At 45.9% G+C, this 288,358-nt stretch overlaps 2 protein-coding genes across 3 annotated transcripts; one reads left to right on the top strand and one right to left on the bottom strand.

The window, feature by feature from the left end:
* The first annotated feature begins 47,363 nt into the window (after nucleotides 1-47,363).
* Nucleotides 47,364-64,587, top strand: RCN1 (reticulocalbin 1). The gene is made up of 6 exons (XM_075545943.1): nucleotides 47,364-47,700; nucleotides 55,634-55,827; nucleotides 57,157-57,335; nucleotides 59,136-59,196; nucleotides 62,301-62,500; nucleotides 63,534-64,587. The coding sequence occupies exons 1-6, from the start codon at nucleotides 47,447-47,449 to the stop codon at nucleotides 63,639-63,641; spliced, it is 996 nt and encodes a 331-aa protein (XP_075402058.1). The 5' UTR covers nucleotides 47,364-47,446; the 3' UTR covers nucleotides 63,642-64,587.
* Nucleotides 64,588-69,695: 5,108 nt separating this feature from the next.
* Nucleotides 69,696-269,089, bottom strand: LOC142444743 (uncharacterized). Of its 2 annotated transcripts, none has more exons than XM_075545941.1 (3): nucleotides 268,818-269,089; nucleotides 160,772-161,017; nucleotides 69,696-70,137 (listed from the first exon to the last, which is right to left on the bottom strand). In XM_075545941.1, the coding sequence occupies exons 2-3, from the start codon at nucleotides 160,987-160,989 to the stop codon at nucleotides 69,753-69,755; spliced, it is 603 nt and encodes a 200-aa protein (XP_075402056.1). In that variant the 5' UTR covers nucleotides 160,990-161,017; nucleotides 268,818-269,089; the 3' UTR covers nucleotides 69,696-69,752. The 2 variants fall into 2 exon arrangements, with proteins under 2 accessions (XP_075402056.1, XP_075402057.1); XM_075545942.1 differs by lacking the exon at nucleotides 268,818-269,089 and adding an exon at nucleotides 268,354-268,504.
* Between the last annotated feature and the right edge of the window lie 19,269 nt (nucleotides 269,090-288,358).

The raw sequence follows: 288,358 nt of genomic DNA, 5'->3' as shown, positions 1-288,358 counted from the left end.
TCCTCTACTCCCGTGTACTCTGATCAGACCTGTCCTCTCCTGAAGCTGCAGATTCAATGCCATCCTTTGAAATAAATTCTTCTGGGGGGAGGGGAAGGTGTCCATGTAGTAGTTGGGATTGGGGCCGGCCCCCCAGACCTCTCCACTGGTTCCCTACTCCATACTGGAATGTTGCATTCACATCTTGGAACACTGGGTTGAAGTCTGGTCTCTCCCTGTGGAGATATAAACAATACCCTCCCCTTGGGTTGGTTAGTGTCCTATGCCCCGGCCACCGTTTACTTTTTATTTTTATTTTTTTTACCTTTCGTCACCTCCTTTTTAGTTGTCTACCATGTGTGTCCCTGTATTTGGTCTGGACCTGATATATATTTACAGAGCTTTTCATCCAAATACCCAAAATAACTTCACATTCTTTTCAAGCCCACATGGTGCATATGTGAAGATAGGCTACATGCTGGGGCATAAGGCGAATCTACATAAATCTAAACACATTGATATCATACAGCCCTCTCTCTTTCTGACCACTGTGCCATAAGACTGGAAATCAACAAAAGGACGATTATGAAAATAAGAGCAAACAATTGGAGGATGAATAGAACTCTACTACAAAAGGAGTGCGTACTGGCACAGATTAAAGATAAAATTTTAAAATTTCTAGAAACTAAGGAGCATGAGCACATGGCATACCAAAACTTATAGGACACTGCAAAGGCAGTTATTAGAGGAAGTTTCATAGCCATACATGCACACCTGAGAAAGGAAGACTAATGACTTATATGCTGGCACAAAATTTACAACTGGAGCAAAGTTAAAAGGACAATCCTACTAATAGCAAAAGAAAAGAAATAATAAAAATCATGGCTGAGATTCAGGAGAGAGAAAATAAGAAAACTATGGGGAAAATTCTAAAAGTTGGTTCTTTGAAAGGGTAAACAGAATTGATAGACCACTGGCAAACCTAACCAAAGAAAGGAGGGAACAAATTTCAATAGAAAGAATTAGGGATGAAAGTGGGGACATTACCACATACCCTGATGAAATCAAAAGGATGATTACACAGTACTATGAATGGTTGTACTCCAATGAATTCAACAACTTGGAAGACATGGACAAATTCTTGGATAAACATTTCCTCCCTCAACTATCCTCGATGGATGTCAAGAATCTCAACAAACCCATAGCAATAGAAGAAATACACAAGGCTATCAAGGGATTGCCAACAAAAAAATCCCCTGGACCAGATGGCTTCACTGGAGAATTCTACCAAGTATTTAAGGAAGAACTAACACCAATCCTACACAAACTCTTCCAGAACATAGAAAAAGACAGCAAACTCCTGAACTCCTTCTATGAAGCTAGTATAACTCTGATACCAAAACCCAGCAAGGATCCCACAAGAATTGAGAACTACAGACCAATCTCCCTAATGAGCATTGACATAAAAATCCTTAATAAAGTACTAGTCAACAGAGTACAAAAGTATATAAAACAAATAATTCACCATGAGCAAGTGGGATTCATACAAGGAACACCGGAATGGTTCGACATATGAAAGACCATTAGTATTATTCGTCACATTAACATGAAAAATTGTAAGAACCACATGATAATATCAATAGATGCAGAAAAAGTATTCGACAACATCCAACACCAATTCCTGTTTAAAACACTTGAGAAGATAGGAATGGAAGGAAAATTCCTCAAGAAAATATGAGCTACATATGAAAAACCAACAGCCAACGTGGTAGTCAATGGAGAAAAGACTAACACAATCCAACTTGAAAAGGGGACCAGACAAGGATGCCCCTTGTCCCCACTCTTATTTAATATCATGCTGGATCTTTTAGCTAACAGCATAAGGCAAAGAAAAGGCATCAAAGGCATTTGTCTGGTGAAGGAAGATGTGAAATGATCATTATTTTCAGATGATATGATTTTATATATGGAAACTCCCAAAAGCTCCACAAGGGGAGTATTGGAAGCAATAGAGGAGTTTGGCAGAGTGGCAGGATACAAGATCAACAAACAGAAGTCCATCAGACTGTTATGCACATCGGATAAGACCTCAGAAGAGGAGATCAAAAAGGTTGTACCCTTCACAATAGCCAAACACAAATTGAAATATCTAGGGATATACCTGACTAAAAGACCTATAGGGGGAAAATTCAGAACACTAGTACAAGGAACCAAGAGCGACCTCAACAAATGGAAGAATATCACATGCTCGTGGATTAGAAGACTCAATATAGTCAAGATGTCAGTTCTGCCTAAGACACTATATACATTTAATGCAATCCTGATACAATTACCCTCATCTTTCTTCAAAGACATGGAAAAACTGATTACCAACATCACATGGAGAGGGAAGAAGCCCAGAATTAGCAGAGAACTCCACAAGAAGGGCACAGTGGGAGGGCTTGCTTTACCTGACTTTAGTACATACTATACAGCCACAGTTGTCAAAAGCACATGATATTGGTACGATAGCTACTGAGACCAATGGAAAAGAACTGAAAACCCAGAAATAAAAGCATCAGCATACAGACACCTGATCTTTGATAAGGGCCCAAAAAATATCCAGTGAGAAGCAGATGCCCTCTTTAACCAGTGGTGCTGGGGAAAAAATTGATATTTACCTGCAGAAAAATGAAGCAAGACCCTTATCTCACTCCATGCACAAGAATATACTCAAGGTGGATCACAGACCTTGAAGTTAAACCGCAAACTATTAGGGCCATCAATGAGGGAATTGGGACCAACTTGACAACTTTGGCACAGGAAATACATAGGCTATCAGAAATAGGGAAGGACACACACAGAGGAGGCACAAATTGACAAATGGGATATACTGAAGATAAAACACTTGTGTACATCGAAAGAATTCACCAAGAGAGTAATAAGAGAGTTCACAGATTGGGAAAACATCTTTAGTAATGACACATCAGACAAAGGCCTTATTACTAAAATCTACAATACTCTGCTATCTTCCAAAAAGGAAAAAAAAAACTAATTGCCCACTGAGGAGGTGGGCAAAGAACCTGAACAGATGTTTCACAGGGGCAGAAACCTGAATGGCCAACAACCATATGAGAAAATGTTCCCGATCTTTAGCCATAGAGAAATGCAAATTAAAACAACAATGAGGTATCACCTAACACCCTCAAAGGTAGCCCAATTAAAAAATCAGAAAGCAACAAGTGTTGGAGGGGCTGTGGGGAGACAGGAACTCTCATTCACTGCCGGTGGACTTGTAAGTATGTACAGCCACTATGGAAATCGATCTGGCGAGATCTAAAACAGATGGAAATTGAGCTACCATATGACCCAGCAATCCCCCTACTGGCCATATACCCAGAAGAGGCAAGAAATAAACCACGGCCAGACATCTGTGCTCCAATGTTCCTCACGGCACAGTTCACAATTGAAAGGAGTTGGAAACAACCCAAATTTCCATCAACTGACGAGGGGATTAAAAAGCTGTGGTATATACATACAATGGAGTACTACGCATTGCTAAAAAGCAGTGATGAACGTATGAAGCACATCACTGCATGGGAAGAACTGGAGGAAATCATGCTAAGTGAAGTAAGCCAAGCACAAAAGGACACATACAACATGAGTCCGCTGAGGTAAGCTTTAAAAAAAAAATGCAAAAGGGGCACAGGGAAAAAGCTACTGTGTACAAGCATTCCTGGGGTGAGGACCGGGTAGTATGACAGGGACCAGATCAAATACAGGGGTACATATGGTAGACAACTAAAAAGGAGGTGGGCAAAGGAAAAACATAATAATAATTAAAAAAAGAAATTGGCAGTGGGGGCACAGGGTACTAACCCACCCAAGGGGAGGGTATTGTTTACATCTCTACAGGGAAAGAGAGACCAGACTTCAACCCAGTGCTCCAAGATGTGAATGTAACATGCTGGTGTGTAGGGAACCAGTGGAGAGGTGTGGGGTCCAACTACTATGTGGACATCTGCCCCTCCCCCCAGAAGAATTTATTTCAAAGGACGGCATTGAATCTGCAGCTCCAGGAAAGGTACATATCTGATCAGGACACATGGGAGCAGATGAAGGGGGAGGAGGAGAGAGTGGAGCACATCCTGGCCCACAAGACCTTGAGGACGATGTTCCCAATTAGAGCAGCCAGTCCACAGAGAGGACCACATGGCCGACCCTACTATGAGACATGATGTCCCTCACTGACCCATAGCCCTACAGGGAACAACACGGGAGACACAGTGTGGGAATTGCGCCCGCTCTGATCCCACCACACTGAGGCAAAACGCTAAGGGGGTGCAACAGAACAGCAAGGGAACGGAACAGCGAAGTCCCAAGAGAATGCTGAAGGCGGACTTTGGGGCCAGGGTGTGGTGCCCCAACAGACTGGACTGGAAAATACTCCTGAAGGTCAACAAACAATCCTTGAACTAACTACAAGCTTTTCTTTCTTGTTGTGTTTTGTTTTTGTCATTGGCTTGTTATTGCTGTTTTCTTGTATATTGTTGCTTGGTTTTGCTCTGTCTTGTTTTTGTGCATGTTATTATCTCCGCAGGTCTGTCTAAATAAGATAGGATGGATGAACAATCCGGAGGAGAAAACAATGGGACCAACAGTTCCATGGGGACATGGGAGAGGGGGAGGTGGGGGGAAAGGTAGTGGTGTTAAAAAACCCAGGGACAAGGGAACAAGTGACCCAAATCGGTGGTGAGGAGGGTGTAGGCGGCCTGGTAGAACGTCATCAAGGGTATTGTAACCAAGAGGAATTACTGAAACCCAAACGAAAACTGAGCATGGTAGTGGGACAAGAGGAAAGTCAAAGGAAATAGAGGAGCTGATGCCAGGGGCTTAGGTGGAGAGCAAATGTTTTGAGAATGATGAGGGCAATGAATGTACAGATGTGCTTTACACAATTGATGTATGTATGGAGTCTGATAAGGGTTGTATAAGCCCCTAATAAAACGATTAAAAATAAGAAGAAGCAGCTACAAAGGCAGCTTGAGGATAGTGGATGTGGGGAGGGTGGTGGTGGACAGTGCTGAGGAGATGCTTGGGGAAGGGGGGGAGAAGGCTCAATTGTATCAGGAAGAGTGTCAGGCATTTGTGAGTGTGGGAGGATGTTCTTCTGCTCCCAGTACCAGTGCTGGGAGCGATAGCCCAGCTGTAGTGATGGAGGGAAGAAGAGGGAATCTTGGAGAAAGGTCCCTTTATTTGTCAGCACTCTCAGTTATGAGTTAGAGATATGCACCAGCCAATCAAAAGCCACGCTCACTGCCATTGGGTTCATTCTAACCCATATGCACGCATCACAGTTTTAACCATTAATGAACATCCCTTGGCTCAGGTCACTGACAAGTCCAGCCCTAGATTAGTTTCAGGCATAAGCTGGATGGATGCAGGGGGTCATTGAGATTTTGTTTCTCATGTCCTTGGCTCTCTTGTTCGCCTGGGTGTTTTGATGATCATCCCAATCCCTACCACGGTTCTGCCTTTTTCTCCACGTCCTTCAGAATTATCCATGGCAACAGTGACGGATCCCCAAAGAGGCAGGACAGCTCCTGGGGCAGAGCAGCTGGGGAAAATAATTAAGCCTGGCAATATTTCATAGTTTTAAACTTTACTCAACTCCTCCAGTTTAGGGAATTTGTCTAGAGTCATTTCTCTTTGGGCCTCATCTCTCAAGAATCTCCACTTCAGAGGTCTGGGTCACGACACACCTGAGCAAGTGAACTTGCTTTTCTAACACTTGGCACCTTCAACGGTCCAGTGGCTATGAGTCTGTCTTGCAAGGGTTTTGCGACCAATCGTGAAAAGTCCTTAGAATGGGGCCAGGCTGGGCCAGAGTAAGTCGTCAGTAATTGTTAACCTTTGCTTTTGACGACACCCTGGAGGAGGCACCAGACTGGGCTCCCATTTCTCTTGCCAATCTCATCCTGTCTTCCGAGGCAGAGACAGCAGAGCCCGCACCAGAGAGTGGCCCAGAGCTCACTGGAAAGTCTCTGGAGCAAGCACCTTGCATGAGCCAGCAAAGAGGTCCTCCTAATACAATACTGCTGCACACCTCTTCTATGAGAGAGAAATAAATTAATTAATTAGGAGGGAATGAGGAAAACCCATGATGAAGAAAGAAAGGCGGGAAGGAGGAGAAAGAGAAGAGGGAAGTGAGACTTGGTAAAATTTTAAAGTATAGAAAAATAATGTCATTAATAATGAAGGGGGAAAATCCCAGACCTGTGAGTTAGGAATTCTAAAAACTTCGAAGCAAAAATCATGTTCAGATGATCAATAATGCCATGTGAAGATGCTTAGGTGCCCCTGGATGGGGGTGGATGGCTCAGCACATAGTTGATATCTGAAATAAACGTTTGAGCACACCCAGAGGCCCCTCCGAAGAAAGGCCTGGTAATCCACTTCCCGAAAACCAGTCGCTGAGAACTCGATGAAGCACGGTTCTCACCGGCGGTTGGCATGAATCAGGTGACAACTGGTTGAATGGTTAATGATGGTTAAAATCCTATTGCTAATTTTAAAAAGCTGTCTATAAACTTGTATGTGTTGCCTAAGACTAATAGTATACGAATTTGCACATATCGGTTATCAAGTAGAAAAAAGTTCTGGCAGAAAAGCCAACAAAGATCAACAATCGTTCTACCTGGTTGACAGGAAAAATGGGTAATTTCTATGTTTTGCTTCACTTACACGGACTTTCTGAATGGTCTTCAATAAACCTGTGTAACGTGAGTAATAGGTCAAAATGAGGATTAAACTCATCATCCTAACTACCAGCTGTAGTTTCGGATTCTTTTTGCCCCCAGCAGGTGGCGCAATGGCAATGTCTGTCTTCGGCAACGTTTACTACACAGTGTTTACTACACAGTGTTTACCACACAGTGTTTACTACACAGGAGCATCTAGGGAGGCGCTGCTGTCCCGAGGTCCAGAGCTAGGTTCCTGCCATGACTGTCCCAGAGGACCAGTTTACTGCGGGGCGAGGCTTGGGGGAAAGCACAGGCTCAGGTGCTTCCTGCACCCATATTTTGGGCCGAGGGCTGAACCTTTCCCACACGAAGCCGAAGAAGCAACATCCTGAAATGCTAAAGCGCAGTGATGGTGGTCTCTCCTCCCCTCCTCACCCACCTGCTTCACAATTTGACCACCATTTGCATTAGTGTCTTTGGTGGCCATGTTTGGATGACATGGGGCTAAGTTGTGCAGGCCATCCAAACCTTAATAATAAGAGAGATTTTGAACTGAAAGGCAAAGAAAGAGTAGATAATTCTCTATCGGCAGTCTTTCTGATCAAGGAATTTGGAATGAAGAGAGAATCTTATGCATGAAAACCACTGTGGTTTTGTCTTATCAGCGTGGGAGGTGGCCAGTGAGCCTGGCCTCCTGACTAACCCTGGCCCACCAGGCAGTGAATGGGATAAAGCTTCTCTATGACTGGACACAACCCCCACCCCCACCGCCCCCAGGGGAACGAACTGGTCACAGCCTGGGCAGCAGCCTCATTTACATCTGGAAGGGGAGGTTCCTTTCAGGAATCAGCCGCATTTCATCTTGTCCACCTTTTATTTTAAATCTTAGTGGCCGCCCCCAAAGAAACCACCCCAAGGGAATTCAGAAAATCAGTATAATGCCATCGGAGTGCAACCACATGGCTTATATTGACCACCCTGACCCGCAAACATACACTCTGTCTGGAGATTTGGAATGTTCTGGACCTGGAGATCAGACTCCAATGTTTTTTGTGCTGACAAGGAGATACACGGGGGACAGGAGAGGGGTGGGGAGAGAAAGGGAGGAAGGGAAGAGGGGAAGGGGGAGGGAGAGAGGCGACCAGCGCAGTTCCGTTTGGCAGAGAGAAGTTAGCAACTCCCGCCTGCCTGGCCCCAACAGTTTCCACTCACCGAGTCTTATTCCTCCTCCTCCCTCAGCCCTCTGCGACCCACACGCCTGAACTGAGGACTGCTGGCCAGCATGCGGCCCTGCTCTGGACTCTTAGTAATACAGATCAAAGGCCTACCGTAGTTTCTAGTGTCGGTCAATCCAGACAATCAGAAGCAGAATGGCATGTGAGATGACAGGGGAACGGGGTCCAGGAAGTGGTTATCGGGGGAAGCTTCATAAAGTTCATAGAATGATAAGATAATGGAATTTCGCCGTGAACTTGTTGAAGACCCTTCTATGTTCTTCTCCCTTGCCTCTACAGATGCCTATTCCTCTCCCATTTCGCTCTCTCTCTCTCTCTCCCTCTCTTCACACACACACACACACACACACACACACACACACACACGGTCGTGAGAGCATTTCCAGGAGGCACGAGACCAGGGAGGATCACACAACAGCAAAAGGAGCAAAGGCAACAGCACAATAACTACCTATGAGATGAAGCGTGAGACTGTTTCACATAAAAGGTTGGAGCCATACAACCTGGCCTGGACTCCAGCTCTGCCACTTGCTAGTGCAATGTCTTGAACACGTGACCTCAGTCTGTGGATCTTAGTCTTCACATCTGGTACACCGTGATAACAGGGCCCACGAGCCACAGCGCTACTGAGAAGGGTGGAAGCGAGCCTGCGTGGAATCATGTAGCTCAGTGCCTGGCAGTGATCAGTACTCGCTCCATGGACAGTTTCTGAAAGCAGAGGATAAAGGGCCTGTTTGAGATTGGTGGGCTGGAATTTGTTGTTCATTGTGGGTTGAATGGCTTCTCACCCCCACTACCCACCTTCTATCCCACCCACCCCCACCCCCAAGTCTGCGTGGAAATTCGAATCCCCACGAGCCTGCATGGACTAGACCAGCATCCAGATTAGAACATCGTTTTCTTTGTGATGGTAACGGGGTCCTATCAGTGTAGAGTGTGCCTTAGACCTCATCATCTCCGAGTGACAAAAAGAACAGGTAAGGCCAAGACACGGGGGAGACATGAAAGCATAAGAACTCCAAAGCCTGCCAGCTACCAGACGCTGAAGCGGAGCCCTTGTTTGCACACATGGTCAAGGAGTTCAGCAGTGAACTGGAACATGAGAAGTTCAAATACCCCATGAGACACTAAAGAAAGTCCTGGTGCTCTGCAAGGCCAGTCATTGATCCACATGGACGGATGCACATGGGGTCACCCTGACCTGGTATTCGCTCCACCACCATGAGTTGGAAGCAACCGGTCTGGCCAGGTCAGAAGCTAAAGTAGACAAAGAAGGACCTTTCCCTGGAGCCAGACCGGGAATTCGAACGTCTGGCTTCCTGAGCTGTGAGGAAACACGCGTCTATTTGTGCAGTGAGCCACTTTGTGGTATTTTGGGTACAGCAGCATGTGAGTGAAGGGGCTTTTCACCGAGGGCAGTTATCGCCAATGACCAGTTGGGGGCACTGGAATCCCATTGAGAAGCCCTTCCGTGTGCGCCCCGGCTGACTGGGACACTGATCGTCAAGGCGTTTTGAAATAATGTCTGGGCTGTACTGCACATGTGAATCCAGAGGGAGGAGGGACTTGAACCTGACAGCCCCTAGGGCTCCAGGCAGCCCATCCGAAGGAGACCTGGGACGAGGGCTGGAGCAGGGGTCTGGAGAGTCCCGGGGTGCGGGGCTGTTTTGGGTGGATCATAGAGAAGAAGTCCAAGGATCCAGGGCCGGGTGACGCAATAGGGTTATGGAGGGGCATGTGGCAGGGGCTATTGACCAACTGCTCTCGAGCATTTCAGCATTTTAATAACTTACCGCTTAATAAGGAACCCTGGGAGGGGGGAGGGGGCAGGGGGGAGGGGGGCAAGGTTAGACACTTGACTGCTAATGGAAAGGCTGACATCCAAATTCTTCACGATCTGCTTCCTGAAAGATCCCAGCCACGACAACCCCGTGGGGCCGCTCTACTCTGTCCAGGGGGTCTCCATGAGCAGAAAATCGACTCTACAGCTCATGGACGAGCCGGGGTCCCCAAGTGGTAGAAACGGTTAGCACACCTGGCTGCTAATGAGAAGCTTGGATAGTCGAACCCCCACAGAGTTACCTCAGAAGAAAGGCCAAGGTTAACCTTCGGGAACTCAGCCACTGGAAACCCAATGGTGTCCAGTTCTCCTTTCCATGTGAGGTATCTGTGCGTTGGGATTGGTCCGAGTGACCGGTGATTTAAAATGAGTAATTTAAAAAGCTATCAAATTTTTAAATCTTCCCCCCAGAGAATATTATTCCCATATCAATTGAACACCACTGGTGGTTTCAAACTCCTGAGCTTGTAGTTAGCAGCCCAGCAAGAAACCACTGGGCCATCAGGGCTCCTTACAAATGGTAAAGCACTTAACTACTAACCAAAAGGCTGATGGTTCCAACTCACTCAAAGGTCTCTGGGCAGACAGACCCAGTCCTCTGCTTCTGAAAAGTCACAGCCCAGAAGACAGTGGAGCAATTCTGCTCTGCATACCTGGACTCACCGTAAATCAATTCCTCTCAAGGGCAACAATCAGGGTGAGACCAGGGTGAGCCTAGCCAGCCCTGAGGGCACCACGTTCACTCTCCCAATGAGGAGGGTCAGCCTGCGCACACCCTGCTGCCCCGCGGCCCTGCCGCCTTGCCTCCCGTGCTGGTACCCTTTGCTCGCCTCGCTCCTCCCAGCTGTAAATTGCCAAGCCTGTTACATTCCAGTGACTACGAATGACTTGGCCAGAGAAGTGCACTCTGCTCAGATTATGTGCAAGACACCTCTGACCCTGCGGGCCTGCTGGGCAAGGCTGGGGCTTCCCCAGGGGCAAGAACCTGACTGGGGAGCTGCCTAGAATCTCAACCAAGCCGGGGGCATGAAGGCGAGCGCTGCCACTCGATATGCTGGGCACCACAAACAAACAGCAGAAGAGATTCATGTGTTCAATGGAGCTGAAGGCTAATTGATACTTTCTCAAACAGTGGTTCAGAACCGACATCCCTCAGCCCCCAAAGATGATGAAGGGGGTGCGGTTTAACGCCACAATTAGCAGACAACCCCACAACAAACACCGTAAACATTAATCATATTAAATATCGGACGCCGACTTTGGTACGCTTGAAGAGCAATGGGTTCTTCAAATTTCTATTTTACAGAAGACAAAGCAGTGACTGCGGAGGAATTGTTCCAATGTCAGTGCGGCAGGGAAATAATGTAACATTCTGGAATTTATATAAAAATTACAGCTTTGTTGTGTTTCACACTATATATAGTAATTTAATCATTTGCAGCTGATTAATTTCAGTGAAGGAAAATGTAGCATTATGCATCCCTAATGGAGTACCAAGGTTTGAATTCTAATCGTGAGCTGGGCACAGTTTAAGTCTAAATTAGCAATTAGCTTGTGCAGGGGACATTTAGGTTGAAATGGAGTCATCTGTTGACACGCACTGAGTCAACAAGAGCACAGCAACGAAGATCATCCGAAAAAGCCTTGCCGCAGAGCACTCTGCTGGGCTGGTAATTAGAATCCCTTCCATTAGCAGAGTGCTTGCGCTGGAGAAACCATTTTCCTGTGAATTTATCTCATTCGCTGTCACCTTCACTTGAGTCTGGGAAGTGGGCACTTGTGTTCCATTTGCAGAGAGGAAAGTGAACCTGGGGCCCATCAAGGTCCGGGAGAGAAGAGCATGCTGTGGCAGGTGCCGATGCTCTGGAGTAGCAGTGTTCCTGCTACTTCAAACCATGTGCCCCAGCTCCAGAACAAAGTGCCAAGATAATAATGATATTAATAAAAGCAAGCCTCGATAAAGCTCCCTCTACATACCCGTCACCGTGCTCAACACTTTACAGGAACTAGCTCAGATAAACCTCAAACATACTGTGTTAGACCAGGTTGACCAGAGAAACAAATCCTGGGACACTCGTATATGTGTACAAGAGAGCTTTATATCAATAAAGAGTTATATTATCAGGAATGCATCCCAGCCCAGTCCAGATCAAGTCCATAGGTTCAATACAAGTCCATAAATCCCTCTTCAGACTCACGCAGCTGCATGCAATGATGCAGGAAGATCACAGGCCAGTGGGTGCACAGTGGATCCAATGGTGGTGGAAGCATCACAAGGCTCTGGCAGGTCTCAACCGCATAGTTCACCAGTAGTAAGGTGAATCAGAGAGATAAAGAGAAAGAGAGAGGAAGTTCCCAGGCTCCTCCTTGTGAGAAGGCCATGCTCCGGAGCCTTCTCTCCTGTGAGAAGGCTGGGACCTGGTTGGCAGGCTAAAATCCATCCCTTCGCATGGATATCTTCAAGTTGACAGGACATTATGTCACTACACACACCTATGAGGATTTTTTTTAATTGCCTGTAATAGATGGGCTCTCAGATGGGATGCTACTGCCCTGACAAGGGAATTGGGATGCAAAACTTCACTCTTTATTATAATATTTACCAGCTCTCAAAAGTGGTCCTTAATGCCCCACTAAGGCTGGTTGCTAGGAGCCCTGGTGGCATAGTGATTATGAGTTACGCTGCAACCCGAAAGGTCATCTGTTCAAAACCACCCATAGCTCATCCTTCCCTTGCTTGTTTAAATATATACAAATGATTTCGCACTGAGCTAGCATAAAACAAATATCAAAACACCTGTTTTCAATTCATCATTCTCCCTAACATTAAACCAAATACCTCATCTGGTGCTCCTACGTTTCCTGTGTTGAGGACAAGGGCCGTGCTGAACATGAGCTATGGCTCAGGATACACAAAGCCATCCTGAGGGTACTTGGAGTTCTCATTGCCTATAGATGGTGAGTAGAAGTGATATTTTGGTAACATCCATTCCAAAATGCCCTTTGAAACATGGAGGACCCAAGACACACTGGCCAGAGGCCAGCTGCAGATAACCCCACGTAGAGAGACCCCTTATCCACTAAGAGTAATGATTCTTACTCTCAAAGGTCATAGTTGAAAAGTCCTTAGAGCTAGCTACCTGTTAGCTACCGTGGTTGCTGGAGGACCCTGTAACCTCTTGGCACACTGGGTCTGGGGAAAATGCACACCTAAACTCCCAACCCCCCAATTTCTCATTGCTAACTCAATAAACACCTCTGATGCAGCCCAGTAGTCAACCACCTAGCGCAGTGCTCAGAACATAGTAGATGTTTAATAAACATTTGTTGAATGAATGAGCTTTGACTACAACAGAATCTGAAGGAATGGTTTTTAGGGGGAATCCTGGAGGCATAAAGCCTTTCTCTTTTTTCTATTTCTGCTCAGAGCTCAGCTCTGGAACCTTCAAGGGTGCCATCCAGGGATTGTGTAGACATCAGCATTCTCACCATGACTGGAGGCACAGCCATGGAGAATCCTGAAGGAACTTTATAGATCACTGACTTTGCAAGGAGGCAGAATAGGAGAAAAAGGCCAGGGCCTTGCAATGACAGACAAGTGCACGAGTCTGTGTGTGGTATGCTTGGGTCTCCTTGCCAAGAATGATTCCGAGTCTGTAGGGGGATGGGACTCTGAATCATCATCTGAGAGGCCATGAAAACAGGGTTATTACTGCTACAATTTTATGCTTTGACAGAATCTACTGAGAGTTAATTTGGTGCTAGATGCAGTGCTAAGTACTTTACGTTATTGTACTAATTCTCACAACAACCCTATCTGTGTTCTCATTCTCCAACTCAGGTGACTAAGGCTTGGAGCATTAACTTGCCTAAGATCACCCGATCCTCTGACAGATATTCCAAGTGGCCTGCCTCTTAACAATGCTGAAGCACCACCCAATTACATTTTCCACTCCTTCCCAGGGGCCACCTTCCACTGAAGAGATTTAAAATGCCTAACACCTACCCACCCCGGCCCCCCCGGCCCCACCCCATGATATCAGGGCACCGGCATGCAAACCAAACCTGGCTGCAGACCTAAAGGTAGTAGGTTGGGTTCACTGGGAAAGAGGTCCTTTCCTAAAATGGGGGTCTCACTGGAAGGACTGCCTCCCTCTCGACTCCTATGGCAGGTGGTGTCTGTGACATTGGAAACTACTACAGCAGCATCCGAGGCTGGAAGGGAGGCTTCCCCTTCGTGCTAGAGGAAGGCAGGGCAGAAAGACAGAAACCATCTGAACCCATGACAATATTGTAGAGCAGCTAAGCCCACCAGCCCTGAGATCATGCTGCCCCCAGACTTCTTCTCCTGTGGGATAATGGATATCCTTATTGTTTCACTCTCTCTTGTGTGTGGAAGTCTGTTTCTTGCAAAGTATCTTCATTTAACCAGCAGAGTTTAATTTTCACTCTAAGTTCACATCAAAGAGGACCACAGGGCCAGCCCCACTAGGAGACATGACATCCCTCACTGACCCAGAGCGCTACGGGGGACAACACTGGAGACCCAGTGCAGGAATTGTGGCCAACCTGACCCCACCACACCGAGGCGAAATACTAAGGGCGTATGTGTAATGTGTTAGTCTGGGGTAGACTAGAGAAACAAATCCATGGCCATACACATGGCAATGAAGCCAAATGCAGGATGATCACAGGCCAGTGGGTAGAAAGTCTTTGGGTCCAGTGACGTTGTATGCATCTCAGTGTTGACAGGGGTCTCTCTGTGGCTTCTCCAGCTTCCAAGGTTTGGTTGAATCCAGGTGGCTAGTCTTCTGCAATGTCTTCCAGGGAGTAACAGAGATAGAGATGTCTTCTGCCTTCAAGGAGAAAGTACCAGATTTCCCAGAATTCTCAGGAGAAGGCTATGCCCACACAGAAGTCCCATTGACCATCTCCAGATTGACAGCCTAGACTCCACCCCTACACTCTTAATCCTTAAATTGACACCAGATTAGGTGACTGCCACAGCGTGCAACAGAACAGCAACGGGAGCAGAGCAATGAAGTCCCTGGGGAATACTAAAAATAGACTTTGGGACCAAGCATGGCACCCTATCAGACTCATCAAGAAAACATTCCTAAAGGTCAACAAACAGACCTTGAACTATTGATAGGCTTTTTGGTTTTTGTCATTGGGTTTGTTGTTGTTTTGTTTTGCTCTGTCTTGTTATTGTGTATATTATTATAATTGCAGGTCTATCTAGATAAGATAGGAGGGATAAACAATATGGAGGAGAAAACAACAGGACTTACGGTTGGTGGGGCAGTAGAGAGGGGGAGATGGGGGGAAGGAAGTGGGTGTTAACAAACCCAGGGACAAGGGAACAACAAATGATCTAAAATTGACGGAGGCCTGGTAAGGATTGATCAAGGGCAATGTAACTAAGAGGAATTACTGAAACCCAAATGAAGGTTGAACATGATAGTGGGACAAGAGGAAAATAAAAGGAAATAGAGGAAAGAAGTAGGCAGCAAAGGACATTTATAGAGGTCTAAATACAGGCAAGTACATATGTAAATATATTTATATGTGATGATGGGGAAATAGATCTAAGTACATATATTTATAGGTTTATTATTTAGGCAGCAGATGGACATTGGGCCTCAATTGAACGAACACTTTGTTCTATTAACCTGGCATTCAATGATGCTTACCTTCCCAACATGATTGCTGAAGACAAAGTGAGTGCATAAGCAAATTGGCGAAGAAAGTTGATGGTGCCTGCCTATCAAAAGATATAGCATCTGCGGTTTTAAAGGGTGAAGATAAACAAGTGGCCATTTAGCTGAGAGGTAGCAAAGCCCACATGGAAGAAGCGCACCAGCCTGTGTGATCATGAGGTGGCGATAGGATCAGGTATCAGGCATCAAAGACCCAGAACAAAAAAATCATATCATTATGAATGAGGAAGCGTGTGGAGTAGAGACCCAAAGCCCATCCATAGGCAACTGGAACTTTCCTTACAGAATGGTGGTAGGGAGGAGATGAGTCAGTCAGGGTGCAGTATAGCGCCAATGAAACATAAAACTTTCCTCTAATTCTCTAATGCTTCCTTCCCCACCCCACCCCCACTGTCCTGACCCTATTCTACCTTACAAATCTGGCTAGACAAGAGCATATAGATGGGTACAGATAAGAGCTGGAAACACAAGGAATCCAGGACAGATAAGCCCCTCAGGACCAATATTGAGAGTAGCCATTCCAGGACAGGAAGGGGAAGGTGGGGGAGAGAGGGGGAATCAATCACAATGATCTACATATAACACCTCTCCCAGGGGGATGGACAACAGAAAGGTGGGTGAAGTGAGACATCAGACAGTGTAAGACATGAAAAAATAATAATAATTTATAAATTATCAAGGGTTCATGGGGAGAGGAGTGGGGGAAATAGGAATCTGATACCAAGGGCTCAAGTAGAATGGAAATGCTTTGAAACATTTGATGGCAACAAATGTGCAAATGTCCTTGATCCAATAGGTGGATGTATGGATTGTGATAAGAGTTGTACAAGCCCCCAATAAAATGATTTTTTTAAAGAGTTCACATCCATGATGGTCTATTTAATTAGTCCAAATAAACTTAAAGTCTCATCTAATACCCTCCTGAATTCTTTTCTACTGGTCTCATGAAATATACCAATACAATATATGTATATATATATATATATATATATATATATATATATACAAAACATACCTATATAGCCAGACCAAACTCACTGTCATCAAGTCCATGCCTATGCAGAGTGACCCTATAGGCCAGGGTGGAACTGCCACAGTGGGTTCTGAGACTGTAACTCTTAACTGGAGAAGAAAGCCTCATCTTTCTCTCAAGGAGCTGCTGGTGGTTTCAAACTGCTGACATTGTGGTTAGCAGTCCAATACAAGGCTTTTTCTTTAAGTTATTAGGGAAATTCCAATATCTTTGAATTCCATTTTCCCACAAACTTTTTGAAGCCCCCTTACATATGGATACATATAAAGGGGCATCCAAAAGCTAATGAAAAAAAAATAGATATACACTAACCTGTATACTCACCCATCCATATTTCTTTCTATTTATCTATCAGTCCATCCATCCATCCATCCATCTATCTATCTGGAGTTTTGCGGCTAAGAAAGTTTGAGCAATGATGAGTGTTGCATACTATACCCCCTAAGGGGGAATTACAATATATCCTCCAGAGTGGTAACGTGTTTGAGAAATAATGGGGGAAAGAAATTTAACTTGGCATGGCTCTGGTGTGTGTGTGTGTGTGTGTGTGTGTGTGTGAGAGAGAGAGAGAGAGAGAGAGAGAGAGAGAGAGAGAGAGAGAGAGAGAGAGAGAGAGAGAGAGAAGAGAGAGAGTTTGTGTGTGTGCGTGTGCGCGCATGTTTTAACCACAGAACCCTTCTTTGAGTACACAGATTAGCAGTCACCCAGCTTTGGAGACGCGTCCTTCTCTCCCTCCCCAGAACTCCCACGTGCACAGAAAGAGGGCGACTGTCCCACTGCAGGCAGTCCTTGTGATTCCAAGGCGCTGAAGCAAAGCCTCTGGCACGGAGGGACCCCTTGGAATTTGCTGAGCAGATGTTTACAGAGAGTTCAATGTTCATTTTGACACAAAAGATATTATATTCCTGACCTTGCCTTATTGTTTATGATTCACAACTACAGTGGAGGAACCTCAGGGCAGGCCCATCACTCTGCTGGATTTAACCAGATCTGACACAGGCAGCTTCTATTCCTGGTGACCTCCATCCCGTTGCTGTTTACTCCCACCGCAGCCCACGAAGCAATCGCCTGCTTGTGCTTTAACATAAACTTCAAATCACATGCAGATGAACACTACTTCACGACCACGAAATTACCACGTCTGGTTCATTGACATTTACTTCTGGGTACCATTTCCATCAGATGAGTCCATTTGTCTAAATAATCTCCCACTCACTTCACACCGTTAGAACTTACCAATACATTTTCTATTGGTGCTTCCAACCTTATTTATTTATTTATTTTAGATGGAGCTGCGAGACTAATTATTGCCTGGAGTTCCACAGGCTGGGTCCTGTCTGGGGCTGTTGAGTGAGTTCAGACTCATCGCCTCCTCCATATGCACCACAGAATGCAACACTGCCCAGACTCCTCATCCCAATGCTGCACTGTGATGCTCGGGCCCATTGCTGTGGCTATTGTCTCAATCCAGCTCCCTGAGGCTCTTCCTCTTCTTCCTCACCTTCCACTTTGCTGAGTGTGACAGCCTTTGCCGAGTGTGACAGCCTTTGCCGAGTGTGATAGCCTTTGCCTGGGACTGGCCCCTCCTGAGAACACATCCCGAGTCTGCGCCATGAAATCTCTGTCCTCACATCTGAGGAGCATCCTAACGGCACTTCTTTCAAGGCAGATTCGGTGGTTTGTTCTTCTGTTCAAGGGATTTCCAATATTCTTTGCCAATAGCATCTTTCCAAACTCACCCACTCTTGGGGCGTGAGGACCCTCCATTAAAACAACCTTTATCCCCATAGGGGTGTGAAAGGAGAAGAGAGGGGCAGATGGAGACACAACTGCAGATCTAAGACTGCTCATCTGTGGAACATCGGGCCTCGAGGGGTGCAGCTGCTCATCTGCTTCCATCAGGGGAGGTAGGTTACACTTCCCTAACAAACAGCTCAGGAATCGTACTCATTGGTAAGGCCAAGGGTTTATTTCTTGCTCCTAGTCCATGTGCACTGTGAGCTGACTAAGGGTCTGCTCCTTGCCATCTGCTCCCAGGGACCCAGCATTTGGATGAGTGCAAATTATCCCTGCAGAGGAACAAAGGAGTAGGGGGAGCCCCATGCTGGCTGTCAGAGTGGCCACACCCCTTCTGTTCATATTCATTGGCCCTGCGCAAGGGTCACTCCACAGAGGCCTCACCCTCAACCTCAGAACCAGACAAATGCACCCCCACGCCCCACCCCAAACCCCACAACAGGAGTCACTGAAAATATCCCAGAGTTTGTCCCATGGATGTATGGTCCTTTATCGAGTCTGTGATTAAAAAGCAAAACCTTGGTGAAATACTGAGTTCGAGTTAAGGAAGTTCAGTGTTCATAGGCATTCTGAGTCTCCAGTCGGCGCTCCGGAATGAGCATGGTTGCTCTGCAGACAGGCGAATCCACGGAAGACAGTGATGAAGCTGAGCTGCCCACCGTAAATCCTCTCCTAAGCTCTCAAGCAGAGGAGCAAGGAGAGCCACCTGGCGAAAGCAGCCAATCCACAAGAGGTTGGTGAAACCAGCTCTGTAGCTCAGCATTGTGTTCGTCTTCCTCTTTGGGGATAGAAATGTGTACTGTTACTAGCACATTGCAGATGCTCAGTCACACTAGTTGTGAATTCATTCTCCTGCTCTCGCTTCCTGTAAGAATCTCTCTGTCATTCAGACTCCACCCACCTGGCCTGTCTTTTCACTCGTCTGTGGTTTGCAACCCCACGGTCAAGGAAAGAGGGATGAAGGAGGTCGCTAGGCTGGCCACGTGGTGCTGACTTCTGCGGTCGGCAGCGCCGAGGTGGATGCTGTGGCTGTCAGTGGAACTGTGCTCCCCATGGTATTCCACCTGGATTCTCGTGGCCGGCCACTGGGCTTTCTCCCGAGGTGCCTCTGATCGTGTCCTCGGAGACCGCATCTCCACCGGGGTTACAGTCACAAGGGTTAGAAGTTCAACATGCCTTTTGGGGCAACAGAGTTCGATCCACAACACCATCATTTCAAGAAAGAAAGGACATTTCTCACCTTTGATCTGAAAGTAGACCAGAGAGGCCAACCTTTCAGTTAAAAGCCAAGCGCCTTAGCTGCTTACATAACTTGGGACTCCCTTACTGGACAATATAAACCTGTTGTCCTTGAGTTGATTCCGACTCAGGATCGCTCCAGGCATTACAAAAGCAAGCTGCTCTATGAGATTTTCTTGCTTCTTTCTGTCCTGAGCAAAGGCAGGTGCATGGGTTACAACCAGGACAGGTGTGTGTCAGGGTTGTATCCCCTCATCGTACTTGTTCACTCTGCATACTGAGCACATCATCAGAGAAGGTGGCCAATAGGAAGAAGAATGCTGCATAAAGATTGGAGGAAGGGTTATGGACAACCTGAGACACACAGATGACACACCTTGCCTCCTGAGAGTGAGGACTTGGAGCACTAGCTACCTGATAAAGATAAGGGGCTGCAGCCTTTGGTATGAATTATGAAGGAAACAAAAATCTTCGCATAGGTCACATCATGATAAATGGAGAAAAGACAGAAATTTCCAAGGATTTCATCTTGCATGGATCCACAATCAATGCCCATAAAAGCAGCCGTCAGGCGATCAAACAACGCATTGCCTTTGGTACATCTGCTGCATGAGGACCTCCTTTGAGTGTTGAAAAGCAAGGATTTTATTTTGAGCACTAAGGTGCTCAAATTAAGGTGCACCAAACTCAAGACATAGTTCCCTAGAGAAACAAAAGCAAAATGCTAATAATTTTACATATATATTATACAGATAGATATATAGCATAAGATATAAACAGTTAATTAAATTATAAAGCAGTACAAATGGCTCAGTGCAACTCACTCCTGTGAGACACTGGCAGTCTTGAGGGCCACCGGGTAGTCCTCTGTAGAGCAATTCAGGCTATCCGGGCACAGGCAGCAAACAGCAAGGCAGGTCACCAACAGTCAGCCAGATGATAGGGTCCGACAGTGCCCAGCTCAAGAGATGTCAATTCCAATGGTGTGGCGAAGCAGGTCTTGTAGGAACCTCAAATTACAGTGACACAGCCTAGAGGTTAGGTGTCCCACAGGTAGTGTTGCTTGAAAATTGAGGCACAGAATAAGCAAGACAGCCACAGACTGGTCCGACGATCAAAGAGCAAGAGACAAGAAGGGCGAGGCTAGCCAAGCCATTTATCTCTCGATCCTTCAATTTATCCCACATGTGTTTATCAGCCAAGTTGGCACAATAAACTAACTACCTACCTCACTCCAATACATATGAAAGTTGGGCACTGAAAAAGAAAGTCTGAAGAAGAATCAATGCATCTTGAATTACAGTGCTAGAGAAGAATATTGAAAGTATCATATTACCAAAAGAACAAACACATCTGTCTTGGAAGAAGTACAGCCAGATCGCTCCTTAGATACAAGGATGACAAAACGTCATCTCACTACTTTGGACACATTGTCAGGAAAGACCAGTCCCTGGAGAAGGACATCGTGCTGGGTAAAGTAGCTGGGCAGCGCAAAGGAGGAAGATCTTCGGCAAGATAGATTGACGCAGGGGCTGCATAGATGCATTCAAACATCCGAATAACTGGGATGATGGCACAGGGCCAGGCGGGATTTTGTTCTGCTGTGAGAATCTACTTGACAACTCGTAACAACAACAACACCTAGTTTTCTTGCCTGTAATCTTTATAGAAGCATTTCAGCAGGTCTTTCTTTCTAGAAACTGCTGATGGGTCAAATTGCCAACCTTAAAGTCAGCAGCCCCGCACAAACTAGTTCATCAAAGCAGGTTTCCTTAGGTTTCCCTCAAACCACAGAGAAGCAGGAGGGGAGGACCTCTGATCTTCTTCTCCATTCCCTTCCGTTGGGGTGCAACAAGGAAACTATAGGGAACACAGCTCTGGCGGCTGTGCTGCAAACTCCTGCCAGGCTCTCAGATGTCAGCCTGCAGCCCACGATGGCCCTCGGTGGAGCCATTCGACTGACATTCATCAAACATATGTTTACTGAGCACCTACTTGGTGCCAAGCCCTGGTCCAAGTACAACCTCCAGGGAATAATTCTAAACCAGAGAAATTATTGCAAGGCCATTTCCAACTCTAGAAGTCCTTTGTGCAGATTAGGAAAAGTTGCTCTTTCTGAGTGGGCCCACCCAAGGAGGGGACACAGCTTGACAAGCTATGTGCCCTTCATCCAGGTGCCCTGGCTGTGCTCAGCCATGCACCAACATGCATATTCCCAAGGTTGTACATTTTGCCCAAAGATGAAATGCACACTGGTCACTCTTTCTCTACTAGTCTCTAACTCTCTATTCCCTACTTACCGAACATACTTGAGTATAAGTCGACCCGAATATCAGCCAAGGCACCTAATTTTACCACAAAAGTTGCATTTTAAAAAAGTGCTGGAGAGGGTGGGGTGGAAAGGGGGAATCGATTACAGGGATCTACACATACCCTCCTCCCTGGTGGACGGACAACAAAGAAGTGTGTGAAGGGAGACATCGGACAGTGTAAGAGATGACAAAATGATAATTTATAAATTATCAAGGATCCATGAGGAACGGGGGAGTGGGGAGGGAGGGGGGAAAATGAGGAGCTGATGCCAGGGACTTAAGTGGAGAGCAAATGTTTTGAGAATGATGAGGGCAATGAATGTACAAAAGTGCTTTACACAATTGATGTATGGATTGTGATAAGTGTTGTATGAGCCCCCAGTAAAATGATTTTTTTTTTAGTGCTGGAAAAACTGGGCTTATACATGAGTATATATGGTAGCCTTTAAGTCTCTCTCTAGGGTAAGAAAAATGTCCTTTCTTTCCTGAAATGATGGTGTTATAGATTGAATTCCGTTCCACAAAGGCAAGCTGAACTTCTAACCGTTGTACCTGTGCATGTGACCTTGTTTGGAAATTCGGTCACTGAAGAAGACATCAGTTAGGATAACAGGGTCACACTGGAGTTAAGTGAGTCCTAATCCTGTATGGGGAGCTCTGTTGGTGTATGGTTACATGTTGGGTGAGATCTGAATGAATGGTCAGCAATTCTGAACCACCAGCTGCTCCTTGGGAGAAAGATTGGGCTTTCTACTCCTGTGGACAGTTACAGCCTCGGAAACCCACAGGGGGTCTTGATGAGTCAGAATGGACTTGATGATAGAGAATTTGGGTTAATTTTATGACTGATACCCTTATAAAAAATGGGGAAGATACCCAGGGACAAATAGACCAAAGAAGGACAGCTGCAACGAACACTATTTTCCATCTTGGCTGTACCATTTCCATTCCCATGAGTAACTGATGCCTGGGGTAAATGGCCATGGAGATGGACATATGTTATCTCCCTGTTGCCATAAGAGGAGACTCAGACATGCCCCCATACCCCATCCTCCATCCTCCTTTATTGATTCTGACATCCATCGCTCCCCCTACGACACTCTACGTCTATGCTGGGTTCTATAATTCATGTAATAGCTAAACAGAATTCACAGATAATACACACAATTCAGAGGGTTTGTTAAGGGAGGCAATAGGTTACCACAAGTCAGGATCAACAAACAGTAAGGATACAATCATTGGTCTCCTCAGCCAGCAGCCAAGTCCCTCTCCAGTTCTCAGCCTCTCAGTCACATAGTCCCTTGGCCTTTGCCTCCATGGGCAAGGAACACAGCCCACCTTTGATCTGTCCTCCAGCTCTGTCATCTCACACCAGAGGAGGAGAAGGAACTTGGTGCTGCTCCTGAGTCTCCGTACCCACGTCCCTGATGCATTTGATCCCATTGGCCTCTACCACTTCAGCATCTTTAGCATGTTCTTCCAAGGTCCTTGGGGTTCCACTCTCCTTCCCCCTCAAAGATAGCTCATCCTTATAGCCAGGGGAGTGGTTAAGAAAACTGACCAATCCCCTCTATTAGTGTTACACATGCCTTGTTTGCATAGTCCCACCCAATCATTTGGTGGGAGTTACGGAGACTTAGGCAGACGAGCCATATTCAGAAGTCGTTCCAGCACAACAGCTACTTAGCAACGGAGGCAAGTGGGGCTGTAATCCAAGTGGAGTCTGGAGCTACCGGGAGAGCTAGGAAAGAGACTGTGATTACTTCTCCCTCAGAGTCCTGGGAGGGAGTTACCATGGCTGGTGCCCTAATTTGGATGTCCAATCACCAGAACTGTAAGACAATACATTTCTGTTCTAATAAACCACTAGTTTTGTTGTTTTGTTTGTTTTAAATGACACCCCTAAGATGCTGATGGTGCCCCGCTTGAAGATAAACAAGCAGCCATCTAGCTTAGAAGCAACAAAGTCCACATGGAAGAAGCACACCAGTCTATGTGATCATGAGGTGTCCATGGAATCAGGTACCAGGTATCTAAGACCCAGAACAAAATCATACTCAAGTAGACCCAATGTCCATCTGTAGACAATTGGACATCCCCTCACAGAGGGGTCCCAGGGAAGAAATGAACCAGTCAGTGTGCAGTATAGCACTGATGAAACACACAACTTTCCTCTGGTTCTTTGGTGCTTCCTTCCCGCCACTATCATGACCTCAATTCTACCTTACAAATTGGATTAGACCAGAATATGCACACTGCTACAGACAAGAGCCCCCAACACAGGGAATCCAGGATAGATTAAACCCCCCAGGACCAACAATGAGTGTAGAGATATCAGGAGAGTTAGGGGAGGGTGGGGGGGAAAAGGGGGAATCAATCACAAAAATCAACCTATAACCCCCTCTTAGGGGGATGAACAATGGAAAAGTGGGTGAAGGGCAATGGAGGATGATGTAAGATATGAAAATAATAATCTATAACTTATCAAGAGTTTGTGAGGGACAGAGGGCAGGAGAGGCAGGGGGAAGAAATGGGGAGCTGATATCAGGGCCTCAAGTGGGAAGTGAATGCTTTGAAAATGATGATGGTGGCATATGTGCAAATGTGCTTGACACTGGATAAATGTATGGATTGTGATAAGAGATGTAAAAGCCTCCAACAAAAGTATTTATATATATTAAAAAGAACCCTTGTCTGTTGTATGCCCTGATGATTACATATGCCTCATCTGAAGTCCACACAGCTGAGGAGCTGGCAGGTCATGGCTCCATAGACAAATCTGGGCTCTTTCTGTAGTGCAGTGGGTTATGGATTGGGCTGCTAAACACAAGGTCAGCAGTTCAAAACCCCCAGCTTTCCATGGGAAAAAAGATGAGGCTTTCTACTTGTGTAGAGTTACAGCCTCATAAACCCCCGAGGCAGTTCTATGAGTCAGAATGGACTTGATGGCAGTGACCTTTAGAGACACAAAAAGCTGGTCTTGTTACAAATAAGAAGAATGTGCTGACTCATTTAACTGAGAAATGAGAGCTTTATTTTAGGTCCAATTTGATCCAGAGACCAATTGGCAGTGTCAAGATCTGTTTTTGCCCACCATGGGCTCTCCTTTCCTCTGGAAGGAAAGGGGGATCTCCCATAGTAAGGTCTCTGAGACTGGGAATCTGCCAAAATGCAATTTTCCATCCACCAGAAAATAGAAAGCCTGTTTTCCCCAACAGTGCAAACAAACGTCTGGGCTTCTGTCTCATTGGTCTGAGTTAGGTCACGTGCCCATCCCAGAACCAACCTCTGTGGTCCAGGGGGATTCAGAGCTCTGATCAGCCAGGGTTGAGTCACATCTTCAAACCTAGAGTTGGTGTGTGTGGGGGGGGTGGGTGGGGGGGAGTAAACACCACCCAGACAAGTCTGCCTGAGAGTGAGGGAGGGCTAATTGTCAAGAATAAAGTTAGGGTGAAGGTATAGTAACCCGGCTTAGCTTGAAGAACTCCATTTTGTAAAAAAATCGCCATCTTGCATGACCTCAACCTTGTTAACCCTAACCCAAAAGATAGCCTGCCAGACTCTGATTCATACACAAGTACTCTTGCCAGATAAGCCCTTCCTGACCTCTTGATAGATCTTGACCCACCCCGCCAATGTCCCCCTAACCCCTCCTGTCTGCCAGATAATCTTGACTGACCCTGATTCATCTGCAGTTGTCTCCTCCTGACCCCCTCCCAATGCCCTGCCTGCCAGATAAGCAAAGAATGTAACTGCCTGGAATGTTCCCTCCCAATCTAGCCCCCTGGTTTAATTATTGTATTAAAAAAAGCCTGCCTACTGGCCTTGGGGAAGGTTGAGTTTTTCCCCAGGTGCTAGCCTCCTCTCCTGGCCCAGCAAGCTATAAGAAAAGGCTTGTTCTTTCATTTTGACAAAGTGGTGTGGTTTGATCTCGCTCCAGTATGACAAAGGACTTGGCCAGCCAAGTTTACCTTTACTCTCAACAGCCTTGGGCTCTAAGAAACCAGTGCCTGGAGGGCAAGCTGCTGGTTCACCATTTACTTCCAGTCTGGTCCATTCTCCACCCTGCTCCACCTGCTCCATGATCTGAGACACTGGCTCCTAATGATTGCACCCTCAGGCTTCTGCCTGGCTTCTGATAGGGTCAGACAATTGGGAAGGCAGCAGTAGGGGCCCTGAAAGCCAGAGGAGAAGAGGCCCTGCCTCCCCATTGCTGCGACTCTTAAATACAGTTCCTTATGTGGTGGTGACCCCCCCAACCATAAAGTTATTTTCGTTGCTACTTCATCACTGTCATTTTGCTACTGTTGTGAATCTGGCGACCCCTGTGAAAGGGTTGTTCGACCCCCAAAGGGGTCATGACCCATAGGTTGAGAACCGCTGCTCTAGTATCTTTCCCAGATACTAGATTCCTCCTCCTCTCTGGGCTCCAGAAAGGCATGTCCGCCACTTTGTTCCTTTAGCTGTAATGGAGCCCTGACTTCCCGCTCCGGCCAGACCCAGGTACCTACCTCAAAGTAACCTGCTTTTCCCCTTGACCCTATCCTTATATAGGCAGTGTCCCTTTGTTAAAATCTTTTCTTTTACACTAAGGGGCAGTAAGGTTCCGTCCACAGGCCAAATTCACTCTCCAATCCCCAGTCTGTTATGTTTTCTACTTGTTTGTTTGGGGGGGGCATGTGGATTTTTAAAATAAATTTTGATGTGGTGAAACATGCATGTGACAAAAACCTTTTCCACTTCAGCTCTTTTTATGGGTTTACCCTCAAGCCATTAACTGTGTGTACCATGCTGTGCAGACACCAGGACTCTGTTTCCACGTATTGTCTTCACCTGTAACAGTAACTGTCCCACTGGTAAACCTTATTCTCTACACATTTCTTTATTCTGGGTGTTTCATATAAGTGGGATCATACCATATTGATCCTTTTGTGTTTGGCTTATTTCACTCAGAAAAATAGCATCCATGTCTTAGCATATAGCAGACTTCTTTTCTCTTCGTGCCTGAGTAAAGAGAAAAGACATATCCACAGACAACATGCTGCTCATCTGTTGCAGTATACTTAGGTTGTTCCCAACCTCGTCAGCTTTTGCAAATAACATGTGACTAGAATTCAGTCACATTCATCAACTGCAATATTGTCTGTGGCTGCTTTTACTTTGCCACAACATAAGTGAGTCATCGTAACCAAGACCTGCTGTAATGGGGTCTCCAAAGACAAAAGTATGTTCTATCTGGCTATGTCAGGCCACTCATGGGGACCCTACGGGACAGAGTAGAAATGCCCCTGTGGGTTTCCAAGGCTAGAATTCTTCTTTCGCTTGTGAGCCACTGGTGGTGCCATGAATCATTATGAGTTTGGTTTTGGGGTGTTAGGCTAGAAGCAAAGCCAGTAAGATGCTTATATACATATAAAGAGGGAATTTTATATCAAAAAATGGGCACATACAACTGCAGAGGTAGGTAAATCCAGTCAGAATTAAGTTTGTGGGTCAGATGTTAAGTTGGCAGTCTCTCCTGACATGTGTGGCTGTAGGGGCTGATGGCTTAGGATGCAGTGAGATGAAACAGGAAAACCACAGGATAATGGATTCAGAAGTGTATGAATACAGTTTTGGCAAGTCAGATGGCAGACTAACAACTGATGGCTCCCAGGGATGGCAGGCAACATAGCAGGCTGTTGGCTCAAGTCCCAAAACCAAAGGTTAATGAGCCAGATGCAGGATCCAGCCAGAAAGAAGCAAACAAACTCTTCACAGAATGTATTTAAATAGGAAAAAGGTCATAGCCCTGATGGAATATCATCAAGGCCGTGACCTAAGTTAAGGGGGGTTATGGTTAGGGATGATATCAACTAGACACTCCTGGGTAAGAGTAGTGGCAGAGCCTAACTTATCAATTGGGTTGAAGCCTGATGGCACCTCCTTGGGGTCATAAGCCTCTTTGGATAAGAGAGAGAAAGACCAAGCAGAACTGAACTCTCTGACCCTCCCCCTTCTGCTGGAACTGGATCTTGTGTCTGGTTCCTCAATCTCCTGTTGCATTGCCTACAGATCCCAGACAGTGTCAGTGGACTCCCAGGGTGGATTCATTCAGCTAATTTCAGACCTCTGCATCCACCAGTCTGTGCTACCTGCTCTCTGCATGGTCATCATTCACTTCCACAAGTCAAGAGAGCCTGACTTGAACTGGAGTGCATTTACTTATTTCTACAATTGTGTAAACCATTCCTTGATACCCATGTCCTTAAATATGCCAAACATATGAATGTCACTGATTTTACTTTTCCAGGGAACCCATTAACACACACTCAAACCCAATCCTCCCCCACTTGCTTGGCTGCTTACAGCAGATCTCATCATGGAGGCGATTATGCCATGTGAGGTCATACCACGAGATACCAAACCACTGGGGACTACTGGGCCAGCCAAGTTGACACAACGCCTATCACACTGGCCTTTCATGCTTAGTGACCTCTGGGTGGAATTTGCTCCCCGCTGGGGCCTCATCTCCTTGTGAAATTTAAGGCAGGAAAGCTGTTTTTTTCTGGTCATAATTGTATGTGCTCATCTCAGCTCTGTAGGCTCAAGAGAAAAGTCACACAAGGGAATCAAAGCGCGCCAATATTTCCAGCAGTGGGCCCTGATCTCTCCCACCCCTGAAACTGAGGGGCCTCAGGACAGATCCTTATTCTGCCCAGCCCCACATCTGAGAGCTCCGGCTTCATCCAGGCAGGCCGGCAGGAAAATCAATATGTAAAGAACCAAACCAAAATGCCAGAGAGAAAAGATGAGCCTTCCTAGGTTTGTGAAATAAAAAGGCTGTACACAGATAAACAGTAAGCAAAGCTCTTTGATTTGTACTGTTTTCCAGTCCATAAAACCCGAAGATCGGCCAACGTTTCATTAAGAGCTTCCGAGCAACTCGGCCTGCCTGCAGCAGCTTGGCCAGATTGCTGCAAGAGAATGTTCAGCGAGCTCCCGTCAGCCCAGGCTTCTGTGATGTTCGACCTGGGTACTAAATGGAGGAGAAGTCTGCTCACTCATGAACAGAGCACTCGTTTAGAGGAAAGTAAAGCTGGTGCTAAATGAACAAGATCTATCATTCTGCAATGCTGTTTTTCCAGTCCATCAGAAAGAGAAAAAAAAAAAGTCAAAGAACATTGACTGGAGTGAAAGAGAAAAGAAAAACAACCCAGCAACGAACACATGCAACCGGATCCTCTGGCTTTTCTGAGACAGAGAAGGTTTGTGCTTTGAATAATAACTTCAGTGAAATCAATGATCAGGTTATGTCAGAAAGTGGCTCATCTGGACCTCCAGGTCTTTGAAATCCTCAAATCAAACAATATTCTAGGTCACAGAATCCCTTCCTCATAGATCAAAGGCCCTCCTCTGCACTTGGCTTCATGGCCTTAGTGACCTCCTGAAAGCTGGAAAGACCAGCCAGAACGGAAGGCAATGTACAAACTCTTTTCTTCAACCTCCATTCTGGGGAATGCCAGGCAAAATCAAGAAAGAGACCCTACACAAGATATGAACAACCCTGGAGTGGATTCTGGGCTCTGAAGCTGAGAAATCTTGGACGAATTATTAAATCAATCTGAGCCTCAGTTCCCATACAGTGGGACTAACACCTTCTCTTGCATAAATTCTTGTAAAAGTTAAATTGACCTAATCAGTTTTGTTTTACCAAACTCACCGCCCTCGAGTAAATGCCCACTCATGGCAAACCAATAGGACAGAGCAGCCCAGTCCCCGTTGCGTTTCCGAGACTATAACTGGTTATGGGAGCAGGAAGGAGTGGCTTTCTCCCTTGCAGTGGCTGGTGTTGCCAAACTGCTGACTGTGCTGTTCACAGCCCAGCACATAACTGCTACACAACCACAACTCCTTGAAAGTGTTTTATCATGGCCTATACAGAGGCAACGCAACCTTGGCCATGTCTCCATGCTTCACTGTGTAATTCAGTGACATGGTGCTCCTCATGTTGTGCAGTGGTCCCCATCATTGACTTCCAAAGTTTCCCATCACCTGTCACAGAGGGTAAGTGTCCCCTAAGCAACATTCCCCTGCCCGTCCCCCTCTGTATTAGTCTGAGTACTTTAGAGAAACAAATCCACAGAAACTCATGTATAGGAGAGAGTTTTATATAAGGGTTAAGTGCACATCAAGAAAATATCCCAACGCAGTGCTACCCAAGCCCACGAGTCCAACATTAGCTCATATGTCCAACACCAATCCATAGTCCTCCTCCATCTCAGCAAACACACACAATGATGCTGACTGCAGGAGGAAATCCGAGTCAGTGACTGTGTAAGCATCTCAGCGCTAGCAGGGGTCTCCACATGGCTGCTCCAGCACCCAGGGCTGCATCGGGGTAGGTCCATGTGATTTCTCCTCGGGGATGTCTTGCAGGAAGTGTGCCTTGCCAGCTGAAGCAGGGAACTGGCTAAGGCAGCTGCACCCTAGTCCGACCATCACAAAGCAAGAGACCTGAGAACTAGAAAGGCGATGCTCACTGAGCCATATATCTCTCTGCCCTTCAATTAACCCCACATGTGTTTATTGGCCAGGTTGTCACAATAAACTACCTCACCCTCTAATCAACTTTAGCGTATATACACTCGCCTATTCTAGATAGTTCCCATAAGCCTGATCATACAATTTAATAAATATTTATTGAGCACTTTCATGTGTCAGGAAGGGTGTTGGGTGTTGCAGCTGTTACAGGGAAGAGGGAGGTAGGAACCCTGCCCTCTGCCAGCTCCTGGTTCAGAAGAGGGAATGGTTCGTGGCAATACAGGAAGGACGCGTGGGCCAGTCTACGGAAGGAAAGCAGCAACAAGGTTGCCGTCAGGCGGAACCAGCAGAGAGGGGACTGTTCCACAGGGTTTTAAGACTGTACATCTTTTTTTTTTCTTTCGTTGTTTTATTTTTTAATTCATTTTATTGTGGATTTTTACAGCTCTTATCACAATCTATCCATTGTGTGAAGCACATTTGTCCATGTGTTGTCATCATAATTTTCAAAACATTTTCTTTCTACTGGAGCCCTTCCTTTGTATCACCTCCTCTTTTCTTTTTCTTCCCTTCTCTACCCTCCCTCCCTCCCTCAGGAACTCTTGATAATTTATAAATTATTACTTTTTTCAGGGGAGTTACATGTCGATCATTGTGATTGGTACCCCCTTTCTACTTTCATTATTGATCCTGAGCTCAAAGGTGGGACTCTGCACAAAGCAGGGCATCCAGTAGGTGTTCAGCAAATGCTTGTTGACTCAGAGAATCAGCTTTTCTCTCTAACCTTCACTCTCCCCACCTCTCTCGCTCCCATCTGCCACCACCCACAACTGCATCCTGTACATCACTGCCTGGTAAATCTTAAAACACCAATTTGTCTGTCATATTTAAGTGGATCATTTAAATCATGCAGAATTCCCCCCAGACACCACTCAAGGCCCCTTGCTCAGCCTCCTACCCCAGCTCCTCATCCCAAGCAGCCCTGCTTCCCCTTCTTCTGTTCAGGCAGGTAGTCCAGACAGGAGTCACCTGACCTGCTCAGCTACAGTTTTTCCTCAAGGCTCCTGGGCCACCCACCTGGCTTCATTCTGCTCCTGCTGATTCAAGTCAGAGAGGTGCAGGGGAGCCTTGGAAAATGAGAGCAATTCTCTGTACACCTGTTGCTTCTGTGAATTCAGGGCAGGCTTAATTTTCTGACATCAGATATCTCACAGGGCCAGGTTAAAGGAAGTTTCACAACAGGAAAAGCAAGAGGTAACTCTATGTACCCTGGAGATAAATTCACTAATAAGATGTGTCTTCCTACATCCTTCCAGCACATCACAGATTTTCTGAGTCTTTTTGAGTTTGAAACATGTCTTTTAAGCAGGAGTGAATAATGATTGTCGGAAGGGGGGTGGAGGGTGGAATCTGTTTTCTTCGAGGCCTTAGGCTATAAAAATTGCTCTTTCTGTTTTCTCTGCAAATAAACCCACTTTAGCATGTCCCCGCTGGGGAATAAAGGCAATTGCTTCATGCCTGGAAATTACCAAAGGTTTACTTGAAAATGCTACCTCACACTCCATGGGAAATGAGCAGAAATGAACAGGAAAACAATGTGTGCCTAGGTGCTGGGGGCAATCACACACAAGTTCCTTTGAAGGCCACCCATCTGGGTGTTTGAGCTCCACCAGGACCTAGGAGCTCCCTGGATAGTTTGGGTGTTCAAATTGCAATCTTCAGGCTAAAATAAAGCACTATAGATTCATCTGAAGCAGCAAGGAGACCCACAACCTGCGGTTCATCTTCCACGCTCCCCCCCCCCTCCTGCACTGATTCGGCTTCTGCATCCACCCACTAGGGCCGCACTTCCCAAAGCATTCCAAGAACCACTTGTACCTGAATCAACCGGACTCTGCTGAACTACCTGCTGCTAGATGCTGTTGAATTGGTTCTGACTCCCATCAACCATGTCTATAAACTATTCCCTTAAGGAGATTCCTCTTTTTCTCTGACCCTTTACCACACATAATATCCTTCTCTGGGAAACGGTCCCTCTTGATGGCACGTCCAAAGTACCTGACACAAAGGCTTGCCATCTTGATTTCTAAGGAACATTCTGGCTGTACTCCTTCCAGCACAGATTTGTCTGTCCTTCTGGAAGTCCAGGGCATATTTAATAGTCTTCACTAATACCATGATTCAAAGGTGTTAATTATTTTTAGTCTTCCTTATTCAGAGCCCAGCATATGCGTATATACAAAGGGACTTTCAAACGTTTGGAGAAATTTTTATTTTCTTTTAATTCCATTTTCTCATGAACTTTTTGAAGCTTTTTCTTGACATACTTGAAAATACCATAACTGGGGTCAGTCGAGGCTCAGTCTTCACTTTACAGTGATGTCTTGCAGCAAGTTTGCCCAATGCAATATATGGTTGGATCTCTTGACTGCTGTTTTGTTGGGCACTGATTGTGGATCCAAGTAAATGGAAATCCTGGACAATTTGAATCCTTTTTTGTTTGTCATGATGCTGCTCCTTGGTCTAGTTGTACGCACCTGTGACTTTAAACATTGAGATGTAATTCATTTTGGAAACTGTAGTCTTTGGTCTTAATCACTACGTGCTTCAAGTTCTCTTTGCTTTCCACAAGTAAGGCTTGGTCATCAGGACATCACTGGTTATTAAAGAGTCTTCCGCCGATCCTGATAACCGCACTCTTCTTCATACAAACCAGGTCCTCGCGTATTTGTTAGCAGACAGAGGGAATTGGTGTAGTGAAAGGACGCAATGAGGCACACACCTTTTAAAACAGTCAACTACACAGTAGCCCTTTGTTCTGTTCAAACAACTGCCTCTTGGTCCATGGACAGGTTCCTCAGATGAATAACGAAGTGTTAGCCCGTTCTTGGCAATCTTATCCACAGTTTGTTATTGTCCACACAGCCAAATGCCTTTGGAGAGCCAGTAAAACATCTTTCCGGTATTCTTTCCTTTCAGTCAAGATCAATCTGATGGCAACTAAGATAACCCTCATTTCGCCTTCTATTCTGAATCCAGCTAGACTCTCTAGAACAGTGGTTCTCAAGCTGGGGGTCGCGACCCCTTTGGGGGCCAAACGACGCTTTCACAGGGGTCACCCGATTCATCACAGTAGCAAAATGACAGTTATGAAGTAGCAACGAAAATAATGTTATGGTTGGGGGGGGGGGTCACCACCACACAAGGAACTGAATGAAAGGGTGGCAGCATTAGGAAGTTGCGAACCACTGCTCTAGAAATTCTCTTTGTACTGCGGCAGCCATTTAAAAATTATCTTTGGCAAAATTTCACTTGTGTGTGACATTAATTATACTGTTTGGCAGTTTCTGCATTCTGTTAAGTCACATTTCTGTGGAATGGGCACAAATATGGATCTCTTCCTACCAGTTGATCAGGTAGTTGTTTTTCAAACTTCTTGCCATACACCAGTGAGTTCTTCCAACACTGCATCTGTTTGTTGAACTGTCTCAATTACTGGAGTCTTGATTTTTTTCAATGCCTTTATTGAAATTTGAGCTTATTATTTCAATGTAATAGGTTCTTGATCATATGCTCCTTTTGAAAAGTTAAATATCAAAAAAGAAAAGTTAAATATCAACTGATTCTTTGGGTACAGACCGAGTCTGCATTTCTGAGGGTAAGATCTTTCTTCAACATTGTCGGGATACCTTTCCTTCCTCCAGGGTCTTTTTTGGCATTTTCCTTTTAATGTTCTCTTGACAGCAGCCTAAGGCTCCTGGTCCATGTTTCTATAATACTCTTGCTAACACGCTAAAGATGAACAAGTCAGTCTCTGAAGGTGGAATGCCAGAAGTGTTTTTCAGAAGCAAAGATGATGAGATTTCGGCTAAAGTACTTTGGACACATCGTCAGCTAACACCGGTCGCTTCAAAGGGCATGCGTGGTACTCTGGAGACCTAATGAAAATAATGGAATTCTTTAATGAGATGGATTAAAACAATAGCCAAAATAATGAACTCAGATTTACCAAAGATTATGAAGATGGTAGAAGACTAAGTATAAGGTCACCGCGGGTTTGAGTTGGTTTGTGGCAACTAACAAGCCTTTATAGCAGCGGTTCTCCACCTTCCTCATGCCGCCACCCTGTCATACAGCTCCTCATCTGGTGGTGATAACCAACCATAACATCATTTTCGTGGCTACTTCAGAAATGTCGTTTTGCTACTGTTATGAATCGGGCGACCCCTGTGAAAAGGTCGTTCCACCCCTCACCCCACAGGTTGAGAATCGCTGCTCTATTGTAATGAGTTTCTCCACAAGTCAGTCTCTATCCACCTCTCTTGCAAATCTGTACCATTTTCTTCAGATTGCTATTTCCTCCTTCCCAATTCTCCAAACTCTCAGCACTTGGTCCAGCATCCTATGTCTCTGAGAAGTTAAAGACTGTCGAAGGAGAATCCCCTCTTCCTCCAGAAATCAACACAAGTTTCCTTCCTCTGGACTCAGGATCTCAGCCCGCCCTCTTCCTCAGCATCATAGGCTATTAATACACCTCCTCTGCCCTGCGGACAGCCACCTCTTCTCAACCGGACCACTGTAGCATGCCATCGCAAGTCATTAATGAAACAAAGAATATGTTTCAGGAAAGTTTGAAAAAAACCTTCTAATTATAGAAAATTTCAAATATACTGGAACATGGAGAAACCATTTGTATAATAAATCCATTTTACCCATAACCCAACAACAACAACAACAACCCAACATCATTATCTTAAAATAAAATTCCATATGTGATGAAATTATACTAAAAAATAACTGCTATGTCATTGTTACAGCTAAAATTTTCATTGCAATTACTTAGTATCATGTCTTAGTTCTGCTGACATAGTCCTACTATAAAAAACAAGTATTACTTAACTTGGTGCCCTGTGTCTAACCCACATTGCTTACTTAAGCAGGATTCGGTTACATAAGTTTTATAATATGTGTAAATGAACAGCCATATATTTTAGTCTAATAAGAGGGACAATGCATATGGGATATCCATATGAAATGTCCCTCTTCTCTCAATAGTACTTTAAATCCTATTCCAAAGGCCAGTTTAATGACACTGTTATTAGAATTACCAAAGGCCTCATGCAGGTTACTTATATTAACTCTCAAGAAGCTGATAATGCTGCCAATAAAGTAGAACAGGGATATATATATATATATATTAGATATATTAACAGATTTTGTGCTTGTACTTAACTGCAAGCAAGGGCTTACATGTAAGAGCAATCAGTTCTTATGATGTTGCTAGCCCTGATACTCACTTTCATGAAGGGATTACTGAAGATATGGGAGCTATAGCAAATTGCAGTGAATAAATAAGATGGTGCCTGCCTATCAGAAAGAATAATGTCTGGGGTCTTAAAAGCTTGCCTTAAAACAAACAGCCATCTAAGTGAGGTGTCAGCTAAGCCTACGTGGAAGAAACATATCACCCTGTGTGATCCAAGGATTATAAATAATTAAATCCAAGATCAGAAAAGGAAATTGTGTTAGAACTTATATTCTGAGTACCTGTTTGCAGAAGCCTATGGATGAAAGTGAAATCCCCAAATCTATCTGCAGGGATTAAGTCTCCAATGAATCCCTCAGACCTTTGACCAGGGAAGTGAATAGGCTTGCCCTGAGACAGAGTGAAATTGAATTAATGCATCAGAAAGTGACTTAATGCAGATATTGTGAGGTTCAAATTTAACATATTATCATTTGTTTTCTCTTTTGACCCATTTTTAATTTGTTCTCTTTCTTATTATTTTCTACTTTCTTTTGGATGGAGATTTTTCTGTGTCTTATTTTGTTATTGTTGCTGGGGATTGTATATTTTTCTTTATATGAAATCCAGGATAGGTAAATCAGACAGTAAGTAGATTTACAATATCTTAGGGATATAAAAAGGGAGGTGGGACGCGTGGTGGAGCGCAACCCCTTTATTCAGGTCACAGCCCTGGTACAACTGAAAGGACATTTCCTCAGAGGCATACTTTCCCTATATAACAGGAATATATATTTGCTGTGGGAAAGCTTGCTTGCTTTTGGCTGAGTCTGGATCCCACATCTGGCTTATCAACCTCTGAGAGTCTGCCGAATTGCTTGCTGAACCTCAGAGCCATATTGACCTGCTGACCTTGGTTTCATCCACTTCTGAAACTACCAGTCTGGTGTCTTCCTGCTGATCATGGGCTCATCAACCCCCAGAACTACTGGAGTTGGAAGTTCTCCAGCTTAACATTTGACCCACCGATTTCCATCCTGCTTGAACTCAGACTGGACTTGTCTACTTCTACAACTACGTGAGCCGTTTTCTTGATATAAATTTCGCTCTGTACATGCACCAATATGAGCATCAAGCTTTCAGTACAAACAAGGATACATGATCACCCTCTCTGTCCTTTGATATTGCCTCAGAATCTTTTCGATCCTCTTTAGGAGAGAATAGGGCATATATTTCCAAAGGTGCACATTGGGGTACTTCTCCTGGAACTTGTAAGATTATTTTATTTTTCCCGGTTTTTGCCTAAAAACTTTCTTTTTGGTTGTTGTTATTGTCTGAAATGAACTTGTTTGTCACAAGACTCTACATCCGTTTCGGTTTTACTTTTCCTCCTATTTTCTTTAAGCCGCTCAGACCACTGTGTAGTTTTGAGAGCTCAGGAATCTGAAGGGGCCTAAGAACTTCTGAGGCCTATCATGCAACATAAGGACAAACCCCTGAGGTCTCCTGAAGTCCCACAATACTTTTTCCTGTACATAGGGGGCATAGGAAATCCGCAATCCTGTTTACTGTTAATGGGAATACAAACTGGTGCATTTTTTTTTACATTTTATTAGGGGCTCATACAACTCTTATCACAATCCATACATATACATACATCAATTGTATAAAGCACATCCGTACATTCTTTGCCCTAATCATTTTCAAAACATTTGCTCTCCACTTAAGCCCTTTGCATCAGGTCCTCTTTTTTTCCCCCTACCTCCCTGCTCCCCCCTCCCTTATGAGTCCTTGATAATTTATAGATTGTTATTTTGTCATATCTTGCCCTATCCGGAGTCTCCTTTCCCCCCTTCTCTGCTGTCCATCTCCCAGGGAGGAGGTCACATGTGGATCCTTGTAATCAGTTCCCCCTTTCCAACCCACTCACCCTCCACTCTCCCAGCATCGCCCCTCACACCCCTGGTCCTGAAGGTATCGTCCACCCTGGATTCCCTGTGCCTCCAGCTCCCATATGCAGCAGTGTACAACCTCTGCCCTATCCAGTCCTGCAAGGTAGAATTCAGATCATGGTAGTTGGGGAGAGGAAGCATCCAGGGTCTGGGGGAAAGCTGTGTTCTTCATCGGTACTACATCACACCCTAATTAACCCATCTCCTCTCCTAAACCCCTCTATGAGGGGATCTCCAGTGGCCGACAAATGGGCCTTGGGTCTCCACTCTGCACTTCCCCCTTCATTCACTATTTTATATATATATATATATATATATATATATATATATACACACACACATACATACATATACATATATATACATACATACATATACACACACATATATATATATTTTTTTGCAGATGCCTTATACCTGGTCCCTTTGGCACCTTGTGATCACACTGGCTGGTGTGCTTCTTCCATGTGGGCTTTATTGCTTCTGAGCTAGATGGCCGCTTATTCACCTTCAAGCCTTTAAGACCCCAGGCACTATCTCTTTTGATAGCCGGGCACCATCAGCTTTCTTCACCACATTTACTTGTTCACCCACTGTGGCTTCAGCAGTTGTGTTGGGAGGGTGAGCATTGTAGAGTGCTAATTTAACAAAAGAAAGTATTCATGCATTGAGGGAGTGCTTGAGTAGAGGCCCAAGGTCCTTCTGCCACCTTAATACTAAACCTATAAGTGTAGATACATAGATCTAGTCCCCCATCCTCATATATATATTTGCATGTACATGGCTTTGTCTAGACCTCCATAAATACCCCTTGACTCCTAGCTCTTTCCTCCATCTCCCTTGACTTTCCTCCTGCCCCACTACCAAGCTCCATCCCCACCTAGGCTACAGCTATACCTCTTCTCTACGCAACCTTACCCTTGATCATTCCCTACCAGGCCTGCCACTCCCCTCTCACTATCATTTTGGGTCCCATGTTGTTCCCTTGTCCCTGTGTTTGTTAACACCACTTCCTTACCCCCCTACCTCCTCCTACCCCAAGTCCCCCTGGAACTGTCATTGTTTTTCCTCCAGATAGTTCATCCAGCCTGTCCTATTCAGACAGACCTGTGGAGACACTAACATGCACGAAAACTGGTGCATTTTTCTGGAGGGAAATTTGGTGCCTTAGCAGTTCTACTTCTTGAAATGAACTTGATGAACCATCATAAAACAGCCCAAAGGTATCTATACAGAGAGTTATTGCAAAAAATAAAGAAGTCCCTAATTCTTCATTCCTCCCTCTAGTCACACCATTGGTCCCAAAATTGTGTCGAGTCCTTTCACTGACTACACTCAGTGACACTACTTGTCTTGGCCAAGGGATGTGAGTCCCTATGACCCACGTGGAAGCTTGAGATAGTCCTCGCACATTTTTATTTAGCCCTTTGCTCTCAATGGCTATGAGAACATGCCGGGACAACCCCGCTGGAGGTTACCTCACAAGGAACAGGGCTGATGTGCACTCGTTGGCCCAGATCGGGATACCCAAAGGGAGCCAAGAGACAGTCACCTCCACACATCCTAGCAAGCCCAGGGGCACTTCCCAGTTAACCACCAGCTCACAGTAAATGCATGGGTGAACCCAATGAAGATCAGGCAGGCTGAACCCGGACCAGCTGACTTCCCCACCCCTTACCCTCAATACCTCCACCAAGCAATCCTGTAAAGAAATCCACTGTTTATTCTTGTAGACCACTAAGATTTTGTGGTTGTTTATTACATACTATTTTTGTTTTCTATCAATGGATATCTGGTACACGTGTAGTAGTAATGTCCAACAATGAAGAATTCCTTAAACAAAGTATATATGTAACTTATGCAATACCATGTAGATCTATATTGAGATGAAATGTCCTCATTACATTGATAAATTGTGGGTTGGGGAGAGGGAAGGAGGTTGTGAAACTATGTGTAATGTGACACCATTTACATGCAATACACATTTATGCATCTGTATATAAAATACCAAGTCTTTTGTAGAACAACAAAAAAATGTGGTTATTTCTGGGTGGTAGCTCTGGAGCGATTTCCATTTTTTGTTTATCTATGTTTGATAGTTATTCTATAAAACAGATGCCACTTATAAAAGCTCTTAAAAGGGAAGAAAAACTATTCCCCTTGGAGTACATCTTGTTTAATTCTGCTTTGATCTATCAGTGAAAATTCTGGGTGGTTTTTAAATACTTTTCTTGATGAGTACATCCATCGATTACTTATTCTTGCAGCATCTTGTTCAGAAGGCTTGGTCAGATCCCATCCAAGATTCTCTAAGGAGTCCAGGTAACAGAACACACTTGGGTAGCCCCACCTGCAAAGACAACAGAGTCTCTGAGAAATGACATTGTGGGTGGAGGGACTTCACACCAGTCCCAGGGTTGAGAAGAACCATGTCTTCTCAGCCCACTGTCAGAGCCAGGGAAGTCTCAGAGCAAAGTCCCAGGGAGACCAGTGCTCAGGGAACCTCAGGGCTGCCCACCCAGATGGGCGCATGGTAATACACTCCAGTAACTTCCTGTCTACTGGCCTTAGTCATAATCCTGGGGCAAATAAAGGAACCTTTTTTTTTCTAAAACCCTCCTAACAGGGTATCAAATGTCATACATGCAGAATAGAAATTCAATGCTACAGGGCCAGCCAAGAAGACCTAATACCCCAATCCTGCCAAAGGCTGACGGCCAGTCTCCCTTCCTTCCTTTTTAGCCCCTTTCTCCTTCCTCCCTCCTTTCCCCTCCCTCCCCCTCCCTCCCTTCTCTTTCTTATTCAATCTTTGTAATTAAGCCTTCCTTTAAAATAGATCAATCTCGCCCCCCCCCCCCTCCACCCGCCAAGGCAATCCTACAGCTGATCAGAGGGCCCTGGTGGGCCTTGGTAGAATTCTTGCAAGCCAGGGACGGAGCTCAGGAACCATTTCCAGTCGCGCCTCCTGAGCGGCCGCCACCCGTCTGTCAGTCCCTGGAGGCCGCCACCCGTCTGTCAGTCCCTGGAGGCCGCCACCCGTCTGTCAGTCCCTGGAGGCCGCCACCCGTCTGTCTGTCAGTCCCTGGAGGCGTGCAGTTCGCGATGATGATGAACAGGGGGTTTGTGGAGCTTCCAGACTAAAGCACACAGTGAGCTACTCGTGAAAATCAGCAGAGGAAAATCCGATAGCTCACAATGGTTCAATCCACAACTGACCACGTGGATGGCGGAGGACCAGGCAGCGGTCTATCCATTGATTGTGCATAGTGTAATCATGATGCAGGGGCCACGTAGATACCAGGTAATAACCCTTCTCATACCAAGCTATCTAAAACCTCATGCACTGCCATGGAGTCAGTGTTGATTAAAAAAATTAATATATCCTTTATATAAACTAAATAGAAGAGTATAAATATAAACTGAATAGACTATTCTCTCTCCATTATTGCACTGAATAACTGATATTAAATTTACATGAAAACTTCTGCTACTTTAATATATGCTAATGTAAAGATAAGGAAATATATACATATGTGTTTTTAATTTCCTTTAAGCTATTTTAAAAAATCATTTTATTGGGGGCTCATACAACTCTTATCACTATCCATATATACATCCATTGTGTCGAGCACATTTGTACATTTATTGCCCTCATCATTCTCGAAACATTTGTTTTCTACTTGAGCCCCTCCCTCCTCATCCTCTCTCCCTCATGAACCCTTGATAATTTATAAATTATTATTATTTTTTCTTGTCTTACACTGTCTGACATCTCCCTTCACCCACATTTCTGTTGCCCATCCCCTTGTAATCAGTTCCCCCTTTCTACCCCACCTTCCCTTCACCCTCCCGGTATCGCCACTCTTACCACCACTGGTCCTAAAGGGGTCATCTGTCCTGGATTCCCTGGGTTTCCAGTTCCTATCTGTACCAATGTATATCCTCTGGCCTGGCCGGATTTGTAAATTGGAATTGGGATCATGATAGTGGGAGGGGGCATTTAAGGACTAGAGGAAATTTGTATGTTTCATCGTTGCTACGCTGTACCCTGACTGGCTCATCTCCTCCCCGTGAACCTTCTGTAAGGGGATGTCCAGTTGCCTATAGATGGGCTTTGGGTCTGCACTCTGCACTCACTCTCATTTGCAATGATTATCTTTTTTGTTTTTGATCCCTGATACCTGATCCCTTTGACACCTCATGATCTCACAGGCTGGTGTGCTTCTTCCATGTGAGCTTTGTTGCTTCTGAGCTAGATGGCCGCTTGTTTACCTTCAAGCCTTTAAGACCCCGGGCACCATTAGCTTTCTTCACCACATTTGCTTATGTACCTGCTTTGTCATCAGTGATTGTGTCAGGAAGGTGAGTATCTCAGAGCGCCAGTTTTTTTTAATTAATTAATTAATTATTTAAAAAACATTTTTGGGACTCATACAACTCTTATCAAAGTCCATACATGCATCAATTGTGTAAAGCACATCTGTACATTATTTGCCCTCATCATGTTCAAAGCATTTGCTCTCCACAGAGTGCCAGTTTAATAGAACAAAGTGTTCTTGCATTGCGGGGGTATTTGGGTGGAGATGTTACATTTTCAACTCTTCTCCTGCCCCTACCGTAATCACCATCCACGGAAACATTCATTCACCATACATGAACTCCGCCACTCCCTGCGGCCCTGTGTGCTTTCTGCTAAGCCTACATCTTGCCTCCAAAGCTCCTGGTCCAAAATGAACTTATTTCCCATGGAACAGGGTGGAGGGGGGTAAGTAGGGTAAACAGTAGGGGGTTTAAGTAGAATGAAAGCTATATTCTTCCAAAACCGTTTTATTAGTAATAAGGTTAACCCCCCACCAGGAGGGTCGCTACTGATCCTTTGCTTGTGCTTGAGATTTGTTGAGGTTTTTGATCTACAGATTTCTGTTGCTGCTGCAGACTGTTAAGTTAGCACCAACTCATATCAACCCCATGTGTCCAACAGAATAAAAAGCACACCTTAGTCTTCAAAATGATGAAATTGCTCTTGAACACCTTAAAGAGGTCTTCAGCAGCAGATTTGTCTAAGTTTGTGATTTGATATCATGATTGTTGCTTCCAGGGGGTGTTGACTGGGGACCCAAGTAATGGACACTGAAAAGAATCCATCTTTTTTCCATCTATCATAGTGCTGTGTGCGGATTCCTTCCCAACCCCATCCCCCTTATTTGGGGCTGTAATCCATTCTGAAGGCTGTAGCCTTGGATCTGCATCACTAAATGCCTCAAGTTCTCTTGGATTTTAGCCAGCAAGCTTGGGTCACTTTGCTAAGTGTTCTATGGTTTTCTTTGGGAGTTCAGTCACTTGGAAATGGTCTGTTTCTTCAGGGCTTCCTTTTATGTTTTGCTAGGCGGTTCCGGAACATTGCTCAGTCTAGTGTTAATTATTCCCCACCTGACTGAGTTCTCTACTCAGTTCCCCATGAACTTTTACAGGTGTGGTTCCTGCCCCTCCATCCTTCCTTCCGATCCTTTCAGATAGTTCTCCGTCCGCCTCCCATGCTGAGATCTGTGGTCTGTTGAAGCCCCAAAGGCAGCGTTTCTCAACCTGTGGGTCTCGACCCCTCTGGGGATTGAAAACACTTATTTCTGATGGTCTTAGGAACTGAGACACCACTCCTCTATCCATCTCCAGGTGAGTCCACCCAATGGCAGATACACCCACATATGAATACCCAGTGTGAAGACTGTTGCCCATGCTTCATCATGCTTCAAGACAAAAAATCTCATTTATTTGTCACTAGAAATAAATATTTCACAATATTTAATGACATATTGTTTTTTATTAATCACTATACTTAAATGATGTTCAATTTGTAACAATGAAAATACATCCTACATATCAGATATCTATATTATGATTCATAACAGTAGCAAAATTACAGCTATGAAGTAGCAATGAAAGTCATTTTATGGTTGGGGGGGGGTCACCACCACATGAGCAACTGTATTACAGGATCTTGGCATGAGGAAGGTTGAGAACCACTGCTCAAAGGAGCCCATCTGCAGGTCCCTGGAGTCCTCGCCCTGTGTGGCTCTCTCTTTGCGGGCGCTCTGCTCCGGGCTCTCTGGTAGTCTTGAACTCTGGACACTCAACTGCATCTTCTCAATTCAAGCCAAACCCCATCTTAGCTTCTTCACTCCTTGAATCATTCTCTCAAGGAATGTAAAGTATCTCAAGGAAGTGAATTGGGGTAATTGTAGCCCTTCTCTTACTTATTTCCCATCTGTCAGGAATCACTTGACATAAAAAACTATTTCACATATTGTGCCTGTTTTTATTTTTCCCTCCTTTGTTTATTTTAAATGGGAGGGTAAATCTAATTTTTGCTACTTTGTTTTAACTGGAGGCAGAGGTTGGTAGCTATTTATCTTATTATTCATTCTTAAATGTTATTGGGCATATTCTCAGAACCAGGTGCTGGGCTAAGCAGCGAGCTGAACAAATAGGATCCTGATCACACAGCACGTATGTCTTATGGGAGTCGCTACTGTGTTCTCATTAGGTGCCAATAAATGAGTTCTAACCTGCAGAACACAACAACACGGTGTCTGATCCTATGCCATTCTCAGAATCATTTCTATGGTTGAGGCCGTTGTTGCAGCTAGTACTTCAATTCATTTTGTTGAAGGACTTGCTCTTTTTTGGCTGACCTACTTTACGAAGCATGCTGTCCCTCCTGGGACTAGTCCCTCCAACCTGTCCAAAGTGCATGAGACAAAGTCTCACCGTGCTCCCTTCTAAGGAGCATTCTGGATGTACTGCTTCCAACATAGACAACTCCTGAGTTTCAGCCATAAAGGTGCTATCCCCTGGATTTATGAACATGAATCAGATGTAATCCTTAAGGAATTCAGAATCAGGAAGAGACTAAGGCAAATGTGTTCATAGGAAACAGACCATGAACATATTTCATGTGAGATAACCAAAACCAAATCAAACTCACTGCTATTGAGGCAATGCTGACTTCTAACGACCACTGTGGGTTTCCAAGACGGTGATGGTTTACACACGTAGTAGAAAGCCTGGTCGTTCCCCCTCGGAACCGCTGGTAGTTTCCAACTGCAGACCATGCACTGCCTACCCCCCTCCCCCCAGGGCTCCATGTGTGAGATAGGAACAGTGTACTAAGGAAGAAGCAATCAATTCGATGGGAAGTAAGGGAAACCCCAGTGATCCCATTTCCATTGCCATTGCCCCTCACTGGATCCAACATAGATAAGTGACATCACTCTGGCCCATGAGATGTGAAGGGTAGTCTACTGGGAACGTTTTTCTGTCGGACAAGAGTGGAAACACGTTTTCTCTCTCTCTGCCTGAATGTGGAGGATGTCATAAAGCCACTGAAATAACCAATTATCTTTATTAACTATGGATCCAAATTAAGATTTCCTGACACAGGTAATAACATTTTCTTATTGCTTAAGAAGGAACATCTGTGTCACTTGCAGCTAGATGTTTCCTCGCTGATCGAAACACCTATTTGAAGCTTGCATTTCCTTTTCCTTGGTTCCATCCTCCGCTCAAATTTGTTCCTTTCAATTCTGTTGTCTGCCTGCTCGTGACTAAGGTTCACCTAAGAGTGGGCAGTGGAGTTAACCAGTCTTCCCACGAGCAAGCACGCAGGGAGAAATGAAAGAGAAGAACACGATTAGGCAGCACACACTTTAATTGCTTTACAGCATTAAAATGATACCAAAATGGTTAAGGGCTTCATAACTCTTAAAGGCTGGGAGTGGGGGTTAGGCAAGAGAGGCTGAAAATATCAGTGTGTGGGCAAGCCCAGAGGAAATGATGTAATCTCTTCCACATTCAGCCATGCTGGAATTCACAGTTAATTCCCACAGGAGCCAAAGCTACTTCTGGATAATCTCTCTGACGGGATATCAACCAGAATAGGGTCAGAGAGTGTGTTGTCCTCATTCCTAAGACTCTGGATCAGTCCCGGGGACCCAGTCTTGACCTCGTAAGCATTAGGAAAGATAAAGAAGTTAGGACAGATATTCTTCAGTCGCCACCCACTCCCACTTCCTCTCCCAAATCTGCTTTTTCAGATTCCTTTGCCTCTCACTCCCACTTTTTCCTCCACTATTCTTGTCCTACTTGTCTGATGAGCACATAAAATTCAAAGTCACCTACCTCCGGGCATTTGGATTTACTAGTGACCTCTCCTCGGCCAGCCACATGACTGATCACCACACAGATGTGCAATTCATTGATACTTAGTAAGTCAGCAGACCACACAGTCCTGATACTTAGTAAGTGCTTGGTTTATTGACTGATGAATGAATGAATGTATGGATAGATGGATGGATGGATGGATGAAGCTCTGGTCACATACAAACACATCACAGCTCTGCAGAGACCACCACTGTCTTATTTCCACTGAACTCTCAGCACCTGGTCCTGCTATTTGTTAATGAATTGAAAGATGGTTTCATAAGAAAGGTACTTGTACCAATGCTATTGCCCAGGGTCCTGCCATCCTAATCCAAGGGCAAGAATCAGAGCGTAGCCACCTTCCCTAGACCATCAGGGACAGGGAGCAGAACAAGACGGATGGAAAGGGTTGGGACTTTGGCTGCCTAGAGCTATGGAGTTGGGCTCCTCTTCCTGAGGATGGTTTTCTTTTTTGAGGGCTCCAGGCAGGGTTTCCGAAAAGCTATGGCTCCTCTGTTATTTGACTCGAGCATCAGGCCAGTAGGGAAAAGTGTGTGTTTTCTGGAGGAAGAAGGCCATGGCTCTCAAAAAGTCTCAGCTTGTGATCCCCTAGGACAGTGCAGATATAGATCATACTGACTCCCCAGTCAACAGAGGAACAAGATTTACTAGATCCATAGACGGCTTCTGTCAAATGAGCAGCCAAAATTTGAAAATGAAAACACACACACCTGGAATCTTAATTGCTTTTGGAGGATGGGACTGTCTGTCAGCTCTGGGCCTGAATTTCTCGTGGACATTCTTGTCTTGAGAGCCCAGGGACTCCTGGCTCCTCCTGTGTCCTCCTGGGTGGGTCGCTGTCTGTAAGTTCCCTATTGTCCTATTGTCTGGAGAAACTTTGGGTTTCTATTCCTGTTAAGAGTTACAGTCTCGGGCTCAGTCCTATCGGGCTGCTGAGTCAGAATTGACTCGATAGCAGTGAATTGGGGTTTGAATGAATTGTCACCTGGCATTGAAGATGCTCACATGGCTCGAGATTTAAGTTTGCGACCCCCCGTTTCTAGGGGACTTCCCGCCGTCGCCTTCTAGTGTTTGGAAACTAGGCTCAAATTTGGCTAAGTGGGTTGAATTCGGTTTCGAGCACATCTGGCCGCTGGGAGAGTGTGCGATTCCGGCCGTGCCTTAGAAGTTGAGGCGGGGTGACTCCGCCTTCCGGGCTCGGCACGGGAAGACCAGAGAGGGAATTTTATCCTGAACATCTGTTGCCTAACAACTTCTTCCCGGGCTTGGCTGGAGCCCTCCAGGCCAGCCCAGCTCCCTGGACCCGCCCCTCGGGGAGCGATCGCTGGGAGGAGCCCGAGTCGGAAACCCGAGCCCCGCGCCCACCGCCCGGCCAGGCGACGTGGCTCGGCCGCCCGGCCGCCCCCGGCAGCGGCGCAGGCCAATGGGCGCGTGAGCGGGGGCCGCGAAGCCTCCGGGCCGGGCGCGGGCGCGCCCCTCCGCGCGGGCCGGGGCGGGCCCAGGGCCGGACTGCCCCTTCCCCTGCTCGGGCCCCAGCCGCGCCGGCGCCGCCCCGCCGGAGCCCCCATTGCCGAGGCGCCGCCCTAGCCGCTCGCCCCGAGCTCCTGCGGGCCGCCCGCGGCCGGACGGACCATGGCTCGAGGCGGCCGCGCTCGCCGCCTGGGCTTCGCGCTGGGGCTGCTGCTGGCGCTGGCGCTGGCGCCCGGGCCACTGCGGGCCAAACCCACGGTGCGCAAGGAGCGCGTGGTGCGGCCCGACTCGGAGCTGGGCGAGCGGCCGCCCGAGGACAACCAGAGCTTCCAGTACGACCACGAGGCCTTCCTGGGCAAGGAGGACGCCAAGACCTTCGACCAGCTCACTCCGAACGAAAGCCAGGAGAGGCTGGGGTGAGTGCCGCCGCGGCCCGCTCCGCTCCGCTCCCCGGCGCGGCGCAGGTGCCCACGGGGCCCCCGGGCCGGAGCCACGCGGGGCGCGCGCGCAAAGCGAAATCGAAACCAGGCGCGCGGGGCCGAGGGCGAGGCCGGCCCGGCTGGCGGCGGGGCGAGGGCTGGGGCCCCGCGGGGGGATGGCCGGCCGGGGTGGCTTCCCCGCGGGGAGCCTAGAACGTGGCAGCGGGGGCCGGAGTGGCCAGGGCCCGCCCCCTCCCCTTGGTTGCATCAGGGAGGAGGGGATAGCGGATACACCCGCAGTTTGTCGCCAGGGTGGCCTTGCAGTGGCACACTTTTTTCCCTGCCCCCTGCCCTCGCCCTCTGCGGTGCGGGAGAAGTCCACTGAGACTGAGACAGCGCAGAGGATGAACATGCGTGTCAAGAAGACGCAGGCGCTGGCGGGGGAGGGGCTCCTGGGTTGGTCGGGCAGTACTTGCCTTCTGCTGAATTGTCTTGTATCTCTCTCTCTCTCTCTCTCTCTCTCTCTCTCTCTCTCTCTCTCTCTCTCTCTCTCTCTCTCTCTCTCTCTCTCTCTCTCTCTCTCTCTCTCTCTCACACACACACACACACACACACTCACACACTCACCAATCGATTCCATAGCGACCTTACAGGTCCTGGGGTTTTCTGCACCCTGTCATCCTTAACCCATAGAACTGCTAGTGGTTTCGAACTGCAGACCTTCAAGTTAGCAGCCCAACGCACAACACACTGTGTCACCAGGACTCCTAAAAGCCCGGTTTTATGAAGGGATACAGTTGAGTTGGGGGTGGGTGCTGTTGGGGGCCGGGTGGAAGCAGGGCTAGTTTCTGCCCCAGCAGAGGTCTACAGAGATTGCTGTGGGAGGGGAACTTGTGGGTTTCCGTCCTGAAGGCACTGAAGTCAACCGCGGAAACACACTGTTGGCGTTTCCAGGTCCCCTCTCACGGTCCTTTGGTGGGACATCCAGGGGTTCTGGAAACCGTTGCACAGAGCCATCAGTGGCCAGTCTGGCCGCAGTTGGAGGCCCAGCTTGGGAAGGCCTTCCATGACCACTGGGCTCCAGGCCTCTGGAAGCCTGCAGACACAGAGCTTCCTGCCCTCATCCACTGCCGGGAGCTCATTCCATTCATAGCGACCTTATGGTAGAAATGCCCTGTGGGGATCTGAGACAGTAACTCTTCACAGGACTAGAAAGCCTCAGCTTTCTCCCGAGAAGCAACTGGTGGTTTCAAACAGTTGACCTTGCCTAGCAGCCCATGACTACACACCAAGCCAAAGGAACACTGCCATCCCTGGACTATCGGGAGCCCATGGAGGTGGAGGAGTTTGGTCAGGATGTGAAATGAAATGAAACCTATTGTGTAGGTCCACTCTCTCCCTGCTCACAGATCAAAAGATCTTTGAACTTCAAAGTCACTTCCAAACAATAGCTTTCCATTTCACAGAGAAGTACTGTCTGTTCTTGGTTGGCACTTCACAGTGGAGGCCATGGAGGAATTCAGTCTGTTGGGAGGCTGATGTGTCCCAGGGCCCCCAAGTGGCAGCATTGCCACTGGAAAGAAGGAGGTTTGGGAACGTGGGAATGTAGATTGGGGGTGGGAGGTGGGTGGCGGGCATTCAGGGCAGCTGCATCCTGATGGGAAAGCCTAGTGGTGAGAGCAGGTGCTGATAGGATTTGCCTGAGTGTGGTGCCTGTGGGATCTCCCGGCTCGCCTTCCTGATCCAGGCAGCAAGCATTTGAATGGCCGCCGTGTGCCAGGCACCACCTTGGCAGGCTTCAGAATGTTTATAATGGAGCACAGGCTGATGGACAAGTGACAACACCTGATGGTGGCACGGAAAAGCACTGGCCGCTTATCTTGGAGAAGGAGCCCTAAGGCTTGAGGGTGAAAAGTGGGGTGGCAGGTGTTTGGTGAGGAAGGGATGCCTTAGAAGTTGCCAGACTGGACATCCCCTTACAGAAGGGTCTTGGGGAGGAGACAAGCCAGTCAGGGTGCAGCATAGCACCGATGAAACATAAAACTTTTCTCTAGTTCCTAAATGCTTTCTCCACCCCACCCCCACCCCTCACTATCATGATCCCAATTCTACCTTATAAATCCGGCTAGACCAGAGGATGTACACTGGTACAGATAAGAGCTGGAAACACAGGGAATCCAGGTTACAGGTAAACCCCTCAAGACCAATAATGAGAGTAGCCATACCAGGAGAAAAAGGGGAAAGGGGGGAGAAAGGGCGAACCAATCACTAGGATGTCCATATAGCCCCCTCCCTGTGGGACAGACAACAGAAAAGTGGGTGACAGGAGACATTGGACAGTGTAAGACATGAAAAAGTAATAATAATTTATAAATTATCAAGGCTGAGGGAGGAAGGGTGGAGGAGGGAGGGAGGGGAAACTGAGCTGATACAAGGGCTCAAGGAGAAAGAAAATGTTTTGAGAATGATGATGGCAACAAACATACAAATGTGCTTGACACAGTGGACGGATGGATGGATGGATGGATTGTGACAAGAGCTGTATGAGTCCCCGATCAAATTGATTTTTTTTTAAAAAAAGGAAGTAAAAGTTGCCAGGGGAACAAGCAGGTCAAGACAGTTCCAGAGGGACCAGCTCGGTTCTAAGAGGTTTGGAAACCAGTTCTGGGCTTGAGAGTTGTTGGGACACTGAAGGCGCAAGGAAGGAAACAGGAGAGGAGGCGTGTAGAGAGCGAACCAAGCCAGACGCTCAGGGAGGACTGTCCTTGAGAATGTTACACTCTCCTCAAACCTCCCTGGGAAAGTCACAGCCAGTGGGGCAGAGAACCTGCCTCAGGCAAGCTGGAAGCCCTGACAGGAGAGGGCTGAGGCTGGAGCCAGTTCAGAGGGGAAGAAGAACATGAGTTCAGAGATGGCTGCGAGGTGGAACTGATGCAGGATGCCCCCTTGACTCCTTGGGAGGAAGACAGGGAGAAGTCAAGGGTGAGGTCTGAGTCTCTGGTCTGAGCATGCCCATCTGTGAGATAGAGCTAGAACTCATGGGTAGGGATGCTGGGTCCAGTTTGGGATGTGGTGCAGTGTGAGACGCCAGCTCTCTAGCACCATATCTTATGGTCATGGCCCCCTGCAAGCCGATACGCGGGGAAAAGGAGCATGGCTGGATTGGACAACTTTGTCACCATAGATCCTGACAACACGGCAACTCTAAGAAGGGCGTTTGGTGCACCAGGCCAGAGGGTGGCCAAGGGAGGCACCCAGGCTGCGTAGGCCACAGATAAGCTACACAGAAGTCTAGAGAAGAACAGCCACGAACCTTTAAAATTGGGGGGTTTCATATCCAGACCCCAATATAGGGGTTCTCTTGAGAGGTATGGGCCAGGTTCCCAGGAGACAGTGATTATCTGGAGTGCGGCTGCCTTGCTGGACAGACAGCTCAGGAGAAATTCATCTCCCAGGGGCCATACGCGGTGTCTGGAGCCTTGTGCCTATTTCTGCTGCTTGCCTGGGTGTTTGTTGAGTTGTCCACCTACCTTAGATCAAGATCATTGTCCCTAGTGAAGAAGTGCACACGCACTCTCTCCTGTAGTGTTAGAAGACACAATTAATAGAGACCTGAACCGCAAAGAAGTCAAAGCCACTTGCCCTAGTTGTCGCTCATTGCCATCAATCTGATTGTGATGGACGCTGGCCCCATGTGTGAGGAGTAGAACTTCAAGATCCTCACCTTTTGAGAGCATATGGCCAGGTCTTTCTTCCAATGTGACTCTGGGTGGGTTTGAACCATCAGCCTGAAGCCCTTAACCACTGGTGCCACTGAGGTCACACCGATAATACGGTCCAGAGCCAGGAGTTCTGATTATTGTGCTGTGCATGTTGTGCTGGTTGGCTGTTGTAATGTTAGGGTTACAGTGTTGGGTTATTGTACATGCTGGATGCCGTTCCCGGGATCTCACTCCTGAAATTTTAAACAGAAACATTAAGGTCGTCATTCTCTGCCATTAGATATCTTAGCACTTTCTGGGTCAGGCTAAGCTGTTCTGGATGCTTGCTTGAAACGGAGATTAGATGCTGTGCTTTCTATAGATGGGGTTGTACAATCTGATGTGAAGTCTTGGCTAGACTGAGAATCCTTTCATCAGTTAACTTTAGATAACCATTGGGCATGTTCTCCACTGGGTCCTCGGATTGAAGCAGTGTTTGGCATGTGATGGAGGGAGGGAGACAGATAGATCCTTGCTGTCGTGTTAGCTTTTACAACAGCGGTTCTCAGCCTTCCTCAGGCCACAACCCTTTAATACAGTTCCTCGTGTTATGGTGACTCCCAACCGTAAAATTATTCTCGTTGCTATTTCATAACTAATTTTGCTACCGTTATGAATTGTAATATAATCTGATATGCAGGATGTATTTTCATTTTTACAAATTGAACATAAAGCATAGAGATGAATCACAAAAATGATATGTAAATATATATTGTGAAATATTTATTTCTGATTACAAATAAATGAAATTTTGTTTTGCAGCATGGTGTAGCATGGTCTTGCAGTCTTAATATAACAACAGTAAACTGCATTGCTATATTTTGTGACAGTATGCGTAAAAAGCCAACGTCAGTGTGAAGGTTGAGATAGCTTCTTTCTCACCAGGTCAGCATATGTGCATGTGGGCAGACCCCCCTGTTGACGGATAGAGGAGCAGTGTCTCAGTTTCTAAGACCATTGGAAATATGTGTTTTCTGATGGTCTTAGGCAACCCCTGTGAAAGAGTCATTTGACCCCCAAAGGGATCGCAACCCACAGGTTGAGAACTACTGATGTTGCCCATTCTTGCTTTATTTTCACCACCAATGTTGTCAATTTTGAATCCATGATTATAGCCACTGCACCAAGCCATCGCCCTATCGCTGGCTTTCTATTGCTCCGAACACAATGTCCGCTTCCTGCAATTGAGCCCTTCTGACCCTATGTCCCAAACAAGTAAGTTGACCAGTGCGGTGTTGTCATCCATAGGCTGACCTAAGTCCTGGATGTTGGAGCCACGCGGCTTGCACTGGCTAATATAATTGGATAGATTCCCATGCAGTTTGCCCTGTGTTCGTGCTGAGACTTGGCTGAAACATGCCCAGCCCCCTGTTGGTCTTTGAAATACCGGTGGCATAGCTTCCCTCGTCCCGGGTACACAGAGGTCACCACAGCACGACAAGCTGACAGGTTTACTGAGATCACTGCGAGGAAGGAAGTCTGTAGTGGCTGGGATTTCCTGAAAAGAAGCCTGGAGATGCCCACAGCTTAACCTTTCAGCCTTGAGGCCTGTTAGAAGGGCTTGGGAACAGGCCCCTTAACGTGGCTACAACATAGTCACCGTCTTGAGAAAAAGGGCTCCAGGCTTCCCCTGCCTCAGGTTTTATCATTGGGTTGGTAGAATCCCAACCCAAGGCAAAGAAGCATCACCACACAATTAGCCAGTATCGCTTCAATGTAGGCAAATGACTGCTTGGGTGAAACTTTCAGTTAAAAATGTTGGACCTAGCTTGTGATTGTCTTTGACGTTTTCCAGAGAGATGGGGAATGATCCATCCGTAGTGTGGGGGAAAAGACCAGCCCCCTACAACTGATCCTGGGTTCGATAGGTGCAATTGAATGGTTAATATATGTAAATATTATAATAAAGTCAACGAGAGCATGAAAGATAGAGGAGAGATTGAAATAATGGAGTCAGACACGTTTCATGGTAGCATGCTCACCTCAACCCCGCTTGGTGGTCCACATGGAGAGAGGGGGAGGGGAAGGAGGGCAAGGGGAAAGGGAACAGGGGGATGGATGAGAATGAGGAGAGGAAGGGGAAGCCAACCCGAGGCCAAAGGGGTATCTATTGCTAACCCAGGCTTATATATCTTTGGGGGGAGTGCAAGCCCCCTAATTACAGGTAAAGACATACGTCACAGGAAGGGGTTGCACTGTAGGTTGTACAATCTAGGGACATACACGCAGTCGGAAGGGAAGGGATTGGGGCACATGTGACAAGATGAGCAGATCCTAGATTCAGTATGGCAGCCTGACTTTGGATGTTACTGAGCAGGTTTGACCTGTTCTCTCTATCTCCATTATCAGTAGGGTGTAAACCCCACCCATAGGGACCCAACTAATGGTCACACGCCTTTAGGCACATTCTTCCCTCTGTTTTGGTCCTAAGTATTTTCCTAAGTGCTCAAGATGTGATTATTTTTACAGCAAACACTTAGGAAAAATGACCTTGCAGGGGTGGGCATGTCTGGCTAACAGGTCATTTGTGTGAAAATGTGAACACAGTAGGTTCTCTGGTGTCATTTCTTACCTTTTCTACTTTCTCCAATAAGATCTGTTCTTTGAGATTCCAGCCTCGACATCAGGGTGGTGGAATTTAAACCAAGCAAACAAGCAAAACCACAAAGAACTCACTTTTCTTTTGGTTTATATAATGACGAGTGTGTGTGTGTGTGTGTGTGTACACGCCAGAGGACTTGGGTTCTCTCTCACCTAGGTTGTATCAGACACCAGATGTGCTATCTTGGAAAAGCAACCTTAGAAAAGTGATTTCTTTGGGTCTCAGTTCCCATGGCACGGAAGTGAGACGACTTCATGGAAGACAAGTAGGTTTCACCAGGTGAAGCTAGGTTGGAGAAAAAAAAGCATCGCTATGAAATCATAGACACTTATTAAACAAAACAGGAAAATGTGAAGCTAGTGGTTCTTGATCTAATGGTTGCTTCCTCTAGGTCTCTGCACTTCAGAACGTGAGTTTTCCACCTAGGGACCCCCCCAGCCCCCACCCCCATCCCCACCCCGGCCCAGCAATCCCACATGCTTCTGTTGATACCAGGCCAAATGGCAGGCGGGGCATCCTCAAGGGACTCAAGTCATGATCCTTTAAAATGTTCTTTGAGTTTTGAGAACAAAAGCAAGTGTGAAGGAAGGAGCAAGCATAGAGCTGTGGGGAGGATAGGGTAAGTTTCCCAACAAGCTTCCGTGGGAAGGCCTTGCTGCCTTGAAGAAGGAGCAGGGGCATTGCTGTGATGCGGAAAAACAAAACTCTGGAGCAACTTTCCTGGCCTTTTTCGGTTTTCTCAGCACTTCATTATAAGCCCATGATCACACTGCGTCCTTCTAAAGTGTCTATCAAGATTACCCTATTGTAATCCACCCCAAACAGTCACCAGAACCTTCTGGGCTGACCTTTCTGCCTTGAATTTAAGTCATCCAGCAAGCCCCTTTGGAAGTCAACTGCTTTGATTGGACCTTTTATGGAGAGTACCCTGATGAAACTAAGACGTTACTGAGGGAACTTGTCTGCAGCCACCCACTGACAGCAGAGACATCTTCAAACCCATTTTGTTGGAATAAACCTAAGCGTGTTTGAACCAGCGGCAATACTGGTTGACTTACCCGCTTATATGTTCGACTCTAATCAGCTTTGTTCAATGGTAGTGACGAGCTACAGAGCACTGTGCTGCGGAGTCTGGGGCCCATCCAGGTTTGTCAGGACAGAGATCATAGAAGCCTTTATTAAACAAAGACCTCGAAATGTGAAGCTATTGTTTCTTGACATTGCCTCTCTCTAGGTCAATGCACTTCTGAGTATGGTGTTTCCATCTCTAACACTTCAGAAAGGTGCTCACTCGTGTTAGCAGATAATTGATTTCATCTAATTGCTTTGCCTTTAGATTCTGTAGGTGTTGGATCCAGTACTGGTTACATGTTAGGCTATCTGCATGGTTGGCAGTTCAAACCCACCAGCAGCTCTGAGGGAGAAAGACTGGGCTTTCTGTTCCCATAAACAGTTACAGTGTCAGAAACCCCCAGGGGCTGGCATTGAGTCAGCATTGACTCCATGGGAGTGAGTTTGAGTAAGGTCACACAACCTTGTAATCGCCTGTGTTTGTGTTTAACTACAGGAAGATTGTGGATCGGATAGACAGCGATGGGGATGGCTTTGTCACCACAGAGGAACTGAAGACCTGGATCAAACGAGTGCAGAAAAGATACATCTTCGACAATGTCGCCAAAGTCTGGAAGGACTACGATCGAGACAAAGATGATAACATTTCCTGGGAAGAATACAAACAGGCCACCTATGGTTACTACCTAGGTAGGAGATGCTGGAGAAGGGGTTACGCAGCTGGGCTGGGTGGCGAGCTTCTTCCAGTACATGCTCCATTTCTCCTCCCAGCCACTCCCTTAGGGGAAATGTCACAACCTCCTAAGTAGTATTTGCTTGTGTATGTCTCCCTCTGCTTACTGAGTGAAGTCCAGCGTGGTGGGTGGGAGTGCGGCCAGGGGACCCATAAAAGATGCCATAGACCTGATCACTGCGCTCCCTGAGCGGATGGTCTCAGAGAGAGGGTCACCCAGAGAACCAATCAGACAGGAAATATTTCTCTGTTTTAAAATGTTACAGAGTTTCAGAGTGGGTGGAGCAGTCAGGGAAGGCTTCCTGGTGGCGGGTGGTTTGGGACCTGGACCATGAATAGTGTATTTCTCTTTGGGGAGAAAAAGGCAAGTGGGGAAAGTCGGGGGGCAGAGGTATAGCAATGCAGTCAGTAATGGGCAGGGTTTGGATGATGGAAGGATGTGGGGTAGGAGGCACAGAATATAAACCTTCTAAGTCCATGGTAGAAACAGTGAGGAGACAGGCTAGAGAAGAAACACACATACACACACATGTGCGTATGCGCGCACGGCTGGGCTAAGGGAGATCCACAGCAAGGCAGAGGCACTGAGACCAGAAACAGTAGGTAGTAAGGAACCTCTGTTCCAGAGCAAGGAGGGACATGAAAGCAGGATTCTGGAAAGAAAAGCATGGCCGTGGCATTGTCACAAATGTTCTTGGCCTGTCATCTCTTAAAAAAAAAAATACTTAGCACTCACCAACCCCGCCCGGGAATGAAAACATTTGGATTGTCGCCTATAACCCAGGCTAAAGTGTGGGTATCTTCAAGGGAGCCCTAGTTGTGTAGTGGTTACGCATCGGGGTATGATCTGAAAGATCAGCAGTGGAAACCCACCAGCTGCTCCGAAGGAGAAAGACAAAGCTTTCTACTCCTGTAAGCAGTTGCAGTCTTGAGAACGCCCAGGGGCACTTAGTTCTACCCTGTCCTCGAGGGTCACTGTGAGTCAGCAGACTCGAGGGCAGTGAGTTTGGAGGTTTGGGGGATCTGCTTTTGCAGCCACCCCTCCCACCCCCAGATCATTTCGAGTACCCTCCAGGGGTGGTACTGTCCACTTTGGGAAACACAAAGACCTGTGCTCTGGACCATTTGCTGTAAGGCCCCTCCAGAGCCACGGAGGCCTGGCTCATGGGTTGGCATGAGGGGATGGATGCTGAATGCCTTCAGAGAACTTGCCGGGTTTGGTGTCTCCACTGTTTACACGAAGGGTGATTTGGGTGGAAGTTTGAGCTTTTGTTTGCCTCCTGCAGGCAACCCTGCCGAGTTTCAGCACAGTTCAGATCATCACACCTTTAAGAAGATGCTACCTCGTGATGAGAGAAGGTTCAAGGCCGCAGACCAGAATAGTGACCAGACAGCCACTCGGGAGGAGTTCACTGCCTTCCTACATCCCGAGGAGTTTGAGCATATGAAGGAAATCGTGGTCTTGGTAAGACGGATGAGGTGCCGGGGCTAGGGCAGGACGGGGGAGAAAGCTGCACCCACCTCGTGGCGCTTCTCTTTAAGGAAGAATGCCTTTCAGCCCCAGGAGAATCGGAGGACTCTGAACAGGAAAGCATGGGAATGCCTGCTTATCCAGTAAATTGGTCAGGGCAGGCTAGCTCCCGTAACAAAGAGCCCAGCCTGAACTGTCTAGCACAGCAGCAGCTCCCTTTCCGCTTAGACAAAGTAAAATGCAGACATTCCAGGTGGAATGGCAGTTGACAAGGTCAGGCTACCTCCATCTCGTACTCCACCATCTGTGGCTTCAAGGTCGTCCTGGCAGTAACCATCTGGCAGACAAAGAGAGGGAAAGAGAACACATAGCCTGTCCTAATTGTTCTGCCTTGGAAATGAGACACTCTTCCCATTTACGTTCTACTGGCTCCACTGAAATAGGAAGAAGCTGGGGCATAATGCTTGGATGTGTACACAGGAAAAGCCGATGGGTTTAGTGAGCTTTAGTGAGCCTCTGCCAGCCCTCTTTTAGCTCCAAGCCAGTGGTTCTCAACCTTCCTCACGCCACGACCCTTTCATACAGGTCCTCATGTGGTGACCCCCAACCATAAAACTTATTTTCGTTGCTACTTCGTAACTGTTATGTTGCTACTGTTAGGAGTCAGGACACCCCTGTGAAAGGGTCTTTGGACCCCCCCAAAGGGGTCACGACCCACAGGTTGAGAACCACTGCTCTAAGCGGCCTAGAAAAAGAAGGCATTGGATTGTTAAGGTGGAAACTTAAAAGCTACAGCTAGAAAGGACTGAGTCTTTGAAGGGTGGATGGATCCGCTACTTACACTTTCCGAGCACGCCCTGTGTGAAAAGGCCTCTCAGTGGGGGGCGGGGTTCTTGCTGGCTCGTTGGGTGCCAAGCGGCTTCATTGTCCACACGGGTAACATACATGCCACCACTTACTTGTTGCATGAGCAGCTAACCTCAGCCCACCCCAACTGTTTCCAGCCAGCAGACAAGCCAGCGACAGTTTTTCTTTACTGTCTGTTCTGAGTGCCTTTTGTTATCTGGTTGGTGGATGGGCCCACCCTTGCCTCACCCTTCATCATGAGCCCAGGGACTGCGCACACGTTCTGCTTACCGTGCAGTGTCCACGTAGTGGTGGCTCATGTGGCAGAGGAGTGGGCGAAGCCCTGGTACTATCCACAAGTACTTCTGGTTCAGCTAGCACGCTGGGGCTGCAATCTTCTTCAACTAAGGCTGCCTTTGAGTTGCTGTGTCCATGGACAGTAAACGAATTGAGAAGGCAAATGTATAGAACCTGATCCCATCAAAAGCCAGACGTACTTGCATGCTTTGCGATTGCCCACTGGTTCATATTTGACGCCAACCCAGTGGCGCTGGGATGAATTTTGGGGATCATCTCACCTTGGGGTGCTCAAGCTGCTTTGCTCAGCAGGTATCCGCACCTGGGTGGTGGGGACGGTTGATCTGGCCGGGCTTTGGGATAGGATCAGAACCACTCTGGGTTTATGGGTACATGCTCTTTTTTTTGGTGGGGGGCGGCAGTACATGTTCTTTTAAGGAGAGAATTCTCCTTGTAAAGTTGCCGGGCAGATGAGTGGCCGCAAAAACCACTGCTTGTGGCTGATTAACAAGCAGCCAGGAAGAGGACGAGATGAACGAGCAGTCCCCCAGCATTCAGCCAGAAGAGCTGGACCGAAGAAACCAAGAGTGAGACTTCTCAGGTGCCCGCGGCCACGTGGCCATCTCACTGCGCGGTCTCCTTCCCTCCTAGGAAACCCTGGAGGATATCGACAAGAACGGGGACGGGTTCGTGGACCAGGACGAGTATATCGGTGAGTGCTGGCCTGGAGTCTGGTGCAGCTGCGCAGTGTTGCTCCACCATACGTCTGACTGCTTCCCCAGACATCTCTCTAGGCAACAGGTGCGAGGCTCCCCGTGGCCTCCTAGTGGGGAGAGCCTTCCGTCTGATTTGTCATGCAAGCCTTTGAGGTGCCGTCTCAGGAAGCCACTACTAGATTACAGTCAGGGGGAAACAGACACAAAGGCTGGTCCTACCACTAGGTTGGCCACCCGTGGCCCCTGGCACTGTGGTTGCCCTTCATCACATTGCCCACTTTTCCTTTTGTAAATAGGATCAAGAATCCTGTCGACTGAAAGCAGCGGTTCTCAACCTGTGGGTCGCGACCCCTTTGAGGGGTTGAACGACCCTTTCACAGGGGTGGCCCGATTCGCCTGTCAGTTACAAACTGACAGTGATGAAGCTAAAGCCTCCCTGGTTTAAAGGGAGGCTAAAGTTGAGTCTCAGGGGAGGGTCTCTAAAATGAGCATGGGGCAGCAAGGCCGGGAAACACTTGGGTAGGTGCAGCTGTGGTCCCTGGGATTCGTGATGGCCACTGGGAGCGATCTCTTTAGACAGAAATTCCTTCTTAGCGAGGTAAAGCCTTTTCCAAAGTGCACCGCAACCCATCCACAGAGCTACTTTGTGTGTCTTGTTTTTGGATCCTTTGGTTGGCAAATGCCCTACGTGGCATTTTGTCTTAAAGGTCTCCACGCTGGCAACACGGTTTCAAGGATGAGTGCGCTGGCAGAAGGAGCTCCCGATAAGCACACTGTGGTTGGCACCCACCATTCCCAATGGTAGCCCTCTCCGGTAGCTCAGTGACCTCGTCTTCCAGGCAACAAGGGATTTCTCCTTGCTCTTCACAGCAGAGCTTTGCCACCCGGCTTCCTCTGCAGGCTGCCTTCTCCAAACAGCTCTTTCCCCAAATCTCCTTAAAGCTGTTCTTGGGGTACACTGCCCCTAAGTTGGCTGTGACTCATGGGAGTCTGTGCCACAAATTGACACGGCATAGCCCTGTGCCATCTTCCTGGTCTTTGGTATGTTTGAGACAATCGCTGTGGTGACTGAATGTGTCCTTCTCATTGAGGGGCTCCCTGGCCTTGACTGATCCCCTACCAGACATCACGGCCTTTTCTAGAGTCCGGTCTGTCCTGACGACGTGCCCTCATCTCAGGGACATCTCACCCTCCTGCTTCAAAGGAGCAGTTTGGCTGTCTCTCTCCTAGGATGGATCTGTGTCCTGGCAGCCCAGGGACCATTCGGTGTGCTTCAGGCTCACCATGGTCAAAGCGATAAAACCATCTGATGCACATGTTGGTCCAAGAAAGAGGGGTGGGGGGGTATAGAATTTTTCTATACACATGTAATAGAGACAGTTAATTACACACTTGGTCCTGTGATTGTATTCTTTTGCCACCTGTACACAAAACAAGTGCCTTGAGTCATGAGTGAAGGGTCTCCTGATCATTAGAAATTATGTTGGGTCCTAAGAACCCAGCCCTGCTTCTTGTCTGCCTGTGATTAAAGTGCTCTGGGGGACACTACCTTTGTAGACTAACACATGCTGACAGCTCCCTTGTCAGTGCAAGCCTCAAGAGCCGCCTTCTTGCCTCGCACACACCAGAGAGATGAGTTCAGAGCCGAGGGCGCCTCACCTTGCCAGTGGTGATGGGTGAAGACCGACAGAAGAGGCTGACAGATGATAACCAACAGCGAGGCTCTGTTCATTAAAACGGTGTGCTCTTCCCGGCCCAGGTGGCTTTGCCACGACAGCATTCCATTGTGGGCAGACAAGGAGGTGGGGGCATGGCGCTGGGCCGTCTGATTCAGAGCAGCTTGCAGTCAGAGAGCGCCGATGCGTCGACTTGTCAAGCACGATAGTTTGCAGTTGTGAGGCAGCGATGGATGGGGCACCGGAAGCTGTGAGTTTGCAGGTGTGAGGCAGCGATGGATGGGGCACCGGAAGCTGTGCGGTGTCACTGGGCGGGCATAGTAACTAGGAGTCCTGGCTTCAATGGCTACCAGTTGTGAGCCATATAACCTCTCCAGCCTCAGTTTCCTCACCTGTAAAATGAAGGTCCAAAAGCACCTGTACTGACAGTATCCAATGATGCTCAAATTAGCTCCAGGAGGTGGTCTCAAAGAGTTCTTGGAAAAATGGAATTTAACGAGAATAGAATTTTCCCTTGGATAAGTAACAGCTTATTCTGAAGACGTCAGACCCTGAAGATCCTAGATGTGGGCCTTTCTGATGGCCGAATGCAGGGGCGTCCGTCTTGTCCCTCTGTTCTCCAGCTGTGTCCCACTGCAGAGAAACTGCCCACGGGTGTCCCTTTTCCAAGACGACCTAGTGAGGAGGCAAAAAGCATTGCCTTCTTTGTCCTTCGCTGCCGGCTTTAGATGGAGGCAGTGGTTATTGTACAGGAGGGTGGGCATGGTCGTGTAAAACACGCCAAAGCCCTTTGGAAACGATATAAACGATAAGTAGCAGGCACAGGGGTCAGGAAGCAGTGCAGGCGTGAGCTCATACTCGCCTTGGCTTCTGGCACGGGTCTGTGCCTCCGTGCTCTGAATGGGTCACAGCACCGACTTGGTAGGATGTTGGGAAAGCCTGAGATAACATTACCTAAAGTGCCTTGGACAGGATCTAGACCAGAAGAAAGGAGTTGTTCTCGATCATTATTGGCTTCCACCTATGGAGGGAAAAAGCCCTTTCTCTTGAGCGGTGTTTCACCATTTGGTGTCACATCAAGTCTCCCACGTGATTTTTATTATAGCCCTGCAGGTCTCTAAATTATTGCCTCTAGTTTGACAGATGAGGAAGCCTAGGGCTCCGCTATTACACCCAGCACCTTGATCATAGTTGCTGAAGAAAGTCAAGAGACCAGCGTGATCGCCTGACCCCCTCCGCTCAGTTCTCTCTCTCTTTCATCAAGAAGCATTCTTCTCCCCCCCCCCCCCCAAGAAACTGCCCACTGGCTGTCCAGGGTAGGCTACTTCATGAGCTGCCACTCTTCGGAAGCCCAGGAGGTTCCCTGTCCCTGCCTTGCACCCGCCCCCTTCTCCCTGTCCCCAGAGGTCAACTTTTTCTTCCAGCTGACATGTTTTCCCACGAGGACAGTGGCCCCGAGCCCGACTGGGTTCTGTCGGAGCGGGAACAGTTTAATGAGTTCCGAGACCTGAACAAGGATGGCAAGTTGGACAAAGATGAGATTCGCCACTGGATCCTCCCTCAAGATTACGACCACGCGCAGGCCGAGGCCAGGCACTTGGTGTACGAGTCGGACAAAAACAAGGTATTTAAATTTGGCCTTCTCCCGCCTCGCTCCTCGAAGGGAGACAGTACGCAGGAGGTGGGCTCTGCTTGTTTCTTTGGCAGTCGCATTGGCTTGCCTGCCCAGTCTTTGTTGACTTTTCTTATTCTTGCCTTACAGAAGAAACCTGGAAATAAGACCTAATCCCACGATAGCCCACAGTGAGTTCATTAGGGCAGACAGACAGTCCCTGATAGTCAGCAGCGAGCCACAAGACTTGCGTGAAGCCAAACATTGTGAACCAGTCACTTTGTGTGATGGGGACAAGACACGGAGTTAAGATCTATATACAGCATTGCCCTCGGATGAGCTGACTTCTCCATAGGTTCAGCCGTTGGATATTTATCAAATACCTATGATGCATTGGGTACCGGGAAGCCCATTACATGAATGAATGCCCAGAAACCCGTGGCCCAGCTCACACTGTTGGCCGTGTTTTCTCAGGGGGCTTGATTTCCAAGTCAGCCCAAACCTAGTGATGAGCTTCCAAAGCTCCCGGCCTCACAGACTCACTGAGTCTAGAGAGCAGTTCTAGTCCCCACGCACGGGGGAGCGCCATGAGTAAGAGCGTTGGCAGCTAGCATCGACAGCTAATATTTCTGATTGTTCGGGAAAGACGCCCAGTAGTGCTCTCTTTCCTGATAAAGCCCACACCCATTAGAAGACGATTTAAAAAGAAGTCCTGGCTCATCCCACTTTGGTCACCACGCCAAACTCTCAGGAGACGGTGGAGTCATTCAGTTAGGCCAGAAAGGGGAAGTGTCATTCTGGGGACCTCTTGGGAATGCCAGCACTACTTTTAGACACAAGTAGATTGTACTCCTGCATTATTTGGGGACTGAACTGAGGTCTCTGAGCCCCTTTTTTAAAGCAGGAGGCTGTTCTCATGGAGGTTTTGCAGGCCAGCCGCTTCTTCCTGGTTAAATGCAGTGATGCAGTAACAGGAGCGTTAGGCCACACTGTTACTCATACTTCCAAGAGTTTCTATTACAGGCCTCTCCCCTCTCTCCTGCAGGATGACAAGTTAACTAAGGAGGAGATATTGGAGAACTGGCACATGTTTGTCGGAAGCCAAGCTACGAATTACGGGGAAGATCTCACAAAAAATCATGATGAACTCTGAAATGCTCATCAGACATAGCCTGGCAGACTGTGGGAAGCGTTCGTACAGTCTTGGATGGTTACTCTAATTGTTTAATTTAAAAACAGTTGTTTCTAAAAAAGAAAACAAAAGTATTTGGACCTCAAGATACCAGAAAATAGCCCTTGATATTCTTCTCAAAATACATTAAAATTTTGATTAATTGCCACTCTCTATGGTGATGCATTACTAAGACATGACTTAAACTACAATGAACTAAAACTTGAAAAAAACCTGTTACTCAGAAAACAGGTGTGTGTGGGGGGGTTCATACTGAATGACTGACATGTATTTTAATTACCGGTTTTTACTTTTGCCGTTATTAAATAGTTGGTAGAATTCTGGTTTTCTAGGTAGGCGTATTTCAAAGCAAGGCTGACTTTTCAGCTTCCATTTTTGAAGTTGTACTCTGAGCTGTTACTGTAAAGGGGGGGGGTGTCAAGCCTCTGTCCCCCTGTGGGCTTGCTAACATGCTCCAGCTATCCACATCTTGGCTTTTTCTTAAATGATGCAATCAAGAAAGATAATGTGAAAAAAATTTAATTTTAGAGGTAGAGAAGATGAATGCCAGGTACTTGAAGAACCATAGGAAAATAGTACACACTTTAAATATTCTTGAGAAACATGTTCTTGATGTGTCCATGTGGACTATGGAGCGCTGATCTGTGGCCGCCAATTGGAATGAGCTTGTGGGGCACGAGCGGACCGGAAGCCTCGTGATGTGCTGGAACACACCTCCCAGTGCGGTGACCCCGCAGCCCTCCCGCCTCAGCCCAGGGCAGCTGAGATCATGGAATAAGGACAAGGTGCCGTTTCTGGCCAGTGCCTGTAGGAAAGGGAAACACAAAAACCTTTCATAGGTCGAAGATCCAGCTGTTAAGTAGGAAGAGAATGAAATAAAGGATTCCGCTGAGACTTTTCTACCGTGGCTGTGTTTGTCTTCTTGTACCTCATTTGCAAACTCAATCTTCCCATCGAATTAAGTGTGGGGATGCAACGACATGAGTGGGACCATAAAGGTTCTGTTTTGAAAGACTCATTACTGGAATGTTCAGTACCCCTTTGAACTAATAAATGCTTATGTATTTCCTTCACTAGTAGTTAGGGGCTCGGCAGGACTTAGGAGGTCGTTTTGAGACAAGTTTCCATGGAGACAGTCCAGATTTCTCACCTGGGTCTATGAGTCCTTCCATCCACGCGCTGCCGTCCCCCACCCCCACCCCCCATCTGCTGGGACCTGGTTCCAGTTGTTTTGTCAGCAGGATCTCCCCTGCTGGCACAGTGGGTGGGTTACTTTAAGCATGGTCCTGGGGCAGTTGGAACGCACCAGCTCACCTGAGGGAGGAAGATGAGGTGTTCTGCGCCTAGGAAGATTGATGGCATTTGAGACGCCACGGCGCACTTCTGCTCCATCCTACAGGGTCCTTCCTAGTGAGTCGGGATCAACCTGATAGCAGTGGTGTTTGTCCATCCTCTCTCATAACCACCTAGTCTAGCTCTACGGGCCCTCTGTCTGGTCCTAGTGTTGCCGCTGCTGCTGCTGCTGAAAAACCACACCTCAAGCCACAAGTGGGTGGCGTGAGAGAACAAACCTCCCACAGTTTGGGAGGTTTGAACTCTGTTTCTAGGGGTCACGGAAGAGGCCTCTCTTTTGCTACTTCTGCTTCCAATAGCCAACCATCCTGGGCATGTTGGAGGTGGATTTTCCTTGTGTGGTTGTCTCCACGTGGTATGTTCTCCCTGGTAAGATACCATGCACATAGGATTAGGTTTGGGACCCACCCTGCTCTGGCATGACTTCACTGACAGCACAAACAGGGTCATCTTTATAGGCCTAGAACCAGGCTGGGTCTTTTGTACTTGCTTCCCCCTGGGGTTCTGAATGCCCATCTCCCTCACCCTCCAATCCCAGGTAACTTGAAGATGATCTCCAGATTCCACTTTTTAAAGCAGTCCCCACTCCCGTCCTTACCATTTGCATTTGTTTTTCTAGGGGCTACCAGAACAAATGCCCACAAAGTGGAGGTCTTCACACCAGACATGGATGCCCTCAGTTTTAGGGGCCACAAGGACACAGCCAGGGTGTCAGTGAGCCTATGCTCCCTTAGACGACTAGGAGAGGCCTACCTGTCCTCTGAGCTTCCCATGGCCCCGGTGTACCTTAGCTTGTGAATTTATAACTCCAATTCCTCCATCTTCATGGCTTTTTATGTGTCTTGTAAGGACTCTTGCCATTGGATATCGGCCCACCTGGTTAATTCAGGATCGTCTCATCAGGGAGATCCTTCAGCACAGAGACAGGTCCTTTTCCCAAAGAGGGTCACAGTTACAGGTTCTACAGGATCGGGTGTGGCCATTTTTTGGAGATTCACCATTCAACCGCTACACCATTTCACTCTGGTTTGCATATTATCCATCTCGTGCCTGCTAGAATTTAAGCTCCATGAAAACATGAGTCTGGTCTAATTTATTACAGTTTCCCAGGAGAACAGTAAATCCAGTATACCGGGGGCTTCAAAAGGCTCCTGAGAAAATTCTATTTCGATTCTACTTTTCCCACATGTTTTTGAAGCCCCCCCCTCCCCCTCCTTGCATAATAAACACTCGGTGATTGCTAAATGAATGAAAAGTTGGTAGCTTTCATTAAAGCTTTTCCTGGAGTGGGGTGGGGGAGAAGATATTCTATAAAAAAACAACAGTAGCTGAGACTTGCTGCATGGGAAGTGAAGAACCATATATACTCATGTATAAGCCGGGTTTTTCGGCACATTTTTCATTCAGTTTTTGTGGTAAAATTTGCCTTGGCTGATAACTCGGGTCGGCTTGTACTCCAGGGTATACGGTAATTTGTCTCAGCCTCTGCAGTCATTAAAGAGTAGGGCCAGAACTCAACTCCAGGAGTTAGCTGGCTCTAAAATCCCTGCTGCAAATCTGCATCTGCTCAATGTTCCTTTTTTTTGGCTTCTCAGTTGCTTCCCTTCCCCAGCATATGCCTGGGTGGTCAGGAGGAGAAAACAACTCTTCTTCCCTAGGCATAGACACTTAGCAATGAACACCTAGGTTTAAAAAATAATAGAGAAGGTACTATGTAACCTAATTATGAGCATAACACTTGTAAATTGTGCTAATGCTGTTTCCCCCCAAATGAGAGCACCGGTTGACATTAAATGGTACACCGTAAGATGTTACACGTATTTTGAGCTCCCAGTTTTTCAAGTCTGCACATAGAAGAGTAGCCCTGAAAGGACTTGGGCTTCTGGGGTTGAATGGAACACTATTTAAGGAAAGGAAATCTTCGCTGTTAACATAACTGTTAACACGGGGACTTGTAAAGCCTTAGATTTCTAATAGCATCTGACTGTTTCAAGGGAAACATTTTGTTTCTGGGTAACATTTCAAGTCTGATTATGAGCAAATGCTACAAAACTGATCTGTAATGGGAAATACTGTAGTGTCACAAAGCATTATTTATATGATTAATGTGACTGAAAGCATTAATTGCTAGCAGCCATAATCTGCGCTAGTGAAACACGAACACACATTTTGTACCTCTTGTTTGCTTTTGCCATGATTTGAGTATAACAAAAAGTCTAGCAATAAAATCTACAATACCTGAATGGGTTTTGGCCCCCTCACCTGCTTGGGTGAAACTATCTTTTCCCTTGTTAACAAAGCCCTGAGTCATAGCTGCTCAGAAGTGCCTGGCAAATGGGTAGCTCAAGAGCTACATGGCCCTGCCGGAGCAGCTGCACAGAAGCCTCCTGTGGAATACAGTAGTGAGTGAATGACTAGGGCTTTGGGGGGTTGGTTTTTAAATGTTTGCGTTGTTTTAACTCTAGACCGACATTTGGTTGTACCTGGGCCCACGATGAATCAATGGCCCAACAATAACAAGAAGATAATACTAATAGCGTCTCTCAGGCACTACGCCAAGGCCTGTGCCTCCGTTTCTTCTTTAGCCCTCCTAGCAGGCTCTGCGGCTGGTGCTGTCACAAGGAGGATAACTGGGCTGGGCTGTGGGACACAATCCTGCCTCGATGGGTTAACAGAGGGTTGAATTTTTGCTTTTGCCAAGTCTGCTGTGTACCTGGGCAATTGTCCTGGACAACTTTAATAGCTCGTCCTCGGGGCTCCCTGTCTATCCATAACCATGGGAGAGTCAAGGGCAGCCATTGGAATGGCTGCTCCTGGAGATGTCACCCATGTGGACAAAGCAAGCCAGGTGTGACGTGTAGCTTGAAGGTACAGAGAAGGGTCATCTTCATGGCGCTTCGAGGGTGCTTGCTGAAGTACTGGGGAGCAGCACTCTGGGTTACCAACGGGCCAGTTCCCCCATTTATAGACTATAAATCATGCCTTATGTCACACAGACCATAAACAAAGGGCCCATATTAATTAATTGTCCAGATCAGAACATCCTTGCTCGTGAAAGGCAAGCTGCCCTGCCCACTTTAGAAGTTTCTAAGAGCCATGGCGCCCCTACCTCTGGCTGTGCTTGTCCACGAGGGGCGAGGAGCCCAGAGGCACAAGGGTTTTGCCCGCTCAGATCTATGGCCCACAACCTCCACCCAAACTCCAGCTCTGTGCCTTGTAGACTACACTCCAAATCCTGGAAAGTCAAAACCCCCAAACCACTGCCATGGAGTAGGAGCTGACAGAGATACCCTATGTAGAGCGTTGGAAATAAAGTCCTCGGGGAGCAGACAGCTGTGACTTTCTCCAGCAGTGGCCGACTGGTGGATGTGAACCATCCACTAACACCCAACCCTTAGTCCAGAGCACCACCCTGGAATGCCCTGTCCAAATGACCCCAAGCCTCTCCCAGGGTTTTGTGTTTAGCACATTGTTAGGCCTTAAGAGTGGCTACAGTTATTAGGGGGCTAGCATGGTGTCCTAGTTATGCCTTGGGCTGTGAGCCGCATGGTCAGCAGTTTGCATCCACCAGCAGCTCCTAGGGGAAAAGACTGGGCTTTCTACTCCTGTAAATGGTGACGGTCTCAGAAACCATCCTCCACCCCCCGGGGAGTCAGCACTGACTCAATGGCAGTGAGATGACTTGATGTCGGCTGGGATGTCCACACCCACATACACGGAACCCATTGGTGGGAAGGAGAAGAATGGTCCACAGATCCCACTGGTCCATCGTGAGAGACCCACAGTGGGACAGCCAGGTGGCAGGCCCCACCAGGCCAACTGTAGGCAAACTAGGACATGGAGCTGCCCTCTTTAGAAATGGTAGATCCAGGATACAAAGACAGGGTTCTCCGATGGTAAGGTACGCCACCTTACTAGCCCCAGGACATTGAAATGACTGCTACCATCACCCCAGTTTAATAACCGGGCGGCAAAACGGGATCATTTGAAAGTTGAGGACCACTGGGAGGACATGCAGAGTTGGCGGTAGGGAAAGACTTGTGCTGCAGCACCTGGCTGGATTGCCTTTGTTGGCTCTGCCACTCGGGTTTCTGTGGTGCAGGCAGGCCACCTTCCTGGAGTGTTCCGTCTCGGCGGTGGGCGTGATGAATAGTTAGCAAGAGCCTGATACGAGCCCGCTTTCAGAGCAGTGACAAGGGTCAGGAGAGATGAGACTGTGGGCAAGAACGGCAGGTCCTGAAAGGGATCACAGGCCAAGATATTGAAGAGCAAGAAAACTCCAAAGCATGCCCAGGAAACCATGCTGCCAGCCAGGAAGTAGACAGCCTTTTATGGCCATCCTGATGCTGGCGTGGATGAGAGAGGCAATATTAGTGTCAGAATGGAGAGGATGTGCTTTGGAGTCAGCGGGACTCACTAGCTGAATGACTAGGTCAGTAATTCCCACTTCATTTCCCTCGTCGGTAAACGGGGTGGTTTGTCCTTCACTGGTCTGTTGGGAGGACTCGGTGACAGTGTAAAAGCACTGGTCCAGGGCTGAGGCAAGGAGGTGCCTGCGAGTTTGTCTAAAAGTATGTGACTCGTTCTGTGATGCTGTATAAAAGGGTTAAGGATTTGTCAGTCCTGTTAAGGGCAAAACTACATGCTAAGGAATCAAAATCATTGAGAGAATAACCTCAACTTTATTGCATGAGAGCGACAATGTTAGGTCCCGATGATTCACACTGCAGTTGGGGTCCTCAGCCTCAGGAGGCCCTCCTTGAAGTCTTCTGGAAGGGCTGTTGGCTGGCTGGTAGCTGGGTTCACAAAGACGTGGACCGAAGAGCCGGTGGTACAAGCCAAGGCGTCAAACTGTGACAGCTTGGGGTGGGCAAAGAAAAAGCCATCACTGAGGTCCTGGTGGTCTACTGAAGGCGGCCCCTTGGTGGCCTTTGGTGGAAACAGAGCAAGTCGATAATGCACGCTGGACTGGCCCACTTTCTCCACAGCTAAGGCAGCCACTGGGATCTGAGGAAAGCCGATGGGTGTGTAGAAAGTGCACTGATTGGTCGCCATGAACCCTACCAAATAGGATGTCAGCAAGCCGGTCTTCAGGCCACAGTACCTGGAAAGTTAAATCGAGTCTTATTCTTGGTTGCCGTTACCCTCCCAGCCTAAAGGCAGTATGTTTATGAGACAGAGCATTTTGGTCTCACAGGCTTTTGACCTATCTCAGCTCCACCACTCACCAGCTGAGTTATTTGGGGCAAATGACTGAACTTCCTGGTTTCCACAACAATACAGTGTTCCTGTCAGTAGTACTTACCTTACAGTGTGGCTATGAGAGCCAAATGATACATTTCATTAATATATGTCACGTAGATAAATACCAAGTTGTTTAATGTCCCTAGATAAATTCTCACTACTCATTGATTATCACTAATATTGTAGGTCCATTTTGTCCTTGAGAGTAGCCATAAGGGAAGGGCACTTTTGTATGAAGTGAGAGCAAACGCATTTACTGGAGAGCGTTTTCTTGTGTCTCTGTGGCAGTGACTCTGGCTTATGAATAGGCATGTATTAGGTGGAAAGGGTTTAACAGAGTCTTACTACGGGCACATTTCTCTGCTACTTGATTAGAATCTCTTCAAAGGCCGGGCTTGTGTCTCGCTCAGTTTTTAAGTCTGTTGAATAAAAATGAGGTGGGACTGGAGATAAAACCTGGTGGTTGTACAGAATCGGGGACTAAAAAGCATCACATCAAGTTGAGCCCCTTGCCCCCACCCACCCCAAGGAAGCCAATTTATGATGTAAGCATTTTAATAGCAGTGTCTTCTTTTCTTGAGAACATTACGACTGAAGAAATGATGATGGGTTGTGCTAAGGCTTGACGACGCAGCTGTTCACGGAGGCCATTGTTCATGGGAGGGAAACAGACAAGCTAAACCTCTCTGCCCCAGGGCATCAGGAAGGCTTTGGTCCAGGGGCTCTTGGCCGTCATCTTGATGTGGAAAGATATTCAAAGGAGAACATCAGCGTCCAGCAACATTCCATCTCCTCTGTTGTATCAGAACAGACTGGTTTATGTACTTATTGTCTAGAAAGTTTTCACAGGCTAGACCCCAACATATTTTCAGTCCAGCCGTGGAAGTTGGGTTGATTTCTTTTCTTTTGATATGTATGGATTTTTTAAAAATTGAAGTTAGTTTTTAAGACTACAAATTTAAATTTTAAAATACACTCAAGAGATGAATAGGTTAATAAGCAAGACTCCTACTTCTGACCCATTAGGTTCCTGCCTCTGGCTCCCCTCCATTAAGGAGCCTTCTTCATGACTAACAAGAAGGGAAAGGGCAAACTTAGAGGAGAGCCTTGCTCTGTGCGGTGACCCCGCCCAGCCACAATCACGGTCTCTTATTTTCATCTCCGTGCCTCTCTGCTGCTATTGCTTCATCGCTTCTCCTAGTTCTCTGCCACCATTGTCGTCTCTCTTTCAGCAGGCAGGGCAGAAAAACATCTGCCTGTTCCCACTGGGGGAGCAGTATTCCATAAGCAGGGTCTCTGTTCTTTGTGTTGGCCTCGCCGTGATACAGCGTGCTTTTGCATAAGGAGCACCTCCCACGTGCCAAGCTTGCACGAGGCGCTTGACGGTTCAGCCTCGTGGTTTCATGAGTTTCTGTAACTTTGGGACGTCGCACATTCAATACTAGGTCTGATTGGCTTGTTAGTAACAAAAGAGTACGTGGGGAAAATCTTTGCCATTGTTTCAGACTTTTAAGGATTTATTTTGAGTGAAGTTTACATATGTGTAAACCCACTCAGACTCATAGCAAGCCCAGAGAACAGAGCAGACGGGTTTCTTAGGGTTTCTGAGACCATAAATCTTTACAGGAGCAGACAGACTTCTCTTCTCTTGGGGCAGGACTAGTGAGGGTTAACCTTGTGGTTAGCAGCCCAATGCTTAGCCCTGCCATCTGGGCTCCTATATATATGTCCACATTCTCTAAAAAGTCAAATTATTTCTTGAGGCTTCTTACAAAAATATCATTTCCCTGCCTGGTTAGGCTATGGGCCAGGAATTCCTTAGGATGAATTTTTTCATTTAATAGCATCTACTGCACACATACTATTTATATTTATTATTAGGCTGAAGATTTACAACTTTGAGCAAGACCAAGTTCCTGCCACCAGGAGTTCTCATGTTAGGGGCTTGGCTCTGGTGTGTCACCCCTTATCTTCCCTTTGGCAACAAGAAGAGACTAGCTGTTTTCCTCTGAGAGTTGTAGAACAGAGAAGAATCAGGCAGCCCTATTCCATACTCCCCCTTTTCTATTTCTCCTCTCCTTCCCACCCATAAACCTTTGTTGGGCACCTGAAGATTACCTGCTGACATGCTCCAGACAAGAAAGAGAAAGCAGCCAGCCTACTGGAAAGCACTGGACCCTGTCGTCCTGTAGCCTTAGCCTGGAGAGGACGCCATCATCGGACAGGTATGCAAGGTGATGGATGCAATCTCAGGTGAAGCACGGAGACTCTGAAAGCTCAAAGCAGGAAGTCTGAGTTGGTCTAGGGAATCAAAGAAGCCCTTCAGAAGAAGTGGGAGCCAAGCTGGGGCTCTAGCAAGAGCAGGAGTGATCAAAGTGATCAGCTAGTGGGGCAGGGGATCTTCTAGGAGAAGGGCGACATATGTGTGGGCCCAAATGCCAGAGAGAATACAGCATCTCTTGTAGAATAAGTTCCCAGATGAGTGGAGCACAGACTCCCAGAGAAGGCGGAGCCAGACTGGAGATCTGGGTAAGGAATTTGGACTTGATCCTGTGACAATGGGAAGCCACTCAGTGCATGGTGGGCAGAGGACAGGCACTAGCAGGTTTGTTTCGTAAACTACTCACTGCGCTTCATATTGAGTTGTGGAGTGGCCGGAAATGATGATGGGTCGGCAGGATGAACAGGCCATGTGCAGCCCCGACATGTGCCAGGGGCTTGGGCCGGAGTGCTGGCAGAGGAATGGGGGAGAACCAGGTGGATGCATCCGCAGAGGTTTCACAGATAACGTGATGATAAATAAGGAATACGGAGAGAAAAGAACCCAGGAGGACTCTCCAGCGTGGGCCATTTTTTGCAAATTCCATCGATGGGAGGCAGGAATGAAGAAAGGAATAAGTGTGGGGTGAAGGTGATAAAGGTTTGGTTGAGGTGCCTGTGGAGACGTGAGGAGGTTCCCAGCAGTGGTCATGATCTCATACCAAGACACGGATGCCACGGGAAGCCAGAGACAAAGACAGGAGTGATGAGTCTACAAACCAATCTATCTATTGATTTATCTATCTATCTATCCATCGATCTATTGATCTATCTATCTATCTAGATTGGGCTAGGGGGAACCTTCTAGGAGGACGACATATATGTGGGCCCAGATTGGAGCCAGTGTGTGTGATAGAGACATTATTAAGTCAAAGAGGGTAAAGACAAGAACAGACAAAAACAAATCATCGTCTGAGGGAGCTCATCAGCAGGAGGTCAAAATGGTCCAAAGGCTTCACAGCCACATGGCTCCATGAACAAGCGTGAGAGTCCCTCATAAAATCCCATTTGGCAGCAAAACAAGTTCATCTCAGTGCCAAGAGGGGTTTCATAAATAGGCAAGGGGCCACGATTCTCTGCCATCTTACTGAATTGAGTGGATCCTGACTCACAACGAGCCCATTGGACAGGGCAGAACTGGCCCCTGTGGTTTCCCGAGACTCGTTCTCTCAGGGAGTCGAAGGCCTTGGCTGGTGGTTGCAAGCGGCAGCCCAACTCGAAACTAGTGCAGAACAGAAAAGTCAACAGGATCAGTTCTGGGCCCTCCAACCACCTTGGTTAGGGTTTAACTTGTGCTCTGGAGACACTGACATTCCAATTTCCACCCAGGACAGGCCCAGGCAAGACCTGAGGGTGAGCGGACCTGGGGAGGAGGAGCAATTCGGTTTCGAGCACATTCTGCCCGAGGACAAAGCTTTCTGCATTGCCTCAGGAAAGTCAGGATTGCTGGCCAACACCAGAACCTAGGAAAGAAGCCTAACACAGATTCTCCCAAAGTGTTTCTAGAAGGAATCAACCTGACCAACACTTAAATTTGCACAGAACCGGGGAAAAAGAAGTACACTCTATTGTGGTTTAAGACAACAGTTTGTAGTAATCTGTATAGCACTCTTGGGAAATGAATACACTAGGTCAGTGGTTCTCAACCTTCCTAATGCCGCAGCCCATTCATGCAGTTGCTCATGTTGTGGTGACCCCCAACCATAACATTATTATTTTTAATCATTTTACTGGAGCTCGTACAACTCATCACAATCCATCCATCCATCCATTGTGTCAAGCACATTTGTACATCTGTTGCCCTCATCATTCTCAGAACAGTTGCTTTCTACTTGAGCCCTTGGTATCAGCTCCTCATTTTCCCTCTCCCTCCCCACTCCCCCTCCCTCATGAACCCTTGATAATTTATAAATTATTATTATTTTGTCATGTCTTACACTGTCCGACATCTCCCTTTACCCACTCTTCTGTTATCCGTCCCCTAGGGAGGAGGTTATATATAGGTCCCTGTAATAGTTTCCCCCTTTCTACCCCACCTTCCCTCCACCCTCCTGGTATCACCACTCTCACCACTGGTCCTAAAGGGGTCATCTGTCCTGGATTCCCTGTGTTTCCAGTTCCTACATTTACCAGTTTCTTAAAATTATTTTTGTTGCTACTTCATAACTGTTATTTTGATACTGTTATGAATCAGGCGAACCCTGTGAAAGGGTCATTCGATCCCCAAAGGGGTCGCGACCCACAGGTTGAGAACCACTGCACTATGTTCTTATCCCTCCCAGACCCTACCTACTTCCACGGGTCATTAACTAGGTTCTGCCTTGATCCCTGTGCTTGGGGCCCTAGATGCCGCCAGAAGAGGAGGTGGGTGTGCAGGTGAGGACACAGCCCTGCCTTCTGTGGCGTGACAAGAAAGGGCCTGTCAGATGGGAGGAGACCAGTGGCACATAGAACAGGTACATCTTTTCATAGTGATGAGGCTATTTTTGTGACTTGCTGTAAATAGCATAGTGCAGACCATCATTTGTGGTCAGTTACCTGGCACAGAGTCCATCCCCACCTTCCCCTCACCTAAGAATAAACACAGGCTTGGCAGCAAGAGTCCCTGACCATGCTGCGTCCTCAAGAAACAGGCCCTAGGCGGCTGAAAGACAAAGCAGGCCCTGGAAGACTGAGAAAGGGAGATCTTCCACTTGCCTGTGTTCCCACATTCTGTGGTTACAAGCAGAATTGCAGTCATGAAGAAAGCAGAGCTGGGGAGAATATATCTTCAATGTGATCATGTGAAAAAATTAAGATGAAGGACCTGACCTTTAGCAGTCCACTATGTATGTCTTTCTAGAAATAAGTGATCTCCATCAAGCTTCTCTGGATATTGCCATGACAGATTGATTTTGATCTATAGGGCTTCAGACTTCCTCACTCACTGCCATCGAAGCAATTCCGACCCTCTGTGACCCTATAGGACGGTAGAACTGCCTTGTCGGCTACTGAGGCTGACATTCCTTAGGGAGTAGATACAGCCTCATCTTTCTCCCTTGGAGTGGCTAGTTGGTTCAAACTGCTGATCTCCAGATTGGCAACCCAAGGCATCACCCACTATACGACTATGGTCTTTCCTGCTATGGGACCTCAAGAAGTCACTCAACATCTCAGAGCCTCGGGTTTCTCATTTCTAAAATGGAGATAATAACATTAACCAAATACAATGATGTATGTTTTATATAGCCTGATCGATCTCTGGGCCCTAAAGATTTCCATTGTTGTTTCGAACACCGATGAAAGTTACAGTTTGGATCTGTAGGGGCTGAGACATGTTTCTTGGTGAGCTAAATTTTCCTGTCTCTGGGAAGACTGCTTATTTCAGGTGAGGATGTAGCTAACGATGCGCTTCCAAAGGGATGTCAGTAGAAGCCAGGATTGTGTGACTTCTGGTGGTTTCAAAGGCAAGAGGACAAGAGGGCAAGAACAGGATGGAGGCTACATGGTGACCGGCACACGTCATAAACTTCCGGGAGGTGCTCAGGGGTGCTTCGAAGAGGAAAGCAGGTAGGTCCAGCAACTGCGCCAGCCAAAGTTGGAGCCACTGTAATGTGCACAGAAGACAAAGAACCCAGGTCATTTTTACTGCAGGATCATAAAAAAAACAACAAAGACAAACTCCTGATCGGGCGGAGCAGAACGGTCCCAAAGAGCTTCCAAGGATGTCATCTTTACGAAAGTAGACTGGGACATCTTGCTCCTGCAGACGCCCTGGCGAGTTCACACTGCTGAACTTGGAGTTAGCAGCTGAGCACTGTGACCTTGGCAGCGCAGGAGGGACAATGGAAGTCTTGCTGGGCCCCTTGGTGGCAAATGATGCCGCATAGCCATTTGTGGAGCTAACAACTGGTAAATCAAGGCAGACCTCCTCTTCGATTTTACTTGGTGTTGCTGTGGTGATAAATGTCCTTCTCCGGTGGAGCTTACAGATACTCCACGAAGACATAGCGAGTGTGCCGTGATATTGAGGCAGGTGCTCTGCAGGAAAGGAGTAGATGAAGACAGGCAAGAGGGAAGAACTTCTGAGGAACTGGAAGGAAGTCAGGGAGGCTCTGTGGCTGGCCCGTGGGAGGAGAGGGGGAATGGTACTGGATAAGCAAGGATGGAGTGTCTGGGCCCAACCTCATAAAAAGTGGATTTTATCCTAACAGAATGGGAAGCCACTGTGGCACCCCCGGGAGGGAGGGAGTGGCACGATTATGCTTCCATTTCAAAATCAGCACTCCGGGGACTGAACAAGCAGCCCTGGTGACACACTGGTGAAGCACTCGGCTGCTAGCCGAAACGTGAGCAGTTCAGACCCATAAGCAGCCCCGTGAAAGGAAAGATCCGGGGGGCTCTGCTCCCAATAAGATCACAGCCCGGGAACTCTAGGGGCAGTGCCACTCTGCCCTGTAAGCAGCTGTGAGTCAGAAGCGACTCTGCATCCAACAGCAGAGACTGGCCTGGCAGGGGCAAGAGTAGACACAGGGAGGCCAACTGGGAGAACAGTGAGGTGAAGAGAGCTGACATGGGAATGAAAAGTTTCTGCTTCTCGAGACTGATTCGGAAGAGTGATGCTTGGCCTTTCCCTGGCTGGCTGGCTTCCATTTCTCTCAAAGGTTGCCGTGGTACCGAGAGCACAAGCAGGGGTCTCCATCAACTCGTTCTGGCTCTTGAGGCGATCGATGATCTCTTAGGCTCTTCGTGGTGTGGGACTCTGCTTTCTTGGTGGATTCTTGCCTCCGCTGCCTATCATTCTGTGATCTCATCCTCTCTTGGTCTAATTTTAGGGCCAGGGTTTTCAAATGCTTTCAGCAGAACAGGCGTATCGCTCCACACCTTGATAAAATAATGACACAATTAAATAGATTTGCCAACGAGAGAGATGCTTTGGTTGCCAAAGGGATTGGAAGTAGCCGAGAGGTAAAATAGGGAGAAATGTTTTCTGACAATCTCATCATTGAACAACCGCACCTGCAGGGTAGTGAGCGAGTCCATGGGTGCGATGCATGGTCCCTTTTGGAACATCCTGGCTTTCCTATAAAAGGCAGACCGATTTTCTAATTATGAGATCGTAGATAACAAGATCTCAGAATGAAAGTCTAGCAACAGCTGGGATGGAGCAAGAATCTCAATAAAGCCTTTACCTCATGCTTTGTTTTCCTTGCCACTCGATTGATTGATTGAAGTTTCTAAACTTGCATATCCCCCTAAAGTTGCATATCCCCCACTCCCCCTCCCCCCACCACCAAATCTAAGAAGCCAGCACACGAATCTGGCAATAGCTCACATTAGAAAAGTGCTTCGGCCTGGTGGTTGCAGACAGCACCGCCTTAAAGGGCACGCGTGGTAGATGATGATCTGATTTCTCTGACACTGAGACAGGACCGGCCACTAAAGACAGCCCGGAAAGAGAGACTGGGAGCTGTGCATGACACATGAATGGGAGCTACAGGTCCTGCCTTTGGCCCCTATTAGAGGGGCCCTTGAGTGAGAGGTTTCAAAGGGACTCTGCAAGATTAGATCTTGCAAACACCCCACATTCAGCCCAGCCAGGGTCAGAGCATCTCATCTGGGGTGGGAGGCGGGGAGTAGGCGGGGTGGGGGGGGGGCGACGGTGAGAGAAAGTGAGAATGGAGGCTTAGGAAATTCTTGGGTGAGGTTTCCCACACACATATCATTCAAGCAAGATTCCCAAGGCCCAGAGTCTTGTAATTAGTCATGGGAAAGTCCTTGACTTGCAAACCTATCTTACTTACCGGGCAGTAGAAAATACAGCACACGAACATTCGGATATGGAGGGTGGGGGCTTTCTGTGTTGGGGTCGTCATGGTAAGCACATTTCAACACATCTCAGTGATAATTTACAATGAGAAGCATTATGACCATCTGCATTTATGATCTATTTAAGGTGTCTTGTGATATGAAATCGTGCCTGCTCTCCAGCGTCTCCAGGCAGAGATTGACGGGAAGTGTGGGCCATGGCTAGGAAGTGGGCCACCTAATTGTTGGGGACAGAGCATTTGGGCCGATGCCATCGCTTAGGGGTTTAGGAAAGGAGAGCATTTATGTGGTCCTCTGAGCACTGTCTGTATTTCGAAGGCCACAGCAAGTGAAAATAGAACGTCACTGCGGCAGTACTACTTCTGCCATATGTTTCATCACAAGAAAATACAAAACGTTTTAAAAGAAGGGCAGAGCCTACTGGCAGGAAGTGGTGGGTCCTAGAGGTGAATGTCGTTGGCAGGGCTATTTGGATCCAAGCACAGAAGAGAAGAGCTGAGGGGGCGGGCCAAGAGGAAAAGAGATGTGGGAGCCCACAGAGCCTCTGAGGAGAGAGAAACAGAATAAGAGCAGGACTGCTGAGTGACAGACAAAGAGCAAGAGAGAGCTTGTTCTTGTCCCTTACTTCCTACACGGCAGCTCTCTCCTGCCTGTCTTACATCAAGTAAGATGGCAGCCACCACTCAATCTCAGCCAACCCAAGGAGATTTCCACTCCTCACTAGGAAACAATGCAGAGAGAGTGAGAGAGCACGCGCAAAGGCACGCAGTAGGTGTTCAATAAATTTTGTCTAAATTCCTCTCTACGGCTTGGTTGAAGGCAGGGTAAAACCTACCCATTCACACTAGCCCCGGTGTGGTGTGATTGTATTGGGGTCATCTTTTCCAGAAATCATAGCCAAACTAACTGCAAGATATACGGCACAATTAGTGTGCACCTCTTAGCCTTGGCTAATTACCTCTTTTATCAATTAAAAATATTTTCCCATTAAGCCTAGGAGTTGTGAGGGAGAAAGGAGTCTCCTCACTATTTCTAAAGCCTCTGAAAAATCCAGCCAGATAACGTCACTGATTTGGTTAATTTCAGGTGCACACCGGGCTATTCAACCTAGGTGAATTTAATGACTCAGGACAGGTCGGGCGATGAATGTCCCTGTAAATCATTTATAATTGCGAGCATAAAAATTAAAAATCAGTCTGAAGAGCAAGATAACGTAATGCTAATGACGGAGAGCAGTAATCTGAAAATAGAGGTTCCCTGCTTTAATCAGGCCCATTCGCATGACAGAGCGCCAAGCCTCTCGGGGATTGTTCTGGAAACAAAAGGCTGGGAACCTACTTCATTCTTTAATGACTTCCTATGATAAAAGAAATTAACTGAATTTTCATATTATAATTATAAAACTTAATAGAGATTTTTCCCCTTCATACTCTTTATTTTTCTCCTAGTCAAGATAAACCAACAGACAGTCTATTCTCCTTACAAGCATGGCTTTAAAAGGCTAGCAATGCTCAGCCTTGTCATCTTGAAAGTCCAGTTAATAAGTTATGTCCAGAAACAGAAAAGCCCCTATAGTATAATGGAGGCAGTGTCCAGAGGCTACTGCTTTAAGAAATTTAGGAAACTCTTGACCTTGTTTTCGGTATTTCTATGATGCTGTAGCACTCCACCATCACTCACCTGTCACTGTGTCACACTGTGATGGCTGTGCGTTGCTGGAAGCCATGCCACTAGTTTCTCAGATACAGTGACCCATAGTAGACAGGACTCAGTGGACCCTCCAGACTAAGACGGACTCAGAAAACAGGCTTAGTGATCTACTTCTCCAAACTGGCCGATGGACACCTTAGGGATCACGAACAGAACACGTCTAGATTCCCTTGCTCTGGACACATCATCAGCGGGGAACAGTTGCTGGCGGAGGACATCTGATGCGATACAGGGTCAGATTGTTGCAGCAGCCACAACACTGAAATGCAGCATGCTGGTGACTGTGAGGATGGCAGGCTCTGGGCACCGTTTTCTTCTATTGCACACAAAGTCGCTATGAGCTCCAGTCAACACGTTGGCAGCTATCATGTCAGAGCCAAACTTTCCAGATCAGCCATCATCAAGAAGGGGGAGGGCCCCCAAATATCAGCTTCATCCCTGGTGGTGTTTGCAAACCACACAGTGCACCCTCTCCTTCTCTTGCCTTTTCGTCAAGGGGACACGCAGTCATATTCCCAAGTGTGATTCCAGTGGGACTTCTCCCAAGAAGCCTCTACTCAGCCCCGCTCCCCTTTCCTGGGCTCCCAGAACTTTCCCACCCAGAAATTCCATCACCCTCTTTTCTGGATTTCCCCTAAACTTTGTAAGTGAACCTTACAACAGTAAGAGAATCTCATTCTTCCTTAGGAAGCTCTACGTTCTTTGAGAGGAAACTATTTGGAAGCCGTTATTTACTAAATCTCCAAACAGTTGGCACATGGTGGGCATTCAATGAGCATGTCTCGACCGATCGAGATCTATTTTAGCTCTAGTTTTACCTGGGAGAAACAGTGAGAAAAGAGTCATGAACACATCAAGACTTTAGCCCCAGAGAGTAAAATATACAAAGAGGGAAAGGGGGGAAGAAAAATTAAAAGGTTTGGGTCAGGGAACGTATGGATTTGCTTTATACAATTGATGTATGTATATGTATGGATTGTGATAAGAGTTGTATGAGCCCCTAATAAAACGTTTAAAAATAAAAAAATAAAAAAATAAGGAAAAAAACTAGAAAAAAAAAGAAAGGGTAATGAAAATAGCAAAAAAAATTAAAAGGTGTTTATTTTAGCAAATAGGTTTCTTTAAATAGCTAGACACACGTGTGTACACACAATTCTTCTTCTTGATCATGAGAAAACACCACGGGATATTTTCTCAGGAGCTTTTAAATATTTCCAGGAGCCCTTCGTAAAATTATAGTCTTTTCCTGAGCAGCTGTGCTGACACTACTCCACATCATTTTCTCTCTACATGAATCGTGTCTAGTCATATCGGAAGGTGGATGAGTAAGGGCTTTTGCCATTACAAGAAACAGAACTGACTTCAACCAATTTAAGGGCCTGACAAGTCAGAGGCAGATTTCGTGATGAGGACAGTGCGCTGTGTCACCCAGCCCGAGGAGAGGAGTATGGCTGGGCGTTGGGAAGCAGTGGAACTGGGACAGGGCAATGTCCCCACGCACAGCAAACTCTGACTCCCCTCCCCGCCCCCAGAGATTGTATTCCCTCCCATCTCTCTCTCTCCCCGTGTGCCGAGCGTGGTGAGCATCCGGCTCATCCGGATGGCTAGTGAGCATGCAGGTTGCTGGGCCCCGCCCCAGAGTTTCAGAATCAGGATGTCCCCGGAAGGGGCAGAAAATGTGCTCTTCTATCCAGGTCCTGCGTGGTGGCGGGTGATGCTGTGGTCTGGACCCCACTGCCATTGTGAGGCCCGCTGCTCTGTCCCAAGGAGCTGTAGTGGCACAACCGTTAAGCACCGGGCTGCCAACTTAAAAGGCTCGCATCTCAAGCCTTTGCAGACACTCTAAGTAGAGACAAACCCAGCCATCTCTTCCCATCAAAATAGCCCCAACCCTTTCGTGCGATAGCCAGTTGATTCCCAAGGAGCGACCCTACAGGGTGGAGGAGACCTACTCCATACAGTTTTAAAGGCCGTAATATTTACAGAAGCAGACTGCCACATCGTTTTCCCGTGGTGTGACTGGTGGATTTGAACGGCTGATCTTTTGGTTAGCATCTGAGTGCTTAATTACTGTACCACCAGGGGTCCTCTGTAGAAATGAAACTCAATTACTCCTACGTCTGTAAATAACTCAGAAATACAGAGCGTATTTTTTTTTGCAAATAATGATACCATACATGCTCGAGTATAAGCCATCCCGAATATCAGCCGAGGCACCTCATTTTACCACAAAACCGGCATTAACAATGTGCTGAAAAACTCAGCTTATACATGAGTATATATGGTAATAAAATTACATAAATAAATAAGAAAAACTCAGTGCCATCAACTTGATTTTGACTCCTAACAGCCCTATAGTCACAGTGACCCTGTAGGACAGAGTAGAACTGTGCCTGTGGGGTCTGTCCCTGTCAGTCGTGCAGGAGGGGGAAGCCTCGTCCTCCTGAGGAGCAATGGTGGTTTGAACTGTTGATCTTGCAGTCAGCAGCCTGACAGGTAACCCACTCCACCACAAGGATTCCTCCATCCACAGCAGCTCCTCCCAGATGTTCCCAAGGGAGGGAGGAAGCAGGATTCACATCAGGCGTTGATGGGAGCTGCTCTGCAAGTGGATTTGAAGGGTGCTGTCAAGAGTTCTGAGAACTCACTGCCATCCCCTCGATGCCAGCTAGGAGCAAGCCTACGGGACAGAGGTGAACGTCCCTCAGTGTCTGAGTGAGCCAGTCTTTTTATTCTCTAAACAGTGTTATTGGCATATAACCCACATAACCTATAAATCAATAGTTCATGCATATCAAGATGATGCCTCTTTGCAGGAATAGAAAGCCTCTTCTTTTTCCTGAGGAGTAACTGGAGGTTTGGGACCGCTGCAGTCCCGGTTTGACTCAATCCACCACCAGAGACAATTGCCTTCCCCGGGGACACCGGCAACACCTGGAGACTGCTTCAGCTCTCACGGTGGGCAGGGCAGTTGCTACTAACAGCTAGTGGCTAAAGGCCATGGATGTTGCTAACTCTCTTACGATACAGAGGTCAGAACTTCCCACAAAGAATTATCTGGCCCCAAATGTCAGTAAAGCCAAGACTGAGAAGCTCTCTTCTAGAATCCACAAGAGCCACTGGGAAAGGGATCTTCTCCGGCGCTGAGAGATGCTGCCCCACATTTTCCATCCCCCCTGCTGGTTTGAGTCCCTCCGGGCTGGCTGCTGGCTGGCTGTGTGAGCTTAGGCAAGGTCACAACCCCCAGCGTCTCTATCGCCACAAATGTGAAATAAGCTAACAAGGTGCTAGAGAGAATGGCGGCCTCATTCATTCGTTCATTCATTTGTTCATGGAGCATTCGCCTGGTGCCTGCTCCGTGGCTGGAATGTTACCTGCATTATTCTTTTTACAACCTCGGGAATGGACACGGAGAGGAACGCTGTAGGATTTGGGACGGATGGCTCAACTAATTTTTACAAGGGCAGAAAGACAGAGGACTAAACCTTTCTGAGAAAAAAGCCTCTTCTTCAAAAGGAGGCGACACTGGAACTTGGACGTGACATCATTCTGCATCCTCTCCCTCGCAGAGCAAAATGTCCCTGTGTTGGCACTTTTCATGCTGAATTAGGAAAAGTGAATTCTAATAGCAACTGATACTAATCACCCAGGACAGAATATTCCCACTCTTACCAAGCTTTCATAACACATTAGAAGGAAAAGGCCCTTGCTCGCTGCTTGTAGGTCAATCTCCATGTTGCCTGTAAACGCCCGGTAAGAACAAGCATGTGTCCATCTGCAAAGACAGGCCATGAAAACGGAGATTGAGTTGCCCACGCTGGCACAAAACGCTGCCCACAGTACGTCACAGCTAGGGAAAGACATGAAATCCTAGAGGATCTTAGATGTCTTCTCACCCAACTAGCTTCCTTTTGAGCGGTCAGTTCATGGAACGGAGTGGATACATTTTATCTGCGTTTTGTACAAACTTGACATTTGCCAGGAACCCAAACCACCACCACCACCACCACCACCACCCCCAAAAAATAGCCTACTGATGTTGAGGTGACTCACGATTCACAGAGACCCTGTGGGTCAGAGTAGAACTTTTGGCAAGGGTTTCCCAGGCTGCCATTTTTATGCGAGCAGATCATTGGATCTTTGTACTATGAGTGACTAGTGAGTTCCCAACCACCCACATTTTGGTCAGCAACCATCCCCCCTTGATGTCCGCTCCACGAGGGCTCCTCCAACGACCCAGAGTGAGGGCTTTGTCGCAGGGGTCTCATTTTCTGAAGCAGTTGACGCTAGAGAACCTATTAGGAGAAAGAGTTCTGGGCCAACGTATAGCTTGACTTTGAGGTGTTGTTTTTTTAAATCCAATCGGATAGACCCTGTTGTTAAATGGGCTAGTTTACCTTTAAATTATTGAACTATTTCTGCTTCTTGATTGTGTTTTCAGGTAGCTATCCATTTTCATGGCTTATGAATTCCCCAGGAGCCCTGGTGGCGCTGTGGTTTCCATGTTGGGCTGTTCACCACAAGGTCGGCAGTTTGAAACCACCAGCCACTCCTCGGGAGACAGATGAGGCTTTCTATTCCCATAAAGAGTTACAGTTTCAGAAACCTACAAAGGCAGTTCTACCCTGTCCTCTAGGAATGCTTTGAGTCAGAATTGACTCAGTGGCAGTGAGTGGTATAGAACCCCTTTTTTCCTATTAGATTGATAAAGATTTCTACATTCCTTTCTTGTTGATGCAGAAGCTATAGATTGGATTTTTCTCCTTCTAAGGCTACTCTTAATATTTCAGCCTGTTTACTTAATTATATATGTGCAAACAGAAGTAAGGATGGCGAGACTTGGTCTCATAAACTTTGGACATGTTATCAGGAAAGATTAAATCCCTGGAAAAGGATATTGTGATCGTTGTGTTTTGCGTCAGTTTGGCTGAGCCAGGATTCTCAGTGGTTTGGCAGTTACGAGCGAGTACTCCCATGACAGGAGCTAACACAGCATGTGATCTACTTTACAAGGGGATCTAATAGGAGCTCTCAGTTGTATGAAGATTAGGGTGGGATGCAATGCCCTTACTCAGGCCATAGCCCTGAAGCAATTGAAAAGGAGGTTATTGAAGGTGTGGCCCTATTTCAATTCAAATGAGTGTTGACGAAAAACTTGCTTTGTTTTTATGCGGGATCTGAATCCTGTACCTGGTTCATCACCTGGTTCTTTGGACTTGAACCAATGACCAGTCATAATGCCTGCCAGTCCTGGGAGCTGTCAATAGTCTGTCATCTTACCTGCTGACCCTGGTTATTCAATCACTTCTGCAGCTACCCACCTGTGATCTTCCTGCCTAATGGGCTCATCAGCCCCTGCAGCTAAACAAGTCAGCAGAAACCTCCAACCTAACATCTGACCTCTAGAGTTGTAACCTGCCTAGACTTGGACTAGCCCACTTTTATAACTGTGTGAGCCATTTTCTTGACATATATTCCTCTCTTCAGACACATATATAGGAATCACTGGCTTTGCTTCTCTAGAGAACCCAGCCTAAGGAAGTTATCATGATCGGTCAACTATTGGGTCAGCAAAAAGAGGAAGACGCTCAACAAGATGGATCAACACAGTGGTAGCAACCATGGGCTCAACATACCAGCTCATGGTGAGGATGGTGTTGGACAGGGCAGCATTTCCTCATGTTACAGGGAGAGTCACCGTGAGTCAGAATCAACCCCACGGCACCCAACACAACAAAGTCTAAAACTTTTATCTTCATCCCACATGAGGTATCCTCATATGTGACAGTGAAGTTATGTCCCTTGAGTCTAAACTATTTACTATATGCATCTCTTCTCAGGAACTTCCCAGCCCAGGCTGAGGTGTGGTTCTCAGGGGTGCAGTCTCTCTTCCCAGAGCTCTATGGATCGTGTGTCTGTTACTCACCCACCCTAAATGTAATGGATTGGTCCAACTCCTCTCTTTGAGGAAATGCAATTTGGGTCGTAGAGATGCAGAGTCATTTATCTGTAGGGAACCCTGCTAGAAGCTAGTGGACTTGGGGACTGGATAGTCAGGGTACGACCAGTCAGGGCAACTCAGCTGAGGGGTGAATGGGCAGTGGATTCCAGATGCCGTGAAGAGGCACCCTTTCCTAACTTACATAATGTTGCCACGGGGGCTAGTCATAGTAGGCCCTGTGTGCAGGCAGGCAGATGAGTCTTTAGAGCAGATGAGCTGCAGGGACAAGAACAAAACAAACGGGCAGCAGCCATGAGACTAGTATCCTCAGGGAGAAAGGCAGGTATGTGGAAAGAGGTAAATGGGTCCTGGAAAGGTGTGGCAAACCCTGTAATATAATACCCAGCCCAACATCTTGCCTTGACATACATAAGATGTCAAATAAATTCTCTCTTGCTTAATTTAGCTGCTACGAATGGGTTTCTCCTCCTCACAACAGACAATAGTCTGTAGTGACTAGGCTTCACAAGGGTAGGGGCCATCGATGTCTTGTTCACTATTGAGTGCTCAGGGCCAGCACATAGTAGCTTCTCAATGAAGTTTTACCAAATGAATGCATGAACGCGAGCTATATCACACAAATGCTATGATGGGGTGGTATCTGAGATTCCGCACCAAGTCCATTTGGAACAAAAGAAAGATAAAGGGTTCTTGATGAAGTTGAATCAGTAAATTTACCACCAGAAACCATTGCCCAAATGCCACAGTGCAAAGAGTCCAATACGGTCTGGAGCCACAGTCATCAGAGGCCACGATGCTCTCTTGGTAAAATCAAAATTTGCCTTTTATGGGAAATAAAACCCAGGAGCGAAGAAACAAAATCAATCAACAATGTTTTGCTAAGTAAAAATAAATAAACGGGAAAACGACCATTTCTTCCCGGAACATCAAATTTCCCACAGAGGTGCCCTGAGACACACCAGCCTCTCCGGCACCACCATTCTGTGAGGGGGTTGCCCTGAGAGGCTGGGGAAGTTGTGTGATGTCACATACAGCAAAGGTAGGAGAAGGGGCCTCGAGTCCATAGCCTTGGCCTTTTAATAATGTGCTCGTACTGTACGGGCTGCCCCTGCCCAAGGGCCTTTGCCGCCTTCCGCATTTCTCCGCGACTATGATTGAAAACCAACTTCGAGGATACCCGTTGAAACAGCCCCATTTTCTACTCGCTGTCTTTTAACCCTGGCCAAACGGCTGGACTCACGTCTGCATTTATGCATTTATAAATCCAGCGCACATTTAAGAAACAACAACCCATCAAATATGTCAGCTTCACGGCAGCTCCATTAAAAAAAAAAGTTTTAAATGATCAGGTTACCAAAAAGGGAGGGGGGAGCGCAATTTTCCACTGTATTATTGCCTGTGAAAGATTACAAGTGCAAGACGTAATTACCTTAATGCTCTTTTTGATATCATATCAGCAAATTGCGCCGAGTCCCCACTGTGACACTTCTATCAGGGTGAGCATTATCCTGTTGCGAGTGTCGATGCCCCGGGAAAATGAAGTCACTCTCGCGGTTGCGATGCTCCAGCAATTAACCCAGCCGGTGGGGAAGGACAGCCCCCCAGCCACTTACGGCATGTCTAACCTGCACACGTCCAGGATCTTCCCCTCCTGTTTGTTTCCCCCCAACGAAGCCCCATAGACTCCTCCGCCCAGAATCATTTTATGTAGTAAGAACGTTCCTCCCGCTATGTTCCCTCTTAATCGCCAGCTTAGATCCCCCTCTGCTACGAAAACACGCGCCAGGAAAACGGGGAAGGAGCTCGTCAGGGTCGATTGTGCCTTGGGGAAGTCATACTCTAAAGCCTTAAGGAGAAAAACACGCACGCGACGTGATGTGTTAGGATTCGCTCTGTGATCTAAAGTTGGGGTTTCATTTCGGAGATTAGAAAGAATGCAGGCGGGGAGGAAGTCATCAATGGCTGTGCAAACGGGTTCCTTTCACTTTGGGGATCAGGACACCACAGGCTCGTGCCTGCGCCAGCTCTCTGTATGTGTCTGGGGTGACACATGTTGGGCAGCATCTTACACAATTTCTCCCTCTGCCAAAACACAGGCCCGCCCTGTCTTACTCTTGAGGAGAACGGTTAAGGGCGGGGTTAAGAGACCTGGAAAACTCTTGTGATTCAAAGGCAACCATATAATCTAGCCTTCGGATTGGATTCTGTCAACATTGAAGTTTTGAGGCTGGAGATTGTTCATCAAGAGCTGTTTTATTCACAGCCAGGAACTGATCTCTGAGAAAAGGAAGCGGTTGGCCTTGTCTCGGCAGCTCCTTCAAGCTCAAGGGCCGAGACGAAAGCATTCAGGTCAGTTACTGCATCTTGAGCATCTCTGCATGTTGGTGTCCTTTTTAAGGTAGAAAACGGCCCCTCGGGCTGCCATTCCATCTGGAAAACGGCATTAATAAACCATCATCGCCTCGCTCTGCCCGGCGCCTTACCGCGCGTACAGGAAAGCGGAGGGCAAAGGAAGGCCCATTCATTATGCAGGAGCCTCGAGCGCTGCCTGGCAAGCTTTCTTAAGTACTCTCTGACCCCAAGGAAAACAATGTGATTGGACTTCCAGATAGAAACGGGGCCTCTCCGACCAGCTCAGAAAATTGTCCTGGCTCTGTCTAACCATGTGGCGTTCACGCCCAGGCTTATCAACATCTCACTCTCATAAGGCTGAAGAACAGAAATACTTCAAGGAGTCCGCAGGGCCTGAACAGAGCTCCCAGCAGACTCAAGACATCCCAGGAAAGGTGGAGCCTCTGCAGGGGCAGGCCCTTCTGAAAGCAGAGCGTCTTAAAGCAGAACCATTGAGGACAGATTCAAACCTCACTCTGGCTGACTATGTGAACTTGGAAAAGTACATGACCTCTCTGAGCCCCAGTCCCAGTCCAGAGTCAACACTAACTACGTGGCCCTGCGGCCACTGACCGGTAAACGCTGGAGATAATAATGTGTGGCTTTGCAGACTCGTGTACTTTGGGTATAATAACCCCATGTGCTGGTTTCTTATCCAGCATAGCAGCAGAACCCTGACAGAGGAAAAATGTCTCTCCGGGCATTTAATGCACAGTTCGAATCCACCAGCTGCTCACTGGAAGAAAGGTGAGGCTTTCCCCTCCTATAATGATTTACAAAGCCTCGGAAACCCTATAGAGTACTGGTTCTTAACCTGTGAGTCGCGACCCCTTTGGGGATCGAACGACCCTTTCACAAGGGTTGCCCGATTCATAACAGTAGCAAAATGACAGATATGAAGTAGCAACGAAAATAATTTTTACAGTTGGGGAGGGGGCGCCACAACGTGAGGAGCTGTATTCAAGGGTCTCGGCATGAGGAAGGTTGAGAACCACTGCTCTAGAGGGTTGTTAAAAGTCAGAATGGATTTGATGGCAGTGGGTTTATAGTTGATATAAATTTAATAATTACTCAAATTATAAGTAATGGTTTCTGACCTCCAGGAAACACCCCCTGGGTGACCCCCAACCATCAGGGAACATCATCGCAAATTGATTGGTAGAAATTATTCAATAGTGTGAGCAAGTCTCTGTAACCCTATTTTTTGGTTCAAGAGTCTGATACACAGAGGGGAAAATTCTCATGCCCAGGTCAAGATCAAAGCTCAGCTCCTTGCCCTGAAGTTCTCTGCCTGGGCCCACAGGGTCCCATCCTCATGACGGCTTCCACCCTCCCTGCCCACCCAGGGTCTCAGCCACCATCCTGAGGTCACGGAACCACTTATCTGCTAAGTTAAATCTAAAGAGCTTACTTTTGAATTCTAGCCCCCTTTAGCTTTGAATTTACAATATTTACTCAATGTAGGCGGCCCGAATGTCTCGATGTGTGTATATACACAAAATTGCTACATATGTACATAGACAATTCCAATCCTCCGCAGAAAACCAGAGCCCTTTCTTGGCTTCTTGGTTTCTGACCTTCCTGGCTTCAGAGCTCCAGGCATTTGGGATGAAATCCAGCCTGCAACGGGATTTGCTCTGTTTAAAGCTTTTGTGGTGATTCTCTTATTATCTGCAAGTGCTGCTGTGCTGATTGTACATTGAAATGGTTGTAAGCAGGCAGCCTGGGAGCAAAACAGGAGGAGGGCGGGCAGGATTGTTGAAGGATCCCCGTTTCATAGATCCAGGCGAGGGAGTGACTGAAGGCAGGGGTGCCAAAAGGAAACGGGAAGAGGGGACAGCCTTACTTTGCTGGAAACACCTTGTGCTGCTCTAAGGGCCGAATCAATGGATTCAGAGCATCTAGCCAAGAAATGAAATTCCACCAAGAAAGAGCACAGAAGACGAGAATGAAGGCTATTCCCAAATCCTGGGTGTTCAACCAAATCTGAATTTCTGGCTTTACAATTCATTTAAGATTAAATTTAAGGACTAGTTAAAAAGGAAACGATACCATAGGCATGTTAAGAATGGCCAGAAGACTGTCGTGACAGCTGGCATGCTGATTTCAGCAGGAAGATTATATAATGGCTAAAAAATGATACACTCTCAAATCTGATTTCAAGCAGAAAAGTTTAAAAATCAGCCTTTTGATATTTATGCTAAGAAAAGGACTCACAGGAACAATTATGCTTCTCTCTCTGAGAAAACATTCTGGTAGCTAAGAATGCACAAAACCTAAGATCATGATTTGCAGTGAAATATGTCACCAAGGATGGAAATCAGTTTAAAACTGCCCAGACGGTCCTAAAGTACATCTACAGAAGAATGAGAAATTGCATATGTAAAACAAATTCTGTAGCCAATCTTGGCATTTTTATTAGCTTAAAATGATTTTAGCATTGGCATTTTATGCAGTGTAATGAAACATCAATTATAATTAAGAAGCATCTTGGTGTTTATTCTCAAATTTGTCTTTTCCAATTCCCAGTTTTCTGACAACCGCTCAGTCACTGGAGATGAGGAACAAGCCCCCAGTCTCCTCCTTAAACAGAACTTCCCCGTCTGTTTCTAAGATTGCTCCCTCAAGATGGATGGGAGACTGGATGGATAGGATTTACCAAAGGACCTACTGACTGAAAGAAAAGAACCCAGCAAACCAAATCCACTGGCCTTAAGTTCAATCAAATGGATACTATTATCTTACTGACCTGTCTGTGACTGAGCATGTTCCCAACATTTCACAATTGTAAAATATTTTATGCTAATGACTAAACAAAACAACTCCCTGCTATTGAGTCGATTCTGATTCATAGTGACCCTGTGGGGGGGGGGCGGTGTTTCCAAGACGGTAGGTAACTATTTATGATGTAAGAAGCCTCGTCTTTCTCCAGAAAAATGGCTGGTGGTTTTGAACTGCTGACCTTGCAGTTCGAAGCCCAACGTGTAACCACAGTGCCACCAGGGCTCCTAGTGGCAGTTTTCAAATCCACCATTGGGTACACCTTGCTGTTGACTTGATTCTGACTCATTGCGATGCTATGCTATCTATCGACCAGAGTAAAGCTGTCACAAAGGATTTCACAAAAGTCCACCACCATATCTTTCTCCGCCAGAGCAGCTGGTGAGTTCAAACCACCCATCGTTTGGCTAGCAGCCAATCTCTTAACCACCATGCCAAAATAGGACCTCCCAAATACATCAATGCCAGGCCCTTGAATAGAAGAGAGGAGCCCTGGTAGAGGAGTGGTTATGCTTGGGTTTTGTTCCAGAAGGTCAGCAGTTTGAAACCACCAGCTGTCCCTTGGAAGGGGTTTCCTACCCCCACAAAGGTTAACAGTCTCAGGAACCCCCGAGGCAGGGCTGCCCTATCCTATAGGGTCGCCATGAGTTGGAATTGACTTGATGGCAGTTTTGTGAGTTTTTTTCTTTTGTTTGGATTGAGTGGAAGAGAAATCATGGTTCGTATCTGAGCCAAATCATAGATAACAAAACCCCAGGCCTTTCTACTTCCATTTACAACCAACCAGGGCCTGTCTGGCTGACACCAGGATCCCATAGGCAGACACTGTGTGGAGACACTGTTTAGTGAGCAGAGTGTCAGGGTGTGGCTGTCTTTGTACTTTGTCCGAGGCCAATGCTGTAGGAAAAGAAGTTGAGAGGTTGGTTTTCCTTTTTAAAGAAGCTGCGTGATATCAACACTAGCTAGCCCTTGCTTTTCATGAGCAGTGACAATTTGTAGATTCCCCTGAAGTGGTTTTTTAAAAAAAATACAAACTTGCATAAATGGTATATTGTTTGGATTTTTATCAGGAGGTGAAAGCATATCAAGAAAAAACAAGAGATAGAGATGTGAACTAGATAGAATAATCTCTTTTTCAATACTGGCTGGTCATGCATTGATAGTATGTGGCAGTTACATAATCTACTGTCAACTTGCAGAAGGGGCGGAGTCTAGCCTGTCAATCAGGTCGCAGCTTAATGACCTAATTTGGAGGCATAATGGAAATGAATAGTTCACTGGAGCCCAGATACAGACTCTCCCTGTGAGACATTCTTTTGACAAGCCACATGGAGCTACGCTGGTGGAGCCTGAGTCCTAGAGCTGGAGGAGACACGTTGAGACCAACACCAGTGCTGAGAAGCTTACACTGATCCTGGATCCACAAGGCTTTCCATCCACTGGCCTGTGATCTTCCTGCACTCAGTGTCATTGCATGTGTTGTGCAAGTCTGAAGAGTAATTTATATACTTGTATCAAGCATATGAGCTAATATTGGACTTATGGACTTGATTTGGACTGGGCTGGGATGTTTTCTTAATATACAGTTACTCTTTGATATAAAATTCTCTCTTACACACATATGAGTCGCCCTGGATTTGTTCTCTAGTCCATTCAGACTAACATATGGTAGAAGGACAAGTAGAAATGATGAGGAGTCATAGAGAAGAGGTAATATAATATTTCTTAAAAAAAAAAACAAAGAAAACTAAACCCATTGCCATCAGGTTAATTCCAACCCATAGCGACCCTGTAGCACGGAGCAGCATTGCCCCCCATGGGTTTCCAAGACTGTAACTCTTTAATGGAGTAGAAAGCCTCAACTTTCTCCCTTAGAGTGACTGGTAGTTTCCACTGCTGTTCGTAAGGTGCTGAAATCCTTGGGTTGCAGCTAAAACCTCTGATCAGCACATTGAGCACCCTATAAAGTCGGCTGGATTTAACAACAACAGCAAAACCAACACCAGGCACTAAAGAGCAAGGTCATTTACTCTGGCAAGTGAAGGTGAGATTTCTCAGTGGGATTCAGAGTAGCCCTCCCCCCCACCCCTCCGTGACAAAGCTGGAAACTGACAGGTTGCATGCGATGTGGATAGAGGATAACGCACCGAATCAAAGGAGATGGACAGTCTTTGGCAAGAGAATAGGCCTCTAAAATGCATCTGGGCCGTAAGGTTGAATTTAGGTCTGTTGGCATCAATAAAAAATGACAGCAGTGCTCGATTTGATCTTGGGAATCGATGCTGATTCCTTATTAAACTGTCAATCTTTCTTAGTGTCACCCTTAAAGCTCTTGATTTGGAGATGGTACCAGTGAACCAGAAAGCTGCAAGTTGCAACAGTCCTCCTGGAAAAGCAGACGCCAGGTCCTACCTGGTGTTTCTGGGATGCTCGATGCTGTATCACAGCGACCACGACAAGCGTTAACACTGTGCAGTCTCTTAGCAAGCTACATTCAAGTGTTTCTTTTCAGAATTAAAATAGGGAGCTGGTAATTCATTCCCAGAGCACCTCTTCTCTCCATCACAACCAAATAATTACAAAGTGCATCTTTCTTTTCATGGCCCTGCGACACTGGTCGGCTTGGCAAGCTGAACCGTGAAGGAGAAGTTTATCAAAACGCACATCTCTGTCTTCATCATTTCTCCCCCAAAAGATGATTCCTTCGTCATCAGGCCACTGAGTTACTCCGGGATGTGAAGAAGCCAGGACAACTATTCAAATCCCTGGAACCTAACCTGACTCCTGTTGGGTGCCTCCCAGACCTTCCTAGGGGAAGAGGATATGGGGAATCCTTGGATCCCAGCTTCCAGGGTCATGCAAGAGCAGGGGCCACTCATTCCAAAGGTAGCCTGAGTCACTTAATCCAGAGCATCATTTGCCGGTCTGTGATCAACTGTAATAGAAACACCACCAGCACTCTGTGCTAAGTTCCAGTATCCTCGATTCTGCCCCTCACTGCTGGCCAAGGGGAAGTACAAGATCTTTCACTTTGTGGAGCAATGGAGTTCTCTTTTGGAATGGCCCTCTTGGCCATGTTTGTAGAGTTTCCACAAAAAATGTGAGTCAACTAGGAAAGCAACATGTGCAAAGCACTTGCTGGGATTGGCCGAGGCCATGCAAAGGCACCGTGGTGGTGTAGTGGGTTAAGCACAAAATCAGCAGTTTGAAATTACCAGTGCCTCTGTAGGAGAAAGATGGGTTTTCGTCTTTCATAAAGATTTACAGTCTCAGCAGCTTCCAGCCAGTGTGTTTTATTGGGAGCATCCAAGAGGCTGGGCTTGCGGGATCACGGCGACCTCTGTGGCTACTTACAAGTTTTCTTCAGGGAAGACGATGCAAGGGTGGGGAAAATAGTGGAGAAAGACAAATATGGAAACAAATACTATTTGGCAGTCACTGCTGGGTCCTGGATCCTGCTGCAATGCGGGGCAGAAACATGTTCTGGGAAGGGGATGGAAGGAGCCTGGTGCCCTCTGAATGGCACCATTGGCTTCGCTGATGATCCTCCAACCACAACACCACCTCCTGCTCGTCAGTTCATGTGGGCAAAGCATACACTCAACATGCGTGGCACTCCAGCACCATATGCACCGTATTCCACTCACAGCAAGAAGATTCTGGAGTGGGTTCCTTACAAGGAACGGCCATGAAAACAATTAAAATGTGTATTTAAAAAAAATCCACTTTTCTTGTCCTTGCACTTTGATTCTTGCTAGTAACTTGATTTAAATGGTTAGACTAAAAGATAATAAATTAAAAAAACGATTTACATTCTCAGAAACCCACAAGGGTATTTCTCTAGATTCTGCCTTCTGAGGTTGTCCACAGAGCAAGGATCTCCACGAGCGAGGGCAGTGTGCTGTTGGGCTTCTCATTCACCAGCGGACGGGCATCTCACTGAACTCCACCACCATAACTCCCTTGGCTCCCCCTGGAGCTCTGGCGGCCCAGCACAGACCAGCACTCATTCAGATGCACACGCGCCTGGGAACCTAGATGATAAGGTTTAGCTCTTTCTCATCACCCACATGGGCCTCTAAGACCATTTCTTCTCCTGCTTCCCACCTGCCCGTATGTACCAGGTAGCCCCGTCAGCATCTCCCGTGTCCTCAGGCAGGCTGAGAACCCGGTTTGTCCACATACAAATGAGTGGGACACAGACAGGGCTCCCTGCTCCTGCCTGCCAAGGTCTTCTCTCCTATCTGAAGCCAATCCATTTCCAGGAAATTTACCCCAAGAATGGTGTTCTTCTTCAGAAGAGATTTTACGTTAACCCCCCGGGATGTGGCCTTGTTCAGGATCGCATCAACTCTAACATCTCTAAGAAAGGTCCGTCATGCTGAACAAACAGACTGCAGACGTTTGCTGAGTAGTGTTCTGAAGGCAACATTCAGCCAGCCAGCCATCCCCTCCGAAACAACACAGAGAAACAACAGCCTTCCGGGCAGGCCCTGTCCTACAAGAAAATAAAATGTCCATAGAGAGACACTGTCCGGTCGGAGTATAACGTGACCCACATCGATACTGTTAAGTGTAAGAGTTCCCAAATTAATAAAAGAAGTTGGTGAGATTAGTGAATATTCTATTGTATTTGGCCCAGTAAAGTCAAAGTATCGCCCCAACACGTAGTTGATATAAGCGCTCATGAGTAAGATCCTTCGCGTTTGTTTTTGGTGCCGAATCTTCAAATTCCACGCACGTTTTATAAAAGCTTGCAGCGCAGCTCAGTTCCGACTGCACGCGTCTCCGGTGCTCCATGACCACCGGCGGTTACTGGCTACCATGCTGGACAGCACAGCTCTAAAGGCTTCCGGTCTAGTCTAACTGGAAGGTCTTCCTGGTCTCTTCAATCATTTATCTCTGCAAATGGTGTTCAGACTCAGAATGTGTCTTCTCATTTACCCAGGGGCTAGCGACTTGGTACTTCTCAGGGCTGAGGGCTACCCTTTACTCTGCACTAACTACTCTCTCTGTGCCAGGCTTTGTGTGAACCATGAATCAAGAGACAAAGGGGTGGACCTCCAGCTCTGCTGGGCCCTGTCCGTACCCCGCACTGCCTGGCCTCGAAGGGCATTACCTGCCTTTGGGTTCCTGCTCTAGGAACTTATTATGTGGGGGAGAAACATCTCTGGATACTTCCCAGCAGGGCTGCCCTGCTCAAATGTTTTCCAAAATTTCTGTGGGTTGATAACACTCCATTACAGAGCCTTGAAAACCCAATTCTTCTATAAAAGCGACTTCAGATATTAATAGTGTCAAGTTAGAAATTCTCTGGTTGAAAGTGGCAGAATCACCAATTGAAACGGACACAAGCCAACCACAGGCCAGGGTGTACATGCTTTGTCAGTGCACCCCACCAGAAAACCCACTGAGGCCAAGTGTCAGGAGAGGCTGCATCAATGTCAGCAACTCCACTGAGGACCTGATTTCTTCTCTGTCCACTCGGTATCCCTCCATGTCAGTGTCATCTCCTGTCCGCCCACCATGAGCTTTGGCGACTTTTGGGCAATCCCCAGACCAGGGGAAGTCGTTCTTCTGTAAAATCCCCATAAATCCTAGGATTCACTGCCTGCCATTGGCTGGAGCTGGGTCACATGCCTATCCCTAAGCCAATCACTGGAAGAGAAATCAGGCTTCCTTGTTTTAAGCCAACCGGGTCCCGCCTTGGCTCTGGAGGAAAGGTTGATCCCACTGTGCATACCCCAAAGGAAAAAGCAGGGCCACTGAGTGTGAGACACGGCGGCAGGACACGAAAGAGGCCCCACAAACGTCCACCACAATCAGCATGATATGTCCAAGCTTGCTACTTTATCTAGCCTGATGTGTGGGCATTCATCTGGGGAATTGTTGATTCTTCTGGTGGCTTTAACTATGTCACTCAAAATTAATTTCAATTCCTCCAGAGGACTGTCACAACCACTGGACCCTTTTATTGGCTAGAGAAAATCTCCCCGTAAGCATAAAGCTCTTTAGAAGCTAAACCCCAATCCAGGGTGGCCTTTCCCCCAGTCTGCGCTATCAGAAGTTTAACAACAAAGCAAAAGGTCAGTGTTATCAGCTGGTACCCTAAGGAAGGGGCAGTCAAGCGCCAGGTTGGCGCATCTTTCAACATCCGGGAAAGGATTGAAGGAAGTGTGCGAGGTCAAATTTCTCCATATAATGTTTACTAAGATCCTGACTCGCTGTGCGAGCTGCTTCTGGTGACGAAACTGAACCATGTGTGTGAGTGTGCGGCCGAATGGTGGAGGAAGCACCTGACCTCCTTAATGTCACAAAAGGGCAGGAAGATCAAGATCAATGGCTCAAGTCTGATTACTATGATGTGGCAGGCAGGCATTCCTCCACCCTCTGGTCTTTCTACCACATGTGACACACGCCTGACTGTATTCTGTGCTTCCTTGCTGGGATGACGGTGTGTTCCAGTGACCCACAGCTCCAGCCTGTGGGTCAGCAAACTGAGTTCCACCAAGTATCTGGAGGCCCCTACTTCCACAGCAAGCTGCCTGCCCAAAGCATGCAGTCTTCTCACTGCCTGGTCTTGGAAGACCTACTAAGCTCTCTGCTGCTGGTCTCCTGGCTCCTTCCTGTCGTCTCACACCTGTTTCCCATCCCCTGCCAAGTCACAGCTGCCTCTCTCTGTCTCTTTGACGCAGGAGGTTTTCAGATTCCAGGGATTCCAGGTCCAAAGGATGTGCTCTACTCCTAGCCCATCCTTAGTGGTTGTGAGCCCCATCACCAACCTCCCCATGATCTGGGCTGGACTTTCTTTTAAGCCTCCCACAACGGCAAAACTGACCAATCCCCTGGTTAGAGTCCCATCAACCTTATTTGCATGCTCCCTTCCCCACGAAAGTGCAGTGCATCTTACATACGTCACTAGCAGCTGTCCAATTCCCTTGGTGGGCTACACACATACTTCATCTGCATTTGGTGGGAGTTATAAAGACTATGGCTATAAGGTAATTCACAGAACTTCAGTCAGGAAAGCGTAAAAACACAAACAAAAAATTTTCGCTGCCATTGAGTGGATGCTAACTCATAGCAACCCTAAAGAAAAGCGGTTCTCAATTTGTGGGTTGCAACCCCTTTGGGGGTCGAACGACCCTTTCCAAGAGGTCGCCTAAGACCATCGGAAAAAACATATATTTCCAATGGTCTTAGGAACCGAGACACCACTCCTCTATCCCTCTCCAGATGGTCTGCCTACATGCAGATATGCCCACATACGAGCACCCGGCGTGAACACTGTTACCCATGCTACACCATGGTTTAAGACAAAATTTCATTTATTTGTCATTAGAAATAAATATTTCACAACATATAGCTCCCTATTGTTTTTGTGATTTATCACTATGCTTTAATTATGTTCAATTTGTAACAATGAAAATACATCCTGCATATCAGATATTTATATGATGATTCATAACAGTAGCAAAATTACAGTTATGAAGTAGCAACAAAAATAATTTTATGGCTGGGGTCACCACCACATGAGGACCTGTATGAAAGGGTCACGGCATGAGGAAGGTGGAGAACCACTGCAATAGAACAGAATAGGACAGCCCGTGTGAGTTTCCAAGATGGTAACTTTTCATGGGAGTAAATAGCCCCATCTTTCTTCAGTAGAGAGGCTGGTGGTTTTGAACTGCCGACCTTATGGACTACACTCGAATATGTAATCCTTTAATACTTTTACTGGGGACTCTCACATCTCTTATCACAATCCATACATTCATCCACTGTGTCAAGCACATTTTCACATATGCTGCCATCATTTTCAAAGCATTCTCTTCCCACTTGAGCTCCTGATAATCTGCTCCCCATTTCTTCCTGAGCTCTCCCCTGCCTCCCTCCCTCACCAACCCTTGATAAATTACAGATTATTATTTTCATATCTTACATCGTCCTCTGTCACCCCTCACCCTCTTTTCTGTTGTTTGTCCCCCTGGGAAAGAGTTATAGGTTGATTCCTGTGATCGATTCCCCTCTTCTCCCCCCCACCCTCCCCTAATCCTCCTGGTATCTCTACTCTCCTTGTTGGCCCTGAAGGGTTTATCTATCCTGGATTCCCTGTGTTGCAGGCTCTTATCTGTAGCAGTGTGCATGCTCTGGTCTAATCCAGTTTGTAAGGTAGAATTGAGGTCATGATGGTGAGGGGAAGGAAGCACCCAAAAACTAGAGGAAAGTTGTGTGTTTCGTCGGTGCTATACTGCACCAGGCTGACTCATCTCTTCCCTGTGACACATCTGTGAGGGGATGTCCAATTGTCTACAGATGGGCATTGGGTCTCCACTCCATGCCCCCCACCCCCCAATTCACATTGGGTGTGATTTTGTTCTGGGTCTTAGATGCCTAGTTCCTGATCTCATTGACACCTCATAATCACACTGGCTGGTGTGCTTCTTCCATGTGGGCTTTGTTGCTTCTCAGCTAGATGGCTGCTTGTTTATCTTCAGGCCTTATGACCCCAGATGCTATATCTTTTGATAGCTGGGCACCATCAGCTTTCTTTACTACATTTGCTTATGCACCCATTTTGTTTTCAGCGATTGTGTTGGAAAGGTGAGCATCACAGAATGCAAGATTATTAGAACAAAGTGTTCTTGTGTTGAGGGAGTACTTGAGTAGAGGCCTAATGTCCATCTGCAACCTTAATTCTTAATATATAGATATGCATACATAGTTCTATTTCCCTCTCATTATATAATAGTTATCAATATATATAACAACCAAAATATATTTTCAAAATATAAAATTTGCAATGTTTTTTAAATGTAACCAAATTGTCACATTTGTCCATGGGTTTATAATAAATGTTATAATTAAATGTTAAAAAAACATCACGCTTGGCATTATAAGGTTAAATATATATTTACTTACGTACATGCCAGTATTTAGACCTCTATAGATGCCCTTTGCCTCCTGGTTCTTTCCTCTATTTCCTTTTACTTTCCTCTTGCCCCACCATCATGTTCATTCGGGTTTAGTATTTCCTCGCTGCTACATTGCCCTCGATTAGGTCCCACTGGGCATCCTACACCCTTCTCTCCATTGATTTTAGTTCACTTGTCCCTGGGTTGGTTCCCGACCCCCCCCTTCCTTTCTCCCACCTCCCCTTCTCCTGTATCCCCCCCCCAAACCATTGGTCCCATTCTTTTCATTTCTGAATTATTTATCCCGCCTATCTTATCTAGATAGACATGCAGATACATTAAAAAGCGCAAAAACCAGGCAAAGCCAAATAAAACAGCAAGGAAGTCAAGACCAACAAACAACAACAACAAAAAGAAAGAAAGCTACTGACAAAAATGGAAAAGCCTATAAGTAGTTCATGGTCTGCTTGTTGGCCTTTATGAGTGTTTTCCAGTCGAGTCTGCTGGGGTGCCACACTCTGTCTCCAAACACTATTTTTGGTGTTCTCCATGATTTCACCACTTTGCTTCTCTTGCATTCTGTTGCATGCCCTTAGTGTTTCGCCCCAGTGTGATAGGGTCAGATTATGCACAATTCCCACACTGTGTCTCCAGTGTTGTCCCCCGCAGCACTATGAATTAGTGAGGGATGTCATGTCTTGTGGTGGGGCCGGCCCTATGGTCCTCTCTCTGAGTTGTCTGCTCTGAGCAGGAATATTGTCCTCAGGGCTTGGTGGGCCAGGACGCCCTCCCCTCCCTCTCTGTCCCTTTTTGTTTTCTCCCATGTGCTCTGATCAGATGTGTCCCTCTCCCCAAGTTGTAGCTCCAGTGCTGTCCTCTGAAGTGCATCCTACTGGGGGTAGGGTGGGGGTGGGGTGTCCACATAGTTGGGATTGGGGCCAACCTCGCAGACCAAGAGAATACTTCTTGATACAAGCATATTCCTTAGTAAATTTCTGCTCCAGAGAACTCTGATCTAAAAAAAAAAAATCACATTTATCTGAAAGATGGAATGCTCTTTCTGTTATAATCTGTACCAATTACAGTAATTAATCACCAATGACATCAGGAGTGGGGGGTGAAACAGGCAGCAATGTTCCTCTTCTGTTCACCATTAGGTACCCGAGACCTGGAATACAGTAGGTACTTGACAAAGAGCTGGCGCAATGAAATTCTATTGCATTCAGCTTGTCGAAGGCAGCTTGTCCCTATGCAGGCTCAGCTGTGAGTTTCCACATGCTCTAAGGGAAATGCTTTCAGGGGATTGGACTCGGGGTGCGGGTAGGGGAGCGGTTGAGGATGGAGTGCTTAGAGGTGACTTTAAAGGCCGAACTCCAACAGCGCAGTAGCAAGTACCCTCATATCCGCAGAGCCCGAGAGACACGTGAGTAGCCATTGCTGTGATCGATCATACAATTGAGTGGGAAACATGAAATGAAAGATAACAGACTTTTCCCCCATACTACGTAAGTGAAGCAGGAAGGGTCATGTGCGACCGACACAAGATGGGGAAGCAGACTAGTGTCACGGGGAAGGGGGAGGGGGAGAGCCCTGGTGGCGTTCAGCCACTCTGCAGGAGAAAGATGGGGCGTTCTGCTCCCGTGAGATTCACGGCATCAGAACTCCCCAGGGGCAGTTCCAGTCTGTCTTACAGGGTCGCTATGAGTCGGCATCAACTGGGTGTCCTGACGGGGCCGTGGGTGCTAACCTATAGCTGGTTACCATGTTCTCCGCCAGCTGCTCCGTGCTAGGCCCGTCTGCTTCTGTAAGGATTACAGTGTTGAAAGCCCGTGGGGGCAGCTCCTGTCTGTCCTATATAATTGCTACAAGTGGGGATGTACTCTGCGGGCAACAATTGGGTTGGGTTTGTTTGTAGAGAGGTCCGGCAGGATTGCTGGCAAGACTTTGGGATTGCAGCCAGTCCTACCAGAAGCTTCCACTAAGAGAATATTTTAAGGTATCCAGAGCCCCGGAGCAGTGGTGAGTGGGAGGGAAGCTCAAAGGAGCACTCCAAGAGCTGGCTCAACTTCACGAATGGATGAGTGAGTCCTCCCTTAGCTCCCCCAGAATCCTGCACCTCTCCATCCCAGGCCCACAGGGCTCTGTCTGCTACAACAACACCCCAGCCACGAGCCAGCCCAGAGCCCCCGGAAATGAGGACTGAGCCTGACCAGGTGGGACTGCAGGCCCTTCTGAAAGGAGGCTGGGGTTTGTTTCCCAACATTGCTATCTTGTTTCTGGCTATATTTTTAATGAACAGTGGCTCCGAAGAAGGGACCCATCCCCTCTGCTAGATAGATCTGTTTGTGCCACATGGTTTTCAGTGTTCCTAATGAACTGTTAACAAGCTGTCCATTAATTGCACAAATTAGGAGAGATGGCATGGGGAGGTTTCCATAACCGAGAGCACTCGGAGCTGCAGAAGGCACGGCCAGCCTGAGACTGCCCCGGACTCACGCCTGGGCTTCCCAACGAGCTCCTCTGGCTTGTGCAGCAAAACGTCGCATCAGGGCCAGGTTTGGAGACTGTGAGATATAACCTACACCGAGAAATCATCTTGTCCCCACTCTGAGCACTGGAAATCCTTCAGGCTCGCAGCGAATCCAACAGTCCATTCTCCACTGCAACTTGTAAGCCTGCTTTCCTGAATTGGGGGCTGGCAGAGGACTTCATTCTAAGAGACTTTTACGGTCATTTTTCCCCCCAGCCAATTGGTTCCTAGGCTTGCTGCTGCTTACCGGGCCCCTCTTTGGGGAAAGAACTCAGCTAACTGGGATGGGGAAGTTTAGATCTAATTACTTCTTTCCACCGGGAGGCTTGAGCAGAGCCCAGGCCCAGGCCCACGGGAGGGAGGGAAGGATGGAGGGATGAGGAGCGGCCGGAAGCAGTCCTGAGAAAGTGTTGCCAGGTTAGCGCTTCCTGGGAAGTGCTCTTGGAGGGACAAAGGGGACATGAAATGTTTCCTGTGGGACCGGACAGAGAAAGGAAACAAGCAATCAGAAGCACTGCCTTTGGGCAGTGACCATGGCCAGGCTTCCTGGCACAGAGAAGGGTAACAAAAAGACCAGTTACTGGTTGCCCTTCAGAAAGAGCTCAAGGCCCCCAGGAGGCGGAGGGGGTGTGTGCACCGTCAGTGAAACGACCCCAGTAGAGACTTTCGACCTCATAGGAATCCGTGGGAGAAATTCTAAGAAGAGGATGCTTCTCTAAGCACACCTGAGCGAATGGGGAACAACCGTTCCCATTTCACACGGCAAAGTTCTTCATGTCCCCCGGAAAGACCGTGGCAGCTCCGAGGGCTGGGCGCCAGGCCCACAGACAAAGCTGACTCCTGGCCAGCTCAGGTGCTCGGTGACTCAGTTTCCCTATCTGAGGAAGAAGCGGGTTGATGATGACGGCATCCCCAACAGGAAAGATGCCGAGAACAGCATTCTTTGTCCTTTCAGGAGCAGAAAGGTCACTGGGGAGATGGGTGACATCCTAGAAGGGGCTCCTAAACTCATTGCTCAGAGCCCCTGCTGCCTCCGGTCCTGGCCGCTCACCACCCCCCTCCCCAGTCCCAGTCCAAGTCTGACCTGAGGTTCAGGGTGGGAGTCAAGAATGTGGAGCCGGGAGCCCCAGGCTCAGTCCAGGCTCAGTCTTGGGGCAATGAATGCCGTGCTTGACCTCCATAAACTTACTCCCCCTCCTCAAACTCAAGACTGCGGTGGGGGAAAGAAAGCTCAGTGGAGATCGCAGGACCGCACTGTCAAGAGAAGGCAGCAACCCAGAGGTTTCCGAATCCTCCTGCTCCTCTTGTTCTCCCTTTTAGCTCTGGGACTCAGTTTCCCTCCTCCCTCCCCCAAATATCTTCTTCACTGGAGTCCCACTATCTAACGGAGGAAAAGCAGACTGCTCTGGGTGAAGCAGGGGGCAGAGTGCCCGCCTCTCTGGGCACCTTGTACGGCTTGCCTCCTCATCATCACAAGAAAACCACTGCTCTGGAGTAAGATTTTATCATTAGTTATCAGTTATTAATAGTTAACAGTCAAAGGTATGTTAGAAGGTACGATTTCCTGCTGTTCCTCGTGGCCTGCATGGAAGCTGGACAGAGAGTGTCCTGCACAGGCTCTTTGTGCACATTGATAATTTTCAGTTTCTTGGGTGAGGGTAAGGGACTCTGGTGGCCTAGTGTGCAACCCACTGAGCTGCCAAATAATGGGGCAGTGGTTCAAACCTACCAGCCGCTGAAAGGGAGAAAGATGAGGCTGGCTACTCCTGGAGAGAGCCCGGGCTGTGGAGGATGTTATGTTTGGTGGAGGGGCAGAAGGGGAGCACCCCCAAAGAGATGGACTGACACGAGGCCGCAACAACAGGCTCAAGCTTAGGAACAAGGGTGAGGCGGGCGCAGGACTGGGCAGGGTTTCAGTCAATTGCACATGGGGTCGCTATAGGTCAGCACCCATTCAGCGGCATCTCACAATACAACACTCCTGTACAGATTTAAATCCAGCGGGGAAGTTCTACTCCGTCCCGTCGGGTGCCATGCGTCAGCATAGACTTGATGGTGGCAGTGAGTGAGATTTTTGGTTAGGTGGGTAAGGGTATGACTCCTGTTCCTTTAAACACAAACTCATGACAACAACTGGCCACGGCGTTTAAACTTCTTCATCACACTTCTATTTCACCCACCGTATCCCCCAGCCTGACCTTAGCTCCTGGCGTGGTCCCCTCTCGCCCACATACATGTTGCGGCTCATCCCTCCACACACCCCGACTTAACAGCCAGATAAAAAGCACAAGGTTCTTAAAAAGCAGTGTAAGAAAAACGACTCACATATTCATCCCTAAGCGTCCTTTCCAAACCCCCAAAACGGGCCATGTTTCCAGGTGGTCCTGGGTGGCGTTAGGTGGGTGGGGAGGAGGGAACTGGCAGAGCTCTGGCCAGCTCCACCGGGCTCTCTGGCTAGCAGTGGGCATTCCTCCAGGATTTACCATCATCTCCCCCTTGGCACTGGGCAGATCTCATTAAGCAGTTCCCCCAGATCGAAAAGCCAACTGTCTGGCAGGCCAAGAAGCTGCCTCCTCTGCACCCCCCCCCCCCACCGCCAAGCCCCCGAGAGACCCAGAGGGAAAGTCAGCCTGCACAATTACAGCTTTCATGTGTCTTTCTGGGGAGAAGAGTTAAGTGTTATTTTATATTTTTTTCTCTGCACCATGTCAGTGATTTTCTCAAGAACCTGTCCTCACCCCCACTTCCTGAAAAATTTATGGGAAAGTTTCCCAGGCCAAGGAAGGCTGAAGGTGTGTGTGTGTGTGTGTGTGTGTGTGTGTGTGTGTGATATGTGGCTTTTAATATTTTTTTTCTGCCTGAGACTCATGTGGGTGCTTTCTGTGAAGAAAGACTCTCAAATAAATTCAGGAGGATGGAAGAGAACGGAATTAGAGAAATCAATGCGAGTTCTGCATTTTCAATGTGGAAAAAAGAGATAATTGCTTTCTTTGAAAATGAGAAAGGCGGTCCTATAGCCCTGCCCCTCTCCTTTCCATTCTCAAAACCTGCGCTCCTGGTCACGGGCATTCGTGGCTCTCTTCTGCCCTCTAGTGGCCGGAGGTGGTCAGTGTGCCTCCTTGAGTGACAGCCAGAGTCTCTTCGGCACTTGTCCGCCTTCTCATTACATCATGAATTTTGATAAGCCCATTAGCCAGCCAGGCAGCCAGGAGGAGGATGTCTTTCTCACTTGATGACTACACAATGAGGAGTAATATATTTTAATTTAAACACCATAAACCTATTGAGTGCTTAATTAACTTTAACCGTCTTTAGGGGAATGAAGCCAATTTGAGGGGGTCAAAAGGAGTTGTTTCAATATCAAACAGTTTTACATAGTCAATCCATTCATTCGGCCTACAGCTACTGATTAACACACAAAATTAACATGTTAGTAAAAATTCATATTCGGGCCTCTGGGGAAATTAAGATGCACATGCACAGGGCATGATTAGCACAGCTATTGTTCCCTCCCAACAATATAATTTAATGGGTTTTTAGAATTACAGAAAAAGAGACTCAGAGCTGCTTTGAATTGATTATTTACCACAAAGCTTTGAAATATAGAGAAGATGGGAAACATCTCAAGCCAAAAGGGCCCGGGAACAGAGGTGGGGGGACTCGGAGAGACTATCTCGCTGCGGAGCTTGGCGAGGGCACTCTGGTCCGAGGCCGGCTGGGCGCCCAGACCACACCAGCCTGGGCCAACCAGTTGAGTGAGAAGTGCCTGGCTCCCAAGGAGGAGGAAAGGATTTGATTCAAAATGGAATCATATTACACCCCCAGCCTAATCCCCAGAGGCTCTGGAGCTTAGTGTTGGATATATTTAAAAGAAAATGTTTTTTAAAGGCCAGGAGTTCATTAGAAAGTGAAAAGTGCAACAGAAGGAAGGCCCTGCCACACTCATGCACCTCATTGAGTCCTGTGCTTCCTGGCAACCGAGGCAGCCCCAAGGTGAAGGACATGTAGTTCTCATTCTTTGATGTCGAGAAGGGAACAGACACGTCTGTCTGGGTGGACCAGTTGTCTTCCCTGAATGCGATGGCCATTTCTTGTGTGGTTACTCACAGAAAGGCCACTATGTGAAAGAACTCTCAACGTGTTTAATTACAACTCAGAAGAAGAAGGGGAGACTCCTTCTGAAGTTCACTGCCACCGAGTCGATTCTGCCTCACAGCGACCCTATAGGATAGAGGAGAACTGCCCCGGTGGGTTTCTGTGGCTGGGCATCTTGATGGGAGCAGAGAGCCTCATCATTTTCCTGCAGAGAGGCTGGTGGGTTCAAACGGCTGACCTTGTGGTTAGTAGTCCAGCAGCATAACCCACAATGCCACCACGATTCCTCTTCCTTACGTCGGTGCTCCATAAAAGACAAGTGCAAGGTTTTAAGTTGAAACCAGCAACACCGTTTCGGTAGAGAGCTAAAATGAGAGTTCGCGAGTTTCCGCTGCACTGTGAGAACTGGAGCTTTAGGGTCCCAGACATGTGGGACACAGGCTGAGGAGCTTCTCACCCACGGGAATGACGGGGCTCTACAAGAATGTTCTCAAGGGCCTGACGGCCTGCAGCTCTCCCTCTCCAACCCATCTGTACCAGACCAAGAAGTGGGTCTTCTCATATTGGGTTCTTTACTTGTCTTTCCTTGAAACCCTGCATCGTCTCCTTGGCCCCTGCATGGGCTTTTGGTCTACAATGCTGGTGAGAAAGCTGGGATGTCTCACCAAAGGTTGTGCGCATTTCTTAGAATCGGTCATCTGCTTCTAGGAACGTATCCCAAATAAACACTTGTGGATGTGTTTGGTGATTAGCCATGTCTATTGTCATTAAGAGATTATAAAATAATTTGCAATCGTGAAAAGCTAGGAACATGCTCAATAACATTCTGATGAAGAAAATGACGGTTTTCATTCAGTGGAAGAACTTCAGTCTTAAGTAATGTTTATCAACAAAGCAGAATGCTCATGCTACCTCATTAATAAACACCTTATATCTGCGGTCTAAGCCCATTTTATTCTAAAATATATGTAGGTGAATGCACAGAAAAGGATCTGGAAGGTTATTCAACAAGATGTTCATAGTAGTTAAAACAGATAATGGAATTGTGGTGCTTTGTTATTGTCATCTTTAAGCGAATCTAAGTTTTGATGCTCCTAAGCATCAAAAGGGAAAAGATTAATGGGTTATTTTGAATTCTTTTTTTTTAACTTGACCATGAGGTTGTGAACTATTCCCACTCTTTCTTGCAAGTATAATCCCCAGACTTCAAGAGAGAACTGCTCTTTTGAGTTTCTTCTCTGACCTAAATTGCTTTACCCTAATATTTTACCCTCTCCTCATCCTATGTCCCAGTCACCATCAGCTGCTACAGGAACCCTGCCTCTTTCCCATCCTTCGGAATATCTAGGTGCCCTCAGAGGACATGATTTTCCCCAGAGAATCTAGTCTTGAAAACGGTTCAGGGGCCATCAGATCTATGACCCAAAGAGCTACCCAAGCCACCAGAGACAGCAAGTCCAGAGTCGAGCAACTGAGGAAACGGTGTTGGGGGAGCTAACCCGCGGGGTCATCAGAGAAGAGAGCCGAGGCAGCTGTTCAATTCAGAGCAAGTACAAGGCAAAAATTAAGGGGTGAACCTGCTTTGGGAGTTGGGCGATTTCGTCAACGGGCATGCTCACGGCTGGGGGTGGAGCCAAACCTCTCCATCAAGTGGTAGCTTGATGTGCCTCCTTGGGATAGTGGCCTTTTGTATGAGAGCTAGGGACTCTGGGAGTTGCCTCTATCGCTGTCCTTTCACCTTCCTCCTTGCTAGGACCTCACTGGAACTCTCTCCCTGCCTCGAGGAGAGGGGCCTATGTGGGTACCTGATCCTGAAAGCTGACAGCACCCTGCTAAGTTTCCACTGCCTTTAGATCCAGGCTGCTCTGCACCCACCAACCTGTGCTCTGTCTGCAGTCTGGCTCACCTTTCTGAGTCACTGGCCTTTGACGACCTGAGTCTGAAGAGGGGTTTATGGATTAGCATCGGATTTATGGATTGGGCTGGGCTGCCTTCTTGGTATATAAATTCTTCTTGATAAAAAGCTCTTCATTGTTCACAGATGGGTCTCACTGGATTTGTTTCTCTAGACAACCTGGCCTATCACACCTGCATAACTGAGTTGGGATACAATCCAGGAAACACTGGCAGCTCCTTGATATTCCTTTTAAGCAACCTTGCTCTTTTTCTCAAACTGTAGGCTATCTTTGAAATGTGATGGGGACGTCACTTCCCTACAGGGACCACAGCCATTGGCTGGAGCAAGGACACATAATATTGCAACGCAGCGGTGCAAATAGAGATGCCCCAGTGAAGACAGGGTGACTACAACTCTAACCACCCCCACCCCCGTTCACGCTTCCCTTCTTCAGTAACCGGATCCCGATTTTATTCTGAGTTACAACACACTTCTCAACTCACACACTCCATTTGCCAGTCCGTCCCCCGCCCCCCCACCCCCACCCCCACCCCCTGCAGATAATATGGCCAGGAGAGCAGGTGCTGCCCATTTGACCTTGTCCTGTCTGCCAAAGTTTGGCCTGGCATTCCCAAGAAAGCTCTTAAAGGAAGCCGACTCGGTGAGAAGTTTGCCCATTTGTCCTTCTGCGCCTCTTCCTGCCTGTGGCCATGGTTGGGGAAGCTCCCGCAAGCTCTCCCAACTCATGGGTGACTTTAGGGCCGAGATGAACAGATGGAAGCAAAGAGCAGAAAGATGGAAGAAGCCTTAGTCCCTGTCACCCAAGTCAGGATATTCTCCCTTCGACCATCTTCATATGAATACACCATCCTCTTGGTTTGTGACCAAGGCATGACCAAGAGTCTGACGCTGAGGGGCCCCATTGATCACAGAAGGAAGCGTTGCCAGGCCCAGGCCACTCTCACAATCACCGCTGTGGTTGAGCCCATTGGTCCAGCCACTGCACCAACCCAGCTCATCGAGGGTCTGGCTTAGAGTTTTCTGTGACATGTGGGCGTTTCTACTCCTAACTTCTACTGACACCTGGCCTTGGCTCTCACCGAGTCAAGTTCAACTCAGGGCTACCCTAGAATGCAGAGGAGAGTTTCTGGGCTGCCATCTTCATGGGGTGGATCATGAGGTCTGCTTCCCACAGAGCCACTGGTGGGCTCAGACCACTGACCTGTCCAATATTACCTGAGCGTTCAACCTTTGCACCGCTGGGAGGGCTTCCTCCACCTTCCATAGGGGTGAAAACAGAAAGGAGGACAAAGTTGAGATTCCCAGTGGGGTGGCAGAGAAAGCCAGAAAATACTTCCGAGATTCCTTCTGGGCTTTTATGTGCTATTACTTAAAATCATAAATGCTGACATTTATGCAACTGAGTGAAGAGATGCCATTATTTCGAGCATTAACAGCACAGCGCTCTGGAAAGTTATTTCACTTAGGCGACGTTTAACACAGGGACCGTAATTGTCACTTAATGGGTCAGGGGACCAAGAGAGACCTGTCTTTGTGTGCTAGGGCCTCCTCTCTGCAGATCGCAAATATTTCCTTTTATGTTTCGGAAATGTAATTATGTCTAACGTAAATTACAAGCCAGAACGTTTAGTGCTTTTGTAGCGGTTTAGTGCTTTCGTTATTTCACACACCCGGCAGCCCCCTCAGAACAAAGCTTCGCTCCCAGTCCTCCCCTTTGGAGCATGTTTAATCACGCGGAGCTCAGAACGGGTCCAGCCATCGGTGTTTGTAACAACAGCCTTCCCCAAACGGAAGCAGTCAGGTACTCCGTGACTGTGGCTGCTTTGTTCTGCATCCTTAGAGATTCCGGGCTACTGCTCCATCCTCTGGGAGAGCTTAACGCTGGTGTCCCCACAATCGCTAGTGCTGCCCTCTGTCATAAGAACGTTGCCGTTAGCTGCTGTCCGCTAGCTTCTGACTCGCGGCTACCTTCTGTGGCCTGATCCTGCACCATCTCCGTGATGGCTGGTGTGGTTGAGTCCCTTCTTGCTGCCACTTGTCATCCATCTCATTGCGGGGACCCTTCCTTCTCAATGGCCTGATACGATGGCCTTTCCTCGTGGCTAGCGTGTGCAAAGGAAGCGTGCTGCTCTTGCCACCATCACTTCTAAGGAGCATGCTGGCTGTCTGCGAAGAATGATTTGGTTGTTCTTTTGGCAGGCTAACCACCAGGTCAGCAGTTTTGAGCCCCGGGCGCTCCACAAGAGAAAACCGAAACCATCTACTCCCGGAATGAGGTGTGGTCTCGGCAAGCCACGGGAGCAGGTCTACGCTGTCCTGTAGGGTCACTGTGAGTCAGAATCACTCAACGGCAGCGAGTTGGGGGTTGGTTTGGTTTTCCTGCAGACCAAGAGGTATTCCATCTTCTCCACCAACAACAGAGTCCAAGTGCGGCAATGCCGCCTCTCTTGCTCATGATCCAACTTCCACGTGCATATAAATGAGCCAAAGGGAAGAAGCCGAGCATGCCCTTGGTCCTAATCAAGGAGAGCTGCCAGCTCCCGAGTTCTTCTTACGTGCCTGGGCTCAATGGGCTCAGTGCTTCTTATGAATGGCCTCATTTAACCTTTTAACAACCTATTGGGTAGACGTGCCTTTATCCTTCATTTGATAAACGAGGATACTGAAGCTTAGAGAAGCTAACAGCTCGTTCCAGACCCCGAGGCTACTCAAAGACGAAGTCGGCATTCAAACCCAGGTCATCTGGCCCTAGAGGCCGACCCATACACTATTTAGAAACTGTTCAGGCAGCAGTCACTTACTACACTGTGTACTGCCCATCCCGGCAGAGGTCGGCATCGGTCCAAGACAGTCCAGATTCAAACCCATGGCCACTGAGTCAAAGGTGACTCATAGGGACTGAGATAAGGTTCTGAGCCTATTCATCTTTACAGAAGCAGAAAGCCTCGACTTTCTCCCACGGAGTTGCAGGTGGGTTTGAACCACCAACCTTGAAGATACAATCCAATGTATACCCTGTAGGGCCACCACAGTAGGTACGTAATCCATGTCTGCCAAAACCTGAATGGGTCCAGTATCAGTTGTTCCTATCCCATTACAGGGACACGGCTTAACAAATCACCGTGTGAAAGTGAGGCTCATGGCCCTTTTACCCTGGACATGAAATGTGGTTCAGTAAAGTCTGGGCCGGGCCTGTAACCCAGACCCGTCTGGAGTCAGGAAGGACGCTCAGTTCCAGGTACATGCCTGTTGCTGAGCGCTGGGTGGTTGGGAAGAGAACCACATTTGTTCCCCATGGTTCTTCCCGGAGAGAACGTAGAAAATGTGTAAAGAACAGCGGTCTGGAGGCCAGCCCAGTCCTGTCCTCCACGGAGGGAGACAACGGCTTCCCGGGCAGAACAAGAGTGAGAGGGCCCCCATGAGAAGACTCGAGATACTCTCTGTGAGCTGGGGCCAAGAAGGGCCCGACCCAAAAGGATTTTCTTCAGCTTCACAAGGAAGTGTCCCTGCCCAGAAAAGGAGCCCTGACAGAAAGATCCGCGGTTCAAGCCCACCAGCGACTCTGTGGGAGACATGGCAGTTTGTGTCTGCAAAGACGATGGCCTTGGCCTTGGAAACCCCATGGATCGTTCTGCTCTGTCCCACGACATCCTGAGTCAGATCTGGCTTGACAGCAGTGGGGTTTGTTTTCTTTTGTTTGGGTACAGCGAAGGAGGGGCAGCACCTGGCGAGAGAAGGGTTTCTCCGCCCGCCCCCAAGACACTCTCAGACGCCAGGAAGTGAAAGATCGGGGGACAAGGAAAGGCTGGGCCACCAGAGTGAGCCTCTATTTGCTCCTGGCTGTACAGGAAACAGCGCCATGACGGACGGAGATGCCAAGTAGAAAATGCCGCTTCCAGCAGCAGCACCTGGCCTCCTGGCAGCTCCTCAGCCGGCTTGGGCTTGTGCCGGACGTTTTGTGTTTCTGATTCTGACATCTCCCCCACCCCATCCCCTACTTCATTTTTCCCGCTTCTTCTTCCAAATAGCATCCTTGAAAGCTCCCCCTGTGGCCACGTGACAGGCCAAATGGGCTCAGTCCTGAATGGCTGCCCTCATTTGGCCACAGAAGCTTTCCCTGACTCCTCAGTCAGTCCCAGACTAAATTCTAGCCTTCTCAAAACTTCTGCTCTGATTGGTGGGATGACAATAGGGTACCGCACTGCTGACAGCCAAACAAGGCTGCTTTTGTTGAGATGGTGGTGAGGTGGACAGAGATCAGCCGTGCAATGGCCACAGGGCAGGATCCTCAGTGGTCTTCTCAGTGTTGACTGTGAGGCTTCCGCTCAGGAAGAGGAAGGAGGCAGACAGGGGCACAGCGGGCGGATGTGTCAGCCAGGTGCTGGTGAGGCCAGAGACCCAGCGTTGCCCCAGTGACATTACCATCTCTCCTAGGGTCACTCTTCTTCGCCCCCCTGAGTCCACTGTCACCATGTCCTCTGCACTCCAGCACCAGAATGCTAAGACAACTGTGGCCCTTCCTCTCTCTCACCTCCCCCATTCTGCCCATCCCCCATCCCACCACTGAAGTCCTCAACACAGTATAATCAGGTCTCCCCAAGTGCAATGGCCTCTGGTGTCCTGCTGGCCCCAATCCACATTCCCATTCAGAAGTCTCCTCTCAGGCCAGCCCTGCCTCCCTTGCATTTATTTTCAATTCCTTTGAGAACCAGATCCACTCGCCCCTGTATAGCTCTGCTTGGGTTGTTGCCCCTGCTCAGTGTCCATTGCTTCTGCACTCTTACTGAATTTGTACCTAATTCTTCAAGACCTAGTTCAATCAGCATCTCCTCTAGGAAGGACACTACCCAACAGCATCCTCCACCCACTCCACATCTAATGACGCACCGGTTCCTTTGAGTTCTGGGGCATTTAGTTCCTTTTCTGCCTCCCCCATGGACCTGTGAGCTCTGTGAGTCCTGAGTCTAGGACCAGGATTCATCTTTGTATCTTCAGCACTGAATATAGCACCTCCTATGTGGGAGTCCAAGGAGCCCTGATGGCCTAAGGGTCATACACACAGTGGGCTGCTAACCACAAGGTGGGAAGTTCAAAATCACTAGGCACTCCACAGGAGAAACCTGAGCTACCCCCAAACACCTCCATGCTCCTCAAACAGGTTTCCCCAACCAGAACAGGAACAGGGGGATTACCTACCCCGTGCCATCACTGAGCCTGAACTTTAGAACATCCCAGTTTCCTGAGTTGGATCACCCCCATTCTTGAGTCAGACTTGTGAACTTGGTTATTTAAACACCTTTCCCTTACCTGCTCACATGCCCTTCACTGTCAATTGCTTCCTGGCTCGTGGTTTGGCACTGGAAGAATTGACTTTGGTCTGCGCCCTGCCTCTGATCAGCCCAGCTCCAGGAGAAAAGGTCGATGTACATTTCTCTATCCGGTACTCTGCCAAGACAGCGCAATTATCTCATGTGTGGGTCGTGTGGCCTAGGGCTTTTAGTGTGTAGTGTGACTGGCTAGTGGCAAGCAGAAGAGAATGTGGCCCAGCAACCTGATGGTGCAGTAGGTTATGAGGTGGGCTGCTAACCACCAGGTTCACAGTTCAAACCCACCAGCCCCTCAGTGTAAGAAATCTCGGAAATCCATGAGGGCAGTTCTACCGGCCCTGTCGGATGGCTATGAGTCATAGGGGGAAAAAGTACAATGAAAAATAAAGGTTTATGAGTAGGAATCAACTTAATGGCAATGAGTCTAAAGGTTGGTGTTGTAATTTTTAGAGTTTTAAAACTGTGGTGCAATTAATGCACTGAGTTCAAGTCCACCCAGAGGTACTACCTGATGATCTGCTTCCCAAAAAATCAGCCCTCAACTGTCTAAGTATCTGAGCGCAGTTGTAACAAAATTACCCCAATGGGTGACTTGGAAGAACAGAAATTCATTTCCTCGCAGTTCAGGAGGTCAAAAGTCTGAATTCAGAGCAGCGGCAGTGGGAACAGTCCTTGTCTCCTTCAGCGATTGGTAACAGCTAGCAATGCTCAGTGTTCCTGGCCTTGTCGATGCATCTGTTTCCATTGTGACATGACACCCGTCTTGCCCCCTGTGTATGTCTCTGCGTCCCTTCTCCTCTTTCAAAGCATCACTCAGAGAAATTAGGTTTACTATCCTAGACTTTGTGGTTATGAGTTGGGTTGCTAACTCTAAGGTCAGTGGTTTGAAGCCACTTGCTGCTCTGAGGCAGAAAGACAGGGCTTTCTACTCCCTAAGGAGTAGAAAGTCTCGGAAACTCAAAGGTCACTTCTACCCTGGCCTATAGGGTCTCTATGCATCAACGTCGACTCAATGGCCATGAGTTTGGTTTGGGTATTGTGTTCCAACTTTATGAAAATAACCAAAGAAAACCTCTCTTTCCGAACAGGGTCATCTTGACAGGTACGAGGGTCAACACTGAGAACTGAACTCAGCTCAGCACAACCCCTTTCTCTCTAGGGAAAATTCAGACTCTTCCATTTGCAGCCTTTGACAAAACAGTTTTAATCTCAATTCTGCCCCTCTGTGACCCTGTCTGTGGTTACCTTTGGTTGATTTCAGAACAGCCTGGCCCTGCTCTACTGCAAGGGCAAAACTCATGCCCAGGCCCCCTCTGTCATCCTCCACTTTTGAGCACCGCCGAGGCTCACTGCAGTTCCATTCACTGCAAATGAAAGAAAGAAATCAGAGGTGCCATGAGATGCACTTAAATAGGCTCATCGGGGCTGCTAAACCACTGTAATGGGACGGTGGTATAAAGCAGCGCTGTACGAGACAATGGCTTTATGAAACTCACAGCATATCTAAGATGATATAGGTGGATGTCTACACACTCAGAAGCCACAAAGCAATGTGAAGAAAACCAATGTTCTTCAAGCATGAATATGCAGTGCAGCAGAGACGGCACTAAATGTGTGCATCCCAGAGAGGCATTGTCAAGCTGCCTCTTACAACTCTACATCATAAGATTCTTCTGGTTTTTCCCGAGGAAACAAATGTTAACACTGTTGACTCTGACTATTAGAAGGTCACATGGTGATCCGTCTCAATAGAGACCTCTTTTTAAAAATTCTAATAAATCGTTTTAATGGGGCTCTAACAGCTCTTATAACAATCCACAGATCAATTGTATCTAGCACATGTGTGCATGTGTTGCCATCATCATTTCCAAAACATTTTCTTTCTACTTGAGCCCTTGACATCAGCTCTTCTGTTTTCACCTCCTTCCCCCAGCCTCCCATCCTCATGAACGCTTGATAATTTATAAATTATTTTTGTTTTCATATTTTATATCATCCACTGTCTCCCTTTACCCAAATTTCTGTTGTTCGCCCCCCTGGGTGTGTGTGTGTGTGGGGGGGGTAGTTATGCGTCAATCATTGCAATTGGTTCCCCCTTTTTCCTCCTTCTCCCCCCACCTTCCCCCTACCTTCATGGTATCACTACTCTCGTTATTGGTCCTGAGGGGTTTATCTGTCCTAGATTCCATGTGTTGAGCATTCTTATCTGTAGCAGTGAACATGCTCCAGTGTAACCGGATTTGTAAGGTAGAACTGGGGTCATGATAGCGGTAGAGAGGAAGTGTTAAAGAACTAGAATTTTTTCAGTACCATACTGTACCCTGGCTGGCTTGTCCCTTCCTTGTGACCCTTCTGTGAGGGCATGTCCAATTGTCTACAGATGGTCTTTGCATCTCCATTCCAACCCCCTTGTTTGCATCAAAGTGGTTGCTTGTTTGGGTCTTTGATGCCTGATCCCATTGACACCTCGTGATCACACGGGTGGGTGTACTTCTTTCATGTGGACTTTGTTGCTCCCCTGCTAGATGGCCATTTGTTTACCTTCAAGCCTTTAAAACCCCAGACACTATATCTTCACCACATTGGTTTATGCACCCATTTTGTCTTCAGCCATCCTGTCGGGAAGGTAAGCATCACAGAATGCCAAATTATTAGAATAAAGTGTTCTTGCATTGAGGGAGGACTTGAGTAGAGGCCCGATGTCCATCTGCTACTTTAATACTTAACATATAAATATATGTACATAGACCTATATCCCTGTTAATATATATTAATATATTTACATATGTACATGTCTATGTTTATATCTCTATAAATGTCTTTTGCCTCCTAGTTCTTTCCTCTATTTCCTTTTACTTTCCTCCTGTCCCACTAACACATTTGGCTTTCATTCGGCTCCCTGCACTTCCTCTCAGCGACATTGCACTTGATCAAACCCCATCAGGCATTCTGTGCCCTCCTCACCATCGATTTTAGATCTTTTGTTGTTCCCTTGTCCTTGAGTTTGTTGTCTCCCCACTCCCTTTTCCCCACCTCCTCCTCTCCCTTGTCCCCCCAGAACTGTCAGTCTTTTTGTTTTCTCCTGGAGATTGTTTACCCTGCTTATCTTATGTAGATAGAAATCAAAGAAAAGAAAAAACCAAACAAACAAACAAGCAAAAAAGCATATAAATAGTTCCTGGTCTGTCCTAATGAATGTTTTCTGATTGGGTCTGATGCAGTGCCAAGTCCTGCTCCTTGAGTCCAAAGTCTATTTTCACAATTCCTCAGGGACTTGGTTGCTCTGTTCCCCTTGCGGCTCTGTTGCACCCCCTTCATGTTATGCCTGGTGTGGTGGGGTCAGACAGGACACAATTCCCGCACTGTGTCTCCGGTGCTGCCCCCTGTCATGCTGTGGGTCAGTAAGGGGGCATTGTGCAGAGACCTCTTCTGAGACAATGTAGCCAGGGGGTAAGAGTCAGACCCCCTAGGTTCAATTGTCAGCTCCCCCACGTATCAGTTGGGTGGCTTTGGACAGTTAGTTAACCGCTATGGGCCTATTTTTTTCCTCCTACAAATGGAGACAATAATAAACATCTACCTTATTGAATCACTGGAAGAATGAAGTGACTTCATACATGTGTAAAGTACTTGTAATTGTTACTAGATACGATTGAGTTGCCTCCGACTCATGCAACCTTACACACAACAGAGCAACATCGTGCCCAGTCCTGTGTCATGCTCATGGCTGCTGGCCTTTTCAAATGCTCTTGTACCAACCCGTCTCACTGAGCATCTCTGACACCCTCACTGGCCCTCTGCTTCATCAAACATGATACTCTCCTCTAGCCATTGGTTCCTCTGAAAATGTGCCCAAGGCAAGTGTGGCAGCAGTCTGCTGTGGTCCATCACCTTTCCTTTGTGTTTTCCAGAAGCAGTTAGCCAGGCCTTTCTCTGAGTCCATCTCTCTATGGAAGCGCCACTGACGCCTGACCACCATGGGTAACCCTGCTGGTATTTTAAACCCAATTGGCATAGCTTCCAGTACATGAGCAACATGAGAGCCATCACCATACGACAAACGGAGAGGTGGGCGATGGGATAAAGAATTATCCACCCCCAAATGTCAACAGTGTTGATGTTGAGATCATCTGGGCTAAAAATCATAAGACATTTTTTAAAAAGAAATCAGAGAAAGGAAATATAATCATTATTATTACTATTATTATACTATTAGAAGTAGAGTGTTTGACTAGATTGCATTCCTTTGCGTATTGGTCATGATTTTAGATTTCTTACAGTGAAATCCCATGGTTCAAAGCCCTAGGAATAATGTAATCAATAGTTGGATTCTGTCCTCTATAGCAAACCCACCCCAGCCCTTCTACTCATCTCTCAATAAACAATAATGTGGCCCCACATTTCACAGGGTTGAGTGTTTTGGCCCCTCCTGATCGCATTCCAGAAGAGGCATGTGATCATGGCTCCACGGTGGTGACACGATCATGAGCCACTTGATGCCATTTCTTGCCACTCTGACAACTATTCCTCCAGTCACTGGCTGCCTTGGGTTTGATCCCGTAGCCTCTATTTCATCTGAATGGCAGTTCTCCCCTCGGGCTCACTACAAGCATATACTTTGGAGGTGAGCACAGCCAGGTTCCACTCAGTCCCGCCGGTGGTCTGTCTGTCCAGTCTGTAAGGGTGGGGACCGGGTCTGCCCATCAAACCCTGCATACCGGGTGCCCGGAAGAGAGCATGCTCAGGAATGAATGGCTGCACCTCTGCTTCACTTCATTAACCTCAGCTTCTTGATCGATAAGATGGTGATAATTGCACCTGGGACATCAAGGTGTTGCAAAAAATGAAATGAAATGAGATAAGGCACACAGAAGCCCCCAGCACACATGGCTAATAAGTGGCTGCTCTCTCCATTTCGAAAGCCTCCCGCTCTTTCAGAATTCTGCGAGGTACCATGATTCCTGTCCTGCTCCCCGAAACTTCTGTTCTACAAAGAAGTATGATCAAGGTAGAAGAAGCCATCTGAAACACCAAGAAGATAGTTGATTGGTTTTTATGAAACTAATTAAAAATCTAAAGTTCTTCCAAGATTCCCGAAGCCAAATTTAATCTCACATGTGGGCTTCCCATTTTAAATGCTAATTTGATTATGCACATCTCAGATAAGCAACAGGAATGGATGAGGGCCAGGGTCCTGTCCTTTTATATTTCCTCAGCAGAGCCTACCTACTGCAGGTGTCTAGTCAATGGGAAATGAACAAAGAAAGGAGCCACAACCGCACACCTTACCTACTGGATTCCCTACAGGGGAAGCCTAGCTGCTCCCGCATGCAAGCTCTCCCATTTGTGCCACGGCTCACAGCTGGATGAGTTCAAGGGTAATGCCCACCCCTCAGATAAAACCTAGCAGATCCCATGACTTCTGAGAGACTTCCCATCAGGCAATACCCATCACCCCACAACAGACTCAAGAAGACAGTACGGCTTGATGGAAGAGGCAAAGGGTTGGCTCCAGGTTTCAATCCCAGCCTCCACTACACTTTCTGATTGTGCAATTGGGCACCTCAATTTTCTCATCTGTGGAATGGCAATCGTATGTATACCTGCCTTGCTGGGTCATCTTAAGGAATACAAATATAATTCTGAATAACACATCCCAGGGTTGACTGTAGATCGGCAGAGCTGACTGCTGTTATTATTGTCACTCATGAGACAATCACCATGTGAACACAGCCTAGAGCGCTCAGCCACACATGTATGGTAAATAAATGAAACAGGTATCTCATCTGTTTGTGTTGTCTAAACCCAAGGCAAACCCCCTCCCCTCCCTCATCCCCAAGAAAATCCTCCATTTTCCGATAAAAACCTCAGGGAGTGGGTCACTCCTTAAATGATAATACCAACATGTAGTAATGCCCTTCATTTCATGTGCACTTTATGTATGCACGTAAAACCACATTGTATACCACAGAGCGACCTGATTCACAAGTCATGACTTTTTTTCAGGACAGCATTTTATTCTAGCATCAATGCTTGGCATCCTTTGAGCCATGTTTGCAGGCAGTTTTCCAGAGAATGTCATTTCCATGTACATTTAACTAGGTGAGATGCAGCGCCTCAGAATCTGTGTGCAATGCTCACACTAAGCTTTTATTCCAAGTCCCAAGCACTGTTTCCATATGCCATTGCAATGGTTGTTTCTTTCAGTCATACTCACTTGTGTTTGTAAATAGCTATATTTATATGTAAATATTACATATATATAATGGTACTTTATCTTCTCCATGGCCATTGAGTTGATTCCAGTCATCTAAGGCTTCCAAGGCTGAACATCTTTAAAGAAGGAAAGGGCCTCATCTCTCTCTGGAAGAGCGGCCAGTGGGACTGAGTCATCCCATGGAGTAGCTAGCGGGGCCACCAGGGCTCCTTATCTATAGCATAGAATAATGTATTTATTATTGCACTAAATGCACTTTCAACAAGCTGATGAAGCACTCGCTAGTCTACTCCAGGAAATTTGGAAAACAGCTACTAGGCCAACTGACTGTGCCTCTTCCAAAGAAAAGTGACCCCACAGAATTCTCAACTTATAGAACAATACTATTAGTATCACAGGCAAGTAAATTGCTGAAGATCACCCAATAGAAGCTGCAGCAGTTCATTGACAGGGAGCTGCCAGAGGTTCAAGCCAGATTCAGAAAAGGACATGGAACAAGGGATATGACTGATGTCGGATGGATCTCGTCTCAAAGCAGAGAATCTTAGAAAGATGTTTACTTGTGTTTTATTGACTATACAAAGGTATTCCACGACAGACAGTCTTGAAAAGGATGGGAAGCCCAGGACATGTAATTGTGTTCATGCAGGAACTGTGCATGGATCAAGAGGCAGCTGTATGAACATGGCAAGGGAACTCTGGATGGAATAAAGTCAGGACAGGCATGTGGCCGGGTTGTACCCTCTCATCCTACTGATTCAATCTGTATGCTGAGCAAATCAGCAGCAGCTGGATGAGATGAAGAAGAACGCAGCATCAAGATTGGAGAAAGGCTTATCAGCAACCTGTAATGTCCAGATGACACCACAATGCTTCCTGAAGGTGAGGCGGGCTTGAAGCTCTTGCTAATGAAAATCAAGGATTGTAGTCATCACTGTGAATTGCAACTCAAGGTAAGGAAGACCAAGATTCTCACAACTGGACCCACAGGTAACAACATCATGATAAATGGGGGGAAATTGGATTTGTCCATGATTTCATCTTGCTTGGATCCACAATCAATACTCATGGAAACAGCAGTCAGGCGCTCTGACAATACATTGCATTGGGTAAATCTGTTGCACAAGACTTCTTTGAAGTCTTGAAAAGCAAGGATGTTCCTTCGAGGCCTGGGTGCGCCTGACCCAAGTCATGGTGTTTTCAGATGCCTCCTATGCATGTGAAAGTTGGACATGGAATGATTAAGACCAAAGAAGAATCAATGCATTTGAATTATGGTACTGGCAAAGAATATTGAAAGTACACAGACTGCCAAGAGCCAGAATGCTCTACAGAGGCAAGAATGGTGAGACTTTGTCTCACGTCCTGTGGACGTATTTTCAAGACAAACAAGACATCATGCTTGGAAAAGGATACCATGCTTGATGAAGTGGAGATGCAGGGGAGAAAAGCCTTGGGACTGGCCCAGGGGCTGCAGCACGGCTCAACTGTAACAGCCATTGTAAGGATGGTGCAGGATCTTCGAGTCCGAACTGACTCGATGGCACCTTATAGCAAGAACAACAAATACACTTAAAAACACCGTACAATGAATAGTGTATTAGTTCTTCATTGTATTGTGTTGCACAATGTGATTATTTCCTGTTATTATTACACAGCTGCTGCATACTAAATGCTAACAGTGATTATGTCTAAGGCACAGGTCCAAGCATCTTCTACCTGCTCCTCTCTACTCTCAGCCATCAGATGCACTGCTCCCCTTGTTCTACCATCTAGTGTTCTGCTCCCGGTTCCTAACCCTCCTTGTCTTTCCCCTACTTTGTCTTAACTTGTCGAGACTGCCTGATGTTCACAGGAAGGAGGCATCACTGTAGAGCAGTTAAGAGCCTGGATCCCATTTTTGCCATTTGCCAGTTGTGTGACCTAGGGGTAAGTTACCTCATTTTCCTGTGCCTCAGCTTCCTCATGTATAAAAGTGTGACTGAAATTCCCAACGAATAGTTGCTACAGAGATTAAAGTGTTTATCACACTGTCTGGTGCACATTAAACACTACAATAGTTAGTGGTGGGATTATTGTTACTGGCATTTATTCTCATGAGTTCTTTCAAGAGATCAAGGTTCTTGTTTAGTTTGAAAAGAAGTCTATATGTTCAAAATACAGTTAAAATTGGGAGTGATGCTAATATTTGTTAAACATTGACTTGCTTTGTCTCATTTTATCCTCACAACAGTCTTGCAAGGTTGGTTCAATTCTTATTAATATTCTTACTTTAGAGATGCAGAAACTCAGGCATAGTGTAGCTAGGTGACTTGCCCAGGGACTCAGTTCTAAGGGGAGTTGTCATGATTGAACTCAGATTCCAAAGAAGCCACTGCTATGGAAGTAGAGGCTGCTACACCAATACCTTTAAGGCAGTCTTGATTTCTAAGCAGGCAGACAGGCCACTTAAGTCTTTAAGATACAAACAGTGCAAGTCACAGACATTCAAAGGGGCACATCACCAAGTATATGACAGGATTGGAGGTGATCACAGTGTTGTTGTTTGGTGCATTGAATGGGCTCAGACTCAGCAATCGTATGCACAATAGATGGAAACATGGGGTGGTTCTGGGCCAGCCTCATAATCATTACGTTGATCCCATGATGCAGCTATTGATTTAATCCACTTCCTTGGGGGGTCATCCTCTTTTTTGGCTGACCCTCTATCAAGGGTAACTAAAAATTTTTTAAAAAAACTCATTGCCATCAAATTGATGCCAACTCACAGCGACCCTCCAGGAACGGGTAGAACTATACCTGAGAGTTTTCAAGGCTGTCGGTTTTTTTACGGGAATAGAAAGCCCCGTCTTTCTCCCAAGGATCAGCTGATGGTTTTGAACTGCTGACCTTGTAGTTAGCAGCCCAGCATGAAACCACTATGCCACCAGGGCTCCTTACCAAGTGTGATAGTTAGGTTTTATGTCAACCTGAGTGGGCCAAGATTCTCCCATTATAGGATCCCCCTAGTGTGGTCAACTCCAGGATGGGATCTTCTGTGAAGCAGCCAACCAGTTGTGGGAAGGATAAGATAGAATACCACCTCCTGAATTGGGTCACAGTCTTGATACAGTGGATGGGGGTTTCACGTGGGCTGTGGCCTACTCTTCGTCTACACAGTGTGTAGAAACTAGTTCACTTCTACTGCTGGATTTGGATTTTGCATCTGATTCTTCAACCTCTTGTTGTATTGCCTGACAATCCCAGAAGCCATCGTTGGATTGTTGATGTTGGATTTATCCAGCTCAGCCTCGAACAGTCTGTGGACTTCCTGCTTCATCTTACTGCTTTCCTGTTCTTCAGCCTCTGCAGCTACCAGTCAGAGGAAGCCTCCAGATTATAGTATTTGACCAACGACTTGAACTGGGCTGGACTTACCCCCTTGTACAACTGCGTGAGCCATTTCTTGATATAAATCTCGTTCTACAGACATACATATGCAAGCTTCACTGGTTTTGCTTCTCTCGAGAATGCAGTCTAATCCACAAGGCAAGATTCCTTTTCTACAGTCTCTCCTGGTAACATGCCAAAGTACATGAGATGAAGTCTCACCTCCGGACTTCTAAAGACCATGGTGGCTGTACTTCTTTCAAGATAGATGTGTTTGTTCTTCTGGCAATCAAGGTTCTTTCAGTATTGTTTGCTAAAAAAAAATAATTTAATGATATCAATTCTTCCCCAGTCCTCCTTACCCAGTGTCCAGTTGTCACATGCATACGAGAACACAGACACCGTGGCTTGGGTCGGGCGCACTTCAGTCTTCAAAGTAGCATCTCTCTTCTTTTAACACATGTGGATTTTTTAAATTTAATTTTGAAAAATTGTGCAATGCAACATGCACAGGAAAAGTTTGTGAGACACTGTACATAATTCAGTATACAGCAAGTAAATACCCAGGTCAAGACACAGGGTATTGGCGGGATCCCAGGAATCCCTGACTCCCTGGATGTGGCTCACTTTTTTCTCTCTCCCCTCCCTCCGGGTTCCCCGTAGCCTGCAATGTTTGCTCCAGCTACTGTGAAAACCACTTTCCTTGTTATTTTCTTTTGTAATAGTGGTTTCATGCAATACTTGACTTCCTGAGGCTGACTCGCTTTGCTGAGAAGAATGTCTTTCAAACTCGTCCATGTCATGAGGTGTTTGACAGTTTCATCACCGTGTTCTTTTTTACAGCTGTAGAACATACTATTGCGTGTGGGTACCAGAGGTCATCTATCCACCGCTCTACACATGGGCATTTGGTTGTTTCCCTCTTTTTGCTACTGTGGATAGCGCTGCAATAAACATGGGTGTGCACATATCTGTTTATGTTGTGTTCTTTATTTCTTTGGGGTATGCATCAAGTAGAGGGATGGCCGCGACAGGTGGTGTTTCTATGCACATTTGTTGAAGGAAGCACCATGCTGTTTTCCACAGTGGCTGTAAAAGTCTGCATCTCTCCACATCCTCTCTAGAATTTGTTATTTTTATTTTTTTAATTTCATGTCAAATTTACATTTTAAAAATTTGCCAGTGTGGGATGGTATCTCACTGTTGTTTTAATTTTGCATCTCTCCTGTAGCTAATGATCAAACATTTCTTCCTATGCTGCCTGGATGTCTCATTTTAAATTGGATTGCTTGTGTTTTTTCTTATTGAGGGTGTTGCAGTTTTTTAAATAGATTTTCAAGTTTGGCCCTTTGTTCAATAGATCATTTCCAAAAAAATGTTCCCCCTCTGTGGATTCTCTTTGATGAAGCCTTGTGGTGTCCCTACGTGGCATGGGTTTAGGAGGTCCCGGCCCTCCATTTGTCTTCTGTAGTGTTTTTCATTGTGTTTGGTAGTGTGCATATACCTTGTATTTGGGCCCTTCAGTGTGTCCCTTTATTTTCATTGATAATCCCTATAGGGTTTCTATTTAAATCTTTAATCCATCTTGAGTTTGTTTTTATATAGACTATGAGATATGGGTCCTGTTTCATTCTTTTGCATGTGAAGATCCAATTTTTCCAGCAACATTTGTTGAAAAGATTATCTGTTACCTCATTTAGTGCCGTGAAGTGGATCATGTGCAACAGATTTGCCTGATACAATATGTCACTTGATTTCTGGACTGCTGCTTCTTTGAGCGTTGGTTATGGATTCAAGTAAAACGAAATCCCTCACAACTCTGATCTTTTCTCCATTAATCATAGCCTTGCCTATTGGTCCAGTTGTGAGAAGTTTAGTTTTATTTACCTTCATTTGTAATCCATATGGAAAGCCACCACAGTCTTTGGTTTTCCTCAATAAGTGTTATAAGTCCTCTTCACTTTCAGCAAGCAAGGTCGAGTTATCTACATATCACGGATTGCTCATGAGTTTTCTTCTGATCCTGGTGCTGCATTCTTCTTCATATAGTGAAACTTCTCTGTTATTTGCTCGGCATATGGATGGGATAAGTATGGTGAAAGGAAACACCCGTGACACACACTTTCCTGATTTAAACCATGTAGCACGCCTTGTTCTGTTCCGAGGGCCGCCTCTTGGTCTATGTACTGGTTCCGCACGTGCACAATTACATGTTCTTGAATTCCCATTCATTACAATATTTCCCATCGTTTATTAGGAGCCACACAGTCAAATGCCTTAGCGCAGTCAATGAAGCACAAGTAGACACCTTTCTTGTTTTCTCTAATTCCAGCTAAGGGCCATTTGACACCAGCAATAATACTCCTTGTTCTATATTCTCTTCTCAGTCCAGCTTGAATTTCTGGCAGCTCCCCGAGGATGTACTCCTGCAACCATTTTTGAATAATCTTCAACAAAATTTTACTTGTATGCAATATAAATGATATTGTCCAATAATTTCTGTGTTTTGTTGAATCACCTGTCTTCATAATATCCCAGGAGGGAGCACTTTCTGTAGGCTGGAGGGAGAGAAAGCAATTTGGTTGTGCCAGGACCAGAGTTGGTGGGCACATTTAATCTAGAAATCCAGGCAGAGAACTTTTGTCATCCAAACAAAGCAGAGGAGAGAGCAATCGGAGGAAGGAGGGCGGGCAAATAAGTGAGAGGGGAGAGGGGAATGAAAAGCCAGGTTTCTTGAGTACTTACTATGTAACTGGCACTGTGCGATATGTTTTTTATAAGGCAAACCTTTTGATCCTTATACCAGCCCTACAATGTAGGCGTTAACATAGCTGATTGACAGCTGATACTTGCCTGAGGGCAAGTGCAGCAGAGCCAAGATTCAAGGCCTGGCTTCCTGACTCAGGTCCAGGAAGGATCCTCAGGCTTCTATAAATGTGCCTGCGAGGCAAAAAGCGTTGGGGCAGGACAAGACTCAAGGAGTTCAAGCTCTTTTTATCTGTTCCACAAAACGCAGCTCCAAGGAAGAGCCCGTGTTAAGGATCCCACTGCTATCAACAGCACATGTGAAACCAGCACCACGCCGCGCCTGGCTCAGACCCACTTCTAACCATCAACCAACTCTTCTTCTTTTTTGTACATCTTCTTAATCATTTTATTGGGGGCTCGTACAACTCTTTTCACAATCCATCCATCCATACATCCATCCATCCATTGTGTCAGGTACATTTGTACATTTGCTGTCATCATCAATTCTCAAAACATTTTTTTTCTACCTGAGCCCTTGGTATCAGCTTCTCATTTTTCCCCTTCTTCCCTCCTCCACCTTCCCTCATGAACCCTTGATGATTTATAAATTATTGTTATTTTGATGTCTCCCTTCACCCACCTATCTATTGTCTGTCTCCCTGGGAGGGGGTTATAGGTAGATCATTGTGATCGGTTTCTCCCTTTCTCCTCCCACCCTCCCCTTCCCCTCCTGGTATGGCTACTCTCAATATTGGTCTATCTGTCCTGGAGGTTTACCTGTCCTGGATTCCCTGTGTTTCCAGCTCTTATCTGTACCAGTGTACATACTCTGGTCTAGCCAGATTTGTAAGGTGGAATTGGGGTCATGATAGTGGTCGGGGGGGCGGGGAGCATTAAAGAACTAGAGGAAAGTTGTATGTTTCATTGGTGCTGTTCTGCTACATAAACCTGCATTCATTGCTTTTGTATCCAAGGTTCCTGTGCCAGCACTGGATTGATGAAGCCCCTGGACCTGATCTCACACTGGATCCATTCCACTAGGAAAGAGAAGCTTCAGGAATGGCACACGGGGCTGTGCTAAGTGGGAGTGTAGAGGCCGATGAATGGAATCTCAATGCTTGGCACGCGGAAGGTCTTGTTACAGTCGCATATTTGGGAGGGGTCCTACAACTTGTTTTTCTCCGAGAGAGGAGGAAAAGGGAAGGCATGTCATCGGCAAAGGCAGCAAAGCTGTAAAGGGTAAGATGTGTGAGAGTGACGAGCCCCCATCCATACTGTCGCCTGCAGAGTGAAAAGTGCTTGGCCACAGAGGAGGCCTTTCGGGGAAGAGCACCCCACATGCCCACAGACGGGCTATTGAGACCCCTGTCCTCCTTTCATTGAACACTCTACGGCAATCAGCATCCAGGAAGGGGATGGAAGCTCGAGCAAGGACTTGCACTCCCCAGCCTCATGGAGTCTACAGCATCTTTGCATAAGCCAGGTGTACACAGCAGCATCTTTGGAAAAAGAGGCCGGAGGCCACCTCAAATTGAATGGGAACGACTTTTTAAGAATGTGATGCTTAAAATACACATTCTTTTTGACCCCAGATCATGCTACTTCCAACAAAGAGTCATCTGGTGGCAGAAAACCTAATTGCCCAAATATCCTCTGGCAGGATAGTTGGTAAATCTATGGTATAGCAGGGTAGTTGATCAATCTATGAAGGTGCCTTCCTTGGTATTTCAATCACTTCATATGCATGTAAACACTGGACGTGGAGTAAGGAAGAAGACTTGAAGCATCTGAATAACAGTGCTGGCGACCACGGACTGCCCAAAGACCAAGCGACCTCTCTCGGCAGGAGCACAGCCAGCCTGCTCCTTCAGAGGCCGGAGAGCTTCGTCTCACGTACTGTGGACGCGTTTTCCAGGAGAAACCAGCCCCTGGAAAAGGTCCTCACACTTGGTGAAGTAGAGGGCAGGCTAAAAGAGGGAGACCCCTGACAAGATGGACGGACCCAGTGGCGGCCACAATGGGCTCAAACATAAGCACAATCGTGAGGACGGCTCAGGACGTGCAGTGCTTCGTTCTGTTGTACACGGGATTGCTAGGAGCCAGAACCAACACACCGGCACCTAACAACCTCCCTCTAATCGCACACTGTTAACATTAAAAGTTGGGAAAGGGGATGGAGGAAGGACGAGCAGACGAAGCACAGGGTATTTGAAAGTCAATGGCACTCTGGGGCATGGTGCGCTCATGGGAGATACATGGGTTCTCCATTTGTCCAAACCCTTCTGAGTGACCAGACCACAAGCTTCACGTACCATCATGCTTTCACATTTCTCTAGCATCAGAATATTATCTCGTCAGTTGTAACAAATGCATCACAGAGGCACAATAGGAGAAACTTAGTCTTGGAGGTGGAGGGAAGAGCACGTGGGAATGCTCTGGGGTTGAGTGTGTACAATCTTTCTGTACCCCTAAAAATGCTCTAAAAAGGAGAGTGTATTCAAAGATACTGTCAAGTCAAATTAAATTACATAACAGTGGCAACATATGATTCGATTCTTAGAAAAGAATTAATGTATGCAGAAAAACACTGATGTGTTCACACAAGTGATGTGATCATCAGTGAGTGTGAAGTCACTGATGGTTTGGCTTATCTGCATTTTCTGTGGTTTCTACACGAAACAGTTCTTACTGCGGAAATAAGAATCAGGAAGAAAAGCCATTTTACAGGCTCTCCCACCGTGTGTCAAAGATCAGAAACAGGTGCACTGCCGTTTCTAATGTCCGACCCCTGGGTCAGTGCCCTGGCTGGTTCCTAAGCGTGGGTATCAGAAAGCAGAGATTGAACTTTCATGGGACCTCCACTTATGGAAGCACACACCTCTGAGCTCCCCCATTCCATTTTAACCATTCTCACTGCATGGGGGGAGAAATGTATTTGAATTGACTCGTAATGAGTGTGTGTCCTAGTAAGCACTGCTGTTGTCCACGTTCAGGGCTCTATTTCTGAGTCAAGGCTAACTCACAGTGACCCCCCTGTGGGTTTCTGAGACTCACTTTTTATAGGAAGCGAAAGCCCCTCCATCTTTCTCTCTTGGAACTGTTGGTGGTTTCGAACTGCCAACCATGTGGATCGCAGCCCAGTGCGTAACCACTATAGCACCCGGGCTCTGTTTAAGCACCTCAAATGCTCCTATTTAATCTTCAACAATTTCAAGAGTTATCAACCATTATTTCCATGTGTCGGGCAAGAAAACAGGCTCAGAGAGGTTAACTCACTCTCCCAACCCCTCATGATTTGTAAATAAAAGAGTTGGGGTTCAAACTCTAGTCCCCCCAGCTCTAATCTCCTATACTGTCCTAAGGCACCAATTTGTTGATAGTTATAGAGAACGCCTATGAGTGAGAGTGGTCTTTAAACCCCCTGAGCAGAGAATGAAAGCTCCATCTAGGGTGCTGCCAGACAGGAGATGAACGATGACAACCACTGACAGACAGAGAAACCCAAACCAAGCTCCCAGCCAACGCAGAGCAGCCCTACAGGACAGGGTTGAACCCCCTCCCCCCCAACTGCTTCCGGGAGTAGAAAGCAGAACCACTGATGGTTTCAAACTGCTTATTTCTTGGATCTCAGCCCAATGAATATTAAAAACAAAGGCAATAATTACAGCACTGAAGATTTCACTTCCTAATTAGTTTATTATTTTACTACTAGCTATACTCTTGGTGTTATGAATTTTATCTCTTGGGGGTAATAATACTAAATAATGATGTGCTACTAAGTACCTCTTCTCAGTGTTACATTCAATGATACCATGTGGGTAGCTTAAGGTTGGCCATGGTGGGTGTGTTTACAAAGTAAGGTTTTTGTTTGTTTGCTTGCTTGTCTACGGAGAAAGAGGAGCCTATTTACTCTTGTGAAATGTACAGCTTCATAAACCCTACAGAAGGTTTAGATGAGACGGAATTGATTCAGTGGTAGTGGGTTTGACTTGGTTGATGTCAGAAAATGATGGAGAAAGTCTTAATAATATGCATTAAAAAGAAAAATATGTTACCCATAGTAGGTAACATTTTCTTCAGTACATAATTAAAACTATTACCTACGTCATCAATGAAGTCGTTGATAATGGCACTGATAAACAGGTACAGTTGTTTTGTCCTTGTTTCATTCATGTTAGAATCCATAAATGATGCTAGCAGCTTCTTTGTTAAACTGGATACTAATGAAGCATTTATTTGTAGCCTGGTTTTTATTAAGCTGTGATTAAATTGTGACCATAGGTGGGCTATAGATAATAAGAATTCTGTAAACATCAATAAAAGTACTCTATGACAATCAATAGACTAGATTTACAACAGACGGCACTTTGTTTTAATATTATTTGAACTATAATCCTTTATATCAGTAGGATTTATAATAAACTTATATACACATTTGTATGCATGTATATTTTATATTGATTTATTTTTGACAGGCAGTTGCTAAACATTCAAAGCACACCACTGGTTAGACTCATGGACAACTTACTAATACCTTTAGAGTCGTGGTTCTCAACCTGTGGGTCGTGACCACTTTTAGGGTCCAAAGACCCTTTCACAAGGGTCACCCGATTCATCACAGTAGCAAAATGACAGTGATGAAGTAGCAACGAAAATAATGTTATGGTTGGGGGGTCACCACCACATGAGGAGCTGTGTGAAAGGGCCGCGGCCTGAGGAAGGTTGAGAACCGCTGCTTTAGAGCCTGACTACAGAGGTCCTCAGTATTGCCCAGGGCCCCGCAGAAGTGACACTGCACACAAGCTCTCCCTAGAAATCTCATATCCCAGTCTCCCTCTCCTGAAAGTCCCTTGAACCTGGGCTCATATTTCTGAGAAGTACCCACAAAGCGCTCACTGGAAGGAGAAACTCTCGTTGGGAATAAGCCTGATGAACTCTGTTGGAAGAGTGGTCTTCCCAGACACTTGGAGGAAAGTGGACAACAGTCTCTTCTGACCAAGTGGGAGAACTTCGTGACTGCACTTACCACGTGACATGGTAAGTGTCTGATTTATGTGGCACTCTTCCCACCAGACTGTGAGCTCCATGAAAGCAGGGGCGTCTTCTTCATTGCGTTATCTCAGTATCTCCATGGCCCACCCCGAGCTCCTTTGGGGAGTGTGTGCATGGAAGCTAACCGGCAGGAAGGGGAGGGAGGGTGTTGGCAGTGGTCTTGAGATTTCCTGTAGGGCTCGAGAGCAGTGTGCTGCTCATGTGCCATGCCCAAATAGATGCAAAATCAAGTCAATTCATGAAGATCACCCCAATCTTTCAACACACACAGCACACCTGGGTTACTCCTACTGTGTAAGGCACACAGCCTTCATGATCAGTGAGCAGCACCTATGGTGGACATACCTGTAAACATGCTGCTTTTGAACATGATTCCTCAAGTGCCCACATTTGTAAGGAAAAGACACTTGACAAATGCAAGCCTTTGTTTGCAAGTACAGAGAGGCTCTGTGTGGCGAGGGCAGGCCCTAGTTGGATGGATTTAGCCAGAGAGCATCACATCCAGCTTACTCCAGAGTATTGGGGGACCCTGTCCAGGACACCTTGGGGACAAGAGACTGACATGTAGAGAAAGAGGTCAGCTACCCGCTGGAACCGAACTGATCCTGAGAGACATAACAGCCAACACACACAACAACAACAAATGCACAATGAACCACTGTATACGCTCTTGGCCAACTTGTGCCTAGAATTAAAGAAAAGGGGGAGGGCTGCCAAGCAATAAACTTAAGATAATTAAGCCATCGTTTAATTTAATCAGTGAAATAACAGACTGCAAAGGGCCAGACTTCTCCTTAGGGATCCATATGAATATTGATAGTGTCCCACTTTCCGAAGCTCCATGCATGGCTTTTAATTTCTTCTTTCGATGACTGGAAACTAAACACGCAATTTTATCCTCCTTCACGCCCCTCCCTAGGAGCTGGGAGTTTTCTGACAGCACAAGGTCATTAAAAGCGCATTACCACAGCCTGGGCTGCCGTGCCACTCACCTGGCATCTAGGGGTTAATTTCCTGCATTTAATGTCCTCCCTTCAACAGGAATAATGGGATCAAGAAACTGGCTTTGCTGGCAACCACCCGAAGAGGGTGCTACTTCTTCTGAGCACAACAGTTTAGAAATAAAAAGAAAAGAAGAAGTCGGGCAAATGGAGATGAATGGTATACAGGCCACTGAGGTAATTAAAAATGTATTTTCCATCTCCTAGTAATTGAATTGTGTACAAGCTGCAAGTTAATGAGGTCATCTACCCTCGAGCACTGACAGGAAAGCAGGAATAATTATCTTTCAATTTTTTCTTATGTAGCAATTAATTTTAACCATTCGCCTACACCCCATTCCCACTCCCCTCATTCCAGTCAGTCAAAGTCATTGCTAAACCGAATTGACAAGCAATTGATACGGTAGCGGCACGGAGCTGCCGAGGCGGGCAAGGTAATCAAGGGGCGGCAGCTGTTGAGGGCTAAGCGCTTCCAGGTGAATGTCGCCTGAGATTTTGCATTCTGCCACTCGGAGGACACGGGACCCACAGTGGTGGCTGACAGAACATCTGGTGCCAGGTGGGCTGGGAAGGGGCACTGCTGACTTGGGAAGGCAACAGAAGGATGGACAAGGATTGATGGATGGACAAGACTTTAAAACAAAATGTCACTTACAAAAACTGCTATCCCAAAATGGGGGAGAAATGTTCAGCCACTCGTTAAATTCCTCTGGAGCCGATGATGTCACGGAACTTTTTGGAGAATTTGGGCCCATTGACTTCGGTCCTGATGTCCACATTCTCCTAGAACTCACTGGACCTGGCACCTTTCTTCCCTCGTCACACTCCGCAGCAATGCACAGCTTGGGAGAAAGAAACGTCCGGGAACTAGATAGTGGAGGTGTGTGCACAGCACTAAACTGTACACATCGAGAGGGGTAAGATGGTCAGTTCCTTGTTATGTCTCATTGAACTACAATAGCAACAGGTTCAATTCCCTTTTTAATCATCCTCACTCTGGGCCCAGTGGCCAGAGCCATTCTGGGGTGATTTCTTCCAACTCTGTAGCTTTGGGTGTCCCAAGTGATGTTAGGTCTTGATTCTAGTTTGCCCGTTCGTGGCCCTAGTCAGCCCGGTATCGATCTCATGCTCTACTCGACTCCATCCTTCTCCTTCTAACTGGTGAAATTGGAGCAAAATAGCAAAATCTTATCTAGGTTTTAACTAGCATGGGAAAAGATGAGAAAGAGAAAGAGAGACCAGATTTTTATTCCTTTACCTTATTTACACTTAAGTACCTAGCTCATTCTTAGAACTAAATAGAGTGACCATAATGTTTCGTGTACTTTTGTATTCCTGGTGCAGTTACTCTAGCAAATGTCGCAGGCCAGTGTGGACCATGACTTACATAGCCCCCTGACCAGGGGCTGCCCTGCAGTAAAGGCTATGAAGTAACTAGGGTGAGGGTCCTTTCACAGGTCTCAGCCCCCCTCGCACCGGGGGAATGGGTTGTCATGTGTTACTCTTCTTCACCATGGCCTCCCAGAACCTTCTTTCTGTTGCTCCTCCTGACCTGAACCCTTTGAAGGCTCTCCTTAGGTCAATGAAGCCCTTTCGGGCTCCACGGGCTGATGGCTCTAAGAGGTGCTTCTCCACTCCCCTCAGGTTATTGCTCTCCTCAGAGGTTGGCTGACAATCGAGCCAAGGGGGTGAGTTCCTTTCCAGACGTCAAGGGTGACTCGTGACCGCAGTCCAGAAGGTTCCTCCAGACTCAATCAGACCAGTAAACCTGGTGGTCTTCCTTAGGATTCTGAGTTTTGTTTCACAACCGTCCACTCTCTCCAAGACCTTCTAGTATGATTGATGAAGGGGTGACCCAGGTGGACTTAGGAATCCATGGCGGGATAAACAGAGACTGATTTTCCCTCAGAGTCCGTGAGAATGACGGGCGGCTCCCATCCTTGCCCTGATGCACGGCAGAAGAAGAGCAGGAGAGGAAGCGCTCCCACACTGCCGTGCAGAGAGGAGCTCTCCACACAGGGCGCTGTGCCGCGGTGAACTGCTCATTGAACGTTCCCTGCTCTGTCTGCCGTGGCTGGTGCTGAGTCAAACCCGCCAGTCGCTCCGAGAGAAAAGGATGAGGCTCTTTGCACTTGGAAATATTTATACTCTTAGGAACCTGTCCAGGGTCACTGTGCATCATAAATAAATTGGTGGCCATGGGTTGTTATTTTTTTGTTTTTCATGAGAATCCAGGATCAATAATGATTGCAGTAAGGGCTGAAGTTAAAATTGATATAGCTTTTGGGGAACATAACTGATGGTGATGATGATTGTACAACTTTCCTTGATGTGATTGAACTATTGAATTGTATTGCATGTGAGTTATATGCCAATAAATATGGTAAAAATAGACACAACAACACGTTGATAAGAAGTCACTCAATTTAAAAGAGATGTGAGAAGGGGCCCCTGTGTATAGAGGGGCAGGAATGATCAGCAGGAGTGGGGAAGGGGCTATTTCAGGAGGGATGGACAGTGGCCCTAAGACCTTAGGGAGATCTCCTGGCAGAATTTCTGAGTCTCATAGGACTAGATAGGACGTTCGAATTTCAGTTTTACCCATCAAGACAACATGGCAAAATGAAATAGGTAAGACTACTCATCTAGCGAATGGCATGGGAAAGACTAGAACTTGGATCTTCTTAAGTTGTCCTTTACGGAGCATTTGCCATGTGAGGTGCCAGGTCTTTATTTTATGGAGAAGGAAACTGGGGGTTAGAGCGATAATTTTCTCCAAGCTGCACAGCTACTAAGTAAAAATTCAAGCTTGCTAACATGAAAATTTTAGAGCAGCAGCTCAATACTGATCCTTTCTAATTCAGACCCTCCAACACTTCTCCACACTAGACAGCTCCTCAGCCCAGGCTCACCGCACCCTAGAGATGTGACTTCCTGAGACTCTCAGAACCACTCCTACTTCTCTATTAAAAATGTCGATTGTTGTGGAGAATGGAAGTGTCCCAAACTCTTGTAATGTTGTTGAGATGAGATGCGATTCTGTCGCTATTTCTTACACACCGTATCTCAACAACACGAGACAAGACTGAGATCAGATCCTTAGTAACGTCTGTCAAAAACACCACACATACAGATCACTATGCACAGATGCGCACACACACACACTCATACGCAAGCACACATGAACAGACGGCACAGATTCACATGGCTCTGAGAGGAGGAGGAGCCACCAGCAGGACATTCCACCATCACCTGCTTAAGGCAAGCTGTTCTTTCCCCTCAGTCCCCTGCAGAGAGCTCTGGAACCAGTATGTGGTCAGACACAAAGAAGCCCGGCTTCATTTTTAGCAGCCAAATTGCTGTCCAAAGGAAAGACTTCCCAGGACAACAGATTTCTCTGAGGAGAAGACAAAAGGATGGACAGGTGGTTTCCCATGGAAAAGCAACGCCCATCGCTTCCTTTCCAAACTACGGGTTGCCTGGTCAGAGTTGGAGAGGAAGAGACATACTGGCTCAAAATTCAGAAGTTTTGGAAATGCAAATGAACCCTTTGAGTCACTGAGCTTTTAAAAAATGATTATTAAATAAAGGAAACTTCTGAGAAGAAGGTGAATGCTGATGATGTGATAGCTACGGATAACAATAATCATAGCTGCAATTCATTGAGCACTCACTACCTGGCAGGAACTATGTGATGTATATGCCCTCTCTAATTGGATCTTAATCATAATCTTGTACAGAATATGCCACTCATACTACCATTTTATAAAGGACGGAAGGGAGACTCTGAAAACCTTATTATCTTCCTAAAGGACTTCTAGCTAGGAGGTTCAGGAGGTGGAATTCAACCCTAAGTCCATCCAATTACCAACATGTGTGCACCAGGCATCCAAGGGTGCCCACAAAGGTGGCCTGACATCAAAGTGAAGCATTCTGGGAAAAGAGTCATCTAAACCGTGAGAAGGATGTCAAGCCCCAGAGTGAAGTCAAACACTGCCCTTTTCGTTCTCCACCCTCAGGCCTCCACCCTGGGGGGGGGGGGGGGCGCGGGTACAAGCGAGGGGCCGGAGTTCCTTGGGGCTCCAGAGGCAAAGCTGGGAAGAACTCCTCTGCCCCTTTCCACGCCACCCTCTTGCTCGGCTTTCTAATTATGCCTTGATCCCTTCTCCAGCTCCCTGCAGGATGCCCACCCACTGATGTCGTTCCCATTCCTCTGCTGGCTTCTATCACACGTAATAAAATTCCAAGGTTTTGACAAGACCCTCAGCGATCTGAGGCTGGTTTCGCCCTGATCTTTTGTCTTCTGTGTCTCTTTGCGCAGTCTCCCACTGCCTTTCCTTTGTCTTCATGGCTCCTGTCATTTAGGTGTCATGGTCAAATACCACCTTACCAGAGAAGCCTATCTGCTTAGCCCCTCGAAGACAGTGCCCTTCACCCCTTCTCCTAGCCTCATCTGGCCTTTGTTGTCTTCAGAGCTCAGCTAACCACCAGATCTCTGCGTTTCTATATTGATGATCTGTTTCATCAACCAGAGTATGAGCTTGTTGGCAGCAACTTGTTTCAGCATTTAAAGCAACGCCAGCATGCACATGACAGATGCACAAGGAATGTGGTTGAATGTATATGAGGGCCCCCAGCCTGCCCCCCTTTGTCTCCATGTTAAGTGGTAGGGGAATAAAGACTGGTATAATCACAATAGACAAAGATTTCTTTGCCTCGAGGTAATTAAAAATGAGCTTTTCCCTCAAATGCTGGCGAGGGCACGGAGAGGGTAAAGCCCCCCTACACTGCGGCTGGGCCTGTGAAACAGCTACTGCGAAGTGCAGCTGGGCTTCCTCAAACCACTGGGAATAGAAAGGCCATAGAACCAGCAATCCCCCTACTTGGTACATACCCTACGGGAACAAGAGTCATAGCACAAACAGACATATGCACAACCATATTTACAGCAGAGCTGTTCACGACAGCAAAAAATGGGAGCACCCTAAATGCCCATTAGTGGAAGAATGGATACATATGCTTGAGTGTATGCACACAATGGAACACTACGTGGCATTCCAGAAGAATTATGAAACTATGAAACACCTTATGACGTAGATGGACTTGGAGGATATCAAGTGAGTGAATTTAGTCAACCACAAAAGGTCGAATATTGTATGAGATGATTGTTACTAAAAAAAAAATCCAGTAAATGTTTTATACCCAAAGAAACAGACTGTGCTGGTCAGCAGGAGTGGGAGGGGAAGAAAGGGAAGGAGAAGTATAGGCCGGACTCAAGCTACTGGAGGGTAGACAGATGTAAAGCTGAAGGGAAGATAATGTCCTCCAAGAGGGAGTTGGGGAGGGGGGAGGGGGAGGATGTGGCAAGCCTTTGGGAGGTTTGATAAGTTGTTTACATTTTTTTAAATGCCAAAGTGAGTATCTGATATGTAAATGCCCACCTCATTCACACACAAAAAAGTTTAAGTCATTTTCTACTTTTCCCAATGTTAACTACCTCTGAATTAATTCCTAACCAACATCAGGCCATAAATATGTGTGTGTATGTATGCATATGTATGTGTGTGTATGCATATGTATGTGTGTGTATGTATGGATATGGATATGTGTGTATGGATGCATATGTATATGTGTGTATGGATGCATATGTATATGTGTGTATGGATGCATATGTATATGTGTGTATGTTCACCTATGCATATGTCCATAAGAATAGTCTCAGATGCTCTGTCTCATCATGTTGGAATGGACTTGGGGGCTCATCGCTTCAATTCCTCCATATCATAGGCTAGGAAGGGGAGGCCTACAGACCGCAGGTGATCCACCCAGGACACCAGAGGCAGTTAGGAAGAGAACCAACTGGAAACTCCAGGTGTATTTCCCTTGGCCCTCACCTCTGATGCAGAAGGACAGAAGCTTGTGGAAGGTACAGAGAAGAAGAAAAAAAATTCCATCAGAGTCTCTTGCAAGTCCACCGAGGGTAAAAAGAGACCTAAGGATTTTCAACGTTTGTTTTCCATTTCTAATTCCTTAAATTTGGAATATCTTCGTGGTCTCCACAAATCTGCTTTAAATTCCACAGGCCCAGAAATAATGAATGTTCGAAAAGGAAATATTTCCCCTCCAACATATGCAGATTACTTCCAGAAAGATGATCATTTAGAAATCAGCAAGTAATCAGATGCAGAGAGGCAAATCATCCGATTTTCAGACGGGGAGGGGTGATACCTCTTCCCCACATTGCGCCCACTGGCTTGGAGCGCGGGGTGTGGAACTTTGAATCCTCAGCAAACAGCCTGGGATGACTTAGCCACTCGTCTCCAACAGAGGAGGAGAAGCTGGGGGTCCTGACTTCTTTGATCCACTGTAGCAGTGGTGCTCAGCCTTCCTCAGGCCACGGCCCTTTCATACAGTTCCTCAGGTGGTGGCGACCCCGCAACCATAACATTATTGTCGTTGCTATTTCATAACTGTCATTTTGTTACTGCTATGAATCGGGTGACCCCTGTGAAAAGGTCCTTCAACCCCCAAAGGGGTCTTGACTCACAGGTTGAGAACCGCTGTACTAGCAAAAGAAAACCCAAAGAAAGAGTCCGAGTCACAGCCTGGCGCAGATGTGATGACCACGAGCAGAACAAGGTCAGATTAATTAAGCAGCAGTTGCAATCTCTCTAGTAAGCAAGAGAGAGCTATCCATTCGAAGGATGAAGAAGGGGAAAAAACAGCCTTTTGAGCCAGTCACACCTCGAGACATTGGGTTGCCCAACTAAAAACCATAATTCCAAGTCTCTTTCACAGCTGATGAATCTAGTCCACTTGACTACAATTCTAGCCATTGGGATGTGATGAAAACAATGTACAACGCAAAGGAATGGGCTGCCCTACCCTTCTCTCTTTCATCATCCTGCAGGGGTGGACGGGCTGGTGCCTATTTGAAACCAGGTGGGTGGAGGCAGCATCGCCAATGTGGCAGAACAGGAAGGAAGACCTTGAGTCCCTGCTGCTGCGGAGCTCCTTTGTCAGCCCTAGATCACCCTCCTGGATGGCTGCGAGCAAGGGCAACAAAGGGCTGGCTCTCTCTTGTTTAAGCCACTGCCCTGGGGCTTTCCTCCCACAGCATTCTTCTAAGTGTTTTGCCAAGAATCTCCCAACCTTTGTGCCACAAAAAAAAAGCACCAATCAAATGCACTGCCATCGAGCCAATTCTTCCTTATATACACCCCTGTGAGGTTCCAAAATGGTAACTCTTTGGGAGAGTAGAAAGCCCCGTTTTTCCCCCTCTGAGTTGACCAGTGGTTTCAAACTGCTGACCTTGCATTTAGCAGCCTAAGTCATAACCACTATGACACCTGGGTTCCTTCTGGGTGCCACGATTATCCTCATTTGAAAGTGAGGGAATTGAGACACAGAGAGAAACAATATCCCTTACCCAATATGCCATGATCCCAATCCAGGTACTCTGCTCTAGAACTCGTGATTGCAGTCATCCAGCAAGAGCAAGGATCTCTCCATTTCCCGTGGTTTCTCATCGGACACCTTCGTCAGAACATAGAGCTTGCAAAGTATATCAGGAATATAGTAAAACTCTAACACCTTTTACTCACGATGCAACCCTTGCGAGTACCAGCAATACTAAGAGAAAAAGCTATGGAGGCAGGACATACGACAGCATATTGTTTCTAGTGTCTTTCCTATTTCCTCTACGAGAGGAAATGTCCTTCCCCCAAGTGGCTCCTTAAATGATTCTTGAAACTCTAACGCAGGGGTTCTCAACCTTCCTCATGCTGAGACCCTTTCATACAGTTCCTAATGTTGGGGTGACCCTCAACCATAACATTATTGTCGTTGCTACTTCATCACTGTCATTGTGCTACTGTTATGAATTGGGCAACCCCTGTGGAAGGGTCGTTTGACCCCCAAAGGGGTCGCGACCCACAAGTTGAGAACGCTGCTCTTACGCCTGATTTTGTATTTCTGAGTCATTCAGGAAGCTGGTGGGAAAGACGACTCTAAAACGGAGTCTTCTGACACAACTAGAAGGGCTGACTCCATGTTGTTTACACTCTTGCTTACACGACCCACCTGCCACAACCATGGCAGGACACTGAGTCGGATGTTAAGTATCCCAGCTCAGGTGAGGTGAGTTTAATATGCTTCTTCTAGGCATAGTCTTTGAGGGAAAGATGAGGTTTCGACTCCCATAACAAGTTATTGTCTCCAAAACCCACCCGGGCAGTTCTACCCTGCTGCATAGGGTGACTGTGAGTCGGAATCTACTCGATAGAGTGAACGAGACACAGTCTTTGTAAACAACCTTTTTCTGATGAGTCTGGGTAAGAGAAGATTGGTGAAGTGCTGATAGGACTATCTGATTCAGTTGTGAGTGGTTAACTGAGTCAATTATGATTATAAAAACTTGGAACTCTGCCGTGAGGGTTGGTTAACTTTGCCCTCTTGCCGAGTATACAATGTGCCAGCTCAGCAGCAGACGGGATGGAGTGTGGTCATCGAGAAAGAGGAGCCAGAGGTGAATCGTGTCCTTTGCTACTGAGATCCCTGTGCATTGAACCTTCTCAGTCTGGAGATAGAAAGCCATGACATCTGAGAAGAGGCCCAAGAGGAGTAGAAACCAAGAGCCAGAGAACGAGACAGAGTGCTGCCTTCTTGGCCTGTGGAGTGAGTAAAGCTGAGTAACTTCGGGCAGGAAACACGCTTGCGGAATAGGGTAGAAGGAGCCCTGGGGTTGTCACTAAAACCAACTCCAAAATCCAATCTTCCAAAACAAGATTGCTTTTGTTTCGCTGCCAAGGAGGCTAAGACAACAAAGGCCTGCCATTCACAGCATCTGTCGTGGGAGATCGAGTGGGTATGTGTTGGGTGGCTCAGCCCAAGGTCAGCAGTTGGAAACTACCAGTTGCTCCAAGGGAGAAAGTCGAGGCTGTCTAGTCTCAGACATAGTTACAGACTAAGAAGCCCACAGGGAGAGTGTGACCCTGCCCCTCTCCGAGAGGGTCACTAAGAGTCAGAATTGATTAGGTGGCAATGAATGTTTTCATAGTGGGAGATGAAAAACAACAACGCATCGTCATCGAGTCAATTCCAGTTCATGTAAGGAGACCCTCCTGGCACAGTGGTTCAATATTTGCTGCTAACAGAAAGGCCAGTGGTGTGAACTCTCTAGCCACTCTGTGGTGAGGAGATGTGGCCAGCTGTTTCTACAAAGATTTACAGACTTGGAAACCCTAACAGCAGCTCTATTCTGTACTGTAGGATCACTATGAGCAAGAATTAACTTGATATTAAGAGGTTTGGTTTAGGTTGGTTTGGTTTGGGTTGGGTTGGGTTGGGTTGGGGTTGGGTTGGGGTGGGTTGGGGTGGTTTGAGTTGGTTTAGGTTAGGTTGGGTTGGGGTTGAGTTGGGTTTGGGTTGGGTTGGGTTGGGTTGGGTTGGGTTGAGTTGGGGTTGGGTTGGGGTGGGGTGGGGTGGGGTTGGGGTGGGTTTGGTTTTGGTGGTTTGGTTTGAGTTCGTTTGGGTTAGGTTGGGTTGGGGTTGAGTTGGGTTTGGGTTGGGTTGGGTTGGGGTGGGTGGGTTGGGTTTCAGTGGGGAGTGTCTCAATAGGTAGGTGTTTGGGAGGAGCTGGTAGCCTCCTGTCATAGCAAGTGTGTTCAGTGGTTGACAGCCATGAAGAATGGCTAATGTTCACTAAACAACAGAAGTGCTCAATCTAACACCTGTTATCATTCATCTTTGTCCCTTATCCTTCCAAAGCAGCATTGAGCATAGTTCCAGAACTCCATGTTGTAAAGGTATTTGCTACCAATCTTCCCAAAACCCCACCTCGTCTACCAGACTTTCTGCTTGTTTCCCTATTCCAGCCTCTCTTCATTCTGCTCTGCAGTAAATTCAATGATGATCTGATACACAAATCCACGCTAAATGTTGTTAACTGGAGGAGAAGGGGAGGGGGGAAGGGTCAGATGTGGGAAGACAAATTGGAATACAACTGTGAGCATACATAGGTTTGACAGAGGATATTTCTTCACATGTATTTAAATATGCTGTGAATATACCCAAGAGTATTGTGCCAATAGAGGGAACAAAGTTGTGAAACCTTCTTAGCCATGATCCTACCCCTTGAGAGAATGATTCTCTAGGCTTGTGAATTTAGGACCTGTGGGATTATAAAGAGACTTCCCCAGTTGTGTCTTCCCCAAGACATGCTAAACTTTAGGGGCTTTTTGCCAGTGTATGGTGGGAGATCAGATGCTTAGAGACATCCTCCCTGAAGGCATTCAATTGTCAGACAGGTAGGCTCCACTCCCTGCTGTTAAGGACAATGGGTTACTCCCTAAGGCTTGAAACCAATAGCTTGGTTCCTGTAGGTGGGGTTAACACCCTACTGATAATGGTTTCTATGGAGACCCAGAGAACAGATCAAACTGACTCAAGTGACATCCAAAGTTAGGCTGCCATCCTGAATCTAGGATCTGTTAGGTAGCTTAGCCTAGGGACTGGAATGTCCATTAACACATGCCCAGGAGAGCCAGCATAGGACAAAGCTGATTTTCCCGCAGGTGGGCACGGATGGCCGTTAACCTGGATCAGCCCACCTGGGCCAGGTTAATACAATTCAGCCAATGGGATTGACCCGGGTTCGTTCACCACGCCTCCCCCGGGAATCTTTGAAAAGGCAGGAACGAGAGGAGAGGGGTTGGTCTGGTCGTCTTGTCTGGTCATCTTTGCGGGAGAAAAACTTGGGAGAGAGATCCTTGCGTGACCCCAGCAGTCTCTGCCAGGCCGCATGGTCAAAGGAATCCTATGGGTGCCACGTAAAACCTGAAGCTTCTTTTAACTCTCATTAAACTCACTTGGATCACGAGCCAGGATTCGGCATGAATTCTTTCTCGTGCGGAGCCAAGGACTGAGGTTTAAATCTAGCCCAGAGAGAGAGAGACCTTACAGATCCACCATTTTTGTCACATGCATACCTCCAATCCCTCCTCTTCCTATTCTGTGTGTATCCCTAGATTGTCCCTCTCTCATTCCTATATAACCTATAGTACAACCCCTTCCTGTGACGTATGTCTTGACCTGTAATTAGTGGTCTTGCACTCTCCACCAAAGATATATAGGCCTGGGTTAGCAAAAAAAAGCTCTCTCAGGCTCCCCTCCTGGCCTCTCATTGGCTCACCCTCTCCTCTCCCATCCTCACTCCCCTGTTCCCTTTCCCCTGGTCCTCTGTCCTTTCCCCCCTCTCCACATGGACCACCAAGCGGGGCTGAGGTGAGCATGTTAGCTCTCTCTGGAGATAGAATTGTACCTCGGTCCTTGGCTCCAAGCGAGAAAGAATTCACACTGAAGCCTGATTCGTGATCCAAGTGAGTTTTATGAGAATTAGAAGAAGTTTCAGGTTTTACATGGCACCCATAGGACTCCTCCCGACCATGTACCCTGGTGGAGGCGCCTCAGTTAGGCAGACCAAGTTCTCTCTGCCTAACTCTAGGCTTCTGCCTTTTCAAGGATTCCACGGGGAGGCCTGGCGGATGACCCCTGATCGACCCCATTGGCTGAATTGAATTCACCTGGCCCAGGTGGGCCAATCCAGGTTTAGCACCCACCAATGCCTAACGGAAGGAAACCTGAGCCTCTAAGCATGTGCAGTGCGCTGCTCCTTGCTCCCGCACTTGGCTCTCTGGCATGCGTTAACGGGCATTCCCCATCCCATCCCTGTGCTAGTTTGGCTAACAAGCATTGATTGCTACCATGAAATGTGTCTGACTCCATTATTTCAATCTCTCCTCTATCTCTCATGCTCTCTATGACTTTAATATAATATTTATATCTCTCAACTTATAATTGTGCCTATCGAACCCATGATAAGTGGGGGGGTGGGTGGTGGCACCCCTTCCAACCACCAGGACCACAGTCTTGGAAGACACCAACTGGCACAATACAATCCATGAAGACAATGTTCTACATCCTACATCAGTGAGAAGCCAATGTGCTCCTAAAAGTTTGTGTGAACAGCCATCTAAGAAGCAACTATTGGTTTCTCTTTGTTTATGGCAATGGTTCCCAACGTTCCTCATGTCGTGACCCTTTAATACAGCTCCTCATGTGGTGGTGACCCCAAACATAAAATTATTTTCGTTGCTACTTCATAACTGTCATTTTGCTACTATTATGAATCGTCTGTTAATATCTGATATGCAGGATATATTTTCATGGTTACAAATTGACCACAATTAAAACATAGTAATTAATCACAAAACAACATGAAATTATATATTGTGAAATATTTATTTCTAATGACAAATAAATGAAATTTTGTCTTAAAGCATGGTGTGGCATGGATAATAGTCTTTATGTTGGGTACTTGTCTGTGGACATATCTGCATGTGGGTAGACCCACCTGGAGATGAATAGAGGAGCGGTGTCTCAGTTCCTAAGACCATCGGAAATATGTTTTCTGATGGCCTTAGGTGACCCCTGTGAAAGGGTTTTTTGACCCCCCCAAGGGGTCACAACCCACAGGTTGAGAGAAAATAAAAGGCTTACGGACCCAATTACTCATCTGCTGGAGACTATTGGAACTCCCAAATTCCCTTACTTTTGGACAGGCCTTAGAATTTCCAACATGCCTGTTTTGGGTTTTTCCCCCATATTTTCACCTCACTCAGTTGGCCGCCCCTCAATATGTGTGGTAGTCAGGGTCACCACGATCATCTTCTTTTAATCCATGAGTTACCACAGAGGCTACATGAATTTCTCGAGGGACTAAATGTCCTGAAAGAAGAAAACTGAGCCTAGAACCCAGCTCTCCTGGCTCCTGGTCAAGTGTTTCTTACTTTCTACAACTCCTGGCTGCCCCGTGCCCAGGACCAGAAACAGTGCGGTGATTTTCAGCGAACAAGAAAACAAAACAACCCAAGAGGAAACCCTTAGGCGGCTGGAGAGACTGGCCAAGGAGAAAACTCATCCTGGGAAGATCTCTCGACCTGCCTGTAGCACATCCTATTGGCTTTGATTTAACTCCGAGTGGTTTTGAATCGGTTCTCATTCCAAACCATTGACATTCACCAGGAGAGCTGAACATAATCACTTCCTTTTTGTCCCCAAACATGCAAAAAGTAGGAGAGCTACCACCACAGAAGGAATTCCAGAGCTGAGGGGTGTTTGGGGGTGGGGGGCAGACGCCCATCTGCAGAACCAGTGTGAGCCTTGTAGCCGCAGCCATCGCGACAGTGTGCGTGTCGACTCCATGATTAAAGCAACCGCAAATTAGTTTCAGCAAAGGTCTCGCCCTTAAATTGAAAAGCCCCGTGTAATGGAATTTCATAGACACTGGAAAGGACTTCATACCGCACTCTGCGCAGAGCAGAGAGGCGGCCACATGCCTTGAATCCTAAGAGGCTGATCCTCTCGTGGGGATGCTTCTGCCTGTGACACGCAGGCTCCTCGCCCACCATCCCGTAATCTGGGGCCTGGATTGATTCCAGCAGGAAGCCGCTGCTGCATGCTTGGTTGGCTTCTTCCCCAGCTCAGGTGATTTCCCTGCAAACTATGCTCAAGACCACCAGCAGGCTCCCACGGAGGGCTACGCGTAGGTTGCCCAGGTACATTCATCTGTACAAGAGTTTTCAACAGGCATGACAGAGCCATGCTTTTTTTTAACTGGCCAGCTTACTTTTCTTAGAGACCAAGAGATTATGGGGATTGGGTTTCCAAATTGCCAGCGATCTTACGCTGAATCAAACAGATTGCATTTCGGTGTCAAACCTGATTGACTAATATTTGGAGACAGCCCAAATCGCTAATTCATTCATGCAACAAGAATGTATTAGTGCCCACTATGTCCCAGGCACTGGGAGACGACACTGAGCAAAACCATCAGTCACGGCTCGCAGGGTACTTACAGTCAAATGAGGGACACGGGGCTTATTCAGTTATTTAAATGAGTGTAAAATTGCAATTCTGATAACTCTGTATTTGAAGGTAGGGCTGGCAGAGGCCAGGAATGCAGAATGAGACTTGGTCGAACATCCGGGGACAACCCAGAGGAAGGGACTCTTGAACCAAGAACTAAAAGGCAAGAAAAGGGAACTAGTGAAAAGAAAAAGGAGAAACATTCTAGGTGGGAAAAGTCCCACAGGGGCCGGGCCTGTGGAAAGAACTGGACAATCCGATTACTTCACGTGAAGCTTGGAGAGGGCGGAGACAGTGGCATTAAGAGGGGGCTTAAGAAAGGCCAGATGATGGAAAGCTTTATGGGACATGTTAAGGAGTTTTGTCTTTATTCAAAATGTAAACTGTACACCGTAGAGTGGTAGTGTCATACGAAGGGACAATGTCTCCCTGGAGGTGGCATGGGAGAATATTAGAAAGGGACCGCAAGGTGCTTGCCAATGAACCATCAAGAAAAATCTCACCTCAGGGAGGTTTGCCCAGATAGAAAAACTGACACCATGGCAGTTGGCATGAAAAACCCAAACTGGCTACCATCTAATCAATTATAACGTATATCACGGCCCATCCAAGAGCACAAGAGCAATTGCCCAGCCAACTCAGGAACTCGGGGCACCAGTCTTCTCCCCACAAACTCTCCACTGTACCATGATCAGTGGCACAGTGATTAAAGGTGTGACGCTGTCACCTGGAGCAGAAGGTTAGTAAGCCAGCCTGCGCCATCTGTTCACCTCTCTGGTGTTGGTACAGACAACAGCACTGGCACTCCCAACCACACTGAGGCCATCGGGACACACCTGGTGAGGCCCGTTCCAACAACCTCTGGGTACCTATTCTGTGCCCTAGAGAGATGTTCAAGTGGGTGCTCTTAGAAATGATAACAATATAAAAAATTAAACTTAACCCTCAGATATTACCAATGTGGAGCCTTGGTGGCATAGTGGTTATGCATCAGGCTTCCATCCATAAGGTCAGTTGTGTGAGACCACCAGCCGCTCCACAGGAGACAGACAGGGCTGTAAATTCCTGTAAGCAGTTACAGTCTTGGAAACTCACAGGGGCAGTTCTGCCGTGTCCTAAGAGTCACTGTGCATCGTCATCAACTGGATGCCAAGAGTAGCTGCCAAGGTGCTTCTGCATCAGTGATGAAGCAGAGAACCAGTTACTCCAGGATCAATCTGTCCACATAGGGCTCACCTTATGTGGGGATTTATTTATTTAAGAGCTAAAAGTACATCCTACTCATTTTGTTCAGTTATTTCACACGTTAGTCACTTAATTCAAAGCTCTACCTAAGGTGACGGTCGTCATTTCTAAACTGGGATCCATAATATTGTAACCAGGTCACTTAGACACAATCCACAGCAGACGCCAGGCTCCTGCTCCGCTCCCCGGCGCCATACTGCTCACGGAACAACATCCCTTTGTTTCTGCTAAACGTTTCAAACATCATTTTGCCACCCCAAAGGGATCGCACAAGTCCATCCGCATCTCTGACTACCTCCCCACAGATTAATTCACACATCAGCGATCCAGAGCGGGAATCTGGGCCCTGCAGAAATGTCAGGCAAAATGATTGACTGGGAGGTAAGGAAGGTGAACAGATGAAAAGGCTGTGAAAAGAAGGCCTCGGTGGGGCAGCCAGTAGACCCGACCAGTTGCCAGGAAGCAAAGACGTCGGCTCTCGGGTTCTGGTTCCCCCTTGGACACGCTCAGTGTGTCAGAGAAGGCTCCACGTGCCTCAAATCACATTTCTTTCTCCTGTTGGCATTCTGTCTAGATTATATTTCCAACCACTTGTTTTGGTGTCTTCTACCCAGTGGAGTGTGGGTAGAAGTGATGGGTACTAGCTCCAGGCCTGATCCAGAGAAACCTCCTCCTTGTTCTACTTCCCCATGTCCAGATGAAAAGAGGAGACTCCACTGATGGTCCTAGACCAATGGTTCTCCGCCAGGGCGATTTTGTCCCCGTTCCTCAAGGAGATGTAGTCATGTCTGGAGGCCACGGCTATTGCTGAACTTCCTGCCACGCACAGGACAGCTCCCCACAAGCCATCATGATTCAGCTCTGAAATGTCAGTAGTGCTGTTGTTGAGAACGCTTCACCCAGCGGGGCAGAGCCTGGAGATGGATCCTTGAGTGACTCCACGGAGCAGAGCACGCCTGACCTCACCCCACCCCATTTGCACCCTCCACACGGAGCTGAACTGATAGGGATTTCTATACGAATTAAACTTTTGTTTTATTAAATCTCTGAGGCTTGGGGATAATTCGTGACAGCATTTAGCACTGTTTACTTTAACAAAGAGTGTCAAACCTGTCAAGACTGGAACATGTGTGAGGTGGGAGCCCATCAGAAAAGGAAAACTCACATATTTTCCACATATAGCGATAGAAAAGCAGTAACATAGCACCTTGTCTAAGGTGGAAAACTGACAATACCTGAAAAGCAAGGCAGTCCTGTTGCGTCCCGGCGCTCACAGGTCCCACTGCATCTGCAGTGAACAGAGGTCAGTCTGTCTGCAGAGGATAGATGTGTCCTGGCAACAGTCATGTCACTTGACAGGGACTGTGAATGTTTTAGGAACAAGGGGGAAAGTATGGATGCTGGATCCTATCCCTGAAATCATGAGGCCCCACAATGCAATGGGGTGAAATATCACCAAGAAAGCAGCAGGCCCTTCACAGTTCTTTTCCTCTGAATGCTCAGTCAGTTCCTGTGGGAAAAACGGAGCAGTTGAGCCCAGGGCCACAGCACCAACCCAACACCTATCGGGGACGGTGGGGGGACGCAAGCCCAGCAGATGCAGAACCGCTGCGAAACATCCCTCGCTGCCCTCTCCTCCCTTGCTCTTTTTTTGTATGACAGAGACTAGCTGACAATAATCAGCAAGGTCCGTTTAATGTAGGGTCTGGCCCCGCTGTGACTAATAAGATGATTGGTTGTATATATCCTCTTTATAGTTGTTCATTATATCACCCTAACATAAAGTAATTTAATTTCAGTGGGATAATTAGGGTATTTCTAATCTAACTGATAGTCTGAATGAAATGAGATTCTCAGAGGGAGATTTGTGTACTAGGAGACTGGTGACCTCCGGCCCCAATTTTCACACAATGTATTAATCTGACAGCCCTACTTCCCAGGCATACTGTATCCATATCTTTCCGAGCCTGTGGGTTAGAGAACACACCCGCAAATGAGATTACTTTATTTGTAATGAGATTTCCTTGGGCTTGAGGAGACAAATCATAATATTTTAACTGCGGCCTTCGCACTGACAGAATCTCCATGTGGTAACTGAGGCCCTGAGTCACAGAGGCACTGAAGAGGGAGGGTGGCCCAGTCTGGGGGCTTGGAGATACTGCTCAGTGGCAGAAGTTTAAGACCGGGTTCCCAAGAGATACCCACCTCAGCAAGGCAGTCAACTTCCCTTGGGGAAGCTACTGGAAGAAGCTTCACTACAAACCCAAGGCAGGGGAATCGCATGAGAGCCTGGAGCTGGATAGAAGAGAGCGTTGAGGCTGGCAGGTCTGGGTCAACACTGTTAGCAGGGGAGCAGCAAGACCTACTGTGTGCTGCATACATGGCTAACAATCCTCACAGCACGGAACCCAGCCCCAGCACACAGCGCGGGACCCAGCCCCAGCACACACTGGACCCAGCCCAGCACAGGCTGTCTCCCGCACTGGCTCCCAACATTGCCATTCGGGACCCTCTTCCATGCCCATCGCCAGGGGCAAAATGCGTGCGCTTCTCAGAAAAAGGGATCGCTGGAACCGTCGAGGGCTCACTGTACACCAAGCACCAGTCAGGCTCGAATGGACAAAGCCCCTGCTTCCAGCCAACTTCTCTTTTGTTTGTTTGCTTGTTTTCTTTCTAGTTTTGTTGCTCAAGCGTCCTTGTAGAATGTGATGTGAGAATGGAACTCTGTTCCTCTGGAAGCATACGTTGCCTTGGATCAGATCGTGAGGGTTACACAGCTCGCCTTGTTCTGCTGCTCTCTTGGCTGATGGAAGCCCTGATGCTAAAGGCCATGATCGATCGTAGCAGCAGTATTATTAGGCGGCTGTTTGGAGTGTCTCTGCCTTCTGCATTTTTTTTTTTTGTCTTCTGGTTCTAGTGCAAAAGGTTGATTTTTTTAAAAAGGTTGATTTAATTTTATCTGACTTTTTGGTAAGGTGTTTTGGAAAATAAGCAGACAGAAGTACTGACTTGCAGAAGGTCACTGTTAAATACCTGTTAGTGTTTTATGAGGTGCTTATTAATAACTCACATCTGCCGAACACCTGACGTAGGCTCTTACCTAAGCACGTCATACCTTACAAAAGCTCTCTGAGGTAAGGAGGATACTCTTTCCCACTGTTCCCCAAAAGGGTAGACTGAAATGCTCAGCCCCGCTATCAGTGAATGCAACCTTAACTTGAAAATAAGGTCTACATGCACAAATATGCTGGATACAATTGATGTACGAAATGTTATATGACTGTATGAGTCCCCACTAAAATGATTTTTCAAAAGAAAGAAGGTCTTAGTAGGAGTTAATATGAGGTTGTAATTCATTAATGAGAGGTGAACCCTAATCCCTGTGTGTCTCTGTAAGGAGAGTGCACCACAGATCAGGTATATGACTGCCCTGTTGTCACGCACAATGTGGTGGAAAGCGGATGACTGCCGATGCCGTTAAGTTAAAATGTAATGCCTTATCATTTTATCTCCCGTCTGACCCATTTTAAATTAGTTCTAGTTTTTAGTATTTTCTGCTTTCTTTTCTTTCATTTTGATTGAGGTTTTTCTGTCTTACTTTTCTATTGTTGTTAGTTCCTGCCCCCACCTTTTCCTTGTATGCTTATGTGTATATGAAATCCAGTATAGTTAAATCTACAGAGACAGTAATTGGATTAATGATTTCTTGGAGGCATGGCAGAGGAGATTTGGGGGAAAGGGGAGCTAATAACAGTGAGTACAAGAAAGAAGAAAATGTTCTACAATTGATTGTGGTGATGATTGTACAACCCTTCTTAACACGGCTGAACTACTGAATTACTCGCTGTATGAATTATAAGCCAATAAAATGGTTTTTATAAAAGAAGAGGAAGAGGGTAGGGGCACAGAGAAAGATGTGGGGGGTCCACTAAGGCAGAGAGTTGAAGTTCTACTTACTCATGCCCAGAATGCCTTGCCGCCCCTAAGAGTCAAAGAAGGAGTCCGGAGCAGCGCTTCCCAACCTGTGGGTCATGACGCCTTTGGGGGCCGAACGACCCTTTCACAGAGGCCACCTGATTCCTAACAGTAGCAAAATGACAGTGATGAAGTAGCAATGAAAATAATTTTATTGTTGGGGGGGTCACCACAACATGAGGAACTGTATGAGAGGGCCGCAGCATGAGGAAGGTTGAGAACCACTGGTCTAGAGTCTTCTGAAAAAATGGCCCTGCTAATGCCTGGTTTCAGATCTCAAGCTTGTAGAACTGCAAGAGACTGGATTTCTGTTGTCTTGTGCCACCCTGCGTGGGGTGCTTTGTTATGACAATCCTGGGAAACTAATACTCTCACATCAGAAGTGAGGGAACGAGGTAACAGGGAGGCTAAGTAGCTTTCCCACAAAAGCACAATCAGTGAGAAGGAGACCCAGGAGCCAAACCTGGGCAGTCTGGCTGCCCTTCACCTGCCTTCTCAGGACACGCAACCTACTGGCTAACAGAAAAAAAAAAAAGTAAATGACACATCCTGGACACTTCCTCTAGGTTGCCTTACAGATTTACATAAGAATGGTGACTTAAATAAGAAATCCCCCTTGATCTTGTTAACCCCTGAGATCTGGAATAATCCATTACAGCAGCTGGCACCATTTACCTTAACAAACCCAAGAGATCAAGTTCGCCTTTCCATGAAGGACAGATATGTCCAAGCAGCAGTGCGAGAACACGTGACAGAGGCTGAGGCGTTTTGTGTTTGCTTTATGTACTTATCGTCCATCTTTTTACTCCAGCCAGTGCTTCAGCATCCAGACACCGCAAGATGCAGCTCAACCACATTTTCCCTGGATAGCACGAAGAATCGCTTGCTTTCTGCCTTGGGATGTCTGGACCCCAGCTCACGATGGGCTTGCAGCAATCAGCCCAACCATTCTGACACAGGCCCCCATGTGCAGGAGAGAGGGGGCTGAGACCCAGGAGTCCAGCCTTGACCAGCAAAAGGTGAAAGTGTTCCTTCTTCTGTCCTGTGAGTAGAGAATTCTGAAGCCCACAAGGGCCCACACTGAAATGTATCTTCTCTGCCCACATTGGTCATCAACTCAACAGTCTTGGGTTGACTTTCCTCTCTCTGGTTCACTATTGCTAGGTGCCAATTCTTCCTCCAGGAGATCAATTTCCCAAACAAGCTACCTGCACGTAGGATTTCACTTCACATCTGCTTCTGGGAGGAAACTGAGACTAAGACATCATGTCAATACAGGAGGGAAGGCTCAATAGTAGCACATAACAATTTATGAGTATGCAGCCAAAAGAGTGATTTAAACTATAAAAGCATGATAACACGGAGAAAGGGGGAGTTCAAGAATGGGACTCATGCATTAGGCAAAGGATCCACGGAGACTCTGAATTTGAACCTTCCAATGTAAGTGAAAGGTGAATGGAAAGCATGCTGGGTTTGGGAAATGGCATCAACAAACACTCGGATCACGGAATTGGTCTAATCAACCAGTTTCCATTGACTTCATTCTGACTCATGAAGACCCTGCACGGTGCAGAGCAGAGCCGCACTCCAGAGGGTGCTTGATGGCAGATTATTTCAGAAGTCGATCACCAGGCCCTTCTTCTGAGGCTTCACTGGGGCTGGTTACAAACTGCCAGGCTTCCCGTGAGTAGCCAAGAACTTAATCATTTGCACCCTCAAGAGATTCCTGAAATTAGTCTTAGCTGGTCGGCATACACAGGAAGGGGAGCAGGTCCTTAACTAGTTAAAGCTGTAACAAGGGCAGCACGGGATGGAAGGAAGGAGAACTAGAGCTGACAGACCGCTAGAGCGCTGTTTCAGAAGTCCGAGAAGGAAAGGATACTCAGATACTCACCCAGAGTAGATGTTGGGGAGGGCAATCCAGGAACAAGAGCGCATCTGTTTGTAGAAACAGAAGTGCCTCAAATCGGTCACTCCTTGGTTACAAGGAAGGAGAGAAAGAGTCCAGGTGACTGGGAGAATGGTGGACCATGAGTAGCACAGGGAAATTTTATAGTGAACATGGAGTTTGGGGTAAATCACAAAATTCAGAAGAGTGTATCAAGTGTAAAGTTAAGAAAAGGGTAGCTATACCATCTTGGGAAATTTACTTAACTTCTTTATGCTTCAGTTTACCCATTTGAAGAAGATGATTAATATTGACTGTTTGCACCCCAGGGACCTCACAACACTCCTTGCTTTGCCCTCTGGTTCGGTTCTACCAATAGATGACATTAATAGATGACATTGATCAAAGTTTGGAAGGCTGTCTTGCTCCAGCATTGCTCCAGCAGCAGCATCTGCTATGTGCTCGTTTGGTATAGCAGTGTGATAATTAGGTTGTTGTTTTTGTTTTTAATTTGGCATACTTAGGTTTTATGTCAACTGGGGTAGGCCAGACTTCTCCCATAATGTAATCTAACACCGTGTGGAAGAACTCCATGATGGGGTCTGGTGATAGTCTTGCTACAGTTGAAGGAGGGGTTTCATTTAGGTGTGGCCTACCCTTAGTATAGACTGATAGTGTTAGGAAACTAGCTCACTTCTACTGCTGAATATTACATCAGGTTCATAGACCTCCTGTTAGATCACCTGCAGATCCTAGGAACTGTCAGCAGACTGCCAGCCTTGGATTCATTCAGCTCTTCATCCACCAGCCTGTGACCTTCCTGTTTTATCTTTCTGCTTGCTGTGCATCAGTCCCTGCAGCTACAGAAGTCAGGAGAAGTCTCTATATCTGACACACTGACATCAAATGAACTAACATTAGCCACTTCTATAACTTATGAGCCATTTCTTGATACATCTCTTTCCATATACATGCACATACAAGCATCGCTGGTTCTGTTTCTCTGGAGACTCAGCCTAACACAGGCTTCAACTGAACTTGAAGACTGAGCCTCTTCTTCTGTCCCAGCAACAGTACTTAACACCTCCTCCTCATGTCCAGCACTGGCTTGCCATGGACCCACCACCAGGGTTGCAGCACCAGTCCAGGCTCCAGTGCGCTGTAGTTTTTGGCTCCTGCGAGATCATTTCCTCTCATTTGCTTCCCAGACATGAAAGTAAGAATGGTTTCTTCAGTTGCTTAGCTCTGCATTATGCCATTTTCTCCTTATTGTATTTTTTATCATTTTATTAGGAGCTCATACAACTCACAATACATACGTACATCAATTGTGTAAAGCACATTCGTACATTCATTGCCCTCATCATTCTCAAAACATTTGCTCTCCACCTAAGCCCCTGGTCCTTATTGCTCTTTAATATATTGTTCTTCCAATGTGTTTGCTGCCAAAGCCCTGCATTCAATTCCTGTTTCAAAGATCTAGAGAAGTGTCTGATTTCCACACTCGACCTCACTGAACACACTCCATGTTGTCAATCTGTGTAGTTATTAGAAAAGGTACTTCCAGAATTTTTATGGATTCCTCCTCGCCATCCTTATTGTCCTGTTTGGGCACACTTCCCTAGCTCTGGTCCTCCCTAGTAATGAAACCTGTAGCTTATTGAGTATTATTATGTACTTGACCAACGTTGTTACCCTTAGTTATCATGACTACAATATTTTAAAGAAGTAAATGAAAACCTAAAGGCTGAGTTTACATAACTATGAAAGGGTCTGAATTGTAAGACCTCTGACACTAGTCACCACACCTCCCCAATGCACTTTCCTGCCTCTCTTCTCCCCTCCCAGCTCTGTGCAAAATTCTAGGCTATTTTCTTTGATTTGTGCTCCCCTGTCTTTTTAAAAAATCATTTTATTGGGGGCACCTACAACTCTTATCACAATCCACACATACAGCCATTGTCTCAAGCACATTTGTACATATGTTGCCACCATCGTTTTCAAAGCATTTTCTTTCTACTTGAGCCCTGGTATCAGCTCCTCATTTTCCCCCTCCCTCCTCCTCCCTCCCTCATGAACCCGTAATAATTTACAAATTATTATTATTTTTTTCATGTCTTGCACTGTCTGATGTCTCCCCGCACTCCCTTGACTGTTTGCTGCCTGTGGACAGACTCTGCCTGCATTGCCTGAGGGAAGACTCGGCTGTCTGCTTCCTTGACCTTGGACCAGGGTGAGTTGAAGGACTTCCATTATATTCCATTAGGTTCCACGGAACTGAGTTGAACGGAGCCCTCTGTCCTGTTGTGTGGACTCTTTAGGTATTGTATTCCTTTTTGATATATATATTCATAAGTGTCCTGGTTTGTTTCTCTAGAGCACCCTGCCTAACACACTGATGAAGATCAAGAATGATAGCTTTCAATATAGATTACAACTCAATGAAAAGCAAACCCAAATCTTCATAAATGGGCCAAATAGATGACATCGTAATAAACTTATTCTTATCGACTCACTGCCATTGAGTCTATACGGACTCATAGCGACCCTGGAGAACAGAGTAGAAATGCCCCTGTGGGTTTCTGAGACTGTAACTATTTATGGGAGTAGAAAATCCCATCTTTCTCCTGTGGAGTGGCTAGTGGTTTCGAACTGCTGATCTTTTGGGGTCGCAGTCCAAAGCAAAACCACCTAGCCACCAGGGTCCCGCTCACATTTACTAAGTAGGTGCGTTTTGTCAAACACTGTGCTGGGGCCTTTCCATGCACGAGGTCCCTGACTCTTTAGTGCCTCACCCGTAACCTGGTTGTCAAGCCTAGTGTAGCACTCTCACTACATCCATGTCACAGGGAGGTGCCTGAGTCTAAAAGAGATGAAAGAACTTGTCCCGCAGACACTGCTGGAGGAGGTGGCATCACTTGACAGGATACTCACTAGGATCACACCCTTAACTGCCACCCCCATGTCTCTCCTGGCTGGCCTGCCCCCACTTTCCGGGTAGGCATCTTTCCTGAGCCATTTGGCCCTGAGCAGACTTCAGGCTAAGTTCCCTCACAGCGATAAGCAGGGCCTAAGATCTCTGACAGCTGTTCCGCGCTCTTCATCATCATCTGAAACAATCAGTAAGCATTAGAGAGTACTTTTCCCTTTACAAAGGTGATAATTAGATAACAAGCTGAGATTAAAGTAATTACAGTTAGACAGCTGGCGAGGCAGCACAGTCATGTTGAAATATTGTTGGGACTTCAGCATCTGGTTCTAATAACAGCATAGGCTAAAGGATTTTACATTAATTACGGAACATAATTTAATATAAACATATTTAATTACAATTGATGAGCGATAAACTGTTCAAGAATGACTTAACCCCTTACTCGTGTCAAAGGGATGGGAACTTGGGGCAGGCTGCGGCCTGCTCAGTTACCTTCCTCCTCTTCCTGGACGTGCCCTCCACAGCTCCCCGGCCCCCTCTCCCGGGGAAAACACTCCCCAACAAAGGAATGTTCTAGATGAGAATGTCGTGGATGACCCCGCAGGTGTTTGATGCATGCACAGCACTCTGAGAAAGGCGGACGTCAGGGAGGTGAGGGAGCAGGCTGGGCTGGGTCGTTGGCTCATCTCAGGCAGTTTCTCTTCCTCACAGCCCCAGCCAGAGTCATGTCAAAACAGGGCTGGTCTCCTCAGTTGGTCCCCCTTGCCCCTCACACCTCAGCATGGTGCTGGCTACACACTGGCAGCTAGTGTATTAAACAACCCACAGACCCTGATCCCTAAGAAGAGGATAGAGGCCCATCGATCTTCTTTACAAGCTCATGACTTTCAGAAAGTCCCTGGCCCCAAACAGTCCAAGTCTTTGAACCATCTGGGCGTCTTTGGGAGGTAATACCTACGAACTTTTACACGGGACAGGACACCTTCGATTCAGGCACCTTCAATCCTGATGTGGTAGCAACCCCCATGCCACCTCTCCAACAGGCAGAAGAAAACCTTCGGTGAAACCGTTGATAACAAAATGGGAGCACAGAGACAATGTCCCCTCGCTAAAGACACGCCCACCCCCGCCTTCCCCCAAAGTCCCTTCGCAAACCACAGAAGTGACAGTGCCTCGGGGTCTCAACTGCATTCAGGTGCTTCTTCAAGGTCAACCAGAAGGAGGTCACCAGGTGGACTCTTTCTGAGAAAGAATGGGTAGACCTGGAGCAAGTTAGAAACTCACTGTCAAGTTTCTGCATGTGACAAGTGTGGAATTACAAACAAGCTCAGATAGTGCTTTTGCCTCCTGCTGGGGTTTAAAAGTATAAAGCACATACTATACTAAACGCTATAATGAGCGCTGACAAAGACAGTTTATTATTCAGAAGCAAACGAGTGAAAGCTACTGCTAGAGGAATTGCCGACAGGCATGCAGCAAAGTAGAGTTAGCGTGAATAAAGATTCAGGACCAGGTTGCTCTGAAATCGAGAGCTGCCCTATGCATGTCCTTTGGAAAAAAAGAATCTGTTCAAATGCCTTAGTACAGTCAACCTGCAATGCGACAGAGAACGCTGAGGCACTTTTTATAGGTTGAACTCTCCCAGGGAAGTAGGGAAGACAGGAAGTAACCAATAAAGAGGGTTTCTGGTGTTGTTTGTTTTCACTCATTAAAATAAACATGTGCGTCAAAGACACGAAAAAGAAAGTGAAAAGGCAACTATCAGAATATGGGGGAATGGTTACAAATTATACATCCGATGAGGTTCTTCAAGATCCCCAGACAACTCCAACAACTCACCAATAAAAACAAAAAATCTGTTGCTATCAAAGTTAGTCCTGCTCCTATTGTTATCGTTTAGAGCCGTCGAGCTGGCGCACCAGAACGGAACTCTGCCCGGTCCTGGGGCAGCCTCCCAGTTCTGTTATGTGGGAGTCCATTGAACCCCAAGGGGTACCCCATTTGGTTTCCAAAACTGCACATCTTTATGGGAGCAACAATAAAAAGACAGTCCAACTGAAAGTGGGCAAAGGATCCAAGAAGACATTCTTCCAAAGAAGATGGGTGAAAGGCCAATAAGCACAAGAAAAGATGCACCACATCACTAGTCACCAGGGAAATGTGAAGCCAAACCATAGTGAGAGCCCTTCACCCACACTAGGGTGGCTTCATGAACACACCTGATAATAATAAGTGTCCGCAGCAATGTGGACAGATTGTAACTCTCATCCATTGCTGGTGGAAATTTAAAACGGCATAGTCACTGTGGAAAAGTCTAGCACAGCAGTTCTCAACCTGTGGGTCCTGACCCCTTTGTGGGTCAAACGACCCTTTCACAGGGGTCACCCAATTCATAATAGTAGCAAAAGAACAGTTATGAAGTAGCAGTTAAAATAATTTTATGGTTGGGGGGTCACCACACATGAGAAACTGTACTAAAGGGTCGCGGCATTAGGAAGGTTGGAAACCACTGGTCTAGCAGTTTCTCCAAAACTTATGGATGTGATCCAGCAATCCATTCTAGAGATAAGCCTAAAGAAATAGAAAACCTCCATTACTACAAAATTATCCATATAAATGTTCACAGAAGCATTATTCATACTAGCCAAACAACACAAAAGTCTATTAACGGAGGGGTGAATAAGCAAGGTGCACTCTATCCATCTAATGGAATATTAGGTCGGCCAATAAAAAGAAAGGAAGTGTGGCACATGCCACAGCACGACTCCATCTTGAAAACTTCATGCTGCGTGAACAAACCAGACAGGAAAGGCCACATACTATGTGAGTCCATGTATATGAAATGTCCAGAAAAGGCAAATCCCTGGAGACGGAAAGTCAGCAGTGGTTGTCGTAGGGTAGGGAGGAGGGAGCGAAGAGAAACTGCTAACAGGTTCAAGATTTTTGTGTGGCGAGCGGGGGATCATGGGGGGTGGTGATGAAAATGCTCTAGAATGGCTAATGGGTGCACAAAATTGAGGATATACTAAAAGCCACAAAATCATACACATCTTAAAGTGGTGAGTTTTATGTTATCTGCATTTTATCTCCACATAGACAAAAAGTTACCAAGCTGGGTCATGAGCTGAATCCTGCAGGGGGAGTTGGACTCTGGTCGAAACCTATACCTCAGAGCTGTCTCACCCAACAGACTGAGAAGCAGGGGTGCTCAGAACACCTACCCCCAGTGCTCCCAATTAAAAAGCTGCTTCTACAGGAGATTAATTCCTTGGCACTTCTGACCTGCCTGCTAAAGGGACTCTGGTAACAGAGAAATTCCTGAGGCAAGGAAATGTTGATGCCGGTAGATCATCAAGCCTGAGGGAGCATGGATGAGGGGGCTCAGGCACTGCACTGACAAGTTCTACTCTCTCTCTGAGGTGTCTGGAAATGTCACCCCCCCCCCCCCACACACACACACACTGCTACACTGGGGGGATGCTCACAACCCATTTGAATAACAATGGCGGAAGAAGTAATAGTTTATATCATTTGATCAAACCGCGCAGTTAATGCAAGGTGATGTGAGAATTTACTCAGTGCTTCCCCAAATGGGCGATAGCACCCCTCGGGTGCTCTAGAATGTTCCAGGGGGCTGCAAAAGCAGCCGCCTACACTTCACCCTGGATTATGGGCTATAGTACAAAGGTTTTAATTGCCAGGGGGAATTTAATTGCTAATGTTTTGCTAAAACCGGGGTGGTAGGTCAAACAAGTTTGGGAACCTATATAAACTTTACATGAATCTCTCTATACAACATAGGTGGGGGGTGGTTTTGCCATGAATTAGGGTCAACTCAACGGCAGCTGGTCTCTATGTGACACAATACTTCACAGAGAAGATTATCCGGACCAAACATGTGCTAACCAAGCTTGTAGATACACTCAGCTCGCAATCATGGCCTCGTGGCGTTCAGAGGATCTGAACAGCATCTTACTGTCTCTCCTTTCCTTCCCCCCTCTGGAGGGAAAGCAGCGGGCTTTCTCTGTAAGAGGCCTGGAGGGCTGATGCTACTTACTGCCTGCTCATGCTGCCCAGGGCTTCAACAGTATGTGCTCTGTTGTGTAGATGCTGAGTCGAGATGAGATTCAAAACCTACACCTTTGCTACGAATTTAGTATAAAGGACCAAAATACACAAACACTAGAGATTTCAGAGGGCACATGAAAACATGGCCCTTACGTGTCAATTCTCCTACTCTTTGGAACCGTATGGTTTTCATGTTGCGCGCGCGCGCACACACACACGTAAAGGTCTCTTCCCAGGATGCCCTGTCTGAAGGAACTCCCAGGCAAGAACATGTCAGAGAGGCAGTGAGGGTCGGAAGCTGTACAAGGCAGACTTACCTGATCAGGTAGTGGTTGATGATCGTGTCAAAGTAGCTGTAGTACACGACATTGTTCACATGGCCGTATTGATCATTGTCCTGCCACCTCGTTTGGATGGGCAAGAAGTACCCATATGCCTCCTGGTACCGATGGCAATCATCGACTCTCTGCTTCTTTGATGATGTTGTCAAGGAACGGACAGTTCTAGGAAGCAGCGTTGAGGCCCAAGAGGCCATAGTTGATGGTCACTGCTTTAGAGAGTACCTTCAAGAAAACACAGATTAGAGTGTTCAGAAATCTTGGCTTTTACTTGTACAAAAGCTATCTCATTAAATTTTGGTCACTAATATCAAAAGAAAATCAGGGTGTTTATTCCCCCTAAAAATCAATCACATTTCATAATCCAGGTTCTCATGATGAGCCTATGTACATTTTAAATTATCTACTTAAAAGTTACCATGAGAAAAGTAAAGCCTCTGTTAAATTTTAACTTCAACCAAAAACCTAGCTCACTGCCATGGATTGCCCCACCCTACCGGCAGAGTTCAACATTCGATCGGGGTTTCCCAGGCCGGAAATCCTCACAGGAGCAGACGGCTGCTGACCTTGTGGTTAGCAGCGGGAAGCAGGCCCCATGATGCCACCAAGGCTCCTGAAGAATTTGAAGCCTGAGCAAGTCTGATTGTATGAATGGAATTTTTTGTTCCACAAGGTATTTTCAAGATGAGCATTGCTTCTGACAAAATCTGGAACGTGCCAAAAGGCATGAATACAGGGCTCAGGCTCTCAATAGGAAATAAAATATTGACCAGAAAACACTATAAATTGGGCCTACCAACTCGAAGGGTTTTTTAAAAAACATATTGATTTTTCTTACAAATTAATATTCCATAGAAAAAAAGGAAATCTACATTAAACAAAGGGGAGAAATACACTAACTCAACACCCAGATATCAACATTTCCATGTACCATATATACTCACATATAAGCCAGCCCGAATATCAGCTGAGGCATCTAATCTTTCCACAAAAACTACATTAAAAATGTGCTGGAAAACTCGGCTTATACGCAAGTATATACGGTATATGTTTTGTGGGATTCAAACTGGTGGCCCAAGGTAAATTCAATATATAACTATGTGACTGGAATAATGCCAGGGTTTTGAACTGGTTCAGTCCTGTTCTCACCCCCTGCTGAGAACTTGCATTTCCACCCAGATATACTGAATCCAAATCTGCATTTCAACAAGACCCCAGCTCATCCTCATGTATATTCTTGGGCCTCTAACAATCCCCTGGAGATCTTGTTAAAATGTAAATTCTGACTCAGTGAACTGGAGTGGAAACGCACGTCCCACGAGGGGGGTGAGAACAGGAATGAAATAGTTCAAATCCAGGTATTATTCCAGTTGTGTATTTATATATTGAGTCAACCATGGGCCACAAGAAGCATGAACAATCTGTCTTGGAAAAAGTACAGCCAGAATCCCACTAAGACGGGAGGGTGGTAAGACTTCATCTTATGTTCCTTGGACATGTCATCAGAAGGGCAAGTCTCTGGAGAATGACATATTGCTTGGTAGGGATCCGAGGAAAACGAGGAGGCCCCTGACCTTGACCTTGATGGATTGACACAGCAGCTGCAGCAATGGGCTCGAGCATTGTAACAATGGAGACGGTAAAAGGCTGGCCAGTGTTTTGTTCGGTTGGGCATAGATAGGGTCATTATCAGAACCAATTTGAGGGCACTTAACTACAACAACATATTAATGTATCGCTATATTCATACTAAATGTAACCATATTGTATATAGTAGGTTGTGCTTGCTTGTATTTAAAAGTAGATCATTATTATGGTAAAGAATTCCTTTATATCATTTGTAATATTGAATCCCACTCTAATCTACTTTATTGACCCACCGCAATTTTGTCAAATTCCTGATTGTTGCATATTTTGGATTGTTATTCCAACTCCATTCCAATTTTTGTCAATGAATTTTCACATATATCCACAATCATTTTCTTATGATAAATTCCTAGAAGCATAATTGCTAGGTCAAGGGGCAAATGAATTGTTACAGCTTTTGCTATACATTAATGCCCTCTAGAAAGGTGGTACCAATTTATAACCTCACCAGCAGTGTAGGAGCTGGCCAATTTCCCTGTCAATTTTAAAATGCGTTGTCAATTTGACCGTGTTCGCTCATTTCCATACAAATTTAATGAAATGTGCTAAGTGGAAAGATGACTGCTGCTACTTGATGGAATAACTAATATCAGAAAATCCCCTCTCTTTGAGAATAACGCTTGATACAATGTTTGAAGGCATCAGAATTCAGTCAAGGCAGCAAGACGTCACACGGCTGCACCTCAGGGATGAGGGTAACATGCTGAGGTGAGCTTGGCATTTGCCTCGGCAGCTTCTCATGGGGAGATGTGCCGATTCGTCGTGTGAAGAATAAAGGCTGAAGTGAGAGTGGCAGCCTAGAGCTCCTAGTAGTCTTGCTGTGCTAGACGGAAATTGAAGGGCCACCATCCTAGAAAAGAATGAACTGCCGAGAAGTGAATCTGATAGCACAACTTCCCCCTAAAGGCGCTGGCTGACTTAGAAGCTGCCTATAACGCTCAGTGGTGGTACAGTGGTAGAATTCTGACCTTCCATGAGGGAGATTTGAATAAGGCAGACCAAAGATGAATCGAGGCATTTGAATTGTGGGGCCAGTGAAGAATACCGACAGTACCATGGGCTGCTAAAAGGACAACCCAATCTGTCTCGGAAAAAGTTAAAGTCAGAATGCTCCTTAGAGGCAAGGATTGCAAGCCTTCATCTTATAAGCTTTGGAAAAGGTGTCAGGAGAGATCAGTCCCTGGAGAAGGACATCTTATTAGGTAAAGTGGAGGGGCAACAAGAAAAGAGGAAGGCCCACAACAAGATGGGTTGACACAGTGGCTGCAACAAGGGGCTCAGACACAGGGGAAAAAACGTGAGGATGATGCAGGACCGTGAGTGATTTGTTCTGTTGTGTACAAGGTTGCTATGAATTGGAACCAACTCCAAAGCACCTAAGAACAACAACTCTGGCCAATGCACCTAGTGCACAGCCACCCCGTGTCTGTCTGTCCGTGGAGGCTTGGGTGTGGCTCTGATGCCAAACAGGTTTCAAAGGAGCTTCCAGACTGAGCTGGACTGGAAGACAGATGGACCAAGAAGAAAGGTCCAAACACCCCTTATGAAAACCTTGTGGGTCCCAATGATCTGATCTGTAAGCGATCGTGCGGCTGGTGCTGGAGTGGACAGCATCTTGTGCGGCTGGTGCTGGAGTGGACAGCATCTTGTGCGGCTGGTGCTGGAGTGGACAGCATCTTGTGCGGCTGGTGCTGGAGTGGACAGCATCTTGTGCGGCTGGTGCTGGAGTGGACAGCATCTTGTGCCACTGTGCAGGAAGTTGCCGTGTATTAGGGTAGCCAACTCGACAGCAGCTCGCAACAACACATGGCATATGGAGTGGAACAAAGAGATAATGGCGGGGATGATAACCAAAAGGTTGGAGATTCCACCCAGGGGCTCTATCAATCAAGTTGTGAAAAATCAGCCACTGTAAACCGCACGGAGCGCAGTTCTACTCTGACGCATACCGGGTCACCAGGAGTCAGAACTGACTTGATGGCCACTGGTTTGAAGCGGCATGTGCTCTGAGGAGCTGAAGAGAAGCCAGCACAAAGCAGCTGTTCTCCAGCTGAGCACCGAAGGAGGAAATCAGAGCCTCACCCTGCTAGAGAGACAACAATGAGCTTTCCGGGTGGCCAAAGGCAGGCGGAGGGGGCAGAAACATACATCCAGCAGAAAACTCAGAAGAACTACGCCCTGAACCTGAGAACAAACCGCAAATTGACCAGACTCGATCAAAGTTGCCTACCCACACACTATCTGCCAGTCGGAAAAACATTAAATCATCTCTGGAGGAAAACACAACCATCCCAAACCTCTCTAACTTTTTATACACAAGCCGGGTCTTCAATCAAAAGCTACCATGCCTGCCAGCAAATAGGAATAAAGACCAAAAAGAAAAGAATTAATTTTAGAAAGCAATAAAAACCACCTATCCCCTTGACACTGGAGTTGCCAAACTTGTACTTAAAAAGAATGATGAAACATGCATCCTACCCATCACTAATACACTGAATGTTTAAAATTTGGAAGAGAAAGTCACCTACATAAATAAATGACTTTTCAGCTTTTGAGAAGATAAACAACCTCAATCACAGTAAGAGAAATGCAAATCATACTTATGCTAAGATCGCATTTCTCAAGGATTAGATTAGGAAGAATTACAAAATTGGATGTACATTCTCCTACTGTAACATCACATTAAATGGTTCAGAAAGAACTAACATGCAACTATGATACGCACACCAGTGTGTGTGTGTTCACATGGGCAGAGAGTGGAGAAAGCAAACAGAGAATGTGATGAATCTAAGTAGAAGATAGATAATCATTTTCCCTACTATTCTTTCAAGCTTTCTGAAAATTTTGAAATGGTTTTCAAAATTAGTAACCCCCAAAAGTTGTCCTTTTTTTGTGTTCAAGAAAATATATTAAATTTTTAATAACTTCGCCAGAAAACTAGATTCTATGAAATGCAATGTCATGAAACTGAACTATGTCCCCTGCAAAATATGTACATTAAGCAAGGTTATGAGTCTCAATATTGTGTGGCTGTCTTCTATTTTGAGAGCTGGTGTAATTACTCTCCATTTTTGTGCTATAAATCTTAATCTCTATATGTTAATGAGGCAGTATTAGGGTGCACTGTCTTGAGTTACAGCAGTCTAAGAGGAAGCCCCACCCTTAGCACACATCACCCCTTTATTCAATGAATCACCATTGTACAAGTCACCAGGAGAAAGAGGAGGAGGGGTCATGCCTATAAAGCATTAGAGTCCCTACCCTTTCCTGTAGGGTTGCTATGAGTCTGCAGCCACTTACAGCAGAGAGAGAGAGAGAGAGAGAGAGAGAGAGAGAGAGAGAGAGAGAGAGAGAGAGAGAGAGAGAGAAGAAGAAGAAGAAGAAGAAGAAGAAGAAGAAGAAGAAGAAGAAGAAGAAGAAGAAGAAGGAGGAGGAGGAGGAGGAGAAGAAGAAGCCACACCTTTGCTTGAGTCACTCTTGTAAAAAACAAACAACTTTTCATTGTGAAGGGTTGCAGTGAATCGGAATAGACTTAATGGCAGTGGGTTTGGTGTGAGTTTGGGTTTGCAGAGCAGATCATAGTTTCACACTCACGAACTCATACATAGTTGGTTTCAACTCATGCACTGCAATCCTCTCTATGGACCATCCCTTATCCCTCTTCCTCCTGTGTTCCCTGTTTCCATTTTTCCTTCTTTCCTAACCTGCTGGATTCTCTCCAGAGGTAGATGCTGTCCTTCTGATCTTGAAGAGTGGATTATTCTAACTCAGAGGTGAGTTTAGTTCTAGACCTAAAGGGCAAGGACCATACTCTTGGAGGTTCTGCCAGACTCAGGCTGTAAGCCTGAAGATATTTTCTACATCTTGGCTTTTTTTGTCTCATCTGAAACAGGATGAATTGCTTTCGCAAATTCATCATCTCTTCAAAAAAAAATTGTAGAAGGGAATGTCGGGACACTCTCAGCCCTTCCCAAGTGCATACCCCTTTGTTGGTTGTCAGGAGAGCCCAGTCCTTGGAGAAGGACATCATGCTCAGTAAAGCAGAGGGGCTGGGAGAGAGGAGGACCCTCAAGGAGATGGACTGACACCGTGGCTGTGCTAATAGACTCAGGCATAGCATCAGCTGTGAGGATGACGCAGAACCTGGTAGCCTTTCCTTCTCTGGTGCCCAGGGTTGCCATGGACCGGAACCAACTTTGGTGGCACTAGCAACAGCAAGACTACTGAGCAGCACAGTACACTGGCATGTCCAAAGAACATCAGTGTTGACACCTGCTTCATGGTTGTACAGATTTTCACAAAAGGGCATGCCAAACACCTAGCGTCCACAAAGAAACTCATCCCAAATGGGCACTTTGCTCAGATCTGAGTAAGTAGTGGGGGAGGGGGAGGAGATGGGTCCTGCCAGGCAGAGAATTTCTCAGGAAGCCGTGAAGATATTAGCTAATTTACTCAATTTATTCCAAGCTGAAACATAATAGTACATTATAAATCTGTTTTGATTTTACTTAATCTAATGAAAAAATGTTCATCTTTTTGATAAGGGCTCATTAGCTATTTTTTTCTGACATAAACAGACAAGAAAGATGTTCTTGGGCTGCATTTAAAATGCAACTCGGCTAATTACAGTGCAACGACTCAAAGATCAAAATCAACGTGCTCAAGTTTCTCACTTGAATTGTCTTCAGAGTTGAATTAAAGTCCTAATGGAAGAAAAATTAAAAGTGTCCCAGCAGTGTATTTTACACTTAGATTGAATCATGTTTAAGTAAACAAAGGCCAAACTCCAGCACAGGCTATATAGTTTCAAAACTTCCGATGTCAATTGTTGTCTAAGATCAGTTGCTCCACTAATCCACAAAGGGCATCACTTGGGAGAGGACAGAGGGGTAAGAGCACTGCTTTGGGAAGTGATGGTGGATTTGCATGAACAATTCACCCTGTTTCAGGTGAGACCAAAAGCCAAGCCACGGTTAAGATCCAGTCAGGGTCGGAGCCAGGAAAGGACGTGAGGACAGCATGAAGACTAGTGATGTATCTAGGAGTTGAATTTACAGCCCAGGCTTCTGCCCGGGACTTTTTGGATTTTCAGATAATTCAGGCTTTTTGAATCACAGAATACTCAACTGCTGAAACAGTCCTGAAAGTCTTTCTCAAAATGCTAGCTTTACGCTCTAGGAAAAATTGTATGATCCTTAAAAAAATGTCTTGTGATTGTTGTAAAAGAGATATAATAATTGCCTTTTTATTCATTGTTAAGTGTATGTTTTAAGTATACAGTGGCATTAATTATATTCACAGTAGATGATATTTTTTATCATCAAAATATTTTTAAATTGTGAGTTGCTTTAAGGTCTACAGAGAAAATCATTTGTTCCATTCAACAAGGCATGCACATTTTGTTTCATGTCATGGAGTGCAATCCTTCCAAGATAACATCCCTCATCCCATTTTCTCCCTGTTTCCTGTTTCCACTCCTCCTTTCCTGCTGCTTCCTGGTGTCATAAGCTTTGTCCTTCACTGATTGTTCTAAGTATGTGTCTCTCGAGTAGTATTGCTCTCCTTAAAGGCCTGGCAGAGTAAGTTAAGTTTCAGGCCTAAAAGGGGACTAAGGGTCATAGTCTTGGGGAGTTACACCAGCCAGTCTCTATGTGACCAGGAAACCTGGTCTTTATGGTTTCCCCCCCACATTGTGAGCCCATTCTATCCAGGACCTACTAATGTGATCCCATTCAGAAGAGTCAGTAGTGGCAACTGGACACCATCTAGCTCTTTTGCCTCAAGATTGTGGAGTCTGAGGTTCTAGGCAATTAATCAATCCTTTGAAGGAATTGTTTCCATGCCTCTTTGAATTTTTTCCTTCTTTGCTCCACACAGACACCAATAGCTGCACCTTAGATGGTCGATTTAAGGTGACCAGAGAGGACCTTCCCAGGCAATGCCACTAGGTGCACTAACTCAGAGTGAGTTGCTGAATGCTTGCCTAGCAGGGAAAAGTGCATACTACGGACGCTTCACCCAGCAGAGCTTTTTCCAGGTTTTGTGTGTGTGTGTGTGTGTGTGTGTGTTTTGTATTCCTTCAAGGTATTTGGTATGGCTTATACATTTTCATAACATTGCCCCCTGCATAATCTACTATATTCATGGATGTATTTATAGCATATGAAGAATGCCCTCTGCCAAACATTCATATGAAGGTAAATAAAAAAGCATGACTTTAAAATCACTGAAACCTTTATTAAACAAAAATATCAAAATATGAGCTATTATTTCTCGACATAGTCCTCCCCCACACGTCTAAAGCCCGTGTTTCCCTCTCTCTAGCACTCCCTGGAGAATTCTGTGCTCTTTGATTTCCACTGCATCAGAATGGCAGTTTTGGCATTCCCCAGGGACTCAAATTCCTTTACTGTTCTTTGAGTTTGAAGAAGAAAAAGAAGGCTGAAGGGGCTAGATCAGAGCTGTAGGGTGGATGGAGTCAGGTTTCCCAAAGACATTCTTGTGGACAATCCTTTTTCTCACCAATTCTGTTTTCAGTTTTCTTAAACTTTCTTCTTAATAAGCCATTGTAATCATCCTATGTCTTTTGAGAAAAATCTATCAAGGGCAGTCCTGGGAAATTGCAACAAACAAAAAAACCCAGTCATTATAACCTCTGGACTGGCTGCTCTGCCTTGAATTTAACTGGCCCAGCAATTCCCCTCGGAAGTCACTGTTACGATTGGACTCTCACTAGTTTAAGACTTCTATATTATTGAGATAATTTGTTTACAGTCACCCACTGGTTGCAGAGAGACATTTAAAAATGTTTTATGTGCAACCTCGTGCATCAAGGATCTGGAGCCCTAGCAGTAATAAATACTTCTGGACTCATATTCATAAATACAGTCCCATTCTCCTCTCCATGCCCGTTCACATCTATGCATCCAGCCTTCTTATCACTGTCATTACAGGATTGAGTATATGGTATTATTAATCCCTCTGCCTTTAACTCCTACACTTCTCCCAGTGTCTTCCCTTGCCTTCATCTTAATTAATTAATTTATTTTTGGCACTCTGAGAAAAGCTCTGGACTATTCATCACAAGGTTAGCAGTTCAAACCCACTAGCTGCTCTGTAAGAAAAAGATGACTATCTCCTCCAGTAAAGATTTACAATCTCAGAAATCCTAAGTAGCAGGTCTACTATGGCCTATAGGGTTGCTATGAGTCAAAATAGACTTGATGCCAGTGGGTTTGGTTGGGTCCTCTTATTGTATATTACCCTCCTGTTCGCCCAAGTTAATATGCATCTGCCCCCTTGTAACTTGACCTCCCGTCCCTGGTAACCATTCAAAGAATGTTTCTTTTGGTGTGGAAACTTTTTCTCGACTTTTTACAGCAGAGGCCTCATATAACGTTTGCCCTTTAGGGATTAATGCGTTTCATTCAGCATGTCTTCCAAGATCAGTCATGCCATGAGACATCATTATTCTTTAATGTTGAATAGTATTTCATTGGAAGGAAGACAGAACTTTCCACTCCCATAATGAATTACAGTCTCAGAAACCCACCACACTGTCCTATAGGGGATATATATATATATATTTATTATATATATATTATATTGTGTATATGCTAGAGTTTTTTATCTATTGGTAGACATTTGTTTCCATTTGTTGCTATTGTGAACAGTGCCACATGAACATAGGTAAGTATATCTCTACTCATATCACAGGGTGAGGTATAAAATATTGCTCCTAGGGTTCAAGTTCATACAACCAGAAGCTAATTCCAAAGGAAACATGTTTCAGTATCTCTACAATCACTATACTTATCTTATTCTTGTTAGGGTGTCTTTGATAAACCAGGAGGGTCCAATCAAAACAGTGACTTCCAAGGGGATGTCTGAGACAATCCAATTCAAGGCAGAGAGGTCAGTTCAGAAGGTCGTGGTGACTGCTTTGGGAGATTTCTAATGGGTAATCAGGACAGATTTTCTCAGAGGGCACGGGACAACTGGAGGAAGAAATATTAAGAAAACCGAAAATTGCATTAGTGCGAAAAGGGCCGGGAAAGTTGTTCTGAAAGGAATTTTCTTCCATCGTGACAATGCACTTATTCAGTCTTTGAGAGTAGTACCAGCTGTCCGATAAGTATTTTTATGGGAAACTACCCCATTCACCCTACAGATTTGATCTTGCCTCTAAACTTGTTCTTTCCCAAACACAAAAAAAATTTCAAATTAGTACTCTCACACTGGTACAGATCGGATCTGGAAGCACAGGGAATCCAGGACAGATGGTCCCTTCAGGACCAGTGCCGAGAGTGGCGATCCCGAGAGGGCAGAGGGAGGGTGGGGTGGAAAGGGGGAACCGATTACAAGGATCTACATATAACCTCCTCCCTGGGGGATGGACAACTGAAAAGTGAATGAAGTGAGATGTCAGCCAGTGCAAGATAAGACAAAAACTAATTTATAAATTATCAAGGGTTCATGAGGGAGGGAGGGAACGTGGAAGGAGGGGAAAATGAAGAGCTGATGCCAGGGGCGTGGAGAGCAAATGTTTTGAGAATGATGAGGGCAGATGTGCTTGACACAATTTATGTATGTATGGATTGTGATAAGAGTTGTATGAGCCCCCAAGACAATGATAATAAATAAATAAAATTAGTACTCTCGTAATCTCTCAAAGATGCCAAAATTTGAGGTTGTATCGAGAGAAAAGCATGGGATTCGTCAGGGAAGCGCTAGCGAAATGGAAACACCGCCTCTGCGGTGTCTGATTTCCAGCCTTTTGAGGAAGCGCACAGTGTATTCCGCGGTGGTTCTAGCAGGTGGCAATCCCATGAGCAATGGGTGGGCGCTCCAGCTCCACGCTCTCGCCAACATTTTCTCTTGCTCAGAACTTTGCTTTTAACGCTGGGGCAAGATGGTACATCATTGTCTTCTGATTGCTATCTCTCTCCTTGTTAATGATTACAAGCATTTCTTCATGAGTTTGTTGGCTGCCTGAATGATGTCTTTGGTGAAGTGTATGTTCATGTCCTCTGCCCATTTTTAATTTAAAATTAAACCCTGTCTGTGGGTTCTCTTTTTACTCATTTAATGAAATGTTTTAATAGATGATGTTCTAATTATTAAGTCTAGTTGTCTAGTCTATCTTCTGCTAGTTATGCGGTTCTTAGTTATATTGGATAGTGTGTTTATGCCATGTTCTGTGGCCCATAAGTTTGCCTTTATTTTTCTTTATGATCTTTATGGTTTGGGATTTTGCGTTTAGGTCTTTGATCCATCATGAGTTCATTTTTATTGCTATGATTAGACTCCAGACATGATGCCTTTATGTGCAACCAGTATTATTTGAGAGCTGATGCCTTCTCTGTCCCATGCTCACCATGTGCTTAGCATGACATGCATGTGGCACATGAGCCCCCTTCCGCACCACATCTACCTCACCACTCCAAAGTTCGTGGCAGCTGGGGGCGGGGGGGGGGGGAGAGGGAGGGTCAGGCTGGATGTTGCCTGCCACTTGCTGCCTGTTGGAGCCCACCTGGGCTGGGACCCTGCTGTTCTCCCATCAGCCCCATATGGCCTTTTCCCTCACTCTCTTTTCCTGCCTCCTCCACCAAGTTCAGCCCTTCACCCAGCCCCTTCCCTCTGCCCACCTTGACTTTCCACCATCCTACCATCATTCTACCCTTCATGGTGAAACAGAGACATCACGGATGAGTGGGAGGCCTCCTGTAGCTCTCCAGCACTGTCCCTCCTATGGCCCCCTGGTCCACCAGGGCCTGTAGCATAGCATTCAGTGACCTGCAGAGCACTTCCCAGCCTGGCCTCAACACAGGGTGAAGTCTGGACCCGTCTTTTGGAGGTGCTACCTGAAAACTGTTTTCTAAACCTATGTAAACACAAAGGTTGAATAAAGAAATCACCCATAAATGAGGAGTCGCTGTGTAGCTGAGCCCTGAGGCAACAGTGCCCAGGTTGAGGTTGGAAACTCAAGTTGAAAAGATCAAAGTGGAAATCCCAACTCTACCATAACCTCTCCAAGGGAGCCTGGACTGGTCCTTCAATCCGCTCAACCTGGTCAGTTTCACAAATGAATGAGAAATGGGGGGTGGGGTGGGGATTTAGATGGCACACAAACAATCCTGTGCTTGACTACAAACCTAAACCCTAAAGATGAGCAGATGGAATCCAACCAGCAGTACCAGCGAAGACAGACCCAGAGATCTGCTTCTGTGAAGTTCACGGCCAAGAAACCCTGACAGAACAGTTCTATTCAGTAACCCGTGGGGTCGCCTTCAGTCAAAAACAACTCAGAGCAGTAGCTTTCCTTGTGCATCTTTGCTCTGTTAGAGATGGGGGAAATAACTCCTACATTGCTCTTGTGACCATGCAAAGAGATGTACATGGAAAGCTCTTAGAACGCCACCTGACACTTTGTTAGGGTCTGGAAAGTCACCTGCCGGTACTGACACACCCATGGAACACTAGCCTTGACATTCTTTCCAGGAGTGAGGAACAGCCTTTCTCACCCATGTATCATTCCCAACTTCCCAGGGCTCTCTGGGATCACACAGCAAAACGTCTCATACGTGGTACTAATTAGGCATCCAACCCACTACCTTGATGTTGTTACCATCCCAACCGATCTCTCCGTCGTCAATATATGTGAGATCAGCAGTGCACGGGCCCCTTGGTCATGACGTTTCATGAGAAAACCACATCTTCTGGGTAATTCCTCAGCTGGGTTTGTACTTACATCACCACCACTTGGCACGAAATCAACGTTTGCAAATTCATTAAGAAACAGAATGGGCTCTGCTCATTTTGCTTTGGTTTGGGGTTAACGCAAAGTCATCCATCTCCCTAACCCTATGCATGCTTATCAAGGCCGATCAGGTCACCTTGTTCTGCCAAGTAAAATAGAAATGACCATGCACCCATTACCGAGCGTGTACTACATTTCAAGCTTTGGCATCAAAGTCCTTTCTTCTTCCTCTACTTTTCTGTAAAGCCTTTTCATCCATCACTCCCTTCAGTTCTCAAGCCCCTTTAGTCACTAGGTTCTGGCAGCTTCACTAGAGCAAAGTGAGACCTAGGTCAAGCAGTGTGTGTGTGCGCGCGCGTGTGTGTGTGTGTGTGTATTTAACGGTCTTTATGGCTTCTTGATTTTTGGTCACAGTTATTGAGATATAATTTGCATGCAGTAAAATCCACTTCTCTGTGATATTTCATACATTTTGACAAAAGTACAGTCACCACATTCCAGATATTGAATATTTTCATCACCATCCAAAATGTCTTCTAGCCTCAGTATAATTAGTCCCCTGCCCCCACTCCTGCCCACCACAGACTGGTCTTCTATCGTTTTGCCTTTTCCTGAATCGGGCCATACATTCTATATCCTCCTGATCTTTTGATAATGCCTTTTAGGATTCAACCCCATTACATGCATCAAGTATCTGTCCTTCTTTATTGCAGGATAGCATGACTTTATTATGATCTGCTTACCCTTTTATTTCTTTCTATGCCAGTGGCATTTTAGAGTAGTATATCTAGAAATATGATTTCCTTTTTTAACACTAGCTTGTATTTAATAAATAGATATTTATTGAACCTCTACTAGGTGCCTGAGGATTCAAGGAGTGTAAGCATAGCTTTCTTTTGAAAGATGACAGAGCTGGTGGTAGAGTAGAGCTTTTTGGTGTTTTTCATGTTTATGTATTTGTTTTTAGAACGGCTGTGGGTGCTGGAGACAGAATCCACTTGATGGCCATGGGCTTTGTCAAGCAGCGTATGTAAGGCCACGTCCATAAGACGTGATGGAGCCAGAATTCAAATTCAAGCTGTTCTGACTCCAAACTTCATGCTTTTAATCACAATATTGTAACATCAGAACATAGACATAGAGATTATTAGCAAGCACATCCAGGGAGTAGTCACAGAAACAAAAATTAACTTCAATAGGGATAGAATTGAGCACCAATTAAGTAGTGTCTGTAAGACACTTTTTACTTTGGGGATCATTTTGGGCCCTGTTTATGAAGTTCTTTCTTTAATCTATATTCGAATGCATTTACTGAGCAACTACTATGTACCATATGATGCAGAAGAAAATAACATGTTTCCTAACTCAGGCCTTCTTTATGAGCGCTCTCTTCCACCGACAAGCTTCAGGCAAGCACAATGTACTTGGAAAAGGGAGTGAAATGAGATTTTTCTACAAAAGAGTCCTAGTGGCGAAGTGGCTACGTGGTAAGCTATTCCCAGCAACTCCACAGGCAATCTGCTCCCTTTAAGACCACAGCTTAGGAAACCAATGGGCCCGTTTCACTGTCGCTATGAGTTGGCATCAATTCCACATCATACAACAAATGTAACATCTACACTGGCAAGTTATTTTTCTAGATCTTTGGGGGATGCTGTCTATAACACCTAAGGGACAAGCAAAGGAGGGAAGAACTTCACATCTTCAGATTTCCGGTCTCATCTTCCATTGTTTCCTACCACATATGCTCAACTCCAGCCCCACTGAAGCATTCTGCTTCCCCCCGATGCTGGGCTCCTTCTTGTTCCCGTAGCTTTGTACATGCTGTCCTTTGTGAATAGCAGGCATACCGCCCCACATTTTAGCTCACCTGCAAGACCCAGCTTGAAGATCACCGTGCTCATGTCCTTCCTGACCATTCCTTTCATCCCTGTGTAAAACCTCTGACAATCAGGCAGAGACAGATAATTCCCTAGATTCATTCATTCAACAAAACCACTGCTGGTAAGAGGAAAGCATCATGAACAAAACAAACCAATATCCATACCCCTGGGAAAAATGATATTCTTGAGGGTGGGGAGACAGGCAATATGAATAAATACAGTAAGAAAATGATATGCAATGCTATAAGCTGATAAAGGGTATGAACAAGATCGAGTCAGGAGGGGCCTGGGTGGAAGGGGGGCGTGGCGGTTACAAAGGTGGTCAGAATAGAGCTGATGACAGTGACGGACGCGTGGAGGAGGGACAGCTTGTGAACACTCAGCATTGGGTCTCTTTCGGCGACCATTTGGCTGTTTTTCATTTGTATGTCAGTCTCCATTAAGATGTAAGCTCCCAGCTACAGGGACGGAGTGGATTATCTTTTAATGATATTATATAATATAGTGCCTGGTAGGAATGGTTCAATTCACTATTTGTTGATTGAACAAATGAAAGAAAAAAACTCTTCACAGGACTCACAGTCAGAAAATCAGTCACTTCTCTGAGCCCAACATTTTTTTAACAGTGCCTTCTTTGCCTTTGGTATTGGGTAATGTCCACCTGATTTTCAGTAATCCCCTTAGCCTATAAACGGGTCATCTCCAAAGTGTAGTAGAAAGCAAGGCCTACCCAGGAAGGTCCAGTGATGAGAAGTATGGAGACATACAAAGGAAACACTAGAACTTTCCTTCACCACATGTTTAACATCAAAATTCAGCTTTATTTAAATATTATGTCTGGGTTGAGATTGGTCCCCTCACTTACAGTAGGATCCAAAGTGCCTTAACAGATGAGAAGAGGTCCACTGCATCCTAACCTGGACAGGGCTGAGAGGACCCCAATTTACACATGACTACCTCTTTCCAAATTATCCATGCCTAGTCTCATCACCTGCCTGTCAGTTCGTTGGTTTCACAAAGCTTGCTGGGTTCTGTGATGCTGGAAGCACTGCCACTGGTATTTCAAATGCCAGCAGGGTCCCCCCCCCCCCCCCCCAGTGAACAGGTGTCAGCAAAGCTTCTAACCGAAGGCAGATGAAGAAGAAAGGCCTGATGACATACTTCCCAGAAGGAGCTAATGAAAACTGTATGGACCACAACAAAATATGCCTTTGGATGCGTCACCATCAGGAAAGAATAACTATTAAATGGGGATGGGGTGGTCATATGTGGCGAGATGAAGAGCCAGTGACGTGAAGGCTGGGTAAACGCCATGAAAGGACTGACACCACACGGTGGTCTTGAGCATGGCAGCGGTCAGGCATGGAACGGCACAGCACCAGACAGCATTTCAATTTGTTGTAGACAGGGTCACTATGAATCAGAGTCAACTTATGAGAACAAACTACAACTATATAGATAGATATATAACTTTAACGTGATTCCTGAAAAATCAAAGCCCTGGAGTGAAAATGATGCAAGTAGAAGTTAATACCAAGAGGATGGTTTAACTGATTTCTCATCAGTTCCTGGCACAAATGCTTCACCATAAAATGATGGGCTAATCAAATCTGTCAAGAAACTGGCAAAAAGAAATTATATTATCCAGAAGCCTTTTACATACAGATTTAGAGCCCTGTATGTAATGATGAACCCTTCCTTATGAGCATGCTGTGTCTGAATTCCTGTGTAGATTCCTACCTATTTAATAATATATACTTACAAGTCTCGCGTGGTGTGGCAGTTACATAATTTGTTGTCAACTTGAGACTGTTAAGAGTTTAGCCTGTCAATTGGGTTGCTGCTTGATGACATCATTTGGAGGCCCTAAGGAGATAAATGGCTCACGGGAGGCCAGATACACTCACTCACTCCCTGTGAGACATTCCTGTTGATAAGTCACATGGAGCTATGCTGATAGAGGCAGAACCCTGGAGTTGGAGGAGCCATGTGGAGACCCACACCAGAACTGAGCTGCTTCCACCGCCACTGGATCCATGAGACTTTCCACCCACTGGCCTGTGATCTTCCTGCATTGGTGTCATTGCATGGCTGCATGAGTCTAAAGAGGGATTTATGGACTAGTATCAACATATGGGGTAATATTGGACTTTTGGCCTTGATCTAGACTGGACTGTTTTCTTTATGTACCATTGCTCTTTGATATAAAGTTCTCTCTTACACACATGTAAGTGTCTCTGGGTTAGTTTCTCTAGTTGACCCAGACTAACTCATTAAAGTACCTTGGGAGTGGGGTACTAGAGAAACAAATCATAAAGATGGAGAGTGGATGCTTGTTTGACCTCTGCCTCATGGTGGTTTTTCTTCTTTGTCTTGCCAGAGGTCAGATATGGCCATGCGGTTTACTGCATTGTTTTCTGGAAAGAATATGGGAAGTTTCAATTCTTTTCCTTGGTTTGTGTCTTTGGTTATTCCTGTTTGAAATTATGGCAATGACTGTTGTTAATGTATATTTTGAGCTCAGAGGTAAAAATCGCCCCTTGAATTTCTCAGAGACCATGCTGCTTAGTGAAAATGGCTGACAGAAGGTCAACATGGTTGACAGAAAGTCTGGCTCTGGCCATATTTTTATCAATAGAATAGTTTTGATAAGGATTATGACAAGCTGAATACGGATTGAACTTGACAGTTTTAAGAACTGAGTTTAGGATCTGTTTCTACTTGCTTATACTGCTTTCTTCTGCTTATTCTTGTTGATATAATGATTGATATTTTGGGAAATACTGTAAACTTAGCACACTAATTGGGACATAGCAGAGGCTATGTTCTGGTTTCCAGAGTCATGCCAGTCAAGGAGCTGAAGCTCTGACCTGTGTGGATTTATATGAAAGGAAAACAAAATAATATTCTCTTGTTGCTTCAATCTGTCAAAGGAAGATGCCTTTTCATCAGGTTCCACCTTATCTCCTACAGTTTCCCTCTCCTTTCACAAAAGACGGATACCTGGAAAGCGTCTCATATTGCGTAGGACTAAGCTAGCATAATTCAGAGGGAAAGTCTATCCATGACCCCATGAGGATGTGCACCCTCACCCCCAGCAGCCAGCTGTATCTGTAACACTTCAGAACCTCCTCTCATTAACTTTGGACTCTCAATACGGCCAGGCAGGATCTGTGATTGGAGATGGGGAATCAACACATCCACTAAGCTTTCCCTCAACACTCCTCTGGGAGTAGGAAAACAAGGGGTGTCAGTTGCACTCAGTGATGACTGGGCTCCTGGGCTCTGGCAAATGGTGGAGTTTTTTTCTCTCCTCCTCCTCTCTTCTGAAGTCATGAGTATGACAAATGAAGACAGTGGTGATCGTACGGGAGATACCCAGGGAATGGTGCACCATATTTTACAAATATCCCTCACTCAGTGAGTACCACTGTGTAAACTCTCATGAGCCTCAGCATTTACTCAGTGCTGTGGTACCATCTGATTAAGAACACATGGAATCCACTAATACAGGAAGAGGTGAGCGGATGAGCATAGGGCACAAGCAAATCAAACTGGAAGATTGACGGGGGAGGGAAAGGAAAAGTCAGATATCAAGAAAGAGCAGTTACTTGATCCCTTTGACCGTGCTTCCCCATTTATAAATGGAATAATTAACCTAAGTTATTGTATTAAGTATAAAATATCGCATAGGGATGAGAAGCAGGGGTCTTCATTGATTCTAAGGTCAAGATGATAAACAATGATGTACGTGGTTGTGAACAAGACCAGGGATCCTTGCTTGCATAAATAGATATAAAATTGTTTATAGTAAAGAAGGCAAGACATCTCATTCCTATTCTCTGGCCTGTTTCAGAGGCACAGTTTTCAGTTTCAAGAGGAATTCTTACACTGGAATGCATCCAGAGGAGAGCCCTGAGCATGCCAAGGCCCTAGAAAGCACAGTTCCCAATGGTCAAGGTCTGATACCAGCATGGAGGGGAATCCTACTGCACAGAAGGCTCACCTTCTCTGACCATCTCACCTTATGGCTCACGAAGTCTTCACCCTGTCTGGCAGTCTCTAGCCTCTTCCCAATTATGGAATCATGCTTTCTTTATCTACCTCAGTAGACTACAGAGAATTTCACTAACGGGTCAAAATGATTGGATAGTTGATGTGTGTCTGTATAAACATGCTATCATTTCTATCCTTCCACCTTCTAAAAGGAAATCATGGTGGCTTATACTGAGTGGTACATGCACACACAAAAAAAAGTCAAGCAGCTGGCAGTGGAGATAGATGAGAAAGAAAAACAGTCTTTTCTTCTGTCCCTTCTCTTTTCCTGCTTCAATGTTTTCCTTGGACCCCAAGTCAAATGTGCCATGCAGCTTGGACCCACGCCTGTCCTGACTTGAGTCTGCGTCTGCAGCACTGAAGAAAAAAAAATCAGACTCATGCCAACTCACAGTGACCCTACAGGACAGAGTAGAACTGCCCCTGTGGGTTCCCGAGACTGGGAGTCTTTCCAGGAGTAGAAAGTCCTGTCTTTCTCCCTTCAGCAGCACAGCGTGAGTCAATCTATGCCCTGAGCCTCAGCTTCCCTTGACCACTTCTTAGCACAGCAGTGGTGGGACAAGGTCATGGCATCCCGAAGAGTTCACAGTCTAACTGTGCAGCCTTCTTCCTACAAGTCATACAAAGAACCTGACTTAGAAAGTGCTAACAGTGGACATAGGGTGGTGGCTTCCCCAAAGTTGCAGGGATGCCATATAATTCATCATTTTCATCTTAGCTTTTCACTGTGCTGTTTTATGAACACGTTCATTACAAGACGCCTGTTTCCTTTTGGATTTAAGTAAGTTACAAATTAGAAGCGAATAAACAATGGTCCGCAATATAGCAGAAAGCTTAAAGGCCAGGGTTTAAGAGTCAGCTCTGTTGGCTTCAAAGGAGAAGCATGACATAAACATCTCTTACTTCCTAACATCTCTTTGCGCAGTTTCCTCCCCTTTCAGATGAAGATGTCAACACGATGTGAAGATTAAATAGCTTGATTTACATAAAGCACTTGGCACAGGGCTGGCTCTTACTAAGTGCCCAATCAGTGGTAGCTAGTTATCTTTAAATACCTGCATATTTGAAGACATGTTCCATAGAAAAGAAAGCGGGGCAGCAATGAGCTGAATTGTGACTTCATTGCTGCCATCTCAAGAAACAGCATCTGAGCTTCCTCAGACTGGGATTCATGCTCATTCAGGTATGAATAAGTTTCCATTATCCAGAGTATTTTTAAAAGTCTCAAAGTTTTAAAACCTCAATGGTGAGGCTGTGAGCTCTTGGCTGTTGGAGGTATGCCTCCCTATTCCACCACCGAGCTTGTCTTGGTGCTGTGTAAGGTCCCAACCGTAAGACGCTTCAGATTTGACTTAAATGTTACTGCAGAGTGAGAACAAGGGAACCAAGACAGCCCACGAAGGAGAGTTGTCCTGCGGCTTGATCTCAGAAGCCTAAATTAGAACTGAACGCAATTTTCTGAAGTACGGCGAAGATGAGGGATTCCTGAACCACTGCAGACTGAAGTCAGAACATGAAGACGGTTGGGTTCTTTTGCTTGGCTCTCAGAAACCAAATGCACATCCTGTTTGAATCGAGCTGTATTTATTGAATCCAGGATTTTAAACAGCTCCTTGGAGTAACGCAAGGCAAGGCCCAGCCATGACCCCAGAAAAAAGATGGAGACATCAGAGACAACTGTGAGGTCACTGAGGATGACCATAACCCAGGACCTTCTGGGTGGCCCAGAAGCTGGGCTATGAGGCATGGGGCACGGGGAAGGGTTTTCAGGAAGTGGTGGAGCCAGGGTCTCCCTCGAGTGCACGGGAGAGCCCACCTTCTTCAGTCCTGCTCCTGGATGATGGGGCACGCATTGTGGACGATGGCAGCATTTAATTCTAAAGGCAGTTACTGCTCGAGGCTGGTGACCGATCCCAAACACAATTCCTTTGCCACCTGTTCATCAGAAGGGTCCAGAGGAACTATGGAGTTGTGAGCAGTGCTAGAGCCATGGGATACATTGACGTGTCCACTGGATGGATTTCAAGTTTCTACTTGAGCTCTTGGAAGAAAAAGTACACAAATGCCACAAAAGTTAGAAACCATGTAAGACAGAAACCTGTCAGAGAAGGAAAACACATGTATTTTCCCAGAAAACGTGAGATAGCAAAGTGGCAAAATGCACCCTGTCAAAGAGAGAACTTGCAAGATCCTGAAAAAATGAGGCAATCCCACCGACCGCTGACTCTCAGCGTGTTCACTGTGCGTCGAAGGCTAATGAAGAAAAACAGCATCAGAAAAACAATTGTCCTCCGCCATGCATTTTCAACGAAATGGGGGGTTTTAAAACTACTCTTGCATTCCCCGGAGATAAGTGTTCATTTTTGTTCCCAATCAGACACTTAAAAAAAATCCATTTATCAACTCTGAAATCTGCACTAAAACAATTAGGAGCCCTGGGTAAACAAAACGTGTTCAGTCGAATGGAATGGCGGGCTCCGGAAGCAGGTCAGAAACCTCCGCACACTGTCAGTCGGTCAGGGTGCTTGGGGGCTTGACTTCTGTTTTATTCATTTATACTAAGGTGTGGACAAGAGGGTTGAAAACATTTTACTAGGAATGAAACCCTGAGATTTATTTGTAATGTCCAAGCCTTTCCTTGGGAAAGAAGCCACAATCTGTTTTCAGACAAGAGTAAAACACTCTCCATTCCCTTTGAATAACAACATCCAATCTTCCCTTAAATCGAGATGCCAGAGCCACCGATTGCCATTTAAATCAGAGGATAAAATTAGCCCAGGTACATCGGGCGGAAGGAGAGGCAGAGCGGACACAGTGGTAAATAGCCTATGAATTCAAAACACAGGGTTCCTCCCACCCTCCTCTGGCAGGTTTTGATTTCCAACAAATTAGAGAGATAAATTAGCAGTTCTCCTATGAGTCACTGGGAAACAAACATTTTCCACCAGCCACTTCATGACTGTCTTTTGAGCTGAGCCTTTTGAAGTTCTCTGAAGGACATGGGTGGATGGTTAACTCTACGAGTTAGTAATCCTTGCCAGGGGTCTAATGAAAAGCTAATATCTCCGCCTCACTCATAGAGTTGGCCATGCTAACGGGAGCCTTCCTATTACTAACGTCGGCATGGCCTAATGGGGAGCTAGGACCTCAGGGGCAGGTGCCGACAACACCGGCTCTAGTATTTTTTCACCTGGTCAAACCCAGAGAGACAAGTTTCTAATTGGGTATAAAAAGCACAGGGTCGGACTCAGCCAAGCATCTTAATGTACAGCATGGATAGAGGCTTGGCCAGCTAAGGCTTCTCTGCAGTGCTGAGAGACAGAACCATTTGTGGTTCTTCTGACAAGCTGGAATAAGGGAATAACATGGCACACACCTTTGGTCAATCCCAGTCCCAGATTCATCCATTCTGCCCTTTGGGTTCTGCCGTGAGCTGAGGCCTCTGCTGGCCAGGTTTGGGGGGAAGGAGGGAAACACATTTTGATTGGATCAAGTTCTAGTTCACAGAGATGCTTCATCTCTGCAAATACATCCCACAGCCAGACTGTCCAGAGCCAGACCTCTCTCTCTAAGGGAAGGCCATCTTAGGACGATTCATCCCAAGGTGGCATTTTCAGGCCACAACTTGGCCCTCAAGTATGCATCCAATCTGCCCAGGAGGGTTTATGTGGACCCTCCATCCTCCCCCCTGTGATGAGCCAGAGATGAGAGATGCTTCTACACTTTGTTCTGCAAGGGCTCAGCAGGGATGGGGGTTGGTTCACCCCAATCAAACCTCCCAGCATTACAGGCCGGCCAAGTAGGCTTTTGCCAAACAGTATCCCAAATGCTGGGAAGTAGTTTCCAACAAAGACCAAAGTTGGTCCTTCATTAAAGAAAGGGTTCAAACTCACCATCTTTTGGTGCAGGGGAATGGAGGGAGGTAGCAGGGGGAGGCAGGGGGGTTCTTAAGGACACGGAGGATCACAAAAGTGCTGATCTAACCCCGTCGATGGCCTCTCATCCCAGATGGCAAGTGGAGGAGACCCTGGGATTTAAGGGACGGAGACCCTGACAAAAGGATCTGAAGACATTAGAGAGCGGGAGGGAGGGGGGCAATGAAGCAAACAACCAAGAATCTAAATTGTGTGGTTTAAAAGGCACCTGCGTGTAAAATCAACTAAGGCATGGCTTTTCAGAATAATCAACACATAAAGCTCAGAAGTACAGAGGCTGACTCAGTTCAAATCTGCTCCAAGTTTTTATTCCCGGGCACAAGACTGGACTGCCCCAATGTACACAAGCGGAGTATAAAGTCAACGGGATTACATTTTCCTAATTATTTTCTGCTTGAGGTTTACAGCACTTACACACAATGAGATCAACCAGGACTTGCCTCCCTAAGAAATCACTCCAATTTAAACACTGCTCAGACAGACAGACAGACAGACAGACAGACACGGGGGCCGGGGGAAGCACGAGGCTGGGAAAAGACAGAGAAGGGCTTCTTCTATCACAGTTGTGAGGAACAAAAACCTGGAGGGGGAAAGAGTTGTTGGACCGCCACCAAATATCCCCACTGGAGACAAGAGCCCATCTGCTGAGCTCGGCAACCTCACCGGAACCACCATTCTGCCCGCGTCTCTGCAGAGAGCTGTCTGCGGAGCTGGCAGATGGACCCCTGCTTCCCCGAGTCGCTGTGTTATTTGTTTAATACATTTAATTAATATCCATACTGCATTGGAGTGCTCCCAGAAAGGGGCCAGAGTGCTCCCTCTCCCCAATAGCTACACGATGAGTGATTTCCCAGAAAAGAGATGATAACCGTGCCCCGGGGCCACTGCAAAATTAAAAGTACCGTGTGCTTACATGACTTCGCATGCATTAATTCTTTGTCGCGCTTGAATGTACTTAGGACGGGCGTTTTTAACTTTCAGAAAGGATGGGATTCCAAAAAAGATGGATTGCATCATCCCCGTTGATCACTTAAGTTTTGTTGGAATGTTTTTAAAAAGAACCCCATTTAGCTGTATTGTCAACATTTTTATCTATTTCCCTGCAAAAGCGGGAGACATGAAGCATGGGGAGGTTCCCTGTGGCAAACAGCTGGCTTCTTGACTGTGGTTAAATTGAGACACGTCCCTGGTCATATTGAATGTGTATTCTTTCCCAAGAAGAAAGATGGCAAATGGGGGAGGATAGAGGATCTCGGACAAAATCAAGGTGTAGCTTACTCTCGCTATATTACGTGAGGGGCCAGTCTTCTTAGAAAGGCGTCCCTCCACTCGAGAAGTCTGAGTTAAAACAGTGTTTTGCTGACCTTGTTAGCCACGGTCATCCTTTCTTCTGGACAGTACTTTGTGTCTTGGCCAAGTTTTCCCATGGTGAGTTCCAAGAAAGAGGAATCCCTTGAGGATATGAAATGTGTTCCCTGGAAACAGGATCTGAAGTCGTGTAGGCCTGGGATGCGTGCTGTCAAGGAAGGGTGGTTATACAGGTTTCTGTGCGACAGGACTTCTCAGAGCCTTCACTGTGAAAATTAGGCACTTAAAATATTCCTGAAGAGATGGCCTGAGATTCAGAATAAAAGGCAGTATTTCTGCACATCTAGGCCTGTGTGATTCTCTGCCAATTTAGGGCCTGCAGGTCAGGGTTGTTCTTTAACCCTCGTTGAGTGAATAAACAGATCAATGAATAGATGGATGGACATGAATGAGTAAAGATGTGAACTCCCAATGTCTTTGCTAAGCAGAAGCCTTATGTGCCCAACCTAACTACTGATAAGAACTGTGTTAAAAAAAAAAAAGTGGCTTCTATTCGAAGCAAGAATTGAAGGACACTTGAATTGAAGGTACTTGTATTGAATTTGGAGGATCTGACTTTAGAGGTTTTACTTACTCCAAATAGGTTGCTGCTGCATTTATACCCCTCTCGACTGCTCAATAAATATCCCAAACAGTCCTCCTACTCCTTTTCATGTCATGAAAACCGGATCGTGTACAGTTTTGAACACTTCCAAGCTCCTTGGCAACACTAATTTACATGTCTTTGATGTGGCTTAATCCCTTCCTAGAAAGGGAGGTCTCACTGTCAGCGAGTCAGTGCTGACTCACAGTGACCAACTGTGGGCTTCCAAGACTGTCCTTGTCTATGGGAATAGAAAGTCCAGGCTTTCTGTCGCAGAGCTGCTGGTGGTTTTGAAGTGCTGACCATGTAGATCTCAGCCCCACGCATAACCACGACACCACCAGGGCTCCTCCAGAAACTGAACAGTGTAGGCATAGAAATGTTGGGATAAAAATGTACCCCTTTCAAAAGAATCATTTTAAATCCAAAAACTTACAAAGGCAGAATTAATTTAGTGATAACTTCAATGTTAAACTGAAACCACAGGGTGTGTGTGCGTGTGTGTGTGTGTGTGTGTGTGTGTGTGTGTGTGTGTGTATTTACTCCAGGATCTTCAATTTGCTAACCTACCCAAATTACTACATACATCTCAGTTGACTGTTATCCTTTCCCTGTCATATTTCCTGGCCCACATTTCAATGCGATTTTTGGGGGGAGGTGATATTTCCAATATTCTACCTACAGTGATGTGCTCTGATTGTTGAGATCTCTCTTTGGCCCATCCTCACAGTGGGAACAGCAATTAATACAGGCACCTGTGCTTACCAATAAACCTAGATGAAAAAGACAATTACCTCTTACAGTTGTTTGCCTTCTCCTCGAAAGATCTCATTTTCCTTTAAAGAAACATGAAAAACATTATGCCTAAAATATTTCAATAATTGTTCTGGCTATTGGTTATTTATAAATATTAAGAAGCATGCTGGAGACACCTTCTAAGTGCTATTTCTCTTAGGCTAGTAGGTACTGGATAGAGTACATGTTCCTTTCCCGGTTCACAGAGGTAATCTATTAGTTAGTTACATTGTGCTGTTGTATTAAATGATGCCAAACCTTGCAGTTTAAAACAACAAGCATTTGGTCCCTGGCTGCTTGAGCATCCTCCGCCGTCATGAATAATACAGTGCCTATCTGGACCAGGAAGTTCAGGACAAACCGACACCTTCAGGGAAAATAAATGGTCATTGATGTCCTTCACCCTGAGAAAGCAACGGTGCCTAAGGCAGAAATTCTCATAAAACTAAACAACGTCATTTTTGTATTTGGATTTAGAACCCATCTTGGTGATGGCATTGGCAGGATTGAGGATTCTTTGGATGACGCATCGAGAAATGAACCTACACTCAGACTTGCAAGACTGGCCTGTGTGAGAAGAGAAAGACCCCGAGAAAACAGTGCAGAGAACTCAAGGGCAGAATGAAGACAGTCGGGGCACTGCAAGGCCAATGTTGGGGCTGCTGAAAGTGAGCTGGAGATGGGATCACAGAACGAATAAAGATTCTCCAGTGACTTGATCTGTCGTGGTTATTGCTCTGGATGTTTCACCACAGAATTAATAAATCACAAAATCTTTTTAAAAGCATTTATGCATCACTGTTTCTGTGGATGAGGAAGCTGGGTAGGGCTTAACAGGACATTTCTGGCTGAATGTCTCTCATCCAAACTGTCAGCTGGGAGTGCAGCCTCATCTGAAAGTTAGACTGGGGGAGGTTCCACTTCCAAGTTCATTCACATGGTTGTTGGCAGGGTCCAATACCTCAGGAGCAATTGGACGGAAAGTTTCAGTTCTTTACTGGCTGTGGATGCATGCCTCCCTCAGTTCCTTATCACAAGAGTGTCTCCTTAGGGCAGCTCGCAATGTAGCAACGGGCTTCCTTCAGAAACAGAGAAACCTTAGGACAGAAACCACAGTACTGCGTAACCTAATGCCAGAAGTGACATCCCCTCACTTTTGTCGTATTCTATGTATTAGAAGTGGCTCAATGTGTCCTGTCCGCATTCAAGGGGAGGGACTTTAGAAGGTATGAATATCAGGAGGTGGAGATCCTTTGGGCCATCTAATAGCGGACTATCCTATGCGATAAATAATCTTCCATACTTGTGCTTCCGAAGAACACCCAACAGCAACACAAAACTCTTGCCTCTCACCATTTCTTTCTCAAAGCCTGTAAACATCCCATTCTCCTGACTGGACTGACCATGAATGAAGGAGCAAGACCAACAGGGAACAGGGGTTGTATGTACTGGGCCGGGACCCGTGTTTTCCTTTGTGGAGCTTGGTGGAAGAGAAGGTATGTGCTCAGAATGCAAGTTTCAGGGTAACATTGTGTACTCGTTTTTAAAGAAAGCCCGCTAAACAATGGCAGGGCTTGAAAATGTTACTGCAAAAGTCAATAAGTAAGGCTGAAACCTCGCATTATGTTGTTGACAAACAAATTTAGGATGCTTGCACAAGCATTAATTCAAGACTCAAATAACAAGCTTATTGTTAATGCACCAACGGGATGCCTCCTTTGCTTTACTGAACTATCAATCATGATGAAATCTGCGTGCAAATGTTAGTATTTCGGTTCCATACATATGAGAATATGATTTCATCATCTTTTCTACATGCTTCTACTCTTCCCATTTTTGTTCTGTCTAACTCTAAATGAAGGAACACACCGCGTGAACTCAGAAAAGGGTAACACATGACAAAGGAAAGGAAAAGGCAAAAACACCGTGAGTTTAACGCTAGTATTTTCTTTCCAAATGGCATTTCAATAGTGGCTTCCCAGCCCCCAATCCCAATCTGCTGTTGCTGACTTTCAGCTCTCCTTTCCAATTCCATCCCAACACAAAGTCAGAGAGAGAAACCGATGCAAACCTTTCTGTCTAATTGTGACCCATCTCCCAGTAACCTGTTTGACTAAATTCCTCTTCTTGGGGAAGAGACAAGCTGGAGCAAAGTCGTTCATGCAGGCTGGCATTTCCACGCTTTACAAAAAATGCTTATGTCAACAGATTCAGTTTTACATAAAAAACAAATAGCTTTCATACACATTTACACCCACCAACAGAGAAAACAATCTAGCCTAAAACTACCCACTTTTCCTGAAATTATGGGTAGCCTGTGCACATTGAAAATATCTCTTTGAAAGCTTTAAAGCCAGAATTAATCTGGTGGTTTGTCTTTCAAATGTCCACCAAATGTCTTCCCTCTTCAGAGAAAAGTAAGTTCTCAGAGCCTGGCCAGGTTGCAAATGTGCATTTTGGAAAGATCAATTTTTTCTGTTTCTGTATTTCATGCTCTCCCAACTCCTCAGGGGGAAACATTTACCCCCAAACACCCATGATACCCCTCATTGGAGAGCACACTGCGGCTGCCCAGAGAGGTATGAGTCAGAAGAAAGGAGGTTCAAAAGCCTTTCTCCCTAAACTAAATAAAATCCTTTTCTTTTTTTTGCCAATCACAAGAGAGAAAAGTCAAATCACTCTTCTGGCAAGCCGGTGAATCAGTTCTATAACCTCCCACAAGATTCTTCTCAAATAATTTGCAAAATGAATTAGCAAAGGCTTTGCCAAAGGAGTTGAAAAAACATCCCACAGTGTTTCTGTAATTTGCAGATGAAGTTAGGAGCGAGAAGGTTGATCATTTTCTTGTCACCAGAAAGGTTCAACGTAACTTTCCTCCAATTCCATTCTGCACTCAGTGACACTTGCAGTTTAAATAATAAACCTTAGTCGTGTGCTGAGGCCAGAAGGGGCTGTCACAGATGCAAGCCTACCATCTCCCCCACACTGTCTCCGGATGAAGGTTTTGTGTGTGAGTGTGTGTGTGTGTGTGTGTGTGTGTGTGTGTTTCGTATATCTGGCATGAAAAAAATGCAAATTATCACCAGGGGACTCCAATGGGAACGAACCCATTGCAAATCCTGCTCAGAACGTATACTTGGGAACCCTGTCCACGACCAAGACATAGGTTGACCTCTCACCCTATCAGGCTGGGTACAAGAAAAGAGTTGAGAGGTCTCAAACTACTAGTTCACTACGTGTTGACAGTGTGTGAAAATGCCTCTGCTAAGAAATTAAAAAAATATATTTCCTGTGTCTCACAGGGACCCACAGAAAAGTTATGCGTCTATGATTACCTTTAATATAAAGGTATCAGTGGCATCACTAGCTAGAGCTAGGCCCACACGTCGTTCACAGCGGCACACGATTATTTGTTTGTGACTCAAATGCTGAACTAACCAACTTCATAGTCTCCAGCGCTGCTTTCTTGGCGTCGGCTGGGTGGGCGCACATGGATCTGAGGGATTTATATGAACCTGGAAAGTAGTGCAAGGCTAACCAATTACAGGCCTCCCTCAGACAGGACCAGTCACTCGGCTCCCCAGCATGACTGAGGATGTGACTGACAAGCCACAACACCGCATTCCCGGCTGCCACCGCACATAGTCCCCGCACTAATTAACTCACCTACGAAGCCCTTATTGGTTCTTCTTGTCACTCACACAGCTGTCAAGCAGGCACACTTTTGGATAAGGAAGAGTAGGGATGCTGGGAACAGGAAGAGGCGAATGTCAACTCGTAGTGCATTTGGAGTTCATTCCACCAGGTCAGACTGTTAATCAAGCTTTCCACTTAGAGGTTCTGAAAAAATTGCCTAACAGTGTGAGACAAAAAAGACCTGATTTGTGGCAGATGGGGGACTGGTTTTGCCACCATGACAATGCACCTGCTCACATAACCATCTCAGTGCTCCAGTTTGGGGCACACAAAAAAATCCCTGATGCTTCTCTTATCCCACCCACCTGACTCACCTGACCTCACTCCAGGTGACTTCTGTTTGGTTCCACGAATGAAGAGTGACATGAAAGGACAGCGATTTGATGACAAAGAGGTGAGGAAAACAACAAGGGAGGTGCTGACAGCCATCAAAACAGATAAGTTTGAAAAATGTTTCCAAGGATGGAATCACAGAGTTGACAAATGTATTAAGTGTAATGAAGAGTGTTTTGAAGGTGATAAGGTTTTTTTGTTTAAAAAATAAAATACATAGTTTTGGGGGAAAATCCGGTTTGGGGGGATACCCCTATATATATGTATATAATCTGTAAAACCCAATTTTGCATGTGTGTGTCTGACATTCAGTTTTGAAAAGCAATCAATCTGAAGGCCAGATCTGGAACACTTCATCCAACTTTAAAAAGTAATAGAAATTGTGTGTGTGTGTGTGTGTGTGTGTGTGTGTGTAAGAGTTGTTAAATACGAGAATAAGACAGGGAGAACACAGGTGAAGACATGTGGCATCAATCAACACAGTCCCCAAGGCCCCAGGTTATGAAACAGCCCAGGCCTGCATGGCAATGTTCAGTTTATAAAACATATCTGTTGCAGACTGTTTCATTTATAAGAAGCCTCTTTGGGCCTCAAGCTGCCAAGATATGCCACAATTCACCATTAGTGCATACAGACAACTTGTACAATGTTATTGTTGTTAGGCGCTATGGGATTGGTTCCAACCATGTACATAAGCACCGATGCACAACGGAATGAAACACTACCTCGCCACAATTGTTCCTACCATGGAGCTCGTTGCTGCAATCCCTAGGTCAGTTCGTCTTAAGGGTCTTCCTCTTGTTTGTTGATCCTCACTTTGTCAAGCATGATGTCCTTCTCAAGGGACTGGTCCCTCCTGACAACAGAGCCAGAGCACATGAGAGGCAGTTTCACCCTCTTCTCTTCTAACGAGCCTTCTGGCGGAACTTCTTCCAAGCCAGATTGGCTCATTCTTCCAGCAGCCCATGATACAGTTAATATTCTTCAGCCATGCCATTGCTCAACTCCATCTCTTGTATTCCTTATTCCTTGTCCGGCTTCCTGTGCGTATGAAGAAATGGAAAATGCCCTGACTTGGGCCAGGCACACCTTAGTCCTCAAAGGGACATATTTGCTTTTTCACATTTTGAAGAGGTCTTTTGCCGCAGATCTGCCTCACGCGATATGCCATTTGCTTTCTTGGTTGCTGCTTCCATGAGTGTTGGCTGTGGATACAAGTAAAACGAAATCTTTGATGTCACTACTTTTGCCCCATTAACCATGATATTGCTTATCAGTCCACTTGGGAGGATGTCTGTTTTGTTTATGTAAGAAATCGTGGTGGCGTCGTGGGTCATGTGTTGGGCTGGAAACCACCCAGACAGCAGTTGGAAATCACCATCTTCCCCACAGGAGAGAGGTGAGGCTTCCTACTCCTGCAAAGAGTTACAATCTCGGAAACCCACGAAGGCAGTTCTACCTTGTCTTATAGGGCTGCTATGAATCAAAATCAGCTCAATGGCAGTGAGAGTTATATTGTGGTTTAATTTATACTGAAGGCTAGAGTCATTGATCTGCATCAGTAAGTAAGAGCACGTCAAGTCCTCTTCACTTTCCGCATCTTGCAGGTTGTTAACTACTGTGAGTAGATATATTACCTCTGATAAATGTGGGAGAGAACCAGTGAAATATTATGGACCTCAAGATTCCCAAAGCTCTAAGCCAAAGTAAACGAAGTGTGCTAATCCTCACACAATAGTAGAATGCTGAGACCTTCACTCGGAGCTTCATGAAGAGATTCTAACGCTCACTTCACTGCAAGTAGGATTTTTCATGATATGAATTTCTCTAAAGCACAAACTGAATAGAATCATGTCAGTATAATCCTCACATGTTTGTGCCAGCAGGGAAGCTGAATGTTGAGGTGGGAGTGCCTCTGCATGGGCCTGAAACCACCAGTCTGTTTCACATGGGTCACCAGATGGAGGCACTGTATGGTCCCTACCCAAGCAAACTGGTCCAAACCACCTCCATCAAGGGAAAAGGCTACTGCTCCCATCTCCAATCTCCCGAGCCACCCAGTCCCTCTGTGGTGGGGAATCAATAGAGGGACTAAATGAATTGTTTACTTAATTGTGCTGTGCAGGCCGAATAATTGCATGCTTTCCAGGAAGGCTCTGTAACCAATGAGATGGCATTGGATCTGCCAAAACCCTTACCTGGAAGCCAACATCCTTTCTGTCTACTGCCTCTCTCCTATCACAAATAATGGCAACCCGGTATTATTTCCAGAGGAGGCAAAACCGTGGCAGAAACATAAAAAATCATGTTTTTCAAAATGGGGGAAAAAAATCTCTAATAAGCTGCACCCACTGAGAACTGCTCTCTCCATATATGCCATTGCAGAATCTTTAGTCACAAACTCTGATTTAGCCCAGTGAACACAGAAACACCCAAAAATGGTAGAAATAATCATACCTTTAAGATAAGAAAGCATGCCCCCATTACTTATAATGATTATATTTAAGAGGAGGAGGGGATGTTATAAAAATAAAGGGTGTTAAGGGATGTTTTTAAAGTATCAAATAGTATGCAAAAAAGACTAGAATATTATTCATTTGTTTTCAGATGATAAAATAAATTAATGCCAAGGTATAAAATACTGAAATAAGATGTGTTGGCAGAATTGTCACCTTCCATGTAGGAGACCCAGGTTTGATTCCCAACCCATGCACCTGATTCACAGCCACCACCCATCTGTCAGTGGATGCGTATTTGCTCCCATGGCACTGAATACATCCCAGTAGACTTTCTAGGCTAAGACAGACCAGAAAGGTCTGAAAATCTATTTTCAAAATCAACCAACAAGAGCCTATCAATCACAACCGTATCATCTGTAACTGATCATGGGAGTTAGTGCAGGATAGGACAGAGTTTTGCTCTACTCTGGGTTGGGTCACCGTAAGTTCAGAGCCATCACAGTGGCAAAGGGTGATCTTAGTAGCGCCAATCATTATTTGATCCCAAGAAAACCTTTAAAAGTCTACAGAACAGAGGGGACTTAATAACGCTGTATTAAGTTTAGGTACTTTAGAGAAACAGATCTACAGACACAAAACTCATAAGAGAGAGTTTTATAGAAAAATTAAGTGAGCATCAAGAAAACATTCCAACCCAGTGCTTCCCAAGCCCACAAGTTCAACATTAATCCATTAGCCCATATGTCCAACACCAATCCACAAAGTCCTCCTCCATCTCACAAAACAGACGCAATGATGCCAACTGCAGGAGAAAAGCTGGGTCAGTGCATGTGTAAGCATCTCAGCGCTGGCAGGGGTCTCCACACAGCTGCTCCAGCACCCAGGGCTGCATCGGGGTAGGTCCATGTGGCTTCTCCTTGAGGATGTCTTGCAGAAAGTGAGCCTTGCCAGCTGAAGCAGGGAACTGCTAAGGCAGCTGCACCCTGGTCCGACCATCACAAAGCAAGAGACCCGAGAACTAGAAAGGCGAGGCTTGCCAAGCCATTTATCCCTCTGCCCACAAATTAACCCCATGTGTTTATTGGCCAGGTTGGCACAATAAACTAACTCAAATGCCTTCTCCAAAGTCCTGCTTTAAATTCTAAAAAAGTAACAAATAGTTGGGTTTGATACTTTTTGTTTTCTTTTTACTTGCTTTTGAACAAGTAAGACATTTGTATGGCTCACAATGTAAGACATTCCTACCTTCCTCTAGCTCTACGTACATAGTCCGTTTTCCAAGGTGGCCACTGCTACTAGCTTATGTTTCCCTTCTGACCGGAGCTCTAAACACACTTGAAACCAAGTTATATTTTTCAAACAATGCCCCCTTTTTATGTTCTTTCCATTACTCCCTTGTTTTTATTTCTTGTAGTATTTTTATCTTACTAATAAAGAGAGTCTTTTCTCCTTGAATTTGAGCTTCTCTAACTAGCTGTTTTTTTCCTCAGATGTCATCATTCCGAATGATACAGTCAATTTGTGATAGTTCACTAGCAGGATTAAGATACAATCGATTTGTGATTTATCACTAACCAGATTAGGACTAACAGGCTCAATACCCACCAGGATGTACTTACTGACAAAGATCAAAGACTATAGACTTCAATTCAGATCACAACTCAATGCCAAAAAAATAAAGCTATTCACAAAAGTACCAATTGACAACATCATGATAAGCAAAGAAAACACCAACATTATCGAGGATTTCATTTTACTTGGTCCCACAATCAGTGCTCATAGAACCATCAATCCAGAAACAAGCCAACACATTGTATTAGGTAAATCTGCTGCATAAGACTTCTCTAAAGTGTTAAGAAGTAAAGATATCACTCTGAACACTAAGGTGGACCTGACTCAAGCTATGGTATTTTCAATCACCTCATATGTAGTGGAAAGGTGGACAATGAATAAAAAACAAAGACTAATTGATGCTCTTAAATTATGGTTTTGATGAAGAATATTAAAAGTACTATATCACAAGAACAAACCAATCTGTGTTGGAAAAAGTACAGCCAGGATGCTCCTTAGAAGAGGGGATGGCAAGACTTGATGTCGTATACTTCGGATATGTTACAAGGGGAAAGTAGTTCCTGGAAACAGACATGATGCTTGGAAAAGTGGAAGGTCGGCTAATAAAAAGACAACCTTCAGTAAGACCGACTGACACAATGGCTGCAACAGTGAGCTCAACCCTAACAATAGTTCTGAATATGATGCAGGACTAGACGGTGCTTCGTTCTGTTGCACACAGGGCCCCTAGGAGCCCTGGTGGTGTCATGGTTAAGATCTGGGCTGTGATCCAAAAGTCAGTGGTTCCAAACTACCAGCTTCACCAAGAGAGACCGATGGGGCTTTCTCCTCCCATAAAGAGTTCCAGTCTCAGGAACTCACAGGGGCAGTTCTCCCTGTCCTGTAGGCTCTGAGGAGTCAGCGCCAACTCAATGGCCCTCAATACGAGTCCAGCTGTACTCAGACACCCAAGAACCCAAACAATACCCCCTCCCCCAGGGACTGACGAGAAAGCAAAGATGCTATTTCTATGCAAACATCCTTCAAAAACAGCCCGGATGTTTTTAAAAGTAGAAACATAGTGTATCTGCCATCACACCAAACTTTTAAGAGTGTTTGAGCGTCGACAGAACAGTGTTTCAGATTCAAGTGCCAGCTGGCTTGGATGTTGGAACATCGACCTCATCTGATTTTCTTTAGTTAAATCGGCCCAGAGCAGTATCAGCCTGAGCACTCTTGAACATGTTTGGGGTGGGAAACGTGTATGGGGATTAAGAGGTTTGGGAGGGACAGCAAGAAGGATGCATGGAATTGGCAGCAAGCTTTCCAGAAAGCCCTTGCTATGAGATGACCCCAAGGAAGCAATATGTAAATGTAACACATCAATTCCTTTTTTACTTCCCCAATTCAACTTAAGTTATAAACCAAAAACCTAACCAAACTCATTGCCATCGTGTAGATTCTGATTCGGAGAATCATGGGTTTCTGAGATTGTAATTCTTTACTAGAATAGAAAGCCTCAACTTTCTCTGCAGTAGCAACTGGTGATTTTGAACGGCTGATCTTGTGGCTAGCAGCCCAACTTGTAACCCACTGCACTACCAGGGCTCCAAATATCGATTCTAGCATTGGTTTTGTCATGAACTCATTGTGACATGTAACTTTAGCCTAGTTACGTTTGACCCAGTTTAATCTAGGTGTCAGCCTAGTTATTGCAGTTGTTGTTGTTGTTGTATACCGTGATTGATTTCAACTCAAAGTGATCCTATGTGCAACAGAACAATGCACGACCAATTCCTGTGTCATCTTTACCGTCATTGCTATCTGAGTCGGCTGTTGAAAGCACTAGTGCTCATTGAGGGTCTTCATTTTTCCTTTTTGATGATCCTAACTTGGGACAAGTACAGCCAGAATAGCCCTTGGAGGTAAGCGCGATGAGACTTTTGTCTCCTTCACTTTAGATATGTTATTAGGAGGGAACAGACCCTGGAGAAGGAGATCATTCTTGGTAAAGTAGAGGGCTGTAGCCTAGATGAGCTATAAAAGATGAGCTCTTTTTAAGTTCTCCCTAAAAGAAATCATGGCACTGCCAACAAGAAGGAAAAGTGCTGCACAAGGAGGAACGGATAGCAAAGAGGCTGTACAACTCCACTCGAGGGGAACGAACAACAGAATTGTAGGGGAACAGATACAATGGATGATGTAAGATATGGCAAAAGAATAATAATAACTATTTGTAATATAAGAAGAAGGGTTCCTTGGGGGTAGGGTGGAGGAAGGAAGGGATAAAGGGGAGTTGATATAAAAGAGTTCAAGAAGAAAGAAAATGTCTTGAAAATGATGGTGGCAGTTACTGTATAATTATCCTGGATCTAATTGAAATTTGGATTTGTATAATATCTGTAAGAGATCCCAATAAAATTATTTTTATATTATTTACTTTTATTTTATTTATTTATTTGACTCAAGCAATTCTGAGTTTGTTTCTGCAAGTGCTTGACACAAGGTATCAACTACCCTCTTCATTCACTTCTCCCTTGAGCATTTCAAACAGTGTTCTGTTCTTGGGCTTTCTCTACAAACAAGCCCATATCCTTCCAGTAAATTCTCTTTTCTACTTAATTTAGTGGTTTCTATAGCATTTCACTCCAAAGTCTAATGGCTTAAAACAACATCCATTTGGTTACTCACAATTCTATACATTGGCAATCTGAACAGGGTTCTTAACTGAGATGCTTTGTCTCTGCCCCATGTGTTATCGGTTGGGTTCATTTGCGAATCAGCAGGCAGTGGGCAGACCTACTGCAGAGAAATGGTGGCTAGTCGGCCACACTTGCATATCGGGAAGCAGGCTAATAGCTGTCGGCTGCATCCCCTTGGTTCTTCTTGTCTTTTATCCTCCACTAAACTAAACCGGGCTTTTTTATGTGTTGAAGAAATGTTCCAAGAAAACAAAAGCAGAGGTTGCGACATCCTTGTCACCTTCCAAATTCTATTGGTCAAGTAAGTCCCGTGGCCTATAGAGTCAGTGAGCGGGAGAACAGAGGCGTGGCAAGAAACCTTGCTTCAAAAGGTGGATACAAGGAGACACGATTTGTAGAGAAACATACAGCAATCTGCCGTGTTGGGGTTGGCTTCGGCTTCTCTTGCTTGCAACCTAAGAGCCCTAAGGGAGGCACCATCAGGATAATCAACTGAAACACAGTATATTTCTGAGGCCTCAGCATTTAAACCATTTCCCCATTTATATTTCATATACAAAATTCATCTCTAGTCTCCCTCTCTTTCCTTCTCTCTCTCTCCCTAATGATCTAAAGCTTCCCCCCCTAACCTTCCTCTGATTGTATGTTGCCTTCGCCTTCACTCACGTTAGTACATGTCTACCTCTCGTTAGTCATTTCCCTTCCCTTTCCCTCCCCCCCCCCCAGTAACCATCAAAGACTATGCCTTTTGTGAAAAAATCTTTTCTTGGCCACGAGTAGACTCATACCATATTTATCCTTTTATGATTGAATGATTTCACTCAATATAATTACCTCCGAGCTCATTAATGCTATGAATTCTTATTCAGATTCATCGTTATTCATTAATATTGTATACTCTGCCATTGTGTATATACACCATTGTTTGTTCATTCATTATTCCATAGATGGGTATTTAGGTGGTGTCTATAAGCTTGCTATTGTGAATAGTGCTTCAGTGAACATGGGTGTGTATTTATCTATTTGTGGAATGGCTGTTATTTCTCTAGGTTATAAACCTAGGAGTTAGATTGCAAGATCATATGGTAATTTTCCCCAAACTTTTTAACAAAGCATCATATTATTTTTATAGTGGTTGTTCCATTTTACAATCCAACCAGCAGTCTACGGGTGTTGCAGTGTCCCACCACCTCACCAGCATTTATTGCTTTCTGTTTTTGAAAACTTTGCCATTCATTAATGCTGGGGTACACTGCCATCTCATTGTGTTTTTACTTGTATCTCTCTAAAGAGTCATTAATACTCAATGTGTTTGTTGGCCACAATGGTGGTGGTGGTGGTGGTGGTGGTGGTGGTGGTGGTGGTGGTGGTGGTGGTGGTGAAATGACTATTCATGTCCTCTTTTCATCTTTAATTGAAGTATTTGATTATTTTTGTTGTTGAACTATTAAAATTTCCTACAAATTTTAGAGATTAATCTCTTGTCCAATATGTTGTTGGCAAACAGTTGTTCTTGATGTATAGGCTCTCTTATTACTCTTTTGGTGAAATGGTTTGATGTGCATTAGTATCTAATTTATATGTGGTTCTAGTCATCTAGTTTTCTTCTGTTTTTGTTTATTTGTTTTGTTTTGTGTGTGTTTTCAGTTATGTTTGATAGTATATATGCCATATTTTAGGGCCCTTATTTTTCTCTTTTATGGTCTTTTTAGTTACAATTTACATTTAAGTCTTTGATCCATCTTGAGTTCATTTTTGTATAGGATATGATATATGGGTCCTATCTGACTTCCCTTAAAATGGGTATCCCATTTTGCAAACAACATTTGTTAAAGAGTTTATCTCTTTCCCATTTAATGAGGAATAATTTAGACAGTTCTTCGAGGCTATGCATAAACTTTTCAGCAGCTTCAACATTAGCGAAAAACAAGGCTCCAAGGAATGGATAGAATACCTACTAAATTGTTTCAAAAGCTGAAGAAGCCCTGAAAACACCCACTCACCTGTGCCAGGAAATTTGGAAGACAGCTACTTGGCCAACTGACTAGAAGAGCTCCACATTTGTGTCCATTCCAAAGAAAGGTGAAACAACAAAATGCTCAAATTACAGAATGATATCATTGATTTATACTCAAGTAAAATTTTGCTAAAGATTGTCCAACAATGGTTACAGCAGTACATTGATAAAGAACTGTAAGACATCCAGGCTTGATTCAGAAGAGGACATGAAACAAGAGCCAGATGGATCTTGGCTCAGAGTAGATAATACTAGAAAGATGTTAACTTTTGTTTCATTACTATGTAAAGGCATTCGACTGTGTGGACCATCATAAACTGTGGACAACCTTGGGAAAGATAGGAATCCCAGAATACTTCATTGTGCTTATTTAGAACTTGTACATGGTTCGATGCAGTTGTGCAAACAGAACATGGACATACTTCATGGTTTAAAATCAGAAAAAAATATGAGAATCCTCTCACCATACTTGTTCGATCTGTATGCTGAACAAATCACCAGAGAACCTGTATTATATGAAGAAGAATGTGACATCAGAATTGGAGGAAGGCTTATTATCTACCCGTGATCTACAGATAATACAACCTTGTTTGCTGAAAGTGAGGAGGACTTGAAGCACTTGCTGATGAAAATCAAGGAATGTAGCCTTCAGTCCAGATTACAACTCAAATGTAAAATCAAACTTTATTGCTATCGAGTCAATGTGAACTCATAGAGACCCTACATGACAGGGTAGAATTCAACATAAGGATGACCAAACTCCTCCCAACTGGACCAATAAGTAGCATCATGATAAATGGAGAAAAAGTTGAAGTTGTCAAAGATTTTGTCTTGCTTGGATCCACAATCAATGCTTTTAGAAGCATCTTCCAAGAAATCGAAAGATATACTGCATTAAGTAAATGTTGTACATGAACTTTTTAGATTATTGAAGAGCAAGGATGCTACTTTGAGGACCAAGATGTACTTAATCCAAGCCATGGTATTCTCCATTGCATTATATGCACATGGGAGTTGGACACTGAATAAGAAAGACCATAGAAGAATATACACATTTGAATTGTGGTGCTGGTTGGAGAAGAATATTGAAAGTGCCATGGACTGCTAAAAGGACATACCCATCTTTATAGGAAGAACTAAGGCCAGAGAGCTCCAGTATATGTGCGTTTCTGGTTTTTGAACTTTGCTGTCAATATCAGGATAAGGTTAGATACCTCATTTTTGTTTTGATTTGCATCTCTCAAATAGCTAGTGATCATAAGGGTTTCTTTTTATGTTTGTTGGCCATCCAAATGACTTATCTGGTGTGCTGTCTTCCCACGGACTCCTAGAAGCTCCCTCATGCATAATCTCTTGGGACAATGTTAGGTAAATTTTAATTTTAGGACATTAAAGGCTGATTTAATATGTTAAACATATTTGAATATTGAATGACAACTTCAAATGTACATGGTTCACTTATAATGATAATATTAAAAGTGAAAGATGTGAAGTAAATAAATTATAAAACTAATGTAAAATGAAATAAAGTCCATTCAAAATTTTTAAGATGAAAACATCTGTAAACACGTGGTTTATGATTATTAGCAATTATCTTCAGATATAATGAATAGTAATCTTGAGGAATAATAATAAGTAGGAAATACAGCATCTGAAACCCTATACAGGGTTGCTATAAGTCGGAATTGGTCTGGTTTTAGGTTTACCAAGAATATGCTGTCTTTAAATACTTAAATAGTAATTAAAAATTCCATGGGTAAATGATGTGACATCCCCAGTTAAAATCATTAGTTCTTAAGTTTCTCTTAAGTTGGTAATTGAAATTACAATATTATGTACTTCATATTTACTATCAGGCAATATGTAAATTATTGACATATAACAAGATTTTAACTAAAAAATGGTACTTCGTGGTGTCAGGGGAAGATGGCCACCAGTTAGGTAGCTCAAGCCTGGAGCTCTGAGGAAATCTGTGAGTGGGGAAATTTCGGGGCCTAGTAGGGGTATCAACAATGCAGATGCCTGGGGTCTCTTGTGCAGTGCTCAGGGCACCTGCTGTGGGTTGACCAGAGCCACAGGGCAGCCAGGTGCACAGTGGAGGCTTCGCCCGGCCTTAGTGCCCCACATATAATTGCCAGAAGAACCTCCTCCTCCACCCTGCCCCATGGTGCCCAGGGTCCATGTGGGTTCTCCAGCCAGTGTAACCCCTGCAGAGATTCATGCCCCATGTGGGTGCCCCTCATGGACCAGCCGGCCAGATCCTCCCCACCTCATTCCAGGAGGTACGCTCCTGACGCCACAGCACAACCAGGCAGATGGCAGAGGCTGCGGCCCTGTCTTTGTGCTCCCACAAACCACCAACCAGACCTGGCCCCACACTCAAAGGTCTTAGCCCAGATGTTCCTGCTCCATCTCTGTGCTCCTCGCAGATCTGCCAGCCAGTCCCTCTCTGGACCTCACCCCCCACCCCAATACACACATGTGCACAGGCGCACACACACACACACACACATACACACATGCACGCAGAGGTTCCCATCCTGCCACACCACTTCAGGCCTGCCAGCAGCAGACACAATTTGGGCAGAAGTCTGTGCAGCTGTGGTATAGGGACCCAAGCCTTTGGGCCTTGCCTACTGCATTCTCCCTTCTCCCTGCTCACTCCACCCCAACCTCTGTGCTCCAAGTGGTGGATTGGCATGCAAGTGGTGGCTCCGCTCCCACCCACCTACCTGTGGGAAGGGCCCCTAGCCAGAAACAGATCACCCAATCCCCAACCCATCCCCTAAATATGCTCCCCTGCGCTGGGGTCAACACTTTCTAGCAGAAGGCAGCAAACACAGCTTCAAACAGCTCCTAAGGAGACCTGAAGGTGGCTGGAGCACAAAGCATAGGCCAAGGCTAGAGGGAAACCCAAGCAGGACAAAGGTGAAACACAACCCCTCAAGGCAGTTAGCTAAAGGCAGCCTGCTGAAACACCAACACCAGCCTCCCAAAGAGAGAGCCCAGGGCTCTGAGATACCCAGGAAAATAGCACCTAGTTCCAATAAATCAACCGAAAAATAACAAGCTGCTTCCACAGCTTCAACAAGAAAAGAGAAACAAAATACAATGCCAGAGGACCACCTGGACCTAACGACAGTCATAGAAAAGGTAGAGGTTGACCTCCCACAAAGAAATCTTCAGAATGCTGCTTGGAGTCATAGAGGATATGAGGGAAGCATTACAGAAAAAGGATGACATGATAAAGGAAATACAATAGTTATGGGCAAGATAACAAAAACTAATAGCAAACTCATACACTTCGCCCGGAGAAAGGAGGAAGCAGAAAATGGTACCAGTGACCTAGAAGATTCGCAAGCAGAAATTAATAAAAGTGAGGAAAAGTCTAACAAGTCCATCAGAGAAGCTGAAGAAAACCTCAGAAGTATGTCTGACACTATGAGAAGGAACAACATCAGAATTATCTGCCTGCTGGAGAAATGCACATCAAGGAAACCGATATCCAAAATAGTGATGGAATGCTTGGAGGAAAACTTCCCTAGTTTAATTAATGAAAACCAGGCAACTATCCAGGAGGCCAAAAGATTGCCAGCTAGACTACATCCCAAGAAGAAGTCACCAAGACATATAGTTGTTAAACTATTCAACTATGAGGAAAAGGAGAAAATTATGAGAGCAGCTAGGGAAAAACTGGCAACCACATTTAAAGGCAAGCAGTTAAGAATATGCTCAGACCTATCAGCAGACACTATGAAGAAGAGGAGACAGTGGAGCAGCATATTCCAATTGCAGGAAAATAATGCAAACCCAAGAGTACTCTATCCAGCCAAATTATCTATCAAAATTGATGGAGAAGTGAGAATCTTCCCAGACAAGGAATGTCTCAAAGAATATGCCAAAAAGAACCCAGCACTACAAAAGATCCTCACTAACACAGTATGGGCAGAAGAACAACACCCACCAAGCACAAGAGACCACCACACAGAACACCTCCACCTAGTGACCATCAAAGGGAAAACAGCCCCAGGATAGAACTGACTCAACAATGGAAAGAAGGCAAGAATGAACCACAAACACACATATTCACAACCCACGGGGAAATGGAGGTAGAAAAACACCTAACACAAAAGAGATAAAAGGACATCAGAGGGTCCATAGAGAGATGTAATAACACTGAACGTCAATGGCTTGAACTCAGGCCTTAAGAGCCAGAGACTAACAGACTGGCTTGGAAAACACAGCCCCTTGATCTGCTGCCTACAGGTGACACATCTCAACATTACAGACAAAAATAGGCTGAGAATCAAAGGCTGGAGAAAAACATACCACACAAACAGTAATTCAAAAAAATCAGGGGTTGCAATCCTAATCATGGATAAAATTGACCTCAAAGTGCAAACCATAAAAAGAGATAAGGTTGGACACTCTATAGTGCTCAATGGAACAGTATATAAAGAACCACTATGCATTCTAAACATTTACAAGCATCCAGCGGAATATGTCCATCAAACACTCCAAAAGATGGGGGAAAAGATCACAGCCTCAACAATTATAGTAGGTTACTTCAATACACTGCTCTCTGAGAAAGATAGATCACTTGGAACTCAATAAGGAGGCTAAAGAAATACTACAATTAGACAATATGATCTGATAGATTTCTACAGAGCTCTCCACTCAACTACAAAAAATTCACATTCTTTTTAAACCCACATGGCACTTATACGAAAATAAACCACATGCTAGGACATAAGGTGAACTTACATAAATTCAAGCACATTGATATCATACAGACCTCTCTCTCTGACCACTGTGCCATAAGATTGGAAATCAACAAAATGAAGATAAAGACATCAAGGACAAGCAATTGGAGAACAAATAACTCTCTATTGCAAAAGGAGTGTGTACTGGCTCAGATCAGAGATGAAATTAGGAAGTTCCTAGAAACCGAGAATGAAAACATGACATACCAAAACTTATGGGACACAGCAAAGGCAGTCTTCAGAGGAAGTCTCATAGCATTACATGCACGCACAAAGACAGAGAGACTTATGATTGATACACCGGCACAAAATTTACAGCAACTAGAGCAGAGTCAGGAAGACAATCCAGTTAATAGCAAAAGAAAAGAAATAATAAAAATTAGATCTGAGATTCAGGAGAGAGAAAATAAGAAAACTATGGGAAAAAATCAATGCTGATAAAAGTTGGTTCTTCCAATAAATCGAATCGACAAACCTCTCGTGAATTTGACCGAAGAAAGGAAGGAACACATTTCAACAGCAAGGGTGAGGGATGGAAGAGGAGATATTAAAATGGACCATAGTGAAATCAAAAGGATAATTACAGAGTACTATGAAGGACGGTACTCCAATGAATTCAAAAACTTGGAAGACATGGACAAATTCTTGGAAAAATAATCCCTCCTTAGATTATCCCTAATGGCCATCAAGAACTTCAACAGACCCATGTCAATAGAAGAAATAGACAATGTTATCAAGGGATTACCAACAAAAAAATCATCTGGGCCAGATGGGTTTACAGGAGATTTCTATCAAGTATTCAAGGAAGAACTGACACCAATCCTACACAAACTCTTCCAGAACATAGAAAAATATGGAAAACTCCCAAATTCCTTCTATGAAACTAGTATAACTCTGATATCTAAACCGGGTAAGGATCTCACAAGAATTGAAAACTACAGACCAATTCCCCTAATGAATATCAAGGCAAAATCCTTAACAAAATACTAGACAACAGAATGCAAAAGTATATAAAAACAAATAATTCACCATGACCAAGTGGGATTCATACCAGGGATGCAGGGATGGTTCAACATATGAAAGATCATTAGTATTATTCATCACATTGAAATGAAAAAGTATAAGAACCACATGATAATATCGATAGATGCAGAAAAAGCATACGACAACATCCAACACCAATTCATGTTAAGACACACAAGATAGGAATGGAAGGAAAATTCCTCAATATAATACAAGGTACATATGAAAACCAACAGCCAATATGGTATTCAATGGAGAAAAGATGAGATCAAGTCTTCTGAAAAGGGGGACTAGATGTCCCTTGTCCCCACTCCTATTTAATATTGAACTGGAGCTCCTAGATAACAATATAAGGGAAAGAGAGGACATCAAAGGTATTCGTCTAGGGAAGGAAGAAGTGAAACTATTGTTATTTGCATATGATATGAGTTTATATATGGAAAATCCTAAAAGTTCCACCAGAGGAGTACTGGAAGCAATAGAGGAATATGGCAGAGTAGCAGGTTACAAGATAAACAAACAGAAGTCTATCGCACTACTGTACACATCAGACAAGGACACAGAAGAGGGGATAAAAAAGGGGTACCCTTCACAATAGCCAAACACAAATAGAAATATCTAGGGATATATCTGACTAAAATATATATATATATCCGTACAAAGAAAACTACAAAACACTATTACAAGAAACCAAGAGTGACCTCAACAAAATGGAAGGACATCCCATGCTCATGGATAGGTGGACTCAATATTGTAAAGATGTCAATTCTACTCAAGGCATGATATAAGTTCAATGCTATCCCAATCCAAATTCCAGCATCTCTCTTCAATGAGTTGGAAAAACAGATTACCAACTTCATATGGAGAAGGAAGAAACCGAGAAGTAGCAGAGAACTCCTCAAGAAGAAGGATAAAGTTGGAGGGCTTGCTTTACCCAATTTTAGCACCTACTATACAGCCACAGTGGTCAAAACAACATGGTATTAGTATAATGATAGATATTCAGAAAAATGGAAAAGGATTGAAAACCCAGAAATAAAATAACTAGTATACAGACAACTGGTCTTTGATAAGGGCCCCAAGAATATCAAATGGGAAGTGGATACCCTCTTCAATTCGTGGTGCTGGAAAAAATGAATACATAGCTGCAAAAAAAATGAAGCAAGGGCCTTACCTCACTCCATGCACAAGGAATAAACTCAAGGTGGATCGCAGACCTTGAGGTAAAACCCCAAACTATTAGGACCATTAATGACGGAATTGGGACAAACCTGAGAACCTTGGCACAGAGATTACATAGGCTATCAGAAATCAGGAAGGACACAAACACAGAGGAAGAACAAGTTGACCAGTGGGATATACTAAAGATAAAACACTTATGTACATCAAAATAATTCACCAAGAGAGTAATAAGAGAGTCCACAGAATGGGAAAAGATCTATAGCAATGATACATCAGACAAAGGCCTTATTACTAAAATTTATAATACTCTGGTAACCTACAACAAGAAAAAAAACAATTGTCCACTCAGGAGGTGGGCAAAGGACCTGAGCAGGAGTTTCTCAAAGGCAGAAATCCAAATGGCCAATAAATATATGAGAAAATGTTCCAGATCTCTAGCCATAAGAGAAATGCAAATTAAAGCAATTATAAGATACCACCTAACACCCCAAAAGATAGCCCAATTCAAGAAATCGAAAGTAACTAGTGTTGGAGGGGATGCGGAGTGATAGGAACTCTTGTTCACTGCTGGTGGACCTGTAGGAATGTTCATCCATTATGAAAATCAATTTGGCGATATCTAAAACAGTTTGAAATTGAGCTACCATATGATCCAGCAATCCCCCTACTGGGCATATACCCAGAAGAGACCAAAAAACAAACCACGGCCTGACATCTGTGCCCCGATGTTCTCGCGGCACATTTCATAATTGCAAGGAGTTGGAAACAGCCCAACTTTCCATCAACAGACAAATGGATTTAAAAAAAAACTCTGGTACATACATACAATGGAGTATTACGCATCCTTAAAAAGCATTGATGAACACATGAAGCACTGAAAGAACTGGAGGAAATTATGCTAAGTGAAGTAAGCCAAGCACAAAAGGACAAGTACTACATGAGTCCGCTGAGGTAAGCTGAAAAATAATTCAAAAGGGCCATAGGGAAGAAGCTACTGCATACATACATCCCTGGGGTGAGGCCCAGGTAATATGGCAGGGGCCAGACTAAACTCAGGGATACATATGGGATATGTAAGGAAGCGCACTAAAAAAAGGGGGGTGGGGTATGGGTATCCTGGGGAACAGGGCACTAACCCACATGGGGAGGGTGTTGATTGTGTCTTCACAGGGAAAGAGGGACCAGACTTCAACCTGGAGCTCCAAGACAAGAATGCAACACATTGACATGAAGCAGAGAACCGATAGAGAGGCCTGAGGGGCCGGCCCCATTACCAACTAAGTGGACAGCACCACTCTCCACCCCTCACCCACCCTCCCCAGAAGATCCCCAGAAGAATTCACTTCAGAGGACAGCACTGGAGCTACAGCTCAAGAAGAGGGACTTGCATGATCAGAGGACACAGGAGCCAATTAGGAGGGAAAAGGGGGTAAAAAAAAGAGAGAGAGTGAAGCACATCCTGGCTCATCAAGCCCTGAGGACAATGTTTCTGCTCAGAGCAGAATGCACAGAGACGACCACAGGACCGGCCTTACCACAGGACGTAGCATTCCTCATTGACCCATAGCACCATTGGGGACAACACTAGAGACACACGGCAGGAATTGTGTCCGCCCTGAGCTCACTACACAGAAGCCAGCCTCTAGGGCATGCAACAGAGCAGCAGGGATTGCAGAGCAATGAAGTCCCCAGGGATAGATGTGGGGCCAGGTCATGGCACCCCATCAGGCTCGACTGGAAAGCACTAGTGAAGGACAACAAATAGACCCTGAACTATATATAGGGTTTTTTTGGTATGTGTTATTGTTGTTGTAGCTATTGTTTTTACTTTCTATCGTTGCTTCTTTGTACTCAGTCTTGTGATGGTACATAGCATGTCTACCTGGAAGGGATAGGTAGGATAAACAAGCTGGAGGAGAGACCAAAGGGGTGGCAGTTCCGGCAGGGACATGGGAGAAGGGGAGGCAGGGGAAGGAAGTGGGTGTTAACAAACCCAGGGACAAGGGAACAACAAGTGATCCAAATTCAGTGGCAAGGAGGGTATAAGAGGTCTGGCAGGGCTGGATCAACAGCATTGTAACCGAAAAGAATTCCTAAAACCCAAATGAAGGCTGAACATGATTGTGGGACAAGAGGAAAGTACAAAGAAATAGAGGAAAGAACTAGGAAGCAAAGGGTAATCATAGAGATCTAAATATAGGCATATACAGATGTAAATATATTTATATACAATGAGGGGGAAATAGATCTATGTACATATATTTATAGGTTTAGAATTAAGGAAACAGATGGACAGTGGGCCCCTGATCAAGTACTTCCTCAATACGAGAACACTTTGTTCTAACTATTTCAGCAGTCTGAGATGTTCATCTTCCTGGCACAATCGCTGAAAACAATGGGTGCACAAGCAAATGTGGTGAAGAAAGCTGATGGTGCTCGGCTACCAAAAGGTATAACATCTGAAGTCTTAAAGTCCTGAAGATGAACAAGTGGCCATCCAGCTGAGAAACAACAAAACCCACATGGAAGAAGCACACCACCCTAACCCAATTCGATCACTGAGGTCAAAGCGAGTGCATAACAAAAGTGGTAAAGAACGCTGATGGTACCAGGCTGTCAATAGATCTAGAACCTGGGGTCCTATAGGGTAGAAGATAAACGAAGGGCCATCTAACTGAGAACAACAAAGCCCACATGGAAGAAGCACACCAGCCTGTGAGATCACAAGGCATCGAAGGGATCAGGTATCAGGCATCAAAGACCAAAAAATAAATAAATCATAGAATTGTGAATGAGGGGGAGTACAGAGTGGGGACCCAAGGCCCATCTGTGGGAAATTGGACATCCCCTTGCAGAAGGGCTGCGGGGAGGAGACAAGTCAGTCAGGGTGCAGTGTAGCAATGATGAAACATATAATTTTCCTTTAGTTCTTGAATGCTTCTTCCCCCGACTATCACGATCCAAATTCTACCTTACAAATCCAGCTGGACCGGAGGATGTACACTGGCACAGATAGGAACTGGAAACAGGGAATCCAGGATAGATTAACCCCTCAGTACCAATGGTGAGAGTAGCGATGCCAGAAGGGTAGAGGGAAGGTGGGATAGAAAGGGGGAACAGATTACAAGGATCTAAATATAAACTCCTCCCTGGGGGACAAACAGTGGAGAAGTGGGTGAAGGGAGACATCGATGGTGTAAGATGACAAAATAATAATAAATTATAAATTATCAAGGGTTCATGGGGGAGGGTGGAGCAGGGAGGGAGGGGAAAATGAGGAGCTGATACCATTGAGAATGATAGAAACATATGTACAAATGCGCCTGACACATGGATAGATGTATGGATTGTGATAAGAGTTGTATGAGCCCCCAATAAAATGATAAAAAACAAACAAACATTATTTTATACTAAATATAGACAACAAAAATTTAACGAAGGGACACTTTTTAAAAGGTAAAATAATAATACATTTTAAAAAATCATACTTCTAATTTTACAAGATATTTCATGTAACTCATATTAAATAGATCGTTTTTTACAAGCAGAAGTTTTTGTAGTTTATTTATTTATTATTCAAAGATCACTTTATTGAGGGCTCTGACAACTCTCATCGCAGTCCATCCATCAATTGAATCCAGTGTGCTTGTACCGAGGCTGCCATCCTTCTTGTCCAGACACTGTACCGAGGCTGCCATCCTTCTTGTCCAGACACACACTTCCCACTGAGCCCTTGGTATCAGCTCCTTATTTTTCTTCAGATCTTTTTAAAGCATTTTTTTCTTTCGTAAAATAAAAAGACTTTAGTGACATTCCATGAGGTTTCAAAGATTTCAAGAGTTTATCATAGATCACCAAGAAACAATACAGAAGTTATTTTAAAAAGATCTTAAAGGTAAAAATCTTAGTTTTTTTTGAAAGTCATGTGGCTTGGTTTTTGACTCAGGAATTTATTCTGTCAAACTCTTGTCTTCGATGCAGGTGGCACAGTCTGAAATTAACTCTTCAACCCAATAATCAAAGAATATTTTGCTATCATAAAAGTGAGAAACCTGGTATTTGGTTTATATGCTTTTTGACACTGAAGTTCTTAAATTTCTTCTAAATTAGCTTATTAACCTATAAGCTGTAATTAATAAAAACTGACTTGTTTTTTAAATTCTTGTCTTGTTATAAACTCTTATAGTATAAATCTCTAAAAATTAACATACTTATAACAGGCTTACAATCCTGTCATATAAAAAAGACTGTAAACATCCATTACAATTATTACTAATTAATTCAAATTAATATCAGTAAGTTATTTAAAAGTTTTAAGCCCATGTGTTATAAAACATAATTATTGAAATAAAGTTGTTTAAATAGTCTATATTTCCATTTAAATATGTATCATTTTTTAACTTAACTTTAGATTTGTCTGTGGTTTGTTTTTTTTTAATTTGGGGCATTTACCATAATTCTGATAACTGTATTAAAACATCATTTTTATTATTTTAGACTTTATGAATGTCCACATTATGGATCTTATTTTCTTTTGTCTTAAAAAGTTTTCCTTGATAGGGAGGAGGTCTTAGAATCTCCTATGCAGCAGTGTGGGCCTCAGAAGCTCATTTCTAAAGAATGAGTCAGTTAATCTCAATTCACTTGCATATATTTCAGTTGACCTACTATTTTGAAAGATAATAGATCACAATTCTTTTCATTCTAAGTTTTTATTATTCTTTGTAAGTAGTTTAGCTTTTTTAACTTTTCATTCTGAATTTAATAAAAATAATACCCTTTCCATAAGTAAAACAAATCGAAATATTATCTAGCTTAAATTACCTAGAAAGGTTTAGCTTTTACGAATTTGCTTTCAAGGTTGATATAAACATAAAAAAAAAAACTTTTGAGAGCATGATTTTATTTTCATTCATTCCTGGGAATATTGGGATTATTTAATTTACTTAAGTGCTTATTTATCATTAAACCAATCTGAGCAACTTCTTTAAAGAAAGAATATTTAATTTAACAATACTTTTCAGAGTTTGAAATGTTTACATTTTCATAACCCTGTCCTTCGCCTGCTTTATTGAGTCTTTTAGAGGTGAAATTTAGAATAAACTGTCCTCTTGAAAGGCTCATTTGGTAATAATAAGTGATCTATTATTTTTCAGTACATTTATCAAATAGACTGATTTACATCAAGTATTGTTCAATATAGCTGCTGAAAGCCCAATTCATAAGACACGCATAAAATGTTTCTCTAAGATTTAAAAGACTGATTTCTTGGAAGCGGGGGAGTGGATTAGCAACTGCTAAATACAGCTTCCTGTGCAAGGCAGAAACTCAGCACAAACACAGCAGAAAACCCACATGAGTTCACCAGCTTTGAGCCAGCTCAAAACTCAGGCTGATCCTCCACAACATCACTCAAGAAAAACATACGGGGAATTCAGTTTCTTAAAATGTACAAAGTATCACTTGAATGAGATTCACTCAATTCAACAGATAAACAGTCCCCCAATAAACTTATTAATTAGCCAAAGTCTCAGATGGAGGGGTTTTATTCAGACACTTAAAATGAAACTCAAAATTCACTGACATCGAATGGATTGCAATGCATAGTGACCCTGTAGGATAAAGTAGGGCTGATTCCTAAACTTTCCTAGATCGTCTCCTAAATCTTTACAGGAGCAAACAATCTCATCTTCTTCCCTGAGAATGGAGGTGAGTTTCCACCACTGACCTGGTTGGCAACCCAATGCATAAGCCCACTATGCCACCATAGTGGGAAGGAGTGGGGAACATCCTGCCCTCTGGACATAGAAGGACAACGAAATCATCAATACAGGTGAACATCACATGCTACTAAAGAGAAGCAGATCCAACCATCACATTAGGGGTGAGTTAATTAAATATTTGACCAGATTGGCCCCCAAATGGTGTTTTAAATATCTAAATGATCCTTGGCAGAAAATAGGCTCCCCATCCCTGCTGGTTGTTGTTAGGTGCTATTGAATCCGTTCCATCCCATAGCAACCTTATGCACAACACAACAAAACCACCTGGTCCTGCACCATATTCACAACTGTTCCCAAGCTTGAGCCCATTGCCGCAGCCACAGCCATGGAGCTGATCCATCTCCCTGAGGGCCTTCCTCTTTCTCATTGCTCCTCCCCTTTACCCAGCATGATGTCCTTCTCCAGGGACTGGTCTCTCCAGACAACATGTCCAAAGTATGTGAGATGAAGTTGCATATCCCTGCTATAGTAGTAAAATCCAAACTCATTTACCAAAGACGCTTTAGGTTGAACTTTGTTTCACAGCCACATTATATTCCAGGCAAGGAACCTTCCGCAGGGTTGGTAATGTGTTCTTTCAACACATGCTCTCATTGCGTGAGGGTTTTCTTGTGCCTAGTGGGCAGCCAATGCTCTGGCTCCTCTCGTGTGCCAATTTGTCCTTTCAATGCTGTCTGTCAGTGGCAAACACCTTAAAAGCTTTTAAGATGCTTGAACCCATGACTAATTTTTTTTTCAACTTAAAATTTTGGAATTTCTTCATAATAATCTTTTGAAATCTGGTTTCATTCTCTCAGAACCTAATTCCTTTTGCTGGCTGGAGACCTGGTCTCCTATCTTAAACATAGTACTCTTTTTTGGAAAGCACTCAAAAGTGGCCACGAACTTAATAGTTGTTAAAAAGCTTAAATGAAAGTCCGAATACAAATATCAAAATAGTCGTTTCAGACAGAGTTTTCAATTGGTTTTGTTTTTTCAGAGAAAGGTTTTTCAGTTGGATTTTCAGGAAGCAGACAGCAAAGAAGTAGACAACATTGAAGCAAAAGGACTAGGTGTCACAGAACCTGACATTGCTGCTCTTTTTTTGCTTAGTTAACTCAGAAACAATATCCTGCATGGATGAAACTGTGTCATCTTAGTGTCCCTTTTAGGTCCCAGTCAACATAACTATCCCACTATCACTATTAATTTTTTAAGTACATATCCAAACCAACCTCAACTGAACCCACTACCATTGAGCCAATTTCAAATATTGGGTTCAAATTGCTGACCTTGAAGTTAGCAGCCCAACTTATAACCCACTACACCTCTAAAGTTCCTTGTACATAAATCATCACTCTAGAACTACGTGGATATGTTGAATTAGGTCTGGTGGCTGCACATTTATGCACCCATAAATTGACCAAGAAAGAAAGAAAAAAGGAAAGAGCTCAGAGTGTCCTGAGTTTGAAGGAGAAAACTGAAATACATTTTATTTTCTTCAGAACTGAAATTAGTAATCTAGTGATAAGAAAGTAATGATTTATTGGACTCTAGTCTGAGAAAAAATATATGGAAAAATAGATGTACAGTCAACTATACTATGTACAAATTTTAAAATCTTGTGTGGCCATTAAAAAACAGGTGCCTCACTGAGATTCTTGAATTCAGAAAACGTGACTTTCTAAAGAATCCCAGGTGGTTCTGTGGGTTTAAGTGTTGGACTGATACCCACAAGGTTAGCAGTTCAAAATCATCAGCTACTCAGCAGGAAAGACAAGGCTGGAAAACATTTGTCATCTGGAAAATCCTAAGGAGTAGTTCTATGCTGTCTGTAGAAGGTCATGATGTGTCAGAAGCAACTAGATGGCAGGGGATTTACTTTCTAATTGACAGTGCAACAAAATTATTTTAGAGTAAACATAGAGTTGAATGTAGCCACCAATTTTCCAGCCTTTATCTTTATCAAGGTCACAACCACCACACAAAAATAAGCACATTGAAGGACCAAATTTTTTCATAAAAGGGTGCTTCAAAAAGTTCAGAGAAAGAAATGGAATTAACAAGAATGTGATTTCCCTACAAACTTTTGGAAGCTCCTTTATACAACATGAGTTGAGGCAATTCTCAAGTGTAGGTGCAAAAGTACTCCAACTTGCTGAGCAGACAGTAGAGTTTGCTGTTGTCAAACGATCTCACAAACTAGTCTTCCTTCCTCTCAGTTCATCTACTTTAAAACACGTATTTCCCGAGAACATCCTGTGCAGACAATATCGGAGAATATGTTGGTCATATGATTCCTAAAGTATTCTTGGTGCATATTCTGAAAACTATCACCTCAGCTTTTCTTCTCTTCTCCCTCTTCACCTAAGGGTCTTGTGGATTGCCTCTCCATTGCGTGTCCAACTGCATGCCCCTGTATTTCACCTTGGCTGCCACAGTACTCGCGTCTAGCCCGGTGAGCATGAGGGACATATTCATCTTCTCTTGAGGTCCCAGTGAGGCAGAAACACATTGGCAAAGCAATGTCTTCCACATGGTGTTGGATATTTAAGCTGTGACGAGAGGAGTTGGGGTCGGAGGGGAAAGGAGCTTATGGTTGTTTGCAGATTCAAAGGAGTCCTAGTGATGCTGCAGGATAAGCACTGGATGGCTAACTGCAAGGTCAACCCCACCAGCTGCTCTGTGGGAGAAAAGATGGGATGCGCTCCTCCCATATAGATTTACAATTTCAGAAACTTTGGTATAGAGGGTCACTTTGTGTGGGAATAGGTTCAATGGCAATGGCTCTTGGGAGTAGAAAGCCTTGTAACCATTATGCCACCAGGGTTCCAGCAAGTGGGAAATGGAGCTTTCAATTCCTGTAATTTCACCATCTCAGAACCCCATGGGGGCCGTTCTACTCTGTTCTGTAAGCTCACTGTGGTTGAAATCAACTCTACAGCAGTGATTTTTTGCTTAAATGCAATTCATTCTAACTATGCCCTTATAGAAGTATCTAGAAAAAAGGGGGGCGGGAGTTAGCATCTCTGTCCAATAACCCATTGCTTTTAGTCCATTCAAATTCCTGGGGACACACGGGACAGAGTAGAAATGCCTAATAGGGTTTTCAACGCTGCCACCTTTATGGACATAAATGACCTCATTTTGTCCCGTGGAGCAGCTAGCTGGTGGGTGCAAAGTACCAAGCTGTGGGTCAGCAGCTAGCCACTCAACCAGTGCGCCACCAGGGATCCGAGCATCACCGTACTCAGTACCAATCCCCAGCGAATAGGGATACTTAACGAACTGTGAAGGATGGGAGAGGAACTAGAGTTAGGTAGCTGGAAGCAGGAAGGACACAGTAGAGATATGACTGACATTTCAAATGCCAAAGTGCTACGATGTTGTAGAAAAGGAACTGCCCTCACTTTACATGATCTGGAGCAGAAATTGAGTAAATGTGTATAGTAAAAAAAGAAAGACAATCCAACTAAAAAGGAAATTAGAATTTTGCAGAATTAGAATCCAACATTTCCCAAATCCAAACACACTATTGCATATGACAGTCACCTGGGGCCATGGAGGAGTTTTCAAATAAGGACTACAGAGGAATTTGAGGTCTATTCTGAGACTCAGAATAGAAAAATAGAAACATTGTTGTATTTTGAGATCTTTTAAAAGGGGAAGTAACTGATTCCAGGGCGATTAACAATGCAGAATATTAAGGAAAAGCATTCTACCTTGATAGGGGTCTGGATCAGGTGACTGAGAATTTTATCATTCTATGAATACTACATTTTCCTGTTATAATATAAAGTCATTTTTGAGAGATTCATATGCAATGATCCAGGTGCTGAATAAATCTCTCTGAAGAAAAAGCTATTGGTAAGGACTCTTTTGATTATAAGTAGGATAAACCAAACTCAGTTTAGTTTGAGAAGAAAAAACCGACTCAGAGGCTTAAATAATTCAAAAGCGGAGGGAATGCATTTCACTTCAAACAATGCAGTCAGAAACCTAACTTTCTCCATCTCCTGGGTCACATTTGTCTGGGCTGGCTACAGCCCTAGGCAGACTCTTACCATTTGAAAGTCAAGATCACCTGTCAGCTTCAAACCTCATTCTCTAGAAGAGTAATTTCGGGGTCCGGAGAGTACCTTTTCTTAAAAGTCTGAAACTGACTTGCGCTCACATAACTTCGCATAAACCCACTGTTTACCAAATTCCTGTGGCCTTTGACTGCTCTGATGTCAGTCAATGGAATGGAGACTGCAGTGGTGGCTTCCACAAGGAAAAGAGGACATCTGTTACCTGAAGTAAGGGATTCTGGGAACATGTAAATACTAGATGTCCATTAAATTGACAATGAATACGATCGATTTTTTTATGGTTACCTTAATGGAATTCTGGTCCTACTCTGAATCTCAAATCAGGAAACAGAAACGTGGTTGTACCTTGAAATCCATGAGAAAATGAAATGAAGTTGATTCTGCGCCTTAATCTAAAATTCTAATACTCAGGCAAATAACAATTTTAACATGTCTGTCTTTTCACCAATGCCTTTCTGGTTTTTTTCTTCTGAAGATGCCACTGTTCACAGACAGCCTCATCACAAAGTAATAGCGAATGGAGGGAGAGGCATAGATGTTTACTGAAGTGGATGAAGGCATAGCATGTAAAGAAAAATTCTTCATTAATAGCTGAAAAAATCTTTCTCTATCTTTAATATTTAGGTGACATGTTTCTATTTCAGGAGAAGTAAATATTATAGTCATGAATAGCAAATAGAAACAAACTCCATTTATTTGTAAAATAAACTCATTTTCTTTTCATATCAATGCAAAATATGACCCAATGCCATATGTTCCACTTGCCCTGATTCTCAGACAGCAAAGCTATACAATTTCTACATCATTAACTTGTCTCCCTATTTTTCCATGTCTTACAGTTCCGCTAGGTGAGTGTTCGTTCCTTCGCTTTGATAATGCTACCTTTTGTACATTTGGTTTTTCATTTGCTCAATTACTCCGTGAACAGCTAAGGCAGCCGAGGGGTGGGGGATGGAGGGTGGAAAAAAAGGACGGCAGTTTTTCTAAACAGCAAGAACTCAAGACTACACATCTAATGGTTTCAAACAAAAGGTTTTTCCCTAGAGACAAGTTTGAAAAAACACGTGCAGACCCCTCATTTCACTTCCCTGGAGTCAGGCAGGAGGCCATGTTCCTCAACCAAGCACAATGGCTCCGGAGAGCAGCGCGTCAGCTCTGGAAGGAGCGGGTGGTAAAATGAGGAAGAGGAAGGTGTACCTGCAGCCCTGTGGATGAGCGAAGAGTCCCTAGTGGAACAGAGAAGAAATTACATGGTTTTCTGATATCTGAAAAACCCAATTGGAATTCTGCAAACAAATCCCAAAGTCAGACCTGAAAACCAGAATGTGCTATCTTCCATCGACATGGAATGATCCAGGAGTGAGACTTGAGGTTGAAACAGCCATGTTAGTAGCCTGTCCTGTATGTCCCATCTATATTAGATTTCTTAGCTACCTACAGGGAAATTACTCTTGGCCAGCTCAATCCATTTGAAATGGTTGAATGGGTGTGAGATCACTACATAAGTAAATCATTCACTCAGCATATGAGGCATGCTGGAGAGTGCATAATATATAACTAGTGTGTGTGACTTGGAAGTAGTCTGGTGGTAGTGGTCAGCTGTAAGTTCATCAGACTGTGGTGGCCTGAATGATCTTGGCTTCAAATACCACTGATGTTTCAAAGTCAATTAAGTGCTCAGCTGCTAACCAAAAAAGTGGATGGTTTGAACCTACCGGCAATTCCATAGGAGAAAAGACCTTCCAATCTGCCCCTCTACACTTTATAGACTAGAAAGGCCATTCTAAGTCAGGATCACCTCAAGGGCATGCAACAATAACAATGTAACTTAGAACATAAGGTAATCAGTAGATCCTGATTCAATAAATCAAACAGAAACCACACCATCGGAATTAATAAGCACGTTAACAAGCTTTGGAGACAAATTAGTAATGGGCAGTTTAAGAGACTGTGATTCATGAGAGAGTGAAGTGCACATATTTAGGACAGAGGCGCAGAACAACTTCTGTAGAATTATTGAATTGGAAACAAAACTGCCACGTGTTAACCTTCACTGAAAAAAATATATATATTATTTTAAAAAGAAGGACACTAACTCATTTTCAGAGACAGTCAGGAGTTGGCAAAGTGAACAGACACAATAATAATGACAAAAAGGCCATCATAAGATATAGAGTGTGCACCTTCCCAACATGATCGCTGAAGACAAAATGGGAGCATAAGCAAGTGTGGTGAAGAAAGCTGGCTTTTCCGGCAGTGATGATCACCCCAAGCAATCATGCCTCCCACAAAGGCTCTCCTTCATCCCTCTCCTGAAGAGAAGAGAAAACACAAGAAATGCCCGGTGCAGAGTCCCAATTCCTACTTCACGGATGTCAAATGCCCAGGCTGCTATAAAATCACCATGGTCTTCAGCCATCTGCAAACAGTAGTTTTGTGTGTTGGCTGCCCTGCTGTCCTCTGTCAGCCTACAGGAGGAAAAACAAGTCTTACAGAAGGATGCTCCTTCAGACAGAAGCAGCACTAAAAGATCCTAAATCAAGAAGAGTGGAAAGCCATCCCCAATAAACCCATTTTGTATATATATATATATATATATATATAATCATTATATCATTTCTGGGGTCTTAAAGACTTGAAGATAAGCAAGCAGTCATCTAGCTGAGAAGCAACAAAGTCCACATGAAAGAAGCAAACCAGCCTTGTGATCACGTGGTGTTGATGGGATCATGTGTCAGGCATCAAAGACCCAAAACAAAAAAATCATACCAAGGTGAATGAGGTAGAGTGTGGAATGGAGCCCCAAGTCCCATGTGTAAACAAATGGACATCCCCTTACAGAAGGGTCACAGGAAGAGATGAGCAGTCACTGTACAGTTTAGTACTGATGAAACATACAACTTTCTTTAGTTCTTTAATGCTTCCTCCCTCCCACTATCATGACCCAAATTCTACCTTATAAATACAGCTAGACCAGAGCATGGACACTGGTACAGATAAGAGCTCACAATACAGGGAATCCAGGACAGATAAACCCCTCAGGACCAATAATGAGATCAGTGATACCAGGAGGGAAAGGGGAAGGTGGGGAAAAAGAGGGGAAACTGATCACAATGATCTACATATAACCCCTTCCCAGGAGGATGGACAATAGAAAAGTGGATGAAGGGAGACAGTGGTCAGTGTAAGACATGAAAAAAAAAATCATAGATTATCAAGGAGTTGATATCAAGGGCTCAAGTAGAAAGAAAATGTTTTGAAAATGATGATGGCAACATATACAAATGTTCTTGACACAATGTATGTATGTGTAGGTTGTTATAAGATACATAAGAGATCCCTATAAAATGACTTTTTAAAGATATAGAGCATGGGTAAATCACTTAATAAATTCAGCATGGAGGAGCTAATAGCAAGGACTCAAACAAAAAGAAATGTTTAGAAAATAATGAAGGTAGCATATGTACAAATGTGCTTGATACAATTGATGTCTGGGTTGTTATAAGAGCTATAAGAGTTCTCAATAAAATGATTAATAAACAAATAAATTCAGCATGGATGGCTTTACTGAAGTAGGCACCAATAAAATCTCCATTTCATAGAAGAAGAGCACATTGACCTTGCTGGTATTTGAAAGTCCACTGATGCTTGCAAAAACAACATGTAAGCCACCACAACACAACAGACAGACAGATAGGTGGTTGTGATACTTGGGTTTTGTGTCAAATTGGCTGGGCCAGGATTCTCCGTGGTCTGATCTAGCATAGTGAAATCCACTCCATGATGGATCTGCTGTGAGCAGCCAAGCAGTTGTAAGAAGATTGTGATGGAGTGCAAACCCCTTACTCAGATCACAGCCCTGATGCAGCCGAAAGGTCTCCTCAAGGGTATGTGTCCTATATTAATAGAGGCTGTGAAAGCTTGCTTGCTTCGTGTTGGATCTGGATCCTGCAGCTGGCTCATCAACTTCCGGTTCTTTGGACTTGAGCCAACAGCCTGCCATATTGCCTGCCTACCCTGGGAATCTTCAGTGGCCTGACATCTGACTTGCCAACCTTAGATTCATTCCAGCCTGTTGGCTTTCTCTTTATGTTACATCCATCACCCCTCACAGCTACGTGAGTCAGAAGTCTCCAGACTAGCATTTGACCCCATAGCGAAGAGACTGCATAGGACTTCTTTGCAAGTGTTAACAAGCAAAGCTGTCTCTGTGAGGACTAAGTTTTACCTGACTCAAGCCATGATATTTTCAATCACCTCCTATGCATATGAAAGCTGAACAATAAATAAGGAAGTCTGGAGAAGACCTGATGCATTTAAATTATGGTGTTGGTGAGACTAAACAAACACATCTTGGAAGAAGTAGAGTCACAATGTTCCTTTAAATCAAGAAGGGGAGACTGTCTCACATGCTTTGAACATGTTATCAAGAGGGACTAATCCTTGAAGAAGGGCATGATGCTGGGTAAAGTAGAGGGTGATCAAGGATAGGATAAACACAAGTGACACTTACCACATGAGTCAACCATTTTTTTTCTCCTTCCAGAATTCAAAAGGACAATTACACAGCCCCATACAACTTTTTTTCTTGGTGTCTTGGTTTTCAGGCCTGTTCCTGGGGGTTATTTGGCATGCTTATTCAGAAAATTCAGAAAATTGCATTGGCTAGACTGCAATTTCTTAGCTGTAGTGGTCCACTATATTTTTAGTTGCTAATTTACATTACTTTATTAATTTAGCCTCCCTAGTTTTAAATATGAAAAGAATTTTCAACCCCATAAATTACAGGATAAGGCAAAAAAATAGTAAGAAATATTTGAAAAAGGATTAGGTATTAAGGGCCTTTCTAGGGAAGCTGTATATGGACCCATGGTGGCTACTTGGCTATGTGTTCAGTTGCCAATTATAAGGTCAGTGGTTCAAGCTCAGCAGTCACTCTGAAGTCGTTAGAAGTTTTAAAGATTTGTAAAAGCGGCAGGTTTTCTCTGCCCTATCGGGTCGTTATGAGTTAGAATCAATTAGATAGCAGTAGGTTTTCCTTTCTTTGGTATGAGAAACTGTTCAGTCTACACAGAGACGACACGTTGGATACCGCAAAGTCAGAACACAGCATAAGAAAAGTGAGAAACAAAAAAGAAAATTAAAAAAGGCACATCTATGGAAGGGTGAGGCCAATTTAAAGTACGAAAAATGTAAGACTTCATAACAATGCTCATAAACATGCTGAAGATCTAAAATTTCCTTCAAATTCTGTAGTAAACATTTCAGAACACATTTTGCTATATAGAAGTCAATGGATAATTATGCTACATGTTTCAGACGTGAAGTTAACTCCAACTTTCTTTATAAGAAAAATTCTTATTTTTCTTACAAGTAAGGTTATGCCGTCTTGTAACAAGACTAGAACATTTTAATTTGAATAGAGGAGTCTGAACTTTGAAAGAACCACTTAAGGTTTCAGAACATTTGAATCTCTGTTTATTGTACCAAACTCCCTAAGTCAGTCAATTATGACTGACAGCAACCCTGTAGGGCCGAGTGGAACATATCCTGTGGGTCTCTGAGGCTGTCGATCTTTATAGAGAGGCTTAGAGTGACTGATGGGCTGAAATAGCTGACCTTGTGGTTAGCAGTCTGTAGTAGTTATATAAGCATTTGTCATTTTGAGGATTAAGAGTGTAGGGGTGGAGTTTAGCCTATCAATCAGACCACAGCCAATGAGGCCTCTCCTGAGAATTCTGGGAAATCCTGTATTTCTTCCTTGGAGGTGGAAGACACTTCTCTCTCTCTGTTTACTTTTTTGCAAGACATTCCTGTGGCAAAGTCACATGAACCTACCCTGATGCAGCCCTGGGACCTGGAGAAGCCACGTAGAGACCCTTGCCAGTGCTGAGATGCTTACAACACCACTGGATCCAAATACTTTCTACCCACTGGTCTGTGATTGTCCTGCATGTGTTTTGTGAGTCTGAAGAGGACTCTATATATAGATTGGTATCGGGCATATGGGCTTAATATTGGACTTGTGGGCTTGTACTGAACTGGGTTGGGATGCTTTCTTAATGTACAATTACCCTTTATATAAAACTCTCTCTTATACAAATATGAGTTTCTATGGATTTGTCTCTCTAGTCTACCCGGACTAACACACAGTCAAACACATAACCTACTATGCTTCTTAGATCCTTATTTATTGTGTCTAACTCAATTCTGGGTCCTTTTATCATAACACATGGGAACTGCCGGCTCTTCAATTCCTCATAAAGGTGAAGTGATATTTAAGGGAAAATTCTAAGATCATGTAATTTGCACTGTTCAACTGTATCCTGGATCAAAGGACAACATGTGAAGTGTAACTTATATTTAGCATATAAGTTATAAAGTATATTTGGTGTAACATAAACTACTTTACGTAAATCTAGAGTGTACTTTCTCTATCTCAAGCTAGCTATACTACCTTAAAATATTCTGATTTTTTTATGGATGAGCAGAATGATGGTGGGATATGGCATGTGTTCCATATCTAAAAACTAGAGCTGGGAGGGGTAGACTGGTGCCCTTTTTGGTCAAAAATACCCAGAAACAAGTTTAGACATTGAGGCACCAAAATGTGCTATGTAGTCAACAACTAGAGGTTGATGAATTAACACAATTGGAGGCGTGTGAGTTCCTGAAGGAATCCATGGGGGAGCACTACTCCACAAGGCTGGACCATGCACCTGGAAACTATATGCGAAAGAAATTAAATTTCCTATGGGTTAAACCACTGTAATTTTAGGGGGGGGGGTCTTTGGTACAGCAGGGTAGATGAATTTTTACTAATATAGTCAATCAGTATCATTGCAAGTGAAGAAATGCTGGTGCAGACATAAATAATGTGGAAGAAGGCTTTTAGGTATGAAACTGTGAGTCAAACTAATTTCTAGTCATTGGCTCTTTCCTCCAACATCACCATTGGAATACATTCTCCACTCCTAAAGATGGTAAAGCATTTTCTACAAAAGCCACCTGCTTCACCTGTTGAAAAGAAAAGAAAAATCGGCGATCTGGCAGGGGATGGTTAGCAAGTACTAAGAAAAAAGGTAACGTTTGGGGTCCTTGTATTCACTTTGCTTTATGACATTTAAGCTGATCAGTAATCTATTCCAAAGAGAGCATCTAAATGGACTCTTGACAGAATTCATTACAACAACCAAAACAAAATCGCCCTTGTCACTACCAGAACAGGTGTACGACTATCAACCCAAATCTTAGGAGCCTGACGCACAAAACCCATGTGTCTGGACATCGTGACAGTCTTCGGTTACACACTTCTCCCTGCATCTGTGGATACAAAGTACAACACCACCCCAGCAGCAACAACCCTTGGGAATATTCACCCTGAATCTGAGCCGCCCTAAGGGGACATGTTTTACTGTAAAGAAAATGCATTCTGGTGGAAAGTGATTGTCAGCATCTCAAGATACACTTCAATAGTGAGAACCTTTGACCTCATATCTGGGGACTCCTTCTATTGGAACAATAAAAGGTTTATGTATGCAAAGGTGTTCACTGAAGTGTGGTTAAAGAATAACTGTAAACAAAGCCAATGTAAAACAGAATATAAAAATATTTATGTGATGGTTTAGCCCTACGAATGCAAGATTTGTATTGAAAAACAAATCCAAAGTTCCAAAGAAGTGGCATGGAAAAATAAGTTAAATCTTTCCCGATATTGTTCACAGAGGTAACAAAGATTTACAGGTGGTGTCTGCAAAAGGTGGCATGGAGTGGAGACATGAAATGAACCACCTCTACAAGTAAATTCGCTAACTCCCTCATCTGTCAGGTTTACCTTCTCCTCAACCTCTGTCACACCAAATGGCACTCCAGGACCAATGAGTGTGTAAAACAAGCCGAACGTTCTATTCTCAAAAGCAAAGAAAACGATTTCTTGTAATGAACCATGGACCTAATTGCTATCACTGAAAAGATTCGGCTAACTAGTTAAATCATTGAGAAAATTTTAATTTACAACCCATCTTTCTTACCTGAAAATAAGCCCATTGAAAGTCTGAATACCCTACATGTATCTCAAAGGGAACGACTTCATTTAGCTAAATCCACTAAACCAACGGCATCAGTAACCCCAGTGTTGGGTAATGAACTCTAACCTTCTTGGTGCTTGACGTAAAAGAGCTACATTAATTTAAAAGAGGCTCTGTTGCAGAAGACCCTTTGGGGCTTACTAAGCTGTGCTGATTTATAGAAAGGGAAGTAAAAATTCTCCGTCTCCTCAAATGTTCGAGCATAAAGTTTGAAACCAAAGAGGAGGCTCAGGGTACCTTTCAAATGATAGGGGACTACTCTCATGGAAACTATATGCAAAAGAAATTAAATTTCCTATGCGTTAAACCACTGTAATTTTAGGGTGGCTTTGTGACAGCAATTTAGATGAACTCTTAGTAATGTAGTCAATAAGTACTATTATGAGGGAAGAAATGATGGTGCAGACATGGTAATGTGGAAGAAGGCTTTAAGGAGGAAAGTCTGAGGAAACTGGGATATTTTGAGCATCCCAATCAATCAGCTGCTTGCTTAATTATTTCATTTGTAACCGTAAAAGCTGTCATTTGCTCACTACTCAACAACTAACAGTGCCATCTAAGTACCAAGCAGTCTGCGCTCTAATCATCCCACTCCAAAATCCTGCCTTTCAACTACACTGAGCTTATCACACTGCTCAGAGCATGCGTGGCCCTTTGCACTTTCTAGACCTTGGAGGCCCCATAGTGGGCTTGTGTGTATAGCACACTTGAATTCTCACTCAGCTTTAAGGCCACTTCTTCCATGAAGCCTTCCTCAACTTCCCTCTGCACTACATGCTGCCCTAGGTCTGTCTTGCCGTATGATGGGGCTGATCTACATGTTTCTCTCGTTCGGTGTGTTCCTGAAGACATGCTCTATGGCATTGCGAAGGAAGCTTCTTCTCCAGTGGTTGCATAAGCGGTGGACCTAACCAACAGTGGATTCTCATTGCAAGTGCATCTCTTAATCACTGTATAAACTGAGGCCACAACTCCATGTCTCTGGACTTTCACTTGCTCGTCACTGTGTTTATATCATCGTTTTGTTACAAGAATGACCAAAACATGCAGTGTTTAGAATAACACAGAGCCTGTACTAACAGCTCAATAAATGTTTGCTTTTAAATCCCTGTAGTAAATGTGGAGGAAACAAGTCTATGCATACCACTGATATATTGGGAAAGGATACAATGAAGTGGTTTCTCCAAATGTTCAAGAACAAAATATAAAGTGTCAAGAGATAGATAGTGTCCGGACAAGTTCACAGGAAAGTCATAGATAGATACTTTTAGGCAATAGAAGATATGAGCAATGCAATTAACAGACAAGTGTTTCTTGATAACATTTTTAAAAGAAAACACCTATTAATCAGAAAAAAGGAAGACCTGGACTTCTCAGTAGAAAACAGGAAAAGAATATGAATTATGAATAATTGCCTCACAGAAGAACCATAAAACCATGCAAATATGTCCAAGGACATGGAAATCAAAAACAAAATGCCATCTGATCGCCACTTTACCAACAAAATGTTAGGAAGCTGATCACACCAAGCATAGCTAAAGATGTGAAGAAACAGAAATTCTTATTCTTATATAATAAATTCTTATATATTACTGGTAGGTAGAAACCAGTACAATCATTCTGCCGAGGAATGGTCAAGGTGTGCAACTGGACTCCTGGATTTTTACCTCACAGAAGCTCATGCACATGTGCATGAGAAGACACGTTCCAGTGGGTGGTCACCACAGCAAACAGAAGTACCAATAACTGTACATCGGCAGGAGAAAACAATAAACTATTGTCTGCTAGTGCAATACCCTACTACAAAATCCCCCCAAAGCAAAATCTCCATTGCTACAGAGTCTATTCCAATCCATAGAAAGGCTGCAGAAGAGAGGACAACTTCCGGTTGGGTTTCAAGACTGTAAGTTTTTATGGATAAGAATGACACATCTTTCTCCTGTGGGACATCTGGTGGATTTGAACCACCAACCTTTACATTAACAGCCTAGTGCTTAACCACCATGTCGCCTGGCTCCTTAGACTACTACAATGTCATTTAAAGGAATTAACAGATGACATAAATGGATGCATGTCAAAGCAAATAAATATCAAAGAAATGCTGTTGAAGGAAAGGTGAAGTTGCAAAAGCATCTTGACAGTTAATAGAAACTATAAAAACTTGAAATAATCTGATATATTTTAATGGACCCATACATACAGGTGCAGTAAAAGTACAAAACTAGGCATGGAAACATGACAGATCAGCTTTGGGCTAGGGAAATGACTGACAACACTTTAAATGTGTTTGCTCTAATCTCGTCCTTAAAAGGCAGAGATCAAAGGGCCTTGGAAACAAATGTGGCACAATGCAAAATTTGGTTTGTGGATACGAGTGTTTCTGGAAAATTATGTTCTTTTATAAATGTCTTAAATGATTTTACTTTAAATGAACTTCAAAATAATAACAAGCTGTGGAGAATGAATGTTTCCAGATATACTTCAAGAAAATGAAAAGCATGCGTTCAGAGACAGATAAAAATGATCTCGGATGGGTGATGGGTGGGTGGATGGATGGGTGATGGATAGATGGATGGGTGGGTGGGTGGGTGGGTGGATGGATGGATAGGTGAGTGGGTGGGCCAAATAGATGCATAGAAAGCCAATCATTTGTCTACATACAGATGGATATTTTAAATGGCATAAATAAGTCAAAACTTTTAATAAATCTGTGTAAAGGGGAATTTCAGCTCTATCAAGCCCTAGATTATCACTTTGGCAGGGTATCATATGAACCACCCAGGACAAGGGGCTACGGTTCACATTGTTGTCTGGGAGTTGCACAATGCCATTGCCCTGATAGACAGATGCCTTCCCCTCTCTGAGCTCCCACTTCATTACCTGTAAGATGAAGTCATCCTACCTTCCTTACCAAGTCTTCATGAAGATTAAATTGGACCGTGAGCATGAAGTGCTTAGCATAGAACCCAACACATAGTAATATTGTAATTATCATCAAAGTAATACTATGATTATGGACACAAATTCTAACTTTCCAGATTAGGTTAATGGGCTAATTTTCCCTATTGAGAACCACCTCCATTGCCATGAGCCCAGAACAGAATGGTGACCAGCTACCATTACTGAACATTAGATGAATCCTGAGCAAAATGGAGGAAATGCACAACAGAATAAGAAAACTCCATAGACTCCATGTTTTCTGGAGTCAGGAGGCTGAATGAACCCCTGAAACTATTGCCCAGAGGTAATCTTTAAACCTTACACCAAAAATTTCCCCTGAAGTCTTTGTGCTAAAAGTGTGGTGAAGAAACTAGATGGTGCCTGGCTATCAGAAAGAATAGGGTCTGGGCACTTAAAGGCTTTCCTTCAAACAAGCAGCCATCTAAAATGAGGTGTCAACTAAATTCACAAGGAAGAATCACAGCAGCCTACGTGATCCAAAGATTACAAATAATAATATAATCCAAATCTAAAGGTGGGAACAGTGTCCGAGCTTAAATTGTGAACATCTGGTTTGCGGAGGCTATGGATGACAGTGGAAGGCCAAATCCATTTGCAAGGTCCACACATGGTTTAACCCTCCAGTGAATCCTCCGCGATCATAGCTGAGGGATGGGAAGAGTCTGTGATCAAACTGAGAGCGTGGTAAAGTCGATTATGGCTGATGTCGTTAGGTCAAAATGTAATATCTTATCATTTGATCCCCCTTTTGATCGATTTGTTATCATTATTCATTGGAATTTAATACCTATATCATATCCTTCCACAGTTCAATCACACCAAGCAGAATCGTACAATTGCTACCGTTGAAAAGCCGTTTCAGTTAAAATAAATAAGTAAAGGGAAATACACTTGGATTAAGGCCCTGGTGAGACTCCTACGATCATGGACCAGAGATGGGAAGACCCTTGCTCACACGTAGAAAGCATTGCAAAGTGGACTGTTGCAGATGCAGTTGGTTAAATTTGACACCCTATCATTTGACCTCCCCTATGATCCATTTAAATCTGCTCTAGTTTTTATGATTTTCTGCTTTCTTTTCTATCGAGGTTTTTATCTGTTTTACTTTGTTATTCTTGCTAGGGATTTTTTTTTGTTCCCATCACCATTTTTTTTTTTACATTTTATTAGGGGCTCATACAACTCTTATCACAATCCATACATATACATACATCAATTGTATAAAGCACATCCATACATTCTTTGCCCTAATCATTTTCAAAGCATTTGCTCTCCACTTAAACCCTTTGCATCAGGTCCTCTTTTTTTGTTGTTGTTTGAGTGTTTGTTTGTTTTTCAATGTTTTTCTGTATATGCAATCTAGGATGGGTACATCTATAGAGACAGTAACTGGATTAATGGTAACTTGGGGGTAGGGAAGGGGTTGTTGGGGAAAAATGGGGAGCTAATACTAAAGAGAACCAAAATGAAGACAATTTTCTAAGGCTGATTGTGGTGGCAATTATACAACTCTCTTGATGTGACTGACCTATTGAATTGTATGATATACTAATTATATGCCAAATAACAATAATAAAAAACTTTTAAATAAAACAAAGTCACAAGAAAAAGGAAAACCTCGACAATAGCTTAGTTTAGCCAATGAAAAATGTCTACCTAAGCATTGTGCTCTTTCAGGTTGTCTAGCTGTGATGGCATTGACAACAGTAACTGGAAGTGTTAGCTCGGAGACTTAGGGAAGTGAGTTCATGTGAGTGGAAGAGAGACAACTCAGAAAGGGGGCTACAAATGGTTGCACAACTCAAAGAATGAATCAGTAGCACGGATTTGTTCACATAAAATTTGTTGAACTGGTAAATGGTTTTTGCTGTGTATCATCTCAACAATAACGTATTTCTTCAATCCAATTTTAAAAGAGTAGAATAATGTGATAATTCAGTTTAGGTGCCAACATGGTACCTGTAAGAAGATATGGGTGAAATTTAGACTGTAAATCAGGTCACAGCTTGATGCTCTCCTTTGGAGGCACCACCAAGATAAATGACTCTCTGGAGGTGGGCCACCCTCTCTCTTTGCCTTCACCTTCCTGCTGCCAAGACACACCGAGATCTGTTCGAGCCCTGAAGAAGCATCCACCACATTGGATCCACAAGACTTTGCACCCACCAGCCTGTGAGCTTCCTGCATCATTGCATGTGGCTTCGTGAGTCTGAAAGGGATTTGTATACTAGATTTGGACTTAGGGGCTAGTATCAGTCTTATGGACTTGAGTTGGACTGGGCTGGGATGTTTTCCTTATATACAATTACTTCTTGATATAAAGCTTTTATATTAATGTATATGTAGACATGAGGGTCTCTAGATTTGTTTCTACAGTCAACCTGGCCTAACACGGATAATATACAACAGAAGCCTCCAAAGCTATCTTCCTAGATAAAGTATAGACCTTAAAGAATCACCCAGTAGAAAAGTATACGTATTACTGTAATTGTCTGTTACTCCTATAACTGAAATACCTCAAGCAAGTGGCTTTAACAATGAGAAATGTATTTCTTGCAGGTTAGGAAGTCTGAAGTCAGCGCTCCAACCCTAGCAGATGGCTGTCTACGTCAGCTCTAGCTCTGAGAGAAAGTCCTTGTCTCTTCAGCTTCTGTTCCCAGGTCCTTGGAGAGCTCCACGTGGCTTGACATCACTCATCCCCTTTCCCTGCTTGCTAGCTTACTTGTGTAACGTCTTTCATGTCTCCACAGAATGATACACCCTACCCTAATCCAATGTCATTAACATAACAAAGACGACCCATTCCCTAGTGGGATGACAGCCACCAGCGCTAGGATTTACAACACATATGCTGGGGAGGGGCACAATTCAATGCATCCTATGCATGTTACACGCACATAGACAGTTGATTGCAAACTCTCCAACAAGTGCCAGGATGTATTAGCAGTCTTCATACCTGCACTGCTGGTCTGGAGGCCCATGGGAATGCCCCCAGGGAGTGGGGTTGGCCTGTGGATCTGGCCTCCAAGCAGGCTAGCTTTTCTGTATCCTTACACACAGACCTCTCTTAACTATTTTAAGTGAGGCAAGACTTAGTATAAACCTGATGTTATATAAAGTGTTCATGAACAACAACAAAGCCAAGTCGGACTGGAAAAGGGAATTCCATTCATGCACCATCTTAGGCGCCTCCGCTTAATTCATAACTTCTGCTTCCCATCGAGGAAACGAAAGCTAACTTACTTTTTGTAGTGAAGACAGAAGTTGGTGTCATTTTTTAAATGGTTGCATTTTAGATGCCTGTGACAAAAGGAGTGGAGCCTCTCATTTCTACAGATAGGATCCATCACAAATTGACCAGATCAAGAAGTCCGGATCAAGCGGTTCAGCCTTCACCAGCAGATCACAAGAAAAATGGTGGAGATACACAAAACCCTCCTAAACTGCGTAATGTTGCCGGGTTAAAAACACAAAAAGACGGCCATTTGCAATGGGTGGGGTGGCGGGGGGGGGATCTAATAAAGATGCTTGGATTTGAAAAAGCACGTACTCCTCAAGTTCATTCTTCAGACTCAAGTTCATTCTTCAGAATAGCCGTCAGCGAGTGCAAAACTGAAAGTGGTGAGACATTTGATAAGGATCCACTGAAGTCGCCATAAGGACTTCCAACTGTGGAGTCCCTGGCTGACACGTGCCTCGAGACCACCGCTGGTGCAATGGGATCGAAAACCTAGGGAGCAGGAAGGAATTTACTCCTGAGGCCAGAGCACCCTCAGGTTTTTAGAAATGTAAATCGTTTTTATTTAAAGTTGGTGAAAAGGTGTTTCAGTCAAATATATTTCAAATAACCATGCCAAAAATATTCCAAACTCACTGCCATTGAACCCATTTCGGTTCATAGCCACCCGACAGGACAGGGTAGAACGTTTCCTGTGGGTGTCTGAGACCGAAAGTCTTTATGGAAATAAAAGCCTCCTCTTTCTCCATTGGAGTGGCTGGTGGTTTTGAACTGCTGGTCTTGTGGTTAACAGCCCAACTCATAACAAGAATTTACTTTTGTTCCTGCGTCGGCACTTTGGCCAAGTATTTCCAATCCTGCTGGTTTTCCATGGGCTCCGGCTGCTGCTATCAAGATGCTGGAAGGTCCATTGAGCTGGAGGGTCCAAGACTCCCATGTCTGCAGGTGCTGGATGCCGTCTGTTGGCCTCAGTTCTCCTTGTCTCCTGTCATCCTCTGGCAAGGCAGACCAACTGCCTCACCTGGTTGTCCCAGGGCAAAGCCCGAGGAGGATGAAAGAGGAAGGTACAGTGCTTCCTGAGGCTCGGGCCAGAGAACTTGCCCGTCAATTCTGCCATATTCTATTGGCCAAAGCCAGTCACCAGGCCAAGAAGAGGGGGCGCAGACTCCACCTCATGCTGGGACAAGGGGCAAAGGCCCACTGCACAGGGGCCTGGCGACACTGTAGCCACTGTCTCTGAAAAGGAGCTGTCACCAGCACTTCAAAGCCAGGCGCTGACTGAGCTGGGCTTCGGCATATGATTTCATTCTTCTGATTTTTTAAAAGGCCAGGCTTAAAAAGGAAATGCCTAAAATCCATTGGTAAAAAACACAGTCTAAAAGGGGCCAAAAAAGATGTAGTTAGGTTAAAATGTAATGCCTTCTCATTAGACCCATATGATCCATTTTTAATTTGTTTACATTTTTAACATTTTCTGCTTTTTTTCCTCCAAGCCATTTTATTGGGAGCTAATCCAGACATCATGCCACCCCATAGTTCAATCAGAGCAAGTAGTGTGTACAATTGCTACCGAAATCAGTTTCAGGACATTTTCTTCATGAACTCCTTGATATCAGTCTCCCCTAACTCACCTGTCCCACCGTACCGCCAAGAAACCCTTATTCGAGTCATTGGCTCTATAGATTCACCTATCCTGGGTTTCATATAGCGAAACACGTAACAGAGAATCAAGAAGGCTACCAGGAGTGACAGATACAACAGAGAGAAAGCCCCACCTGAAACCCCGCACAGGAAATATTAAACGCCAGATCAAGCTCAGAGTGCAGCAGAAGGGGGATCAAGTGACAAGGTCTTAACCATTCGGGTGGGATTCGTCATGTTCAGCTGCTAAAGTCTCCCCTCCAATCCTCTGTCTGAGCTTTCCTGATTGAGGTTTCACTCTCTTTGTCGTTGCTGGTTGTGTTTGTCTGCCTGTTTGTATGTTTTTCTGGGTGGGAAATTCAGGACAGGCAAATCGATAGAAACAATACCTGGGTTAATAATTTCCTAGGGGTCTGCAGGGGAGGCTGGGGAGCCAACAGCGATGAATACAAGAAAGGAGAAAATGTTCCCAAATTGATTGTGGAGAAAATGTTCCCAAATTGATTGTGGGGATGCCGCTCTTCTCGCTATGACTGAACCACTGGATCACATGGCATGGGTGCCCTATGCCACTAAAACTATTTTCTGAAGGGGCCAAAACAGACAGACAAAACCACGAAAAAGGGAATCATTGTTTTAATCTGCTTTTAATCTAAAGTGAAGTCTTCCTAGTGGGAAAACCAGGCTCTTTCTTTCCAAGCAACAGGATTTCTGAAGAAGCGAGGTTATTTCACTGAGCAGATGGTGGCAGTTCAATAACGGCACGACCAATGAAGACAATGGGGCGGGTCAGTCCTCCCAGGGCAGGCACCCGAGACTGGTTCTCATAGGGCAGACGATGCCAGAGAGTAGAATAGCCTCTTTGGACACAGGCCAGTCGGTCCAACAAGAGAGAGCAAGAGCGAAGTGGAGCAAGGTGAGACTGTGTCTGCAGGGCAGTGGGCTGGGGATGGCACCGCAGAAGCAGTTGCTGACAGAAGCAGCAGCTGCCCTGATACAGCAACGCCCTTCACCCAAGGGACAAAGAGGCAGCCGGAAAATGACCCTCCGCCACTCTTCCTGTCTCCTGCTGGAAAACAGGAGGGAAAAGTAGAGATGGTCTTTGCCACAACAGCCAGATCACATTAATATAATAACTGGACATGAAGGATATGAGGGGGGAACGGAATGCCTGACAACTGGGAAAAGCAGACAAAGAAGAAGAAACGAAATAAGACTGAGATTCGCACGATGCCCAAACCATCCCTTTTTAGCCCCTTCTGTGTGGACAGGTGGACAGAGTCATGTTTGTATATGTGCGTTTATAATTGGTTTCATTTTATTCCATTATCAAATGGGTTAATAGTGCATCCATATTGTGACATTCTCTAGCAAATGTCCCAATTAGAAGCCCGAACTAGCTGCCATTATTTCAAAACTGTCCAAATCTGCTTAGACCCCCCCAAAGACCATCTGGAACCAGACTTAAGCCCAGGCAAGATAGGACTGCCCTTCCTGAGACCCGTCTATGCCCCAGCCTGAGAGAGAGAGAGAGAGAGAGGGAGAGAGAGAGGGAGGGGACAGTGAGGTACATGGAGGACACCCTGGGAAACATAATTTCCTGGTCAGACAGTTAGTTTCATGATTCTGGCTTCCTTACAATGAAGCGTGTTCAAAAAACTGCAAAGGAGATTTTTCTGGGGTTTTGGCTGCTGAAAAGTAACTGCAGCGCACATGTATTTAAGTAAGCACTAAGGTGCACGTGCCCATGCAGGACGTTGGTCTGAGAAGCAGCAGACAGCTTCTCTGTGTTAGCTTCAAACTATTTCTGTTCAGGGGTGGGGTGGAGGCGGGGAATGCTTTTGTACAAAATCAAGAATGTCAAAAGCCAGAGGAAATGCCAATAAAATGAAGCCACTCACATTGATTTATCACGTGGCTCGCTTGCTTCAGTCGCTTGTCTCTGTGTTGAGGGTGGGATTGGAGAGGAGTCACCCAGGATTGCCAGACTACTAGACCAGCTGATGTGGATTTTAAAATCCAGTCATCAAGTGCCACCAAGTGGACATTCTTATCAACTACACCAGGAATGCAGCAAGAGTGGCCCTAGAGGCAGACCTCCAATCGGCTGTTTTATGGACAGAGGTGACCTGGCTTATCCATCATTTTATACAGAATTGAATCCGCTGAGCATCTTGGGAAAAGAATTCTATAAGTGCTAAAAATGGATCTGCACAAACAGGCCCCTGGCTTCCTGACAAGTGAACGAGGCTTAGAAGCGGCCTGTGGCTATGCTAACCTTACATGGACTAAAAGGATCCAGGGATACGCTGACCTGCAGCCGCGCACAGGGAGACGGGCGGGAGCATCCCCCTGTGGGCCCTCTGGAAAAGCACCCCGTCCACTTAATTGTGTCCTTATTCCACTATCTGTGCTGATTATACTGAATTACTTGGCACCCCTGTTCAGCCTGTCACTTAAATTCTGGAACAAATTAAGTTTGTGGAAGGGTTTGCTCTTTCCTTCTATTAAAATATTCATACCGTGTCTAACAACCCGATAAAAACTGGCTAAAAGCCTTGCTGGCATGCCCAACAGAGAGTGCCATTTTTAATGAACCCACAAGCATCATAAATAAAAAATAGCTCATCTTAATAAAGAATTGATAGAGCAGCTCTGGCCCCAGATCGGTGTCCGTGGGGACGCTACACACAGCCTGGGGAACCTGATGGCCCCCAGCCAACCAGTCAACTCCCAACAAAGACAGCCTGGGAGCTTCCTGCGTATCTTTCCAAAGAAAGCTGCACCTAGGTGGGTGTCAGCACAGGTGGAAGGTAGAGAGAGGCACTCCAAAAGTGTGTGAGAAAGGCAGGATCGGAGGAAAGAGCATGGGTGACGGTAACAGTAACAGCAAACAGATTCTAGCATTTTCCGTGAGCCAGGTGTGTTATTCCAGGTAAACTAGAGAAACAAATCCATGGATACTGATATGTATATAAGAAAGAGCTTGATATAAGAGAGCAATTGAATATTGAGAAAACGTCCCAGCCCGGTCCAGATCAAGTCCATAAGTCCGATATTAGCCCATGTGTCCGATACCAATCTATAAAGTTCTCTTCAGACTCATGAAACACGTGCAATGGCGCCGAATGCAGGAAATCACAGACCAGTGGGAGGAAAGACTTGTGGATCCAGTGGTGGTAGAGGCATCTCAGCACTGGGCAGGGGTCTCCATGTGGCTCCTTCAGCTCCCAGGCTCTAGCATAGCTCCGGTGTCTTGTCCACAGAAATGTCTCGCAGGGAGTGAGTGTGTGTCTGCCTCCAATGAGCTATTTATCGCCTTAGCACCTCCAAATGAGGTCATCAAGCTGAGACCTGATTGACAGGCTAAACTCCACCCCTTCACTCTTAAGTCTCAAAGTGACAACAGATCATGTAACTACCACACCAGGCATCACCCAGCCAACAGCCTGATAAAAGGATGTGTCACCCTTTCACAAAAAATGAAGGCAAATGAAGTTCACAGAAGAAGCCACAAAGGCAGAAGGCGGGGAGAGCAGCTGGAGCAAACCCAGGCCTGGAAGTCCCTCACCTCTAAAGCAGCGGCTCTCAACTGGTGGGGCGCAACCCCTTTGCGGTCGAACGTCCCTTTCACAGGGGTTGCCTAAGACCACTGGAAAACACATTTCCCTTGGTCTTAGGAACCAAGACACCTGTATCCATCTCTACGCGGGTGCGCCCACATGCAGATACGCCCACCGACGAGTACCCGGCGTGAAGGCTGTCAACCATGCGACACCGTGCTTCAAGACAACATTTCACTGATTTGTCATTAGAAATAAATATTTCACGATATATAATGACATATTGTTTTGTGGTTCATCACTATGCTTAATTATGTTCAATTTGTAACAATGAAAATACATCCTGAATATCAGATATTTACATGACGATTCAAAACAGTCGCCAAATGACAGTGATGAAGTAACAATGAAAATAATGTTATGTTTGGGGGTCACCACCGCATGAGGAATTGTATTAAAGGGTCATGGCATTAGGAAGAGATTTGCTTCACTTCATCGTAAACTTCCCTTCCAAGGGGTAGGGGCAGGAGGAGAGAGGGGGTGGGGCAGGGAGGCCTTGCCTGAGGTGGGGTCAGAAGAGAGAAGGGGCCGTGGAGCAGGCAGAAGTCACATGGCTTCACGGAGAGCAGCCTGGATAGGCCAACCTCCCTTTCTCAGTCTTCCTGTTTACCTGTTTCGCTTAAGTCTCAGTGCAAGAGAGGTACCAATTGCTAGTATGTTAGCATGCCAGATCCCACAAGCCAGGCTGCCAGGGTTCAAACCTTGAGCAAGTTGTTTAACCTTTCCATGACTGCCTTTCCTCACCTGTGGAGCCGAGGAAATGAGTCCTCCCACAGGGTAACATGGTCAGGTGTTGAACTGGCTTGATGGCAATGAACAACAACAGAGCCGTTCCCAGAAAAATCAAAGCAAGCCATCCGAAGGGGATGGAAGCCCAAAGGTCAGCAGGTGAAGCCCCCAGCCACTCTGAGGGGGAAAGAGGAGGGAGGTGCTCTCCTCCCATCAAGAGGGAGCCACGGTCTCAGAAACCCGCAGGGGCAGCTCAGCTGTCCTGTGAGGAGGGATCAGTCTGATGGTAGCGAGTTTGGAGTGAGGCTGACTTGTAGGAAGAAGAGCGGAGTTTGGGCTGGGGGTAGCGCTCGCTTGGAGAAGGCAGCGGTCCCTGGTGACAGAAAGGACGGCAATGTGAGACTGGAGGGCATCCAAGCCGGATAGCCACCTGCACAAACCCACCCCTTGCCTAGCTGGTGTTGGGCATATGCCTTAGGGCCTCGTCTCATACACATTTCCAAACACGTTACAAGTGAAGCATCGATAACCCAGGCTACTTCCCCTGGCCCACCCCAGATACTTGGAAAATCCAGAATGAGAACGGCAAAGGCAGGAGTCAACTACGAATTCTGCCCAAACCACACAAGTCAGCCCTACTTACCAGTGACTTCCCAAGGCTCACAGCTCCTCAGAGTCACCCCGGAACCTTATGACAGATACTGTGATCCCGTACACCTGGGAGATGTCCAAGAGTCCTAGACATGTTAATGCTCCCTCCGTGATCCTGGGAGGCAACCCATCTCAAGACATGTATTACAGAGTTAAGAACAACATCGATCTGATAGGGGGGTAAAAATCTGTGCAAAAAGAATGTATAGAAACATGCTTAAGAATGTGCTCTCTTGTGTGGCAACAAGGCAGTTTTTTAAGGATCAAAATATTTCGTGTCTCTGCAAACCATCCAATTCTGTTCTGAATCTGGTGGCCCATGAGACTCTAAGAGGGAAAGACGTCTTGTGATTGCCGCAGCAGCCCCCTCATCGTGCACAGGAAGAAAGGTCCCCAGCAATGAAGGACAACCTGCCTGGCTCACGCAGCTGGCCAACCAGGATTTGAACGCAGGCCCGTGTCCTCACAGCCAGCCCCTGCTCTATCTCACAGCTTTCAGCACAAACCGTTTACCGCCCGTGGGGGCTTTGGTTGCAGTATGACCAATCTCAGCAGACAGGAAGGAAGGACATTGCATCTACGGCTCCATCTGTGGGATGTTAGGCCCCGTCTAGCAAGAAGGAGCCTGCAGGGCAAAAGGTCATAACCTACATCGTACAGGTGACATGTTCCCATCAAATAGAAACAGTTAAAAACAATGTTGAAGGATGTGCACCTGGGTAGAAGCCCTTTGAGAGAATACGAACAGTTCCAGGCCCAAGCTTACAGGAACCCCAGAACCAGACCAGGGGGCCATCATTCAGTCCTGACCCAGAGCTGCTCATGGGCACCAAAGTGGAACCGTGCCTCCTGGCATTTTCATTAAAGCAAACTGCCAGGCCTTTCTTGTGAGCTACCTCTGGCTGGATTTGAACTGCCCTCTTTTCAGGGAGTACCTTGTGTATCACTCAGGGACTCCAAACCATTTACCCACCGTTAACGACACAGAAGGAGCCAGGGGACATCCCTCGAGCTCTTGCTGCCCCTGTAAGCGTGTGGTCGCCATCTAAGCTGATGCTAACAACACACAGCTTTTCCAAAGCTGCCATGTAACGCCGAGTCCCTTTTCTCTGCACTCAGATGGAGCAGAACATTGGATGTCAGGTTCTCAAGGGGGGTGTGGCATAGACACCATCAGTGGCAACGCTGCCACAGCTCTGCTGGCTGTCTGGACACCACACCCTGATGTGCCCCGTGCATGCTCAGTGCATGACACGGTGACCGCTAAGGGGGTGATTCAGAGGAGCAAGGAGGATCCACTTACCAGAAGAGAGCACACACACACACACACACACACACACATCCATTGCCATCGAGTCAATTCTGACTCATAGAGATCCCATAGGACAAGGTAGAACTGCCCCTGTGAGTTTCTGAAACAAACTCTTCATGAGAACAGAAAGTCTCAACTTTCTCCTGTAGAGCAGGCTGGGGGTTTCAAACTGCTGACCTTGCAGACCAAAGCCCGATGCATCACCACTATGCCCAACCAGGGCTCCAGAAAGTTCCACTCCACTCTGAATTTAAATGGAAATGTCTCCCACAGACATTCTTAGTGTAGGAGTGACATGATGGAACAACAGAAAAGACCAAGGCTTAACTCAAAAGCCAGTTCCACCTCTCTTCTGCTTTGAGAACTGGGTGAAATCCGTTAGTTGCTCTGATTCTCAATTTCCAGCTATGTAAAATGGACATAGCAGCTGCCTTTAGTGGTACTGAAGTTTAAGCATTAAGCTGCTAAGTTTAGGTCAGTGGTTCAAACCCAGCAGCCAGTCCAAGGGAGAAAGGTGAGGCTGTCTGTTCACATACACATGTCCCATCAAGGAAACTCTCGGGAGCAGTTCCACAGTCTCTTATGTGGAGTTGCTATGAGTCACAGTTGACTCTGGGGCAGTGGGTGGGTTTTCTTAGCTTCCTTGGTGACACACCACTTGTTTGGGCCATCTCCTCAGGAAATGCACATCACTAAAAAGGAGATGATGTTTGCTAAAGTAGAGGGTCAATAAAAGTGAGGGGACCCCTCAATGACAGGGGCTGACACAACAGCCACAGAATTGGACTGAAATATATCAGTGATTATGAAGGCGGTCCTGATCTAGGCACCACGTCAGGGCTGTATATGTACGGTTGCCGTGGCTTGGAGTCAAATGGACAGCAACTAACAATGAAACACTCCCTTTCAGTTGTGCTTACATTTATAAGGAGCCAAAAACAATCCCAAAAAATCCCTCCCTGTCATCGAGTCAGTTGACTCACAGCAGTTTTTTAAGGATTGAACAAGGTAGAACTGCCCCTGTGGGTTTCCAAGACTGTAACTCTTTATAGGAGTAGAAAGCCTCATCTTTGGCCCTCAGAGAGGCTGGTGGCTTCAAACTGCTGATTCTGCCATTAGAAGTCCTGCTTAACCACGGTGCCACCAGGGCTCCTGATAATAGCATGACTTATTTATGAAAGAAGACCTGCTTCTGCAGCCTGCTCATTGAAAAGGAAGCAGTTCAAACATACCAGCTGCTTCGTGGGAGGAAGATGAGGCTGTGTGTTCCCATTAGGATGTACAGCCTCTTGCACTCTCCATCGGATTGTTAGGAGTCTGCACAGACTCGATGGCGGTGGGTTAGGTGTTGTGAGATTTGAGTAGTTTTAATAAATTCTCTTAATTTCCTCCACCCCGAAACTATAAAGCGGATGTTATTATTCCATTTAACCAGTGGGGAAAAGGTACACTCAGAGAGATCTCGTCATTTGTACCAGGCCCCAGAGCTGGCATGCAGCAGAGGCTGCCTACGGTCCAGCCCGTACACCGCACCGGCCAGACAGTGTGTAACGGCCACAGTGAGGATAAAGATCCACCAGAAAGCTCTCAGGACAGTGGGAGGGAGTGGGGCTTTCCATAGCGGGTGGGGGCGGGGTGCCTTTTAAAGTAACGGAATCATTGCAAGATACTGTGTTCCCAGGCGCTCTTTATCTTCTTTCTAAAATGTATCCAACTCTCTCTGGAAAGCCGGTGCCCGCCCCTGGCCGGCTGACTGGGGCTTTGTCTGAGGGACTCCGATGTTACCCTTTAATGCAACAGGCCATGGCTTATCCAGAGCTGCTTGGTGGGAGGGGATGGGCTGTGTGTGCCTCCGATAAGCAGAAAGAACACGCTGCTTGTCTCCAGAATAAAACAGCTACATGGTGTGAACAACTTAGCTACAAAATAAAGACTGTGACCAAGATGAAACAGCCCCATCTTTTTCAAACCGCAGAAGTATCTCCCTGGACACGTGCCACAGTCCTCTAAGGAGTGGAGCTCAAAATGAAGAGTCGGCTTGCAAAGACCGAGCGTGCGTCAGCGTCTGAGGCCAAGCTCGGGGGCGGGGAGGCGGGGGGGGGGGGGACAAGGGCATGTGCGACTACAGGCTCAAGAAGGCCTTTCCGTCATGCAGTGTGGAAAGGATTCTCTTACAGGAAAGGCTCTAGCATGGACTGAGCTATGAGAAGAGATCTGAAAGCTCGCACCTTTTTAAAAGCTGCCCTGGTTAGTCTTGGGGACCCAAGGTATTATGGGGTCAGTCATTGAACTCTGGGCTCCTGCATGGGCGCAGAGAATCCGACCACCACTGGGAGCACATCCCAAGGCCCGTAACTGCTTTTCTCTTGATCCCTAGGCTTCCCTAACCATGTGCCTCCACACAGCCTGGCTGGGGTCTGAAGGTCCTCACCTCTGCCTTGCCACGCCTAGCTCACAGCTTTGTTGAACCACTTGTGTTCATTGCTGCTGCGTCATTCTAGAGCAGCGGTTCTCAACCTGTGGGGCGCAACCCCTTTGGGGGTCGAACAACCCTTTCACCCGATTCATAACAGTAGCAACATGACAGTGATGAAGTAGCAACGAAAATAAGCTTATGGTTGGGGAGTCCACATGAGGGCATTAGGAAGGTTAAGAACCAGTGCTTTAGAGTCTGGTTTAAGAACACTGAGCCAATTCTAACTCATAGTAACCCCACATTGGGTTTTTGAGACTACACATTTTTCTCTGACTTAGGGTTTGAACTGTAGACCTCATGATGAGCAGATGAACCACACAAAAACACCCTCTGTGCCAACGACAACCTGCACTCCTCTCAATGAACTTTTCTTCTCCGGGCCTTGGTTTGAGTCACTCTCTCCCACTGAAGTGTCATTTCTCTTGGCTCCCTTCCTCTCATTTTACAAGAATCACCTTTAGAAGTCTCCGAATTCACATTCAGGGGTTTCATCTCTGACCTGAGCTGGCTCAGGGTCACTAACTACCACACAGAATCTAGATGTGAGAAAAGAGAAACAGGGTAGTTTTCCTTTAACAAGAACACCCCAAATGGGCATGTCCAAACGCGTGTTGTCCTCCTGAAGGAAGTAATTCAGTCTCTCTTGAGAAACCTGCTGTGCTTCTGATCTTCCTAACGATGCCAGTTATGATGTTTGTTTATGATGTTAGTCTCTTAGTCAACTCAGACATGTCTTAAATGCCCCAGCACATTGAATAACTCGGAGTGCGGCCCCCGTTCCTCGCGCCCAGAAGGCTGACTGAGTCAGAAAATGTCCAGGCTGGAAGGTAGTTTGGAGATCATCTTAATCTCTTATTTTGCAGATATGGAAACTGAAATTCTGACATGGTTGACGTCATGCTAGGGATCCAAGAGGAAGCTGGCTGCAGAATCCAGGCGAGAGCTCAGCTCCTCAGGACGTCACCCATTTCATCTCACACACTGAAGAAAGACTCTGCCCAGCCTTCCCAGCACCTCCTTGGAACTGCAGTCCACGTCTTTTGTTTTGTTTCGGCTTTACCTGTCATAGAGTAATATTATGCTGAAAATACTAAGCAAAGGTGAACTATTTTAAGAGCTCAAGATGGTTTCAACGTAAGACATATTATGTTAAGGCACGGGGCCAAGCCCATTTGCAAGGTCTCTAAATGCTGTCCAATTGATTCTCGCTCATCACACCCTTGTAGGACAGAGGTCTTTGTTTTACCCCAAGAGGGTGGTGTGCTTGAACTGCTGACCTTTTGGTTGGCTCCACAAGCAAATCCCAAAGTTTCCATGGTCTCCATTTTTATCATCGCTGAGGACCGCCTTTCCTCTTTTGACTCCCTTAACTTGACTGACTCATTGATTAAAAACATGATTACTTCGTTTAACTTCCACCCAAACAAAAAGAAGCAGATAAACAATAATCCATGGGGCCAAAGCAGGTTCATACACTGTGTGCCTAACCCATGTCGAATGACCACATGATTGCGAACACGGGGACACAGAAGGTGTGCGCTCACCCTGCAGCGGGGTGGTTCCGTTGAAAGCAAAGTGCTTTCTGGTATTCTCACTGTCTTCCACCTTTTTTATTGGACACGCCAATCAGTAGCCCAGGGAAAAATCCCAAAGTGAAACCTTATCTTTGCACTAATAGCTTTCCTTATCAACCGCCAGATCACTATGCCTTCCCCACATGTGATCTGTCACTTTGTTTGAAACAACCCTTTACCCTAATGTTCCTCACCGACTATTAATAAATGACGAACAAACAGCAAAAATAATTACCCTTTCACCTTGGAAAACACTGGGGCCTGCGACTCCTTAATGGTCTACCAGTGACAAGGCTTTACCCGGCATAATGGATGCAAATGTGTAACGGGATAGGGGTAAGTTATTTTCACACAAGCTGTCACTTGTCACACAAATTACATGGGCTTCTATTAGCTATTTAATTCACAGATTAAAAAGAAACACACACACATACACCCAATTGCACTGACAATACCTGTATCATCTCTGGCTCTCCACGGGGAGGCAGAGCCAACCCACAAAGCCACCAAAGAATAAAGAATGTGGGCAAACGCTTCCATGGGCGCTGAGGCAAAGGATGCTAGTCAGAGTCATCTGAAGATCCAAAAGCCTTCACAAGAGGAGCGGACCTGAGATTTGGAAAGTCTGAACCTGGGCACCTTATCAGAGTGGGAACTGAGTGCACTCTGCCAAGCAGCTTATGGGTCTCCCAACAGGGGGAGGCTGGCAGGATCCTGCTGGCACCATTCCAAGGCAAGGATAGGGTCTGCTGCTTTGCATCATCAACCTAGGCTGGCCGAAGCCCTGGGGATGGCGCCCTGCACACATTCCTGAGGAGCCATGACTGCTGCTCGCGTTGCCAGGGCCCTGAGGCTGCAGCTCTCGGGCTGGCTTTAGTCCACGGCACTGTTGCCATTTTAAGAAATTCATGGATTGTTTTTTAATTAACATGGGTGTACTCATAGTGTTTACATCCTAAAATTGATATGTTCAATTTTTCTTCATAATCTCATAATTTGGATCTAGTACTTAGCAGGTACCAGAAATTGTTCTGTGTATTTTCCGTGTATTAACGCATCCCTGTGCCAAATCACCAGTAATTTGGCCTGGAAAGAGGCTGCGTTTTTGGCATAAGAGAGCCCTGGGCCTGCATCAGGAGAAATGCGGACTCACTCTGTCAGCCTGTTCGCTGTGAGCGCTTCAGCAAGGGCTGCCTCTCTGGGCCTTTCTCATCCGGTGAGGGGGTGAGATGTCTGAGGGAGGAATACTAGCTTTCTATACAAATGCCAAGTCGGAGCCAGCTGATCTGTCCGGAGCACCGTACTGACTAGATTCTGAACCTATGAGTGAAAGCTCACGATTGATTAGCAATGTCTGTCACCGCGTGCCCTGGCATGAGGACCAAGCACCCATGTATTTGCTGTCCATTTGACTACAGCATCTCTTAGGTCCTTTCCTCACGTTTCCTCACATCCCTAAGATTCCAGAAAAGCAACTAACATGTCAGTTCTCTGAATTCATAGTTCCAGTTCAAATGTCTCATTAAGTGTAGGCTCTGATTCTTTTTAAATCATTTTATTGGGGGCTCGTACAACTCTTATCACAATCCATACATCCATCCATAGTGTGTCAAGCACATTTAGACATTTGTTGCCCTCATCACTCTCAAAACATTTACTTTCTACTTGAGCCTTTGGTATCAGCTCATTTTCCCCCTCCCTCCCCACTCCTCTCTCCCTCATGTACCCTTGATCATTTATAGATTATTATTATTTTGTCATATCTAACACTGTCAAATGTCTCCCTTCAGCTACTTTTCTGTTGTCCATCCCACAGGGAGGAGGTTATATGGAGATCCTTATAAATGGCTTCCCCTTTCTACCCCACCCCCTCCCTCCACCTTGCGGTATCACTACTTTCACCACTGGTCCTGAAGGGATCACTGTCCTGGATTCCCTGTGTTTCTGGTTCCTATCTGTACCAGTGTACACCCTCTGGTCTAGCCGGATTTGTAAGATAGAATTGGGATCATGATAGTTGGGGGAGAGGAAGTATTTAAGAACTGGAGGACAGTTGTATGTTTTATCGTTGCTACACTACACCCTAACAGATTCATCTCCTCCCCGTGACCCTTATGCATGCTTATGTCCAGTGTAGGCTCTGATTTTAAAGATAGTTTCTCCTTAGCTTTTTAAAAGATTTGATAGGTAAATTTCCATTACAGTAATCCAAGATGTGTTCAGATGTGTATCATTATTACACTGATTAAAATTTCTCAGTTTCTGGGAACTAGAGGACAGTTGTATCCCAACCCATTTCTCAAACCAGTAAGCAGAGGCATAATTTATGCTTACATCCCCATTTTCTGCTCTGAACTCCTAGCTTTTTTTAATTCTGTGCTGTTGTAAAGGGAGCATGATCATGGGAAAATGAATCATTGCTGTTTGGTGGCAAAAATAAAAACAACCAATAATAACAACAACAAAGGTGTAGGCTCTTTATAAATAAAAAGAAAGAGAGAGACGGCGAGAATAAGGATTATTCTGGGAACCTCAAAGACCTGTTTTCAGTCACTGACTATGGGCCTTGTACAACTAATTCAATCTTCTTATGCCTCGGTTTTTCATGTACCGAGTAAGCGGGGTGGGAAATTGAACAGTTATCTTGAGGATTAAATATAGAAAGCATCTAGCACAGTGATGCCCAAATAAGTAGAAGCTACTCTTAGTGTTTCAGCATCATTCTCCTCATCAAGCTGTAAACCTTCAACTAGACAGACTTTTTCTGACTCATATTCGTAACTTAAAGAGCAAAGGCTTACAATGAAAACATTTTGCCATATTCTTTTTTAAGGAATAAAGTTGAACTGTTTCCCAAGGAAATGTTGTTTTTAGATTTTTTATTATAGAAAAATCCCAAAGTTCTACAAAAACAGAACATTATCATGAAATCCACGGACCCATCCCCACGCTCCAATCACTATCACCTCATTGCCAGTCTTGTTTCAGCTTTATCTCTGCCAGCTAGCCTCCACTTTTTAAGTAGGCTCCAGATCCACCTTTTCATCAGTAAATATTTCAGTGCCTAATTCTAAATGACGAGAACTCTTCAGTCACAGTGAAAGTCCTTGGTTTTAATTGGATGAGAAGGCAACAGCCAAGCCTGATAGGAAAGTACTTCCCCACATCCCTAATCATATTCCAGACAAGTCACTAACAAGTGTACGCATTAAAATAACAACCACAATAAGGGAGGCCACGTGGGGACTGTGGAATGCATGATTTATTACAGCTATGGAAAGTGAGTTATTTCATTCTTTCAGATATTTATGACACCGCTAAAACACTGAATACATCAGCATCAGAATTAATCATGAATAATATTTAATTAGTGCTTGACAAGGCTCAATTTGGCAACTCTTTTTGTTCTCCTCCTTCCCCCCAATAGAAAAATAGCCATCAACTAAAGTGTTTTATTTTTTCCATCTGCTTCTGGTAAAGCGCATCCCTGAATTGCTAATAGTTGAGATCTCCTGAACTTTCCTATACCCAGGTAATTAGACTCAGATGCTGCCCGGACTCTGATTATAAATCAAATCTGTGTACATAAGCAGAAAAGAGGTGGCTCACACCAAGGGCCGGTGTTGCTGTTCTCACGGACCTCGCCTTCCAGCAGACAGGCTCGCAGCTGGCGGCAGAGTAGAGAAGCGGTCGCGTAGCCCTGCCACCATCCAATCCCTTCCCTCACCTCTCCAACCACCAACCACCACAATGTACTGAATATAAGCACACTGATTATGTATCAAAGTATAGTCTTCGGGAGCAAAAGGCTCAGCAAAAAGCCGGCCCCGAGCTGCGTTGTGGACAAGCCACAGTGCTAAGTGACATGGAAGACACATGCCAGGGGCTTATTCCCAGCCATACAGTTATGTCTAAAGCACTTAGCATCCCCCCAAACCTTACTGGTATGTGTACCACTCCGCAGTCAGGACATTTTCTTTCCCGGCAGAAAGATCTAGGTGAACTTTCAGTTCATGGTTTTGTAGCAGTGCATGCGTACATTTTAACAGGATAGCAATGTTTAGTTCCATTGCCTTGCTATTCTAAATTATGGATCCAGAGGGCTCCTGTATTTTTTAAGTGTCAGGAAGGAAATGCTAAGCTGTTGTTCTGAGCTTAGAAGCAGGGTGTGGGTCTGTGGAATCCCCTTTTCTTTATCTCTGATTCAAGTCAAGTAAAACTAGGGCTGAAATACCTAATGAAGACAAGAAAAGTTTTCTTTGGGAGCTTGTAGAACCAGAAAACAGCTCAAATGCATTCAATATCAAGTGCCAACGCAGCAGATCCTGCCTCACCACAACCCTGGGCTGAAAGGCGATGGCCAACCACTGGAGGCCATGGAGGAGATCATGACCTTGAAGAGGGTCACACAGATAATACATCATGAGTTAGGGGTGCAATGTCTGCCCTTTCTGATCCCACAGCGCAGGGTGCACCACACCAAAGAATCCACACTCAAGTTCTTGTTGGATGCTACAGAGTCCATTAGAATTCACAGTGACCCCTTGTAACAGAGTAGACTTGCCCCATAGCACATCCACCAATGTCTTGGACATCACCTTGAAGGCAGCCTGGCACCAGGTCTTTCTCCCAGAGTCACTGGGTGGGTTCAGACCTCCCACTTTTCAATTAGCTACCACTTAGCCACAGCCCCGCCACAGCTTCTTCCCTATGCCTGCATAAACCGAATATTGGTTGAGCACAATGTGGTATGTTGCATGTGCTATGAACCATACTGTTCAGTAATTTCCGTGTTTCCTTGGTTTTCTTGCAGTTGTTCGGTCAGGTAGCTGCTTTCCAAATTTCTTGGCACACACAACAGCCCTGAGTCCGTTGCATCTGTTTGTGGGAACATCTCAATTGGGGCTCCAAATCTTGTTTTTCACCAATGCTCTCAGGGCAAGCTTGGACGTCTTCCTTCAGTAACCATCGGTGCCTGAATATGTGCTACCTCCCGAATGGATGAACCTAAACCAATGCCTCTGGGTACAGTGTTTTGGACAGTACATTCCTTCCATATTCTTTTGATGCTGTCTGTTTCGTCCAATAGTTTGCTCATACAATCCTTCAACATATCCACTCCAGGCTTGAATTTCTCTCCAGTTCTTTCTGTGTGAGACATGCTGCACATGTCCTTCTCCTTTGGTTTTCTCACTCCAAATCTTTGTCAGTCTCATTATAGTACTTGACTTTGCCTCTTCAGCTGCCCCTTTAAGTCTTCTGCTCCGCGTTTACTTCTCATCCTTTCTTCCATACACTTTAGCTATTCTACATTCAAGGGTAAGTTTCAAAGTCTCTTCTGACCTGCATTTCGGCCTTCCCCCACCCACCACCACCATCCCCTTTCCTGTCTTTTAAATGACCTTTTGCTTTCTTTATGTATGATGCTATTGAGGCCATCTCACAACTCCTCTGGTCTTCGGCCATTAGTGTTCACAACATCAAATCTATTCTAGAGACAGTTTTGAAAGTCAGGTGGAATGTATTCAAGGTCACAGTTTAGCTCTTGTGGACTTGTTTTAATTCCCCTTAGATTCTACTTGAACTTGCATATGAGCAGTTGATGGTTCGTTATAGAGTCAGCCTCGGGCGGTTTCTGACTGATGCTACTGAGCTTCTCCATAGTCTTTTTCCACAGATGTAGCTGATTTGATTTCCAGGAATTTCATCAGGCAATGTCCATGTGTTTAGTCACTGTTTATGTTGTTGAAAAGAGGTGTTTTCAATGGGATCATGAGACATCAGCATTCTTTTATCACCAAGGCCATGCTTTCCAGCTACCAATCTTTATTTGTTTCCAACTCGGGCGATACAATCACCAGTAATTATCAATGCATCTTGATTGTAGGTTTGATCGATTTCACATAGAAGTTGGTTTTAAAAAAATCTTTAATTTCTTCATTTTTGACATTAGCAGTTGGTGTATTAATTTGAATAATTGTCAGATTCCTGTAGGTGTATAGATATCATCCTGTCACTGGCAGTATAGATCGTAAAATGTTCTTTTTGATGGTGAATACGACACCGTTTCTCATCAAGTTGATATTCCAGGCATAGCAGACCATCTGGCTCTCTTACTCAGAATGACCAATGCCCTTCCATTTCGGTTCCCTAATGCTTAGAGTACTGACCTTCAAGAGTGCCATTTCACTTCGGAAAACTTCCAAGGTGCCTATATCCATTCTTTAAAATAGTCCCTGTTATCAAACATCAACAGGTGTTTGCAGGGGTTTCTTCTCATTTTGAGTCATTACACGCAGCACTTGAAGGTCCCCAAGCTTTGCTCCATCCACTTGCCTTAATGTCAACTCCACTTGGAGGGGACGATTCTTTTATAACTGTAGTTTGAAGACCTGAGAGACTCACCACCCAGCACTGTATCAATATTCTGATGCTATTTGCAAGTTTCCATTGGCCAGATGAAATGTTTGCTATCACAAAGGGTTTGTTCCCCGGTCACAATTTGGCTGTAGCAGTAGATCAGAACTGCCATACGTTTAAGTCAGATTCAGAAAAGGATGCAAAATGAAGAATATCATTACTGATGTCAGATGGATCTTGGCTGAAAGCAAAGAAAACCAGAAACGTGTTTATCTGTGTTTCATTGATGAAGCAAAGGCATTCAACTCTGTGGATCATAACAAACTCTGGACAACACTGTGAAGAACAGGAGTTCTAGAACACGTACGTATGCCCCTGTTGAACCCTGAAAAGAATGACAATTCCAGACCACTTTACGCCCATGTGGAGGCCAGTGTATGGACGGAGCGATGGGCACGCAAACAGAGAAAAGACTTGCAGCCCTGACTATTGGAGATCAGACACCACAGCCTTTAGGATGGTTTGCACCTCAATGTAAACATCCTCAGAATGGGAAGAAAGCAAAGATGGAGGTTTTAAGGATTTCATTTTTACTTGGCCCCACAATCAGCACCCATGGAAACAGCAGTGAAGCAGGAGGGGAATCTGCGGCAAAGGACCTGTTTAGAGTGTTCAAGAGCAAAGATGTCGCCTTGACCACTAAGGGGCACCTGACCCAAGCCATGATATTTTCAATTCCCTGGCAGGCACGCAAAAGCTGGGCAATAAATAAGGAAGCTCGAGGAAGGTATGCCTTTGAATTATAGTGTTGATGAAGAAGGCTCTCTATATCATGGTACATGAATAACGGCTTTTAGAAGAATCAGCCCTAAGCTGGTTCCTCGAAGGCAGAGGTTAAAGATGTCCCAAACACCCGATGTTTCTAAACTGCTGTACCCTCCAATCATCTCCACCATCAACCCCTCCTCCTCTCCAAGTTTCCCTCACCCTTGAGTTCCACAATTGACTGAAACATCTCATAAGACACCCCGGAAATGGCTTGTGGAGGCTCAAACGAACAGACTCACTGCCACTGCACCCATGCCAACTCACAGCAACCCCGCAGCACAGGACAGACCTGCTGCCATGGGTTTCTGAGATGGTAACTCTTTGCAGGCGTAGGAAGCCCCGTCTTTTTCTGACAGAGCAGTTGGGTGGTGTGGAACTGCTGACCATGTTGGGGATAGCAGGTTCTAAATCCACGGGACAAGCGTCAGTCTAGAGTCCGTTTCTCATTCACATGTTTGCAGATCTAACAATTGCGCGTGGCTCACACAGCTGTGAAGGCCAGCATGACAGATCAGATGCTTGACTGCTAGTCCCAGCAAGTAGAAGTCAGATGGTGATGAGCCAGCCGTGGATGCTGAACAAGAGAGATATTTTCCAGGGCATCCATATATGCTGGCTGCAGACTACATACTGAAAGCAATCCTCAATAGAGCGAGCAGGTGCAGAGGCGTATGGAATGGTACCTAAGTTGTGGCTTGAGTCACACCCTCGAGCAAGGTAGTGACTCAAGACACATCCCACCCTAATTTGACCTCATTACCATAAGAGAAAACGCACGCCAAAATGGGACCAAAAGCACAGCCATAGACTAACTGGGCCTTAAAACGCATCATCTAGCACCACGGAGGGAAGGACCATGTGAAGTAATTCGCTACACTGCACTTGGAACTGCCCAAAGAACCGACAAATTGATCTTGGAAGAAGCATGGTACAAATGCCTCTTAAAAATGAGGATGGCAAGCCTTCTCCCCTACCCCACACAAGTGAGACTAAACCAGGAGGGCGAGTCCCTGAAGAAGGCCACCATGCGTGGTCCAGTCACGGACCAGTGGAAAAGAAGAGGACTCTCAAAGAGCGGGCTCAGCACCGTGGCTGCCCCCACGGGCTCCACTGAGCAGTGATGTGAGGGTGGCGTCCGCCAGGACACATTTGGCTCTGTTGTGCCAGGGTCTGGAGGAGTCGGCTGGACAGCACCAGACACCAACAACGGGGTGCAAAGCGCTTCAGACGCAGTCTCTCCTTTCATCTTCCCCTAGATCGCTCCTGTTCCTCGTCGCACGAGGAAGCCACCTGATGGGGTGAGACACAATCTGACTTCTCCCAGACTGGTGAATACTGCAGACTGCCATGTAAGGGCACAAGTCATTCAAAGCTTAAGTCTTTCAACCAAGAAGATTCAACACACACACACACACACACACACACACACACCCCTCATAAGGATAAAGCAAACCACACCGACAAACGACAGCTGAGTGACTTTTCAGAGAGAGTAGGTAGAGTAAGATGGGAACTGGCCAGAGTGAACCAGAAGCAGCTCAGTTCTTAGAAGATGGGATTGAAATGGAAATTCTGTTTTCTCCTATGGTCCGAGCTGGATCTCCCTCCCCCAAGGTTGGGAGGCGATGAGGTCAGTGGATCTTGTCACTTCGACTTCACTGACTTTTCTACACGCAACCCAATAGCTTCTGGAAACAAACCAGTGGTTACAAGACCATTAAAGTATGTTACTTTAATTAAAGGAGTGTTCTACGTGGGGCGGTGGGGGGAGGGATGGGGGGGCACAGTAAGTTTGTGAGTGGCCAACCCAAGGACCAGGTGAGAATCTACACATGGAGGTCTCCATCTTCCCGACCCCTCCTTCTAGCTCGGCTGCCACGTCACAGCCCTGACTTGGCCTGTTTCTGCTCTGAGCCCACTCCCCACTGGGCCCGTCCATCCAGAACTTCGCCTGTGACATTTACCAGGGATGCCTGGAGAAGCAGAAAGCTAGTGCTTCAAAGCAGTCGCCACTGCAAACGCTAAGGAAGAGGGCAAGAAAGAGGCTTGAGATGTAACAGGGCTTTGAATAGAAGAAGGGACGAGCATGGAGACTGTCCAGAGAAAATTAATTGGCACTGTTGTAAAATTGTGTTGCAGAGCGAGAATACAAATATTATTCATGTCGAGGGAAGGGTTGGCTTGAGATGTGATTTATAGGCACTTCAAATGCAGTACAGGAAGTAAATGGAAAAAATAGGGTGTGAGGTCAGGGCATAGCAAGAGTCAACTTCAGGGTAAAGTTAAAAACGTTCAGAGGGGAGCACACGGTTCAGCCTGCCAGATAAATTAAGACCCGTGCTCGCACTGGTGAAATGCGGGGTCGGGTGGGGAATCAACTATCAAAGTGGATCTGCGACTAAAGGCATTCTATTCTCAACACGCGCGCTAACGGGAGACGTGTGAGAAACGCCAGTGGGCTGTTTCTTCAAGGATGCACAGAGGCAGGATGATGTTACAGGAGAATCCAACGTGTTGTCGGTCAGTCGTGTGAAGACATAGGGCTACAGCTTGAAGGCCTCTGAAGGCATTCTCCTGGGCAGCACGGAGAACTGGAATTGATGTGTTGCTTCCATTTTTATTAAAATAGCCTCAATGGGTCTGGGCCATTCCTGAGCTTATCTGTGGGCTGTGGGTGGTGAGTGAAACAGGGAGGGGCGTCCACAGCAGGAGCACGCCTCTCAGGTCAACCTGCTCTCGATTATTCTGATTAAATTCAGTGTGCTTCCCAGGCTGCCTTTTTAGTTACTCATTTCTTTCTTTAAAAAGAATGTGGTTGTTTCCTAAAGCACCACTAGGGGGCAGGGTGCTCTGAATGTAATCACGACTAAACCAGCCGCCCTAGCTCTTCTCATCCTGCTTAGGCTGGCTGGAACTCCACACGTGGCCAGTGGATCTCCCTGTAGACCCGGCCTGAAGTTGTACTGCGAGACAGCAGCTCGTTGCTGTTCCACGACAGACACGTCTTCCCTGGCTTTTTGAATGGGGTTGGGGGTCTCCTCCCACGGACACATTATTTGTATTTTTGTCTTTATACCAATAGGATCTTCTCCTTATCGCCTCAGTGCGATCTGTTGTTCAGCGTTTCCGTGGGGTTTCCCAGCTGTGAATCACAGGAGGAGTGGGTGTGTAATGATAAGAACTGATACAAAGTGTAATAGGGAATGCTGCAATGAGGGATGTGCAATAGGGAGGGAAAGGGGATTTCGGGAGGGAGTAAATCATGGAGGGGGAGGAGCACTAGAACAGAGTGTGACTGCCACAACTCAATTTAAAGGCAATTTAACCATGGGGGGGTGTCTAAGACAGATGTGCGGATTGTACAATTCCCCTTGATGTGAATGAATGCTTGAACTATCCAATTGTATTATATGTAAATCATGTAAATAAAACTGTTGGGGGGGGGCAAGGAGAATTGCTGTCAAACTGGAAAGTTCTGGAACTGTCTGGGAAGGCAGACCACGAGTGTCTCTTTCAAGACAAAGTCCACAGACAGCATACCAGCCACAACCTCATAAGGGTCCTGTCTCCCTCTCAATGGAGGAACAGGACAGTGAGGGGCTCGGGGTCACCTGATATAGGGAAGCAGAGAAGCGAGCCTCCTCCAGCCTCCTCCACTTCCCCGTCCCACCAAGCTGCTCATGTGCTGGTGCATTTCCCTGCGGTCCTCCCCTTTTGGACAAAGCCCCTGGCTGTTACTTTTTATCTGCAGATGAAAGTTAGGAGAGAAAAGACAAGGCATTTGGAGCATCCGCCTGGCCTAAGGTTGGTTGACACCACGAGACAGAGTCCATTTCAACTCAGAGTGATGCCGTGCGACAGAGGAAAGCAGCCGCGTCGGCCTCTATGAGGCTGTGATCTTTACAGGAGCAGATCCAAAAGAAGGGCTTTCCCCCACAGAGCCGCAGTGTGGGTTCAAACCAAGGAAGCGCTTTACCAGGTGCACTACCAGGCCACCTTCCCCAGTCTACAAACACACAAACTCACTGCCACCAAGTGATGCCGACTCACTGCAGCCCTTTAGGACAGGGCAGGCTGCCCCTGTGAGATTCTGAGACTGTAACTCTTCCAGGGAGGAGAACGTCTCCTGCTTCTCCCGCAGAGTGACTGGCAGCCTCAAACTGTTGGCCCTACAGATCGCAGTCTAACCCATGACCGCTCTGCTGCCAGGGCGCCTTTCCCAGCCGACGGCTCCGCTTCCTCACATCGCGCTTTTACTATTCACAGGGCCTCCTCGTGGGCTTGTCACCTGGAGCAACCAACCAAAGTCACACTGCTGCCGGGCCAGATAGCAGGTCAAGGGACATCTGAGTATCTCTAAATGTAAAGTCCTATGCCCCATGGAAGAAGCACACCAGCCTGTGCGACCATGAGGGATCAGGCATCTAAGACCCAGAACAAAATCATACCCAATGTGAATAGGGTGGGGGGGCATGGAGTGGAAACCCAATGCCCATCTGTAGACAACTGGACATCCCCTCACAGATGTGTCACAGGGAAGAGATGAGCCAGTCAGGGTGCAGTATAGCACCAATGAAACACACAACATTCCTCTAGTTCTTTGGTGCTTCCTTCCCCCACTATCATGACTTCAATTGTACCTTACAAATCGGATTAGGCCAGAACATGCACACTGCTACAGTTAAGAGCCTGCAACACAGGGAATCTAGACTAGATAAACCCCTCAGGGCCAACAAGGAGGGTAGAGACACCAGGAAGATTAGGGGAGGGGAGGGGAAGAAGGGGGGAATGGATCACAATGATCAACATATAACCCCCTCCCAGGGAGACAAACAACAGAAAAGTGGGTGAGGGTGACTGAGGACGATGTAAATTATGAAAATTATAATCTGTAATTTATCAAGGGTTCATGAGGGAAAGGGGGCAGGGGAGGGAAGGGGAAGAAATGGGGAGCTGATATCAGGGGCTCAAGTGGGAAGAGAATGCTTTGAAAATGATGATGGCAGCACATGTGCAAATGTGCTTGACACAGTGGATGAATGTGTGGATTGTGATACGAGATGGAAGAGCTCCCAATAAAAGCATTTCATTAAAAAAAAAAAAAGGCCTATGCCCTCACATCATGTTGGAATACAAGTACCCTGTGCCCACGCCCTGAGTCCTTTCGCCACCCTGCCCTGCAACCCACAGGCTGTGGGTAATTGCCAGTCATCACCCACACATCACTAAGGGCCCCCAGGTCCTCCCCACATGCCTGCCAGGGAGAAACCTGACTGCAGCTGAGGGTAGGAGATGGAGCAATGGGACTTTTCCTTTAAATCTTTGGATCTCGGGACAGGTGTAATTACAAAGTGTACACGGGTAGCCTCTGCTGAACTGCTCTAAGCCCCCCCGCCTCCCTTCCCTAACCTGTTAGAAGGTGAGCCTCAGAATACTTAGGCAGCTGAAATCAGATCATGATAATCCTTCAAGAGCCCTGAGTGCCAGGTAGGTACTGGTCATCCTCACACCTCCAGAATGGAAACCTAAAGCCCGTCATCTCCTGTTTTCTCACTCACGAGCTCAGGCTGGGGTTCAAAGGGAAGTGACCTAGTAGTAAGCAAGTCGATTTCTGCTGGGCCCTGTAAATGGCTCCAACCTCATCGTGTGGCCGCAGAAAAGATGCTGGCCTTTATTCGTGAAGTAATAAAGTGCATCTTGTGATGCCCTGAGGGCTCCCAGGACCACCCATGAAACTACTCTAGGATTACATCTGCTGCTTTAGCCACATCCCAGAACTGGTTCATCTGATCTCTGGGTTCAACGATCTTTTCCCTAATCTTTTTCAGAAGGGCTACTCTGGTGACAGTGAGATGAGCTTTGGGTTTTATTCCTAAAGTAGGAGTCCTTGGGTGACTCAAATGATGAAGCACTGGACAGCTAACCAAAGGGTTGTTGGTTCAAAGCCACCCAGAGGCATCTCTGGTGCCTGGTGATCGACTTCCAAAACCCACTGCCTGGAAACCACGGGGAGGAGCTCTGCTCTGCACCCTCTGAAGCCGCCCTGCGCCATCGCTGACGGCATGCTCGCCGCCACGTAAGCGGAAGGCGGCACCTTTCAGCCCAGAGGTTCCTGCGCAGTGTTTCAGGCTGTGGACAGCCTACTGAAGTCCCTTCTGTCACGAGTGGAGTGGGTTTTCCCTCCCAGTGTTACATCTCCCCTAGATTGTTTCAGGGCAGGGGAAGAGGACAGTCCAGTCCAGAGGGGAGAGGCTTTGTTTGTTCATTGATTCGTTTGTTCTGCTTTCCTATCCAGAGTTAAGAACCTACTGGGGGGAGGGGGAGGAGGCAGCGGTGGGGACTCCGCTATGCTAAAAGCAGAAAGGGGCTCAGGGACTGGCCTTTTAGGTCAGAGGGCTCAGGTGCGTCCCGTTCCCCCGTGACTGTGACTCTGGCCGTTGACCCACTTCTCTTGGCCTCGGTGACCTGTCTGTAAAACAAAGATGGCAAAGGAGCTTGTGGCGTTGCCGGGTAAGCAAGGTGTCCCTCACACCCACCAGTCAATCCTTGAGAGAAAAGAAGGTCATCGTGAGCTTGGGTTTGGCCTCACAATAAATAATGTCCATGGCACCCTCTCTCCAGGCCAGGCACCGTGCCAAGAGCTAGGGGTGCACCCTCACCCCCTCCTAGTGAGGATCGGCCTCTCGTGATTTTGTAGACAAAGAAACCGAGATGTAGGGAAGTGAACTAGCTTTCCCTAAGCCACATCATTATTAACAGCCTGCAATGTGCAGGCGACACCACCTTGCTTACTGAAAGTGAGGACTTGAAGCCCTTGCTGATGAAGGTCAAGGACTGCAGGCTTCAATATGGATTACAACTCAATGTAAAGACGACCAAAATCTTCACAACTGGACCAGTAGGAAGTAGTATGATAAATGGAGAAAAGATGAAGTTGTCAAAGATTTCATCTTGCTTGGGCCGACACTCAGTGCTCACGGAAGCAGTCTCCAAGAGCTCAAACGGAGCGTTGCATTGGGTAACTCTGCTGCACAAGACCTCTTTAGAGTGTTGAAAACCCAAGAGGTTACTTTGAGGTCTCAGGGGCACCTCACCCAAGCCTTGGTATTTTCAAAAGCCTCCTATCCATGTGAAAGTTGGACACTGAATAAGGAAAACCTAAGAAGAAGGGACGCATTTGGATGACGGTGCTGGCGAAGACTAATGAAGGGACTGTGGACTGTCAAGAGAACAAACAAATCTTCCTTCAAAAAAGTACAGCCAGAATGCTCCTGAGAGGCAAGGCTGGCGAGATTTCCTCTCATGTTCTTTGGATATGGTTGCCAGGAGAGACCAGGCCCTGGGAAAAGACATCATGCTTGGTAGAGTGGTGGCAAAAATGAAGGAAGGCCCTGGACAAGACGGACTGCCACAGTGGCTGCCACTATGGGCTCAGACATAAGAACAACTGCGGGACCCAGGGCAGTGGCTCCTTCTGTTTGCACAGGCTCGCTGTGAATTGGATCCGACTTGCTGCCACCTCACACCAAGCCAGGTCATATGTACGCAAACCCCTCCGCCCACCTGGTAAGAGAGTGAGAGGTCACTGTGTGCTGTCCAGTCACTTCCAACTTAGTGACCCCCTGGGACAGAGTCCAGGTGGCCCCCGGGGGTCTCTTGGAGGAATCATTACAATGGCAGATCACCAGGTCGTTCTCTTGCAGAGATGCTGGCGGGTTTGAACTGCCAACCTTTCCATCAGCAGACAAGCTTGTAACCCCTGTGCCACTGAGGGCTCCTTATAACACGTATAAAATGGCCCTGGGGCTGGCCAGCATAACAACTACTGTTACTATTGTCTTTTTATTATTAACAGGTGGTTTGGTCCATGCAGGGCCTCTCTCCCTCCTGCTCACCTTTGACCACAGGCTCATATCCAAACCTAAGCCTGGTGTGGCAGAAGGACGCCCACAGGCGAGGAGACAGGCAGCTACCAGCCGCACAACCTGGGGCACTTCATGTCTCTTGGCCTGAGGTTCCTGGTCTGTCACATGAAGTCAAGGAGAAGAGCTGCAGGCTGGGCTGATGGATGAGTGGCTAGCACAATGGGCAATAAACTTCAAACTCCCTGCCACTGAGTCCAGTCTGACTCTCAGTGGCCCTGTCGGACAGAGAAGACCTGGCCCTGTGGTTCCTGAGACTGTCGCTCTGGATGGGAATAGAAAGCCTCGCCTTTCTCCCTCAGGGAAGCCGGTGGTGTCAACACACACACACACATACACCATCCAGTATCCGAGAGACCCTCAGAGATGCCCATCTGAGTAGAATAACCCTTGCAATCCTATTTGCGACCTGCGTGACCTTGGCAAGTCAGTGAGACTCTACAAAATCGACGTCAATAAGGAGGTTGGGGAGATCAAATGAGAAAATACATGCAGAGAGAGAGATAGTCGGTATTATCATTCCCCCTTCTCCCAGCAACCTCCACCCACCACACACACACACACACACACACACACACACACACACACACACACCCCACAAATGCAGCCTCAATGACAGCACCTATGATGGGGTTTGTGTTTAGTGTGACAGTCTGGTGAGGGAAATTGTGATTTTTTTTTCCAATCAATACTCGGATGTCTCCCTCATTATGGTCTCACCAAGATTTGAGTTTGATGATGAATAATAAAATCACGTGAGAGAGAGTTCCAAATTACACTCTCTTTTCCTTTTTATTACCCCCCAAACAGACAATACCACCCACACTGCGTCTAAAGTTGTTGTTTAGTTTGGCTTGGTTTGGTTTTTAGGCCAAGTTCTCCATCAGGATCTGCCAACACAGAGCAAGCCCAGGCAGCTCCCCATGTGACGGAGCCATCGGCGACCCCAGCACTGACTCTGGAGACTGAGGAGCACAGCCCAGAGAGAGGGGACATCGGTGAGTGCAGTTGCCACGCGGCAGGGAAGGGAAAGCAGATGACCCAAGTGGTTCACCTCACCGCACTGCCATCAAGTCAATCCTGACTCAAAGCAAGTCTCTGAGACAAGGGAGAACTGCCTTCTTTCTCGAGAAGCAGCTAGTGAACTGGAACGGCTGACCATGTGGTTAGTGCCACCGGGCTCCCCACCTGCTCAAAGGAAGCACCAGTGCTCAGACCCAAGGGTCAGGGTCTCAGAAAGGGGGCTTGGTAGTCACTGGGTGTGGTCTCGTATTCCTCCCAGGGCCAGTCTTTCATGTACCCAGGGAGCAGCTCCTGCGGCTGCCTCACCCAGCACCGCCTTTTACAAGTTTCCACTCACATCCATCTGCATGCGATGCTGTACGTTATCTTGAGCCTGTGTGTTTTTCTCTGTCAGAGTGGTTTATTGTTAGGGAAATGCGGTGTCCGCTGTCTCTTCCCACCGCCAGCAGCTCCATTAAAGTTAATGGTGGTTGACTCTAGCGGTCTCTTACAGGGGTAACCCAAGAAAGGCCCTGCTGGCTGTTATTTTTCCGGCAGTAAAGGGACCAAATGGATGTAATAACTGCATTCCTCTTTGAGGAAGAAGGGGTTGGGGGGGGGGATGGGGGCGTGTACTGCACGACTCTGTCTAGTAGGTGCTCAACAAATGCTCCTTGAATTCATGAGGTTACACCTCACTTTCTGTGTGGACAAAGAAATGACCCAGTTCCTGACCCCGCCACTGGAACCTCTGTGCCCTATGGCTTGTCACTTGCCCAAGATGAACATGATTTTACTGATGAGCAACTCTTGTTTGTTTGTTTGTTTGTTTGTTTGTTTAACTGGGGAACCCTTTGAACAAAAGAAATCTTACAGCAGATCCAGCAAACTTACTCCTGGCTAGGACAAGGGAGAAAGTCAAGAAGACGAAACCACCACCATCACCATCATCACCACCACCACTCCACACCAATCCCTACCCTCCACGATGCCTTCCAACGCCTAACCCTCTCCAATCCACCCTCACCTGGCTTCCCGGAATAGAATTTGAAATCACTTAGCCTAAAAGGAATTCCTAAAAGGAATTAGGAGCCCTGGTGCCTAGTGGATATGTGTTGGGCTGCAATCTACAAGGCCGGCAGTTCGAAACCACCGGCCAATCCTCAGGAGACAGACCAGGCTTTCTACTCCAGGAAGCAGTCTCGGAAACTCACAGGGGCAGTTCTACCCTGTCCTACAGGATCACTTTGAGTCAGCCGTGCTGGTTCTACAATTCCGTGACTAAAGGGCCTGAAGAAAAACCACACGAGGTCCTACTTGTAATTAGGTTAGCAGCCTGAGACGGCTCTGCTCCGTGTCATACACCCAGTTTGGGGTTTATTGGTGTCCTGCTTATTCATTTCCTAATTGGTGTTTTCAGCTCCAAAACCCAAACCCAAACTCCCTGCCAACAAGTCGATGGGACAGGGTATAACAGCTGCTGTGGGCGCTCAAGACTGTCACTGCCTACAGGAGTAGAAACTCTCGTCTTTCCCCCAATGGGTGGCTGGTGGTTTCAAACTGCCGACCTTGCAGCTAGCAGCCCAACTGGTGACCCACTGGGGCTTTTCTGTGTACTTGCTGTCAAGTCACCCTGGTGCCCACTCAAGCGGGCCGCAGATAGATGCTCCAAATCACCGTCATTTCTCACTCCTTGGGCTGCCCTTAGCTATGACGAATCCATTCTGACTCACAGTGGCCTCGTGAGCTACAGAGTAGAACGCTTCCCTGGGGATTTTGTGGCTACAGTCTTCACAAAAACAGATCGGCGGGACTTTCCTTCCACACTACTAGTCTGGAGGCCTTTAAAATGTCGATCTGGATTTTAAATGGAACCCATCGCTTCCTCTCCCCACAGGGCCAGCTGCAGGGGGCCCGCATTAGAACACACCCTCTTGGGTGGGAGATCCAGCAAGACTGGAGTCTCTCAGTGTGCACCTGGCTGTGATAAACTCAGGCAACATTGCCAGACAAGCAGCATGCATGCAGGCCGCCCGCCCGCCCGCTCAGCCTCTGTTCCCCCTGCCGTCTCTCTCCAGCTCTTTCCTGCTGACAGAGGCCGAGAAACCAGATCTGTGAGCCAAGGCCCAAGCAGATGCTCAACAGGAGAACATGAAGCTTTCTCCTTGTTGTAAGCAATCCCCATCTCCTGGAGCTTCTCCCCAGAAATAAATTGCAGCAGGGGGTTGCCTCCACCCTGTGACCTCCATTGTGAAGGAGGGAGACAATTACTACAGCAGTTAAGAGATCTCTCTTTATCCCCTTGGCCATCTCTGCAGGATGCAGGTGGACCGAGGAAGAGGGGAGGCGGGAGGAGCAAGGGGCTGCCACCCAGCAGTCTCTAGGGCTGGGACCAGCAAGAACGGTCATCAGCTTCCTGTAAAATGCTGCCATCGCCATTGATCAAGAGAGATCACATCCAGTATTGGAGGGAGCGTCTCACCAAACATCTCACACACCTGTCATCTGAGGGGATCTCTCCGACTCCATTGACATGTACACATGGGCCACGGAGCCTCTGTGCACCTGTCAATCACGTTTCATCTTTGGGCCCACATCTCTGGGGCAGAACACAGAGCAGGGTCAGAGAACTAGTCATTCGTTCACTCCGTCAGTCCAGTCAATGGAGCCGTTCCTCACCGTGTTGAGGGCCACGGGAGTGCGGCAAGGCTTCGTCCCCCAGCCATGACTAGTCACCATCACAGACATCAGTCCACTTGGAGAAGGCACTTTCCAAGAAGCTGCCGGATCCTACACAGCGCATGATGACTGCTGCCTCTTGCCACCACCTCTGACCCACGGGGACCTGGTGTACCAGTCGTGGGCCGTCTGCGTGGTCCCGGGTGTGCCAGAGACCCTGCCCCTTGTTGCCGCGCCGGTTTCAATCCTCTCCCTGAGGGTCTCCATCCTGCTGGCAGACCCTCCACCTTGCCCAACATGCTGTCCTTGTCTAGCAAGTGGTCTTCCCTGCTGACAGGTCCAAAGAAGGAGAGTCTTCCCTTCCAAGAAGCGTCCTGGCTGTCCTTCTCCTGCAACACAGGATCGCCAGGATCCTTCCAGACACTGCAGGGTGAAGGCACCGGCCCTTCGTCTTCCTCCTTGTTCCTTTTCCCACTCGTTGGTCTTCCTGTAGTGACCTGGGCGTCACAAGGATGCCCGCTGTATTTTCAACACCAGCAAGGTCACCCACGGTGGACGGGTTTCCCTGGAGCGTCCGGATAAAGCTGGACTCGGGCAAAAGGCCCAGTCACCTGCTCGTGAAAGTTAGCTGGTGGAAACCCAAGGGGGTCACACACAAAAGAGCTCAGGGGACCCTCACAAGAACCTCGTCGATGGCTCGGGGTAGACGCAAACGCCGCTTCACAGTGGAGACAGCGGAGGCCTGGCAAGGTGCAGTGCCTTGCCTCCTCTTGCTGGGACACCTCCTGACTTCTGCACCCCAGTGGTTTCTGGGGGACCAAACTGCCACTAAGTGTACCCGATGACCCAGGCCTGCTGAGAGGACAATGAGTGTCCCTCCCAGGTCTTCAAGGCTCCCTGCATTTCAAATCTTTCATTCCCTGGTCTTCTGGATTGTGCTTGTTAGCCCCCTAGCCCAGGTTTTGAAAATCTCAGCACTTGTGCCAGTTTTGAGTCTGGAAAACCAAGCCAGTGGGGATGGTCTTCATTACATCAAGGGGCCAGGATTGAGATTCCGATTCCATGGGATGAAGACTGTGTTTTCCGTCAAAACATCCTGGGGGGTCGAAAATTATTTCATGATACACGTGATTGAAAACTATCCTGAAAACTACCCCAACATTCTTTTTCATAAATCTTGTTCCTGTTTCAGATCCTTCCACCAGGCATCCCTCTCAGGCTTCTGAAGGGTCCCCTAGGCATACTTCCCATTCAGAAATGTGGCCTTTGGGGGTTCATTGGGATTCGTCAGGCTTATCTGGCATGAAAACATATGGGCTTCAATTAAAAGGCTATGATTCCTGTGAATTCCCATTAAGCTAGTGAGAGAAATTTGCATTAATAAATACAGTTAACACATCAAGATACAGTTGTACTGAAAAATGGTTCCTGGTTTAAAAGCTACTTAAGCAGATGAAACTAAGCCGCTTGTAATAAAAATCTGCTCATTTTTAGCAAAAACCTTCACTTCTAAATAGCGGGGTTAGTTTAGTTCACATGTGCCCAATTAGACATAAAAACTCAACCAGGCTTGAACCATGCGCTTCGCCTGTTGGTGCTAAAACACAGATCCTAGGAACAGGGATGTCATTTAAATGGTTAAAAAGAGGTAAAGTGCGCAGCTCTGGTCAGATAGGGCTTGAAATATGATACCTCCGTCCACTGGTGGCAAATCGGTTTTGAATTATGATCCCAGTGACGGCTGAAAGAGCTCAGGCATGTTAATTAGTGAGCTGCAGACTGAAGAACTCGATCAGACTGTGCGGTTCTCAGCCGCCGCACCTCTTTGCCCACGAAACGAAAAGCACGGTCGCTGGCATTTGGAGAAAAACACTACATGAATGTTCTTGAATTCTAGGCACTGGATGTCGTCGAAACACTTGACATAACTTTCTCAATTCAAACTACCCCCCAACCCAAACCCACTGCCCTCAGGTGTATGCCAATCCAGAGCAAGCCTAAATCGGGGTTCCAAGGCTGTGGAATCCCTTGTGAGTGCAGATTATCTCACTTTCTCCCTCAGGAGCAGGTGGTGGGTTTGAACCAACAACCCTGTGGTTAGTGGTTAGCAGTCTAACTCTGACCCAGCAGTGCCAGCAGCAGCCGTGACTGCTCATAGTAACCCTTGAGAGCAAAGAGGAACGGCCTCTTTGGATTTCTGAGGCTGCAAATCTTAACCGGAGCAGAGCGTCTCATCTATCTCCTGCAGTGTCACCTAGTGCATTCGAACTGCTGACTTTGTAGTTAGCAACCCAACAAGTTACCCACCACAACACCAGGGCTCCTTGGCAGGGCCTCAAATTCATTGTGCTTGCCTGTGACATGCGTGTTGTAACATACAGAACGTTTCTCAAGGAATGGTAGTTAAGAGGGTGCGTGAAGCACAGAAAAGTTCACCCGCTACTAGGGAAATGCACAAAAAGAAGGTCAACATAATCCGTCTGTCCACAGCAGGGGCCCTCACACTAGGTGGGATAGGCCCACCTGGCCTGGGCAAAGGAAAGGATACCAAAGTACTGAGTGGACGTTGTCAGAACCAGTCACTGCTAGCTGTAGAAGAGATTGAATCCCTGGGTGGTATAGACGTGCCTCAGCTGCCAATCGAATGGTAGGAGGTTGGAAGTTTCCAGAAGCACTTCCAAGGAAAGGCCTGGAGACCTACTTCCCCACAAAGCAGCTACTGAAAGCCCTCTGCAAGGAGCACAGTTGTGCTGAGATACAGCTAAGAGCACCACTAGTTGGCATCAAAGCAGGGCCACTGGCCGTAGGCAGCTGGTGTCCTTAAAAGAATTCTCTTCTTGGAGGAAAGAAAAAATCTGCTAGTAGCGACAGAAAACCCATCGATCTCTTTCATGGAGAACAAGCCCCTGGGGTATGCAGGTTCCCAAGGTTCACCAACAGTTACTGTGGTTTTTCAGGCAAAATAAAAATGTGAAACTCAATGAAGAGATGGTGTCGTTGCTGGCTTCCTCATCCAGCGGGGATTCACCCCTTCCGTCCCGTTCTCTGCTGCACCTCTGCAGAGCTGGGTCAACTCCTGCCTGGACCACTGCAGAGCCCCCTGGATCAGTCTCCATCCTGGGTCTGCCATTGTCCATCGTGATGAAAGGTTAATCTCCCAGAAGCCAGCTCTGATCAAATGACCCCCCCCCCCTTATATAAAAAACAAAGCGTGAATCGTTGGGTTCCCATGACCTGCAACAGGAGGAAAGTCACACTCCTGAGCTTACCCTCATGGTCTGATGTCAGCCGTGCCCCTTCCCCCCACACACACTTCACCCAAGAAATCTGCAAGGACGTTCCTCTCGTGCAGACAGGCAAGTGTTTGCTTTTGAAATTCCCCCTTCACCTCCTTTCCTCCCCCTCCCCTGTATCTCCTCACAGCCCCTCCAACTCAGCATCTTACCAATAGTTCAAGGTCTACAGGAGGATCTTCTACGAAAGACAAAACTCAAAAGTGGCACAGGGTTAAGCGCTCTACTGCTGTCCAAAAGCAGCAGAAGAAAGACCTGGCAATCTCCCATGAAGCTGACTGCCAAGAAAACTCTGTGCAATCGTTCTCCTGTCACGTGTGTCCCGGTGGCTGTCTGGCACGCAACGACAACCATGCAAAGTACAAAGAGCAGTACAGCGAACCGGCTGCTGGTTCGCAATGCACACTCGGTAAATGGGCTCTGTTGTCTTTGTTGTGAGGAGCCCTGGGAACTGAGTGGGACGGTTACATAGTGGGCTGCTAGCTGCAAAGGGAGAAGTTTGAAACCAACAGCCTCATCTTTCTCTCTGCGGGAAAATGAGGCTTTCGTTCCTCTAAGGATTTACAGCTAGAAATTCAAAGAAGTACTCTGCTCTGTCTTGCAAGGTCGATGAGTCGGAATCAACAGGATGGTAGTGAGTTTTGTTGCTACCGGTATTCTGGTTATGTCTTGCAATCTTTCATCTTCACACCTTTCCCCTACAGAATGTTTAGGTATCGATCTCTTACACTCTGATGATAACCTAATTACTTCTTTACATCCTACTATAACTATTGAATTATCTATTTAAACGACCTTTAAACTGTACACCTCTTTAAAAATATCTCATTTGGTTCACCTTTGTATCTTCCATGTCATAATAGGAGGAGGCTTCAAAGTGTTTGGTGGGTGGGTGGGAGGCGGGAATCCCATTACCTTTACAAGGCCTTACTCAGATATTTGACAAACACACAGTTGTTATTGCAGCACGCCACAAGAGGGCAGAGTTGAGCTAGTCGCTTCCTGGGTCCTTCTAGGTTTTAGAATTGAGGATTTTCGCTCCTTTGAAAGTATATCAGCAAATTTGTTTAAAGCAAATATACATAAATGCCATATATATATATATAGACAAGGAAAGATGAGCAGAAGAGTGTGTTTTAAAACAGATCTGATATGATGTAATTGTTTGCATTCTGAAAATACCCAGAAAGGAAGTCTGTAGTAGAGTCAGTCGCTGTGATCTGAGGGGAGGGGGCTGGGAGAACGGGGTGAAAGGGAGCCTTCGGAGTTTTGACTTTCCACTTTGACCTTCCTGCCGGATTCATTTATAACCAGTACATATTCATTTCGTCATCAGAAAAGAGAGCGCTTTAGAAAAACCTCAAGCAGCACTTTCTATTTTCTTCTCATCTTCCTGCCCTCGGTCGATGCATCGAGGATTAAATACACAGCTTTCCTGTGGCATTTTCTGATTGAGTGGCCCACACTCTCCCCATCCCCCAGGGGCGTTTGGATGGCATCCTTGGAACAAAAGGAATATCTCACCGTTCCATTTATTGAGCTTCTTAGCATAAGGAAGTTCTTATGTTGTAACCACTGGGCTGTGGTTTTTAAAAATACACATACATTCAAACAGAATTCTTTTTTATCATTCTAAACTCACCACAATTACCTACTGATGGGATATAGGTAAAACTTGGGACTCTGTGTGGCCAGCACTACCTTTATTTCACAGGTTTACCTGCTTTTCCCCAGGTTCTTCATTTGTATCATAGCAACCACTTCCCACAGGTATGACATCGCTGAAAGGAATGGGGGTCAAGCTGATGCTGAAACTAACAACTGCCTCTCTGGCTAGTCATCAGTGGGTGTCTTCGTTTCCTAGCAGGGCCCTAACAAAAATATACCACAAGTCTGACAAGCAGGTTTGGAGAACAGGAATTCCTTTTTCTCTCAGTTAACACCATATTGCTTTAAGGTGTGCCAGGCCCTGAGCTAAATGCTTTACAAAAGGCAACACTTAATCCCCATAGCAACCGCATGAAGTAGCTATTCAAATCATCCCATCTTCCAGAGGAGGAGTTTGAGGCAGAGGGACATTCATTTGATGCCTGTGGACACACCACTTGTCATGCAGAGGCCAGTATTTGAAAGCAGGCAGCTGGTCTCAAGATTCTATGTTCTATCAAATCAGGGGTTCTGATATCATGACACACCCAGCTTGGAACCCGTTTCCCAGGGCACTCACATGCATCATCCTGAATGAACATGCATTCAGCTTGCCCAAGTTGCCAGCCTGAGGAACGAAGGAAGGAGCAGTGTAAGGTCTTCTTGCTGTCAATGGCTAGTTCCAGAATGCCAGGTTCCCTCCCACTGCTGTCCTCTCTGAGACCCTGGGAGTCCCCTCCATGCTGCTGCCCTGTACTCATTGACAGTCCAGCCACAAGGAACAGGGAAATTCCAAATTGCGCTGCCCCCCAGCGCCAACGCATCTGGGCTTCTCTGGAGACATGAATCTCACGGGAATCCATGGGAATCCATGGCTTTTGCCAGTAAGCAGTCCAGCCAGCAGCCTGGCGGTTGTTCCCACAAGGTAAGGCCAAAGGCTTCAGCAGCATGTCACTCCCCTAATTATTCCCGGCGCCCTGCGTCCAACATAAACAGCACGCATCTTCCACTGTGCTGCCCCCTGGACGAACCCCGGAACCTCACACAGGCAGCCAAGCGTGGGGAAGTGCTAAAGGGTCAGAGGGCTGGTACAGCCAGCAGTCCCCAAGCCTCTGGGGGAGTCCAAACCTCGGACTCAGACAGACTGCCTGAGGCCTTAAGCTTGCAAGGGTATACTTCCTGGGGCTGCCCTGGAACTCAGCAGCGGCACCCGAGTCTCATGGGAAAAACAAAAGGGGAGACAGAGATGGGGGCACTGATCTAAAGATGTATTCTCGAAGATCACATTCTGTTCGTTAACATGTTAACATCCCTGAGACTGCACTGTATCCTGCAAGCTTGTTGTTCAGCATTTACAACCTATCTGGTTAGCGTTGGGCCGTGATCCACGTGTTGGTCCGCAGCTGGAAACTATCGGGAGCAACGTGGGTAGGGAGACCAGGCTCTCCATTCCCGTCAGCAGTTACGGTCTCAGAAATCCACAGGGGTCGCTGTGAGTCAGCCTGGACTGGAAGGCAGTGAGTTTGGGGGTTTGGGTTTGCATGCTAGTGCCAGAGAGAAGAGAGAGCTGTGCTTGGTGTCTCTGGGACGCCACAATCCCAACAGCCAACTTGCTGCTTCCTGCCTTCCTGACCAGAATCAAGAAAGCAGATGGTTTCGGATCATGGGGAGTGCTGGGAAGAAAATAAAATAGCTTCGTGGCCTTTCAGTGGGCACTTGGCTGGATTTAGTGTCCAGAGAAATGGACAATGGGGCTGAAAGGTAGCCACGTAAAGACAAAAGCATTGCAAGCCAAAGAAGCTGTTCAGGGATCTAAGAGGCGCTCAGGGAGCACATGGCGAAAGTGCTCAGTTGCTAGGGAAAGGTTGATGGTTCCAGCCCACCAGCTGCCCCCTGGGGGAGGCGATGTGGGAGAAGATGGAGAGAGAGATTCTAAAGCCATGACAGGCATGGAAATCCTATGTGGCTGGTCTCCTCTGTCCTGGTGGGTCACTCTGAGTCAGAACAGACGACACAGCAACAGATGTTCTTTGTTTGGTTTTTGCTCTTTTGTCATTGTTGCTGTGTTTTAGATGTCAAGAACCCCTTACTGAAACGTAGTTTTCAAATGTTTTGAGAATGATGATGGCAACAAATGTACGAATGTGCTCGACACAACGGATGCTTGTATGGATTGTGATAAGAGTTGTACGAGCCCCCAATAAAATGATTTTCTTTAAAAAAAAAAAAACTTAGTTTTTTTTCAAAAGTCTAGTATGAGAGACAGTAGGTTGTCTTCTTTACACTTAGGGGAATAAAGATCATTGCACTATGTTGTCAGGAAATATCTCCTTGGCTTTAAACAAGCACTCAAAAAGACTGTGTGACTCAAACTTAGATATCCACTCACTCACAGGGGTCTTTTTTTAAAAAGCCTTTCAAATATACAAAAAAAAAAAAGCCTTTCACGTCCTTTGAAGAATAGAAGTTGGAAGTATGAAACAGCCCTTAGAACTTCCAGCTCATGCATTATCATGAGTTTTTTTAATTCTCAAACAAAATAAAGCCTTCTCTTACATTAGGATGTAATTTGCCTTCACCCCCTCCTCCTTTATCGCAGAATATGTACTAAGAATACTGTGTGCCTCTATTTTGCAACTCTGTATAAATATCTGTGCACATGAATTCTGGAGATGAAGGACAGTGGTTGTTTTCCAGTATCACTTTATCACTTTTTGTTATTGAAAAACAGGGGAGGAGGGAGGAGGAGGGGGAGAGGAGAAGGAGGCTGGATACACTTCAAAACCTTGTCCTTGTCCTCAATAAATGTGTTTTTCAATGCTGTTTATATCATATATATATGATATATATAGAGAGAGAGAGAGTTTTATTGGGGGTTCTTACAACTTATAAGCATACATATACATCGTATTTCTAATATCTCTACAACCTACCTCCTCTCAAGACCACAATGAAAGAATCCTATCTGCAGAATTTCTGGGGGATCCTCCAGGCTCCGGGCCACTTTTCTCCCTCCCCAGGCTCGTATTGAAACCAGGTTCACGGGCAGTCGGGCCTTTTTGCAAAGAAGCGCCTTGACTTGACCTAAAGCTCTCTTCCGGTGTGCTTTCTGGGAGGGATTTGTAAAGTGGGCCAATGAGAAGGCAGGCGGGCCCCTTCCCGAGCCGGGCCAGGGGGTTATGGGTGCCGAGGCGCACCCGCGGGCCCGGCTGTGCGCTGGTGGCAGGCCGCTCTGCCGGCCCGGGCGGAGAGGACCGGGAGCGGAAGGGCGGCCTCCGCGAGACGAACCGAACCCCGTTGGGGCGAGCAGAGGGCCCCGGGCTCGCCCTGCGCTCGCGGTCGGGGTGGGCGCTCAGATTGGGGTGGGGGGGCGGTAGGGACGGGGCGCTGCACTCACCCTCGGCGGCCGGCGCGGCTCGTGCCTCCGGGGACTCCGGGACGGGCCCGGGAGGGAGGGAGGGACGCGGCTGTCCCGGGCCAGAGCGCCAGCCGCGAGCGACCGACCGCGGCGGCCAACCGTGACCGCAAGGGCTCGGCCTCTGTTGGATGCCACCACTGGCCACCCTTGACCCGAGTGCCAACGGGCGAGCGAGCGTGGGGAGCGCCCCAGCTGCCGCCGGGCCAGACTGGCAGCGCGGCGGGGCCCTCTGCGGAGGCCGGCGCCCCTTCGGAGGGGGGTGTGAGCTCTGCCCTGCGAAGCGCAGACGGGGCGGCTCTAGCGTGGTGGGGTAGAAGATTCAGTGTTTGGGGAGTTAACTGGACTCGGGGTTGTTCCAAGCGAGGAGACAAGCCTCAGAAGAAGGGGCTATGTCACAAAAAGCTGGGAGGGACATGACACCACACTCACTACATGGAGGCCCGGTGTGGGTTGCCAAGCGTAACTTCACTGCTGGCAGGAATAGAAAGCCCAGTCTTTCTCCTGCAGAGCTGCTGCAGCTGGTTTCGAACTGCCACCATGCCCAACACGTTAGCCCCCCACCAACCCCCGCCACAGGGGTCCTGCCAGGAGGGAGGCACAGGCGCCCCAGAGATGTGCTTCCAAGTTTCTAAGTGGCTGGTTCCTGTGACTTAAGCTGCTTAACTGAGCAGTCAGCTGTCAGAAACCACCAGACCAAGAGGCAGCTTTCTACTCCCGAAAAGTATTACCTTCCCAGAAAGCCTCGGGGCAGTTCTACCCAGCCCTATAGGGTCGCCATTGATTGGATGGTAGTACGTTTGGTTTGAGGCTTTTAGGCCAAACGGCAAGCCTGTTTTTGGATTGTTTTTAAAATTCTCAGCTTGTTAAAGCTCTTACTCTGTGTCTGCACAGACTTGCAGCAGGACTGCCGATGCGCTGGGCTGGGTTTGCTGCGCTTTACATAAGCCTGGGAAGAAGAGGCCAGGCAGCCTACATGGCAGAAAGCCTGATCTTTCCAACATTGCCCTCGCTCAGCCACGAGGTGGGCTGCCGGAACCCATAACAGAAACTGCTCTCGGCCTTAACTTGGCTTCATGGATTCCAGAGACATCTCCAGGGCCAAGCCACTCTGATGGTGGTGCCAGTCTCCTCTTCTCAGGCAGTTCCGTTACATTCCTTGGAGTCCTTTTCACAGGTGCAAGGTGTTGAGCGTACATTATAGCCGACAGGTTCGATGAAGAGCATTGGGTCCCAGAAAGCTGCGTTTCAGCAAACTTGCCTTGTACAGCGCCTGCTCACCAACACTTGGGACTCACAAGACCAAACTCTTGATGTGACTTGGTGGTGGTGTTTTCTATCTGGCGCACTCCCTCAAAATGCTTCCAAAAACGCAAACTTCACTGCCGTGGAGTCGGTTTCCATTCGTGGAGCCCTGGTGGCACAGTGGCTTACACTTTGGGCTGCTATCCACAAGGTCAGCAGTTCGAAACAAGCAGATGCTCGGTAGGAGAAAGATGAAGCTTTCTTCTATAAAGATTTACCTTCTCAGAAGCCCACAGGTGAATCTGCCCCGTCTTATAGCATCACAACTCGTAGCAGAAAGGTGGGGGGAGGGGAGAGCTCTTTAAATTTAACTTGCCAAAGATCCGCCAGGATCCAGAACAGTCACCGCCTTGAACACTGCGTGAAACCGTTCTGCTCTGTAGCCAAGAGTCAACTACAAGGCCAGGACAGCCGCTTTAACTACTGCCCACTTCTCCACACACCTGCTGCAGGTGGTTTTTGCTGTGTCCCTTCTCCTACTCTTGGCTGTTCGTACTTGAGTTAGATACGGCTGTTGGTCTGCTCTTGCTTCGCTCAGGCCTGGCCCAGGAGCACGGCTTTCTTTGGGAACAGTGAAAGCTGTCTTGTTGTGATCACTTGGTATCCAAACCTGTGGCGATTTTTAATCGTTTGATGTCCCAACCCACACAGAATTCCAGCACTCTCACACTTACCTGCTTCCCAGAACCCTCTGTTTCACAAAGCATCTTGTGGAGCTTTGGAAGCTGTCAGAAGTTAACACTGAATTGAACCTGAGGAAATAACTAAGAGCTGACACAAAAATGTTCAGCCACAGTTGCTTATGATATAAAAATGATAGAAATAACTCAAATGAACAGCAGGATAAGGTTGTTTAAACAGAGTGTACATGTATGAAGGAGTATGAGACGTCGGATCACATCAAGTCGGTTCTGACTCACAGGGACCCACTATACTACAGAGTGAAACACCGCCCGGTACTGTCCCATCTGCACCGTTGTTACTACATTTGGGCTCACTGGTGCATCTACTGGGTCACTATGACATTACTATTGACAATTGGACCAGAAACTGTTTATACACGGAAACACATTCTGCAGGCATAAAGTGAAAAAATGCAGCGGGAATAATTGCTCTCCTTTTTCCTTTAAAAACAAAAAGGAACTGGTACAGATAGGAACTGGAAACACAGAGAACCCAGGGCGGATGATCCCTTCAGGACCAGTGGTGTGAGTGGCGATACTGGGAGCGTAGAGGGAGGGTGGGTTGGAAGGGGGAACCGATTACAAGGATCTACATGTGACCTCCTCCCTGGGGGACAGACAAGAGAAAAGTGGGTGAAGGGAGACGTCGGACAGGGCAAGATATGACAAAATAATAATTTATAAATTATCAAGGGTTCATGAGGGAGGGGAGAGTGGGAAAGAGGGGAAAAATGAGTATCTGATGCCAGGGGCTTAGGTGGAGAGCAAATGTTTTAAGAATGATGAGGGCATTGAATGTACAAATGTGCTTTACACAATTGATGTATGTATGGATTGTGATAAGAGTTGTATGAGCCCCTAATAAAACGATTTTAAAAAAAGGAGCTTTGTGGTAACAGACAGAAGACCCAGTAACGCAAAATCCTAAAATGGTAGTTGGAACCCCTAAGAAGAATTCCAATTTGCGCGGCAGAGCCTGCAATGTGGAGCAGAAAACAGGTATCGTTGGAAGTCCATTGGAAACACAATTCGTGTTCTTTCCCATGTCACAGAGCTTGGTGACTGCCCCGCCCCACCCAGTTGTGAATGTGTCTCCTCGTGAGACTCAAACTCACTGCTATCAAATTGATTCCAATTCATAGTGGAGCTGGTGGCGTAGAGGTTATGAATTGGTTCGCTAACCACAAGGTCAGCAGCTTGAAACCACCAGGTTCTCTGCAGGAAAAAGACAAATTTTCTACTCCTTCAAAGAGCTGCAGTCTCAGAAACCGACAAAGGCAATTCTGGGGTGGGGGGGTCACTCTGCGTTTGGAGAGAATAAATGTCATGAAATGAGTGTGTTAAATGAGAGTTTATGTCCTGACCAAGTCTTCTCCTCAGAAGGTTCAGAGCCAGGCATAGTATGCATATAGCTCCCAGAAAGCTTCTTATCTGATGGATATGATTGGCCAAAGGTAAAGGACACAAACTAACATCAGACTCAATAAGGTCTCCCAGTGACCATGCCCCTGGTTGACCACGCGCATGCGTGTGCACACGTGCACACACGATTTCCCATCAGGATGGGCTGTTTTGCTTGTTTGTTTGTTTGTTTTGGTAGTGTCATGGGCTACTAACCACAAGGTTAGCAATTCAAAACCACCAACCATTGCATGGGAGAAAGATGAGGCTTTCTCCTCCCTTTAAAGTTGGACAGTCTCAGAAACCCACAAGGACAGTCCGACCTTGTCGTATAGGGTCCCTGTGAGTTGGAATTAACTTGATGGCAGTGGGAGGTAAATCACCAGCTTTTAGAAAATAATGGTAAGAGGTGAAAAAAGCAACTCAAAGGGTAGTTGGACCATTGAGGAAAGAAGAAAATTAAAATAAGGAGATGAAAAAAATTACATAGTCATTAAGAATAAACATTTAAAAGAAAGAAGCCTAATCAAGGTAGAACCTGTGGGGATGAAATATATAATACAGATTGAACAAGACAAAGAAGGGTCCTAAGACAGCTGAGGAAATTTCTCTCCCTGGAATTTAACAAAACAACTTAAAAATGAAAGATGCAGGTGAAAATAAGGGACAAATCGAAGAATCTAAAATAATTTCAGATAAAAATAAAAGAAATAATTATACACTCCAGCAGTCAATCCATCAAAAGGCTTTCCCAAATAAAAGACAAGAGTTTCCTGATCGAAAGGATTACTAAATGGCTGAGAATTGACCTACACTAAGGAATATCATTATGAAAGTTCAAAATGCTGCTACAGAAAGATTTTAAACACATCCAGAGAAAAAGGGATGGGCATACCTAGAGAGAAGGGGGGGTGGGGTCAAGGACCAGAACAGCTTAGATTTCTTAGCAATGACACCAACTGCTGGCGGGCAACCTCTAAATACAGTCCATCCAGACACCATTTTAAGTGTGTTACAGCCAGTCCTCACTCACAACAAGCCTCTAAAGTAAGCACATTCATTTCTTCCCTTTATCGATGAGAAATCGGAAGTACTAAGAGGCAAAGCAGCTTCCCCAGCGTCACGCCGTCAAAGCAGCGCTGCTCTGTTTGAACCGGGTGGCTTGGTGCCCGAGTCCACGCTCCTAACCAGCGCGCTGCCCTGGACCAATGCCTTCCACTTTAAAAGGGACCATGATAACCAACCCCACATAATCTGGCTGGCCAACTTCGAAATCATTGAGAAAATAAATAAAACATCTTGAGATATGCCCGTTCTTTAAAAGTATACTTTGTGTGAACTTTTCTTAAACAGTGACGAGAAGAGAAAGCACTCCTGCAAAAATAAGGCAACAGAGAGAGAGATGTAGGATTGAGGAAGCAAGAAAGCCAATTAAAAAGCAAGAGACAGGAATCCCCAAGATAGTGATGCCGGGGGAGCCCAGGTTGGCAGCTGCACAACTCACTCGGAGAACAAACCAGACCAAATCACAGCAGGTGCTCTCTCCAGAGAGGAAATGATAGACCGCACATCATTCTTGAACTTCTTTCAGAAGATCTGGAGCCAACGGGGAGAGGACTTGACGCTGCCTTCCTGACAATTACACGGAACCACCACCCCAAGAAAACTTACAGCTGAGGTAGAAAGCAAAAGCAGCTGTGGTTTTGTATACTGCCGGGCTCCGCTGTGAATGGCCATGTACATAGTGATTGTAACATGAGCACTGATTGGCTATCTAATCAAGAGGCTGAGAGAACAGAGTCCAAGATGGGAGTGAGATCAGTTTATGCCGAGGTGGACATGAAAGGTGGGTTCTTCTATGCCTTCATGGAAATCCATAGAGCATGCCCCATAGAGAAACGCCATATGGAGTTACCGACCCCAAAACTGAGGGGGAGGTGGTGAGGGAACTGTTATGTGTAGAACGATGTGAGTATTGAGACGACATGGATTTTGAGAGAAATGTACATGAACTTTTTTTAAGCATAAATACTACTCTGCAGCTCCTTCGAAGAGTCTTAAAAAAGTCTGCTTCCTATCTCCTTGCTTCCTGAAAACAGCAATAGCTTCTCCTATGTCTCTATTAGCCTCTTCGCTGCTGTTGTTTCTATCACTGACCATATTTTTCAACTTCCCCACCATCTTCCAATACAAGATTCAGGGAAGCACGATGCATTCATGTGCGTTGATTCTCTGGAGAAATGCATTTCAAGTTGTAAACAAACTTCTCCCAAAACTTTCAAAGCTCCTCCTGCTTCCTAATTGGGAACTGTCTGCTCCATTCCCACAATGAGTTTGCAATATTGTCCGAAATCAGAGAGTCTTGGTGCTGTTTGGTCTAGCCGGTGCGTGGAGTCACTCCTGGGAAAAGGAGGGATCAGGAAGAGAGAGTCTGTGTGGAAAACGTCCTCAAGGAGGGTCCATACCCTCAAGGAGGGTCAATAAGCGGCACTTATTTGCATAAATTATCAGATCAGTAAGGACTCTTTCTTGCAAGCAACAGATATATGTTAGAAAGAAACAATTGTTTGACTCAATTTACCAAAACATCCTACTGGGATTTAGCTTCAAATCAAGATTGATCCAGAGTCCAAGAGTCTTGCTGAGTTCTTCAGTTTCCATTGTTCTCCTCTGTCTACAGCTCCAGTCTCACCTTCCAATTTTGCAGCATGGCTGGGGATAGGGATGCGGGTAAATACTCATATATGGCCTATCTTAGAGTCCTATGGGGTGGGGGGCACTGGTTGTCCCTTCATAGATGTAAGTGACTGGGTACAATGTAGTGTTCTGCCAGAAACAAAGAGGACAGGGCGTGAACTGTTGGGCTGTCAGAAACAATCCCTGTCAAACCCCATTCTAATTACATGCACCAAGGAAGCTCTAAAGGAAAGCTCCCAGAGACTAGGCCGATTGGCAGCGTAAGTGAAAAGAGCCACCTATGCTAAGTTAAGGCACCACAGAATGCTGGTTGTGAGTCAGTCCTAGCTGGAAGTCTGCAGTTGGCCCTGCCAGCTAATGGCGATTACTCCTGGCCCCTTCGCTTTCGGAATGGCTTAAGTTTTTCTTTCTTCCTAACACATTCATTTGTCACAGTTTCCCCTAGTATTGGCCTCTTTCTTCCAACAGCATCTGCTGCCAACTGCAGTGAAAAATTTGTCCATGTCATTTTTCAAAGGACGTCAGGAAGGGGGAGAAAAACTGCCGAGAGCTGGAATAATTTCGAAACTAAAAACATAATGGATGCATGTGTGTGTAATCAGATGGTTCTCAGCATCCCTCACTCACCGTTCCTCTGATCTATTGAGTCATTTTCTTGGCCTCCTTGCACCAGTCCTCAAATAAGCCAAAAATACTTTTGCTGATACGAACCGCAATTTATCGAGTGATAGGATGTTTGCAATGCACTTCTAGAAGAAGCTTAGAGCCCCAAAGATTAGGCAATTCATTAGTAGGAAAATATTTTTGTCATCTAGAAAAAAAACAAGTAAACTTCTAAATAATCATTAGGCGAATATTGGCATTTCCGAGCTTTATAAGCCTACTTTAAGCATCTGATTTTGAATTCGACGTGAAGTGTTTATTTCGTGCTGACAGTATAAGTCGGCTGATGCTTAAATTTGCTTCCAATAAAAGTCTTATTAATGTCAACACATGAATGCATCGTGCTCCCCTGAATTTTGTATTAGAAGATGGCATGGAAGTTGAAAAATATGGTCTTGGTGATAGAAACAATAGCAGAGATATCACGATAGAATTTTGCAAGAAAGAACAATAATCATTCAGTGGAAATGTCTTTTTTCAACAACACACACAGCAGCTGTACAAATGGAATATCTACAGAAGCCAAATCAGCTGCATCTGTGGAAAAAGACAGAGGAGACGCCCAGTATCACCCATCAGAACAAGCCCATCAGAACTTGATCATATGCAAGTTCATGTTGAAGGTGATAAAAATTAAGGCAAGCCACCATGAGCCAAAGTACAGCCTTGAGAATCTCACCTTTGAATTGAGAGACCTTCTCAAGAATCGATTTCATGCACTGAGAAGTAATGCGAGAAGACCCGACCAGTTGTTGGATGACTTCAAGGGCATCATACATGAAAAAGCAAAAGGTCATGAAAAAGATTGGAGAGGAAGAAAAGGAAGTGGATGTTCGAAGAGACTCTGAAACCTGCTCTTAAAAATAGCGTCATTAAAGAACAAGGAAGAAGGGAAGGAGCTGAAGAGACGATTGAAAACAGTGGCTTCAGAAGACAAAATATTGTAGTGAAATGTGCAGAAGTCTGAAATCAGAAAATCAAAAGGGAAGAAAACACGTGGCATTTCAAAAGAGAAAATAATTTTAAAAATTTGAAACTTGGGGTTACAATGATGAAGGGTTCTATGGGCAACGAAAAGAGAGAGAAAGGTGCAGGAAGCATCGAAAGAAGATTGAAGGAATAAACAGGCATTATACTAAAAAGAATTGGTCAATATTCTAACATTTCAGGAGGTAGCACATGATCAAGAACCAATGATACTCAAGGAAGAAGTCCAAGCTGTACTAAGATATTGGTGAAAAACAATTGTTCCACAAGTCAGGGGAATACCACCTGAGATGTTTCAACAAACAGATGCAATTTTGGAAGTACTTATTTATTTATGCCAAGAAATTTGGAAGACAGCTATCTGGCCAACCAATTGGAACAGACCTATATATATGCTCATTTCAAAGATAAGTGATCCACAGAATGTAGATATTATTAAGCAATATTATTAATATCACATGAAAGTAAACCTACTTGTTGAAGGCACTTTAAAAATCTAAGATGGTCTCAGCAGGGGACATGCAATGAGGACTATCCCTGGTGATGTCACATGAGAATATCAGAAAGCAAAGAATATCAAAAAGATGCTTAACTGTGTTCCATTGGCTATGAGAAGACATTCAGCTGTATTGACCATAACAAGCTATGGATAACATTGTATAGAGTGGGAATTCCAGAACACTTTATTGTACTCATGTGGAATCTGTTCATAACCAAGTGGCAATTGGTATACAGAAAAGGGAAGAGTGTGTCGTTAAAATCAGGAAAGGTGTGTATTCATATTATATCCATTCACCATACGTACAACCTGAGAAGCCGTGCCGTATTAAAAAGAACAAGACATTAGGGATTGGAGAAAGACTCATTAACTTACTTGATGAAGATGAAATGGAATTGAAGCACTTCATGGAAATCAAAGACTACAGAAATCAGACTACTAGCTGCAGCATAAAAGACCAAAGACGAAACCAAACCCACTGAGGTTACCCTGGAGAACAAAGCAGAACTTCTCTCAAAGATTTTCAAAAACCGTAAATCTTAACATAAGCAGAAAATTACAACCTGCTTAGTGGATCACCTAGTGGGTTCTACCGGCCACCCTTCGGTTAGCAGTTAGGTGCTTTAACCGCTATATAGATATATAAAATCCTTACGACTGACCTAATCAACGGCATCATGATCAAGAGAAAAACCACTAAAATTGCCAAGAATGTCATTTTTCTTGGGTCCACAATCACTGTCCCTAGAAGCAGTAATTGGGAAATCATACAACTTTGCACTGGGCAAATATACTGCAAAAGACTTCTTTCAAGTCTTCAAAACCAAAGATGTGACTTTGAAGACTAAAGTAAACTTGATCCGAGGCACGGTGTTTCTAATGGCCTCGTGTGCATGCGAAAGCTAGACCGGGAGTAAGAAAAACGGAAGAAAATTGATGCCTTTGAATTATGGCGTGGGAAGAAAAAAAATGAAAATACGATGGTTCTCAGAAGTACAGTCTTGGAAGGAGTACAACCAACATGCTCCTTGGAAGGGAACATGGCAAAACTTTGTCTCGTGTCCTTTGGGCAGGTTTTCTGTAAAGCTCGCTCACTGGAGTAAGCCATCCTGCTTGGTGAAATAGAGTCAGGAAAAGAGGAAGACCGGCCACAAGATGGACTGACACAGTGGCTGCAACAGTGGACGCAAACATAGCAATGCTTATGACAATGATACCACACAGTGCTGCGTTGTGTTCCCTCACACATGTAACTGTGAGTCAGACACACTCGCCCCATGACAGGAACAGCAACAACATGAATGATGCCTAACAAATTGTGAGTCTGAGTTTTGCTAAGACAGACTTTTAATCACATCCTGGTAATGGCCTCTATTCAGAGCACAGGCAAACTCTTGGAGTATCAACTCCAATCCTTTACATTTGTTTTAGAATTGCCAAAACATGACAGTGTTAGATGGACACTACTCCAAGCCATTCTCAACACACTTCTGCTTTGCCAGTTCCAATACAGAGGCAGACAATAGCAGGTGTTCTCTTTCCCAAACTCCTTTGGGTCTAGCAGTGGCCACATGCTCCAATCCAAGTCCGTTGGGCATAAGAAAGGATTGTTTGGGGGGGATTTCTGGTAAAGATTTTCCTACTTCAGGGGAAAAAAAGACAATATGCATGAGAAAACACGTGGCTGTTTTGTTTCCATCATTTATACTTCCTGTCTATTCATATCACATTGAAGGGTGTAATTCTTTTGGGGTCTTTTTAAAATCATTTTATTGGGGGCTCATACAACTCTTGTCACAATCCATACATACATCAAGTGTGTAAAGCACATTTGGACATTCGTTACCCTCACCATTCTCAAAACATTTGCTCTCCACTTAAGCCCCTGGCATCAGCTACTGATTTTCCTCCTCCCTCCCTGCTCCCCCTCCCTCATGAACCCTTGATAATTTATCAATTATTATCTTGTTATATCTTACACTGTCCAACGTCTCCCTTCACCCACTTTTCTGTTGTCCGTCCACCAGGGAGCAGGTTAGATGTAGATCACTGTAATCGGTTCCAATTTTCTACCCCACTCTTCCTCCACCCTCCAGGTATCGCCACTCTCACCACTGGTCCTAAAGGGATCACCCATCCTGGATTCCCTGTGTTTGCAGTTCCTATGCATACCAGTGTACATCCTCTGGTCCAGCCAGATTTGCAAGGTAGAATTGGGATAATGATATGTGGGGCGGGGGAGAAGCATTTAGGAACTTGGGGAAAGTTGTATGTTTCATCGTTGCTACACTGTACCATGGCTGGCTCATCTCCTCCCTGTGACCCTTCTGTAAGGGGATGTCCAGTTGCCTACAGATGGGCTTTGGGTCCCCACTCCACACTCCCCCTCATTCACAATGATATGATATTTTGTTTTTTGATGCCTGATACCTCATCCCTTTGACACCTCGTGATCACACAGGCTGGTGTGCTTCTTCCATGTGGGTTTTGTTGCTTCTGAGCTAGATGGCCGCTTTTTTACCTTCAAGCCTTTAAGACCCCAGACGCTTTGTCTTTTGATAGCCGGCACCCTCAGCTTTCTTCACCACATTTACTTATGCACCCACTTTGTCTTCAGTGATCGTGTAGGGAAGGTGAGCATCATGGAATTCCAGTTTAATATAACAAAGTGTTCTTGCATTGAGGGAGTACTTGAGTAGAGGCCCAATTTCCATCTGCTACTTTAATACTAAACCTATAAATATATGCACATAGATCTATTTCCCCATCCTCATGTATAAATATATTTACATATGTACATGACTTTATTTAGATCTCTATAAATGTCCTTTGCCTACTAGCTCTTTCCTATATTTCCTTTTACTTTCCTCTTGTCCCACTATCATGCTCAGCCTTCATTTGGGTTTCAGTAATTCCTCTCAGTTACATTACCCTTGATCACACCCTACCAGGCCTCCTACACCCTCCTCACCACCAATTTTGATCACTTGTGGTTTCCTTGTCCCTGGGTTTGTTAACATCACGTCCTTTCCCCCCACCTCCCTCTCTCCCATGTCCTCCCAGAACTGTCGGTCCTGTTGTTTTCTCCTCCAGATTGTTCACCCAGCCTATCTTATTTAGACAGACATGCGGAGATAATAACATGAACAAAAACAAGACAGAGCAAAACCAAGCAACAAAAGAAAACAAAACAACGGACAACACAACAAAAATCCAATGACAAAAACAAAAATACAACACAACAACAAAAGAAAAGCTTGTAGTTAGTTCAAGGACTGCTTGTTGTGTTTTCTGGTCGAGTCTGCTGGGGTGCCAAGCCCTGATCACAAAGTCTACTTTTGGTATTCCCTGGGGACTTTGTTGCTCTGTTCCCCTTGCTGTTCTGTTGCATGCCCTAGTGTTTTTCCTCGGTGTGGTGGGATCAGATCAGGCAGAATTCCCACACTGTTTCCAGTGTTGTCCCCTGTAGGGCTATGGGTCAGTAAGAGATGTCGTGTCTCATAGTGGGGCTGGCCATATGGTCTTCTCTGTGGATTGGCTACTCTGAGTGGGAATATCGTCCTCATGGCTTGGTGAGCCAGGATGTGCTCCACTCTCCCTTCCTCCCCCTTCATTTGCTCCCGTGTGCTCTGATCAGACCTGTCCTGAAGGGTGTACTTCATAGCGCTGGAAATGGCAGTCATTGTTGGACCACTGTGGAAGCACTGAATGTGGCAAAGCAGAAATAACCTAGGTAACTGGGGGTTCACTGGACCACTGCACCAACGCAAATAGCCCGTCTTTACATTAAAGGTAAATGAAATTAATAAGCTCCTACGTATAAGCTGTCGGGCATCATACCTTTTAGCCAAATGTATTAACTGAATTATCAATTAACAATGCTAGGGGCTCCATCTCCTAATTGAACTCAGATTTTCATTTGAATACTTAGCCTATGTGCATCTCACGTAGCCAGTGGGAGGAGATTCTGCCCTATTTCCAGAGGTAACACCTAGCTAAGTCAGTCAAGACATTCTGCTCCCCTGCCCTTGAATAAAGGAGCTTTAGTGGCCCTGTGGGTTAGGCATTAGACTGCTAACAACAAGGTCAGCAGTTCAAACCTACCAGATACTCTGAGGGAGAAAGATTAGGTTGTCTGCTCCTATAAAGATTTACGTTCTCAGAAACACTGTCACTATAAGATGGAATCTACCCCATGGTCGTGAGCTTGGGTTTGAGCCTTGAATGGGAATTGATTAAAAGGTTAAACTGCAAGGTACATCTCCAAATGTGGTAAATCTCTGAATTCTTGCCTGGAGTGTCAGAAAAGATTGCTCCCTCGCCTTCCTGACGATGTGGGACTTGAAGCATAGGGCAGCCTATGTGTCACCCACCAGGAGGAAAGACAGCCTTTGGGTGCAGCTGACACCACCAAAGGCAGGAGAAAGGTGCAAAGAAGCCAAGTAGAAGATCATGTGACTGAGGGGCTAGATCAGCCCAGTGGTGGACTTCTAATTACATGAGTCAATGAATCCTCTTCAGTGAGGTCAGTTTGATGTGGCTTTTCTATGCAATTTCAGAAGACATTCTGATTTGATGTACTTCCCAGCTGGTACTGGGCAACCGGCAAAGAGGAAATCCAACTAGCAATCTTTTCAGAGGCAAAAGCAAAGCCACCTTTCCGTATCTCAACCATAGGAGGGAGATGGAGGGTCCCCCATCATTTGCCTTGCTCATGAAAGCCAGAGGGAAAAGGCTGTGACAAGCTGTCACATTATCTGCCCCTCCATTACTCACTTGGACCTTGGGCAAGTTACTTAACCGGTCTGTGCCTCAGTTTCTCTATCTGTAAAAGGGAGATGACCATTGAGTCTGTGTCACAGGGAGTGAATCAGCTCATATAGAAAAAGCACCCATAACAAGGCCTGTTAGTGCTAAACACTCAGTAAACGCTGGCTGCGATGATCCTCGGTCAATCAGCTCTACGATTGTTACGGGCCACTGGGTGGACAAAGAAGAATTGTCCCACAGGGTTTCCTAGGCGGTAACCTTGATTGGAGCAGAGACCCGGGTCTTCCCTCCCACAGAGTTGATGGTGGTTTCAAGCCATTTGGTCATCAAACACTTGAATCATTGTGCCACCTGAGCTCCAGCCCTTGTGCAGCCTCAGACTGATCTTTGTATAAGATACCATCTTATTCTTGAAGGTACAAGTCCACGTTGGGCTGCTAACTACAGGGTCAGCAGCTCAAAGCCGCCAGGCCCTCGGTGGGGAAAGGCCGAGTTTTGTGCTCCCATAAAGCGTGACAAGCTTGGAAATTCACAGGAGCAGTTCTGCCCTGTTCTACGTCAACATCACCTCGACGGCAGTGAGTTTGGTTTGGGGGTTTTTGTTCCTGAAAAGCTCACTCCCCTTCTTTTGGTCATAAGAGAGCCAACGAAGATCCCTCCAGATTTCTGGGAAGGCCACAGCACCGTCTCTCATTCACAGACCCCTTACCAGCTCAGAAGTGTCCATGTTTCCAACTCGGTGTTCAGAGTACTAACGAAGCTCCCCGAGGTCCACGTTACAGTGACCCAGGAATGAAGGGCATTCCTGCGCCTCTACCCCAGGAATCCAGAATGAGCCTTTCATGTCAACATGGCAGCCCAACATGAGGAGAAAGGCCATGGAAAAGGGCGGGGAATGCGAGTTGGACGCCCCCCCCACCCCCAATGGCCCACCCCAACCCTTCATACCCCAGAAAGCCCGAGGTGGGTTAGCAAGCTTGGAGGGAAAACAGAAACCCGGAGGCTGAGAGGCAGCCTCTGGCAGCGGGGCTCCTGGAAAGCTGCGTCGGTGATTTCATCGCAGTCACCGATGCCATGAACAGGACAACGAGTCTGTGACCATGGCTTCACATCGCAGACAAAGGCTTAACGTCGGGTCCAGGAAACTTGGCTTCCAGCAACATTCTCCTCTGACAGGACCTTAAAATGCTTCCTGGAGGCAAGTCAGGGAGAAAAAATCTTAAGGTGACTGCGTCTAGCAAATAACTACAGATGAAGAATCTATTCTAATTGCCAAGAAGGAAGATGGCCAAGGCTCCAAAGGGAAAGGGGGAAAAATTTCAAAAGAAAACAGAAACATGATGATAAGAAGAGCAGGGATGTTCATTTTCCAGCAGGAGATAAGATATGGATTAAAGTTCATCCTCAGAATGGTGTAGCAGGAAACTTTATGGCCAAACTAACTCCCAACCGGAAAGGTCCCTGTTGCTGGGATCTCTTTGAATTATAGGGAAAACTAATTGGATCTTCATGTTTACCATGGAGGAAACCAAGTGTTCATCAGGACGTAAATCCTGGAGGTACTTTAAAAGGACAACGTTGACCTTTACAAGCCTCTAAACTTATAGATCTGTAAGGAGAAAAAAAATTGATTTTCTGATCTTTGACTGGTTCTTTGTCATTTTTTTTTTTTTGGTCTCTCTCCACACAGAGCCCCCACCCCCCCACCCCACCCACACAGCATCCCTTCACCCTCTTCCTGGTATTTTTCTGACTGTGTCCTCTGGCCCTGGCCAGACTCAGAGGAAGGGACAAGGCCCATTCTCCGACCCACTTTTGAGGAGAGGCCGGCTAGGCCTGAGGCACAACTCGGCCATAAACAGACCCTGCGGGGAGCCCGAGACCCCTCGGGGCCTCTGCTACGCACAGCTCAACCCTCTGGAGAAGTCGGCTTCTCTTCTCCACCTTCCTCGTTTAAAAGATGTTTGACCACCTAGTGTGTGCTGGGTCCTGTGGTCAGATATGTTGTTTTTTGTTTTTTTAATCATTTTATTGGGGGCTCGGATGTACATAGGCGCAGATAGCAACTGAAAACACAGATATGTTGCTTTAACTCGTCCCTCCTCACAGCTATCTGATGTGCGTCTCTAATCGCGGCACGTATCCCTCTCATCTCCTGCCCGCCTCACGTTTCCTCTTCCCTCCTTCCTCCTTTCTCCAAGTTCTCAGGCCTGGGAGAGGAGGAAACGGAGGCCCACGGAGGGAATGTGAGGTGCCACCTAAGACCCGGGAGGCAGGGCCAGGTCCTCGGCCCGGGGCCAGTGTTGCTCCTCAGCCCCACGCAGCAGCTTCCTCTGCCCCAAGCGTGGTCAAGGAGGTCACGGGGAAACGCCGTTCCCCAGCATGAAGGGAATTCCCTGGACATTATCTGGCATGTTTAGGGTCAAAGCCCGCTGGGAGAACAAGGGGGACTGGGAGGTCATTACAGGTTTGGAGGGGGTTGTGGGGAGGAGAGGAGCAAGGAACGGACACAGCGAGGAGAAGCCAGACTGGGGGGGGGGGGAGGGGGTTAGAAGTGTGGGGCAGGCGGTGATGTGTCAGCGTGAATTTATCCCTGATCCTCACCCAAAGGTGACCCTTCTCAAAGTAGCTAGGGGCTAAGCCTTGTGCTCTGCGCTGTGGCCACCTCAGCAGCTAGCCCGGGGCCCACTTTGCCAGTCACCTGGCTGAGGCCACGACAGTCCTGCTCTTGGTCATTGGCTTAGCCTTATCAAGAGGTTGGCTATATTTGTGGGTCGTCTCAATGATTCTTTGCTGACCAGGTGAGGTCAGTTTTCAAAACCACAGCTCTAGCTTCAAGGGAAATGGTTTGTCGGTCCTGTAACATGAAAGTCCTTTGCTGTAGATCGAGTGACTGCAATCATAAATCCAACAAAACCAAAACAGTGATAGTGACTGGAACTGGCTAGTGGCCAGTCAAGGGCTCAGCCTGATATTTGCTGTCTCCTGGCGAAAAAGAGAAATGGCCAGGTGTGAGGTGGTCAAGGCAGGGCCCAGTAGAGATGACCTTGACCTAGCGCAGAAGGCTCGTGGAGCAGTTAGTTCAATGCTGCAGACCATCATGCCCTCCACATGGAGATCCTCCAGGGGGCTCCATCCCGGCCTTTGAGTAACACTGGGAGCCCCTTTCTAGTGTCAGGGTCGTCAAAAGACAGCACAGAGACACAGGAGAAGGAGCAGTGTATGTATGACAGAGAAACCATGATCCTGTTCTGTAAATGGGGTGGTTCCCCTGGCTGGCAACAATGGCCTCTAGCTCTGCTCTGAGTCCCAGCTTCACGTCCCTCAGTCCCTAGTCCTTCCTGCCCGCCTCGATCCCAGCCTTTCTTGAATATGCAGCTATCAAGTGTGTGTCTACAGACGATATGTAATTATATAGAGTGAATTAGGTGGAGGCTTACCTGCCAGATGATCGTTTTTGGCATTCAACAGTTTAAACGACCTATCAAACCCCCAGGTGCCTTGCCTTATTTCTTCCGCCCCTTATTTTTGCCCATCTCTCTCTTTTAGCCTATCGTCTCTCCCACCTATCATCTACCTTGTAGCTTATTACTTTCCTCCCATGCCATCCCCTCCTGTCCTTGTGTTGTGGTGACAGGCCATTGAGTTAGTTTAGACCCAGAGCAACTCTCCCAACAGCACAAAACACTGTGCAATCCTTCCCCATCACGCCGATGCTAAAGTCCATTGTTGCAGCCACGTGTCAATCCACATCTTTCAGGGTCTTCCTCTTTGTCACTGCCCCTCCGCTTTACTAAGCATGATGTCCCTCTCCAGAGACTGGTCTCTCCTGATAACATGTCCAAAGTATGTGAGACGAGGGCTCGCCGTCCTTGCCTCTAAGCAGCATGCTAGATGTACTTCTTCCAAGACAGACCAGAGGAAGTCCTTTTGGCAGTCCATGGTACTTTCAATATTCTTTTCCAGCACCCAAATTCAGATGCATCGGTTCTTGCTCAACGTCCAACTTTCACGTGCGTACGAGGCTATGGAAAATGCCCTGGCTTAGGTCAGGCCACCTTAGTCCTCCATGAAACAAGCTTGTTCTCTCCCAAATTCTTTCTTTTGAGATGGAGACCTTTACTTGTCCTTTTGCGACTGACTGATGTCATTCAGCACAACACCCTCCAAATCCACCCATGCCATGAGGGCTTCATGGTGCCACCTTTAATCTGTAACAAGGTGGAGCATTCCATTGTGTGTACACACTAAAGTATGGGCACCCATTCTTCCACCGAGGGGCAGTTTGGTTGTTTCTTGGGCTTTAGCCATCCATTCGTTCTCAGGCCATATGCCTGCCTCCATGCCCACTGCCCGGAACAGCTGGCAATCAGGAAACGTGTTGAGTTGTGTAGAATCCCTTTGGAAATCGTGGAAGGGACCTTTCACGGAAGACGGCTCGATTTTACAATAATATTTTTTCCACGGCATCCGTCCTGGCTGCAGAAATCCAACCCGCTGCCTGTTATAAATGAGGGATATTTATGCAGCACATACAATCTGTGCGGGATTCAGCTGACACCATGCTGCGCACGCTAAATTAAGTTGGGGAAAAGAACATCATCTCCCACTTCTGTTTCATTTCACCCCAGGATAAGGAGGCAAAGAGGGTTCAAGTTTCCTCACTGGCCTGGCTTTCTTCTTCGACTCAGTCATGTGTGTTTACAACAGACAGAGGGTACTCCTTAGTAACGCGCTCTTGGCTGGCCTCCCCTGGTATCTGAAAGATGTAAGAATCGCTGAACTGCCGATGAGAAAGACCCATGAACAGTTTGGGGGTGGTTATTATTTATTATTATTATTATTATTATTATTTTGTTTAAATGGTTTAAGGAGATTCTTTCCAGTCAACAATTCCCTGCTTTAGCGGCGGAAGATAGATCTGTTTTTCATAAAAGTTACATGCCAGACTTTTGAATCACTCGGAAGAAAACTCATTCCTTAACCAGTCACTTGCTCTCTTGTTGTTTCCCAGCAGAAAACACAAGTGGAGATAGGGGCCATTATCGCTGAGTGGTATGCCGCGGAGGCACTCGCCGTGATAAGAACACAAACAACTCTTCTTCCAAGACTCCATCTCCAACGATTGCTGCAGGAGACACTGTGCTCAGTGGATACAAATTAACGAACGTCAAGGGACTCGCTCCTTCTGCATGATAAAGACGGCAGGCTCTGCTGTGTGGGATGCTCCATGACCTGAAAACAACGTCTTGTCTCCTTTCGAGTTGGCCCCTGAGAGGCAGATAGGGTGGGCGAAAGTCCCTCTACCAAATGAATAAAACCCAAGTCGACGGAAAACCCCTGGCCTGTGAGTGGATTGTGATTCATAGGGACCTTCTAGGACAGAGTAGAATTGCCGTGGGGGGAGGGCGTTCCAAGGCTGTAATTCTTTATGATCTGAGAGTGCCATGTCTTTCTCATGCAGAGAGGTCGGTGGGTTTGAACTGCTGATCTTCTGGTTTGTCAAAGAGAGCTTTAACCGCTCAGACAAGGAGGCAGCTTTACCTGATGAATAAAATAAAATGTGTGATAGCTGTTCAGTGGAATAGCATGCAGCCAGGAAAAAGATTGGAAGGGATGCATGCTGCCGCATGAATGTGCCCTGGAAGCCTTATGCCAAGTGTCAGAGGCCCATGATGAAAGAGCATGCGGCTTGAGGGCTCCCTGTGCAGGGTGTGGGCAGAGCAGGCGCACCTTTAGAAACAGACGGTCGTTCCCCAGGGCTTGGCCACAGGAGGACTAGCGGGGTATATTTTTTGGGGGGGCAGTAGTGGAAATGTTCTCAACTGGAGTCTGAGGCTGTGACAGTTAGGTATTTGTGCTAATCTGGCACCTGTAAGAAGATAGGAGTGGATTCCAGCTTCCCTGAGTCCTCCCTGAGAGTGTGGCCTTTTAATAAGCAAGACACTGAGAAGAACTGAGCCACCTCAGTTCTGGGTCTCACATCTGCAGCTGGGGCCACTCTGGCCAGCTTACCCTGGGAGCAGTCAGGGCCCTGCCCTATGGGATCCACAAGACTGTGCGCCGACTGGTCTGTGATCTCCCAGGTTCCTGCTTGACCTCCTGCTTCATCTGCCAGGAGATGCATGAGTCTGAGGGCATCCAGGCAATAGCTGACCCATGAACTTGACTTGGACTGAGCTGGGCCCCTTTCTTGGTAGAACATTCTTCCGTATCCATATATACGTACGTGTCACTGGTTTTGTTTCTCTAGAAAACTCCGACTAACACAGTAATGGCCACATAACTGTCAGTGCGGTAAAGTCTCTGGGTGGGACATTCTTCATGGGAGTATTACCTGGTCTGTCCATCACATCTCAGGGAAACTCTTAGCGCTTGGCTTTGGCACTAGATGTAGGTTCAAAGCCCAGCTTCGTCGCTTAAACTTCCTTAATTAGTTCCTGCCATCGCTGAAAACCACAAGTACCAACTGATGCCCATAGAGTTTGCATTGAGGAGCGGCAGCTGTGGATAGGTCC

The sequence above is a fragment of the Tenrec ecaudatus genome, chromosome 4, assembly GCF_050624435.1.
Source record: "Tenrec ecaudatus isolate mTenEca1 chromosome 4, mTenEca1.hap1, whole genome shotgun sequence".
In the NCBI taxonomy this organism is placed as follows: Eukaryota; Metazoa; Chordata; class Mammalia; order Afrosoricida; family Tenrecidae; genus Tenrec; species Tenrec ecaudatus.
This window is presented reverse-complemented; position numbering and strand designations above follow the sequence as displayed.

Bases quoted from the DNA above. Each gene is read 5' to 3' on its own strand.
- RCN1 (XM_075545943.1), top strand. From the start codon at position 47,447: ATGGCTCGAGGCGGCCGCGCTCGCCGCCTGGGCTTCGCGCTGGGGCTG. The intron at 47,701-55,633 runs GTGAGTGCCGCC...GTTTAACTACAG, and splicing joins GAAAGCCAGGAGAGGCTGGG to GAAGATTGTGGATCGGATAG. The intron at 57,336-59,135 runs GTAAGACGGATG...CTTCCCTCCTAG, and splicing joins TGAAGGAAATCGTGGTCTTG to GAAACCCTGGAGGATATCGA.
- LOC142444743 (XM_075545941.1), bottom strand. From the start codon at position 160,989: ATGGCCTCTTGGGCCTCAACGCTGCTTCCTAGAACTGTCCGTTCCTTG. The intron at 70,138-160,771 runs GTAAGTCTGCCT...TTAACTTTCCAG, and splicing joins ATCAACCACTACCTGATCAG to GTACTGTGGCCTGAAGACCG.